This window comes from Nycticebus coucang, chromosome 7, assembly GCF_027406575.1.
Source record: "Nycticebus coucang isolate mNycCou1 chromosome 7, mNycCou1.pri, whole genome shotgun sequence".
Lineage (NCBI taxonomy): Eukaryota > Metazoa > Chordata > Mammalia > Primates > Lorisidae > Nycticebus > Nycticebus coucang.
This window is the reverse complement of record NC_069786.1, coordinates 115861952-116128985: the sequence shown is the minus strand read 5'-3', so window position 1 is coordinate 116128985 and position 267034 is coordinate 115861952. Positions and strand designations below refer to the sequence as shown.

At 45.2% G+C, this 267034-nt stretch overlaps 9 protein-coding genes and 2 pseudogenes across 34 annotated transcripts; 5 read left to right on the top strand and 6 right to left on the bottom strand.

The window, feature by feature from the left end:
- The first annotated feature begins 30667 nt into the window (after positions 1 to 30667).
- Positions 30668 to 42402, top strand: PRKAG3 (protein kinase AMP-activated non-catalytic subunit gamma 3). Of its 4 annotated transcripts, none has more exons than XM_053597997.1 (14): positions 30668 to 30896; positions 31197 to 31236; positions 31647 to 31799; positions 32149 to 32555; positions 33607 to 33688; positions 34843 to 34901; positions 35023 to 35068; positions 35269 to 35323; positions 35526 to 35652; positions 35795 to 35960; positions 36760 to 36797; positions 36971 to 37117; positions 37417 to 37655; positions 38224 to 42402. In XM_053597997.1, exons 1-13 carry the CDS (start codon positions 30864 to 30866, stop codon positions 37531 to 37533), a joined length of 1470 nt encoding a protein of 489 aa, XP_053453972.1. In that variant the 5' UTR covers positions 30668 to 30863; the 3' UTR covers positions 37534 to 37655; positions 38224 to 42402. The 4 variants fall into 4 exon arrangements, with proteins under 4 accessions (XP_053453972.1, XP_053453973.1, XP_053453971.1 ...); XM_053597998.1 differs by having other exon boundaries at positions 31179 to 31236; positions 37489 to 37655; XM_053597996.1 differs by having other exon boundaries at positions 31179 to 31236.
- A 4413-nt stretch (positions 42403 to 46815) lies between these two features.
- LOC128590623 (sterol 26-hydroxylase, mitochondrial) lies at positions 46816 to 92867 on the bottom strand. 2 transcript variants are annotated; one of them, XM_053597993.1, is made up of 9 exons: positions 92391 to 92867; positions 54182 to 54372; positions 49341 to 49540; positions 49021 to 49218; positions 48681 to 48853; positions 47892 to 48058; positions 47629 to 47710; positions 47330 to 47542; positions 46816 to 47193 (listed from the first exon to the last, which is right to left on the bottom strand). In XM_053597993.1, exons 1-9 carry the CDS (start codon positions 92652 to 92654, stop codon positions 47074 to 47076), a joined length of 1608 nt encoding a protein of 535 aa, XP_053453968.1. In that variant the 5' UTR covers positions 92655 to 92867; the 3' UTR covers positions 46816 to 47073. The 2 variants fall into 2 exon arrangements, with proteins under 2 accessions (XP_053453968.1, XP_053453969.1); XM_053597994.1 differs by lacking the exon at positions 92391 to 92867 and adding an exon at positions 59840 to 60018.
- LOC128590649 (pleckstrin homology domain-containing family O member 2-like) lies at positions 69614 to 70552 on the bottom strand (annotated as a pseudogene).
- Positions 83491 to 85996, top strand: LOC128590628 (serine/threonine-protein kinase Sgk1-like). Its single transcript, XM_053598002.1, has one exon. It carries the CDS (start codon positions 83706 to 83708, stop codon positions 84999 to 85001), a length of 1296 nt encoding a protein of 431 aa, XP_053453977.1. The 5' UTR covers positions 83491 to 83705; the 3' UTR covers positions 85002 to 85996.
- A 19545-nt stretch (positions 92868 to 112412) lies between the features above and the next one.
- Positions 112413 to 157699, bottom strand: TTLL4 (tubulin tyrosine ligase like 4). 7 transcript variants are annotated; one of them, XM_053597972.1, is made up of 21 exons: positions 157400 to 157699; positions 135639 to 135947; positions 134844 to 134900; positions 129218 to 130808; positions 127914 to 128023; positions 127218 to 127281; positions 122279 to 122403; positions 121713 to 121823; positions 121288 to 121364; positions 120404 to 120595; positions 120223 to 120305; positions 119602 to 119730; positions 118875 to 118997; positions 118488 to 118586; positions 117749 to 117883; positions 117178 to 117315; positions 114884 to 114986; positions 114091 to 114301; positions 113874 to 113944; positions 113395 to 113480; positions 112413 to 112958 (listed from the first exon to the last, which is right to left on the bottom strand). In XM_053597972.1, exons 4-21 carry the CDS (start codon positions 130708 to 130710, stop codon positions 112700 to 112702), a joined length of 3609 nt encoding a protein of 1202 aa, XP_053453947.1. In that variant the 5' UTR covers positions 130711 to 130808; positions 134844 to 134900; positions 135639 to 135947; positions 157400 to 157699; the 3' UTR covers positions 112413 to 112699. The 7 variants fall into 7 exon arrangements, with proteins under 7 accessions (XP_053453947.1, XP_053453945.1, XP_053453948.1 ...); XM_053597970.1 differs by lacking the exon at positions 134844 to 134900 and having other exon boundaries at positions 157400 to 157687; XM_053597973.1 differs by lacking the exon at positions 134844 to 134900 and having other exon boundaries at positions 112413 to 112913; positions 157400 to 157687.
- On the top strand, positions 147757 to 148495 carry LOC128590650 (28S ribosomal protein S18c, mitochondrial-like; annotated as a pseudogene).
- Positions 157700 to 163674: 5975 nt separating the features above from the next.
- On the bottom strand, positions 163675 to 192944 carry STK36 (serine/threonine kinase 36). 4 transcript variants are annotated; one of them, XM_053597966.1, is made up of 27 exons: positions 192756 to 192944; positions 192133 to 192301; positions 189854 to 189994; positions 189662 to 189739; positions 186990 to 187120; positions 186501 to 186750; positions 184829 to 184922; positions 184456 to 184625; positions 184134 to 184318; positions 183561 to 183660; positions 180069 to 180212; positions 176060 to 176239; positions 174653 to 174750; positions 174044 to 174149; positions 171802 to 171952; positions 171191 to 171318; positions 170281 to 170385; positions 169841 to 169939; positions 169666 to 169754; positions 169328 to 169391; positions 169033 to 169143; positions 168051 to 168125; positions 167285 to 167459; positions 166909 to 167056; positions 166263 to 166410; positions 164966 to 165712; positions 163675 to 164504 (listed from the first exon to the last, which is right to left on the bottom strand). In XM_053597966.1, the coding sequence occupies exons 2-27, from the start codon at positions 192214 to 192216 to the stop codon at positions 164361 to 164363; spliced, it is 3945 nt and encodes a 1314-aa protein (XP_053453941.1). In that variant the 5' UTR covers positions 192217 to 192301; positions 192756 to 192944; the 3' UTR covers positions 163675 to 164360. The 4 variants fall into 4 exon arrangements, with proteins under 4 accessions (XP_053453941.1, XP_053453942.1, XP_053453943.1 ...); XM_053597967.1 differs by lacking the exon at positions 192756 to 192944 and adding an exon at positions 192608 to 192669; XM_053597968.1 differs by lacking the exons at positions 164966 to 165712; positions 192756 to 192944 and adding an exon at positions 192608 to 192657.
- On the bottom strand, positions 181774 to 261673 carry PLCD4 (phospholipase C delta 4). Of its 5 annotated transcripts, XR_008381301.1 has the most exons (19): positions 261387 to 261667; positions 260656 to 260710; positions 253005 to 253060; positions 252734 to 252892; positions 251252 to 251480; positions 249266 to 249395; positions 248385 to 248616; positions 244820 to 245021; positions 242406 to 242550; positions 241395 to 241547; positions 236664 to 236867; positions 235288 to 235444; positions 234739 to 234855; positions 234339 to 234511; positions 233621 to 233756; positions 232335 to 232484; positions 232146 to 232256; positions 230499 to 230960; positions 181774 to 181809 (listed from the first exon to the last, which is right to left on the bottom strand). XR_008381301.1 is itself a non-coding variant. In XM_053597987.1 (18 exons), exons 3-17 carry the CDS (start codon positions 253024 to 253026, stop codon positions 232147 to 232149), a joined length of 2319 nt encoding a protein of 772 aa, XP_053453962.1. In that variant the 5' UTR covers positions 253027 to 253106; positions 260656 to 260710; positions 261387 to 261667; the 3' UTR covers positions 229652 to 230960; position 232146. The 5 variants fall into 5 exon arrangements, 3 of the variants coding, with proteins under 3 accessions (XP_053453962.1, XP_053453960.1, XP_053453961.1); XM_053597987.1 differs by lacking the exon at positions 181774 to 181809 and having other exon boundaries at positions 229652 to 230960; positions 253005 to 253106; XM_053597985.1 differs by lacking the exon at positions 181774 to 181809 and having other exon boundaries at positions 229652 to 230960.
- Positions 192919 to 201092, top strand: RNF25 (ring finger protein 25). Its single transcript, XM_053597995.1, has 10 exons — positions 192919 to 193039; positions 195914 to 195988; positions 196246 to 196348; positions 196440 to 196507; positions 196605 to 196674; positions 197778 to 197849; positions 197934 to 198077; positions 199735 to 199827; positions 200120 to 200254; positions 200454 to 201092. Exons 1-10 carry the CDS (start codon positions 192999 to 193001, stop codon positions 201027 to 201029), a joined length of 1377 nt encoding a protein of 458 aa, XP_053453970.1. The 5' UTR covers positions 192919 to 192998; the 3' UTR covers positions 201030 to 201092.
- LOC128590629 (mitochondrial chaperone BCS1) lies at positions 201840 to 206510 on the bottom strand. 4 transcript variants are annotated; one of them, XM_053598003.1, is made up of 8 exons: positions 206429 to 206510; positions 204823 to 205191; positions 204586 to 204725; positions 203633 to 203827; positions 203318 to 203381; positions 202898 to 203067; positions 202289 to 202406; positions 201840 to 202143 (listed from the first exon to the last, which is right to left on the bottom strand). In XM_053598003.1, exons 2-8 carry the CDS (start codon positions 205140 to 205142, stop codon positions 201891 to 201893), a joined length of 1260 nt encoding a protein of 419 aa, XP_053453978.1. In that variant the 5' UTR covers positions 205143 to 205191; positions 206429 to 206510; the 3' UTR covers positions 201840 to 201890. The 4 variants fall into 4 exon arrangements, with proteins under 4 accessions (XP_053453978.1, XP_053453981.1, XP_053453980.1 ...); XM_053598006.1 differs by having other exon boundaries at positions 206374 to 206490; XM_053598005.1 differs by lacking the exon at positions 206429 to 206510 and adding an exon at positions 206363 to 206378.
- On the top strand, positions 206549 to 229503 carry ZNF142 (zinc finger protein 142). 6 transcript variants are annotated; one of them, XM_053597959.1, is made up of 9 exons: positions 206667 to 207213; positions 209509 to 209822; positions 215152 to 215751; positions 217110 to 217277; positions 219370 to 220194; positions 222848 to 223025; positions 224006 to 226916; positions 227493 to 227598; positions 228838 to 229503. In XM_053597959.1, the coding sequence occupies exons 2-9, from the start codon at positions 209543 to 209545 to the stop codon at positions 229305 to 229307; spliced, it is 5538 nt and encodes a 1845-aa protein (XP_053453934.1). In that variant the 5' UTR covers positions 206667 to 207213; positions 209509 to 209542; the 3' UTR covers positions 229308 to 229503. The 6 variants fall into 6 exon arrangements, with proteins under 6 accessions (XP_053453938.1, XP_053453934.1, XP_053453937.1 ...); XM_053597960.1 differs by having other exon boundaries at positions 206731 to 206801; XM_053597962.1 differs by lacking the exon at positions 215152 to 215751.
- Positions 261674 to 267034: the final 5361 nt, after the last annotated feature.

Sequence of the window (267034 nt, the reverse complement as noted above, 5' to 3'; positions counted from 1 at the left end):
CAGCAGACTTCCAAGAGACTGAGATGTCAGAACTCGCTGCAGTTGGGCCTCGGTCTACACGAGTCCCTGCCTTGAGTTCCTCCCCCAACTTGGCCCCAGAAGAAGGGGTAGGAGAGCCAGCTGCAGGTGAGATGGCTTTATCTGATTTCCTAATGCCACAAAAATGTCTTTGATGCCCCTGGCCCCCTCCCCAAGGGGGGAGATCAAAGGCCCCGTGGAGAGGAGGGACAGCTCCATTCATCATGCCAAGCTGGTGGCAGCAGGCCGGCGGCAGCCCCTGTTCTTAGCTGGGGCAGAGGCCCCCTACATGCTCCAGGGTCCTGAGAGACAGGTGGTGTTGGACATTCTGAAGCTAGGGCCAGTCTCCCTAGAGACTAGGGAGACCACCATCGAGAACTACCATCAACCTTTAAGGTTGTCCTGGAGTAAGGAAGACAGATCCAGGACCTGAAGTCCATGTGGCAGAAACTTCAGGCACCCATAAGAAAGCTCTTGGCCTTTCTTATGAGGGTGGGGACTGAGGTCATTGTCAAGACAAACACCCTGTGGTGAGTAGAGAGAGGACAAGATCCTGACTCCTCTAAAAGGTGAGAACAAGTGGATCCAGATGAGGCTGAGGGCTAGTGGGAGGTGACCCCAAGGGAGGAAGAATGAGCAAACAGAGGCCAGAGAACCAAGGAAATGTCCTGGGCACATGAGGAAGCCCCTGGATTTTCTGGGAGCCCCATCTTGGGTCTTGGTATCCAGGCCATTTTAGTTCAATCCCTTGTACTGGGTACAGAGGTTCTGGTAAAGAGCCTAGGATGCCCTAGAGAAGGGGAGGGGTTGCTGTGGCTGAGAGAGATAGTGAGGGGGTCTGGTCCAAGTGCTATCCCCTCCCATTTTAGCATTTAATAACATCCAAATATGCCTGGCCCTGCACCTAGTAATTTTGCATATAGTTGCTGTTTCTGCAGGACAGTGCCAACTTTGGACACTGCACATTCAAAGACATAACCAGGTTGGGCACACACGCTAGCCATATGGTGCCAAATGGGCAGTTGGAGGGCTAGGGGAAGTCTCTGGAGGCTGCAGGTGGCAGATGACCAGCCTCCTGGGAGCCACTGCCTGGGTTCCAAACCCCCTGCTCACCCCTGCCCCACCCTGCTACTGTTATTGAAGATTATGAAATACTCTCTCTATCCCGGCATTCTTCTCCAAGGCAAGAATTTTAATGTATTTGTCTTTGTCATCAGGGGATCTGGGCTCTGGGACCGCCCTGCCTCTGCTTGAGGAGGGAGCGCCCCAAATCTTGTCCCTGTTGCCTGCAAACCCCAACCTCTTTCCATTACCATCCCTCCCCCATGCCCTAACCCTGCCCCTCACCTCTCCCTCCTAAGACACAGTCTCTCTGTGGGGTGGATAAAAATGATGTTATTGAAACAACAGAATTGGGAGCAGTGGCAGGGAGCAGGGATCAGCTCAGGAAACTGGGGCGCTTGCCAAGAAGCCTTCTCCCCCGCAGGCGGCCTTTCTGCCCCCACCCCCACCTTTCCTACAAACACACAAAGCTCGCCCCACCCCTCCTGCAGCACTCTGACCAGATCTTGCAGAATCTTTTGCCATCCCTGGACTTCCTAAGCCTTCTTTCTTCTCCCCCACCCCCCAGTCCCATTCCAGAATCCAGTGTTGCCTGCAGAGCACTGGGGCAGGGATGGGCTAGAGTCTGTGGTGGACAAGTCTCCTGAAGCCCCAGTTCCTAGGGCTTGGGTTCCAAGGGCAACTTGCTTTTGCCCACTCCCTTTTGCCCCCTCTGTATTCCCATCTAGGGGTTGGCTGACATCTGGGTGGAGCTAGAAAAATGACTTCTGTTCTTATGCTCCAAACATTTGAAGAGGTAAGTTCAGATATTCCTAACGCTTCAGCCTACCACTATCATCACTTTAGAAGACTTTACCAAGGAGCAGGGCTGGCAGCCAGGAGATAGAGACCATGACACACAAAAAGAGATCAAGATGTGTGCAGACACATGCACACTCACATGAACAGCTGGACACAAGCTTCCAGATAACCGCACAGAAATCACAGGACACCCTGGTCTCCCCTAGACAATGCTGGGACACTTTTGCCCATAGGTATGGACAGACACATAGATGGGCTGGCTCAGGTTGAGAAAGTGCCTGCCTCCCTGGAAATATCTCTCTCTCTCTCTCTCTCTCTCACACACACACACACACACACACACACACACACACACACAAAACCTTGCAGTGACGTGTGAGAGGAACATTCAATAGAGACTGGAGTGGGAAGACAGTGACACAGAAATGGGCAGTGTGAATGGGGAGGTGCCAGTCTGACCCCTCTCTCTACTCTCTAGGCACTGCGCTCCTCCACCCCTTGTTGTATCTCTTTGCCTGAAGTCCTGGGAACTCATAAGCACCACTTCTAGGCCCTGGTGCAAAAGAGAGACAGACAAGGAGAGACATGGGTGTCTGGCCTGGGGGCTGAGGAGGAAGGAGGGGCTGAGGTGGGAACCAGGAGGGGAGAGGCACCTGGGGTGAGATAACATCAGAACTGCTTCAGGCAGAGCAGGGCCCTCTGTCTCTGCCGGATTCTCTCTTACTGTCTTTCTGTGTCCTTTCACATCTTGCCCTTGTCCATAATTTGGTCTGTATTTGTGTCTGTCTCAAAATCACTTTCTCTGTTTTTTTGTTTCTCAGAATGACTGAAGCTGCAGGAGCCCAAGAATTTAGGCCTGTGACCCTTCCCCTCCCAATAACCTCCCTCCCTCCCTCCCTGCCCACTCTCTTTCCTTCCTCCCTCTGCCCCCAGCAATGGGACTTAACTCCTCTCCCTTCTGGGAGGTGACAGAAGATGAGAATTCCTAAGACCCCTGGGCATCTGGGTCCCAAGAGAACAACAGAGAGAGGAAAGGCCAACCCCATAGAGGGATGGAGGGAAGGGAAAAGATAGAAAGAGGAGGGCGACTCTTTTTGTTCTCCCTGTACTACACCCCAGGTACTCCTACAGAGTTTTATCCTTGGCTGAGGCTGAGTTCTCTCTCAGACTTTCTCTGGGCATTAGTCCAAGAGAGTCGCTCGCCCCAGGCCCCAGTTTCCCACAGAGCCCACCTGCCTCAGGTCTTCTGTATGTCTCAATCCTATCCATGCCCCCAGTTACCCCATCAGTCTAAGGAGAAAGAAAAGGGAAGAGAGTGAAGGAGGGGGTGGGGAACAAGGGCTGAGGAGGGAGGGGCTGCCGCTGGCCCACCACAACAGGGCTGGGGGAAAGCCAGAGAACATTTGTTTTCACTTAGCTCAGCCCCAGTGGGCCCGAGTGGGAGTGGTTGGCCCCAAGAGCCTTTCCAACCAACAGACTGGCTCCTGTCTTAATGACTGTGGGGTGGGCAAAGCCCCCCCCTCTCATGGTCTCAGGTGTTCTGGGGAGGAACCCCTGCCCTCGTCTCTCCTTACTGCTTCATTCTTCTTCAGGGACACCACCTACCCTCACTGCTCAGTTCTCACCTCTGAGGGAAACAGGGCTCCTAAATCCAGGTCTCCAGACCTGGCCTCTCTCCTCATAAAGTGGTGTCTGCTGGCTCTCTCTCCCAAGGCAACAGTCTGCAAATTTGTAAACAAGCACCCACTATATAGCAGGTACCCAGCTGGATAGTAAGGATTGTACAGCCAGCAGAAGCAACCCTAACTCTACCCTCATGGAGTTGACCATCTTTAATCACGTCATCTCTCAAACAAGAGGAAAACCATAACTTTGAAGTCCTGGGAGAGAGAAGCAAAGGGTCTGTGAGAGGCTCTGGAGGAAACATGGAGTCATTGACAGGGTCAGGGAGGGTGGGGAGGGCATCTCTGAGGAGGGACTGCTAAGTGAGATATTTTTATATCTAAGTGAGATATAAAAATATTAATTGGATGGCTCGGTACCTGTAGCTCAGCTACTAGGGTGCCAGCCACATACGGTAGAGCTGGCGGGTTCAAGCCCAGCCTGGGCCTGCCAGACAACAATGACAACTACAACCAAAAACAAACAAACAAAAAATAGCCAGGCGTTTTGGCAGGCGCCTATAGCCCTGGCTACTTGGGAGGCTGAGGCAAGAGAATCGCTTGAGCCCAAGAGTTTGAGGTTGCTATAAGCTGTGATGCCATGGTACTCTGCCAAGGGTGACAGAGTGAGACTCTGTCTCAAAAAATATATATATTAATTGGAGCTAACTGGGAGATACACAGAAGGAAGATCATTTCAAGCAGAAGGAACAGCCTTTGTAAAAGTCCTGTAGAAAGGCAAAGATGGGAGGGAGGAGAAGAATGGAAGGAGAGAGTTGGGGAGCACATAGGAGGTTGATGAAGGTTGAAAAGAAAATGAAAAGCCAAGTGGTTAAGGCACTGGCCACATACACTGGGGCTGGTGGGTTCAAATCTGGCCTGTGCCTGCTAAATAACAATGACAACTATAACAACAACAAAAACGAAATAGCTGGGCATTGTGTTGGGCACCTGTAGTTCCAGCTACTTGGGAGTGTGAGGCAAGAGAATCACTTAAGCCCAAGAGTTTGAGGTTGCTGTGAGCTGTCATGCCATAGCACTGTACTGGTGGGGGGACAAAGTGAGACTCTGTCTTAAAAAAAAAAGAAAAGAGGGCGGCGCCTGTGGCTCAGTCGGTAAGGCGCCGGCCCCATATACCGAGGGTGGAGGGTTCAAATCCGGCCCCGGCCAAACTGCAACCCAAAAATAGCCGGGCCTTGTGGTGGGCGCCTGTAGTCCCAGCTACTCGGGAAGCTGAGGCAAGAGAATTGCTTAAGCCCAAGCGTTGGAGGTTGCTGTGAGCTGTGCGAGGCCACGGCACTCTACCGAGGGCCTAAAGTGAGACTCTGTCTCTACAAAAAAAAAAAAAGAAAAGAAAAGAAAAACCAAGCTGGGTGATTGATTAAGCTAGAGGAATTTGGGGAAATCAGACCAAGTAAGGCCTTTTAGGCATGGAACGGAATTTATTTTTCTTCTTTTAAAAGCAATGGGAAATTTCTATAAGAGGGAAGAAAAAGAGAGGGAGGAGTTCCCCAGATTAAAGAAGATCTCCAGATTAAAGAAGATCTAACAGACATATAAATAAAAAACCAAACAGGCAAAGCTGAACTGTAGCATTTAAGAATACATGTTTGGATGACAGAGAAAGTAAGTGGATGCTTTACCACTAAAGTCCGATCGTTGCTCTGGGAGTGGAGGAAGAGGAGGAAGTTCTATTTTGAGGGACACATGGAGAGGAATGGTTGGCAAGATTCTTTTTTCCTGACAGTTTATCGTAAGGTACTCAATTGTACATTTGTTTTGTATTCTTTCTGGATTCATTATTTTAACAATAAAAGGGTTTCGTTGTTTTTTTTTTTTTTTTAAAGCAATAGAGGCTGGGAGCACAGTGGCTCACGCCTGTAATCCAAGCACTCTAGAAGGCCAAGGCAGGGGGATCCTTAGAGCTTAGGAGTTTGAGATCAGCCTGGGCAACAGCAAGACCCCCATCTCTACTAAAAATAGAAAAATTAGCCAGGCATAGTGACAAGTGCCTGTAGTCCCAGTTACTTGAGAAGCTGAGGCATGAGGACAGCTTGATCCCAGGAATTTGAGGTTGCTGTAAGCTGGGCTGAGGCCATGGCACTCTAGCCTGGGCGACAGAGTGAGATACTGTCTAAAACCACAACAACAACAAAAACAAGCAATTGGAAGCCACTGTGGAGATGTCCCTGAGGTAGTGGGTGACACGGCCAGTTCTATACTCTGAAGAGGCGGCTCTGGCCACAGTGTGAAGACAGTATTTGGAGAAGAGCCAAGGTGGAAGCAGGAAGACCAGTTAGGAGGCTTTGTGGTGGTACAGGTGAAATTCATATGACTTTGACTTGGGAAAATGAAATGGCAGTGAAGACAGCTCTGACCAGTGTCAAAGAAGTAGTAGTGAGGGGACTTGGAGATGGGTTGGAAAGTGGGTGAGGATGTTGGTATTGTCTTCCCAGCAAGGAGCATCAGAAGAGAATCATCATTGGGCAAGGTTAGATGTGCAAGTTTGGGATATGAATTAAAGATGCTTCAGAAGCATTCAGGAGTTGCTGTCAAGTAGGAAGTTGAATATATGGGTCTGGAGCACTGAGGGGAGGCCTGGGCTGAGTCATCTCATGTAGGGTGTAGTTACCCTGAGATGGCCCAGGGCAGAGTATGGCTGAGAGGGGGCTTGGGAAATACAGGCATTAATGGTACATGAAGAGGAAGAGGCTACAAAGGAGACAGAGGAAAGGACACAGAGGCAGGAGGGGAAGCGCACTATGGCTTCATAGAAACCAAGGAAAGAAAGCCCTTCAGGAAGAGGGAAGTGTGCAGCCACATCCACACTTCTGAGAGGTCAGTCAGACGAGGAGAAAATGTGTCCATAGAATACAGGAGGAAAACCCCAATTAGCTACACCTCAGGCTAAAGCACAAACACAATCCCACCATTTCCTTGCTATAAAACTACCCTTGGCACACCTTGGTTTGCAAAATAAAGTCTACTCTTCAGCTTGGCATTGGACTCCAGAGTTTGGGTCTTGCTTGCCTTCCATTTTTGTCTCCAGGAGAGGTCCAGGCTCCCAGTGGCTCCTGGTCAGACCCACACGATGGCCCTGCTCTCTCTGAGCGTTGGGCACACACTCCACTCGCCAGCCAGCCCAGCTAAATCCCCACTTGCTGTGAGATCTGATACCGGTAGCTAAAGGCAAACTCTCCAATGCCTAATAACTCATAGCACTTTGAACCCCTTTTATAGCCAAGTACAGCACCTACAGCGGATTTTGTTTGCTATTTTTCCTCCACTCGCTAGTGAGTGTTTTGAAGGGCATGAAGTACACCTGGTCTGCAGTGGACACTTTCTAGACTTGGGTTCTGATGAAAGACACATTTCAGGCAGGTTAGGGCAGACTCTGCAGGGGTGGCAGCGCCTCCTCACCAAAACCAGATCTTCTGAACTCAGATGGGAAACCGAGGCAGGGGACCCGGCAGGATTTCTCCACAACCCCTCTTCTACTGCACCCCCTCATGCCTTCTTAGGGAGCCTAAGCACAGAGTCACAGCGCCATCTTCTGGCACCTCCTGGGACACTGTTTCTCAAGAAAAAGCAAAAGGCGATTTCCCAGGCAGAGAAATGCAAATTAAAAACCAAAACCAGGAAAAACATCAGCCTGTTAAACTAAAGACATTTTACAAGGCATAAAATTCAAAACTGGCAGGGATGTGTAGAAATGCTTGAGTGTTGCAGGTGCAGCTATAAACTTGACCACAGGCTTTCTGGATGGTTATGCAAAGGAAGTTATTCAAGAGAAAAAAACCTACACAATATGTGAAATCATAATCATAAAAACATTTGTTATATTAGGGAAGAGCTATAAGCATTTGCAATGCCTAGCTGGCAGTAGGGTATGGTTAAACCACGTATGATTTGACCATACAATAGAATATTATGCAGGCATCAAAATGACAAATATGTGCATTGCATTGAAACAAATAATAGTCTCCATAAAATAATGTCAAGTGATAAAAAGAGTACTCAAAATGTTTTTTTTTTTTTGAGACAGAGTCTCATTCAGTCACCCTTGGTAGAGTGTCATGGAGTCATAATAGCTCACAGCAACCTCAAACCCTTAGACTCAAGCAATCCTCTTGTCTTAGCTTCCCAAGTAGCTGGGATTATAAGTGCCTGGCTAGATTTTCTATTTTTAGTAGAGAGATGGAGATGTCTCACTTTGCTAAGGCTAGTCTTGAACTCCCGAACTCAAGCAATCTACCTGCCTTGGTCTCTCAGATTGCTAGGATCACAGAAATGAGCCCAGCCCAAAATGTAATTTTTATTTATTTTTTTTTTTGTAGATGAGTTTTTATTTTTTATTTTTTATTTTTTTATTGTTAAATCATAGCTGTGTACATTAGTGGAATCGCCTGTACCCATTCTAAGTGGCCCCACCCATTACCCTCCCTCCACCAAAACCTCCCCCCTCCCTTCCCCATCCTTGGCCCTTTCCCCATAGTCTTGTGTTATAGTTGGGTTATAGTCTTCATGTGAAAGCTATAATTTAGCTTCATAGTAGGGCTGAGTACATTGGATACTTTTTCTTCCATTCCTGAGATACTTTGCTAAGAAGAGTATGTTCCAGCTCCATCCATGTAAACATGAAAGAGGTAAAGTCTCCATCTTTCTTTAAGGCTGCATAGTATTCCATGGTATACATGTACCACAATTTGCTAGTCCATTCATGGGTCGATGGGCACTTGGGCTTCTTCCATGACTTAGCAATTATGAATTGGGCTGCAATAAACATTCTGGAACAGATGTCTTTGTTATATTGTGACTTTTGGTCTTCTGGGTATAAACCTAGTAAAGGAATTATAGGATCGAATGGCAGGTCTATTTTTAGGTCTCTAAGTGTTCTCCAAACATCCTTCCAGAAGGAACGTATTAGTGGGCATTCCCACCAGCAGTGTAGAAGTGTGCCCTTTCCTCCACATCCACACCAACATTTCTGGTTTTGGGATTTTGTTATGTGGGCTACTCTTACTGGGGTTAGGTGATATCTCAGAGTAGTTTTGATTTGCATTTCTCTGATGATTAAGGATGATGAGCTTTTTTTCATGTGTTTGTAGATCTTGCGTCGGTCTTCTTTTTTTTCTTTTTTTTTTTTTTTGTAGAGACAGAGTCTCACTGTACTGCCCTTGGTAGAGTGCTGTGGCGTCACACGGCTCACAGCAACCTCTAGCTCTTGGGCTTACGCAATTCTCTTGCCTCAGCCTCCCGAGCAGCTGGGATTACAGGCGCCCGCCACAACGCCCGGCTATTTTTTTGTTGCAGTTTGGCCAGGGCTGGGTTTGAACCCGCCACCCTCAGCATATGGGGCCGGTGCCCTACTCACTGAGCCACAGGCGCCGCCCTTGCATTGGTCTTCTTTAGAGAAGTTTCTCTTCAACTCCCTTGCCCACCCTGAGATGGGGTCATGTGTTCTTTTCTTGTTAATACGTTTGAGTTCTCTGTGGATTCTGGTTATTAGACCTTTATTGGAGGTATAACCTGCAAATATTTTCTCCCATTCTGAGGGCTGTCTGCTTGCTTTACTCACTATGTTCTTGGCTGTGCAAAAGCTTTTTAGTTTGATCAGGTCCCAGTAGTGTATTTTTGATCAATTGCCTGGGGAGTCCTCCTCATAAAATATTCACCCAGGCCGATTCCTTCAAGAGTTTTCCCTGCACTTTTTTCAAGTATTTTTATAGTTTCATGTCTTAAGTTTAAATCTTTTATCCAGTGAGAGTCTATTTTAGTTAATGGTGAAAGGTGTGGGTCCAGTTTCAATCTTCTACAGGTTGCCAGCCAGTTCACCCAGCACCATTTGTTAAACAGGAAATCTTTTCCCCACTGAATGTTTTTAATTGGCTTGTCAAAGATCAAATAACGGTAAGTAGCTGGATCCATCTCTTGGTTCTCTATTCTGTTCCAGACATCTACTTCTCTGCTTTTGTGCCAGTACCATGCTGTTTTGATCACTATGGATTTATAGTACAGTCTCAGGTCTGGTAGCGTGATTCCTCCTGCTTTGTTTTTATTGCTCAGTAATGTTTTGGCTATTCGAGGTTTTTTTCTGATTCCATATAAAACGAAGTATTATTTTTTCAAGATCTTTAAAGTATGACAATGGAGCTTTAATAGAAATTGCATTAAAATTATATATTGCTTTGGGCAGTATGGACATTTTAACAATGTTGATTCTTCCCAGCCATGAGCATAGTATGTTTTTCCATCTGTTAACATCTTCGGCTATTTCTTTTCTTAGAGTTTCATAGTTCTCTTTGTAGAGATCTTTCATGTCCTTTGTTAGGTATACTCCCAAATATTTCATCTTCTTTGGCACTACTGTGAAAGAAATAGAGTTCTTGACTGTTTGTTCGGCTTGGTTATTGTTGGTATATATAAAGGCTACAGATTTATGGGTGTTGATTTTGTAGCCTGAGACATTGCTATATTCCTTGATCACTTCTAAAAGTTTTGTGGTAGAATCCCTAGTGTTTTCCAGATATGTGATCATATCATCTGCGAAGAGTGAAAATTTGATCTCTTCTGACCCTATGTGGATACCCTTGATCACCTTTTCTTCCCTAATTGCAATGGCTAAAACTTCCATTACAATGTTAAAGAGCAATGGAGACAATGGGCAACCTTGCCTGCTTCCTGATCTAAGTGGAAATGATTTCAATTTAACTTCATTCAATACGATATTGGCTGTGGGTTTGCTGTAGCTGGCCTCTATTAGTTTAAGAAATGTCCCTTCTATACCAATTTTCTTAAGTGCTCTGATCATGAAGCGATGCTGGATATTATCAAAAGCTTTTTCTGCATCAATTGAAAGAATCATATGGTCTTTATTTTTAAGTTTGTTTATGTGTTGAATTACATTTATAGATTTACGTATATTGAACCAGCCTTGAGACCCTGGGGTAAATCCGACTTGGTCATGGTGTATAATTTTTTTGATGCGTTGTTGGATTCTGTTTGTTAGGATCTTATTGAGTATTTTAGCATCTATATTCATTAGTGATATTGGTCTATAATTTTCTTTTCTTGTTGGGTCTTTCCCTGGTTTGGGGATCAAGGTGATGTTTGCTTCATAGAATGTGCTGGGTAATATTCCTTCTTTTTCTACATTTTGGAAGAGATTTAGTAGTATAGGTACTAGTTCTTCTTTAAATGTTTGGTAGAATTCTGATGTAAAGCCATCTGGTCCTGGGCTTTTCCTTTTAGGGAGCTTTTGTATAGTTGATGCTATTTCAGAACTTGATATAGGCCTGTTCAACATTTCCACTTTGTTCTGGCTAAGTCTTGGTAGGTGGCGTGCTTCCAGGTATTGGTCGATTTCTTTCAGATTTTCATATTTGTGAGAGTAGAGTTTCTTATAGTATTTGTTAAGGATTTTTTGAATTTCTGAGGGGTCTGTTGTTATTTCATCATTACCATTTCTGATTGATGAAATTAGAGATTTTACTCTTTTTTTCCTGGTTAGGTTGGCCAAAGGTTTATCTATTTTATTGATCTTTTCAAAAAACCAGCTTTTGGATTTATTGATCTGTTGTATAATTCTTTTGTTTTCAATTTCATTTAGCTCTGCTCTGATTTTGGTTATTTCTTTTCTTCTGCTAGGTTTGGGGTTGGAGTGTTCTTCCTTCTCCAGTTGCTTGACATGTCCCATTAAGTTATTAACTTACTCTCTTTCCGTTTTCTTGAGGAAGGCTTGCAGTGCTATAAATTTCCCTCTTAGGACTGCATTTGCAGTATCCCAGAGGTTCTGGTAATTCTTGTCTTGATTGTTGTTTAGTTCCAAAAATTTGGTGATTTCCTTCTTAATCTCGTCTATAACCCATCTATCCTTCAGCATAAGGTTGTTTAGCTTCCATGTTCTTGTATGGGTTTGCAGGTTCCTGTTGTTATTGAGTTCAACTTTTATTCCATGATGGTCTGAGAAGATGGAATAATTTCTATTTTTTTAAATTTGCTGAGGTTAGATTTGTGGCCTAGGATGTGGTCGATTTTGGAGTATGTTCCGTGGGCTGATGAGAAGAATGTGTATTCAGTTTTGTTGGGATGAAATGTTTTGTAGATGTCTGTTAAGTCCAGATGTTGAATGGTTAAGTTTAAATCTAAGATTTCTTTGCTTAGCTTCTTTTTGGAGGATCTGTCCAGCACTGCTAAAGGGGTGTTAAAATCTCCAACTACTATGGAAGTGGAGGAAATTGAGTTGCTCATATCTGTTAGAGTTTCTCTTATAAATTGAGGTGCGTTGTGGTTGGGTGCATAAATATTAATAATAGAGATTTCATCATATTGAGTATTACCTTTAGCAAATATGAAGTGTCCATTCTTATCCTTAATTATTTTGGTTGGTTTAAAGCCTATTGCGTCTGCGAACAGGATTGCAACACCTGCTTTTTTCTGCTTTCCATTTGCCTGGAATATAGATGACCATTCCTTCACCTTGAGTCTATACTTGTCTTTTAATGTAAGATGCGATTCTTGTAGGCAACAGATATCTGGCTTGAGTTTTTGTATCCATTCAGCCAACCTGTGCCTCTTTAGAGGACAGTTTAAACCATTCACATTAATTGAGAGTATTGATAAGCCTTTGGAGAGTCCAGTGGACATTTTTAATCCTTTTGTGACTGTGGAAGTTGGAATTTGATCAAAATTTTCTGGGTGAGTTTATTTTTGTGGTGGAGGATTACGCTGGTCTTTATGGAGGATAGGTCTGAGAATATCCTGGAGAGCTGGTTTAGTTATCTCAAATTTCTTCAACATGTGAATGTCATTGAAGTATTTAATGTCTCCATCATAAATGAAGCTCAGTTTAGCTGGGTACAGGATCCTGGGTTGAAAGTTATTTTGTTTTAGGAGATTAAAAGTCGATGACCATCCTCTTTTAGCTTGAAAGGTTTCAGCAGAGAGATCTGCAGTTATTCTGATATTCTTCCCCTTGTAGGTAATGGTTTTCTTTCGTCTGGCAGCTTTCAGAATTTTCTCCTTCATATTAACTTTAGTGAAATTGATTATGATGTGTCTGGGGGATGTCTTATTTGGGTTGAGTTGTGCTGGAGTTCTGAAACTGTCTGCTATCTGAATTTCGGAATCTCTTGGCATGTCTGGAAAGTTCTCCTTCATAATCTCATGGAGAAGAGATTCTGTTCCTTGTGAAGCCACTTCGTCACTTTTGGGGATCCCTATAAGACGAATATTGGTTTTCTTCAAATTATCCGAGAGCTCTCTGAGAGAGTGGTCTGTTTTTGCTCTCCATTTCTCTTCTTCTTTGAGGGTTTGGGAGCATTCAAAAGCTTTGTCTTCAATGTCAGAAATCCTTTCTTCTGCTTGCTCCATTCTGTTACTGTAGGATTCTACTGTGTTTCTCAGATCTTTGAGGGCTGCAACTTCTTGTCTCAATGTGTTGAAATCTTTGGTCATTTGGTCTTTGAATCCATTGAATTCTTGAGATAACTTTTGGAATTCTAATTTGATCTTATTTTCTATCCAGATCCTGAATTCAATTTCTGACATCTCAGCTATTTGTTTGTGCATGGGGTCTTGTGCTGTTTCTGCCCCATTGATCCTTGGGGGAGTTGATCTACTCTGATTATTCATATTGCCAGAGTTTTTCTGTTGATTTCGCCTCATGATTGTTTTTCACCATTGCCTCTGGCCATCCTCAGAGTTGGGGAGGTGTCTCTCCAAGATTAGACCCCAGCGGGATCACTCTATTGTTGCTGGATCTTTGTAGGGAGTGACCCTGTGTAGTTCCTCTGGAGCTGCTGTAGCTAGGGATTTCTGGTTGTGGAAGCAGCTCCGGTTTGTGACACACCCAGATCCAGCAACAGGGCTGGGGGTGGTGCGCACAGTTCTGGGAGTGCCAGGTGCCCAGTGACTTTGGCACAGAGAGTCCAAGGCTCCAGCAGTCTCTGGCCAGGAGAAGCACTCTGCACAGAGGAAGGGAGGGCTCCAAAGGGCACTCAGCTACCAGAGTCCCTTTCCAGATGAATGGGCTAGTGTGGAAGCTGGGAGGACACAGGAGGGAGGACGCAGGGTTGTGTGGCTCCCGCAGTTCCTGGTCAGGGAATGTGGAGGCCCGGTGGATGCAGGTCACCAGTCAGGGATCACTGCACAGCTCTTATGGAGGTCTGGGCGGTGCCAAGCCCAGGAGTTTGAGGTTGCTATGAGCTGTGATGTCACGGCACTCTACCCAGGGCAACAGCCCAAGGCTCCAGTGTGCCAAAACCGTCTCACTCTGCCCCTAAAGATTAAGGTTGTAAGGCAGCTCAGTCCCCGCCTTTAGGCTGCTCAGTCAGTAGGTTACTTTGACCTGCCCAATCCTTGCTCTGAGACCCTGAGGGCGGAGCTTGCCGGGACAGTTCTTTCACAATGGCTTCCTGCGCCCAGCTCAGTGGCTCAGTCTGGGGCCCCAGATAATGCCCAAAGTTCTCCATACTCCTGCTCAAGCTCTCCCCAAGGCAGTTCAACTGAGTGCCAAGTCCAAGAACACCGAAACGGTTCACAGGAAGGCCTTTCCAGTTTGCAGTCTCACTGCTGCTTGTACTTATGGTTGCCAGCGTGATTAGGTCGATCAAACACACGCAACCACTTGACAGTTTTCCACTGTTTTTGTCCTCCTCTTGGGGTCCAGAAGTCCCTTGCTGGCTCCCTGTATCCTCAAAGGGATGATTATAGGCAGATCCCACTGGCCAGAGATGCCTGGAGTCTTGTCTCCCCAAACTTGCTGTTCCCAGTTGCAGGGAAGCTGTTACTCGGCCACCATCTTTAATCTCACCAAAATTTAATTTTTATAATAAATACTATGAGGTAGACACTCTGTACAATAAGAACCAGGAGAGTATTAAAAATCTCATAAATAGTTGATGTTATTAAATGGTGAAGAAGCACTTTGAGTATTTTGTTTGTTTACTCTTTGGTCGATGATTGTTTTATTACAGAAACATCAGTTCTTGGGGTGGCACCTGTGGCTCAGTGAGTAGGATGCCGGCCCCATATACTGAAGGTGGCGAGTTGGAACCCAGCCCCAGCCAAACTGCAACAACAACAAAAAAATAGACAGGCGTTGTGGCGGGTCCCTGTAGTCCCAGCTACTTGGGAGGCTGAGGCAAGAGAATCACCTAAACCCAAGAGCTGGAGGTTGCTGTGAGCTGTGACTCCCTGGCACTCTACCAAGGGTGACAAAGTGAGACTTTGTCTCAAAAAAAAAAAAAATCAGTTCTTCAGTGAAAAGAAATCAAATAAGAGGGGGACTGATTACGAAAATATTCAAAGCTCCTGGAGCTAGGAACTGTCTGTTGGGGACAGTCATGGTCAGAGACCTTTCCCAGGGTGTTTCTCCAAAGTGCCTTCTATCTCCTAGTGCAAACCTGGCCTAGTGTGTGCTCCGTAAATGTCTGTGGAGCCATTAAATGAAAGCAATGCAGTGCCTTTGTCATTCTTCTCTCATAAAGCCCCTCAGCCTGTGTCTTTACTTTCCCTGGTTCTGTGAAGGCCAGATTATGCAGGGAGGCTGTTGCTGAAGTCCACAGACTAACCATCCTTGCTATATACATTCAGTGCCTCCACCAGAAATGAATCTCGAGCTGGCCAGAAGGTAGGTAGCAAGAGTGTCCTCACATTTTGGATTCATATCCAGAACTGTGGAATCAAAATTAGTTGCATGGCTGTTATGTCCTGGGCATGTAAAATGGTTATGTCACAGGCTGCATTCTCCAGAAGTAGATGCCAAGATAGAGTGTGGGACGCAAGAGGCTTATTTAACACCTGTTGACAGGAAGGTGAGGAAGCAGAAATGGGCAGACAGGCCTCTGCCAACTTGGCAGCCCTGATCTCTGGAGGGAGTTTTGCCCACTAGTGTCCCATGCTGTGTTGAAACGGCCAGTCCTTTGCATCCCTCTCTCATTCAGTTACCAGCTTTGTGGGCATACCCTGTGAAGAAGGGTGTGTTCCCTAAAGGAGCCAACAGCTGGAGACTATCACCGCAGCTGGTCCATAGTCCTTCCTCAAAGAAGAATCCTGGTGGTACTCCATGTTTATTTTGGGACACTTGGATAGGGAAACTGAGGTCAAGATCATTACCATTGAGTGATGTTTTCATCCAGCTTGTGTCCTCACCCCACAGCCTGCCCTCCTTGCCTATCCAACAGTGGCCCAGCACCATCAAGAAGGACTCCCATAGAGGATGTTGTTCTTGGCCTGTAAGTGATCAAAGAGAGCCTAGGGCACCTAGCAGGGTCAGCATCAGAGGCAGGACCCAGAATGCTCCTTCTTACCTGCTCCCATCTCCCATCTCCAGGACTAGTAGCCCACACAGTCCGTGAGCCTCCTGTATGCCTGCATATGGCACTAGCCCCATCCCTCTATCATAGCACCAGCCTTGCCACTGTACTCATGTGTCCACTGTCTGCCTCTCCCCAGCACAGTGTGTCCCTCCACAGTACAGACTCCACCCCATCATGATTTCTTAACTATAGATTTGCATCATTTTACTTTTAATTTCAGAAGGCAAGCAAGATCATATCAATTGACTTTGGAAATACAGCATGATCAAATTCAGCTTGACCACTTATGAATTGTGGGGTCTTGGGCAAGGAACTAGCCTATCTGTGCTTCAATTTCCCCTGAGGATAAGAAGATCTATCTCACAGAACTGTAATGAGTGCTGAAAAATATTGTGAAATCACAGAGCAAGGTCAATACTGAAAGACACCAGGTTCTCCTTTATAACTAATGGTTATCTTTTAAGTGAAGAATTCAAGGTGAGGATCAAGTCCTCTTGCACTAAATGAGGACTCAAAGGAAATTCCTAGGAATCTGGAGGCATCTACCATCTACCATGACCCAGGAGAAAGATGATGCATTTCCTTGGAACATTAGGTTTAAAATGAGGTGATTTAAGGAAAAACACAAAGTAAACAGTAGTCCAGGTAGTAGTTGGATATAGCCAACTATATGAAGGGGCCTGACAATAATGGCATTTGGGGAAGCATGGCCTATGCCTGGGGCATTATTAAACTCATCCATGCTCTGAGGAGAGAAATGGAGCACCCCAGAGAAGGCAACAAGGCCCGGTGCCCCCAAGAATAGCATAGGACAAATACAGCTGAGCATTGTCCCTCTCCACTCTAGAGGTCCCCTGCCTAACATGCAGTTCCTGAGAGCTCCTAGAATGCATTGGAAGGTGACGCTCCCTGCTGGGTGTGGTATTCTGTGCCATCACTCCTTCCAACAATGGTGTGCTGGAAATAGTGCTAGAAGAGAAGAAGGCACAAGTTCTTGTCCCAGGAGATTATTTACTTTGAGCAAGTCACTTCCCCACTTGCTGCCTCAGTTTCCCCTGATGACAGTGAAGAGTAAGAATGGATGAATATGTAGACCACACTTTAAGGATTGTAATGAACCCTGGAAGCCAGCAGAAGGTGCCAGACCCTAAGGAGCAGATTTGAGTCACTCTCAGACCTTCCAGAAGAGGGTGGAAAAGAGCCACAGTGAGACAGGGGAAGTGGGTTAGCATGACCTTGAGATTCCCAAGGAGTTGATTGAGGGACAGAATTGTTTGAGAGAAGATATCTACTTAAGGATGGAGGGGGCGTGCCAGGTCCCAGGCCTAGTTCAAGGCAAGGCATTTTTTTTTCTCTCTGGGCTAACAGCATTCAAGAGACCAACCCCTGGCTTGACGCCTGTAGCTCAGCAGCTAGGGCGCCAGCCACATACACTGGAGCTGGCAGGGTCAAATCCAGCCCGGGCCTGCCAAACAACAATGACAATTACAACCAAAAAATAGCCGGGCATTACGGTGGGCAGCTGTAGTCCCAGCTACTTGGGAGGCTGAGGCAAGAAAACCCCTTAAGCCCAAGAGTTTGAGGTTGCTATGAGCTATGACTCCACAGAACTCTACTGAGGGAGACAGCTTGAGACTCTGTCTCAAAAAAAAAAAAAAAAAAGACCAACTCCTTAGTATTCAAAAGCAACATTCCATTCCAGCACCCCCTCCCCCTGGGGACTTCTCCAGGGTGAGGGTGAGGGTGAGGGGTTGGGGTGTTAAGTGGAAGCTGAAGATGAGACTTCCTTTCTCTCTTTTTTTTTTTTTTTTGCAGTTTTTGGCCAGGGGCTGGGTTTGAACCTGCCACCTCTTGTATATGGGGCCCTACCCCTTTGAGTCACAGGCGCCACCCTTCTCTCTCTCATCTTGCAAAAAAGTTTTTAAATGCCCCATAAGGAAAAAGAAATCCAGCATCATGAAAAATTACTGAATTCTACAGACTTAAATGCATAATTTTTACCTTTAAGTTCAAAATGAATTTGTAATTTCAAGATATTTGAACAAAACTGCTTTGGGGGGTGTTGTTAGTAATAGCAAAACAAACAACCTCCCCCACAACTAGAAACAAGCTGAATGTTCATCAATAGAGAAATAATTACACATATTATAGTGAATGCCATAAACTGATACATATACTGACAGGGTCAAGGCATACTGTTCATAAAGAAAACAAGAACAGCACGTCCAGGATAAATTCTGTCAATTGGTAAATTTCTGAAAATAAAAAAACATACAAAACTGTGAAAGGTTACGTTGGGACTATGGGGAAAGGGAGATTTACTTCTCAATTTTATACCTCTTGACATTGCTTTGTTTGGTTTTTTGTTTGTTTGTTTTTTGCTTTTAAGACAGAGACTCACTTTGTCACCCTGGGTAGAGTCCCTTGCATCATAGCTCACAGCAACCTCAAACTCTTGGGCTCAAGCAATTCTCTTGCCTCAGCCTCCTGAAAGCTGGGACTACAGGCGTCTGCCATAACGCCTAGCTATTTTTAGAGATAGGGTCTGGCTCCTGCTCAGGCTGGTCTCCAACCTGTGAGCTCAGGGCAATCCACCCACCTTGGCCTCCCAGAGTGTTATGATTATAGGCGTGAGTCACCGTGCCCAGCTTGACATTGCTTTGGAATTTTCTAACAATGTACTATTACTTTTGAAATGTCAACAGGGATTACCTGGTGAGAAGATTATGGGTCATTTTGTCTTTTATAATTTGAAAAATGTATTAAACAAAAATATAGGGCGGTGCCTGTAGCTCAGTGAGTAGGGTGCTGACCACATACACCTAGGCTGGGGGTTTCCAGCTATGGAATGACAATGACAACTGCAACAACAACAACAAAAATAGCCGGGCGTTGTGGCGGGCACCTGTAGTGCCACTACTTGGGAGGCTGAAGCAAGAGAATTGCTTGAGCCCAAGAGTTTGAGGTTGCTGTGAGCTGTGACGCCTACAGCAGTCTACCCAGGGCAACAGCTTGAGACTGTATCTCAAAAAAAAAAAAAAAAATATATATATATATATATAAAGCACTATAACCAAGTATATGTTGAGAAATCTTGCCCTTATTCTGTCCCCATACATTATACTCTCTTTACCACCCTTCCCCCAGCTCACCTCCTCCAGATCCTGTGGATAACCACTGTTTCATTTATCCTTTCAGTATTTCTTCGTGCACAATCAAGCAAATATTCATATGTATTATAGCCACTCTTTCTTTTTTTTTTTTTTGAGACAGAGCCTCAAGCTGTCACCCTGGGTAAAGTGCTCTGGCATCACAGCTCACAGCAACCTCCAACTCCTGGGCTCAAGTGATTCTCCTGCTTCAGGCTCCCAAGTAGCTGGGTCTACAGGCACCCACCACAATGCCCAGCTATATTTTGGTTGCAGACGTCATTGTTGTTTGGCAAGCCCAGGCTGGATTCGAACCAGCTAGCTCAGGGTGTATGTGGCTGGCGCCTTAGCCGCTTGAGCCACAGATGCCGAGCCTAGCCACTCTTTCTTATACAAAAGGTAATATACTATGTATACCTCCTTGTACCTTACTTTTTATACCTAGCAATATGTCCTGAATATCTTTCTGTATTTATTACTAGAGACATCATTCCCACCCCATGTCCACTTTTCTAGTGTATTTAGTGCTATAAATTTCCCTCCCAGAACTACTTTAGCCTTGCCCCACAAATTTTGATACATTGTATTTTCTTTTCAGTTCAGTTCCATGTATTTCTTTTATTTCTCTTAAGTTTTAACCTTAGATTATTTAAAGTTATCTTGTTTAGTTATCAAGTTTTAGGTATTTTCCTATTATCCTTCTGTTACTAATTCCTACTTTGATTCCACTGCAGTCAGAGGACCTTCTTGTATAATTTCAATTCTCTTAGATTTGGTATGGTTTGTTTTATGCCTCAGGACGTGGTCTATATATGTTGTGTGGATATTTGAAAAAAGTGTGGATTCTGCTGTTGTTGGGTTCAGTGTTGTATCAGCGTTGATTAGATCCAGTTGGTTGATGGTGTTAGAGTTTTTCTAAATCCTTGCTAATTTTTTGTCTAGTTATTCTATATATTTTTGAGGGAGGAGTGTTGAAGTCTCCACCTAGAACTGTGGATTTGTCTATTAATCTCTTTAGTTCATAGTTTTTGCTTCACATGTTTTGCAGCTTTCTTTATTTTGTACATACACATGTAGAATTACCATGTCTTCTTGATAGATTGACCCTTTTAGCATTATGTAATATTCCTCTCAGTCCCTGGAATTTTTTTTTTTTGCTCTGAAGTATACTTTATACGATATTAATAATGCCACTTCTCTTTTCTTTTCCCCATAAATTCAACCAAGTGATACCTTCTTTCTTTGATTAATGTTTGCATGATGTATTTTTTCCATCCACTTACTTTCAGTTTGTCTATATTGTTATATTTGAAATGAATTTCTTATTGACAGTATGGAGTTGGGCCTTTTTTTTTATTTCACTCTGCCAATCTCTGTCTTTTAATTGGTGTATTAAAACCGTTTATGTTTAATGGCTTAAATTTGGCTTTTTTGTTTTGTTTTATTTTGTTTTCTGGTTTTTTCCTCTGGAGTTTTGTTGTTATTATTGTTGTTGTTTGTTTTCTTTCACCCATTTATCTACAGTGTTTTGGAATATACACCTGTGTCATTTAGAGATTGTTCTAGATATTGCAATATTCTAGATTTTGAATCTATTTAGATATTCTAGATTTGATGTACACACATTATCACAGCCTACCACTGGTTCGGCATTGAAGTGCAAGTGAAGTGCAGAAATTTTGTCTTCCTTTACGTGTCTTTACCTTTCTGTTAGAGAACTTCCTTTACCTGTTCTCTTGGAGTGGATCTTCTGGTGACAAATTCTCTTCCTTTTTCTTTATCTAAGAATCTTGATTTCCCCCTTATTTTCTAAAGAAAAGGTTTACAGGATGTAGAATTCTAAGTTGACAGTTCTTTTCTTTCTCTACTTGAAAAATGTGCCACTTCCTTCTAGCTTTCAAAATCTAACGTCATTTGAACTGTTTTTCACCTTTAGGAAAGGCATCATTTCTCTCTTATTGCTTTCAAGATTTTTCTTTTTCTTTAGCTCTCAGACGTTTGACTATTGTGATAATACCTCTGAAAGGTTTCTTTGGGTTTATTCTATTTGGATTTTCCTAAGCTTCTTGAATCTGTAGATTTATTTATTTATTTATTTATTTATTTATTTTGCCAAATTTGAGCAACTAAAAGGGGAGAACCATAGTTGTAGTTTTGCTTTCAACATTTATTCCATTCCTAGTAATCCATCCAGTCACTATCGCTTCCTCCTATCTTACTTCTAACATCACAGATCAGTTTTGCCTGGTGTTGATGCAATCAGACAGCATGTGCTACTTTTTGTCTGGCACCTGTCACTCAACCTTGTAAAATTCATTCATATGATTACATATATTTGTAGTTCACTCTTTCTCATGGGTGTATAATATTGTACTATATGAATGTATTTGTCCATTCTACTATTAATGGACATTTGAGCTGTTTCCAGTTTAGAAATATGTGCTGCTCTGAACCAATCACAAATAGTATTGCTCTGAATATTCTAGTAAATATCTTTTGATACACAGAAGAATGAATTTCTTTTCTATATTTTTTCTTAGAAGAATGCATTTCTGCTGGGTACATATCTAGGGAGGGAATTTATGGGTCTTAGGTGGGCATCTGTTTAGCTTTAGTAAATAATACCATTTTCCACAGCTCGGCACCTGTAGCTCAGCAGCTAGGGTGCCAGCCACATACACCACAGCTGGCAGGTTCGAACCTACCCTGCGCCCGCCAAACAATGGCAACTACAACCAAAAAATAGCTGGGCATTGTGGCAAGTGCCTGTAGTCCCAGCTACTTGGAAGGCTGAGGCAAGAGAACTGCTTGAGCCCAAGAGTTGGAGGTTGCTGTGAGCTGTGATGCGACAGTACTCTACTGAGAGCGACTTAGTGAGACTCTGTCTCAAAAAATATATGTACCATTTTCCAAAGTGACTGTACCTATTTGTATGTCTACCAGCAGTGTAAAAGAGTTCCCAGGGCTGGGCACTATGCGTCACACCTATAATCCTAGAACTCTGGGAGGCCAAGATGTGTGAATTGCCCTAAGCATACAGGTTCAAGACCAGCCTGAGAAAGAGCAAGACCCCAACTCTAAAAATAGGTGGGCATTGTGACAGGTGCTTATGGTCCCAGCTACTTGAGAGGCTAAGGCAAGGGGATCACTTAAGCCCAAGAGTTGGAGGCTGCTGTGAGCTATGATGTAAGGCACTCTACTGAGAGTGACAAAGTGAGACTCTGTCTCAAGGAAAAAAAAAAAGAGTTCCCATGTCCCATATCCCCTGTGCAAGACTGTTTCCATATTTATTCTATCTAATCCTTGAAGGAACTCTGCCAAGCAGATATTATTCTCATTTTAGGAACATGGAGATTAAGACTCAAAAGTGTAAGTGATTTGTTGAAAGTCATACAGCTTGTGTGACAATGTTTCTTGGTTGAGCAGAGCAAGAATTCTTTTGAAACTCTAATAGAGTAAAGGAATACTCTTCCTGAAGGCTCTCTGTGGGCTCTAGGTAAACTAGGATTGCTTAGGACAGATGTCCACTCTAGTTTTTATGCTAACCAGGAGTTCTATGGGATAGAATTTGAGACTGGCCTATTATTGGCATTTAAACATTTGCACACGGTGGACTAGCATTTCCTGAAGAAGGGGAAACTGGGGGGGAAGAGCAAAAGGTGAGGAGAGCAGGAGGAGGAGGGGTCCTTGAATCAAAGTCACTATCCATGAAAGCCCCTGGGCTGCAAAACTGGGATGTCAGAAGATGGTACAAATCCAAGTGGGAAGCAAGACTATACTTGCCAACACTGTAACCTAGCCCTACCCACACACACCCTGGACTCTAGGAAGGAGAGGTCAGTGATGCAAGGGAATAAAGGGTATTACTAGGGCCAGCAGCTCAGCCATCAGAACCCTTCTTTAAATAATCAACCTGAAGAGGTAAATGGAAAGTTTCTGTTGGCATAAGAAGGAGACAAAAGCCTCAGAGGTCTGTATGATTAATGTATCAAAATTTAACATTAATCAAAAATTTTCCTCTTCTTAGGAAACACTGGGATTATTATTATCATTATTATTATTATTGAGACAGAGTCTCACTCTGTTGCCCTGGGTTGAGTGCCATGGCGTCAAAGCTCACAGCAACCTCAAACTCTTGGACTTAAGCAATCCCCTGGTCTCAGCCTCCCAAGCAGCTGGGACTACAGGTGCCTACCACAATGCCTGGCTATTTTTTTCACCTTTATAGTAGAGAGGTCTCACTCTTGCTCAGGCTGGTCTTGAACTCCTGAGCTCAGATGATCCACCTGCTTTGGCCTTTCAGACATGAGCCATCATGCCCAGCCACACTAAGATTTTCAAATATTTTAATTCCATTTTCCTCTACCTCTAACTTTTATGTTATAGTTGGCAATGTTTTTATCCTTTAACCCCACAGGACATAATTTTTTTTGTAAGTAGTATTCATTTAGATCTATCTACATTTTTACCATTTCCCCTGCACTTTTATTCTAAAGTCTTCAGATCTGCTATGGAAGATCACTTTTCTTTTTTTCTTTTTTTTTCCAGAGACAGAGTCTCACTTTGTTGCCCTTGGTAGAGTGCCGTGACATCACAGCTCACAGCAACCTCCAGCTCTTGGGCTTAGGCGATTCTCTTGCCTCAGCCTCCCAAGTAGCTAGGACTATAGGCACCCACCACAACATAGGGCTATTTTTGTTCTTGTTGTTGCAATTTGGCTAGGGCCAAGTTCGAACCCACCACCATTGGTATATGGGGCCGGCGCCCTACTCACTGAGCCACAGGCGCCGCCGGGAAGACCACTTCTTCTATCTGAAGCATGTACTCTAGAATTTCCTTCATTGAGGTGATGAACTCTCTGTTTTTGTCATAAAACACATTTTTTTATCTTCTTTGTAAATTTTCTCCTTGTTTAAAATTATAAGTTGAATGTTACTTTCAGCACACTAAAGATATTCTACTGTTTTCTACTGTATTCTACTGAAGTCAGCTGTTAGACTGCTAATTCTTTGAAAGTAATCCATTTTTTTCACCAGCTCCTTTCAAACTTTCTCTGTCTTTGGTTTTCTGCAGTTTTCACTGCGGTGTTTCTATATGTAGGTGTCTTCTTATTTATCCCTCCAGGTATTCATAGGCTTTTTGAAACAGACATTGTCATTTTTCATCGGTTTTTAAACATCTCAACTAATCTCTTCATATTGCACCTCTATCCCATTCTCTTTCTACTCTCCTTCTGGGGCTCTGTTTAAATATGTTTTAAACTTTCTTACTCTATCCTCTATATCTGTTATTCTCTTTCATACGTCTTATATCTTTTTAAATTATTTGTATTACATGCTAGGTGATTTCTTCTAATTTAACATAGAATCTTCTTTTCAGCTATGTCTAACCTATCATTAAATTCATTTATTAAGTTTTTGCTTTCACTTCTGTACTTTTCAATCTTAGAGGCCTGACGTGGTGGCTCACCTGTAATCCCAGCACTCTGGGAGGTCAAGGCAAGTGGATCACCTAAGCTCACAAGTTTGAGACCAACCCAAGCTAGAGTGAGACCCCCATCTCTAAAAATAGCTGGGCATTGTGGCGGGCACCTGTAGTCCCAGCTATTCAGGAGGTTGAGGCAAGAGAATGGCTTGAGCCCAAGAGTCTGTGGTTGCTGTGAGCTACGATGCCAAGACACTCTACCAAGGGTGACAAAGTGAGACTCTTGTCTCAAAAAAAAGGGCGGCACCCGTGGCTCAAGGAGTAGGGCGCTGGTCCCATATGCCAGAGGTGGCGGGTTCAAACCCAGCCCCGGCCAAAAAAAAAAAAAAAGAAAGAAAAGAAGTTCTGTTTACTTTTTTTTTTGTTTAATCTGTGGTGCTACTTTTTGTAGCACCTATTTGCTTCATACTTTTTCAAACTTCCATTTCTTAAAGCATAGTAAGCATATTGTTACATGTAAAGTGTCTAATAAATGTCAGTTTTTGAAGTTTTTGTGGATCTGTTTTCACCTTTTCTGCTGGTTCTTGCTCATGGTTTCTAGTTTCCTTGTGTACCTAATTATCTTCAAGTATGTTCTGAGTATTTTAAGAATTTATGGCCTTGAGGGCGGTGCCTGTGGCTCAGTGGGTAGGTATATGGCAGCAGCCCCATATACCGAGGGTGGCGGGTTCAAGCCCGGCCCCAGCCAAACTGCAACAAAAAAATAGCTGGGTGTTGTGCCTGGCGCCTGTAGTCCCAGCTACTCGGGAGGCTGAGGCAAGAGAATTGCCTAAGCCCAGGAGTTGGAGGTTGCTTTGAGCTGTGACATCATAGCACTCTACAGAGGACGATAAAGTGAGACTCTGTCTCTACAAAAAAAAAAAAAAAAAAAAAAAAAATATATATATATATATATATATATATATATATATATATATATGTTTATGGCCTTGAAAGAAGATAGCTTTCTCTGTAGAATATTTATGTTTACTTCTGCCAGGCACTTGAACTCATTACTGATTTAGTACCATTTTAAACCAAGTTCAAGGTTTCATACTCTCTGGATGTTCAGATGAGGCACATCTTGATAATAAATGTATGTAAAAGCTAGTTTGCTTCTGGATTACACTTACTCTGAAGATGTGATACTCTGAGATCCAAGTTTTTATAAATAGGGTCTCCTATCACACTCCCAACTCCTGTGGGTCCTGGACTCCTATGAACCTAGTGGCTCTTGCTAGAATTGGCAGATGCCCTAGAGTAAAAGCCACTTCTTTTCTAACTAACTTCACTGTGTTCCCATGTTCCCTTCAGTTGGGCCTAAAAAGTCCTTACTATCTTGTCTTTTCAGGATTTTTAAGATGTTCTTTACTTTTTCAGTGTTTCAAGTTGCTTTTAGGGGAAGATACTTTCTGAATAACCTAGCCTGCCAAAACTCTCAAATCTTTTTATTTAATCAAAATGTATTTCCTTTCCTCCCAGAAGACCTCACTCTTGAAACTCAACAGCCAGAAGATATTCTTCTTTGTGCTATATCGTTTCTTCCTTAAGGCAATAAACTAAGAAACTCCAAGCTTGGGTGAGAAAAGGGCAACAGAATAGAAGGAAATACCTCTCCTCAATGTGGTCACCACTTCAAAATATTTCCCACCACATATGTAAACCACTAAATCTGGTGCCCAGAACATAGTTACAGCCCCGTAAATAGTTTCTGTAGTCATGATTATTTCTATATCCAAACTTGCCTTGTTTAGGAAGTCTTATTTCAATAAAGACTTTCTTTTACTCTGTTTTCTTCAAGTATTTTTTACTCCCATTGACATCCTTTCTATTTACTCTAATTACCTTTTCAAATATATACTATTTCTTGGGGAAAATGCAATGACTGAACATCCCCCCCCCAAAGCCTTTATTTATTTATTTATTTTTGGTACAGATAGAGTCTTACTTTATCGCCCTCGGTAGAGTGCCGTGGCATCACACAGCTCACAGCAACCTCCAGCTCCTGGGCTTAGACAATCCTCTTGCCTCAGCCTCCCGAGTAGCTGGGACTACAGGCGCCCGCCACAATGCCCATCTATTCTTCTGTTGCAGTTCGGCTAGGGCTGGGTTTGAACCTGGCACCCTCGGTATATGGGACCAGCGCCCTACTCACTGAGCCACAGGGTGTTGCTCCCCCCCCAAAAGCCTTTAAGTGTATCTAGATCTTCTGTTTCTTCACTGACTCAGGTATTAATGTAGAACTCTTTCAGCTGTAAGTGACAGAACACCCAATTCAAACTGCATTCTTTAATATAAAATATTAATAATAAAAAATTCTATTGGTCCATATAATTGAAAAACCCAGTGGTGGGTCTTCAGGTACAGTTCATAGCTCCAAATCCAGTGGTAAAGAGTTCCTTTTAACTCTAGCAAAAGTCCTATTGGGCTAATTCTGTCAATGCCCCCTTACTGTGAACAGAAGCATTTAGTGTGTTCATTGGCTGAATCTGAATTTTGGAACCCACAGTTGAACTTCTCCAAAAATCCCTGTGCTCTGAGATCGGAGGAATTTTGGTTCTCTGCAAGAAAACCCAGAGGTCTGACAAAAGAGAAGTAAATAGATATTGGGTAGACAAAAGCAGCATTTGTATATTGTAATACCCAATAGCTCTCAGGAAAAGGCTCATAATGGGGCTTGTGGGACAGATTAAATTGCATAAACAAGGTGCAGGTTCAGTTCAGGTCTTTGGGCCATTAGCACAGATACTGCACTGTCCAGCTATACACAGACAAGATGGGAGCTGTTGTATCTGAGTGGCTGACACAGAGGCTGCTGTTCCAGCTTCCCAAGTGCTCTGGCATAGGGAACCCCATTTGTGATTTATCAGTAATAAGTCTTATCCAGGCTACTTTCTTGGCCTCCTCAAGTTGTTTTTCTCCCCCTGATACAAAAATAACACTTACACAGCATCCCCAACCTCATGTCAAATCAGCTCTCCAGAGATAGCAGCCAAATTCATCCTAGGGTTAGGGTGTAGGGTCCTTATTATATACCCGGTCTGCAAGTGAGCCAAGAAGTAGGGTTTCAAGATACATGATACCGTGTCCAGAGGCTAAAATCAATCACCCAAGAAGTATGTATTACCCAGCTAAAGCCAGTACCTTAGGCTCATTCAGCCTGCCAAGACCATGGGTAAGGGCTGGGCTGGCAGCAAGAGCAGAGGTGGGGGCTCTGAGAGACAAAGGGCAGGTGCAGGTACAGAGCAGGTGCAGAGCAGGGCAGAACTGGAACTCTTTGTGGTTCCAGTGTTGGGCAGCACTGGTGTCTGCCCAGCTGCAGTCCTCCTCCACTCCAATCTTGCAATGGCTGCTGAGGAGTCGAAACTCCCCCATGCCTGCCTGCTTGCCTGCAGAGCCTCATTGTTGAAGGTCTAGGGGCACTGGCAGCAGGTGGCAAGGTAATAATAATAGTAACCACTTACTGAGGGTATATCACATGCAAAGCCTGTGCTTTCCATAACATGAGCACTGGAGTCCAGAAACCGTGGACTCCACGGTTTTATTTTTGGCTCCATCTTGCTAGTTTTGAGGTTTTGATCAAGTTGCTTAATCTACATATGTTTCCATTTTCTCATCTGCAGATCTGTAATAATAAAAGTCACATAACAGGGATGAAGGGATTATGGGTCATTGTGTGTATATGTTGTGCACAGTGTCTGGTAGACAGTAAGTGCAAACCTGAAGGGCTGTCGCCCACATGTGCAATTCCCAATCCTGCCCTAATCCTGCAATGTAGACGTATTTATTAGAGAGAAGCATGGCTGCTGTAACAAAGGTTCAATTTGTCAGTGGCTTAAACAAGACTCAAATTTATTTATTTCTAACATAACAGTCCAGAAGCAGCCAGACCAGGACAGGTTGGAGGAGGCTCTATCATTTTCAAACTACTTCTCCCACTATTGGGTTCAAATGGCTGCTGTAGTTCCCACCATCTTATCATAATTTTAGCCTATAGAAAAGGGTTCCTCTTCCTGCTAAGGGCACCCTTATAAATTGCGTGTAACCTGCCTGCTCAAATCTTATAAGCCAAACATAGTCACATGCCATACTATCTGCAAAGGAACCTGGGAAATACAGGGTGTCCATAAAGTTGATGTGCAATTTAAAATAGTTTAACATTGTAAATTGCACACAGACTTTATGGATACCCTGTATAATCTTGCACTCAGTTAAAATTGTGGGGATTTACTAGTAGAAGAAGAAGGGGAGAATTGATATTGCTCTCCCAGAGCCCACTCATCCAGCCACCCCACATAAAGAAACACATTTACTGCCCCTTGAACGGAGGCAAGTCAGAGTTCCATCTGGTACAACACCTGGCTCAGAGTCCAGGATACCTAAGAGATGGGCAGTCCCCTCTTCCAAGGAGATGGGCTCCTCATGGTCTGGGGACCCATAAGCTAAACATCAGGTCATCTGCCTCTTCCACACCCTGTAGACAGCAGTGGAGGATGAACAGGATAGACTCAATTAAAACATCCACTTGCTGTAGAATATAAATATCTTAATAACTAAGAAAATACCATGAAGGTTATGTTAACCAGTTAGATGAAAATATTTCAAATTATATATAAAACCAGCACATTGTACCCCACGATTGCATTAATGTACACAGCTATGATTTAATAAAAAAATTTTTTAAAAAGCCACTCACACCAGAATGGCAAACACCCAGCAGTCACTGGATTTTAGCAATGACTAAATCCAGATGGGCAGGAGTGGCTAAGCCCTTTCCTAGCAGTGGAATAAGTTCTTGGTCAGCACATCTGGCTGCTCTTGGTTCTACTTTCTGGGAAGATATCCCCTTCTATGTGGACTCTGACTTTGTCTCCTGGGAAGTTATTCCTTCTCCAGTATCCTCTGTGGCCTCACTGGCTGGAGCATGCTTCTTGCAGACCTGATAGCCTTAGCAACCCTCTTCCCATTGGTGTAGATTTTGGGGGTCTGGGCATAATGTCAGAGGAGAAGGGTGTCAAACCAGGCTTTGCTGATCCAGTTTGTGGCTTCTTTGCCATACAGCATGCTCAAAACCATAGAAGACTTCTGATTGGTTCCATGTGTAACCACAGCCAATGGTCTCACATAGACCTTATTTTTATGCTTGCACACTCTGAACTTGGTGTTCTTCCTATTCTCCACTCTCTCAAACTGGTTGTGGCTATCTTAAGACCAAATGAAAAAATATGCTTGGCTATGAAGGGAACTCTCTTATTCTGTCTGCTGAGCCAGCTCCCACTGTCTAGGGAGTAGGATGTAGTGGAGAAAGGCTGGGTACCACAGGTGCAGCCTTTGCTGGGGCCACTGTCTCTCCTCCGTTCCCCCCATAGGCAGTGTAGGCACTTTAGGGCTGGATGGAAAATGTGTTCAATAAATTCTGCAAGAAATCTAGCTGTTCATTATTGAGTGTCCACTCCAGGGCCAGGGGCTGGGATGAAAGAGCCTGCACGAAGGGGAGGGAAGCACAGGGTGGGGCAGCTGGGGCAGCTGGGGCAGCATTTCTGATTTGGACATTGACTCAGGCCCCAGGAATGCCAAGGAAGGGGGTGGGCAGCCAGCAGAGCCAGGCTGGGATCCCATTGGCAACAGGGAAGGTAGGCACAGGATACACAGAGGGGTGGGAGGCTGGGGCTCCTATGCACCCCAACATATCTCCCAAGCATAGGTAGAAACAGATGTCTCTCCCCCTGCGAACAAGTGCAGGCCCTCAGCAATCCCACCTTTAAGGTGATACTCACGGCCCCTATCTGCCATAACTACCCACTCCACCACTTTCACCTGAGAGGGATGGGCTCCTGGGACTCAAATGTGGCATCTGGACATACACTGGCTGCTTTCCAGGACTACCCACAAACCACTTGTCTTATTCTAGCCTCTAAGCTGGCTGCAACTTGTCCTTTCTAATTCCAGCACCGCCTTCTGCTGAAATTCGAACAAGGAAGCAAGTTAAGCTGAAATCTCCACTGCCCTTCATTTTCCTTCCTTTGGCATCCAACAAAGATGAGAGAGGCCCCTCGGAGTAGGAAGCCTGGCACTCTCATAGCCCAACTCCTCCTGGCTCCCATGTCCCCACAATGCTCAAAGCCACCTTCCACCACCACAGGACCCTTCTAGCTTGTCCTCAGAGACCCAGGATACAGCCGAGGACCAGGCATCGAGATTCTGAGGCCGCCAGCCCCCAGGCTGCTGGGCTGGTGCAGCTGCTCAGGCAGCCTCTCCCTCCTGCTGCCTGACACCCAATCAGAGAGAAACCGATCTGGGCCAGGCAGGGCGCCAGGGGCCAGGCCCAGAATAGTGCTGCCCAGCCACAGTGTTGCACACTTGCTCTCCATTGGGCTGGGGCTGGCCACATGGAGCCGAACCTAGAGCATACACTGGACAGGGTACGGGGGTCCCCAGGGGGCCAGAGCTGGGGCAGCTGAGGCCGGAGGATTGAGAGCACACAGGGCAAATCTGGGTGTATGCGCGTGTATCTCTGTGAATGTGCACATGTGGGTATCTGCGTATATATGTTGTGAGTGTGTACAGTTCCGTGTGTGTCTGGAGAGGTTGGATATGGTGTTTCTGTTGCGTGTGTCTGAGTGTGTGTGTGTGTGGATATGGGGGGGTGCAGTGAGACGGTGGGGGGCCCTGGGTTTGGAAACATAAAGCACCCACCTTTTTAGACATTCTTATCCCCACAGACCCCCTCCTGGAGCAGCCTCGGGGGGCCTGAGCATCAAGGTAGGTAGACTGCCTCTCCCTGTAGCCTAGTCTCTTCTTCCACTTCCTTGGTGCCCCGCTTTTCTGAGACCCTCAAGCCCTCCCAGCCTGGCTTTGTCGTTCTCTCCTTTACTTGCTTTCTTCCTCACTGTTTCTTCTTCCTCTTTTTCCTTTACCTCCTTTTCCCCTCTTTTCAGAAAGAAGGGAGAGTCTGGAGTCTGACATAAATTGCTTAACCTCTCTGCATGTCTGGTCCCTCCCTAATGAAATGGGGATTATAACAATGCCTCCCTTAGGAGGCTGCTATGAGTTTTGAGAAATATGTTGGAGAAAAGCCTACTGCAAATATGAAATATTATCATTAATAACATTGTAATTAATTTTGTTGTATTACTCCCTATTAACCAAATAGGCCCCATTCCCCTTTCCAGAGATGAGCTTCTTAGAGCAAGAGGACAGCACCTCATGGCCACCACCAGCTGTGATCACTAGCTCAGAAAGAATCCATGGGAAACGGAGGGTCAAGGCCTCCAGATGGATGAGGCAGGAGGCCGTGGAGGAAGGGGAGCCGCTGGGTCTAGAAGGTGAGTTCAAGGCCAGTTCTGGGGAGCTGAGGGCCAGGGCAATGGGAAGTCCCAGAGCTTGGGGCCAGGCTCTGCCTTAGCCCGCTCCAAATTACAGAGTTGGACCCAACTTCATCGTAGGGCCTCAGTCTCCCCCACTGCACTGCAGAACCAGAGGCCCAGCTTAGCCAACTCAGAAAGACAGGACAGAACCACAGTCTGAAATGATTCTCTGAGACCGTGGCTTCTAACCTGCAAAATGGGGCCATAGAATCCAGGCTTCCCAAGGCTATTGTGTGATTAACTGAGATGGTAAATGAAAAAATGATTTGGAAGATGGAGTTACTGTCCTTTCCCCTCCTCCTCCTAGCAGGTCCTCAGGCCAGCCCAGCTGCTGAATCCTCTGGGCTGGAAGCCACATTCCCCAAGGCCACACCCTTGGCCCAAGTTGCTGTCTTGGCTGGAGTGGGCATTTCACCAACAGGGGACTTCCTCCCTCCAGACTGTTCAGCCTCAGTGGTGGGTTCCAGCACAGATGATGCGGAGCTGGCCACAGAGTTCTCAGCCACAGAGACCTGGGGGTGTGAGTTAGAAGGCCTGGTGGAAGAGAAGCCTGCTCCATGCCCATCGCCACAGGCCCCATTACCCAAGCTGGGCTGGGATGACGAGCTGCAGAAGCCCGGGGCCCAAGTCTACATGCGCTTCATGCAGGAGCACAACTGCTACGATGCCATGGCAACCAGCTCCAAGCTGGTCATCTTTGACACCACGCTAGAGGTGAGGCCACGCTGCTGCCCCACCTGAACTCAGTGTCCACCCGCACACAGTGCTGTAGCCATAAATCATACCTTCTGAGATGTTCTGCAAGGCTGTGTCCCTCTACAAATCTCCTTCCAGGACTCCTTCTTAGCATGTGGAGACCAGTGGTGGGAGGGAGAGCTTAAGCTCTGCTATTTGGTATCTGTAGGCCCTCAGGTCAGTCACTTTCCTTCTCTCATCTCAAAGACTAGAATCATCCTACACGGTTCAGAGGATTCTTGGGACAACTCAGTATAAGGTGGGGATGTTTTACAGAGTATGAAGTATGTGTTAAGAGGTTGCAGAGTTGCTTGGAACAAAGAGTGGGGGACTCTTTTGATAACGGAAAAATAGGACAGACTTTGGTACCTGCTCTTCCACTAGGGCTAAGCTACAAAATGGCTATGATTCTATTCTTATTGCCATTATGTAGAGCAGTGTTTCCCAAAGGATATGTATCTTCCACAGTACACAATTAGATTCCAGTGGTTCATGAACAAATACATTTATTTCAATAGCTCAAATGTATTTAATGTGTGTTAGAAAAATATAACCAGCACGTACAGATAGTACTTTTAAGGATGAGGCTCTAAACGAGTCAATAGAAATTTTATTTAGAGAAAAAATACGTGAATTATATAACTATGCAAATGTTATATAAATAATTATACCTCTAGTACATAGATTAGCAACAACTCTATTTGTCCATTTACACATGACTTCCAAGTGGAAACACAAAGGCAGAGCTTTTCACACCCTGGTGGACCTGGTGAGGGTCTCTTCAGTGCCTCTGGCCACAAGCACCCTTATTTATGTAGCAAATGTGCCCAACAATGATCAAGTCTGCTGTGTGCCATGACATGAGGAAGGCAAGCTCGTGTGGAGGAGGACCAGGAGAAGGTCCCACAAAAGGACCCTGGTTGGGACAGCAGAGGGGATGGTAGGTGGACGACTGCCCCCGAGGGACAGTAGGAAAGCAAGGTACAGACCCCTTGGGACTTGCCCTTGACTGTTCTCCTTTGCTCCTCAGATCAAGAAGGCCTTCTTTGCCATGGTGGCCAATGGTGTGCGGGCAGCACCTCTGTGGAACAGCGAGAAGCAGAGCTTTGTGGGTGAGAAGGGGCTGGAGAGGCTACAGAGAGTGGAGAATGGGAAGGAGGGACCTTGTATGGTGGTTCTGAGGCTGAACTCTGACATACCACAAGCTTGAGGGACCCTCAGGTTGAGCCAAGCCAAGGGCAGTGTAGGGGCAAGTCCACTCATGAGTCTCATGGCAGCCAACTGTGAGATGTGGGGCTCAAAATCCCTACCTGTGGAATGGTTATGGCCAGTTGACCCTTTCTAGCTCTACTACCTTATAGCTCCATGTCATAGGTGCCAGGTAGCAAATGAGGAAGGAAGAAAAAGAAATAAAAGGAATAGGAAGAGGAAAGGGGAAAAGAGAAATTGAAGAGGCTAGGTACGATGGCTGATGCCTGTAATCCCAGCACTCTGGGAGGGTGAGGTGGGTGGATTGCTTGAGCTCAGAAGTCAGAGACCAGGGTGGCACCTGTAGCTCAAAGGAGTAGGGCGCTGGCCCCATATACCAGAGGTGGTCGGTTCAAACCCTCCCCAGCCAAAAACTGCAAAAAAAAGTCAGAGACCAGCCTGAGCAAGAGTGAGACTCCATCTCTACTAATAAAAAAACCAGCTGGGTGTTGTGGTGGGCTCCTGTAGTCCCAGCTACTTGGGAGGCTGAGGCAAGAGGATCACTCAACCCCAAGAGTTTGAGGTTGCTGTGAGCTATGACACCAAGGCACTCTATCCAGGGGGACAGAGTAAGACTCTGTCTCAAAACAAACAAACAAACAAAAAACACTCTGCGAGGCTATGGTGAACTCACAAATTTGTGACCAGCCCAAGTCAGAGGGAGACCTCATCTCTAAAAATAGCCCATCCCTGTGGCAGGCACCTGTAGTCCCAGCTACTTGGGAGGCTGAGGCAAGAGAATCTCTTGAGCCCAAGAGTTTGAGGTTGTTGTAAGCTATGACGCCACAGCACTCTGCCAAGGACAACAAAGTGAGACTCTGTCTCAAAAAAAAAAAAAAAGAGAGAGAGAGAGAGAAATTGGCGGGGAGCACAAGGGAGAACCCCATTTCTCAGGCATGGGAGGGGCTGCTCCAGCATCCTCATCCCACAGTCTCTGCTGTCTCAGTGCAAGCACACTGGCAGGGTGGGGAAGGAGTCTGATCCCTGCCTTGGGCTGACCTTTCTCCCAACCCCGCAGGGATGCTGACCATCACAGACTTCATCTTGGTGCTGCATCGCTACTATAGGTCCCCGCTGGTGAGGAGAGGGCTGGGAGGCCTATGGGTGCCCAGATGGGCTGGGGCAGAGGAGAGTCTTCATGGAGCTTGGTGCCTGAGGGACCCACGTGTAACTCCTAGAGTCCTGTCTATGTCCCTAGGTCCAGATCTATGAAATTGAAGAACATAAGATCGAGACCTGGCGGGGTGAGTGGGGAAAGGGTACCAGAAAGGGGCTGAGTGGGTAAGGGTGGGCTAAGGGCCTGAAGTAGAGGATGGGCAATGGGGGCTTCTTGGATGGAACAAGTGGGGAGGAATAGGGAGCCTCTGAGTGCCTGAGGGGAGAGGTGTAGGGTGAGGCAAGGTGGCCAGTTCTCTTGGCCTGACCAGCTCTGGTTTTTCTGCAGAAATTTACCTGCAAGGCTGCTTCAAGCCTCTGGTCTCCATATCTCCCAGTGACAGGTAAGCACCCCCAACACACATACCTGGGCCTCTTCCTCCCACTGTCCCCTTCCCTAGTCCCACTCAGCATTGAACTTGCCTCCTCACCCCACACAACTCTCAGGCAAGGCAATCTTGGTGCCTTGTCCTCCTTTTTAGGGGAACGGGATGGCAGGGGTCTCTCCCCAGGCTGCCCCCAGGTTCAGTGTTCCCACCTCCACAGCCTGTTTGAAGCTGTCTATACTCTCATCAAGAACCGGATCCATCGCCTGCCTGTCCTGGACCCAGTCTCAGGCGATGTACTTCACATCCTCACACACAAGCGGCTGCTCAAGTTCCTGCACATTTTTGTGAGCCTGGGCCCCAGTGGGAGGAAGGGAAGGTGACCAGAGGGGCTGAGAAATTGTCAACCCTAAGAATGGGGAGGGAGGAGCTAGCAGTCTTCTCGGGGCTGCTGGGCCCCTGATCTCTACTCATCCCGATCCCAACCAGGGTTCCCTGCTGCCCCGGCCCTCTTTCCTCTACCGCACTATCCAAGATTTGGGCATTGGCACATTCCGAGACTTGGCAGTGGTACTGGAGACAGCTCCCATCCTGACAGCACTGGACATCTTTGTGGACCGGCGTGTGTCTGCGCTGCCTGTGGTCAATGAATGTGGTATCTGCACCCAGGATGAGAGGCTCTGGTGGACTGGGGCGAGGAAGGGCTTCATGGGGAGGACATGGGGGAGGGCAGGGGTCTGTGTAGCATACGCTGGGGGCCCAGGGAGAGGTGGGGGTTAGAGGGCTTTGCCTGCTCTGAAACTTGGACCAGTTACTTAGCCTCTCCATGCCTCTCTTAAAATTAACCTTTTTTGCACGCCACCTAACAAAACAATAGCATATAAATATTGCATAATATAATCTTTAGTCTCATTTCTAATTTCCTCAAGAATATATAAATTTTAACATTGATTTGCCCTAAATAGGATGCAATTGAAGTCTATATTTTGTATTCATGTCTTTTGTTCCTTAAGCCTCTTTAAATCCAGAACAGTTCTTCTCCCCTCTAATTTTCATAACTTCAGTGACTTGAAAGCCTGGATGAGTTGTCCTATAGGATTCTCTACTTCCAGATTTCTCTGTTTGCTTTCTAATGTTGGCCTTGACCTTGTTCCTCCATTCCTGTGTTTCCTGTAAACTGGAAATTAGATCTGAAGGCTTGACAAGATTCAGGCTATGCATTTGAGACTAGGATATTTCATAGGTGATGCCATGTTACACATACTGCGTCTCCTCAGGAGGCATGGTGTGAGGTTGTCTCCTCTCTGTGATGCTAAGTTTGATACTTGGGTTCTGGTAGTGGCAGCCTCATGCTTTATTATAAAGCCCACAGCCCAGGCCCACTGCATAGCATCCTGGTTCTGATCTGACCCTCTTCCCTGTCTCTCCCTGCCACCCACCCGCCACCTCTGCAGGTCAGGTCGTGGGCCTCTACTCCCGCTTTGATGTGATTGTAAGTGTCTGCAGAGACCTGGGGGTGCTGCAGGGAGGCTGAGGATATAGGGACTAGTGGGGGGGTAATCCGTGGATCAAGGGGGACCTTCACAAGTATGTAGGGGTGATATCTGTGGGGTTGGAGTGTGGGCGAGGGAGTGACTGAGAGTCATATTTTTCTCCCTCTCCTAGCACCTGGCTGCACAGAAAACCTATAACCACCTAGACATGAGTGTGGGAGAAGCCCTGAGACAGAGGACAGTGTGTCTGGAGGGAGTCCTTTCCTGCCAGCCCCATGACAGCTTGGGGGAAGTGATCGACAGGATTGTGCGGGAGCAGGTACCCAGGGCCCTCCATGCCCCCAGAACATATGGCTCAGTCCTTCTGCAAGGCTCCAGCCATCCCTAAATATCAGACACCTGGCCAACTTCATGACCAGCTCCTGGTGTCCACACTGGTCTTGTCTGTACCTGGTGCTATCCATCAGTCCCCATGTCAATGGCCACAGCCAACTATGGTCACAGTTGGTTCCTAGGAGACACTCTTCTTCTCCCCACTATGTCAGGTTGTTTCCCTGATTCTTGATACCAATCTCATTAGCTGCCTCTGCCCCCTCACTGAGCACTGGGGACCCACAGGTACACCGGCTGGTGCTAGTGGACGAGACTCAGCATCTCCTGGGCGTGGTCTCCCTCTCCGACATCCTTCAGGCGATTGTGCTCAGCCCTGCTGGAATCGATGCCCTCAGTGCCTGAGAATGTTCTGGTCCTCGCTCCCAGGCCACCTCCACACTCGGAAGCCAATGAAGCCAGTGAAGGGAACTGGGGGCTGGCCTTCATCTTTCCCTTACCCCTCTGCCGGTTCAGGTCTGGTTCAGGTAGGTTCTGGCCTGCACTAATGTCATCGGCCCCTCAATCTTCCCAGGTTCCTAGATCTTACATTGGAACACCCCAAGAATGGAAATGACCCAGCTCATAGTGGAGCAATCCCAAGAAAACAAGTATAAGGACTCATAAGCCATCACTTTGTCCCACTCTGAGCTGAGATGACAGAAGCCCTCCTAGGAGGAGTGGACAAAGCCTGGCCTAGAGGCTAGGGTGGCAGTGTGACTTCAGACCATTTGGGAAGATTTATCTGTTCCCTCACAATCAATTCTCACCTGTTGGGAATGCCATTAGAAGGAAGCAAGCTATATAAACCTTGTGGAATGGTATTTCCATCCTTAGGAAGAACTAAGGTTTAAAGGAAGGAGCTTGCACCTAAGTGCTCATCTCAGTAAATTTGATATGATCTCAGGCTTGTTCCTGGTAGCATGTTTGCTAGGACCTTGAAGAAGGGTGGGACACAAGTTCCACTTACTTGGCAGTGGATGGTAAGACTCCCTCCTGGAAAGGCAACTTCCCCTCTGTGTTTGATCACTGTCTTCGCTTCTCTTTTCCTCACAGACTTCTCCAGCCCTCCCTAACTGCCCCTGCCATGCCCATGCTCCCAGAAGCCCTTGGGTTTGCCAGTGCACTGCGTGATGACAACATTAAGGAGAACAGCCTGAAAGTCTCTACACTGGAGGCACTGGGATTACCCGTGTGCCTGTGCCCACACACACCCCTTTACCCCACCTGAGTCAAGACTGATCCCAGTGGGGAAGGGAGCTCACAGCCCTCAGGCTAGTCAGGTTCCAAGTTCCTGGCTTCTGGATTCCCAGCTTCTGGACTGCATAGCGCTTGAGCCACTACCTTCCTGGGAGTTCCAGCTGTTCTTGAGTTATGGGAAACCTTAGTGGTCCCCACAGCTTTGCCACTGTCCTCCTGCTGTCCTGGCATTATCCTTTCAGCACTGCTGGGGTCACCATGGAGCAGAAGTTATTTGCAGAACTACCTGTTAGAGTGGGGTCCTCTTTCTTTTCTTACACAGAGAACTCATTAGCATTCATCAGTGCATCATGTCCTCAGTCCCCAGTGATGGACAGCCTTCTATGAAACCAAAAGAACAATCTATGAACTTGGATTTTATAGATTTCACTAAAAAAAAAAAAAAAGCTACGGTCATTTAACCTGAACTTGAGCCAAGATCCCTGTGCTTTCTGAATTCAAAGGCATGAAGGAAATTTGGCAAAAGCTGCAAATGGCATGTGTTTTGTGCATAGAGTATTACTCTACTAAAATTTCTTTTTTTATCTTTTATTTACAATGAAACCATAAAGAAAACAGTAATTAATTAATACTTATGTAGTAGGTACAACTCAGTCTACAAACTCCAATCTGGAAGAAACATAACTTTATTTCTTCTGACACTGAATGGAATTTCTATTAGGAACCCCATTTTACCAGGTGATAGAATTGAATATTGGTCACTTTGGGGTCTCCCCCTGACATTTTTTTTTTTTTTTTGAGACAGTCTTAAGCTGTCACCCTGGGTAGAGTGCCATGCGTCATAGCTCACAGCAACCTCCAACTCTTAGGCTCAAGCTATCCTCTTGCCTCAGTTTTTTTTTCTATTTTTAGTAGAGACAGGGTCTCACTTTTTGCTCAGGCTGGTTTCAAACCTGTGAACTCAAGCTATCTACCTGACTTGGCTTCACAGACTGCCAGGATTACAGGTGTGAGCCACCGCACCCAGCCATTCCCCCTGACCTTTCACTTGGGGTAAGCTTAGTGGGGGGTGGGGGAGACTTTAAGTAGTATAAGACTTTGTTCCCCAGCCATCATTATCCATTTAAGCCAGCACCTGCTAAAACATCCAAGTCCCCATCTGGTCATCAGCTGGTTGTTCTCCTTCATTCCCACAAAGCCTCTTCAGGCCTGCCCATGCTTGGGACATGCAGAACATTTTAGCTCCTAGCCCTGCACCTTTCTGGCCTTCAGGAGGCTACATAGGGTTCCAGTGGCCTGTTCTACCCTGCAGCTTGCTGTTTTCCTCAGCTCTATCCAGGAAACATGGGGGCCAGGGTGCTTCTATAACCGCCAAACCTTTTTGGGGTTTTGTCATACTCCCCTCTCTCTTCAGACTCAGTCCCCCTCTCTAGTTCATTTTCTCAAGGGCCCCAGAAATGCCTATAGTCTCTGTCCCCAAGCCCTCACCAGCTTATGGAATGTTTGCCAGGAGGAAAAGAGGGGGCCTTTAGTCTCTAACCCAGCAGTTCTCAACCAGTGGGTCATGACCCCTTTGGGGGTTGAATGACCCTTTCACAGGGTCGCCTAAATACATCCTGCATATCAGCTATTTATATTACCATTCATAACAGTAGCAAAATTACAGTTATGAAGTAGCAACAAAAATAATTTTATAGTTGGGGGTCACCACAACACGAGGAACTGTATTAAAGGGTTGTGGCATTAGGAAGGTTGAGAACCACTGCCCCATTATATACTCTTCCAAACCCACTGTATATGTCCTGAGTTCTTGCCACCCACCCTGAGGATGAGGCTTTTGAAATCCTAAAACCAACATTCGCTTCTGCTGGCACATTCTTTTCTGTGGCAACGAGCATGGCGTGTCTATCTGAATGTGAGGGAAGAGGGAGGTCTCTAAAATGTGACCCCATACCTTTACTCCATAGAGACTTTTGTACTTGATGGGTCAGGCAGTAAATGAAGGTATTTTCTCACTAGACATTTTACCAAAACCTGAGGGTCAGTGTTGTTTCAGCTCTGGCCCTACCCAGGAAGGTCCATGTCTTGAGCCCAAGACAGAAGATGGGAGAGGGGTGATCACGGGTTCTAGGGAGAATCTCTTTAGTGACAGTGCCCTTGGGGAGTCTAGGGCAGGTGACTCTGGCCACAGCCAGTTCTGGGCAAGTGTAACAGGTCAGTCCTTTAAGGCTGTGCCTCTGGGTGGCTCTGCATGAGAAAGACTTATAGCCATAGCAGCAAAGGCTCAGGGCCAGCAGCCTGAGAAAGGCACTCTTGTTCCCCTTGGGTCTTCCTGAGAGCAGGTATGTCCCTACCCGTCTGGGCATCATCCTGAGGACCTGGCAGCTCTCCCCCTTGGGTTCTTCTGTGAGAGACCATCCCACCCTCACTGCCTCAGATCCTCCTCTGGTCACAGCTTGGCCCTCAGCCCCTGGCCTAGCCCTTTCACCATCATGGTAGCTGGACAAGGGGCACAGAACTGCCACAGGGGCAGCGACTGCCTCCACTCTAGCTCAGAATACTAGAAGGGTCCTGTGTACGCCCGTCTTGCTGTCCCCTTTTTCTGACTTTGCCCCTCCTCAAACTTCCGTGGCATCCTTTGCCTTCTTGTCTCTCTTCTCACAGCCCTCTCTGTAGTTCTCAGCCCTGGATGTGCGTCAGGCTCACCAGGGAAGCTTTGTAAAGTGCAGAGTCCAGGGTCCCATTCCTAGAGATGCTAATTTCCAGATTTGGGTCGGGACCTGGGCAACTGTATTGATTTTCTATAAAAGCTAGAGACATTAGGTGGCACCTGTGGATCAAAGGAGTAGGGCGCCAGCCCCATATGCCAGCGGTGGTAGGTTCAAACCCAGCCCCGGCCAAAAGCTGCAAAAAAAAAAAAAAAAAAAAAAGCTAGAGACATGACTGATAACACATGATAAGCATGTAACTGTGCTGAGAAATGCAGATCCTCATTCTCCCAGTAAAGTCATTCATCACATTAGTGGGTTTGTCTATTATTTAATCATGACTAAGGTCTGCAACAAGTTCTGCCTAAGAGTAGCAGAACAGTATCGAAGATACCAGAATCCGTGACCATTCACACTCCCCTCCCAAATATCCTTAAATCCAGAAATATTCAGTATAATGTCATGTATGTCTCTTCCATGATAGCAATTGTTAAAGTTTTCATTTGGCACACATATTAAAACTAGAGTCATAAATAATGACCTGGAAATAGATTACTATTACCAGGACAAAATGCATTCAGAGCTGAAACTTCCATAGACCATGAGTGTGTAGACAGCCAGGTGGTGGGCACCTGTAGTCCCAGCTACTCAGGAGGCTGAGGCAAGAGGATCGCTCGAGCCCAAGAGTTTGAGGTTGTTGTGACCTGTGATGCCAGGGCACTCTACAAAGGATATCAAAGTGAGACTCTGTCTCAAAAAAAATAAAAAAAAAGAAAGAAAGAAAAATAAAAAGGGGAGTATCTGCTGTGCTAAATCAATGATTCTAAATCTATTTTTCTTCTTCTTTCCCTGTAGAGGAGATAAGGGGCTATCAGGGGTCTCACAGTGACATCCCTTTGCTGTGACTCTCAGGAGCCCTGAGACTCTCAGACCCTGGGAGTGTGCCCCATCACTGGGCACTGATAGACTTTGCGCCAACCCTCAATCAGGACTGATGTTCTTCAGCCTCCAGAGAGAAAACTGGAAGGAAAGGACCCCACACTATGACACATCCTTCCTAGTGTTATTATGTGTTTAAATGAATGAATCACTGTCAAAAAAAGTAACCTTTTCCTTTTCTTCCTTTTTTTTTTTTTCTTTTAAGGTAGTCTCACTCTGTCACCCTGGTAGAGTGCTCACAGCAACCTCAAACTCTTGGGCTCAAGTGATCCTCTTGTCCCAGCCTCCTGAGTAGCTGAGACTACAGGTGCCTGTCACAATGCCTGCTAGTTTTTTTCTATTTTTAGTAGAGATGGGGTCTCACTCTTGCTCAGGCTGGTCTCGAACTCTTGAACTCAGGTGATCCACCCACCTCAGCCTCCCATTTTCTTTTCTTTTCTTTCTTTTTTTTTTTTTTTTTATCAAGAGCATAAAGTTGGGCGGCGCCTGTGGCTCAGTCGGTAAGGCGCCAGCCCCATATACCGAGGGTGACGGGTTCAAGCCCGGCCCTGGCCAAACTGCAACCAAAAAATAGCCGGGTGTTGTGGCGGGCACCTGTAGTCCCAGCTACTTGGGAGGCTGAGGCAAAAGAATCGCTTAAGCCCAGGAGTTGGAGGTTGCTGTGAGCTGTGTGAGGCCATGGCACTCTACCGAGGGCCATAAAGTGAGACTCTGTCTCTACAAAAAAAAAAAAAAAAGAGCATAAAGTTTAGCGATTTTTTTTTTCTTTCTCTCTTTCTCTCCTTCCTTCCTTTTTGCACTTTTCCATCTACATCAAATAAGTTTTGTCCAAGTATTGTGGTGGAATATAAACAGAGAAAAGATCATTTTCGACTCCCAAGACTAGCAAGACTTCCAGGTATACTCACGGTGGATGCAGTATACAGCATTTGTAGGTACAGTATATGGCATAAAAATCTTCTAAAATTAAAAAAATAAAATAAAACAGAGTATAAAGAGCATATTTCTTGGCCATGCTGTATTTTGTTTTTCTCTGCCCTGGGTAGGAGTCTTTGATTGTCTTCTTCCAATTCTGTATCTATGGGCTTTCCAGTAGCAGCTCCTGTGAGCAAGATTTCCCATTTGTGTCAATGACAGTTAGGTCTTGTATCTTGTGTTCTGTCACTGAAAGCAAAGCTTTTCTGGGGGGAGCCTTGGAAGCTATGCCTACATCTCATCCAAGTGTGAGGAAATATAACTTGCTCCTTAATTGATACTCATAAGGACTCCCTCACTTTGCCAATCTGGTTAGCTCTTTCCCCTTTGGATTTATAATTTCCTATTTGTGGTTGGGTTTTAGGCCCTGTAAATAAGGCCCAGCTCCCTAAGGCAGCTGGACAGTGCTGCCTCAGAATTCTGAGGCATCAGTGACCCTTAAGAATCTTCTGGATGGGCTGGGCTCAGTGGCTCACGCCTGTAATCCTAGCACTTGGGAGGCCAAGATGGGTGGATTGCCTGAGCTCATGGTTTTGGGACTAGCCTGAGCCAGAGCAAGTCCCTACCACTAAAAACAGCCAGGCATTGGGGTGGCCGCCTGCAGTCTCAGCTACTTGGGAGGCTGAGGCAAGAGAATCACTTAAGCCCAAGAGTTTGAAGTTGCTGTGAGCTATGATGCCAAGGCACTCTACTGAGGACAAAATGAGACTCTGTCTCCCCAACAAACAAACAAACAAACAAACAAACAAACAAACAGAAAAGACAACTGGATGTATTGATTACATTGGTAGCTATCTCTACAATAACCTTACCAAACTGATCTTCATAGGATTATTTTTCACTTGAGATATAATGTACATACCACAAAATTTACCCTTTCAAAAAAGTACAGTTTGGTGATATTTGGGATATTCATAAGGTTAGGCACTATCTAATTCGGGAATACATTGATCACTCCCAAAAGAAATCCTGACTACCCATTAATGGTTACCTGGCTGGGCACAATGGCTCACACCTGTAATCCCAGCACTCTGGGAGGCTGAGTTAGGTGGATTGCTTGAGCTCAGGAGTTCAAGACCAGCCTGCACAAGAGCCGGACCCATTTCTACTAAAAAAAATAAAATGTTTTTTTTTAAACTAGCATCGTGGCAAGCGCCTGTAGTCCCAGCTACTTGGGAGGCTGAGGCAAGAGGATCTCTTCAGTCCATGAGACCGAGGTTTCTGTGAGCTATGATAATGCCATGGCACTCTACCGAGAGCAAGAGTGAGACTCTGTCTCAAAAAAAAAAAAAAAAAGTCACTGGCTGGGTGCCTGTAGCTCAAGTGGCTAAGGCGCCAGCCACATACACTAGAGCTAGCAGGTTTGAATCCAGCCTGGGCCTGCCAAACAACGATAACTACAACAAAAAAATATCTGGGTGTGGTGGTGGGCGCCTGTAGTCCCAGCTACTTGGGAGGCTGAGGCAAGAGAATTGCTTAAGCCCAGTAGTTAGAGGTTGCTGTGAGCTGACACCATAGCACTCTACCCAGGGCGAAAACTTGAGGCTCTGTCTCAAAAAAAAAAAAAGTCACTCCCCATTTTGCCTTCCCTCTACCCTTAAGCAATTAATTTACTTTCTATCTGTATAAGTTTGTCTATTCTGGACATTTTGTGTGCATGGAATCATATAATATGAGGTCTTTTGGGAGGGGGGCTCTTCTTTACCTCAGCATATTATTTTCAAGGTTCATCCATATGGTAGCATCAGTCAGTACTTCATTCCTTTTTTATGGATGAATAAAATATTCCATGGTGTGGATAGACAAGATCGTCATAGATTTTGATGTGAGATTAACCTGCAAGTTCATTAACTGAGCCACAGACCATGAGCATTGACATGCTCTTGCTACAAAACCTCAATCCAAGTCAGGTCACACAGACCTCCCCCCACTCAAGTGCTAGCACTCAGGTGTTCCCAGGGTTTCAGAAGCTCATCCCAGCTAGTTAGAAGGAGCAGAACACCGGGGAAGGCAGAAGTCCACTCTGGTTGACTTTGTGACAGAGATCTTGGCACCTCTGAGCCCAGCCCCCATCCTCTGTATTTCATAAGGAGATCTCACAGGTGAATCCACTGCACAGGGGGGTTCAAGAGCCCTGCCCCTCTAGGTTCCTCTTCTCAATGTGGAAAGTTCTGAGTCCTCTCCTCTTGTTTCCCTCCTATTCCAGTCTCTTCTCATTCAGCAAACACCTCCTAGAGCAGTGGTTCTCAGTCTGTGGGTTGTGACCCAGAGGAACTGTATTAAAGGGCCATGGCATTAGGAAGGTTGAGAACCACTGTCCTAGAGGGAGGCAGTGTGTCTACCACAAGGTGGACATGCTGAGTGCTCAGTTCTGTAATGGGGGAGGGGTTGGGGAGGACACAAGAGGAAGTGCTCAGGATTGCTGGGACAGGTCAGGGAGGGCTTTCCAGAGGCAGTGACATTCGAGCTGAATCCTAAACAAGCTATTTGGATGACACGACAGTTAGGGGAAGAGGGTGTTCCAAGTGTGGGGACAGAAATACCAAGTATTGAGGCTGGAAAGGGCACAATATGCTCAGAGAGATGCAAGGAACTCAAGCTCAGCTGTGGAAAGGGTGTCTACCATCATAGTAGAGGATGCCAGAGCAGTGAACCTTATAAGCCATGGTAAAGACTTTGAACTTGGGCTGAAGGCTGAGAGCAGCCACTGAAGGATTTTAATCAGGGCAGTGACACAATTTTCACAATGGGTTAGGCCAGGTGCTATGGCTCACACCTGTAATCCTAGCACTCTAGGAGGCCAAGGTGAGTGGATTGCCTGAGCTCAGGAGTTCAAGACCAGCCTGAGCAAGAGCCAGATCCCATTGCTACTAAAAATAGCTCAGCATTATGGCCAGCGCCTATACTAGTCTCAGTTCCTCAGCAGGTCGAGGCAAGAGAATTGCTTGAGCCCAAGAGTTTGAGGTGGCTGTGAGGTATGACACCACAGCTCTCTATCCAGAGACAGAATCTTACTGTCACACACAAAAAAATGGATTGAAACTCTGATTCCCATAGGCATAAGAAAGTGAAATTTACTTTTTTTAAATGAGAGTTGGCTAAAATTTACACCTGGAGTGGTATGGTGCACTGGATCTCAGTGCAACCCACTTTCCTTCTAGTAGGCTTCCTGTCCTAAAGAGACTAGAAAATTAACAACAGCAATGCCCAGACTCCCTTGCAGCTAGTGCTCCAGGTGGGGCTTAGGTTCCACCTCCCAGATGTATGTGAGAGATTTGGAAGATGGAAGCAAGGCAGAGGTTCCTGCTCTTCCTGCTATCATGGGTATTGAGGGGCAGGATGGGGGGGTCATCCTTTTCTTACTTTTTGCCAGCACAGACCTAGTTGACATGAAGTCATTCCAGAGCCAGTAGTTATCATGATAATGTCTTCATTCTTATCCTTCTGATTGTAGCAAAGGTGATGCTCACCAAGGTGGTCAGGGCCTGCTAGAGGTCAACTCTAGCCTGGTCTAGAGCTCTTCCAACAGTTGTTGTAGCACCCCATTGCCCATATTTCAGCATATTCTGTCCAAAGAGGGTAGTTTCTATTATCTCCAACTGCAGTTTGAGGGATGCTCAGGAATCACTCTGCAGCTCCTCCTCTAGGAAGGCCTCAACCAGCACTACATGAAGCCAAGGCCTCTCTGTGAGGTCTGGGAAAGCACAGGGTATTCTCATTTTCCAAGGAAGGAGGCAGCTCCCTCCATGATTCAGCAGAGAAAGAACATTTCCCCAAACACATAAAGGGATTCAGAGGCTAAGTGGCCAAAAAGAATAAGTTATACTATAATTAATAGAAGTTCCTTTATTCCATATTGTGCCCAAGGACAGCAATGCAATAAAGATGTGACATTTTATGTCACAGGGAGGTGCTCAAAATGACAAAAGTGGCAAAAGCTCAGGATTCTGGGAAGTGCATGGAGTTCTTCCATCCTCTTGAGTCTGGCAACCTCTTTCTTTCTCTCTTCATTGGAGACACAGCAGTGGCTACTGTGCCAGGGCTGGAGCCTCTGAGACAAGGTCCAGGAACTCAGAGGCCCAGCTCAGCACTGTCTCTGCAGAAAACACAAGCCCACCTTCTTATTGGGAACCAAGACGATACGGGCCACACTCTCCACCTCCCCTGTCTCTGGGGCCAGGACCACTTGGTAGTGCTGCATCAGCTGGAAGGTCAAGAGCATGCAGGTGTTAGAGTCCCCTATCCACTGCCCCTCTGCAATCTCCTACTCTAGGCCTCCTATCCTCTCCTCCCCAGGTCTCCCTCACCCCTCTCTGACCTTCTAGTTTCTCCCAGCTCACCCTCGCCAGCAGTAGCTGCATCTCCAGCTCTGCAATCCTGCGACCCAGGCAGGCCCGGACCCCATAGCCAAAGGGTACAGAGCCAAATGGGTGTTGAGTCCTGGGGCTATCAGGCTGGCTATTCCTCAGCCAGCGGTGGGGCTGGAAGCTCTCAGGCTCAGAGAAGGTGTTGGAGTCTCGGCACACCACATAGTGGCACAACACAAACTGGGTCTATTAGAGAAAGAATGGGCAGCATGAATCCATCAGCTCAGGGCTGTAGGGTACTCTGGGCACTCAGGTTCTATAGCCCTACTCACATTCTTGGGGAATAAGAAGCCATCAACTTCAACTTCCTTTTCCACGAAGACCCGGGAGTTTGTGGGGACCACAGGGTAGAGGCTGCAGGGAAAAGAGAGTCTAGGGTCTATGCGTGGATGCAAGGAGGGCAGCATGCCCATGCTTTCCCCCACCTCTCCCATCTCACCCTGTCCCTATCCCCAGCCTACCAGTCCCCACTCCCCATTCCCATCTCTGATTCCTCCCACACAAAGACCCTGTGCTCCTGAGAACAGCATCCTACCGCAGAGTCTCCTTAAGCACAGCTTTGAGCAAGGGCATGTGGGCAAAGTCCTTGTGCTGGGGCACCTGCCCAGCTGGCACCACGCCCACCACTTCCTTGTGCAAGGCTGCCTGGACCTCTTGGTTCTTTGAGAGGTGGTACAGGGCCCATGTCAGCGTGTTGGATGTCTAGGAAGTAGAGTGGGGGATAAAGTGAGAAGGGATTCTTAGGAAAGAGGCTAGTAGTGGGTGTGTGTGTGTGAGTGGATGTGTGCAAAATGTGGAAGAAAGTTAATTTGCCACAACTATGGTGGGGAAAGGTATGAAGGTTCATGGGGACCTCTATGCCAAATATGAATCCACAGTGGGGTGGGGACCAATATGATGGAGGACAGTGTCTTAGCAATAGCAAGGGACTGCAGCAAAGAGAAACTCAATAGAACAGAAGTGCTAAAAATAGGTCCCACAGAGAAAGAAGGTACTAGTGAAGAGCTCCCAACTCTCTCTCCACTTAATTTGCAGCAACAGAGAGTTAGACTAGATGTGAAATGAAACTTGCCAGCTGTCAGAGAGAGTGAGACAGCCCGAGGAAGTGAAGGAATCCTCTTTACAAAAGGATCATCCCCTACCCACCTCAGCCAGGCTAAAGGAGCCCTCTATTTTCCTGCTAGTGCTGCATCTATGTTACAGAAAAAGAAAAATAAGCAGGTCCTTGGAGGGATGAAGGTCAGCACCATGAGGAAGATGGTAGGGAATCGGTTCAGGATGGGAGCAGGGAACCGCTGGTCTCCTCACTGCCACCCTCACACACCGTGTCCACTCCAGCCATAAGCAGCTCAGGCAGGCTGCCCAGGGCGTCTTGAGGGCTGAGATTCCCACTGGACAGCAGGAAATGCAGGTAGCCAGACACCTGTGCCCCATCTGTCTCCCCTGCCTGTAGTTGGGCCTTCACCTCCTTGAGTTTCTGATCAATCAGCTTCTTCCCTGTGAGGGCAATGGAGAACAGGAAAGGATAAAGTCAAAATCTGCAGGGACTAATAGTCACTCCAGCAGCTGCTAGCTGAGAGAGAAGGTCCTGGGGGAAGGCTGAAGCACAGACTTGGGAGTCATCCCCATACTTCTTTCCTGGCCCCCAGTCTGGGACTCCTCACCAAAGGAGAAGATGATGTTCCAACCATCCAGATACCGCTTCCAGAAGGGCAGCAGGGGACGGGTCCACTTGGGGAGGAAGGTAGCATAGACCAAATTCTGGAACATTAGCCCAACAGATCTGACGAAGGCCTCAGTGTCCTCGGGGATGGATTGCTTCAGGCAGCCCACACGTTTTTCAAACAGGATGTAGCAAATAGCTGGGTAGTACACAGAGGCCATCACAGGAGGCAGAGTCAGGGCATACAGAATCCAGGGGGACTTGGAGGGGGGATCACCTCTGACTCATTCCCACACCTAGCCCCTCTCCCAGCAAGGGTACCTTCCAAGGCAAAGTAGTAGAAGAGCTGAGCCATGTTTGGTACATGATCCCCTGTGGCACTCTCTGCCCGCAGCTGGCCCAGTCGAGCCATAAAGTCATCAACCACCTCATTGAGAACATCTGTATAGAGCGCAGCCTCAGCTGGCTTCAGCAATCGCTGGTTCAGAGCCTGGCGCAGCTTGTACCAATGCTGTCCTTCTCTGCAGAAGAGGAGCAACACACGTGTAAACTTCTATTGGGGGTTCAATTAAATGAGATCTTCCCACCCCGAGGCTCTCACAGAGTCAAGGGAAATCTCACACTTCTAGAATGTGGAATTATGGAATCAGTAAAACCTCAAATGACAGAATCTTAGAACCACAAAACTCGAGAATCTCACTTCAGCACAGTGGAAGCAGTTAAAATGAACATCTAGAACCAGACTGCTTAAGGTCAGATCACATCATACTAATGTACACAGCTATGGTTTAATAAAAATAAGTAAGTAAATAAATAAATAAATAAAGTCAGATCACAGGTCTGACCATTTACTGGCTGAGTGACCTTAGGCAGATGATTTAACTCCTGTGTGCCTCTGTTTCACCATTTGTAAAATGGGATAATAAGAGTGGCTACCTTAGTAGGGCTCTTTGGATCATTAAAGTGCTTAGCTCAGTGCCTGGCACGTGGAGAATGCTTAATGAATGTTGACTGTGATGATCTCAGGTTTATACAAACCTGGGATCTTCTATAAGTGAAATAAGGGACAGTTACAGTGGTTTCAGTCCCTTTGTGTTGTGTCTGAGGAATAAAGGAGGAGCAAGTTTTGGTTCTTAGGGTGCTCAGGTCCAGGTCTTTGTGCTCTGCTTAGCTCAGTGGGTCAAAGGCACTCAAGGCTCATCAGGCAGATGCCACAGGCTCTCTTGCCATAGCCACTGGGTAAAAGGTCAGGCACCCACCTTTTCTAGGCAGAGATGCTCAATGGGTGGGAACATGCTTCCCATAGAGGGGCTGAATGTTCAGGGCCTGCCCCCACCCTCAGCTGTCCCCCAAACTTATTACTGTTCTGAAGCAAGCTGGCTATGAGTGCACTTTTTAAAGCTAGTTGGAGAGCAATACATAGAATATGGTCCCATGCAAAGAGAATGAGAAGAAATCTTACAGATCCAAATTATACTTGCATGCCTCTAGGTAAGGTCGGTGTGGGAGAAATGGGGAATGGAGGCAATATTTTATTATTGAAAAAAAATATATCTTTTTTGAGACAGAGTCTCACTATGTCGCCCTTCATAGAGTGCCATGGCATCACATCTCACAGCAACCTCAAACTCTTGGGTTTAAGTAATTCTCTTGCCTCAGCCTCCCAAGTAGCTGGGACTACAGGCACCTGCCACAACACCCAGCTATTTTTTTGTTGCATTTGTCATTGTTGTTTGGCAGGCCCAGGCTGGGTTCAAACCCGCCACCCTCAGTGTATGTGGCTGGCACCATAACCACTGTGTTACAAGCGCTGAGCCTATTATTGAAATTTTGACAATATGTTTTAAGTTAGAATTTAAAAAAATAAAAACGTTTTTAAAAATGTTTAAAAACGTTTCCTCTACCTTCTACTTGAATCTAGGTATTTTTTTGTTTAAAAAAAAATTTTATTTAAATAAACTTCAATGCCCCTAGCAGCTCTCTTTATTATGTTGGGGGAAAGCTGCAAAAAGATAAACTAAAAGTGCTGCTGAAAAAGAAATGAAAACCTGGGAAGTGCCTCTGGCTCAGTGAGTAGGGCGCCGGCCCCATATACTGAGGGTGGGGGGTTCAAACCCAGCCCCGAACAAACTGCAACAAAAAAATAGCTGGGTGTTGTGGCGGGCGCCTGTAGTCCCAGCTGCTCTGGAGGCTGAGGCAAGAGAATTACTTAAGCCCAAGAGTTTGAGGTTGCTGTGTGCTGTGATGCCACAGCACGAAACTGGGGGAGACAAAGTGAGACTCTGTCTCTAAAAAAAAAGAAAAGAAATGAAAACCAAAATAGACCCATTTATTGAAACTTCAGATTGTAGGTGCTACTCTGAGAGTAAAACTCTCCCAACTGGAGAAATTAGATTTGCAGAATGTAATTTTTTTTTTTTTTTTGAGACAGAGCCTCACTATGTCACCCTGGGTAGAGTACCATGGTGTCACAGCTCACAGCAACCTCAAACTCTTGGGCTTAAGCGATTCTCTTGCCTTAGCCTCCTAAGTAGCTGGGACTACAGGCGCCCGCCACAATGCCCAGCTATTTTTTGGTTGTAGTTGTCATTGTTTAGCAGGCCCAGGCTGGGTTTGGACCTGCAGTTTGGGGGTATGTGGCTGGCGCCATAGCCACTGAGCTATAGGTGCCGAGCCAGATTTGCAGAATTTAAATAAGAGCATTTCTGTGGTTGTTCAAATATTTCTTGGGGAAACAATGTTTCATAAAATAAGATTTTAAAAATATAATATGTGTTAAAACAAACACCCCCCAAACCCCACCAAACTTATCATGGGTTAGCAAAATAGCCTACATATATGATATATTCAGGAAATCAGCTTTAGAGTAAAAAAGAAATATCTAATCACATAGGGGTCACATACAGATCACAAAGGGGTCTATATAAAGTTCAGCTCTAATTCTAAACCTGAACTGTGAAGTCAAAGGTGGCCTGGCCCAAAGAAATGTTTGCACTGAAATCTTGCTCTCAGGGTCAGATGTCAAGCTAAAGAGGCCTTAAAGAATGGACATTCTCTATTCTTTTCTTTCTTTTTTTTTTTTTTTTCTGAGACAGACTCTCACTTTGTCGCCTCCAATAGAATGCTATGGCATCATAGCTCACAGCTACCTCAGACTTGGGCTCAAGCAATTCTCCTGCGTCAGTCTCCTGAGTAGCTGGGACTACAAGTACCTGCCACAGCACCCAGCTATTTTTAGAGACAGGGTCTCGCTCTGGCTCAGGCTGAGCTCAGAGCTCTGGCCCAATACCTGAGCTCAGGCAATCCACCTCAGCCTCCCAGAGTCCTGGGATTACAGGTGTGAGCCACCGTGCCCGGCCAACATTCTCTACTCTGTTCTCAGAACTCTGAATAAAAGAATTATTATTTTAGTTCTGAATATGTCCACGTGTGAAGGAACCAGGAAAAGAAAAGAAAAACATGAATGAAAGAATGAATGCAATCCCACTAATCACCCTCCCTCCTCCCATCCTCCCACCTCCCTCCCCTCCCTCACATTAATGTATACAGCTATGATTTAATAATTAAAAAAAAAAAGAAAGAATGAATGTATGGGCATGGAAGACAGGTCAAATGAATCCTCCAAATAGTCTATTTTCTTTTTAGTAACGTCAAGGATGAGACTCCATTTCACAAAAAACAAAAGTGTCGAGGTCGTAAGTTCTTTTTTTTTTTTACTGTTTTTGGCCAGGGCTGGGTTTGAACCCGCCACCTCCGGCATATGGGACTGGTGCCCTACTCCTTTGAGCCACAGGAGCTGCCCAAGTTCGTAAATTCTTAAGTTCCCGAATCAGAGAGATCTACTCCACCATCTGCTAGTTGTGTCTTCCTTGACATTTGATATAAAACCTCTCTGGGCCTCAGTTTCTTCGTCTGTAAAACAGGGATAATAATACTGTCTACTTCAGGTGTCCTCAAACTGCGGCCCGCAGGCCACATGAAGTGGCGTGAATTGTATTTGTTCCCGTTTTGTTTTTTCCTTCAAAATAAGATATGTGCAGTGTGCATAGGAATTTGTTCATAGTTTTTTTTTTTAAACTATAGTCTGGCCCTCCAATGGTCTGAGGGACAGTCAATTGGCCCCCTGTTTAAAAAGTTTGAGGATGCCTGGTCTACTTCATGGGGCTTGTAGTGAGGATAGGATGAAATAATAAATATAAAGAGACTAGCCCCAAAGCCTGGCATGTCATAAACACAGTTATTATCATAGTGCTGATGGCTCCTACTTCTTCTACTAGATAGGATGACAGGTATAATGCACACTGTCTGGGTGACGGGCAACACTTACAACTTTGGCTCAAACTGTCCAAAAGCAATTCATGTAGCCAAAACCTTCGTACCCCCCATAATAATCAGAAACCAAATGAATAAAAAATTAAAAAGAAGTAACTAAAACATAGATGTCAAGCAAATGGGAAGCATGGGAGCCATTTAAAGTTTTTAGAGTTCTGTTAACATACTATAGCAAAAGAAGGCTGTGGTATACCCAGTTACAACCTATGGCACTGGGAGGGGTTTATTGCCAATGATTATCAATTACCTACTTCTATTGGCACATGAGTAAATAACATATTCAGCTCACTTTTCAATTTATCACTGTCAAAATAATTTTAACTTTTTCAGGCATAACTTTAAGGCTGACATCTACATCTATCTCTGTGTATTAAGAGCATACACGAAAATTATCACCAACACAAGTATACAATATAAAACTTAAAACATTTTTTAAAAAATTAAATTGCACCTCCCCAACCAATATGGTAATGGTGTATTTTCAGCTATAAGCAGATATGTTCCATTATGGTTTGAGTTAATGTATTTTCAACCATAATGTAGAATAATAGAGCTAGAGCCACTAGGGACACCTTGGAGATACTTCAAACCTCTTATTGTACAGATGACAGACCTAAGGCCGAGGAAGGGGAAATTACCTATTTGTCCAAAGTCACAAAATGTATTAGTGGAAAAGCCAATGAATGCTCCTTGGGCTTCAGCTCATCCCAACGACTGCTTTCTAGACTATCAGGCTCAGAGGATGCAAGGAGATTCCCCTGTGCCCATTATCCAACTGCCTGTCCTGTGCCCACCATCTTTTGACCTGGTCCCTTTAGGCCCCAGCTCACGTGGTGAAGGGTCCATAGGCCAGACCCTGCAGGTCCCGGTGCTCCTTCCATAGCTCCATGTCATTCCGTATTGGGTATTTGACCTCTTGCCGCATCACTTGCTCCACCAGCGGGGCACTGGCCACGTGCACATGTATCTGAGACCCTAAGCGGGATATCCACATTGGACCATACTTGGCCCTGTACAGCACCTGCAGGGTTCAACCAAAACTGAATAACTAGAGCCCAGCTGGGCAGGCACTTCTGGGAGAGGAAATGGGATGGTGGGGGTGTCTGATGGCTACATGAGAATAAGTGGGCTGGGCACAGTACATTGCGTAGCAGGTAGGCACTGGGACAGCCTGTAGTTATAGGGGAGGAGCACTGAAAAAATGGGCACACAAGGAGCTATTGGGAGCAATGAGTTATCTGGTGGAACTGGGGGAATTGAGGTCCTTGGAGGATGACTGGAAAAAAAGGGATATGCAGCAAACTGAGGTATGTTAAGGTTTGGAGCCCAGCATTTTAAGGCCCATTAGTGAGGTATGGTAGAAAGCCTACAGCTTCTTCTTTATGTCATTTAAATCCATGGCAGCTTGCTGTCAATGAGACAAAGATAAATCTACAAGAAAAATGTTGGAATTTGAGACTGTAATTAATAAGAAAAAAGAAACACGATTAGAAACTCCAGGAAAAACAAGAAGTCAGGGTCCAAATATTAAGTAAGCCACATGATATGAATTTCTTTTTGAAAAATAAAAAAAGCATTGGTTGTGTTAAGTAATGTAATTCTCAAATATTTTATCTTAGACTATCTAAAGCATTTGAAAATTGATACTCATAGCATTCTTAAAATTGATATTTGCTATAATGTTTTTAAAGTTGCTGAAAATACAGGAGAAAAGAAATACATTTTGGTTTTGGTGGGGTAAAGCTTAAAAAGAAGCCACAAATCCTGAGACTAAATCTGTCTGCTAAACTTACACCTACAAAATGAAAGAAAATAAAACATAGTAGTTTTCCAGGAACTTCACCTTTTTCTTTTCTTTTCTTTCTTTTTCTTTTTTAATTTTTTTTGGAGACAGAGTATCAGTCTGTCACCCTCGGTAAAATACACTGGCCTCAGCTCACACCAACCTCAAACTCTTGGGCTCAAGAGATCCTCTTGCCTCAGTTTTTCATTTTTAGTAGAGACAAGGTCTCACTCTTGCTCAGGCTGGTCTGGAACTCATGAGCTCAAGTGATCTACCTGACTAAGCTCCAGAGTGCTAGGATTACAGGTGCAAGCCACCACACCTGGCCTACCTCATCTTTCATAATCTTTTACTAAAGATTTTAAGAGGATCAGAATCTGCTCCAGCATAGAAATCAGGCCAAAGAGCTTCTGTAAAAAAGGCATTAAAATTACAGAGTAGAGAGCAATCATTCAAATTATAGAAGGAAACTTCACTCAACTCATAATCCAGAAAAATGCTAACCTTACTGGGTCTTACTGTTGGCATTACAATTTGGATTCTCCTAGGAAATGATAGAACATAACTACCCCCAAAATATCACCCAGTTGCCCGGACTCCACTCTGAACTAATGGCTGATTCTGCCACTTCCTAGGAGTAGTCTTTTTTTTTTTTTGACCGGGGCAGGGTTTGAATCCACCACCTCCGGTATATGGGGCCTGCACCCTACTCCTTGAGCCACAGGCACCGCCCTTTTTTTTTTTTTTTGAGACAGAGCCTCAAGCTGTCACCCTGGGTAGAGTGCCATGGCATCACAGCTCACAGCAACCTCCAATTCCTGGGCTCAAGCAATTCTCCTGTCTCAGCCTCCCAAGTAGCTGGGACTACAGGTGCCTACCACAACGCCCGGCTATTTTTTGGTTGTAGCCATCATTGTTGTTTGGCAGGCCCGGGCTGGATTCAAACCCACCAGCTCAGGTGTATATGGCTGGCGCCTTAGCCGCTTGAGCCCTAGGTGCCAAGCCTTTTTTCTGAGACAGAATCTCACTTTGCCACCCTTGATGGAGTGCTGTGGCGTTGAAGCTCACAGCAACCTCAAATTCCTGGGCTTAAGTGATTCTCTTGCCTCAGCCTCCTAAGTAGCTGGGACTATAGGCGCTCACCATAATACCTGGCTAGTTTTAGAGACAGGGTCTCACTTGGCTCAGGCTCAAACTTGTGAGGTCAGGGAATCCACCTGCCTTGTCCTCTCAGAGTGCTGGGATTACAGGCGTGAGCCACTGCGCCCGGCCTCCTACGCCCAACACTTGTTTCCCACTTCTACCTCCAGGATCTCCTGCCAGTATGGTCTGATTTTGGACAGTTGCTTGGACACAGTGAATATACCAGTTTTCCTAGGAGGAAAATACATTGCTAATGAGAGTCTAAACGACACATCTCTACTTGAAGAACAATTTATTAATATTTATAAAAATTATAAACATTGGCAGTGCCTGTGGCTCAGTGAGTAGGGCACTGGCCCATATACTGAGGGTGGCAGGTTGGAACCTGGCCCTGGCCAAACTGCAACAAAAAAACAGCCGAGCGTTGTGGCTGGTGTCTGTAGTCACAGCTACTCCAGAGGCTGAGGCAAGAGAATAGCTGAAGCCCAAGAGTTTGAGGTTGCTGTGAGCTGTGATGCCAGAGCACTCTACCCAGGGCAACATAGGGAGACTATGTCTCTAACAACAACAAAAAAATTATAAACATTTATAAGCAAAGTATAGGACAGCCACATAATAGAATACTGTATCACCTTAAAAAAGAACAAAGAAATTCTTTTTTTTTGGTACAGATTTTAATAGACGTTCTGATTAACTCATCACAGTAATCATGTTTACTATAATGATATGCAGGTTTACTACGCTAGTATAAATAAAAATACATAAATACAGCTCTAGGCAACATCACAGATTAACAAACTAAGCATTCCTCATGAACCCAAACTGAGAACAATTATTAATAAAAAGAGATGCTGATACCCTTGCCCATTCTCATCATACCTTCTCAAAAAGGTACTCAAATAAGGCACTACACTTACTCTACTGGTCAAGTAATTTGCCAAGCAGCCAGGCACAATGGCTTCATGGCCTCCACACTTTCACTGTTTGGCTGAAAAGCAGACACACCTCAACATATCAAAGGAAAAATTGGAACAGATAGTAACACCAAAGAAAACCAATGAGTGCATCAAACACACAGCACTTTCCTATATTTCAGCAGTAAGATACACCATGGGTAGAAATGTACCCAAATAAAAAATAAAGTTAATGCTTTGCTATCCACCCTGAAAAGCAGGATAGGCAAGGACAATAAGACCTAGAACCAAAAGGGAAATGTGGAAAATAAAACCCACGTGGCACCTAATGTGTGAAGCTACCTGCGAAGAGACTGGCTTTTCCTCTGTGGGCCCCTAACTCACAATGAATGGCCAACTTGCTCAGCGGCCACGCTGAGGAGGACCCGCAGGAGACAGAACTGCTGTCTAGAAAAGGCTTCGTTCCGGATGCCACGAGCACTCTGAAGAGGCTGTGAAGAAGACCTGAAGAAAGCTTTTGGCTGTGAAGTCTGACAAAGGAGGGAAGTAATGAGGACAAAAATACTATAATTTAGGGCAACAGCACAGCTAAGAATGTTTCATGAAATTTCCAACACTTTTCTCAGCTTTCGATCGTCTTTTTACACGGCTTCATGACCTTAAAAGTCTTCAGGATCTTACAGATCTTATGTGATTGACAGGTACACAGATAAATGTAAAGACTGTTCATTGCTGGGAGGCGCCTGTGGCTCAGCGAGTAGGACTCCGGCCCCAAGAAATTCTTTTTGTACTAATATGGAAAGATATCCAAGATAGATTGTTATGTATCATACCTTTTGTCTAAATAAGAGGGTCTAAATGAGAATACATGTATCTGTCCTTGCTTTTTTATTTTTATTTTTTTAATTCTTTTTATTTATTTATTATTATTATTATTTTTTTTTTTGTAGAGACAGTCTCACTGTACTGCCCTCGGGTAGAGTGCCGTGGCGTCACACGGCTCACAGCAACCTCTAACTCTTGGGTTTACGCGATTCTCTTGCCTCAGCCTCCCGAGCAGCTGGGACTACAGGCGCCCGCCACAACGCCCAGCTATTTTTTGGTTGCAGTTTGGCCGGGGCTGGGTTTGAACCCGCCACCCTCAGCATATGGGGCCGGCGCCCTACTCACTGAGCCACAGGCGCCGCCCTTTTATTTTTATTTTCTATTTTTTTTGCCAGGGCTGGGTTTGAACCCGCCACCTCTGGCATATGGGACCAGCGCTCTACCCCTTTGAGCCACAGGCACCGCCCTGTACTTGCTTTTTTATATAAATAATGGATGAACACATAGGAAGCCAAGTACAGTGGTTGCTATGGGAGGGTAGCGAGCACAACAATGGGAGTCAGACTGCTTAATGTAGATCATATGCTACATTATATACAGGTCACCATGAAAGTTTTGAGATACATTGTGTTATGGTCACACAGTCGACAGCCTCCTTTCTGATTCACCATGCAAGTTTCAATTTGGCTTGGCTCATTGCTGTTGCTGAGAGGTCTTCATTTGTTTCCATCCGTCTGGATTTTATGTTTCTTAAATTCATGTATCTCAAAGCTTTGGAATGACCCACATATTGTTTTGAGTTTAACCACAATAATATATTACCTATTAAACTGTCAAAATCTGAAGAGAAAAAAAGAAATGTTTTCCGAAAGAATAAGTCACCTGCCACTGATCACATAATTCCAGAAGGCAAGAAAACTTTACTGAACTTTGGAATTCATGAAAATACTCTTTAGATCTATAAGTGGGCCCTAGCCATATTTGTTTACTTATGAATGAATTTTTATTCTTTTTTCTTAAAGTTTCCTTTTAAGAAAAATTTGCATACAGGTCTATTTTTCTATATTAAATTTCTTAGGTGATTTATAAAAGTAGGTTTAATCTGTGGTCCTAGTTTAGTTGAAGACATTAATAATATTTGTGCAATAATAATATTGCACATATTTCCATTGGGCTGATCATAAACCAGACACTATTCTAAGCCTTAGACTAGCTCATCCAATCCTCACTACAGCTGTTTGCAGTATGTTTAACATTACCATGATTTTGCAGATGAGGAAACTGAGGCCCAGTAGAATTGCTCAAGGTCACTTTACCAGTAAGTGGCACATTCAAGCTTCAAACTCAGACCACCTGGATGGACACCATGCTCTTAACCACATAGTCCACAGATTACTGAGAAAATGACTATGTCCTAGTAACTGGAAACAAACTTAGGCCCTTTAAACTATGTGCTATTTTAATAGCACAATAACCAGGGTTACAGTACTGTTAACATTTGGGGCTGGATAGTTCTATGTTGTGGCAGACTATTGTGTGCACCACAGAGGTCTAATATCATTCCTGGCCTCTATCCACCAGTACTCTAAGTTGTGACTACCAAAAATGTTTCCAACATTGCAAAATCACCCCAGGTTGAGAACCACTGCAATAAATCCAACCTCTTAAATATTCCCCTTAATTCTTTAATTTTAGAGGACTCTTTTAAAGAAATAATATACCATTTTGAAGAAATGTTTATCTGAAGTTTGGTTTCTTTTCACTCCATAAAGTTCAAGTCAAATTACATTTAATACTTTAATAAAAATGTGAACAGTGATTACCTCAGTGGTGGTAAACAGAGCTTTACGAACACTAATTCTTCTTTTTACTATGATTTGTTTTTCAAATTTTCCACTGTGATCTCCGAAACAGAAAAAAAAAAAGACTAGATAAATAACTATTTACTCAGGTACCAGCATCTTCCCTGGAATCCAAAGCCTCTGAAACCATTTCCTGGCTGCCAGTGTGGAGGTTTCTGGGGTATTTTCTCCTCTTCGTTAGGCCACCTTCTTTCTTCTTCCTTCATACGCCTCTTCTCAGTTAGTTTACTTGGTGGAACCTCTTACGTAAGAGGCTATTTTAGAAAGATACCAGAACACTTGCTGAGAGATGTGTGCTGTGTCTGTGAGCCTACCATTAGATTGTAACCTGAGCCAGTTAGAGAGTTCCAGCGTTCTCAGATGGGTCTTATCTAAGATCCGCTTTGCAGAACAGAGATCATCTTTCAGGATAAATGAAAGGGCTAGCCCCCACCTTGCAAAACTCAAAAGCTGAAGAGTGCTGAATTTGTTCAACAACCACTTATTAGGTTCACATCCTGTTCCTCCTTTACTGTCCTGGGGGCTAGGGGTAGCACAGCACAGCATAAAAGATCAACCCTTAGAGAATTTACTTCTTAGTGCATGAGGCAGACAGTTGAGAATTTCATTAGATATCCTCCTAAATTATCCCCTAGTTATTTTTTGGATATCTTGTCTCTTCAATTAAATTGAAAATCCTTGAGGAGAGAAACCCTCAAGGGTTCTTCTTTCTAACTTCCCATATTGCTTGATACACTTCGAAGCACATTAGAGAACACTCAATAAATATTTAACAGTTGTCAATGAACCAAGCAGAAAAAAAAAGTTGCAGAGAATGCAAAGAATATGAGAGAGAGCTGGGCACAGTGGCTTAAACCTGTAATCCTAGTGCTCTGGGAGACAAAGGTGGGTACCATAGATTGCTTGAGCTCAGGAGTTTGAGATCAGTCTGAGCAAGAATAAGATTCCGTCTCTACTAAAAATAGTCGGGCATTGTGGCGAGCACCTGTAGACCCAGCTACTCAGGAGGCTGAGACAAGAGGTTCCCTTGAACCTAAGAGTTTGAGGTTGCTGGGAACTACAATGCCATAGTACTCTACTGAGGGAATAAGAAGGAGGAGGAGGAGGAGGAGGAGGAGAGGAAGAGGAAGAGGAAAAAGAGGAGGAAGAGGAGGAAGAACCCTGAAGAAGAAGGTGAAGTGGAAATCATAATAAGAAAGTAAGTCCATTTAAATTATAGACTGAACGTTTATGTCCGTCCCCCCCTTTCCCCCGCCCAATTCATATATTGAAACCCTAAAACCCAGTGTGGCTATATTTGGAGATGGGGCCTCTAAGGAAGGAACTAAGATTATATAAGGTCATAAGGGTAGAGCCCTGATCTCCTAGGATTAGTGTCCTTATAAAAGGAGCCACTAGAGAACTTGCTGTCTTTCTGTAGGCAAACACTGAGGACACAGGGAGAAGGCAGCCATCTACAAGCCAAGAAGAGAGTCCTCACCAGAAACCAACCACGCTGGCACCCTGATCGCTGGCTTCTTGCCTGCAGATCTGTGAGAAAATAAATTTAAACCACCTACTATGTGCTATTTTATTATGGCAGCCCAAGTGAACTAATACATAGCATCTGAAAGAATAAAGTACCTAGGGACAGTGCCTGTGGCTCAAGGAGTAGGGCGCTGGCCCCATATATCAGAGGTGGTGGGTTCAAACCTGGCCTGGCCAAAAACAGCAAAAAAAAGGGAAGAATAAAATACCTAGAATACATTCAACCAAGGAAGTGAAACTTCTATATTTAAAACAACAAAATATGCTAAAGAAATTAAAGACCTAAATAAATGGAAAGACATCCATATTAATGGATTGGACAACTTAATTTGTTAGATGGCAGTACTCCCAAAGCAGTCTACAGATTCAATATAACCCCATATAAATTCTAATGGCCTTTCTGAAGAAATGGAAAAGCTGATACTCAAATTCATAAAGAAGTGCAAGGGCCCTGAATAGCCAAAACAAAGCTAGAAAACTCTCATTTTCCAATTTCCAAACTCACTACAAAGCTACAGTAATCTAAACAGTATGATACTGGCATAAGGTTAGATATATATAAACCAATGGAATATACTTGAGAGTCCAGAATTAAAAATGAACATCTACAGCTAATTGATTTTTGACAAGGGTGCCCAGACCAGTCAGCGGGGAAAGAAAAGTCTCTTCAATAGATGGTGCTGGGGCTTGGCACCTGTGGCTCAAGTAGCTAAGGCGCCAGCCACATATACCTGAGCTGGAGGGTTCGAATCCAGCCCCGTGCCCACCAAACAATGACGGCTGCAACCAAAAAATAGCTAGTCCTAGCTACCTGGGAGGTGGAGGCAGGAGAATCGCTTGAGCCCAGGAGTTAGAGGTTGCTGTGAGCTGTGATGTCACGGCACTCTACCCAGGGTGACAGCTTGAGGCTCTGTCTAAAAAAAAAAAAAAACAAAATAGATGGTGCTGGGACAATCAGATAATCAAATGCAAAAGGATGAAGTTGGACCCCCTACCTCACTCCATATACAAAAGTTAACTCAAATTGGATCAACAACCTAGATATAAAAGCTAAAACTATAAAACTTTTTGAATAAAATGTAGGGGCAAATATTCATGACCTTAGACTTGGCAATGAATTCTTAGATTTGATAGCAAAAGCATGAGCAATAAAAGAAAAATTATAGATAAATAGGACTCATAAACTTTTGTGTATCAACAAATATCATTAAGAATGTGAAAAGACAACCTATAGAATGGGAGTAAATATTTGCAAATCACATATCTGATAAGGGTTTAATATACAGAACACACAAAGAACTGCTACAGTTCAACAACAAAAAAAAAAACGCAAACTTAATCTTAAAATAGTCAAAGAACCAAAATAGACATTTCTCCAAGGAGGATACACAAATAGCCAATAAGTACATGAAAAGATGTTCACCATCATTGGTCATTAAGAAAATGCAAATTAGGGCGGCGCCTGTGGCTCAGTGAGTAGGGCGCCGGCCCCATATACCGAGGTTGGCGGGTTCGGACCCAGCCCCGGCCAAACTGCAACCAAAAAATAGCCGGGCGTTATGGCAGGCGCCTGTAGTCCCAGCTGCTCTGGAGGCTGAGGCAAGAGAATCGCTTAAGCCCAGGAGTTGGAGGTTGCTGTGAGCTGTGTGAGGCCACGGCACTCTACCGAGGGCCATAAAGTAAGGCTCTGTCTCTACAAAAAAAAAAAAAAAAAAAGAAAATGCAAATTAGGCAGCACCCATAGCTCAGTGGGTATGGTGCTGGCCACATACACCAGGGCTGGCGAGTTTGAACCCAGCCCAGGCCTGCTAAATAACGATGACAACAACAACAACAAAAAAAACAGCCAGACGTTGTGGCAGGCACCTGTAGTCCCAGCTACTTAGGAGGCTAAGGCAAGAGAATCGCTTAAGCTCAAGAGTTTGAGGTTGTTGTGAGCTGTGCAGCACTCTACCAAGGGTGACATAATAAGACTCTGTCTCAAAAAAAAAAAAAAAAAAGAAAGAAAGAAAGAAAAGAAAATGCAAATTAGCCAGATGTGGTGGCTCACACCTGTAATCCCAGCACTTTGGCAGGCTGAGGTGGGTAGATTGATTGAGTTTAGGAGTTCAAGACTAACCCCAGAAAGAACGAGACTCCATCTCTACCAAAAATAGAAAAACCAGCCAGGCATTGTGGCAGGCACCTATAGTCCCAGCTACTTGGGAGGCGGAGGCAAGAGGATTGCTTAAGCCCAACAGTTTGAGCAATGACGCCACAGCACTCTACTAAGGGGACAGAGTGATACTCTGTCTCAAAAAAAAAAAAAAAAAAAAGGAAATGCAAATCAAAGCCACCTCAAAAAACATCAACAACAACAACAAACAAACCAAAAAAACCCTGACCAAAGAAACAGGCTGGGCACAATGGCTCATGCCTATAATTCTAGCACTCTGGGAGGCCAAGACGGGTGGATAGTTCAAGCTAACAAGCTCAAAACCAGCCTGAGTGGCTCAGCGCTTGTGGCTCAAGCTGCTAAGGCGCCAGCCACATACACCTAGCTGGGGGATTCGAATCTAGCCCGGGCCTGCCAAACAACAATGACAGCTGCAACCAAAAAATAGCCAGGCGTTGTGGTGGGCGCCTGTAGTCCCAGCTACTTGGGAGGCGGAGACAGGAGACTTGCTTGAGCCCAGGAGTTTGAGGTTGCTGTGAGCTACGATGCCACGGCACTCTCAACAGCTTGAGGCTCTGTCTCCAAAAAAAAAAAAAAAAAAAAAAGACCAGCCTGAGCAAAAGTGTGACCCTGTCTCTACTAAAAATAGAAAAACTGAGGCAAGAGGATCACTTGAGCCTGAGTTGGAGGTTTCTGTGAGCTATGATGCTACGGCACTCTACCCAGGGCGACAGCTTGAGACTCTGTCTCAAAAAAAAAAAAAAGAGGGCAGCGCCTGTGGCTCAAGGAGTAGGGCGCTGGTCCCATATGCCGGAGATGGCCGGTTCAAACCCAGCCCTGGCCAAAAACCACAAAAAAAAAAAAAAAAAAGAAAGAAAGAAAGCAACTTCATACCACTGAAATGGCTTAAAAAGAAAAACACCTAGAAAATAAAAAGTGTTGGCAAAAATGTGGAAAAAGTAGAACCGTGTTCATTGCTGGTGGTAACGTAAAGAGTGCAGCTGCTGTGGAAATGTCTGGCAGTTTCTGAAAGAGTTGAACACAAATAGAATTACTATATGATCCAGCAATTCCACTCTTACATGTATAACTAAGAGAAATGGAAACAAGTCCACACAGAGACTTGTACATGAATTTCTTTTTGTATATGAATGTTTATAGGTGTATTATAACAGCTAAAAGGTAGAGATAACTCAAATGATTATCAGTGAATGAATGGGTAAACAAATCATAGTATATACATACAATGGAATATTATTTACCATAAAAGGAACAAACTTCTGATTTATGCTATAACTCAGATGAACCTTGAAAACATATGCTAAGTGAAAGAAACTAGACACAAGAGATCATAGATTGTATGATTCTCTTTATGTGATTTTTCTTAATAAGAAAATCCATAGAGACAGAAAGTAGATTAAAGTTTACTGAGGATGGTGGGAGAGGGCAATGGGGAGTTATTAAGTAATAGGTATGGTGTGTTTTTACAGGGTACTGAAAAGTTTTGAAACTACAGAGAGATAGTGGCTGTACAACATTGAGAATACACTAAACGCATTGAATTTTACATTTTAAAATGGTTAATTGTGTATGATGTAAAACACATGTTTAAGCTTAGAAAAATCTGTAGTATTTTAAAACCTTCAGAGCCAGGTGGCACCTGTGGCTCTAGGAGTAGGGCGCCGGTCCCCATATGCCGGAGGTGGCCGGTTCATATCCAGCCCCGGCCAAAAAAAAAAAAAAACCTTTAGAGCCTTAGCAAGAAGTCTGCTGTGAACAAAAGACTGTCCCCAGAAAAGTGAGCACAGGAAAGGACTAAGGAATCATCCTTCATTCCAAGGTTTCTTCTCATGAAGATCAAGAAGAAAAGATGGCGGGGCGGCGCCTGTGGCTCAGTGAGTAGGGTGCCGGCCCCATATGCCGAGGGTGGCGGGTTCAAACCCAGCCCCGGCCAAACTGCAACAAAAAATAGCCGGGCGTTGTGGCGGGCGCCTGTAGTCCCAGCTACTTGGGAGGCTGAGGCAAGAGAATCACGTAAGCCCAAGAGCTGGAGGTTGCCGTGAGCCGTGTGACGCCATGGCACTCTACCGAGGGCAGTAAAATGAGGCTCTGTCTCTACAAAAAAAAAAAAAAAAAAAAGAAGAAGAAGAAAAGATGGGGGACGGCGCCTGTGGCTCAAGGAGTAGGGCACCGGCCCCATATACCAGGGATGGTACTGCAAAATAAATAAATAAATAAATAAATAATTTTAATAAAAAGAAGAAGAAGAAAAGATGATCAGACCAGCCTGTTCTCTCCCTCATCAGGTCCCAGGTCTGGATTAAAAAGCAGGCTTGAAGAGGTGTTGATTCATTTGTTTATTTGTCCTCTGAAGAACATTCTGGCAGAGTGTCTGTTTTCTTCAAGAACAACAGTAGTATTTTCTCCCAGCAAAGTTGATAGTGAACAGCCTTCTGGAAGAATGAACAGCAAGCAACATGAAGGATTCCTTTGACATGCTGCCAGAATGTGGTTGCAAAAGGCAGCAGAAATCTGTGCATACCAAGAACTATTTCAGAGATCTATGAAAGATCAAGAAATTAGAAAAAGCCTTACAGTAAATAAATGGTGAATCAGCAGCAGATAAAGGGACCAAGGATGGCAGAATGCAAGTAGTTTCTTGACATCTTAGCCTAGTTTTAAATAAAAGGGAATAGATAAATCAATAAATGTCATTAAAACAACTACTATAGTTGATTATTGGAGGGGGGGAATATAGTTAGAACTCACATCCACGTTCATTGGTGGCTTAAAGAGTGACTTAAGAATTAGAAAAAAGTGCTCACTCTGAGTGTGGGCAGCTGTAGCCCCTGGTAAGCCAAGTGCAGGCCCCATTCCTGTTCCCTCACATGACCCCTTTGTCAGGTGGCTGTGCCATGAACCTCCCATCATACACAGAAATTAATCCCAGATGGGATAAAGATCTAAAAAGAAACTACAAAAAGAAGAAAGTATGGATGAATACACTATTTAAAAACCTATCAGAAAAATAGACACAGCTTGGCGACCATAGCACAGTGGTTATGGTGCCAGCCACATACACCGAGGGTGGTGTGTTTGAACCTGGCCCGGGCCAGCTAAACAACTGCAATAATAACAACAACAACAACAACAACAACAACAAAATAGCCAGATATTGTGACAGGCACCTATAGTCCCAGCAATTCCGGAAGCTAAGGCAAGAGAATAGCTGAGGCTATTCTCAGGAGGCTAAGCCCAAGAGTTTGAGGTTGCTGTGAGCTGTGACACCACGGCATACTACCGAGGGCAACATAGTGAGACTCTGTCTCAAAAAAAAAAGAAAAGAAAAGAAAAGAAAAACAGACACAAGGAAATTTACACAAGGCGCTGGCCCCATATGCCGGAGGTGGTGGGTTCAAACCCAACCTCGGCCAAAAAAAAAAAAAAAATAGTAAATTTAAGTGGAAAATATATTCAGTCTCACAAATAAGGGCATGCAGAATATATATCACAAAAACATACCATCTTCAACTGTGGTATTTGCAGAGGTCTTTTTTTATTTAATGAGAATGCCCTTTCTGGTGCAAAACTATTGCCTTTGTAACTTTTCTGGAGGACAATTTGGCAGTCAAAACATGTCAAAGACCTGAATAAAATACTTTATCACAATTCCATTTTAGGAGTTTTAATCTAAGGAAATAATTGAGGATGTATGTGGTAGTAGATATATTTTCAAAGCTTTATACATAAAAACATCTAAATGTATAACAATAGGGTTCAGTAAATTCTGATGTAGCTACAGTGGAATAGCCATTGAAAATTGTTCTAGAAGGCTGGGCTCAGTGTCTCGAATCTGTAATCCTAGCATTCTGGGGGTCCAAGGAGGGTGGATCTCTTGAGCTCAGGAGTTTGAGACCAGCCTAAGCAAGAGTGGGACCCCATCTCTACTAAAAACAGAAAAATTAGCAACAACCCCATATACCGGAGGTGGCAGGTTCAAACCCGGGCCTGTCCAAAAACTACAAAACAAACAAACAAACAACAACAACAACAAAAAAAAAACCCAGAAAAATTAGCCAGGCATGGTGGTACATGCCTATAGTCTCGGCTACTCTGGAAGTTGAGGCAAGAGGATCCCTCAAACCCAGGAGTTAGGGGTTGCTGTGAGCTATGACACCATAGCACTCTACCTAGGGCAATAGAGTAACTCTGTCTCAAAAAAAAAAAAAAATGTTATAGAAGTGTTTATTGAAAAGCTATTCATATTTTATTTTCCAGTAAACATGGCATATTTTTTTTGTAACAATATATGGTATGCTTTCATTTTTAGAAAAATGTAAATCTCATATGTAAATGACACATGGGGAAAGTAGACAAAGCCTGCTTCTAACAAGATCACGGGCGTATTTGTGAAATTTGTGTATTTCACAAATGTTTGTTATGCACCTGTGGGTACAAGGCACTGTGTTAAGTGTTGGGTGTTGGGGATTATAGAAGATCTGAATTTTCTTCTTTTTGTTTCTTTATATTTCTGATTTCTCTCCAATAAGCAGGTATTACTTCCGCAAGTTACGGTATTTCAACTAAGTCTAAGTGGCATTTCCTCATAAATGTGGTGTGTAATCACAAAATAAGCATGTAACTCATATTTATGTAATTTTTGTTTAAAACAAAAGGTAATTTTTATAGGGAAAAAAGTGCCTATCTCATTGTCATGCATTTTTATCTCGGCTAGCAGTATCAGATGATAGGGCAGGAACAGTGTGTCTAGAGATTTTGTCTAGCTCCAACTCAATACTACCAAGCTATGGGACTTTGCCATGACACTGAGGATGCCTCTTAGGTCCTGGACATGAGTACTTTTGCTGATGACCTGAGCATGGAAAAAGAACACAGAAAGATAGATGAGGGCTAGTGGTAATGGGTCTTTGCATCCACAAAGAAACAGTCGTTGATCCGAGATGTGTTTCCATCATCTGACAAACACCCTTGATGGCAATAGAAGAAAACTATGACTTCCCATGAGACTGCTATAACCCCAGCCTGGATTTGTAATGGAAAATGAGTACTCAAATGATGAACTAGCCATTAGGGTCAGATCAACTGGTTTGTTCAATGGGTACCACCAATCGTCCTCCAGGATTTGGGGGATGATTAAATCTTCTCTTACATCCCAGAGATAGAATCTGGAAAACACAGGACAACATAAATGCCCTTCAGTCTTAGAAGGGTCTTATGAAATTCGTATGTTGAAGTCTTTTTTTTTTTTTTTTTTGAGACAGACTCTTGCTCTGTTGCCCTGGGTAGAGAATACAGTAGCTCACTGCAGCCTCTATCTCCTGGTCACAAGTGCTCCCCCTGCCTCAGCCTCCTAAGTAGCTGGGATTACAGGTGCCACCACCACACCTGGAGAATTTTTTCAATTTTTTTCTAGACCCAGGGTCTTGCTATTGCCCAGACTGGTCTGGAACTCCTGGACTCAAGCAATCCCTCCCACCTAGGCCTCCCAAAGTGCTAGGATTACAGGAGTAAGCCACTGTGCTCAGCCTCATGTGTTGAAATCTTAACCCGCAGTACATAAGATTGTGACCTTATTTGGAGATAGGTTCTTTATAGACATAATCAAATTAAAATTCATGCCTACTTCATTCACACACACACCCCAATCACAAGAAAGAGGGTGAGCACAGTACAGTAAGATTTTTTTTTTTTTTTTTTAAGAGACAGAGTCTTGGGCGGCGCCTGTGGCTCAGTGAGTAGGGCGCCAGCCCCATATGCCGAGGGTGGCGGGTTCAAACCCAGCCCCGGCCAAACTGCAACCAAAACATAGCCGGGCGTTGTGGTGGGCGCCTGTAGTCCCAGCTGCTCGGGAGGCTGAGGCAAGAGAATCGCGTTAAGCTCAAGAGTTAGAGGTTGCTGTGAGCTGTGTGACGCCACGGCACTCTACCTGAGGGCGGTACACTGAGACTCTGTCTCTACAAAAAAAAAAAAAAAAAAGAGACAGAGTCTTGCTCTGTCACCCAGTTGAGAGTGCAGTGACATGATCATAGCTCACTGCTGCCTTGAACTCCTTTGCTCCATTGCTGTTCTTGCCTCAGCCTCCTAAGTGGCTGGGACTACAGATGTGCTTCACTACACTCAACTACAATAAGCTATTCTGGGGGAGAGAGAGACACCGCTCATCCTCATCCTCAGGCGCGGGCCCCAGCAGTGCCTTTACCTCTTCCAGCAGCGCTCGGGCGCTGTATTTGGACTTGTACGGTTCCTTCTCTGGGGTTTTCTGCAACTCTACCCGTGAGAGCGCCAGCGCCGCCTCGAATTTCTCACAGACTTCTGCCCACGGAGCGTTAGCCATAGCGGCCTCTACTACCTAGGTTTCCTCAATGCGTGCAATCCGGACTCCCGCCTTCCTTCTCCTTCAGGTGGATTCCTGTTGGTGGCCGGCGCCGCTGGTCTGCCCGCACATGGTCCCGGGTCACATGTTCTAGGGCACAGCTTTTGTCTACCTTTACCTCGTCAAAAGCCTTGTTCTTGCCTGGGTCGATCCCTTCATTGAGGGCTTTTATCGAGGAATCCTTCTCCTCCCCACGGGGTGCCTGGAATTTGATGTCATTGACCTTGTTCCCTGGGGATCGAAGCAGAATAGATGGGTGTTTCCGCTTGAGGAGGACACGAAGGTCCTGGCACTTCTCATAGCTTCCCAGCTCCACCGTCTCTACACACTTCTGCTCATCCTCGTTCTCACAGACCAGCAGCTGGGCCTGGCAGAGCTGCAGATATGGGTCTTTCCAGAAATCCAGGAGGCCCTCACTGCTCTTCTTGATCCAGCCAGCCTTGTCTGCCCTCTGTGCTCCTCAAGGCTTCTCACCTCCATCCTTTACACCCTCCTCCTCCATGGCGAGTCCTCTGCCTCCCGCTGCTATGCCGCTCACTCCCGGCACCGTGCGGGCTGGGCCACCTCCATCTACTCCCCGCCCTGCGGTGGCTCTCTGTGAGCATTACAATTTTATTTTATTTATTTATTTTTTTTTTGTAGAGACAGAGTCTCACTGTACCGCCCTCGGGTAGAGTGCCGTGGCGTCACACAGCTCACAGCAACCTCTAATTCCTGGGCTTCCGCGATTCTCTTGCCTCAGCCTCCGAGTAGCTGGGACTACAGGCGTCCGCCACAACGCCCGGCTATTTTTTTTTGTTGTTGTTGCAGTTTGGCCGGGGCTGGGTTTGAACCCGCCACCCGCGGCATATGGGGCCGGCGCCCTACTCGCTGAGCCACAGGCGCCGCCCAGCATTACAATTTTAATACAGTTTTTCCTTTCTTAAAATGTGTACACATTTTATTGGCACCCTCTGTGTGTGTATGTGTGTAGTAACAACATCTAAGATGGTCTCCAGGTGGCCTACACATCTGGGGGTGGGAGATGTTCTAGGATGATAACAACATATACAAGGAAGAAACTACCTAGCCACCTAAGGACAAACCAGAGTGCACTCAAAGGTAAAGACTGGGAAAAAGGGTGAAGTGATGGCTATAGGGGCTGGTCATTTTAATTACATGGCTGTGGAAGGAGAATAAAACTCTGGTTTGTGGGACATTGGGGTCAACCAAGGGGGTCAGGAGTGGAGGAGGGAACTATTGTCTTGCTCTCTCTCAGCTTTCCTCTTCAGCTCTTATCTAACCCAGGCTGCTGTTACCACCTTCAACTTGATGACTGCTAACAAGGATTCTAAATCTAATATCTCTTAGAAACTTCCCAACAGCCACAGATTTCAGAAAGGATAAGACTCCTCTAAAGACAACAGAACAAGATTACTTTCTAGACACAGATTTGGAGAGCCACCATCTTGTGGGAGCAAAACCAACAATTTCTAGAACATACAAGGCCTGATCTTTGTGGTGGACAGCAATGACCAAAAGCACGTGAACGAGGCCCAGTAGGAGCTCATGCAGATGCTGGCTGAGGATGAGCTCAAAGTCTTCCTGGTGTTCGCCAGCAGGCAGGACCTGCCCAACACCAAGAATGTGGCCAAGATCACAGACAAGCTGGGACTGCACTCCCTTCACCACAGGAACTGGTACATTCAGGGCACCTGCTCCATCAGTGAGGATGGGCTCTATGAAGGACTAGACTGGCTGTCCAATCAGCTCCAGAACCAGAAGTGAATGGACACCCCCCCCTTCCACCCTGTGCTTCACTCTCATGTGGCAAACATGTGACTCTGTGGTCTGAGTGCCAGAAGCTGTCTCCATGGTTTTGTTACAATATGCATTGCACCATGTTGTAAATGTGGCAGACGCAGACTGCAACCAGGTTTTTTATTTAATGTAAATACTTTTTGTTTCCAGTGAGGCAGTTTCTGGTACTCCTATGCAATATTGCTCAATTTTTTCTATTGTAAAAAGGAAAATCAACTCACTGTTCAGTGCTGAGAGGGGTTTAGGGCTACAGGCACCTGGCCATCAGGAGCCACTGTGGAAGCCAGGCCCTCCTATCTGGAGGGCTATGTTGAGATCTATGCAGGTGGTTGCTTTTCAACGCATACTTAGTGCATATTTATTTATTTTTGAGACAGAGTCTCACTATGTCGCCCTTCATAGAGTGCCATGGTGTCACAGTTCACAGCAAACTCAAACTCTTGGGCTTAAGCGATTCTCTTGTTTCAGCCTCCCAAGTCCTCCTGGGAGTATAGGCGCCTGCCACAACACCTGGCTACTTTTTTGTTGCAGTTGTCATTGTTTAGCTGGTCCATGCTGGATTTGAACCCGCCTGCCTTGATGTATGTGGCCAGCGCCCTAACCACTGAGCTACAGGCGCCAAGGCCTCAGCGCATTTTTTAAATAGCTAAAACCCTAGATACAGATTTGGTCTCTGTGGTCTCATCCCATCATTGCCAACCTCTTTTACACATTTGACACAGGTTGCACCAAATTCTTCAGCATGAGTGGTAATAGAGGGATTGCCCTGGACTTCCTGTGGGCCAACTAAGGAGGTATGTGTGGCTGCTGACAGCTCTCATTATACTCACATGGGGAAGCCTGGCTGCAGTCTGTCCGCCAAGTAGGCCTTATTAACCTACAAGGAGTCATAATTGTGTACCTAAGACAAAAGATCTGGTACATGCCTCTAACAATAAAATTAAGAGTTATCTGTAGAGGAGAAAAAGAGTAAAAACCGACCTAACAGGTACAGTGAACACTATTTAGGAGATGCGCACACTCATAGCCCTGACTAAAGCATTATACAATGGCCCAGTGCATGTAGCATAGTAGTTACAGAGCTGGCCACATGTACCGAGGCTGGTGGGTGCAAACCCAACCTGGGCCAGCTAAACAACAATGACAACTGCAACAAAAAAAATAGCCAGGCATTGTGGCGGGCGCCTGTAGGTCCCAGCTACTTGGGAGGCAGGGCAAGAGAATCATGCAAGCCCAAGAGTTGGAGGTTGCTGTGAGCTGTGACACCATGGTACTTTACCGAGGGTGACATATGAGACTCTGTCTCAAAAAAAAAAAAAGTCCTGACATATTAAATTTTAAAAATTTATTTCCGCATCAGTTAAAGAAATCATATTATACTTTATCACAAAGGCGCTTGTCAGTTAGCCTATGTTTTTAAGAGTAGATAACCCAAGAGAGGCTCTGGCTTCCAGTAACTAAGTTATAGATATGGTGCTTAGAAGGCACTAATCCATATTCAAGGCAAGGGGTCATAAACTGGGGTATGCACAGGCTAGAAGGAAGTTAGAGAGGAGAGCTGAAGTTGTACATAAACTCAATTTTTGCTGTACATAAGTGTCACAGCTTTCAGATTTTTGAACAGTAGGGAACTCAAACAAATTTAGGAAACTCAGCTCCGAGTTGTGGATACCTTGAAAACTCAAAAGTTGACACTGAGCCAAAAAGTGGGAAAAACCCAAATATCTAATGGATGAATAATACACAAACTGTGGTACAGCTCTACAACAGAATACTATTCAGCCACGAAAAGGAATGAAGCACTGACATAGACTACAACACTGAGGCCAGGCACGGTGGCTCATGCCTGTAATCCTACCATTCTGGAGGCCAAGGTGGGGGAGGATGACTTGAGCTCAGGAGTTCGAGACCATCTTGAGCAAAAGCAAGACCTTGTCTCTCTAAAATATATAGAAATTAGCTAGGTGTGGTGGTGCACACCTGTAGTTCCAGCTATTTGGAAGGCTGAGACAAGAGGATTGCTCCAACCCAGGAATTTTAGGTTGCAGTGAACTATGATGATGCCACTGCACTCTAGCTCAGGTGACAGAGAGAGACAGAAAGTCTCAAAAGCTAAAAACATCCTACAACATTGAGGAACCTTAAAACATTATGCTAAGTGAAAGAACCCTGTCACCAAAGACCACACATTGAATGATTCTATCCATATGCAGTGTCCGTAAGAGGCAAATCCACAGAGACAGAAAGTAGATTAGTGATCACCAGGGCCCAGCGCAGATGAGGAAATGAGGGTGACTGCTAAGGAATATCAGGTTTCTTTCTAGAATGACAGCTGTACAACTCTTAGTATATGCCAAAAAGCATTTCATTGTTAAATGGGTGAATTGTATGGTATACAATTAGATCTCGATAACAGAAAACAACAACAACAACAAAAAAACTCAGAACATTAAAATCACCTGAAATCCACCCCACCATTTGATACTACATTTTGATATTCTATTCTCCTACTTAGAGGCCTGCTAAGTTTCCTGTTGAGTAAGCTTAGGGAGACTCACGCATAGCAAACAACACAAAAATAAGCAAATAGCCCTGAGGACAAAAGTGAATTCACAAACACCAAGCACTGTTTTTGCCAATGTCAACAAATCAGCTCTAACAGCTGGCAGCCACCAGTTGGATGAACAAGAGGGACTAAGTTCAGGCAGAGGCCACTCTTCTGTGTTGACAGACATCAGAGAGAAGGCCCACTCGGGGTAAAGGTGAAGAGGAGCCCAGCTGGGATAGCCCCTGTGCCAGTGTAGTCAAAGTGTCATCAGGAGTCAATCCCAACCTCCTCACACAAGTGGAATTCACATTTCCAAGTGACAGGAGGTGGTAAATAATTAGCAGCATCCCCAGATTCTCCTTGTTCCACACTTTGCCTTTAATGATCTTCTCTAAGATCTGACCAAGATCTGACCACTTGGGCTCACGATGGGCAGGAGTACTTATATATTTTGATTATGAATACTTTAATGTTGAAAATTCAAGAAAATAACACGTGAACACTCATGCACCCCACCCTTCAGAATTAAGAAATGTTCATATGTGTCATGTTTGCTTCATAGTTTTGTTTTGTTTTTTTCAATTTGGCCGGGGCTGCGTTCGAACCCGCCACCCTCAGTATATGGGGCCAGTGCCCTACTCACTGAGCCACAGGCACTGCCCCATAGTTTTCTTAATGAAAAATTTCAAATGCAAACTCCCCTTCTTGGCTCTCTCCAGTCTCTTATGCCGCCTCCCCAGAGCAAGCGCTACCTTGAATTTGAAGTGAAGCCTTCATGTCAATGTTAGACATAATTTTAACATACGTATACAAATGTATGTATGTATCCATTGGTAACCCATAATAATTTTGTGTGGTTTCTAGTTTATAAAAATGATATTCTATAGTACATATCATTCTGATCTCAACTCTGCCTTTGAGTTATCCATATGGATACATAAAGAGCTTATGCATTCACAATGACATTGTATCTCATTATGTGAACATATATGATTTATTTATCCTGTTAATAGGCATTTAACATGATTCTGAATTTACAAACAAAGCTCAAAAATATATTTTTGTGGATGTGAGCAGCTATTACTTTAATCATCAGAAAAAGGTCTGTTTTAATGCAAGAAGACAGAACTGTCGTAAGTTACAAAAACACATACCAGAGAATTACATACTAAGAATTTCCCTCTGTTTTTGCAATCTAGAGAAACAATAGATTGGGGGTAGAGGAAGATCTAATAGTAGTCCAAGTAAAGCTTTTCCTACATGCAGCTCCCACAAAATCCAGAGGCAAAACCAAGCACACCTCTGTCTACAAGTCAGAACTGGCTGGAAAGAACAATGACAGTAGGCCAGGAATAGGAGTGGATGATCAGCAAGGGATGCAGGGCTGAAAAAAGGAAGAAGAGGCAGATATCAAAAAGTGAAGACCCAGAACCAAAGAGGGCTACAAAATAGAAAAGAATGTCAAAAGATTCAAAAATATTATGTTGGAGAAGGATGCATTTGGTCAGCCATCATTTTATCTCCTGCTCTCGATTCTTTTCCTGTTGCTATTTTTTAAAATTATAAAAGGTAGGGCAGTGCCTTGGCTCAGTGAGTAAGGCACTGGCCCCATATACCAAGGGTGGCAGGTTCAAACCTGTACCCGGCCAAACTGCAACAAAAAAATAGTTGGGCATGGTGGCTGGCGCCTGTAGTTGCACCTACTCCGGAGGCTTAGGCAAGAGAATCGCCTAAGCCCAAGAGCTGGAGGTTGCTGTGAGCTGTGATGCCACGGTACTCTACAGAGGGTGACAAAATGAGACTCTTGCCTCTAAAAAAAAAAAATTGTAAAAGGTAATAAATAGGGGGGAAGGAGACAAGATGGCTGACTGAAGCCAGCTTTCCACAGAGGCTCCCGTTCAGAAGGAGAGTTAAAGGACAAAAATTCAGCAAGTAACCTGGTGGATTTGAGCTGTACTAAGAAAGAAGGTTGTAGAACGCACGTCAACCCCGCTGAGGCGAGCTGCGACCACAAGGATACAAACAAAAGGTACAAAATCCATCACCAAGCGGACGGGAGTCCCCTCCCCCATGAGAACGGCTCAAAGTGCCCCACAAACAACCAGGCAGAGTTCAAAGGTCCTCCCACTCCACTCCACGGGAGAGACCCTCTAAAAACTGGACCTACCTCCCCTACTAGGGTGCCACGGCGTCCTCCTGCCAGGCATAAAACTGTATAAACTGTATATAGTCTCTACCTGGAATTCTGAGCTCCCAGCGCTCCTCTTCGCTCACACTGGGGTCTGGAGGCCAGTCCCGGTCTGTCGGCCAAGAGGGGACTGCACCAGAGTGGCAGTTCCCTGAGGCACAGTGCGACAGCCGTCTTTTGGTGACAATACGGCCAGGCATAAAACTGTGTAAAGCTGTGTGTGTTCTCTGCCCGCAACCCCAGGCTTCCAGCGCTCCCCGCGCTCCCCTCTGCTCTCGCTCCAAGGTCTGGAGGCCTGTCCCCCAGGGGTCCAGACTCTTGGGCAATTGCTCGAGGGGTGTAGACAGTGCTGGGCTGCAGCCGGTCGCTGCAGACTCTGGGATACAGGAGCAGAGAGAGGACGGTTGGCCGGAGGGGAGCTACACCGGAGCAACGGTTGCCTAAGCCATAAGGCAGCAGCCCTCTTTTGCTAGCAATAGGGCTCACTACAGAATATTCTGAAGCCACACCCCCTGTCTCCCTGGGCAACCAGAGACTCTGAGTTTGCCTGAGGCAACTCCAACTTGCAAACCAGAGAAACTCCCAGGGCGGGGCTGACCCAGAGGTCCCTTTTACTAAACCTAAGACGCACCTGGCCCTCAGGGGCTCATCAGCCTATAGACAATACAAGAGCAAAGACAAGCTGATTTGGAACTCAATTCAGCTTCTCTTCTGCAGGGGAAACTCAGAGTTATTCTGTTCTGTTCTGTCAGTAACATTAATCAGGGGCGAGACTGGACCTGAGTGAAAACCCCTCAACCTTCATCTAGCGCCCGAGGTTGTCAGGCCTCCTCCTGCTGAAGAGAGGCAGAGCGCAGCGGCCTGGCAGACTTCCTTGTGATTCAGGCAGGTACAAACTCCTGGAGTACCGATTCACTACAGGCAACTGGGTCAGCCAACTGCAGGGCTATCAGTGACTGGGTGTGAAGTGGTACAAGGTGGGGAAGGAGGCAGCAACCTTCCCAGACTGATTTATAGACTGGGGGTTTCTCCTGACTCCACGCAGCACTGGAGCAAGCCACACCAGAGTAGTCACCAGACCCCTGTGATCCAGTTCCCAGAGACCTCTTAAACTCTCTCACCCGGGACAGGTGCAGACTGAGACAATTGATTTGGACATTTTTGAACTGAACCAATCACCTGAGGACAAGTCAGGTGGTGCCCTATGTGCACTGTGGTAGGAAGGTTTGATTTTTCTTTTCCAATTGTTTGCCGGTGGGGGGCGGGGTGACTTAATTGCTGATATTTCTCCACAGCTGAGACTTCAATCCAAAGTATCTGTTTCACTAGGGTGGAACAGAAACCAGCTGAAAACAAGGCAGAACCATTTAGCCCCACCACACCAGACAGGGCCCCAGTTTCTCAGGCCACAACACTGTACGGGCCCTCGACAAAGCCCCAGGGGAAAAAATCAGAGGGAGTAAAACAACCATGGGGCGGAATCAGCAGAAAAACTCTGGTAACATGAATAACCAGAATAGATCAACCCCCACAAGGAAAGATATGGCAGATGCAATTGAAGATCCCATTCATAAACAACTGGCTGAGATGTCAGAAATTGAATTCAGAATTTGGATTGCAGACAAGATTAACAAAGTGGAATTAGGAATTCGAGGAGAAATTCAAAAGTTGTCTCAAGAATTTAACGAATTTAAAGACAAAACCACCAAAGACTTAGACACACTGAAGCAAGAATTTGCAGCCCTCAAAGATATGAAAAATACAGTAGAATCCCTCAGTAACAGAATGGAGCGAGCAGAAGAAAGGATTTCTGACATCAAAGATAAAGCCTTTGAACACTCCCACACTCTCAAAGAGGAAGAGAAATGGAGAGCAAAAACGGATCACTCTCTCAGAGAGCTCTGGGATAATTCCAAGAAGGCGAATATCCGAATCACAGGAGTTCCAGAAGCAGATGAAGTGGCCTCGCTGGGCACAGAGGCCCTTCTGCATGAAATTATGAAAGAGAATTTTCCAGACATGCCTAGAGATTCTGAAATTCAGATAGCGGACAGCTTCAGAACCCCAGCACGACTCAACCCCAATAAGACATCCCCAAGGCATATCATAATTAACTTCACTAAAGTTAATATGAAGGAGAAAATCCTCAAAGCTGCCAGGAGAAAGAAAACCATTACCTTCAAAGGGAAGAATATTAGAATGACTGCAGATCTCTCTGCTGAAAATTTTCAAGCCAGAAGAGTGTGGTCACCGACTTTTAATCTCCTAAAGCAAAATAACTTTCAACCCCGGATCTTGTATCCAGCTAAACTGAGTTTCATTTATGATGGAGAAATTAAATACTTTAATGACATTCATATGTTGAAGAAATTTGCCATAACCAAACCAGCTCTTCAGGATATTCTCAGACCTATCCTCCATAATGACCAACCCAATCCTATACCACAAAAGTAAACTCACTCAGAAACTTCGGATCAAACTCCAATTTCCACACTGGTGAAAGGATTAAAAATGGCCACTGGACTTTTGAAAACCTCGATACCCAAAACTTCACCAGACTTATCAATATTCTCCATTAACGTGAACAGCTTAAACTGTCCTCTAAAGAGGCATAGGTTAGCTGACTGGATACAAAAACTCAGGCCAGATATCTGTTGCATACAAGAGTCACATCTTAACTTAAAAGACAAATACAGACTCAGGGTGAAAGGATGGTCGTCCGTATTTCAGGCAAATGGTAATCAGAAAAAAGCAGGTGTTGCAATTTTATTTGCAGATACAATAGGCTTTAAACCAACAAAAGTAAGGAAGGACAAGAATGGTCCTTCATATTTGTTAAGGGTAATACTCACTATGATGAGATCTCAATTATTAATATCTATGCACCCAACCAGAATGCACCTCAATTTATAAAAGAAACTCTAACAGACATGAGCAACTTGATTTCCTCCAGCTCCACAATCGTTGGAGATTTCAACACTCCTTTGGCAGTGTTGGATCGATCCTCCAACAAGAAGCCGAACAAAGAAATCTTAGATTTAAAACTAACCATCCAACATTTGGATTTAGCAGACATCTACAGAACATTTCATCCCAACAAAACTGAATACACATACTTCTCATCAGCCCATGGAACTTACTCCAAAATCGATCACATCTTAGGTCACAAGTCTAACCTCAGTAAATTTAAAGGAATAGAAATTATTCCATGCATCTTCTCGGACCACCATGGAATAAAACTTGAGCTGAGTAACAACAGGAATCTGCATACTCATACAAAAACATGGAAGTTTACCCTCAATGAATCCCCAACAATGAAAAAAAAAAAAAAAAACATGGAAGTTAAATAACCTTATGCTGAATGATAGCTGGGTCAGAGATGAGATTAAGAAAGAAATCACCAATTTTTTGGAACAAAACAACAATGAAGACACGAACTATCAGAACCTCTGGGACACCGCAAGGGCAGTTCTAAGAGGGAAATTTGTAGCACTGCAAGCCTTCCTCAAGAGAACGGAAAGAGAGGAAGTTAACAACTTAATGGGACATCTCAAGCAACTGGAAAAGGAAGAATATTCCAACCCCAAACCCAGTAGAAGAAAAGAAATAACCAAAATTAGAGCAGAATTAAATGAAATTGAAAACAAAAGAATAATACAACAGATCAATAAATCAAAAAGCTGGTTTTTCGAAAAGGTCAATAAAATAGATAAACCTTTGGCCAACCTAATCAGGAAAAAAAGAGTAAAATCTCTAATCTCATCAATCAGAAACAACAAAGAGGAAATAACAACAGACTCCTCAGAAATCCAAAAAATCCTTAATGAATATTACAAGAAACTTTATTCTCAGAAATATGAAAATCTGAAGGAAATTGACCAATACTTGGAAGCATGTCACCTTCCAAGACTTAGCCAGAATCAAGTGGAAATGTTGAACAGGCCCATATCAAGTTCGGAAATAGCATCAACCATACAAAACCTCCCTAAAAAGAAAACCCGGGGACCAGATGGTTTCACGTCTGAATCTACCAAACCTTTAAAGAGGAATTAGTACCTATATTACTCAACCTGTTCCAAAAGGTTGAAAAAGAAGGAAGACTACCCAACACATTCTATGAAGCAAACATCACCCTGATCCCCAAACCAGGGAAAGACCCAACAAGAAAAGAAAATTATAGACCGATATCACTAATGAATATAGATGCAAAAATATTCAATAAGATCCTAACAAACAGAATCCAGCAACACATCAAACAAATTATACATCATGACCAAGTCGGTTTTATCCCAGGATCTCAAGGCTGGTTCAATATACGTAAATCTATAAATGTAATCCAGCACATAAACAAATTAAAAAACAAAGACCATATGATTCTCTCAATCGATGCAGAAAAAGCTTTTGATAATATCCAGCATCCCTTCATGATCAGAACACTTAAGAAAATCGGTATAGAAGGGATATTTCTTAAACTGATAGAGACCATCTACAGCAAACTCACAGCCAATATCATATTGAATGGAGTTAAATTGAAATCATTTCCACTCAGATCAGGTACCAGACATGGCTGCCCATTGTCTCCATTGCTTTTCAACATTGTAATGGAAGTTTTAGCCACTGCAATTAGGGAAGAAAAGGCGATCAAGGGTATCCATATAGGGTCAGAAGAGATCAAACTTTCACTCTTCGTGGATGATATGATAGTATATCTGAAAAACATTAGGGACTCTACTACAAAACTCTTAGAAGTGATAAAGGAATACAGCAGCGTCTCAGGTCACAAAATCAACGTTCATAAATCGGTAGCCTTTATATATACCAAAAACAGTCAAGTTGAAAAAACAGTTAAGGACTCTATCCCATTCACAGTAGTGCCAAAGAAGATGAAATATTTGGGAATTTATCTAACAAAGGACGTGAAAGATCTCTACAAAGAGAACTATGAAACTCTAAGAAAAGAAATAGCTGAAAATATTAACAAATGGAAAAACATACCATGCTCATGGCTGGGAAGAATCAACATAGTTAAAATGTCTATACTACCCAGGGCGGCGCCTGTGGCTCAGTCGGTAGGGCGCCGGCCTCATATACCGAGGGTGACGGGTTCAAACCCGGCCCCGACCAAACTGCAACCAAAAAATAGCCAGGCGTTGTGGCGGGCACCTGTAGTCCCAGCTCCTTGGGAGGCTGAGGCAAGAGAATCACTGAAGCCCAGGAGTTGGAGGTTGCTGTGAGCTGTGTGAGGCCACGGCACTCTACCAAGGGCCATAAAGTGAGACTCTGTCTCTACCAAAAAAAAAAAAAAAAAAAGTCTATACTACCCAAAGCAATATATAATTTCAATGCAATCCCTATTAAAGCTCCACTGTCATACTTTAAAGATCTGGAAAAAACAATACTTCGTTTTATATGGAATCAGAAAAAACCTCGAATAGCCAAGACATTACTCAGAAATAAAAACAAAGCAGGAGGAATTACGCTACCAGACCTCAGACTATACTACAAATCAATAGTGATCAAAACAGCATGGTACTGGCACAAAAACAGAGAGGTAGATGTCTGGAATAGAATAGAGAATCAAGAGATGAATCCAGCTACCTACCATTATTTAATCTTTTACAAGCCAATTAAAAACATTCAGTGGGGAAAAGATTCCCTATTTAACAAATGGTGCTGGGTGAACTGGCTGGCAACCTGTAAAAGACTGAAAGTGGACCCACACCTTTCACCATTAACTAAGATAGACACTCACTGGATCAAAGATTTAAACTTAAGACATGAAACTATAAAAGTACTAGAGGAGAGTGCAGGGAAAACCCTTGAAGAAATCGGGATGGGCGAGTATTTTATGAGGAGGACCCCCCGGGCAATTGAAGCAGCTTCAAAAATACACTATTGGGACTTGATCAAACTAACAAGCTTCTGCACAGCCAAGAACACAGTAAGTAAAGCAAACAAACAGCCCTCAGAATGGGAGAAGATATTTGCAGGTTATGTCTCCGACAAAGGTTTAATAACCAGAATCCACAGAGAACTCAAATGCATTAGCAAGAATAGAACAAGGGATCCCATCGCAGGCTGGGCAAGGGATTTGAAGAGAAACTTCTCTGAAGAAGACAGGCATGCGGCCTTCAGACATATGAAAAAATGCTCATCATCTTTAATCATCAGAGAAATGCAAATCAAAACTACTTTGAGATACCATCTAATTCCAGTGAGACTAGCCTATATCACAAAATCCCAAGACCAGAGATGTTGGTGCGGATGTGGAGAAAAGGGAACACTTTTGCACTGCTCGTGGGAATGCAAATTAATACATTCCTTTTGGAAAGAGATATGGAGAACACTTAGAGATCTAAAAATAGATCTGCCATTCAATCCTGTAATCCCTCTACTGGGCATATACCCAGAAGACCAAAAATTACATCATAACAAAGATATTTGTACCAGAATGTTTATTGCAGCCCAATTCATAATTGCTAAGTCATGGAAGAAGCCCAGGTGCCCATCGATCCACGAATGGATTAATAAATTGTGGTATATGTACAACATGGAATATTATGCAGCCTTAAAGAAAGATGAAGACTTTACCTCTTTCATGTTTACATGGATGGAGCTGGAACATATTCTTCTTAGTAAAGTATCTCAAGAATGGAAGAAAAAGTACCCAATGTACTCAGCCCTACTATGAGACTAATTTAGGATTTTCACATGAAAGCTATAACCCAGTTACAACCTAAGAATAGGGGGAAGGGGGAAAGGGAGGGAAGGGAAGGGGGAGGTGGGTAGAGGGAAGAGGATTGGTGGGATTACACCAGCGGTGCATCTTACAAGGGTATATGTGAAACTTGGTAAAAGGTCTGTGAAGCTAGTGAATGATGCCCCATGATCATATCAATGTACATAGCTATGATTTACTAAAAAAAAAGAAAAAAAAAGGTAATAAATACACGCACTATTGAATACTATTAAAATTCAAAGAGTACAAAAGGGTATCCAATGAAAAGTAAGTCTTCCTCCTAACTCTAACCTCCAGGGCAACCACTGGAGCAGTGGTTTTTTTATGTGTCCTTCCAGAGATATTTTATGTACATACCAACATACACAGAGGGTGCCAACATTTTAAGAAAAGAAAACACTGTATTAAAATTATAATATTCGGTTGGCTGAGCCGGTGTCCAGTCATCAACTGCCTGATTTATTCCCTCGGAAGCGATGACGGTGAAAACTGAGGCTGCTAGGGGTCCCCTCACTTACTCCAGAATGAGGGGAATGGTTGCAATTCTTATCGCTTTCATGAAACAGAGGAGGATGGGCCTGAAAAACTTTATTCAGAAGATTGCTAACAACTCCTATGCATGCAAGCACCCAGAAGTTCAGTCCATCTTGAAAATCTCCCAGCCCCAGGAGCCTGAGCTTATGAATGCCAACCCTTCTCCTCCACCAAGTCCTTCTCAGCAAATCAACCTTGGTCCATCATCCAACCCTCATGCTAAACCATCTGACTTTCACTTCTTGAAAGTGATTGGGAAAGGCAGTTTTGGAAAGGTTCTTCTAGCAAGACACAAGGCAGAAGAAGTGTTCTATGCAGTCAAAGTTTTACAGAAGAAAGCAATCCTGAAAAAGAAGGAGGAGAAACATATTATGTCAGAGCGCAATGTTTTATTGAAGAATGTGAAACACCCTTTCTTGGTGGGCCTTCACTTCTCTTTCCAGACTGCAGACAAATTGTACTTTGTCCTAGACTACAGTAATGGTGGAGAGTTGTTCTACCATCTCCAGAGGGAGCGCTGCTTCCTGGAACCACGGGCTCGTTTCTATGCTGCTGAAATAGCCAGTGCCTTGGGTTACCTGCACTCTCTGAACATCATCTATAGAGACTTAAAACCTGAGAATATTCTGCTAGACTCCCAGGGACACATTGTCCTTACCGACTTTGGACTATGCAAGGAAAACATTGAGCACAATGGCACAACGTCTACCTTCTGTGGTACACCTGAGTATTTGGCACCTGAGGTGCTCCATAAGCAGCCTTATGACCGGACCGTGGACTGGTGGTGCCTGGGGGCCGTCTTGTATGAGATGCTGTATGGCCTGCCTCCTTTTTATAGCCAAAACACAGCTGAGATGTACGACAACATTCTGAACAAGCCCGTCCAGTTGAAACCAAATATCACAAATTCTGCAAGGCACCTTCTGGAAGGCCTCCTGCAGAAGGACAGGACAAAGCGGCTTGGTGCCAAGGATGACTTTATGGAGATTAAGAGTCATGTCTTCTTCTCCCTAATTAACTGGGATGATCTCATTAATAAGAAGATTACTCCTCCTTTTAACCCAAATGTGAGTGGACCCAGCGACCTGCAGCACTTTGATCCCGAGTTTACCGAGGAGCCAGTCCCCAACTCCATTGGCAGGTCCCCTGACAGCATCCTCATCACAGCCAGCGTAAAGGAAGCTGCGGAGGCTTTCCTAGGCTTCTCCTACGCACCTCCCATGGACTCCTTCCTCTGAACAATCTTGGGGTTGCTTTTGAAGGATTTTGTGTGTTTTAAATGTTCTAGTTAGCCTTTTGGCGGAGCTGCCGGCTGACAGGACATCTTTAAAAGAGAATTTGCACATCTCTGGAAGCTTAGCAATCTTGCACACTGTTTGCTGGAAGCTTTTGGAAGAGCACATCCTCAGTGAGCTCATGACGTTTTCATTTTTATTCTTACTTCCAACGTGGTGCTATCTGAAATGAGCATTAGAGTGCCACCTTAGATGCAAGAGTCTTGTCAGAAGGAAGGCAGTGTTCTAAGAAGGTTCTCCTGCAGGTTTATCTAGGCTGTGATAACGAATATTATGAAATGTGCCTTTTCTGAAGAGATCATGTTAGCTCCAAAGCTTTTCCTATTAGTGTTTCAGTTCTTTACTTTTTCCTTGTGGACTTACTCTGTGAACAGTGGAATGAGTGTGGTATGCTTGATCACAGACGATGGATTTTGTTATAAGCATCAATGTGACACTTGCGGGACACTACAACATGGGACATTGTTTGTTTCTTCCATATTTGGAAGATAAATTTATGTGTAGACTGTTTTTTTTTTTTTTGTAATATACAGTTAAAACTAAATTTATTGAAATGGTCTTGCAATGACTTGTATTCAGATGCTTAAAGAAAGCACTGCTGCTACAAATATTTCTATTTTTAGAAAGGGTTTTTATGGACCAATGCCCCAGTTGTCAGTCAGAGCCGTTGGTGTTTTCATTGTTTAAAAATGTCACCTGTAAAATGGGCATTATTTATGTTTTTTTTTTTTGCATTCCTGATAATTGTATGTATTGTATAAAGAAAATCTGTACATTGGGTTATAACACTAGTATATTTAAACTTAAAGGCTTAGTTGTAATGTAAACCACCATTTTAATGTACTGTAATTAACATGGTTATAATATGTACAATCCTTCTCCCACCACACAGCTATTTTTGTGTGTGATAAACCAATTTTGGTTTGCAATAAAATCTTCAAAAATAAAAATAAAAATAAATTATAATATTCAATATATACCAATAACAAAAGATGGACACAAGTCATATTGGCGACTTCTTTTTTTTTTTTTTTTTTTGGCCACCTCTTGTAATAGCAGAAAGTCAAATGTGACTTGAGTATTACAAATTTAATACAGCTTTAGTTTTTTACTTTCTTGAAATGTATATAAATTTTTGGCACCCTCTATATAAAGATGAATGCACACCCCATATATAATGTATACTCTGTGTGCGTGTGTATATATTTTTTAAAGATAGAGTCTTGTGCCACCCAGATTAGAGTGCAATGGTATCATCACCGCTCACTGCAACTTCAGACTCCTGGGTTGGAGCAATCCTCCTACCTCAGTCTACCAAGTAGATGGGACTATAAGTGTAAACCACCATACAGCTAATTTTTTTATTTGTGGAGACTGAGTCTTGCTTTTGCTAAGCCTGGTCTGGAACTCCTGCGCTAAAGCAATGCTTCTACTTTGTCCTCCTAAAGTAGGAGGATTATTATATATGTGAGTCACTGCTCCTGGCCCCATACTCTTTCTCTATCTACAAATGATAGAATATTACACAGTTTTGCAAACTTACTTTTTTTCTATCTCTTAGCAAGCAATTCATATTAATATAATAGATAGCCCTGCCCTTTTTAATGGTTGCATAAAATTACATTGTATGAATGTACCATAATTTAATTAGTACACAACTATGAGATATTTAAGTAATTCTAATCTTTTCTAACTACAAATAATGCTACCTTCAATATTCTTGAAAAATCTTTGACCACAGTAGTTTATCTGTAATATAAAACTCAGGCAGCATGGGCAGCACCTATAGCTCAAAGGAGTAGGGCACGGGCTCTATATGCCAGAGGTGGTGGGTTCAAACCCAGCTCTGGCCAAGGAAAAAAAAAAAAAAAAACCTCAGGCAGTGCAATTGCTACATTAGTACAACACACACATTTTTGGCCTTAATACTTAGTTTCAAATTTTCCATCCCTGAGACTTCAGGACAATACACCCAGTTCTGCCACAGCCTCAGTGACAACCTACAGATAGATGTCTTCTAGATGACCCTGAAAAACAATTAAACCCAGTCATAATCACAGGAGGATAACCTCTACAAGGCTGGATAGCATCTTTAGTGCTGGGGAAGAAAATCTAATTGCTGGGCACAGTGGCTCATGCCTGTAATCCTACCACTCCGGGAGGCTGAGGTGGGCAGATTACTTGAGCTCACCAGTTCAAGACCAGCCTGAGCAAGACCAAGACCAGATCTCTAAAATAAATAAATAAATAAAATAGGCTTGGCGCCCGTAGCTCAGTGAGCAGGGTGCCGGCCACATACACCGAAGCTGGCAGGTTCAAGCCCAGCCCAGGCCTGCTAAACAATGACAACTACAACCACAAAGTAGCTGGGCATTGTGGCGGGTGCCTGTAGCCCCAGCTACTTGGGAGGCTGAGGCAAGAGAATCGCCTAAGTCCAAGAGCTGGAGGTTGCTGTGAGCTGTGACAAAATGAAACTATGTCTGTAAAAAAAAAAGAGAGAGAGAGAACGAGCTGTTCTGGTCAAACCCCGCCAGGCACCAAAAATTTCACTGAAGAAGCTATCTTGTCCATCCCAGCCTGAGAAGATGTGACATGTTGGCCAAAACAAGATTCAAGGCCCATATGAGCAATCCTAACCATTTTCAGCCATTCGAGCAGGAAATGTCCCACACTCAAGGGACATCCCATTCTTTCATGGGGCAGATAGAAGCTATTTCCATTGTGCCCTGCCGAAATTCCTAACCCACAAAATTATGAATATAAAATGTTCATATAAAAACAAAATGTTTGTTGTTTCATTTTTTCCTGTTTTTTTTTTTTTGTTGTTGTTTGTTTGTTTGTTTTTGAGACTGAGTCTCAGTATGTTGCCCTTGGTAGAGTTCCATGGTGTCACAGCTTACAGCAACCTCAAACTCTTCAGTTGAAGCGATTCTCTCGCCTCAGCCTCCCAAGTAGCTGGTACTACAGGCACCCACCACAATGCCCGGCTATTTTTTTGTTGTAGTTGTCATCGTTGTCAGCAGGCCCAGGCCAGATTCGAACCCACCAGCCCCAGTGTATGTGGCCAGCGCCCTAACCCCTGTCCTATGGGTGCCGAGCCATGTTTGTTGTTTTAATCCACCACGATTTGGGTTTGTTACATAGTAACAGATGATTGTATGATGGAGTGTGATGACCCTTGGGAGGTTTGACCTCCTATCTTAGTTTGTTTTATGCTGCTATAACAGAATACCTGAGGACAGAGACTTATTTCTTACAGTTCTGGAGGTCCAAAAGTCGAGAAGCTCATATCTGGTGAGGGCCTTCTTGCTGTGTGATTCCATGGTGGAAGACAGAAAGGCAAGAAAACATGGGGAATGCGTTTGGGGGTTTTACTCATACTTTTATCAGGAACTTACTCCTACAATAACTAACTCACTCCTGCTATATCACTCACGGCACCTCCCTGGTGACTAAGACTGCCTGGCACTGGGGTAGAGGATAGAGGTGGGAAAAACATAAATCCAGCCCTCAGAGATTTACAGCCCCATCTCTAAGCCTTATAAACAGGTGATGATAAGAAACACGATACATGAAATGACCAATATGTGCACAGAGCATTAGGGGGCACAGGAAGGCCGACCAATTCAGGTAGTCCACAATAAGAGCTGCAGAATAAATATGTCATCATTCTCAGGATCAACATACTTGAAAGATGAAAATTTAATATAAATTTGTGTATCAATTTAACATGTTCAAATTTCATTTTTCTCAACATTATTTTCATTAGGAAAGAGAAAGGCACTGACATTTTTGGAGTACAGGCAGTCCCCAAGTTACAAACATTTGACTTATGTACAACTTGCACTTATGGATGGAGACTATTACAGTAGGTCCCCGAGTTACAAACACCTGACTGACATATGACTCACACTTACTAATGGAGGCTATTACAAGGAATAAGTGAATGTACCTGTTCCAATTTACGGACACATTGAACTTAAAAACTAACCTACAGAACCTACCTTGTTCATAATCTGGGGTCTGCCCCCAGTACAACTTTTACATGTTTCTATTCTTACCCCCCTCCCCCAAGCCCTAAACCAGTAGTTCTCAACCTTCCTAATGCCACAATGCATTTTCATTGTTAAAAAGGGGTCACCACCCACAAGTTGAGAATGGCTGCCCTAAACTGATTTTATTTCCTTTATGTGTGCTAATACAGTTTTGACAAGTGAGGGTAGGAGGAACATTGTGGTTGGCTGCCCTTACACTCATTCCTCCTCTCCTTTGTGTGGTAGCCACCTGGTTTGAGTGGGAGGGACCCCCAAACCCAACTTTAGGAGTGGGCCTTGCATGCAGATATTTAGGAATGTCTGTCTTCTCCTGGCCAAGTCCCGGTTTCAGGGATAGGCAATTAACCCAGGCCAGCCAGGCCCCCTACTTCTACAAGACAGAAGAGAGCTGAGAGCTACAGAAAAACAAAGCTGGAGCTTTGATAACTTCATAAATCCCTAGAGCAGTGGTTCTCAACCTTCCTAATGCTGCAACCCCTTAATACAGTTCCTGTGGGTCACGACCCACAGGTTGAGAACTGCTGCTCTAGAGCAAATTACATCAAAAGGACATTCAACTAAGGAGTTTTACTTTCTATAAGCTAATAAAGCCGCTTTACAGTTTAAGCCAGACTAAGTGGCAACCACACAAATTCTAACTGATACAAAATGGATCACTGAAATACATCTTCTTCCTCAATACATATAGGGCTATTAACTGGGTTTTATTTTATTTTATTTTATTTTTATTAACTGGGTTTTACTGATGGACAACACTGTTGTTCTTTATTAACTCACACCAGCCAAACATAGTGGAAGGACTAATAAAGTATTTCCCATTAGACAGCCCAGGTTCTTGTGATCCTAAGATCTTCAGGATATAAGGACCGAAACCAGCGGCCTCTCCTAAATCCAAGCCCTGGGCTCTCCTTTAAAACACCACACATTCCAGGGCAGTGCCTGTGGCTCAGTGGGTAGGGGTTTGAACCTGACCCCAAACAAACTGCAATAAAAAAATAGCTGGGCGTTGTGGCGGGCGCCTGTAGTCCCAGCTACTCAGGAGGCTGAGGCAAGAGAATCGCCTAAGCCCAGGAGTTGGAAGTTGCTGTGAACTGTGTGACTCCACAGCACTCTACCGAGGGTGACAAAGTGAGACTCTGTCTCTACAAATAAATAAATAAATATATAACACCACACATTCCTAGCTTTCTCCTGCTTCCTCTTCCTTCTCCTAAAGCCAGCTAGAATTTCTTTGGTAGCTACTACTCTAGAGATAATCTTGAGCAAGTCACCCCCTGAGAAAGGCTCAGTCCTCATGCTTGGAGCATTTACTGGGCCTCTTACATTTGTAAAGGTTAAATTAAGCAGGGGTAAGTTAACAAGATTCTGATTTCTTGGCTTAGAAGAGCTGGGCACAGAAAGACTGATTGTTCAACCATCTCTCAAGATGTACTTGCCACCAAGTCTCAGGATCATAAGCCTAACAGGGAAGATCCCAGAAGATCCTGTCCTACCTGGGCAGGTACAGGATTCAGCCCTGACTGTGATCAGTTTGGCCTTTAAAATCACAGAGTCACCGGATGGCACTTGTGGCTCAGTGAGTAGGGCACTGGCCCCATATACCGAGGGTGGCAGGTTCGAACCAGACCCCAGCCAAACTGCAACAACAACAAAAAAATAGCCGGGCATTGTGGTGGGTACCAGTAGTCCCAGCTGCTTGGGAGGCTGAGGCAAGAGAGTTGCCTAAGCCCAAGAGCTGGAAGTTGCTGTGAGCTGTGACGTCACAGCACTCTACTGAGGGCCAAATTGCTAGAGGTAATTCATATCATGGCATTGTACCGAACGTGACAAAGTGAGACTGTCTCAAAAAAAAAAAAAAAAACCACAGACTCATTTTCTCCTTTATCCTCTACCCCCGTCTGGCTTTCTGTGGAGTATGACTCCAATCTTCTCCATCCTGGATGCTGCCATACCGAGCATTCATCACCTTAGATCAGTGGTTTTCAACCTGTGGGTCACGACCCACAGGAACTGTATTAAAGGGCCGTGGCATTAGGAAGGTTGAGAACCACTGCCTTAGATCCTTTGTGCCTCTTACCACACATACCACAACCTGGGCAGTGGTTCTCACAGGCTACCTTAACTCATCCCCTGACTGCTCAAGAGCCCATCCTGGTCCCTCAGCGGAACCTGGGCCCTTAGCTTGGCCTTTGAGGCTGTTCTCAAGGGCCTGCCCTATCCTCAGTCCCTACAGCTCCTCCATACTTTGCCTCTTCCACAGCACAGACATGAGGCCAACAGATGGTCGGCCAACCCAACCCAAGGGCTGCCTACTTCTCCTGTTAGTCACTGACTGTTAAATGTCCCTGCAGAGGTGACCACTGGATCAACGATCCCACCCCTCCCACAACCTTAGAACAGCTTTTGTCCCAGAGGCCTCTCTCTGCAGTTAACTATTAATCTATTTACGTCTTTGTCCTCATCCTCCTCAGAGGAGCATATGAGCCCCGTGAGGGCATGGACCTCCTCTCACTAAATCCCAGCACTTGGAATCATGCCTAGGACATAGTAGGTACATTAGAATTTGTTGAGATTCATTAGAAAGACAGAGGCCACATGAATCCCTTTGGTTCATTTCCTGAAACCTCTCCAACTTAACAAACATTGGTCAACATGTTGTTTTTCCCAGCCTCCATTTGTTGGCAGTGGGCTGTCTGTTTATTCCTGCCTCGCTCTGTGTTCCACTGGATAAACTCTTCTTAGAGGACATGGATTTCTTAATAACAAAAGTTCACCTTTTCCTTACTGTCTATGATTTTGCTTTCACTACCTGAAAAGCAAATATTGGGTTTTTTTTCCCCTACCAAGGGGAAATTTACCTTGCAAATTGCTAAGAGGCTTCTGTAATCCTCCTAAAATTATTTCCTTTGGAAGAGGTTTGTGGTAGCCAATATCGCCACAGAATTAAATAGTGAGTCCATAACATCTGTTAGTTATACACTTGCATCTGCCACTCTTTCCAAGACAGCTCCCTCCTCTCCCAACTTTTGTCCACTTCAATTCTAGCCTCCAAGTCACCTCTTTGCTAGAGGTAATTCATACCACTCATCAGCTGGTTCATTTCAGACCAAGAGGCTCTGTCTGCCCTTGGCACATTGTTCCTACGGATTTCCAGTTTGAGGCTATCCGAGCTGAGTTCCTGTATCCCTCACTTTTTATCTAACACCTTCTGCATCTCTGACCTCTCTGTCCCAGGGCCCACACCCATCTCCAGGTCGCGGTGTTCCCTCTGGGTTACCTGGAGCTTGTGCAGGCGCAGAGCATAGCCTTGCAGGAACAGATGAAAGAAGAGGCGCAGCTGCCCAACATTTGGAATTTCCTTTGGGTTTCGCAGTTGCCGCCCGCCTCCAGGCCCGGCTCCGGGAGCCTTCGCTGCCTTATCTGCGGGGAGGGCAGCAGGGATCGCGGCCTTGGTTCTGGCCCCGTGTGGGCACAGCCCACCGCCGGCCGCTCGCATCCCCAGCAGCGCCCACCTCAGCCTGGCGCAGCCCGGCGCAGCCATGAGTCGTATTGCCTCTGGATCCGAGTGCACCAGCAGGGCAGGGGTGGGTTTAAAGGCCGCAGTGGTGGCGCGGGTCCAGTCAAGGTTCTTCCTCGGCCCTCACTACCTCCAAAGCAAGAGCTAATGAACTCACAAGACCCACTTCCAGGAAATGCCCGGCGCGGGCGCCTCTCCCCCTCCCCCTCTACCGCCTCCTCCCCCTCCGCTCCGCAGACTCTTCAGAACTTTTCTCTTGGACTGATCTCTGGGCGGAGTGCAGCGAAGTTCTCGGAAGCCCTAACCCCGCCGTGGGAGACCCGGCCTGCCTGCAGGATCGTCATTCCCAAGAACCGTCGCCCGTTGTGGCTCTCACTCCCCAGAGGAAACACAGGCTGCTCAAGGGGCAAACTTCCTTTTGGCTTTTCCTAATGGCTGCCTAGGGTCTGAGTACCGAGAGATGCAGGCCCCCTGAATCCTAATTCCTAATAAACAAGTTGAAAATACCTCCTGCCCAGTCTACTAAGGCCCAGTGTTTTCAACTACAGGCAGAGACCAGATTTAGTGGGTTGCGAATAATAAAATGAAAAGAACAAAATAGTACAGAAAACTTATTGCAAGAAGAAATACCCCTAGTATTGTCTTAATAAATCCTTTTTTTTTTTTGACAGAGTCTATGTCACCCTCTGTAGAGTGCTGAGGCATGACAGCTCACAGCAACCTCAGACTCTTGGGCTTAAGTGATTCTCTTGCCTCAGCCTCCCAAGTAGCTGGGACTACAGGCCACAATTGCCACAACGCCCAGCTATTTTCTTGTTGCAGTTGTCATTGTTGTTTAGCTGGTCTGGGCTGGGTTTGAACCAACAGCCTGGGTGCATGTGACTGGTGCTGAGCCAATTAATTTTTTTTGAGAGAGAGAGTCTCAATCTTTGCCCTGGGTAAAGTGCGTGGTGTCAACAGCTCACAGCAACCTCAAACTCTTGACCTTAAGCCATTCTCTTGCCTCAGCCTCCCAAGTAGCTGACTATAGGCGCCCACCACAACGCCTGGCTATTTTTTTGTTGCAGTTGTCATTGTTGTTTTAGGTTGGAACCAGCCTTGGTGTATGTGGCTGGTGCCCTACACACTAATCTACCAGCGCTGCCGAATCCTTTGTTTTGTTTCTTGGGTATTCAAAGCATAGTATTCAAAAACTAAAAAATGTGACTCATGCAAATATAAAATAAATACAAGATAAAAGATTATCCAACCCTGGGCGGCGCCTGTGGCTCAAAGGAGTAAGGCGCCGGCCCCATATACCAGAGGTGGCGAGTTCAAACCAGGCCCCAGCCAAAAACTGCAAAAAAAATTATCCAACCCACGAATGAAGGAACCAGCAGGATGATAAATCTGGTTCTAAGACCATTTGAAGAATTAGTTATCTGCAGGCAGCCAGAGGGGGAAAAGTGATGTTAAACTCAAGCAATTAGAGGAACAGCCGAGTGGCTAGGTGTGGATTTCTTTTTATTTATCTTAGGGTTCCTAGTTTCTTGAATCTGTGACTGAATGTCTTTCAATAGTTTTTTAGTCATTATCTATTCAATAATTACTTCTCCCCATCCCTTCTCCTCTTCTGGTACTTCAAACTACAATAGTTAGATTTTCTGATTGTTTCCTTCCCTTCTCTTATCCTGTCTTTTGTATTTTCTCTTCTTTTATCTCTTCTAGTTCATTAATTTTCTATTCAGTCAGCTGTGTATAATATACTTGAGGGGTGCAATTTTTTACATTTCAGAAAACAGGCTTGGTGCCCATATCAGCAGTAAGGGCATCAGCCACATGCACATGGGCTGGCAGGCTCGAACCCAGCCTGGTCCTGCTGAACAATGACAACCACACCAAAAAAATAGCTGGGCATTGTTGCAGGTGCCTGTAGACCCAGCTACTTGGGAGTCTGAGGCAAGAGAATCACTTAAGACCAAGAGATTAGGCTTGGCGCCTGTGGCTCAAGCAGCTAAGGCGCCAGCCACATACACCTGAGCTGGCGGGTTCAAATCCAGCCCAGGCCCGCCAAACATCAATGGTGGCTGCAACCAAAAAATAGCCGGGCATTGTGGCGGGCACCTGTAGTCCCAGCTACCTGGGAGGCAGAGGCAGGAGAATCGCTTTAGCCCAGGAGTTGGAAGTTGCTGTGAGCTGTGATGCCACAGCTCTCTACCCAGGGCGGCAGCTTGAAGCTCTGTCTCAAAAAAGACCAAGAGTTTGAGGTTGCTGTGAGCTGTGATGCCACAGTACTCTACCAAGGGCAACATAGTGAAACTCTGTCTCAAAAACAAAAATAAGTAAAATAAAATAAAATAAAATCTCAGATTACAGGGTAACCTACTGTTACAGCTATCTAGCAAATTCTTAATTTCTAATATTGTATTTTTCAGTTTTCAATTTTAAATGGTTTTTTCAAATCTATCACTTTCTTACCTTTTTGAGTTGAATGCCAGAATTCCTTTTATAGCCTTTTTAATTTTTTTGTCTGTTTGTTCGTTTGTTTTTAGAGACGGTTTCACTCTGCTACCCAGGCTGGAGTGCAGTGGAATGATCATAGCTCACTGAAGCCTTGAATTCCGGGCTCAAACAATCTTTTTATCTTGGTCACCTCAATAGCTGAGACTATTAAGTACATACCACAGCGTATACCACCACCCCTGACTAATTTTTTTATTTTAGGTAGAGACCGAGTTTCACTTTGTTTCCCAGGCTGGTTTCTAAATCCTGGGCTCCAGTTACCTTCCCACCTTAGCCTCCCACAGTGTTGTAAATTACAGGTGTAAGCCACTGCACCTGAATTATCCCCTTTAATTTTGTAAGCATAGTTGTTTTAAGGATTATGATCGATATCTGAAACTTTGGGGGAACAATTTCTATTGTCTGTTGTTCCTGATGTTTTTGTTCATGTTACCATATTTCTTCCTGGGCCAATTTACTTTTGATTATATACCAAGACATATTCTTTGAGTTGTTTATAAACTAATTTGAAGTTTAACATACTCTCATTTTTCTCAGGGACAATCCCTTCTTTTATGTTGTTTTTATTTGCTGTAGAAACAGTGTTTCACTATGTTGCTCAGGTTGTCTTGAATTTATGGCCTCCAGGGATCCTCCCACCTTGGCCTCCCAAAGTGCTGGGATTACAGGTGTGAACCACCAAGGCCTGCTTTTTTCTGACAGTTGCCAGAAGGCACCTAGCAATCCAGGAACACCTTACTACAATTTCAGGAGTGAAATGTTTTGAAGTTGAACTGCAGCTCTTTAGAGGGCTGGTCTATTTCCAGTCCCTAATCTTTTTAGAGTTCAATCCCACCCAAGGTTCAGATATGAGAAATCGTGGACTCCAGCTTTTCTTCCCTCAGCTCTGTGGGGTTCAATCATTCAGCTTCTTAGCTGCTGCTGCCTTTTTTTTTGAGACAGAGCCTCAAGCTGTCACCCTCGGTAGAGTGCCCTACCATCACAGCTCACAGCAACCTCCAACTCCTGGGCTCAAGCGATTCTCTTGCCTCTGCTTCCCAAGTAGCTGGGATTACAGGCGCCTGCCACAACGGCCGGCTATTTTTTTGGTTGCAGCTGTCGTTGTTTGGCGGGCTCAGGCTGGATTTGAATCCACCAGCTCAGGTGTATGTGGCTGGTGCCTTAGCTGCTTGAGCCACAGGTGCCGAGCCAGCTTCTTCTTCCAAAAATAAGAAATACCACTAATAGGAAAATGGTTCTAAATGACTAATTTACCTCTGGATTTCTGTCTTCTAGTTTTTGCCTTGTAATTACCTTGTTTGTTCTCGAAAGCTAATGCTTTCAAGTAAATACTTTTCTTTCTTTTTCTTTTGAGACAGAGTCTCAAGCTGTCACCCTGGGTAGAATGCTGTAGCATCATGGCAACCTCAAACTCTTGGACAACGCTTGACTATTTTTTTGTTGCAGTTGTCATTGTTGCTTTTTTAGCTGGCCTGGGCCAGTTTCGAACCTGCCAGCCTTGGTGTATGTGGCCAGCACCCTACCCACTGAGCTACAGGCACTACCCTACTTTTTGTATTTTTTATTCCACTTTTCAAATTATCCCTAGAAAGAGCTTATTTCAGTCAATAACATAATCAGAAATTCCATTTCTTCTTTTATCTTCATTAATTCTTTTTTCCCCTCTCTGGGTTCATTTTCTTGGTATTTTATATTGTTTAACCTTTTAATAAAACTGCTAATGAAGCTTTCTTATGTCCTAATAAATGCATTTGATGCTATATATTATTACCTGATATTATTTTGGCCATTTCCAACAAGATTCAATACATTGTCGCTGTCATTGTCATTTATTTCCAAACAGTTTTAATTTCCATTTTTATTTCCTTTTTGATCTAAGAATCATATAGAAGGATGTTTTTATTTACATGTAAATAGTTGGGTATTTTTGTGTTTTGAAAGGGGTCATTCTTTTGTTTGTAAATTATAATGTTATTACATTGTGGTAAGAGTATATATATTCTGCCTTTTAAAATTATTTATTTCTTTTTCAATTTCAAAGTATTGAGGTGGTACAAATATATTTGGTTATATGGATCACTTTTATAATGCTTGAGTCAGGGTTATAAGTGTGTCCATCACCCAGAGAGTGTTCATTGTACCAGTTAAGTAGGTTTTCATCCATCCTCTGTGCCTGATTGATTTCCATTGGATTTTATTTCCCTCTGTGCACATGTGTGCTCATTGTTTAGTTCCAATTTAATAGTGAGTACATGTGCTGTTTGTTTTCTCATTCTTTAGATACTTGACTTAGGATAGTGGTCTCCAGTTCCATCCAAATTGTTTAAGGAATCCATCCTTCTTCATGGCTGAGTAGTGTTCCATGGTGTATGTACACTACATTTGGTTAATCCACTCATGAATTGATGGGCATGTGGGTTGATTGCGCATCTTTGCAACTATGAATTGTGCTGCAATAAATGTTCAAGTGCAGGGGTATTTTTGATAAATTGACTTCTTTTCCTAGAAATATGGAATGCTTCAAATTTGCATGTTGTCCTTACATAGAGGCCATGATAATCTTTGTATCAGTCCAATTATTATTATTTTTTTGAGACAAGAGTGTCACTATGTTGCCCTCAGTATAGTGCCATGCTATCACAGCTCACAGCAACCTCCAGCTCTTGGGCCTAGGCAATTCTCTTGCCTCAGCCTCCCGAGTAGCTAGGATTACAGGGGCCCGCCACAAATGCCTGGCTATTTCTTTGTTGCAGTTTGTCCGGGGCTGGGTTTGAACCTGTCGCCCTAGGTATATGGGGCTGACACCCTAACTCACTGAGCCAAAGATGCCACCCCTATTTTTTTTTTTTTTTTGGTAGAGACAGCATCTCACTTACCATTCCAATTTTTCTTTTCTTTTTTTTTTTTGTGGTTTTTGGCCGGGGCTGGGTATGAACCTGCCACCTCCAGCATATGGGACCGGTGCCCTACTCCTTGAGCCACAGGCACCACCCCCAATTTTTAATATATGTGCTTCCAAAGTGAGCACTACTGAAATATTTTTTATGGTCTAATACTTGTTTTTCTGAATGTTCCATGTATATTTAAAAAAAATTTAGTCTGTTTATTAATTTATTTTGTCTTTCAATACTCTGTAGCCTTATTTTTGTCTACTTGATTTGTTAACTTTTTTTTTTTTTTTGAGAGTCTCACTTTTTCACCCTAGGTAGAGTGCTGTGGCTTCATAGCTCACAACAACCACAAACTCTTGGGTTTAAGCAATTCTCTTACCTCAGCCTCCCACGTAGCTGAGACTACAGGTGCCAGCTACAACACCCAGCTATTTTTAAAGACAAGGTCTTGCTCTGGCTCAGACTGGTTTCAATCCTGTGAGCTCAGGCAATCCTCCTCCTCCACCTCCCAGAGTGCTAGGATTACAGGCATGAGTCACTGCCCTTAATTTGTTAACTTCTAAGAGAGGTACAAATATCCCAAAAGTACTAAGGATTTGTGGATTTTTCAAATTTTCTTGTATTTCTAGCAGCCTCTGTTTTATATTTTGAAGATGTGTTGTTAAGTTCTACTCATGACTATTACATATCCTTGATGGATGGTACCTTTTATAAATTTGAAATTTGAAATATTTAATTATCTTGGGTTCAGTTTGCTTGATTTTGATACTTTACTTCTGTTTTATTTTGGAGACAGGTCTTGCTCTGTTGCCCAGGTTAGAGCACAGTGGCATGATCAAAGTTCACTGTAACCTCAAACTCAACTCAAGCAATCCTCCTTCTTTAGCCTCCCCAAAGGCTAGAAGTACATTAGGCATGCACCGCCACCCCTAGATAATTTTAAAAATTTTTTGGAGATAGGGTCTTATGTTGCATAGGCTGGTTTTGAACTACTGACCTCAGCTTCCAAAGTGATAGGTTTATAGGAATGTGCTACTGCATCTTCCTATTTTAATGTATTTGTTTGATACATCTTTATTCATTCCTCTGCATTCAATTATTCTAAGTGATTTTGATTTCAAAGTATCTCTCAGAATACCATGTGGTTGGATTTTTTTCTTATCCAACAAAAGAATCTTTGAATAGCAAAAATCATTTTTAACAATAAAATAATATAAAATGTGAATAAAATGAAATGATGGAATTCATAGAAGAGGAATTGAAATGGCTCATAAACATATACAAAAATGTTGAACTTTACATATAGTAAGACAAAGGCAAATCAAAACTACATTAAAAAAACATTGACTGGGGCGGCGCCAGTGGCTCAGTGAGTAGGGCACCAGCCCCATATACAGAGAGTGGCGAGTTCAAACCCGGCCCCAGCCAAACTGCAACAAAAAATAGCCGGACATTGTGGTAGCTGCTTGTAGTCCCAGCTACTTGGGAGGCTGAGGCAAAAGAATTGCCTAAGCCCAAGAGCTGGAGGTTGCTGTGAGCTGTGACACTATGGCACTCCACCAAGGGCGACAAAGTAAGACTCTTGTCTCTTAAAAAAGAAAAAAAAACATTGGACACAGTGACTCACCAGTAATCCTAGCATTCAGGGAGGCCAAGCAGGAGGATCACATGAACTCAGGAATTCAGAACCAGCCTGAGCAAGAGTGAGATCCCTTCTCTACTAAAAATTAAAAAATTAGCTTGGCATACTAGAGTGCACCTATAGTCCCAATTACTTGGGAAGCTGAAGCAAGAGAATTGCTGGAGCGCAGGAGTTTGAGGTTGCACTGAGCTATGATGACACCACTCCCCAATAACTGAAGGGGGATAGGAGTGACAGAACAAGACTCTTGCCTCAAAAATGAGTAAATAAATAAAATCTTAACTATAAGATTGACAAAGATCAAAAGTTTGCAACCACTATGTAGTGGAGAGTTGTAGAGAAACGAACTCTCAAACATAGTTTAAGGAAGTACAAATTTCCACAGAGCTTTCAAACTTTTAGATGTACCTGTCTTTTGAACCAGCAATTCTACTTTTAGGGATCTATTGTATACATATATCTGCACATTTGCAAAATTACAAACATTGAGGGCGGCGCCTGTGGTTCAAAGGAGTAGGGCGCTGGCCCCATATGCTGGAGGTGGCGCGTTCAAACCCAGTCCCAGCCAAAAACTGGAAGAAAAAAAAATTACAAACATTGAAAGATAATTATTGCAGCATCATTTGTATAGATAAAGAAAATATTAGAGGGGCGGCGCCTGTGGCTCAGTGAGTAGGGCGCCGGCCCCATATGCCGAGGGTGGCGGGTTCAAACCCAGCCCCGGCCAAACTGCAACCAAAAAATAGCCGGGCATTGTGGCGGGCACCTGTAGTCCCAGCTGCTTGGGAAGCTGAGGCAGGAGAATCGCGTAAGCCCAAGAGTTAGAGGTTGCTGTGAGCTGTGACGCCACGGCACTCTACCCGAGGGCTGTACAGTGAGACTCTGTCTCTACAAAAAAAAAAAAGAAAATATTAGAAACAATATAAATATCCATCAGCAGTATACTGATGAAATAAATGGTAGTTAATTCACACACTGGAATCATTTGCACATTTAAAAAAGAATGATACAGCTCAACACATACTGATATGCAACAATTTTCAGGATTCATACTGTAAATAAAAATCTAAGATGCAAAATAGTGCTATGGTTGGCTACCATATAATTATGTCGATGCTTGCATATGCATAGAATATTTCTGGAAGGGGCTTGGCACCTGTGGCTCAAGCGGCTAAGGCGCCAGCCACATACACCTGAGCTGTCGGGTTGGAATCCAGCCCTGGCCCACCAAACAACAATGACGGCTGCAACCAAAAAATAGCTGGATGTTGTGGCGGGTGCCTATAGTCCCAGCTACTTGGGAGGCTGAGGCAGGAGAATCGCCTGAGCCCAGAAGTTGGAGATTGCTGTGAGCTGTGATGCAACATCACTCTACCAGGGTGATAGCTTGAGGCTGTCTCAAAAAAAAAAAAAGAATATTTCTGTAAGGATACACAAGAAACAAGAATAGCTGTCTCAGCTCAGTGTCTATAGGACAGTGGTTATGGCGCCAGCCACATACACCAAGGCTGGTGGGTTCCAATCCAGCCCAGGCCTACTAAACGACAACCACAACAAAAAATAGCCAGCCGTTGTGGTGGGTGCCTGGAGTCCCAACTACCTAGGAGGCTGAGGCAAGAGAATCACTTAAGCCCAAGAGTTGAGGTTGCTATGAGCTGTGATGCCACAGCACTCTACTGAGGGCAACATAGTGAGACTCTGTCTGAAAAAAAAAAAAAGAGTAGCTGGCTCTGGACAAAGGGGTGAAGAACACACCTTCATAGCTTGCTCTTTTGGAGTATTTGAACTTTGAAATATGTAAATGTAACATGTGAGGTTTTTTTAAGTAGTTTAATTCGAACGTCATGTAGCAAAGATATTTTCTTTTTTTCTTTTTTCCTTTCTTTCTTTTTTTTTTTTTTTGAGACAGAGCCTCAGCCTCCCAAGTAGCTGGGACTACAGGCGCCCACCACAACGTCCAGCTATTTTTTTTTTGTTGTTGCAGCCGTCATTGTGGTTTGGCAGGCCTGGGCTGGATTCGAACCCGCCAGCTCTGGTGTCTGTGGCTGGCACCTTAGCTGTTTGCACTATAGGCACCGAGCTGCAAAAACATTTTCCTTCTTTTTCTTTTTTTGCAGTTTTTGGCCGGAGCTGGGTTTGAACCTACCACCTCAGGTATATGGGGCAGACACCCTACTCCTTTGAACTTTCTGAACACTTGTTTTCCAAAGTGATTAAGTATTCATTAACTTAGTCACTTGAGTCCTCACCAGAGCCAATAATTTTAGCAAAAGTAGTAATCATGTATTACAATTAAATCAGGCTGGGTGTGGTGGCTGTAATCCTAGCACTCTGGGAGGATTACAGGCAGGAGGATCGCTTGAGCTCAGGATCTGGAGACCAGACTCAGCAAGAATGAGACCCCATCTCTACTAAAAATAGAAACGAAATATGGGGCGGCCCCTGTGGCTCAAGGAGTAGGGCGCCGGTCCCATATGCCGGAGGTGGTGGGTTCAAACCCAGCCCTGGCCAAAAACCACACACAAAAAAAAATAGAAACGAAATAGTCAGGCATTGTGGCAGGTGCCTATAGTCCAAGCTATTCAGTAGGCTGGGCCCAGGAATGTAAGCCTAGAGCCAGAGTCAGACTCTGTCTCAAAAATAAAATTAAATATATATGTATATGCATATATATGTACATATATATCACCTTAGTTTTCCTTTCCTTCTTTCTTGTTCTATTTGTATGTGGGGGTGATGACATCTAGAAACGCATATATATGGTGAAATGCATAATTAAAGATGTTCATGAATTAAGTATAAAGACAAGTAGTGTGCATAAAAATAAATTAACTGTCTGTGGTGGTCTAGTGGTGAAAGAAAAGAGAGAGAGAGAGAGAGAGAAAGAAAATTAACTCATACATTTTTGTGATTTTGAAAATTAAAATAAACCAACCAAAACTTGCCAAACCTCCTATTTAGTACATATTTTTCCATTTCCATTTCACCTGAAAAAAAAGGTTTATATAATCATAGAACAGTGCTTCATTTTGAGGGGATGTAAGTGGAAAGTGAAAAGTGGAGTCTTTCACATCGTTACTTCATATATATTTTGCAGGATTATGGATAATTTTCACTTTGGGTATATCTTTCTGTATAATTTATTTTAAAAGCAATGCAAGGCCAGGTGTGGTGGCACACGCCTGTAATCCTAGCACTCTGGGAGGCTGAGACAGGTGGATTGTCTAATCTTACAGGTTTAGACCAGCCTGAGCAAGAGCAAGACCCCCTCTAAAAAAATAGCCAGGTGTTGCGGTGGGCACCTATAGTCCCAGCTACTCAGGAGGCTGAGGCAAGAGAATCACTTGAGCCCAAGAGTTTGAGGTCGCTGTGAGTTATGACACCACAGCACTCTACTGAGGGTCACAAAGTGAGACTCTGTCTCAAAAAATAAATAAATAGGCCAGGCACAGCGGCTGACGCCTAAAATCCTAGCACTAGCACTCTAGGAGGCCAAGGCAGGTGGCTTGCCCTGAGCTCACAGGTTTGAGACCAGCTGGAGCATGAGCAAGAACCTGTCTCTAAAAAAAAAAAAAAAATAGCTGGGTGTTGAGGTGGGCGCGGGCAAGAGTATCGCTTGAGCCCAAGAGTTGGAGGTTGCTGTGAGCTATGAAACCAAGCACCCTACTGACGGTAACAAATAAATAAATATAAGCAATACAAATATAAATTCTCTACTTTTGGGTTTGGAAAGTTTTAGTTTATTTGAATTTTCTTTCTTTTTTTTTGAGACAGAGTCACAGCTCACAGCAACCTCAAACTCTTGAGCTTAAGCGATTCTCTTGCCTCAGCCTCCCAAGTAGCTGAGACTACGGGGCCCGCTACAACACCTGGACATTTTTTGGTTGTAGTTATCATTGTTTGGCAGGACTGGCTGGATTTGAACCCGCCAGCTCCAGTGTACGTGACTGGCACCCTAGCTGCTGAGCTACAGGTGTCGAGCTGTGTGTTGATTTTTTTATCCTGCAATTTTGTCTTGCAACGTTTTTGAGCAAGGCTTGCTTCTTTTCTGGCCTGAGTTGGTTCCAAGCCTGTATACACATTTTTAACAAGAAAAAGACTTTATTAAAATGGTAATACAGGGTGGCGCCTATGGCTCAAAGGAGTAAGGTGCTGGTGGAGGTGGCGGGTTCAAATCCAGCCTCAGACAAAAACTGTAAAAAAAAAAAAAATTAAATGGTAATACTTAGCTTGGTGCCCATAGCTCAGTGGTTAGGGTGCTGGCCACACACACCAAGGTGGCCTGGTTTAACCCAGCCCAGGCCTGCTAAACAGCAATGACAACTACAACAAAAATAGCTGGGCATTGTGGTGGGTGCCTGTAGTCCTAGCTCCTGGGGAGGCTGAGGCAGGAAGATTGCTTGAACCCAGGAGTTTGAGGTTGCTGTGAGCTGTGATGCCACAGCACTCTACCTGGGACGACAGAGTAAGACTATGTCTCAAAAAAAAAATTGGTAATACCAATAACAGTGTTACTTTGTATCTTATTATCTCTTGGAATTGCATAAGTCAAATGTGACTTAAGTATTACAATTTTAATAGTTTTTTCCTTGCTTAAAATGTATATACATTTTTTGATACTCTATTTGGTAATGGTGAACTTAACTGTGGCTAAAATTAAAGTACCTCACTTAAAAAAAAAAAAAAAAGGGAAAACTGGACATTCAGAAACCTGAACATAGGGAGCATGCTATGCAAACATCAAGGCAGAAATTGGGTGATTCTTGTATAAGCCAAGGAATGCAAAGATTGCCTCTAAATCACCTGAAACTTGAAGAGAAGGATGGGACAGATTCTCCCTCCCAGCCCTCAGGAACCAACCCTGCTAACTCCTGGACTTGGGACCTTTGGCCACCAGAACTGAGAAACAATACAGTTCTATAGTTCTAAGCCATTCAACTGTGGTCATTTGTTATTGTAGGCCCAGTAAACTAATACCCAAAAGAATCAACCACAGGCACTCAAATACAAGTATACACGTTTGCAATAGCTCTATTCACAATGGCTGGAAAGTGGAAGCTGCCCAAATGCCCATCAATGGATGAAGGAATAAATTGTGGTATAGACATACAAAAGTATATTATTTGGCCATAAAAAGGAACGAAGCACTGATATATGTTACAAAATGAACTTCAATAACATAAGTGAAATAAGCCAGAAACAAAAGGTCAAATATTATTCCATTTATATAAAATATCCAAAGGCCAGGCGCAGTAGCTCATGCCTATAATCCTAGCACTCTGGAAGGCTGAGGTGGATTGATCGCTTGAGTTCAAGAGTTCAAGACCACCCTTAGCAAGAGTAAGACCCTCTAAAAATAGCTAAGTATTATGGCATGGGCCTATGTTGAGGGGCCTATTGCAGCCAAACAAACCTTTTTCTTAGCCCCACCTGTGGATTGTGCCCACCCGCCACGGCCCCATATAAAAGTGGTCTCTAACTGCACTCCCACCCCGTCCTGTGCTCATGCCATCTTTGTACTGCCCAGGCAGGTCACCTAATAAACCTGGCCTGCGCCTGTAGTCCCAGCTACTCAGGAGGCTGAGGCAAGAGAATTGCTTAAGCCCAGGAGTTGGAGGTTGCTGTGAGCTGTGTGAGGCCACGGCACTCTACCGAGGGCCATAAAGTGAGACTCTGTCTCTACAAAAAAAAAATAAAAATAAATAAATAAAATAAAAAATAAAAAAAATAAACCAGGCCTGAACATCTCCTCTGGGGCTTCGTTTCTGGACGCCACCATTTACACCTTTCAGCCTGTCGTCCCAGGTACTCAGGAGGCTGAGGCAAAAGGATCACTTGAGTCCAGGAGTTGGAGGTTGTACTGAGGGCAACAAGTCTCTTATCTCAAAAAAAAAAAAAAAAAAAGGTAATATCCTGAAATGGTAAATCTGTAGTAAAAGAAAGTAGATCGGTAGTTGCTATGGACTGGACTAGGAGAGGGAAAAGCAGGGAGCAATTGCTTTAGGGGCACAGTTGTCCTTTTAAGGGAATTACATAGAGCTGGCAGTTGTAAACACTGTGAATTTAATAAATACCATTGAATTGTTCACTTTAATATGGTTAATTTTGTTACATCAATTTCACCTCAATTTTAAATCTCACAGCTCTTAAATGTACAATTTGATGAGTTTTAACAATTGCAGCACCCATATAATCAACACCCAAATCAAGAATTAAAAGCATTGCCATCACTTCAGAAAGTTCCTTTGGACTTTCTTACTATACTATGAACTCCTGCAGGTTAGAGTTAATTATACAGTATGTGGGGTTTTTAAAAAATTTTTTTAAGTCATTTGTAACTTTGCCAAAGTTAATATGCAGGAGAAAATTCTGCAAGCAGCCAGACGTAAGAAAACCATAACCTATACAGTATGTGTTAAGGATGGTCATGTTTAAAGCAAAAAAAAAAAAAAAAAATTAACTCTTAAGTTTTTCAGTAGGACCTAAAATCTCTCTACCTGCTTTCCTTCTCCTGCCAGCATCCTCCCACCCCTGTGGATTTCTGTTTTCACAAACCACTGAGGAGAGGAACAGACAAAAAGGAAATGTAAATTTTTCTCTTCTCATTTCCCCAGTCCCTTTGCCCTTTAGAATGTGTTCCAGTAGCCTCAAATGATTCCTGAAAAACTCCTGGACAAACAATAGAGGAAATAGACTCCCAGCCCATAAAAAGTCATACCTTTAAGGCAAGATCACTTAACAGCCATCTCTGCTAAAGAGAAATGGATACAACAGCTTCACACAGCCCATCTACTATCTGCCCACCACCAAGAATAGAAGCGGACACAGCAATTTACCACATCCTGATAATTTCAAACTTCTTTCACCTCCCCTCCCCTTTTTTTCGTTTCCCAAATAAAAAGTCTGAGTAACTAGCCTTCTAGGTCAAAATACCCTTCCTTTCCTTCTTGGTGTTGGCTCTTTTTTCCCCAGAAAAAGTAAATAAATCTCTTCTTTCTATCCTAACTTATCCTAGAGAAATTCTTTTCTTGTCCCGCACTCAGCACCAACTGACCAACTTCCAAACCGAACGGTATGTACTCATTTGTGTCTGGCTTCTTCCACTCAACTTAATGCTTTCAAAATTCATCCATCCATCCATGTTGTTGTAGCTTGTTCCTTTTCACTAGTGAGTGGTATTGCATAGTTTTTCAGATCTACTGTTGAGAGGCATTTAGGTTGTTCCCAATCTTTTGTTATTATAAATAAAGATACAATAAAAATCCTGGTGGACACATGATTTCATTTCTTCCCCCCCCCCCTTTTTTTTTTTGGAGAATACCAAGAAATAGAATTGCCAAGTCATAGGTTAACTTTGTAAGCATATGTTAGCTCTGTAAGAAACTGTTAATGTTCCATAGTAGTGTATGAAAGCTCCAATTGCTATGCATCCTCTCCGACACAGGATTTGGGCTGCCTTTTAAAGTTTATTCTAGTGTTATTGCATTGTGGTTTTAATATGCATACGACTCATGAAATGGTACTTCCTTGTGCTTTAAAAAATCAGTTTTATTTACTTACACACAATACTATTCACCCATCTTAAGTGTACAATCTGATGAATTTCAACAATTGTATACACAGTCATGTGACCAGCACCACAATCAAGATACAGAATCTTAACCTTCAGGCCCCTTACAGTCGGCCCCTTCCCTCATCTGTAGCCTCTGGTGACCTCTAATCTGCTTTCTGAGACTACAGTTTACCTTCTCTAGAATGTTACGGAATCAAAGTATGTAGTCTTTTGTTTCTGGTTTCCTTCACTTAGGATTATGCTAAGATTCATCCATGTTGTTGCATAAACCAATTTGTTACTTTTTAATATCTAAATAGTATTCCATCGAATATATCACAATTTGTTTATTCATTAATTGTGGGATAAGCATAAAAAATTCCAAGTTTTTACTACTATGAACAAAGCTGCTATGAACATTTGCCTGCAGGATTGGAATTGCTAGGGTATATTTAACTTTATAAGCAAATACCAAGCTGTTTTCCAATGTACCATTTTGCATTCCCACCAGCAATGTATGAATTCCAGTCACTTGATTCTTGATATTTTGTCTTTTAAATCAGAGCCATTTTATTTTATTTTTAGAGACAGAGTCTCTCTTTATCACTCTCGGTAGAGTACTGTGGCATCACAGCTCACAGAAACCTTCAACTCCTGGGCTTAGGCGATTCTCTTGCCTCAGCCTCCCGAGTAGCTGGCACTACAGGCACCCGCCACAACGCCTGGCTATTTTTTTGTTGCAGTTTGGCTGGGGCTGGGTTCGAACCGGCCACCCTCGGTATATAGGGCCAGCACCCTACCCACTGAGCCAGAGGCGCCACCCAATTTCAGCCATTTTAATGTATGTAAGTCGTGCATCACTGTAGTTTAAATTACTCTTCTCTAATGAGAAGTGCTCTAATGTTCCTAAACTAATTATCTTAAATCCTCAGTTATAATCTCCTATGAGTAGAATCAAAGTATATTTTACCACAGTTTTGTAATACTAACATGGTATTGTAACAATATTGTAATATTATTGCCAAGTTATGATCCCATGACGTTACAGAATATTTTTGGTGGTAGTTTTTGGTCTGTTTTAAAATCTACTTCATCAAATCTGTACCATATATGTATCAGGCACTTTACTTTTCTTTTTTCCCCCTGGAGACAGTCTTACTATGTCACCCTCGGTAGAGTGCTGTGGCGTCACAGCACCTCAAACTCTTGGGCTTAAGCAATTCTCTTCTCTCAGCTTCCCAAGCAAGCTGGGACCACAGGTGCTGGGCACAATGCCTGGCTATTTTTTGTTGCAGGTGTCATTGTTGTTTAGCTGGCCCAGGCCGGGTTTGAACCTGCCAGCCATGGTGTATGCGACTGGCACCAAGCCTACTTTACTTTTTCTATTTAGTCCCCATAACTGTCCCATGAAGTAGACTTTGGTGTCTCTCGTTTACTAGTTGAAACTTACAGAGATTAAGTATCTTTTCTTTGAGACAGACTCACTGTTGCCCTAGGTACAGGGCCGTGGCCTCATAGCTCACAGCAACCTCAAACTCTGGGGCTTAAGCAATCCTCTTAACTCAACCTTCCAAGTAGCTGGAATTACAGGAACCCACAACACTCAGCTTTTTTAGAGATGGGATATTGCTCTTGTTCAGGCTGGTCTTGAACTCCTGAGCTCAGGATTATAGGCATGAACCATTGTAGCTGGCCTAAAGATTAAATTATCTTTTCAAAATTCTGTTAGGTTTTTCCTCTGGCAGTTCCTCTGGCATTCTATGTGTCTCAGTCCATTATAATAATTAAGGCACAAATAGGTTTTAAAAATAACTACCCTGCTATTGATCCTTCCTGTGTTCCTTAAACTACATTAAAGCAGTCAGTGGATTTGAACAGTAGTCAGTGACAGTCTCAGAGGACAAATCATGAGGAAGCCAGGAGGGCAGGGAAAGTTCCCTGATTGTTTCTGGTGACGATCACCTTATCTTGGGTAACTAATTCAACCAAGAAAGTGAAAGGTCTATATCCAGATGACTAACCTCCTTCATTGGCCCTTACCAGTGCTGGATTTTCCCACAGGCCCATCAGGTATCCATTGGCTCAGGTGAAAATGAATAGTGACCCTCAAGAAAATAGCCTGACACCACGAGAATGTACCTGTAATGACAACTGTCCTTTGGTACAGGTGTTAGGTCCATACATCTCTTCTTTGGCTCCAGATCCAATCAAGGTCTCTATTTTCCTGCTTCTCTCCTTTCTAGCCACCGGATAACCATTGCTCCCTTGCTCTCTCTCTTATCAAACCCTCTCCTGAAATCATTTAGTACTCTCATTTAATTCACATACTCCTAATGATTAATGTGCTTCTTTCCCCAGGGAATTTGCATTCTACCTGTGGAACATTTAATGATGATCATGTTTGTGTGTGCACTGGGGTGAAGGTGAGGGTGTTGAGGTAGCTGGACCCTATTCTGGCCTCTTCACTTCTAAAACATCTCTATAGCTATTCCACTTGAGGAAAGGGTTTCACATTTCTTGCTTGCCTAGTTCTACCCAAAGCACAGAGCTTGGACAGCAAGTGGAGAGAGGAGTGACTGTGCATAAGTACCCTCTGTGTCCTTAGGACTATTACTATACTTGGTTTAAATTTCCACAACTGTGCAAGGTAGGTGTTATATTCATGTTGTAAACAAATGGAGACTTAAGTTAGATGACAGACTCAAGGTCACAGTAAATGGCAGATCGGAGATTTAAACCCAAGGTTAGCCACTGAGGTTCTTGTTTTTTTTTTCTGAGAAAATGCCACCTCTTTGTTAATATTCACCCCCAAGAAATTGAGTTTCTCATAAATCCTGAGTGGAGTGGAAATAAGCAGGGTCAGTGACAACTCTCTCTACTCTGCACCCCAAGCCCTTACTGTACGGGACTCCAGAAACAGCCTATACTTCATTCCTGGTGTTTCCCTTCCTCCAAACAGAATGGGTAAGTCATCAACTTAGAAAAACAACTGGAATATTCTGACAAATGTTTATTCTACTATACTCCCAAATTAGAATTTTTATTAAAAAATCCCATTGCTGGGCGGCGCCTGTGGCTCAAGGAGTAGGGCGCCGGTCCCATATGCCGGAGGTGGTGGGTTCAAACCCAGCCCCGGCCAAAAACCAAAAAAAAAAAAATCCCATTGCTTCTCAAAAATCTCTATTTAGCTGAACACCTTATATTGTGAGTATTTGGTGCTAAATTACGGTTTGCTGAATCCTTAATAAACAAGATTTTTTTTTTTTTCCCTTTTTTTTTTAATTTTTTTTTTTTTTTGGCCGGGGCTGGGTTTGAACCTGCCACCTCTGGCATATGGGACCGGTGCCCTACTCCTTGAGCCACAGGCGCCGCCCAATTTAATTTTTCTTAAGAGTGAAAGAAAGGTAAATGTGATACATAAGTCTCATACTTTTCTCCCACCCAACAAACACCCACCTATCAGATGCTCAAATGTGATAAAAAAAATTTTTTTAAGTGTATGTATAAACATGTTTTAAACTACAAAGACCACTATATATTCTCACTGCTCATTTTGTTTCCTAAGACTCCCCTCTCCCATATCACCCTCCACCCAAACCTCACTGAGCAGCAATGCCTGACCCTCTCCAGCTGTGGGAGTGAAGGGATTGATTGTGCTGCACAGGGATTCTCAGAGGGCAGGCCAAAGAACTGAGGTTGGTTTTCAAGGAGTAAGTCAGCTCAAACAAGTCTCTACCCCTAAGTCCTTGCAAGGAGGACCAGGCACAACAAAGCTCAGCAGCTTAGCAGGTGGCTGGCTTACTCCCCTAGTCACATCTGCACTAGGATAATGCAGCCAGGGTCCATGAAAAGGGAGTTGCTTCAATTATATCAGTAAAGATGTAACAGGACTGTCAAAAGACCTTTCCTACTATGGCTCTGGCTCAACTTTAAAGGCCTTATTATTGAGCAGGAGGTGCTTCCTAGGACTTTGTCACCAAGATCTCTTTCTCAATGTCAACATGCCCTTAGGACTGGCAAACATTCACCTGTTCTGTGGCCTTGAACCCAGCCATACCTCTTAGTTATCTTTCCAGGGCTCCACCCCCATCTTGCCACCAAACTATAGAAGCCATGAAGCAGGGGCATCTCGTTCTAAACCTGGAGGGAATGAGGGCAGCCAATGGCCAGGGTGAGACTGAGTAGCTCAGCTTCCTGCCTACCATGCTAAGGGAAAAGCTATGTATCAGAGACAAAGGGCTGAATGCTTCTTCTATGTGCCACTGCTAAAAGAACTAAGTCAAAAGACTGCAGGGACTAGGGAGGAGACAAGCAGCAGTGGGGAAGTACTGGGTTAGGAAGGATCATGGTTCCAATGAAAACACCCTTCTGACCCAACTTTCCTACCTGTGCTTCCCCCAGGTGAGAGAGTAGAACTTCTTGTTCAAATGTCGTGTCCTTCAAGGTCTCTGTATGTACAGTTCACTCAGTTAACATTTATTCAACACCCACTGTTTACTGAGTCTAGAGGGAGGTAGATTCTGTTAAGTACAAAACTTTAGGCAAAAGTCAGATTGGAAGCCCATCCTATGATGGTGAATGCTCCTGAAACCCAGCTATCAGACCCTGCTTGAGGGGGAGCAGGGCACGAGCCTTCCTCTGTATTGTAGAGGATACCCCATCTCCTTCCACCCTTCCCAAGGAATATGTCCTTCGATATAAGGACATAGATAACAACAGCAGCTAGGATTATCTGGGCTCCTTCACTGGGGCCATGGGAAATGCACAAAGTTCACAGGACCTCTCATACCTCACAAAAAAGCCAACAGCTAAAGAGGTGACATTCATGACAGAGAAGTCTAGAAGTCTGAACAAGCAGTGATGTGAGGTCAGAAGAAGACATAGGGCTACTGGGTGTGTGGATATACAAATGGATGTGAAGTCATAGTCCTCTAGACTAGAATGATAGGAAATGGGTTTAGCATGTTGTGGCCTCTCCTGCCTGTCTACTGAGAAAGGCCAAAGGTTTCTGAAAGTGGCTCCTCAGGAAGGGGTATGGGGTGAGGAGAGAACTAAAGAAATAAGAACCATTAAAGGAACTCCTCAGTTACAGAACAATGGACTTCTGACCGAAATATGTTCAGTATGTTTTCTCCTCTTGAGGTACAACTCACCAACTGAACCGAGGCCCAAAACAAACCACACATAGCTCTCTGAAGGTAGAAACCAAACCCTGCTTTATAAGGCTGCGTGGCCATCACTGGCTTCTCTGCTGAGATATGAGGTGCCAGCCAGGCCGACAGGTGACAGAGGGTGAACCTTCTTCACCTTTTCCCCATCATCCCTCCAGCCCTCCAAATACCCATCTCTACAATTAAACCACTTCAAAAAATACTCTGATGAGGGGCAAGTGGAGGGCAGGGGTCAGGCTGATCAGCAGGCTGGTTCCCATGAGGTAGCTGACGCTGGTGCTCCTTGGCAGAGGCTTGTGAAGAGAGACCAGTTATAGGCTCACAGCAGCCAGGAGGGAGTCACTGGATGACTGGGAAGTAGAGGAAGCAGAAAGTCTTGAAGTCTGCCCAGAGTACTTGCCCACAGGTGACATATTGGTAGAGAAGCTGGGCTTTTTGCTGGAATCCTCACTGTCCTTTGAGGACCTGGATTGCCAGGAAATAGGGGAAAGGCCAGCCTGAGTCTTCTTGGGCTTAGGTGTGGTCCTGTGTTCAGAGAGCAGTAGGCTTCTCTCAGAAAAGTTGTGTTTTCTGAGGGGAACAGGTGGGGAAAGAAGTGGCTGAGACTTTAACTTGAGACTTACCGTCAGAGTCTGGCATTCAGAACATTATGGTGTTGTAGCCTCTAATTATACAGATATATTAATAACCATAAAATATTTTATTTACTTAAAGGCTTGAGAGCTGAATAAGAGTGAATGTGGGTGGGGACAGGAGGGCTAAGGACATCCTGAAGCTAGTGGCTAAGACTGAAAGCAGCCACTTTAGCAGATGCTTCTGAGCTCTAGCTCAGCTCTACTGAGTATGCCAAGAATCACCAGGAAGAGGACACAGTGGCTGTATAGTCTGATACTCCCAACTATCCCCAGTTGGATAATGCTTATCTCACTGTCAAGTCTGAGAAGAGAGGAAGAGAACTCCCCAAACTCACAGTCAGCAGCCCTTCCCTTTCCCAGGAAGCACTTACCCCAGTCTGCCAGTCTCCAACTTGCTGAAGGCATTGTATGTTACATCACCCTTTGAGACAGTCAAAGGTGTAGTAGGGAGAGACCACTAAGAGCAAAGGAAACAATGAGGCCAAAAAGGCTAGGTAAAGGCAAAACAGGAGTGTTTGGGGTCTTGGAACTCTTTTTCCAGCCCCTGATCACCTGAGTGATCAGGGGCTCTCCCCTTCCCTACCCTTAAGGCATGAGCCTTCTTGGGGAAAAGGGTTGGCTCTCTTCTGAATCAGACAAGTTAAGGACTATAAAGTACTTTTTGATCTTTAAAAGAAAGGCACCCAGGGAACCCTAGAGGTAATTTTTCCTTGAAAGGAAGCGGTGGTGAGATACAAAGGCAGGGCCTAGGAAAAAGGGAAGAGGATTTGTAGCTACAATCTAACTTCTGCTAAACTCTTAAGACAGAGGAGGGAGGGGCCTGAGAAGGAGCTGTCCCCCAAGCACTCACCATTGGAGCAGAATCAGAGACAACTCCTGTGTGGAACCCTTTGTAGCACCAACTCCGAAGCAGATCTACTCCTAGAACAAGATCAGCAGGGGTTGGGACTTAACAGGGTGAAATCAACTGACAGATTCTTCTTTTCAGAAAGGCCCATTTCATGGTCTACCGAAATTTATAATCTCTCACGATATATGGCCTCCTGAGGGCAGGGAGGGCACATCACCTTTGAGCTTGTTGCTATGGTATTTCCGTTCCCACTGGGTGGTGAGAATGTTGAAATAGCGTGGCTGCTCAAAAAAGCGGAGATAGCGAGAAGAGATCCGAGAAGGAAAAATTCGTTCAAATTGACCACGGCGAGAAAACTCATCTTCCATCTCTACCAGAATCCGAACGTCATCTGGAGTCAGGACATCCAGTACAGATGCATAGAAGTCCTATGGCCCAAGGAACAGGGAAGGAGAGGAAGTGAAAGAGTATAAGCTGAAGGCAGAGACTCAAGAAGCTGAGAGACAGGGAGCATGGCCTGGGGTCCTATGGATCCAAGACTCATGAGACCACCACAGTAGCCCGGTGGGCCAGCTCTGTACTTCATCTACTCCTGTGTCTATTGAACTGGTGAGGAAACATAACTCTCATTTGGAGTCAGGGGAGTCACTGGGGCTAAAGTGGTTTGTTAGATAAAGTCAAGATCAGCATCCAGCAACTCAGACTTGGCACCAGCCTGTACCTGACACTCTTCAGAGAAGGTTGAGCCTCCTGCATCTCCCCAGCTAAAGGTCTATAGCTCAGACATAAGAGTGGACCAAAGCAGCACTTTGCTAAGAGCAGTGGTTCTTAAAAACATGATGGAGACCATCGACTCTTTCCCAGAATGACATTAAGTCTCTGTACACCAAGGTGCAGACTCGCATTAAGAAACCCCACCCTAAGAGAGAGGAAAAACTGGTTGTCTTAGGGTCCCAAATGTTTGACCAGGGAAGCTTTCTGCTAGCATTAGGGGAAGACCAATCTCCTACCTGATCAGGAGTTTTCTGGGTCAGGTAATAGGCTTTTTTCATCTTCTGTGCAATGTAATGCTCTGAAGCCATTTGACATTTGTCCCTAGGGGAGCTGGGCAGGCTAATGTAGGAGGTGAAAAAAAAGCAAAGGGTAGGGTTAGCAGCTTCACACCTGAGGAAATATGGAGAGAAGGTCCAGACCAGGTAGTCACCCTTATCAAGAGAAGTCAAAGACATATGAACAGATGTGTGTTACTTGAGTAGATCCAACTTAAAGGTACCTTAGCACCTTTAGTACTGTAGCACCAACTCCGAAGCAGATCTACCCCTAGAACAAGATCAGCAGGGGTGGGGACTTAATAGGGTGGAATCAACTGACAGATTCTTTATTCCAGAGAGGCCCATTTCATGGTCTACTGAAATTTAACCTCTCACTAACAAGTACAAAACACACTTTTCAGGTGAATTTGCATGATAAAAAGAAAAGGACCCTGGAATAAGCCCAATTGCTGTATACTTCTATTTAGTTTAATTCAGCAAATACTTATACTATATACCCTACTCTTTCCTACTGGCTGCGTGACGGTGGGCAAGGGACTTAACTTCCCTGCACCTCAGTTTCATTGTCCATGTTATTACAATTTCTATAATCACCATTGAGAGACATACAAAGATGACTGAAGCCATGTGTGGTGGCACATGCCTGTAATCCCGGCTACCTGAGAGGCTGACACAGGAGGGTTGCTTGAACCTAGGAGTTCAAGGTCAGCCTGGGCAACACAGCAAGGCCTTGTCTTTAAAAAACCCTGTCTCTTAAAAATAAATGACTAGGGCGGCGCCTGTGGCTCAGCGGGTAGGGCGCCGGTCCCATATGCCGGAGGTGGCGGGTTCAAACCCAGCCCCGGCCAAATTAAAAAAAAAAAAAAAAAAAAAAAAAAATGACTAAAAAGCAGCCTGTGCCTCCAAAGAGCTTATGGTATAGCAGGTGGAATGAGTCAAATGACTAAGAACCACAGAACAGAGCTAAACATGAGTTTACAAGGTATAATGAGGAAAGGAAGTTTTGTTGTTTTTTTTTTTTTTTTGCAGTTTTTGGCCGGGGCTGGGTTTGAACCAGCCACCTCCGGCATATGGGGCCAGCGCCCTACTCCATTGAGCCACAGGCGCTGCCCCGGAAAGGAAGTTTTGTTAATAGGCAAATCAAGCTTTGAATTCCAGTCCTACCACTCTCTAGCTGAATGACCTTGGATGGGTTAATTCATCCCAGTGATCTTCAGTTTTCTCATCTCAGTAAACTTAGATACTAATACTAACCCTTACAGGGTTGTTGGGAGGGTAAGTTATATGCTTTTCCTTATATATCTCAGGTACTAAATATTAGCTCCCTTCCTTCAAAAGTGGTTCCAAGTGCTTTAGGAATATGAAGGGAGAAGCCCACACTAAGCTTACTTCATGAAGATGTCTTGTGTGAGGCTTTGATGGATAGATGAGGTTACAAGTAGGTCTACGCCTCTTTGTTTACTTGTCCTGGCAACACAGGCCCGTTTGCTGTCTATGGCAAACATATCTTGCTTTATAAACTTTCTTACTCTGTAAACCTATCTTTCTCTTCCTCAGTAAACTTTCTTTTGTGCTTGCCTTAAAAGAAAACAAAACAAAACCCCAAAACACCCCAGGTAGGTCTGCCTGAGGGGCATTTCAGGAAGAAGAAATCCCAAGGGCAGCCCAAAGAACACTGCAGGGGAAGAGCAAGGGGCAATGAAGATTTCAGAGAGCAGACTGAATTACTGATCCTTAAAGAGCCCTCCAACCTTGAAGTTCTCTTGATTGACTATTGTTGGAGCACAGGAGCCAGGAGAAGGAATAAAAAGAAACATACCTAGAAAAAGGCTGGGGCCTCAGATGGGCAGGTAAAAAGTTTACTTTTTTTTCTTTTAGAGACAGGGTCTTGCTATGTTGCCCCAGTTGGAGTACAGTAGCTATTCAATAGGTATGATTATAAAAGCAACACTATAGCTTTGAACTCCTGGCCTCAAGTAATCCTCCTGCCTTAGCCTCCCAAGTAACTGGGACTACAGGTGTCCACCAATGCATCTGGCTAAGGGGTTGAAATTTGATTACCAGGCCCCATGATTCCTGAGCAGGAAAATAATAAAACCAATTATACTTTCAGGTAGTGGTGTATGTGTGGACTGTAGGAGCACACTGAGCAGCAAAACCCCAAGCAGGAGGAAGTACCCAGAGCCCATTTCCAGAATTACATGGGGCTGTTCATGCTGTCAGCCAAGACTCAAGGAAGCAAGGGGGCTGACCTGGTGGTGGAACTGCTAGAGCTGCTGGGGCTGGAAATGACATCCTCTGCACTGGGCAGGACAAAACCTGCCAGGTTCAGAAGGTCACGGATCATCTGGCCTTTGATGCTGATGTCCAGTGGAGAGTTGGAGTGGAGGCTTTAGGGAAAGGATGCAAAGAGAAGTCAAAGCAGCACTTCAGAATGGTTTCTGGTCCTACACCCAAGTCAGGGTTAGACCTATTTACCCCCTGGCTTCCCTAGGACAAAAGATGCTCAAATATCCAAACATATGAACACCCTGTGAGGGTCTCCTGCACCACACAAAGTGAATAACCTCACTCAGGGTCTGAGTGACTTTGGCCTGCTGAAGAAAGCAACCGGTAGGGACTGACTAAAAAAGAACAACTTTTAACAACCCCTTTCCACTCTCAATGATCCTTGAGATAATGGCAAAGAATGAACAAATGCACAAACACAGACCATGAATGGAAAATACAAATACTAGTGATAGAAAGATCTTCCCAAATTTGGCAAGACTAGAGCAGCAATGGATCATGAGAAGGACTGAGTGTCCTGAGAATATAACCTACCTTGGGGAAATGTTGACTTCCAGGACCCAGGGCTTGAGGTTCTCGTCCAGCATGATGTCAAAACCGAAGAGCTCATGGCAGCTATAAGGCCGCCGCACATACATCTTGAGCAGGCTGGTCACATAGGGCTCTGACCTGGTATAAGGATGAAGAAGTATTCAGCTCAGCTCTTCCTAGGGGCCCCTACTCAGAGCTGCTCTGCCAACAGAGTGGCCCAGAGATGGGTAGCAGAAAGCAACCCAGGAAAGGTGGCTCTGAAGAGATACCTCTGACCTGGGACGAGCTCCTGGGGATAAGCTCAGTAGATGAGCAGAACTTAACTCTATCCACGTCTTCATTTTTTTTTTTTTTAGAGACAGAATCTCACTTTATGGCCCTCGGTAGAGTGCCATGGCATCACACAGCTCACAGCAACCTCCAGCTCCTGGGCTTAGGCGATTCTCTTGCCTCAGCCTCCAGAGAAGCTGGGACTACAGGCACTCGCCACAACACCTGGCTATTTTTTTGTTGTTATTGTTGCAGTTTGGCCAGGGGCAGGTTTGAACCCACCACCCTCAGTACATGGGGCTGGCGCCCTACTCACTGAGCCACAGGTGCCCCCCTATCCACTTCTTCTTACTCCCTGTCCTCAAAACTATATCAGAGCATGGTCAAAGTCTGGAGCAGACCATTGTAGCAGCCAATGAGAAAGGAAGAGTTCAGTGGCAAGCCCCACATGGAGGATGGCAGTATGACTCACGAGATGATGGTTTTGACAACAACATCCTTTATTTTCTCCCAGATGGCATCACTATTGACTCCTTTTTGGCTCAGGTAGTTCCACAAAGCCTTCAGCGCCCTGTGAGGGGAGTATCTGTGGTTATATGTTAGGAATAAGTGATGAAGAAGAGAAAGAAAAAGGAATAAGAGGCCTAAAGGTATTTTCTTCCTATCTCTTCCTTTGGATATTTTGAATTAAGTAAAAAGATGAACTTGGGTGCAAACGTATCAATTCTGAACTTATCTGAGTTTATGTAATCTTCAGGTCTTATATTAATCCTCCACTCATCATACCCCCCCCCCCGAACCTCCCTAAACCCCAGAACCCTGTACTCCTCACTGGACTGGGACACTCTGCCCTCAGTACCATTTGTGGCCCTGGCAGGCCGTTTCATCTGCATTGGCCTGGTACTCAGTATTCTTTTTATTGACACTGTAGTTGGTCAGATGCATGAACTTATTGCCAAGGCTCTTCATGGAAGGGGAATACCTGGAAGGGAAGGGAAGAGGAAGAGGTAAGATGGCAAGAGCAGAGATGAAACCTGGACCTCAAGGCCACACATAGCCCTTCAGATCCTCAAGTGCAGCCCCTTGACCGAATTCAAACTTCACAGAACAGACAAAAGCATCTGTTCTCTAAAATCTGGATCCAGTCAAAAGGTTGCACTCCAGGATCCAGAAGGCCATATGTGGCCCCAAGGTCACAGGTTCCCAACCCCTGGCTCCAAATTCCCAGAAGGTAAAGGAGATGTGCATAGATCCTTTCAGATCCATAAGGGCCTGAGAAGTAAATCTGTTGGCAAAGTTCTAGAAAACTACAGATAACCTCATCATCTCTTTTATCCCACATCAATCCTGCAGGAAGCCCTTCCCCAGATTCAGTGAAATAGAGAAACTCCTTAAAAAAGAAAAAAGAAAGAAAGAAAGAAATAGAGAACCTCCTTACTTCCCACTTCTAGCTTTCCTCCTTTGCAACAAAAACTACAACAACTACCATTTGTTATTTTTCTGTGTAGTATCCTCTAGTTTCCCTCCCTCTGAGGAAAACAAATCTCCAAAATTGTCAAGGCTGACACCTCCCCACTATCACATACTTGCAACTGGCAAAGCGGACAAGTCCATCTGAAAAGAGGTAAATCCGTAGAGGATCGTAGGAAGTGACGTAAACATAGATCCGCAGATCAAACTTGCTGCCACTGATGAGGTAGGGTTTGTGTAGATACCTACATAGAGGAAAGGCTATTTTCTCATCCAGACTAATGACAAGGTTCAGTGAGTAACTGAGCCATGGCAAAAGCTAGTGAACAATCCCTAAGATAAAGACCTTAAAAACAATTGGCTAAGTAAGGTCTTTGGATGGGAGGACAAAGGTCAGTGAAGAAACTTGTAAGAAGGGAACCTTGGGGCGGCGCCTGTGGCTCAGTCGGTGGGGCACCGGCCCCATATACCGAGGGTGGCGGGTTCAAACCCGGCCCCGGCCAAACTGCAACCAAAAAATAGCCGGGCGTTGTGGCGGGCGCCTGTAGTCCCAGCTACTCGGGAGGCTGAGGCAAGAGAATCGCTTAAGCCCAGGAGTTGGAGGTTGCTGTGAGCTGTGTGAGGCCACGGCACTCTACCGAGGGCCATAAAGTGAGACTCTGTCTCTACAAAAAAAAAAAAAAAAAAAGGGAACCTTGAAGCCAAGGAGGCCAGAAGATGAGGAGAGACAGGCTCACCGCTGTACCAAGAGGGGTCTTCGCTTTGGGAGCTGACTCCACTTGTGAATGACCTGGATGCCAATGCCTCGAGCTGATGCTGGCTAGAAATCAAATGGAAAGGAAGCAAGATCTGTCCTGGGCTCAAGACAGCTATTTCTAACCTCAGATCATAGTCTCCTGCCCACCGTGATACACTCACTGGCTTCACAATCCATTTCTGGCGGCTGCTGCTCTCCCAGGCTTTGCGCAGGAGCTTGGCATCCTGGGGCAGGATGAAGGACTGGGGGAAGAAGCTGAATTCCTTCTTGCCAAAGCGGCTCTGCATGCGTGACAGATTCCGCCATAGCCGGTCCTTCCTCCCAATCTGGAATGAGCCTGGGAAGTGGTTTAGCTACAGAAGGGACAAAGGGTGAGAGCCAGGAGAGGGCAGAGTTGAGACGGTGAGGAAGATGAGAAGATTCACTATCATTCCAACTTCCTTAGCAACATTCCAAGCTCCTGTTCATTTTTGTTATTGCTATTCTAGCGGTCCCTACGTATCCAACAGCTGAGTACTCACCAAAAAATGATTAAAACACAAACAAAACACAATAATGATTGAGACAGACATGATATTCACCTTAAATACAAAGAAAAAGCTGTTAAATCTTTTTCCATGACAGCCTATGGACAAGGATAAGAAAGCATCTGGCCTTTAGGACATCTGGGAGCAAGAGACTCAATTTATTCCAACATGAGACAAGGAGTGCCTTTACATATACTCAGTGTGGGGAAATGGAGACAGTGTACTGTGGTTATAGGAGAGACAATAAACTGAAAACATACAATGCATCTAAAGGACACATTAGAGGAAAAAAGGTCCTTTAGAGGATACAACTGCCCATGACAGTGCAGCTGAACTAGAGATGTTCACGATCTGCTAGAGTTTCATATGGTACTCCTCTCCTATACTTTCTCTTGGATAAACCTTCCCAACTTTTCCATCATTTTCCTCCCTCCTGTCCCCCAGTCCCTAACACAACCCTCCTCCTGCCTGGCCTAGTCCAAAGTCTAGGGAAACAGCTTCTCAGAAAGGGCTCCTACCTTCTGATGCTCTCTAATTGATCGGAAACAAGGAGACTTCATGTGGTGACCCCAGCAGCCCAGCCAGTCATCATTTCCTGCAGAAAGCATAGCAACAGTCAGTCCTTGGGACAGAAAAAGGGCCAGAGGCCCCAGAAATGCCAGTGGGCCTGGGCACAGCTCCCAAACTGGGTTTTTGAAGAGTTGTCATGGAGCTGCCCTATACGAGGGCCTGGGGCCAGGAATAGAACAATGGCTCTCTGTCTCCCAATTTTGAGCAGTAAGCTCAGCTCACAGGGCTTTTAGACCTATGTCCTCCTAAGAGGTTAGAAACTTCAGACTGTGTTATGCTCCCACATAACAGGAAGTATATAGGACTTTCTTCCTACCCAAAGCCCATCTATTGGGGCAAAGAAGATAGGCTCCAAGTAAGAAAAGTGACTCACTCTTGCTAATTTTGAAGTGGGACCGTCCAACGGTCTGCTTGACAATGTTGGGGGTCACTGTGCTCATCTTCCAACGGAGTAGCTTCCTCTGCTCCAAGGGAAGTTTCTCCACTGGGCAGAGGTAGTGGGGGGTGAGGGTGGGTAGAGAAGAACAGGAGAGTCAAGGTGAAAAGACAAGAAAGATGGCACTGCTGCCCACCCTTCCCTAGGCCAGTGAGTCACCAACTATTGATCCAGATAAGGGTTTCAAAGGAGCACACTTTGGGGAAGAAAGAGAGTTATGGAGGGAGCTCTCCCAAAGAAAAGGGAGGTTAAAAGGAGGAAAGCGATCAGGTTAGAGGATATGAACCAAGTATGAGATTACAAGGCTGAGGATGGTCAGCTGAAAAATGGACAAGAAAAAGCTTACACTGGGCTGATAACCAGGTGGGGAACTAAGGGCAGCAGGACCACAGCCACAATAGCCATTCTGGAACTCCCTCCCCCCTACTGCCACCTCCACCCAACTTAGTTAAGCATTCTTCTCCTGAGGCCTCTTCTGGCCTCTGACACTTGGCCAGGTTTACCTCTCTCATCCTGAGTGCCAAAATAGATGGTTGGGGGCACGTTGGGGAAAAGACTGTAGATAAGGGCTGGTCGGACAACTTTCTCATGATTGGAAAGGGGTTTGGTCAGACTTTCCATGCAGTTCCTAAAAATAAAAAGCAAACATGCAATAGGAGAAAAGGAAACCAATGGCCTTGAAGTGTTATCACCACTACGGACAATTTCTTCCCAAGTACTGTCTTTTACATTGAGATTCTAAAAAGACAAATGCTCAATAATTATTTTGGAAATATTAATACATAAGTGCTAGGGCTAACCTACATATAGCCACACCATTAATATCACATAAAGACGGGCGGTGCCTGTGGCTCAGTGAGTAGGGCGCTGGCCCCATATACTGATGGTGGCGGGTTCGAACCCGGCCCCGGTCAAATTGCAACAAAAAAACAGCCGGGCGCTGTGGCGGGCGCCTGTAGTCTCAGCTACTCGGGAGGCTGAGGCAAGAGAATTGCTTAACCCAAGAGTTCGAGGTTGCTGTGAGCTGTGACGCCATGGTACTCTATCAAGAGTGATAAAGTGAGACTCTGTCTCTACAAAAAAATTTTTAAAATATCACATAAAGACAAGATTTTCCAATACTTCATTTTGTAATACAACTCTAAAACTTCCTGTGACAAGCCACAGGCCAGGAAGTCCTTGACAAGAGTAGTTCCGAGAGGGGAAATGAAGTTGGGTGGATAATACTAGCAGAAGAATATGCTACATCAAGACTAAAAAATAAATGAAAGAAAAAGAATGACGTGCACAATTATTAAGGAAGAAGACCACAAAAGATCTGAGGTGTAGAGATTTTTTGAAAGAAAAAAAAAACAGAAAAAGAAAAAACGTAGTGATACTTCTAACTAATTTTACTTTTAGGTTCATCTGAAGATAAATGGATGGCTAATGCTCTTCTCCATTTTCTAAGTGATTTGTAACACTAGAATTTTATGTAACAGTGTGGTAACACAGATCTAGACCTGATCAACAAACAGATGTGGCTGAGAATCTAGGGCAGTGGGCCAAGGATGTCCCTATTGTTATTATAGTAAGGGACTGGCCAAGGCTGTATCACAGGGTGTCAAAATAGCAAATGCGTCAACTATCTCTCAGGTACAAGCTGAGAGACCCAGATAATTTCTTCAATGGCAATGAAAAAGAGAATAGTCATTACACTCTACACTGAGCCAATATGACCTACAAATATTATTATTATTATTTGTTTTTTTGTAGAGACAGAGTCTCACTTTACTGCCCGTGGCGTCACACAGCCCACAGCAACCTCCAGCTCTTGGTCTTACGTGATTCTCTTGCCTCAGCCTCCCGAGTAGCTGGGACTACAGGCGCCCACCACAACACCTGGCTATTTTTTTGTTGCCGTTTGGCTGGGGCTGGGCTTGAACCCGCCACCCTTGGCATATGGGGCCGGCGCCCTACTCACTGAGCCACAGCCCGCCCATGACCTACAAATATTATAAAAACATTAATTCTAGCTTATAGGCCAGCAGCAGCAGCTCATGCCCATAATCCTAATACTTTAGGAGGCCAATGCAAAGGATTACTTGAGACCAAAAGTTAGAACTTTTGGAAAGTTAGGAAACACTATCTCAAAAAAAAAAAAAAAAAAAACTTACTTTACCTGCTATTATTTTCAACACAATAGAAATAGGCATTGTATGTAAATTACTTCAGTGTTCTAAATCTTTTTTTTTAATGAGAGAAAGAGAGTCTCCCTCTGTTGCCCTGGGTAAAGTACTATGGTGTCATAAATCACAACAACCTCAAACTCTTGGGCTCAAGCAATCCTTTTGCCTTAGCAGTCTGAGCAGGTGGAACTATAGGTGCCTGCCATAACGTCTGGCTAGTTTTTCTACTTTTAGTAAAGATGGGGGTTTCACTCTTGCTCAGTCTGGTCTTGAATTCCTGAGCTCAAATGATCTACACCTCAGCCTCCCAGAGTGCTAGGATTACAGGTATGAGCCACTGTGCTCAGCCCCAAATAACCTTCAACAGCTGAGTGGTTAAACAAACTATAGTACACCATAGACTGCCACTCAGCAATAAAAAGGAATGAAATATTAATATACCAAACAATCCAGATCAATCTCCAGAGAGTATCTTGAGTAAAAAAAAAGCCAATTCCAAGAAGTTACATACCATTATCACTCCATTTCTATAAAGTTCTTACAATGACAAAATTACAGAAACAGAAAATAAACTAGCAGTTGCACAACAAAAAATAGCCGGGCATTGTTAAGACAAGAGAATCACTTAAGCCCAAGAGTTGGAGGTTGCTGTGAGCTGTGACCCCACAGTATTCTACCCAGGGCAACACAGTGAAACTGTCTCAAAAAAGAAAGAAAGAAAAACTGAGGCAAGAGGATCAATGGAGCCCAAGAGCTTGAGGTTACTGTGAGCCACAATGCCACAGTACTCTACTCAGGGTAGCAGAGTAAGACTGCCTCAAAATAGAATAATGAAATAAAATTACTTGATTCTTTTTTTTTTTTTTGTAGAGACAGAGTCTCACTTTATGGCCCTCGGTAGAGTGCCGTGGCCTCACACAGCTCACAGCAACCTCCAGCTCCTGGGCTTAAGCAATTCTCTTGCCTCAGCCTCCCGAGTAGCTGGGACTACAGGCACCCGCCACAACGCCCGGCTATTTTTTGGTTGCAGTTTGGCCGGGGCCAGGTTTGAACCCGCCACCCTCGGTATATGGGGCTGGCGCCTTACCGACTGAGCCACAGGCGCCGCCCAAAATTACTTGATTCTTAGAAGAAGAACATAGCAAGGCACAGTGGCTCAGTCCTGTAATCGCAGTGCTCTGGGAGGCTAATAAGGCAGGAAGATGAGGCCAGGAAGATGAGGCCAGGAGTTTGAGAAGAACACAGCAACAAGAAATATAATAAAACCATTGTTGGGTAGAGGAACAGAGGTAATGTTTTCAAAGAATTTTCTGCTTTTTTGTAGTTGCAAATAAATGGCATCTATATATATTTATCTATAATAAATCTCTCAAATAGAGAAAAAAAATAAGATTTTAGTACTCCAAAAGTATTTTAGTTATCATTGAAGTGCAAAGTAGTTTGGAATCCATCAATCTCCATTTTCTTAAAAACTATATTTTAAGCCTCATATAGATAAGAAGTTGTATAAAGGGCGGCGCCTGTGGCTCAGTGAGTAAGGCGCCGGCCCCATATGCCGAGGGTGGCGGGTTCAAACCCAGCCCCGGCCAAACTGCAACCAAAAAAAAAAAAAAATAGCCGGGCGTTGTGGCAGGCGCCTGTAGTCCCAGCTGCTCGGGAGGCTGAGGCAAGAGAATCGCGTAAGCCCAAGAGTTAGAGGTTGCTATGAGCCGTGTGACGCCACGGCACTCGGCCGAGGGCAGTACAGTGAGACTCTGTCTCTACAAAAAAAAAAAAAAAAAAGAAGTTGTATAAAATTTGAGGAGTTAATTGGTGAGCAAATAATTAACCCCTTTTGTGAATTTTATCTTATACATAAGGATGGCTAGATAGGTATAGGGCTGTGTAGCCACCTTGAAGCAGGCCTAAAGATAAATGTAGACCATCTGGAGGTGTGGAAAAGGTGGGACTCTCAATCACTTCCACGTTAAGTATCTTTCTCTCATGTGGAGTGGAGGTGACTAATCAGCATCCAATATAACAACCAGAAATAGTTTTGCAGTTGGGCATAGTGGCTCACGCCTACAATCCTAGCACTCTGGGAGGCCAATGTGGGAGGACTGCTTGAGCTCAGGAGTTTGAAGACTAGCCTAAGCAGGACTGAGATCCCATCTCTACTAAAATAGAAAAAACTGGCTCGGTGGCTAGGGCACTGGCCATATACACCAGAGCTGGTAGGTTTCAACCCAGCCCAGGCCTGCCAAACAACAATGAAAACTACAGCCAAAAAAAATAGCTGGGCGTTGTGGTGGATGCCTATAGTCCCAGCTACTTGGGAGGCTGAGGCAAAAGAATCATTTAAGCCCAAGAGTCTGAGGTTGCTGTGCTGGGGCAACATAGTGAGATTCTGTCTCAAAAAAAAAAAAGGGTGGCCTGTGGCTCAAAGGAATAGGGCACCAGCCCCATATACCAGAGGTGGCAGGTTCAAACCCAGCCCCGGCCAAAAACTGCAAAACAAAACAAAAAAAACCCCAAAAACTAGCTGAGCATTGTGGCAGGTGCCTATCGTCTCAGCTACTTGGGAGGCTGAGGCAAGAGGATCCTTTGAGCACAAGAGTTTAGGTCACTGAGAGCTATGACACCATAGCACTCTACCCAGGTCAATAGAGTGACACTATGTCTCAAAAAAAAAGGAAATAGGAGAACAAAGATTAAGCTAAAGAATGTTAAAGGTAGTTTAAATGGTCCATTAGTGAGTTCTAAAAATCTTTAGCACGATGACATGCCCTCCTTTATGGTGATTTCTTCATAGTCCTATATTCCTTCTTCTCCTTTTCTCCTATCTCCCAACTTGCAGCTTCCTACAAAAGAGCCTACATTAACAGATTGATGTTATTGATTCCCTCATTAGAGATGAACATCACTCAGACTCTACCAAAAAATAAGCTGGATTAAATCCCTTATTTACTTGTTACTACAATTAATATCAGTCTTATTTTCCAATATGAAATTAACCTCAGAAGAGAGAAAAAGAACATTTTTAAAAGCTCCAAGCCTATATACCCAAATTACAGGCTAAGAAACATGGTACTGTTTTAAAGCCCACCCAACTGATTAGATATGTTTCTGGTCCCCCACTGCTCCTTGTTCTAAAACTAAAGTTGCAAACATAAAAATTTGATGATAATGCATTAGGGTTCTCAGGGTTATTAATCACTTGGGTAGCTAAACCCTTTATAATCTTGAAGAGACAGAAAATAAGCATTTACCAATGATCTACACAACCAGTACTCACCGAGAAATAGCTGCCACTGACTCACTGCGAGAGATGACATTTAATGAGGAGTACTCTGAGTCTCCTGAGGGAGGAAGATCAGAGAAGTTTCAACTGGAAGAGGTTTCCATACAAACTCACCAAGCCTAGGCAGCTCTTCCGTGAACATCCTGTGCTCAACTCTTCTCGTGGAGCCACAAGCACCATCCTGCTGCCTTGCCCTGCCTTCCCTGAGCTTAATAGCAGCAGGAAGAAGACAAGACTAGAGGGATAGTACTAGAGAACACAGTCCCTCAGAAGCTACTACTCCCTTAAGACATCCTAAAGCTGGCTGGGCTCAGTGGCTCACGCCTGTAACCTTAGCACCCTGGGAGGCCGAGGTGGGTGGATTGTCTGAGCTCAGGAGCTCAAGACCAGCCTGAGCAAGAGCCAGACCCCGTCTCTAAAAATAGCTGAGTGTTGTGGCGTGTGCCTGTAGTTCCAGCTACTTGGGAGGCTGAGGCAAGAGGATTGAATGAGTCCTAGAGTTTGAGGTTGCTGTGAGCTATGATGTAACAGCACTCTACCCAAGGCGAAAAAGTGAGACTCTGTCTCAAAAAAAAAAGACCTCCCAAAGCAAGTGATTAAGATAGGTGGTTAATCTGTGCACAACCGTCAGCTCCTTCCCTAGAGGCTATGACTAAGCCCTAGTTGGAAGTGAAAAGATTCCCCACTCACCCTCCTCCTCTTCATTCTCATCATGACTACAGCTGTCTTCCAAACCATCTATTAGTTCTTCTTCTACATCTTCAGTCTCAACCTGGTCTGGCTGGAGGTCGGTAGCTGAACTAAAAGAAAGAAAGAATCATGCTCCTAGCCCAGCCAACTCCGTAAGAGAGGTCAGTTAGATTCTCATTCCTTCACCATATTCTCTCAGTGTTTGCCTCTTCCCCATTATCCATCTTCTATCTCTTGCCTGAACCTTACAACTCCTATCTCTTGCTCTCAAAGTTTAGGACTAGCCATACATTGTTCCTCAACCTTACATAGTTCCTCAATCTTACACACTCTATTCTGCAAAAAGGCACTACCTCTTCCACTTACTTTGATGTCCCTTATAGCACATAAGTACAAAATTCTGCATACAAAAAGCCTTGATGAATATCTGGTAACTGACTTCAAATGTCTCTAGGCCACTCTCTGGCAACTTAGAACAAGGCTTTGGTAAAACAAGGTTCCAAAAAAATAACCAGACACAAGAAAAAAAAACAACTATGCATATGCCCTATGACTGGCTGTCATGTTAAGAATGACTGAGAATCTGATCTGGCTTGTAATAAGCAGGAAAGCCATAGGTCTCAACATTGGGTGTTTGTATTATTTCTCTCCTGGTTATAACTTAAAACAGAGGCAAGCAAATTCTAAAGGACCAAATAGTAAATATTTTCAGTTTGCTCCTTTTTTTTGAGACAGAGTCTCAATTTGTCACCCCAAGCTAGAGTGCTATGATGCCACAGGTCACAGCAACCTCAAACTCGTGGACTCAAGAGATCCTTTTGCCTCAGCCTCCTGAGTAGCTGGGACTATAAGTGCTCGCCACAATGCCTGGCTAGTTTTTCTATTTTTAGTAGACAGGGTCTCACTCATGCTCAGAATGGTTTCGAATTCCTGAGCTCAGGTGATTTACTTGCCTCAGCCTCCCCGAGTGCTAGGATTACAGGCATGACCCACCGAGCATGGCCAATATTTTCAGTTTTGCAGGCCATTCAGTTTATCACAACTAAACTCTACTGCTATAACAAGAAAGCAGACACAGTAAACGAATGGGCTGCATTTCAAAAAACTTTATCTACAAAAGCAGGTGACAAACAGGATTTGGCCTATTAGCTGTAGCTTCCCAACCTCTTCCCTAAAGTGAAAACCAATAATTCTAGGGCAGCTAAAAAATAAAACCAACCTTCAGAGGTACAGAATCAGTGACACCAATATATGGTGCATAAACTCTATTGCTCTAGGTGAACCAAAACCACTCTCCAACTTACCCTGTATCCCTATGAGGGAGGTTCAGCTCCCTGGTTTCCTCAGGCCCCTCTTTCCCAGACTGGCCCAGATGGATGGAAGAGAGGCAGGTGGCCACACTGGCTACGCCAAGGGGCTGAGGAGGAAAAGGAGGAAGTGGAGCTTTGTCTTCTTCAAGTGGTGGGGGGTCAGTTACAGATCCACAGGCACGGCTGTGGTTGAGCCCATTGGCATGTGAGGCAAGGAGGTGAATGCTGATACGTTTGGTACAGAAGACTGTACCGTCCAACCCCAAGGTGTTTGAGGCACCAGGGAGGATCCTACCGTCTGATCCAGCATCCTCCTGAGGAAACTGCTGCCCTACCCCGGGAGGTTTCCACCGCCTGCTCCTGCCGAGGAGGCTCTGCTGGAAGCTGGGGCTCACAAAACAAGACTGTTCAAACCGGCAGCCTTCCCTTTGCATCTTCTCAAAGCTTCTTGAGGTCAACTTCCTCACAGCCTCAGTGAACCGAATCTCTTTAGTTGGAGCTTGGGAGTCGGAGCCGTTATCCAGGCCACAGGGATGTGGCTCTGCTCTTGTAGCTAAGTTTTTCCAGCTGTACCGCGAAGAGGCAACACTGGTGTTGGGTGTGTTGAGGGAGACAGGAGTAGACAGAGTGATATGGGCAGTGGCATCATCTAGGACAGTGCCAATGCTCTTGGGCACCTTATGGTCTATAGGCTGGGATGCACAGTCTCCAGTCCCCCCAGAATGATGCCAGGAAACAGGTTGGATCTTGGGGTGAGATACTGGCTTCAGGCCCTCGGTGGCCTGTGATAAAGGCACTTTAGTGTTAGTGCTATTTGGCCGCATGAAGGAGTTGTTATTCAGCATGGGCTTGTAGGAGGACAATGGAGATGAGATCTTTCCTGAGATGGCAGAGGCCAGGCTCTTCCCTGAAGAGTTTTCCCCAGCCGCTGCCAAAGAGAGGTATGGATCTGTGGATGAGGTTGCCATGGGCTGGGCCATGGGAAAGATCATGGAAGAAGTAGCCTTACTGGCAGTGAGTCTGACAGGGAGGCTCTTTTGAGGGCGAAAAAAAGGTCTTTTTTCCGATGGGCTTGAACGCAAGCAGAAGGACTCCAGTTGCTGGTATGGTTTGTGCCTATAGTTGGAACGGCGGTACAACAGGGTACTGCTGAACAAGTCTGGGAGAGAGCGCAGGTAACAGGAGCTGCTGTGGCCTGCAACAACAGCTGTGGTCCCAGAGCTACATAAAGTGCTAGGGCAAAAGAAATATGCTGGATGGGGTGGGACACCCAAGAAGCTTTGGTTCAATCCTACTGACAGCGTCCCCACATGCTTCTTTTCCAGCTTCCAGATTGGCTTCACCTGCTGATGGGCCTGAGACCAGACTTTGCCCACAGAGGATTTCTCAGGTGGTGGGGCAGGCACCGTGCCTGAGGGACCACTCTGCTTGAAGCTGTTTCCCCGGCAGAGGCCAATACTGTAGTGCTCTGTTCCTGCTGAGGCCATGAGGGGCCCACATCATGGCCACATGGCCTCATGGCCAGGCTCAGGTAAGGTGCCACACACCTCCAGTAATACCAACTGCATTCTTGAAATCTGTCAGTCTGAAGGGAAGAGAAATGATTGGGAACATTTAGCATCAGGAGGACAACACCATGCTACAGTGGTCCTCAAGTACATATTAGTCCCCATTTCAGCATTTCTTGGGTAACCAGTTGTGGTTATCATTTGAGGCCCTGAGAGAACAATATGTCCAGGGAGTTTTCATCTTCCTGCTGCCATCACATGATCAAAACTGGCTTCCTCAAGGACCAAAAGTTTAAGGCACCACCATCCTAAGAGTGCTCATGCGTTCCCACTCACTCAGAAAATTTCCTCTCCAAAGAAGGGTACATCTTTCTGTCTCATCATCCATGACTTTACATGAGTGGCTGTCCCCTCTCACTTAAAACCAATGTGGCTAGCAATAAGGCAAGTCTGGAAGTAACAAGAGAAAGCAACCAATGGCTTCTTCCTCACCAACCAATTTTCTCTCTCTCTCTTTTTTTTTTTTTTTTTTTGCTCATCTGGTTAAATTCAGTCACAACCATTTCTGAAAGACCAAAGATTATCTGAGAATACATTTTAAATCTACTGCTCCCTAAACCAACTCTCAGTTGCCTGTGGTCTGTTTTCCACAGTTAAGCATGACAAGTTCAGACAGAAGCAGAGAATTTCCCTACTGACCCTGGAGTCTATTCTGGAGCTAACACAGCAATTTCATCTCTTCAAGAATCTTGCTAACTATACAGACTCAAATTCTATACTGAGTGTTGGTGGGGGGAAAAGAAAGAAAATGGAACTAAACACCAACAATATTTTTATTTAAAGTGACTTCATTTCCAGTATTTCCACAATGGGACAGCACAAGTTCAGGAAATAGAAGAGGCAAGAAGGGGGGAGGAGCCTTCTTTATTTCCAAGTCCATGCTTCAGTTTGGACTAATCTCTTCTATGTCTTCTCATTCAATGTTTCCTTTAATACAAAAGCTCTAACCCAGCCTTGCAGTTCTGAGACAGTTTGTTCAGCATGGTCACTTACTTTCTAAATCGAATTCACAAAATATTATCCAGTATTCACAACTGCAGGTAAGAGTGGGCTTGCTTTCACAGACATATCCAGGGGAAAATAATAAAACCTATCGATAAGAAGTCACTCATCAGAGTTAATTCTAAATGGAATCCTGTCATCCTCATCAGGTGTTTTCAGACTAGCTAGGGAGAACGAATTAGCAGAGAGATTTTTTGCTCATGTTACATTTAAAACACAAAAATAGGGAGAGAACCTTGTATTTTGATAGGAGAATAATGGCCAAGAAAGATCTAAGATTCCTAAGCTACAGAATAGACAACACCTACAAACAGTGTGCAGAAGCCTTGTGCAATCACCCTCTTTTCCTGCAAAGGCTGACCTACATGGATTCTTTCTCAAGGAGAGTATGTAAAAATCACAGTGAGCTAAAAAGAGCATAATGCTAAAACTAGATTTTGAGGCCAGTAACCACAAAATGAGGTGACGGAAAATAGAACTCCATTAAGTCCAAACTATGAAAATATTGTGCAGGGAACAATTACACGATGCACTTCCAGTCCAGAAGGATCCATAAGGGGAAGAGTCAATTCCGTCAGATGACTTTATAAGACTTTGTGTGTGTGTGTGTGTGTGTGAACGTTTAGTTCTCTGACTCATTTAGTTCTCTTTTAGGAATCTACTTCTTTCCCCACTCATGTAGTACACACCAAAGTGATGGGAGAAAATGGCTAAGGAAATGAAAACTCCAGCTGGTACCCCCTGAAAAACAATTCTGCTAGTAACTCTCCATGTGCATCAAGCCATCTCAGACCTTCATGCCTTTACAAGCACTAATCCCTGGACCTCTTTCCTTCTCTTTCATCCTGCTTGGAAAAAATCATCTCAAACATCACCTTGTCCAGGTAACCTTCCCTGACTCCCCAGTTTGTCCACTACAAATAAGGATTCCTCACTATCAATGATGCATACCACCATCATTGTTTTTATATAGATATATAAATTTTTTTTAAATTGAAAGTCTCACTTTGTTGCCCTCTGTAGAGTGCTGTAGCATCACAGCTCACAGCAACCTCCAACTCCTGGGCTTAAGAGATTCTCCTGCCTCAGCCTCCGAGTAGCTGGGACTACAGGCACCCGCCACAACATCGGGCTATTTTTTTTGTTGCAGTTGTTGTTGTTTGGCAGGCCTGGGCCAGGTTCCAACCCACTAGCCCCAGTGTATGTGGCTGGCGCCCTAGCCGCGGAGCTATAGGCACCGAGCCATCATTGTTCATGTTACAAATTAGCTTTAATAATGAACTAACTTAGGCTGGGCGAGGTGGCTTACACCTGTAATTCTAGCACCCTGAGAGACCGAGGTGGGTGGATTGCCTGAGCTCACAGGATCAAGACCATCCTGACCCAGAGTGAGACCTTGTCTCTAAAATTAGTTGGGCCCCTGTAGTCCCTCCCAGCTACTTGAGGGGCTGAGGCAAAGAGGCGCTTGAGCCCAAGAGTTTGAGGTTGCTTTGCTATGACGCCACATTCCACCCAGGGTGACAAAGTGAGACTCTGTCTAAAAAAAAAACAAAAAAACTAACTCATCTGACTAGAAGCAAAGGGCATGTTTTCTTCCAGCTGATGTCCCCAGTACAGTATCTGACCCACAGTAAGTGTTCAATATTCTGTTGAATAAATAAACTTAGAAAAGTACAGTAAATGAAAGAGTAACAAAATAACACTTATGAATGCTAGTTTCTGTACCTGATGAAGGTCAAGTACCATGCTAATCATATATTGCCTATATTATCTCATTTAACCCTAACAGAAACCTTACATTCAGTTTATTTTTATTTTTTTGATTCAGAGTCTTACTATGTCACCTTCAGTAGAGTGCCGTGGTGTCACAACTCACACCAATCTCAAACTCTTGGGCTTAAGTGATTCTTTTGCCTCAGCCTCCCAGTAGCTGGGCCTACAGGCGCCCGCCACAACGCCCGGCTATTTTTTGTTGCAGTTGTCATTGTTTAGCAGGCCCAGGCTGGGTCTGAACCCGCCAGCTTCACTGTACATGGCTGATGCTGTAACCACTATTTACTGATGATGAAGCCAAACTCAGAAAAGAAAGTGAAGTAACTTTTCCATAATTAAACAACCAATAAGTGTGGTACCTAGATTAAAACTCAAGTTTGTCTGATTCCACACTGCTTCTGAAACCAAAAGAAATACATATTTAGATGCTATCCCCTCTGTTATCTCTAACCTTTGTGTAAAGACAAAAGCCAGGGTAAAAACACTCTTCAATTGTTTATACTAAGGCCCCTCTTGGATGAAATGCCCAAGAGCACACCATCGACACTGCAGCCAGCTCCACTCTCAACTGTACCCATAGACACCTACCACACAGCACCTCAGGCTGGGTGAAGAGAGGCCCTCTTACTACACCACTGCTCAATATTTGCCTCACTGCAACCCACATGACTCCCCAGTGCCAAGAAGACTGACACATGTGGCCCGACACTCAGCTGGGCTGACTTTTAATCCAAATGAGGAAGAGGGAGACTAAGGAAATACTCCTGCCTTTCTGAAGGGCTGCAGGCAGCCTGCCCCCAGGCCAAGTGTGAAGCAAGCCCCCTGGGCAAACTCCAGAGTAAATTATTTTCTGACTAATGAATTCCAGATCTCATCTCTCTGCAGGGGTCATTTCCCACTTTTTGTCTCCTCTCATAGCCCCTACCATGAGTACAATGGCAGCCTGGAGAAGGGCCACCTGTCTTCCAAAAGAACATATATAGCTAAATAGGTGAGAGAACGTTTCTGTCATTCTCTTTCTGGGAAACAGCTCCATAGCTAGTAAGAGACACCCAGGGTTGGCTAAGGTGGCTAAGGAACTGCCAAGAAAAGACAAATCTTGTCAGATACTCTGTAGAGAGGAGCTTCAAGAATACAGTGTTGTTTTTTTTTTTTCTTTTCTGTTTAGCAGGCTCAGACTGGGTTCAAACTCACCAGCCCTGGAACATGTGGCCAGCACCCTAACCACTGAGCTAGGGGCACTCCCAAAGAATACAAAGTTTAATAGTATCACTCACACAGTATCCTGTACAAATGTTCCAACCTGGTTTCATTTGTTTCTGGTTCAGAGGCATCTAGTTTAGACAAGAAATAAGGGTTGCTAAAAGGTTGTTTCCTTTTCCTTATAGAGCTTTCTGATGAAATCAAAACACAATGGGGAAGCAGGAGACCCAGCTAAAACACAGAGCAGCCTGGATTCCAGGCCCCCTGACTGCTGCCACAAGTCATCTGCCCACTGTCCTATAGAAAAGCAAGTGACAAACTTAAAAAAGCTTTAAAAGGTCCAAAGTCTAGGAAGTGGAGTGAGAAATTGTTTCAAAAGCTAACACACTGAGAATCGAGCCATAAAGTCGAAGTCCAGAGAGGCAAATAACATCTACCACCAGACCCAACAGACAGCACATACTCGGAGGGTACTTTTGGGCAAGGACACCAAACCCATTCTCTGTAGCATACTCTGGACTTCTGGAGTCTTTCCTCCAGCCTCTCTTAAACTTCTAAGTGTACTATGAGGATACAAACTTTGTGTGCCTTTAGGATCTAAAATATAAGTTACCCATCTCCCAGGAAATATTTTAGGATGAGGTGTCCAAAAAAAAAAAAAAAAAAACATAGGGAGAAAAGATATTTATATATGTAGAAGGTCATGCACAGGCCACTAATGGAAGCCTCTTTCAAAACTCATAAGAAATATTTGATTATACAAATTATGAAAGATTCACCACAAGTTCCATTATTTTCATTCAGTTTACATACCTATTTTAGCCACATATATACACTACTTAAAGACATGCAAAGGCATTCGTACTTACTCTCTGTGACTAAGTCCAAAGGATCCACCATCAGCTTACTCTCCAATCAGCAGCTTGCAAGGAACTCAAGGAACTTACTTTATGAGCCAATAAATCACCTGAAAAATAGTATTTTGAATAACCTACCATTTTACAGAGCCATGATCTAACATGTTTCTTATTCTTACATATGATCCCTGGAACAGGAGGGCTTAAGGGACAAACAGGTACAAATATTAAGCTCTAGCCTGCAGAGTTCAACTTTACAAGAATACAAGCCTGTTTTGTAGCTCAGGTCCTCAATCTAGGTCCAAACAGGAAAATGTCCAGCTAAAAAAGAAAGTAAAGGTTAGTTTAGAGCACAGTAGCTGAAGAGAGAGTTCTTGAGAAGAAAAGCTGCTGTGGAGAGCACTCAGGACATCTGAATATGGCTGTGCAAAAACAAAGCTCTACAAGAATATATTTCTCAACTGCTAATGGTAGTTATCTTGGGGATAGGGATGGAATAAAGGATTGATTTGGCAAGGGAAAGGAGGGGATATTTTCCAGTTTACTCAATGGCACCTGTGTTTTTTGATCCTAAAAATAAAATCAAATATTACTTGTGTCAAGTTTTCAAGAGCCTCAGAGAACATCTACTCCTCACAGCCATGAGGCATCAGTAGCTATACCTTTTGGTGACTCATGCCAAGCAAAGCAATGATGAGTAGTAAATCACATTCAGTGCTGAAACCACACAGCTGGAATGTTCAGGAAAAAATAAGAAAGAAGAACCACAACCCCCACTGAGTAATTATGAGAGATCAAATTAGAAAACTGGCCAGGTGCAGTGGCTCAGCACTCTGGGAGGTTGAGGCGGGTGGATTGTCTTAGTTCACAAGTTCGAGACCAGCCTGAGCAAGAGGAAAACCCTGTCTCTAAAAATAACCAGGTGGGGTGGTGCCTGTGGCTCAAGGAGTAGGACACCAGCCCCATATGCCGAGGGTGGCAGGTTCAAGCCCAGCCCTGGCCAAAAAAAAACTGCAATAAAAATAACCAGGCGTTGTAGCAGGCACCTATAGTCCCAGCCACTCAGGAGGCCAAGACAAGAGGCTCGCTTAAGCCCAAAGCTTGTGGTTGCTGTAAGCTATGATGCCACAGCATTCTACCCAGAGCAACAAAATGAGACTCTGTCTCAAAAAATAAATAAATAAAAGAAGAAAAGAAAAGAAAAGAAAATTCACATAAAGCACAGTGCCTAGCCCGTGATAAACATTTGTACATGATAGATACCACTCTCATTCTTATTGGCACCAAATGATCTGCTCTCCCCCATACTCTTTCACAAGCTGTGATGAAAGGGAAAAAGTACAAGGAGTAGGCAACAATTATTCTACCACAAAATTTCAACTAGGACAAGCAATGCTCTTTTATAAAAGATGTAACTGTCTTGCTATTTAGGAGTTTTTGTGAAATCTACTATATTATCAGTAACTAGACTTTTTTTTTTTACTCTTTTTTTTGTGGTTTTTGGCTGGGGCTGGGTTTGAACCTGCCACCTCCGGCATATGGGACTGGCGCCTTACTCACTGAGCCACAAGCGCTGCCCTAGACTTTTTTTTTTTTTTGAGACAGAGTCTCACTTTGTCACCCTGGATAGAGTACCACAGCATCACAGCTCACAACAACCTCAAACTCTTGGGCTCTAGCGATCCTCTTGTCTCAATCTCCCAAAATAGCTGAGACTACAGGCATCTACCACAATTCCCAGCTATTTTTTAGAGACAAGGTCTCATCTTTGCTCAGGATGGTCTCTAACTCCTGAGCTCAAGTAATCCACTCATTCTGGGCCTCCTAGAATGCTAGGATTACACGTGTGAGCCACCGTGCCTGGCCTAGTAACTAGATTTTTTTACTTGCAGGTATGACTTGGCACTAAAAAGCAATCTAAACGTGCTCTGGAACACTCTAGAAGAAAGAATGTGGTAAGCAAAACCTCTTCCTATTCCCTTGCTTCTGGATATGACAGTTTTTATAACTAGATGGTTGGGATTTCTGAGAATACTGATGAAAAGAGTTAAAAAAGTGACTGTTACTCAGCTAGTGCCTTGATCATGGTTTTTAAAAATCATCAGTTAATAAAAGGAGCCAAAGTGCCTTGAAAAATGTCTGATTCTGACTTGGCGCGTGTAGCTCAAGCGGCTAAGGCACAAGCCACATACATCAGAGCTGGCGGGTTTGAATCCAGCCCTGTCTGCCAAACAACAATGATAACTACAACCAAAAAATAGCCAGGCACTGTGGCGGGCGCCTGTAGTTCCAGCTACTTGGGAGGCCAAGGCAAGAGAATCGCTTAAAGCCCAGGAGTTGGAAGTTGCTGTGAGCTGTGACACCATTCCACCAGGGCGACAGATTGAGGCTCTGTCTAAAAAAGAAAGAAAAGAAAAATGTCTGATTCCAAGAGCTGAAGCAGGGAAAGCAGGAGATGGGTCTGGAATACCTTGTGTTGTCAAAAAGTAAAGAAGTGCTCAAAATTTGAAAGGGACATGTCAAAAGATCATAGGAACTGCCAACATATTTAATAGCAAAACATTAATTTTTTTTCTCTAAGACTGGGAACAAGGATGTCCATACTCTTCCCATTTCTTTTTTGACAGAGTCTTGCTGTCATGTCCTATTGCCTGGGCTAGAGTACAGTGGCATTATCAAAGCTCACTGCAACTACAAACTTGCAGGGCTCAAGGGATCCTCCTGCTTCTGCTTCCCGAGTAGCTGAGACTATTGGCACGCATTACCAGATCTGGCTAATTTTTTCTATTTTTTTGTAGAGATGAAGTCTCACTCTTGCTCAGGTTGGTCTCAAACTTCTGGCCTCAAGCAATCCTCCTGCCTCACCTCCCAGAGTGCTAGGATTACAGTTATAAGCCATATGCCAAGCTACTTTCCCCACTTCTGTTAGACTCTACACTAGAAATACTAACCAGTGAAACATAAGAAAAAGAAATGAAAGATCTACAGTTCTGAACCACCATAAAAAAATCAGGATGGCAGGTTCAAACCCAGCCCTGGCCAAACTGCCAAAAAAAAAGAATCAAAGATCAGGCGGCACCCGTAGCTCAGTGGCTAGGGCGCCAGCCACATACACAGAGGCTGGCAGGCTCGAACCCAGCCTGAGCCAGCTAAAACAACAATGACAACTGTAACAACAACAACGAAATAGCTGGGCGTTGTGGTAGGCGCCTGTAGTCCCATCTGTGTACATCTTTCTCTATAATTTTAATTTCTTTCTTTTTTTTTTTTTAGAGACAGAGTCTCACTTTGTCACCCTCGGTAGAGTCTCATGGAGTCACATAGCTCACAGCAACCTCCAGCTCCTGGGCTTAGGCGATTCTCTTGCCTCAGCCTCCCAAGTAGCTGGGACTACAGGCACCCACCACAACGCCCGGCTAATTTTTGTTGTAGTTTGGCTGGGGCCAAGTTTGAACCCGCCACCCTCAGTATATGGGGGCCGGAGCCCTACTCACTGAGCCACAGGGGCCGCCCTTAATTTCTAAACTATATAAATTACCTAGTCAAAAAACAAATTTAGGTTGTTGGGCACAGTGGCCCATGCCTGTAATTCCAGCACTTTGGGAGGCTGAGGCAGGAGGATTGTATCAATCCAGGAGTATGAGGTTGCAGTTAGCTGTAATAACATCACTACACTCTAGCCTTGGCAACAGAGTAAGACTGTCTCAAAAATAAATAAATAAAATTTTATTTTTTATTTTTAAATTTGAAGCAGAGTCTCACTATGTTGCCCTTGATAGAGTACTATGGTGCCATAGCTCACAGCAACCTTCAACTCTTGGGCTTAAGTGATTCTCTTGCCTCAGCTTCCTAAGTAGCTGGGACTACAAGTGCCAGCCACAATGCTCGGCTATTTTTTGTTGCAGTTGTTTAGCTGGCCCAGGCCAGGTTCGAACCCACCACCCTTGGTGCATGTAGCTAGCTCCATAACCACTGTGTTACAGGTGCTGAGCCTAAAATTATATTTTAAAATGAAAATTTGATTTATGCATTTCTTTGCTATTTTTTTTTTCTAATTTTCTAACTTTCTTTTCCAGAATAAAATCTCTTTGACAACAGGGACTTCTTTTTTTCCTTTTTTGTGACAGTCTCATTTTGTTGTCCCAGGCCAAAGCTTGCCTTGGTTATAGACCAGCTCATAGCAACCTCAAACCCCTGCCTTCAAGCAATCCTCCTGCCTCAGCCTGCCAAGCGGTTGGGATTACAGGCACCTGCCACAACAGCCAGCCAACTTTTTTCCATTTTTAGTAGAGACAGGGTCTCACTCTTGCTCAGGCTGGTCTGGAACTCCTGAGCTCAAGGGATCTTCATGCCTAACCTCCCAGAGTGCTAGGATTATAGGCTTGATCCACTGCTGCTGAGAACAAGAACCTTTTCACACAGTGTACACTCAGCCCCAGAACTGTAATTGAAACGCATTAAAAATTTGCTGAGTAAGTTGGGCGGCGCTTGTAGCTCAGTGAGTAGGACGCTGGCTGCATATACTGAGGGTGGTGGTTTTGAACCCTGCCCCGGCCAAACGGCAAGAAAAAAATAGCCTGGTGTTGTGGCAGGCACCTATAGTCCCAGCTACTCGGGAAGCTGAGGCAAGAGAATCGCCTATGCCCAAGAGCTAGAGGTTGCTGTGAGCTGTGATGTTACAGCACTCTAGCAAGAGCGACAAATAAATAATAATTTGCTGAATAAGTAAATGCATCTACAACAGCTATGACCAGGGGTTCTCAACAACCCACAGGAACTGTATTAAAGGGCCACAGCATTAGGAAGGTTGAGAACCACTGAGCTAAAGAAAAAGCAAACTTTCTCCTACTCTCTTACACTTACAACACCAACACAAAATACTTCTCCTCCGGTCAACAAAATGTGTAGGGGAGGTCACACATGAAGGAATTCTCCAGAGGCCACCAGCTGGGTATTCTATAATTCAATTCAGTTCTGACATAGTGTCAGATCCCACAAGACTGCTCCTACTTCAGATGCCCATCACAAGCCCCAGGTTGTGACCTGTGCTTCTGACTGATTTGCTGCAAAATCAGGGTTGCTACAACTCCCTTTTCAGGTTCAATTAATCTTCTAGAGTGGCCCACAGATCTCAGGGAAACATTATACTTAGATTTACCCATTTATTATGAGGGATATTACAAAGAATGCAGATGAATAGCCAGATGGATGAGACAGAGCAAGGCATATGGGAAGGAGCTCAAAGCTTCTGTTTTCCCCAGCAGTGCCACCCTCTAGGTACATCTAAGTATTCGGCATTCCAATTTTCCAAACCTGTCCTCTGTGATTTTATGGATTTTATTAAGTAGGTAAAAGACTGATTAAATCACTGGCCATTGGTGATCAGCTCAACCTTTGGCTCCACTCCCCTTCCCAGAGGTTGGGAGGTGGGACTGAAAGATCCAACCCACTAATCAAGTGGTTAGTTCCCCTGGAAACCAGCTCCCCATCAGGAGGCTAACCAGGAGCCTCCCCAACCCCAACAACTGCCATCTCATTAGCATACAAAAAGACGCTTATCACTTAGAAGTTCTAAGAGTTTTAGAAGCTAGGTGCTAAGAACCAGGGGCAGAGACCAAATATATACCATATTTTGCCATGTATAATGCAGTCCTATATATAATGCATACCCATGTTTTTGGTCCAAACTTTCAGGAAAAAAAATCTTTTTAATTTTTTAATTCAAATTTGTTTATATTTATATACTTGTTTTTCTATTATAAAGGAATTTTAGCATTTTTTTTTTTTTTGTTTGGTTTTTGGCCAGGGCTAGGTTTGAACCTGCCACCTCCGGCATATGGGACCGGCTCCCTACTCCTTGAGCCACAGGTGCCGCCCGAATTTTAGCATTTTTTTAAAAATATTATGGTACAAGAAACTTTATGTGAAATAATTACAAAACATAAGAAAAAAGAGCAGTACAAGACGGCTGGGCGAGGTGGCTCACACTTATAATCCTAGGACTCTGGGTGGCTTAGGCAGGTGGATTGCTTGAGCTCAGTTGAGACCAACCTGAGAAAGAGGGAGACCAAGTCTCTAAATAAAATAAAAAAATAGCCAGACTTTGTGGCAGGTGCCTGTAGTCCCAGGCACTTGGGAGGCTGAGGTAACAGAATTGCTTGAGCCCGGAGTTTGAGGTTGCTGTGAGCTAGGCTGGTGCCATGCCATTCTACCTGGGGCCACAAAGTGAGACTCTTATCCCATTTAAAAAAAAAAAAAAAAGTAGGCTGGGAACCAATAGCTCAGTGAATGGGGTGCTGGCCACATACACAAAGGCTGGTGGGTTCGAACCTGGCCGGGCCTGCTAAACAACAATGACAACTGCAACCAAAAAGTGGCCGGGCGTTGTGGCAGGCGCCTGTAGTCCTGGCTACTCTGGAGGCTCAGGCAAAAGAATCGCATAAGCCCAAGACTTTGAGGTTGCTGTGGGCTGTGGCACCACGGCACTCGACCAAGGGTGACACAGTGAGATTCTGTCTCAAAAAAAAGTAACAAATTTATGATATTTATGTATCCCAGAAGGCCAAGAGCTATTCATCACTTTCAATATCAGAAGTATTATCTTCTTCAGTTTCTACATTACAGTTGTCTTCTGAAGAGCCACTTTCCTCATCCTGGTAAATTTCATCATCCTTGGTTCCGCTGAAGCCTCATTTTAAAAAATAATTTCACAACCACATACAAAAAGATACTTATCATTTAAGAGTTCTAAGAGTGTTAGAAGCTGTGTGCTGTTCCTTAACAGGATCTTATCACAAACCTTGGTGATGAATGCTTTATTGACTCTGCCTGGAGGTGTTAAATCATTAGGAGCTGACTGTATCCACAATGTCCACTCTTTCTTCATTAGGGTCTTAAAGGACTTGTTTATTAACAAGTCAAGAGGTTGGCTGGTTAGCTCACAGCAAGTTGGAGGTTTCCTCAGTACTGCCTTCTGCCTTGCCATCAGAAGAAGCTTTCCTTCCTATTGCCTCCACAGTCTGATGACAATCTCTGTGGAGGAAGTCCAAAGTGTCTCTTGGCAGCTCTACTGCCATGCTCTTTAGCATATTTAATAAGTGTTAGCTTGTGATATACAGGGCAGGGCCTGTGGCTCAGTGAGTAGGGCACTGGTCCCATATACCGAGGGTGGTGGGTTCAAACGCAGCCCAGGCCAAACTGCAACAAAAAATAGCTGGGCATTGTGGCGGGTACCTGTAGTCCCAGCTACTTGGGAGGCTGAGGCAAGAGAATCGCCTAAGCCAGGAGTTGGAGGTTGCTGTGAGCTGTGATGCGACAGCACTCTACCGAGGGCAACAAAGTGAGACTCTTAAAAAAAAAAGCTTGTGATATACAAAAACCATTTCAACATTTTCCAAGGTATTTCCCAATAATTCTTTTAAAAATCTCACCTAAAGTGTACAAAGATTATGTCACTCTTTGTTGGCTGAAATTGCTTTCACTGCAAGTTCAACAAAACTGATTACCACATTCCATGCATAATGTGCATCCTTATTTTTTCCTCAAAATTTTGGCAAAAATAGGCACACTATACATGGCAAGATACAGTATTTATTAATTATATCACAATATCACAGCAGCAAAGCCAGAAGTTGGGTTCTGCCTATTCCACAAGCTGTCCCCTCAAGCCACCACCTCCTTGTTGCTACTTCCTTACTTGGTGCACAAACTCTGCCACAGTTACACCCAACTCTTTCAGTTGTGCCTATTCCTCCTCTGGAGGCCAACTCCAAAATCCTCCACAGTCCCTCTTCCCCCACATCAAACCAATCTGCTCTCACAAGTACAACTATTATCTGTGGAACAGTCATTGTGCAGACTTGATCTCTCTCACACTTCATGTCTACACCACCAACGGCCTGTTCTATCATCCCTAATGCATGTCCCACCACTTCAATCCAGCTTGTGAAATTATAATAGCTTTCCACTCCTGACCCTCCAATTTCTTTCTTTCTCCAAACTATATAAAAGACAACTTCAGTCATTTTTGCCTTCTTCCTTTTTTCCCAAAGCCAAACCAGTCTTGAAACTTAAGAGAATCTTTCTTCTTAGCATTCTTCCTCCTTTATTATTTGGACTACCATTCCAGATCTGGACTTACCGAATAGCATCCAGACCAAAGCCCGTGTCTCTAGGGTGTGTCCTTCCTAATTCCATCCTGCAGGTAACCCCCAGATTAACTTTACTCAAATATTGCTTGATCAGGTCAGAATCCCTTTTCAAATATTGCCCATGAGTACTCATTAGACATCCTGGTGGCCCACCAACCACCTTCATCAGAATAACCCGGGGACCAGATTCCTAAAACTCACCTTCGGAGATGATTCAGTTGGTGTGAAGTAGGGCTAGCAATCTGCATTTTTAAAAAACATTCCAGACGACTGTTATGTAAGTTAATAAATCCAGATTTCTCAGCATGAGACCAAAGACCCCCCTCCCATGGTCTGCCTCTTTTTTTTTTTTTTTTTTTCCCTCAAGGCTATTTCCAGTTCCTCCAACTTTGAACTCTTCTGTAGGAACTGTGCTGGTCTTACATTAAACTTCTGAAGTAAACCTTTTATTTTATTTTATTTTTTCTTGTAGAGACAGAGTCTCACTGTACCGCCCTCGGGTAGAGTGCTGTGGAGTCACGCAGCTCACAGCAACCTCTAACTCCTGGGCTTATGCGATTCTCTTGCCTCAGCCTCCCGAGCAGCTGGGACTACAGGCGCCCGCCAGAATGCCCGGCTATTTTTTTGTTGCAGTTTGGCCGGGGCTGGGTTTGAACCCGCCACCCTCGGCATATGGGGCCGGCGCCCAACTCACTGAGCCACAGGCGCCGCCGCCTGAAGTAAACCTTTTAAATGTCTGTCTGCGGGACTTTACTCTGCTAAGCCTCTTCCTTCTGAATTCCTTATCATATTTTATTTACCTTTTCTTTTCTTTTTTGTTCCGAGATAGAGTCTTGCTTTGTGGCCCTCAGTAGAGTGCCTCTAGCATCATAGCTCACGGCAACCTCAAACTCTTCGCTCTTTGGCTCAAGCAATCCCCTTGCCTCAGCCTCCAGAGTAGCTGGGACTACAGGCCCCTGCCACAACACTCAGCTATTTTTATTATTATTATTTTTTTTTTTGTAGAGACAGAGTTTCACTTTATTGCCCTCGGTAGAGTGCCGTGGCATCACACAGCTCACAGCAACCTCCAACTCCTGGGCTTAGGTGATTCTCCTGCCTCAGCCTCCCGAGTAGCTGGGACTACAGGCGCCCGCCACAGCGCCCAGCTATTTTTTTGTTGCAGTTTGGCCGGGGGTGGGTTTGAACCCGCCACCCTCGGCATATGGGGCCGGCACCCTGCTCACTGAGCCACAGGCGCCGCCCACTCAGCTATTTTTAGAGATGGGCTCTTGCTCTTGCTCAGGCTGGTCTCAAACTCATGAGCCCAAGCAATCTACCCATCTCAGCCTCCCAGAGTGCTAGGATTACAGGTATGAGTCACAGCACCCAGCCCATCTATTTACCTTTTCCAGATCTACCTCAAATCCTACTCTCTCCATAAGCACCTGCTATGTATTTCTCTCATTTGATACTTTGCCAAGGGTATCTCATACCACTGGTTCCCTCTCCACATGGATACGCCCCATAAGCTCCATAATGGTTTTTATGGGAAATCCCTGCATACCTGTAACAGACAAATGTAAAGCCATTCTGACAGAAAGGAGGTGGGAAAAGCCCTGGCCCAGTTTACCTTCCTCTTTTGCCCAAGTTTCTTCCCTAACAACTTCGTGGGGTACTAAGATTTCCTAGAACAAATTTTTTTAGAATAATTGACTTGAGGATGATAGATATGTTTGATGTAAATTATACTTCCACAGAATTGTTAAAAATAAAACAAAAAAACTGAATAAAGGGATAAGAGTAAATGGTAAGGAATTGCAGACTTGGACAGATAAACAAAATAGCCTTAAACATGCCTTTCTTGCCTGTAGTCCCAGCTACTTGGGAGGCTGAGGCAGGAGAATCGCTTAAGCCCAGGAGCTGGAGGTTGCTGTGAGCTGTGTGAGGCCACGGCACTCTACCGAGGGCCATAAAGTGAGACTCTGTTTCTACAAAAAAACAAACAAGAAAAAAAAAACATGCCTTTCTTTCCATTGGCATGGCTGGCTCAGCCAAGCCTTTAACCCTCCTTATCAAGTGTGGGATGTCCCTGGCTCCAGATCCTCCCCCTTCTAAAGCACCTAGTCCAGGAATGTGAACATCCTACTTTGTCATCTTTGTACAGCATTCTGAAACTGCCTATCAAGTTCTGTCCTCTAGTCTTTAAGGGATAGACCTGCCTCAAGTTTCCTTCTTATGTGAGGATGAGTGATTAGTAGCCTACGTTAGAGAATCTATTGCTTTTGTCTCAACCACTAAGTCTCCAGGGGCCAGTCCCGGACAAACTTGGACAGGTATCTATTTCTAGAGAAAGCAACTATTCATTACCCACTGATTAAATCACTCTCCTGTATTATAATAAGGAAGTGTAGCTCTTGAGATCTGCAGTTTCCTTTTCTTCCTCCATCTAGCCATTTCCCTTGGTCCCCAGGGGAACTCAGAATATCAGAAATTGTTCGGTCTACAATCCACAAGATCTCTGATGAGATCCTCAATTGCTCAATGGTTGTATTAGAAGACACTGACTTGCCAGGAACCAAACCAAAAGGGAAGAGTGTAGGAATCAGATTCATTGCCTCTTATGAGATAAATCCCAAGCTGTATCTCCCTAAAGAAAGCTGGAGGAGCAATCAACTTTTTTTTGGAGGGGGCACAGAGTCTCACTCTGTTGTCCAGATAGAGTGCTGTGGTGGTCATCACAGCTCACAGCAACCTCAAACTCCAGGGTTCAAGCAATTCTCCTGCCTCAACTCCCCAAGTAGCGAGGACTACAGGCACCTGCCACAATACCTGGCTAATTTTTCTATTTTTGGTAGAGACAAAGTCTCACTCTTGCTCAGGCATGAGCCACTGCACCAGGCTGAGCAATCAACTTCTTCTTTTTTTTTTTTTTTTTTTAGAGACAGAGTCTCACTGTACCACCCTTGGTAGAGTGCCGTGGCGTCACACGGCTCACAGCAACCTCTAACTCTTGGGCTTACGCGATTCTCTTGCCTCAGCCTCCCGAGTAGCTGGGACTACAGGCGCCCGCCACAACGCCCGGCTATTTTTTTTTTGGCCGGGGCCGGGTTTGAACCCGCCACCCTCAGCATATGGGGCCGGCGCCCTACTCACTGAGCCACAGGCGCCGCCCAGCAATCAACTTCTTAAAGGCCTACTGAGAGAGGAAAGTCTTCAGCTCTAGTGAGAAGGATCAGTACACAAGTTAAGATCAGTGAAGTCACAGGCAGCTCTTGCAGAACACAACAAATTGAGTAAGCAAACCTGAGGAAAAGATACAGGTTACAGCAGCTAGAGCTGAGGGAGGCAAATCTACAAATTACTGCAAAGTGAAACAGTTAAAGTCTTTATATAATTGGGTGACTACTTCTCCTGAAACTTTCACCTTATCAGCTTCAAAAGGGAACCTCTTTCCCTTTTCTCAGGTGAGCTCTAGAGCAGTAGTCTGCAGACCCTGAAGGGACCCTGAGACCCTTTGGGGGGTTCTCCTAGGTGAAAACTATGGTCCAGGCATGGTGGCTCATGTCTGTAATCCTAGTAAATTGGGAAGCCAAGGAAGGAGAATTGCTTCAGGCCAGGAGGTTATGATCACCCCGAACAAGAGCAAAATCCATCTCTACTAAAAATAGAAAAATTAGGAGCGATGGGTTCAAGCCCCAGACAAAAACTGCAAAAAGAAAGAAAAGAAGAAAAATTACGCAGGGCACAGTGGCTCACAACTGTAATCCTAGCACTCTGGGAGGCTGAGGCGAGTGGATTGCCTGAGCTCAGGAGTTGGAGATCAGTGTGAGAAAGAGCAAGACCTAATCTCTAAAAACAGCAGGGCATTGTGGCAAGCCCCTGTAGTCCCAGCTACTAGGGGGCTGAGGCAAGAGGATCACTTGAGCCTAAGAGTTAGAGGTTGCTGTGACCTACAACACCATGGCACTCTAGCAAGGTTGACAAAGGGAGACTCTGTCTCAAAAAAAAAAGTTGTATTAAATCTCAGTCCTTTAGTATGCATCTTAATATTCTGTGTGATTAAATGAGAAATACATACATAAAACATGTTGCATACAGAAGATGGTTGTCTAACTACAGCACGTATGTGACTGAAAGAATGAATGACACATAAGTGATAGTTATTCAGACATTGGTATTTGGCAAAGCTTCCAGAAAATGAAACAAAGTGATCCTGTTACTTCAAGGAAAATAATGACAGTATTTGTTGCCAGGGATAAAATGTGAACTTTCAAGAGAAAATTAGGATTTTGAAAGAGGAGGAAAGGGGAATCATGGCAGCTATGGTTTGCACTGTTGTAGGGAGAAAAAAGTTGACAAGCTTGGTAACAGCTTCTGTTTCACGCATCCTGACTCTTACTCAGTGCCGTGGAACAGAGGTTGTTCACAGTACAAACAGGTAACCAGCAATGAGGACATGCCTATTGCGATGGAAAATCTTTATAAGGAGCCTCTTAAGAAATGTATTTTGTGTGGAAAACGTGTATATTATAAGAATGTACAGTTTTTGTCCCAGTTTATTTCTCCATTTACTGGATGCATTTATGGAAGGCACATAACAGGTCTTTGTGGGAAGAAACAGAAAGAAATCACAAAAGCGATTAAAAGAGCTCAAAAATGAGGTTTATGCCAGTTACATATAAGGATCCTGCGTATCTCAAAGACCCTAGAGTTTGCAACATCAAGTATTGGGAATAAGTGACATGTTACCACCAATAAACTTACTTTACAGTAAAAAAAAAAAAAAAGGGAAATTAGAATTTTGGCAAAACTAAATCTGCCACCATGAGCTTGACAGCTTCCCAATACTTAACTCTTTTTGGAAGAGATTGTGATAATATATAGATGATTTTTTGATATTGTAAATAAACTGTGGCACTGTGGAAGACCTGCATAACTCAACGCAGCAGTATTTTCCAAATACAATCATGTGCTGCATAAAGACATTTCACTCAATGACAGATAGACCATACATACCGGTGATTTTCAACTGGGATGCCATGGCACACTGGTTATGCTGTGAGAGGATCTCAGATGTGCCGCAAAAAATTTTAAAGATCATTAATTGAGGCTCGGCGCCCGTAGCTCAGTGAGTACAGTGCCAGCCACATACACCGAAAGTGGCGGATTTGAGCCTGGCCCCAGCCTGCTAAACGACAACAGCAACCAAAAAAAAAAAAAAAAAAAAAATGGCCAGGTGTTGTGGCGGGTGCCTGTAGTCCCAACTACTTGGAAAGCTGAGGCAAGAGAATCACTGGAGTCCAAGAGTTTGAGGTTGCTGTGAGCTGTGACGCCATGGCATTCTACCAAAGGCAACACAGTGAGACTGTCTCAAAAAAAAAAAAAAAGATCAAAATCAACATAATGTAAGTGTGCCACGAGATAAAAAAGGTTGAAAAACACCAATATATAGATAGGATGGTGGTCCCATATAAAATACTACCATATTTTTATTGTACCTTTTCTATGTTTAAATATGTTTAGATACACAAACACTTACCATTGTGTTATAATTGCCTATAGTATTCAGTACAATAACATGCTATACAGATTTAGTAGATCAGGAGCATTAGACTAGACGAGTGTTTGTCAACCTTTTTTATCTTAAGGCACACTTGAACCTACAGTTAAACTTCTGCAAAGCTCTTAAATTATGTTGATTAAAAAAAAAGAATATACTTACTGTGCTTTGAACTTCTTTTAAAAATAATTTCATTAATGATCTTTAAAATTTTTCACAGCAAACCTAAGATCCTTTCATGGCACACTGGTTTCAAATCACTGACTTAGGTTAAAAATGTTATGCTAGGCTCGGCACCTGTAGCTCAGTGGTTAGCGTGCCAGTCACATACACCGGAGCTGGCAGGTTGGAACTCAGCCCAGGCCTGCCAAACAACAATGACAACTCCTACAACAACAACAAAAAAAAACCAGCTGAGCATTGTGGCGGGCGCCTGTAGTCACAGCTACTTGGGAGGCTGAGGCAAGAGAATCACTTAAACCCAAGAGTTTGAGGTTGCTGTGAGCTGTGACACCACAGCACGCTATCAAGGGTGACATAGTAAGACTCTGTCTCAAAAAAACAAAAAAGTTATGTTAGTAATTGGCTTATTATTTTTTTTTTTTTTGAGACAGAATCTCACTTTGTCACCCTTGGTAGAGTGCCACCGTGTCACAGCTCACAGCAACTCTTGGGCTCAAGAGATCCTCTTGCCTCAGTTTTTCTATTTTTTTTTTTTAGTAGCGACAGGGTCTTGCTTTTGCTCAGGCCGGTCTCGAGCTCATGAGCTCAAGCTATCTGCCTGCCTCGGTCTCCAGAGTGCTAGGATTACAGGCATGAGCCACTGCACATGGCCTGGCTTATTATTTCTATTATTAGTTTTTAATATGATAAATATTGATATATATAGCCTACATTTAAAAAACATTAAGTGGGCTGGGTGCGGTGGTTCTAGCCTACAATCCCAGCACTATGGGAGGCCAAAGCCGGTGGATTGCCTAAGCTCACAGGTTCAAGACCAACCTGAGCAAGAATGAGACTCCCACCTCTAAAAATATTCAGCCATGGGCGGTACCTGTAGCTCAATGGGTAGGGCACTGGCCACATACACCAAGGCTGGCGGGGTGGAACCCGACCCAGGTCTACTAAAACAACAATGACAAGTGCGACAACAACAAAAATAGCTGGGTGTTGTGGTGGGCACCTGTAAGTCCCAGCTACTTGGGAGGCTGAGGCAAGAAAATCACTTAAGCCCAAGAGTTTGAGGTTGCTGTGAGCTGTGATGCGACAGCACTCTACTGAGGGTGAAACAGTGAGACTCTGTTTCAAAATAAATAAATAAACAAATAAAAATAGCTGGGCATTGTGGTGGGTGCCTGTAGTCCCAGCTACTTGAGAGGCTGAGGCAAGAGAATTGCTTGAGCCTAAGAGTTTAAGGTTGCTGTGAGCTATGATGCCATAGCACTCTACCAAGGGTGACAAAATGAATCTCTGTCTCAAAGAAAAAACAACAATTTAAGATCTCAAAGAGCTTTTTTTTTTTTGTAGAGACAGAGTCTCACTTTATCGCCCTCAGTAGAATGCCGTCGCGTCAGCAGCCTCCCACTCCTGGGCTTGGGCAATTCTCTTGCCTCAGCCTCCTGAGTAGCTGGGACTACAGGCATCCGCCACAACGCCTCGCTACTTTTTGTTGCATTTTGGCCGGGGCCAGATTCAAACCTGCCACCTTCGGTATAGGGGGCCAACGCCCTACCCACTGAGCCGCAGGCACCACCCTCAAAGACCTTTTTGACATACATAAAAGAGTCCTGAGTCCAAAGAGTATGGTAACTGCTGGTCTAGAGAAGCACTGCCTGTCCAGGATATCCACAAGGGCTCTGAAGGGCAAGGTCCTTTGTATTTCAAGGCCTAAGAGAAACAGCACTCTCAGTATTTATTCCCATTTCTGCCAGAAAAAAGGGTGAGAAATTCAGGGCATTAAAGAAAAACCTTTTCTCTGTATATCAATGACAGCCCAAAGCTCCTGATCTCAGGCTAAAATCCAGGGAGACTATGATAGACAATCCCTAGGTGATAGAGAAGATCTAGTAGAAAAGATAAACCCAACTCCAGAAGATAAGTATCAGCTAGACTCTGAAATTAAGGCTTCATTTAGATAGTTTTTCAGCAAGTGACAACTTTCCATCCACACAATCATTTTTGTATTTGGTTATGTCTTCTTTGTCTCCTTCCTTCTCTTTTTCCCCCTACCCACCATTTGAATGCTGGTGTTCCTCTGCATTCAGTCCTTTCTCTTTGCTTGTCACGTAGTAAACACTCAACTAGTAGTACCTGCAGTTCTCATTACACTTGAGCCATCTCTTCCATCCCACTTCAACCAACTCCCTACATTTTTAATTCATTCATCACTCAGACCGCTGTCATAATTTCCAGACCTACAGACCTAAAGAACGACCTCCTCGGTCTTTCTACCTGGATGTGCTGCTGCACAGCTACTATGTGGTCACTCAGGTCAGAAAACTGAGATCATGGCTCGGCACCCTTAGATCAGTGGTTAGGGCACTGGCCACACACACCGAAGCTGGCCTGGGCCTGCTAACCAATAATGACAACCACAACAAAAAAATAACCAGGCTTTGTGGCAGGTACCTGTGGCCCCAGCTACTTGGGAAGCTGAGGCAAGAGAATCACTAAAGCCCAAGAGTTTGAGGGTTTTTTTTATTTGTGAGCTGTGACATCATGGCACTCTACCGAGAGCTACATAGTGAGACTCTTGTTTTGAAAAAGAAAAAAAAAAGGAAGCCTGGGATCATTCTAAACTGTTCCTTGTCCCACTCTCCCAGGTCTACTCTGCCACCAGACTTTGTCAATTCTACCACCTTTAACACCTCTCTCCATTCCCACTACAGCAGTCATAAACTTCTTCATTTCTAGCCTGAACCTCTATAACAGTTTTCTCATTGGATCCCTGCCTCCAGTCTAAAATCCTTCCTATTCAACCCACACACTGACACTACAGTAATCTCTTTTTTTCTTTTTTCACTACAGTAATCTCAAACACAAATCTGATGTTATTTTCCTAATTATCTTTCTGTGGTTTTCCTGAAATATACTCAAATGATTTGACTACACAATCTCCAAAAGAATTTTCAAAACCATGCATTCTTTTTTTTGAGACAGAGTCTTACTATGTCGCCTGTCATAGACTGCCATGGCCTCACAGCTCACAGCAACCTCAAACTCCTGAGCTTAAGTAATTCTCTTGCCTCAGCCTCCCAAGCAGCTGGGACCACAGGCACCGGCCACAGTGCCCGGCTATTTTTCTGTGGTAGTTGTCCTTGTTGTTTGGCAGGCCTGGGCCAGGTTCGAACCCGCCAGCTCTGGTTTATGTGGCTGGTGACCTAGCTGTTGAACTATAGGTGCCGAGACCAAAACCATGTATTCTTTACACAAATTGAAGTTGACATCTAAAATTTTTCATCACAAAAAAAATTACAAAATAACAATTTTCGGGCGGTGCCTGTGGCTCAGTGGGTAGGACGCCACCCCCATATACCCAGGGTGGCGAGTTCAAACCCAGCCCGAACCAAACTGCAACAAAAAATAGCAGGGCATTGTAGCAGGTGCCTGTAGTCCCAGCTATTCGGGAGGCTGAGGCAAGAGAATCGCCTAAGCCCAAGAGTTGGAGGTTGCTGTGAGCTGTGGTGCCACAGCACTTTACTGAGGGCAACAAAGCAAGACTCTGTCTCTAAAAAAAAAAAAAAATTTTCATCACAGGTTTAAACAAGTTTATTTTTTTGTTGTTTTTTTTTGAGGCAGAGTCTTACTTTGTTGCCCTTGGTAGAGTGCCATGGCATCACAGCTCACAACTCTTGGGCTTAAGCGATTCCGTTGCCTCAGTCTCCCAAGTAGCTGGGACTACAGGCGCCTACCACAATGCCCAGCTATTTTTAGAGATGAGGATTCCCTCTGGCTTAGGCTGGTCTTGAACTCATGAGCTCAGGCAATCCACCCAACTCTGCCTCCAAGAGTGGTAGGATTACAGGCGTGAGCCACCTCGCCCAGCCAACAAGTTTATTTTTTAAGAGGAGGTACAAAATATTAAAGATATTGTAAAAAAGGAGTAAGTTAAAGATTACCTGTAAGTGGAATATTTTGTGAACTGATTTTATAAAAGACGTTTTAACTATCTTTTTTGTTTGTTTTTGAGACAGAGTCTCACTATGTCACCCACAGTAGAGTGCCATAGCGTCACAGCTCGCAGCAACCTCCAACTCTTAGGCTTAAGCAATTGTCTTGCCTCAGCCTCCCACATAGCTGGGACTACAGGCACCCACCACAACACACAGCTATTTTTTTGTTGTTATTGTAGTTGTCATTGTTGATGGCAGGCCTGGGCCAGGTTGGAACCCACCAGCCCCAATGCAAATGGCTGGCACCCTAGCTGCTGAGCTAAAGGCACCGAGCCCATTTTAACTATCTTAATGAATAACACACACACAAACTAAGTCTCTTAAGCATTTTTATGCAAGTTTTATTTAAAATAGCTTTAAAGGCTGGGCACAGAGGCTCATGCCTGTAATCCTAGAACTCTAAGAAGCCAAGGTGGGCTGATCTCTTGAGCTCAGGAATTCAAGACCAGCCTGAACAAAAGCAAGATTCCATCTCTAAAAAATAGCCGGGCAAGGGCAGCGCCTGTGACTCAGTGAATAGGGTGCCGGCCCCACATACCAAGGGTGGCAGGTTCAAATCGGGCCCAGGCCAAACTGCAACAACAACAAAAAATAGCCAGACCCATATAGCTATGGGTGGTGGGTGCCTACTAGTCACAGCTACTTGGGAGGCTAAGGCAAGATAATTGCTTAAGCCCAAGAATTTGAGTTTGCTGTGAGCTATGATGTCACAGCACTCAACTGGGGGCAAGAAAGTGAGACTCTTGTCTCAAAAAAAAAAAAAGAAAGAAAGAAAGAAAAAGAAAAGAAAAAATAGCTTTAAAAGCCTATATTCCCCAAAAAACATTCTAGTTGCATTTAATTGGTTTGGGTTTTTTTGTTTGTTTGCTTTTTTTGGAGACAGAGTTTCACTTTGTAGCCCTCAGTAGAGTGCCGTAGTGTCACAGCTCACAGCAACCTCCAGCTCTTGGGCACAGGCAATTCTCTTGCCTCAACCTCCCGAGTAGCTGGCACTACAGGCTCCTGCCACAACACCCAGCTATTTTTTGTTGCAGTTTGGCAGGGGTAGGGTTTGAATCCTCGACCCTTGCTATTCTACCCTCGTATACGACCCTCGCTATATGGGGCTGGCACCCTATTCACTGAGCCACAGGCACCGCACAGGGCAATTTTATTTTTATTTATTTATTTATTTTTTATTTTGGAGACAGAGCCTCAAGCTGCCGCCCTGGGTAGAATGCTGTGGTGTCATAGCTCACAGCAACCTCCAACTCCTGGGCTTAAGCGATTCTCCTGCCTCTGCCTCCCAAGTAGCTGGGACTACAGGTGCCCACCACAATACCTGGCTATTTTTTGGTTTCAGCTCATTGTCATTTGGCAGGCTGGGCTGGATTCAAACCCGCCAGCTCAGATGTATGTGGCTGGCACCTTAGCCTCTTGAGCCACAGGCGCTGAGCCAAGTAAGGGCAATTTTAGAAAAGAATTCATTTAGAAGCTGAAGAACAGAAATTTATTCACCTAAATCTATATGTGCAAGCATAATCCTTGAAAGTCTTGGTCTCTGATTTCCCTAGCTTGAAAACCACTGCTCTGGAGGGTACAGTTCTAACTCAGGAAAACATCTAAGGCCCTTTGTGATCAAATCCCTATTAATTTCCCTCTTCCTATTTGTCACTGAATGGTTCCCTCTGAACTCAGCTCAGGTCTGTCAAACTGTTTCCAGTTCCTTTTCAGGTTTTGCTGTATCTTTTTAAAGACCATATGTATCTGGAATGTCCTTCCACCTCTTTATTCCCAGGAAATACTTGACAATTTTCCAAGGCTTAGTTCAGTCCAGTCAATAAGTAGCTGGTAACCAGCTGGGCACCAAAGGAGTGCTTTTAATGCAAACAGAGTCTCAGTATGCTTCAAGAAATGCAAGAATGGGATGGAACACTGTCCTCAAGGGTCCTACAGAAGCAAGTTGATTGGCCAAATCACACGTGCTGAAATCAGGAGGTGCCTGTGGCTCAGTGGGTAGGGCACCGGCTCCATATACCAAGGATGGCAGGTTCGAACCCGGCCCTGGCCAAATTGCAACAAAAAAAATAGCCAGGCATTGTGGCCCAGCTACTCGGGAGACTGAGGCAAGAGAATCGCCTTAGTCCAGGAGTTGGAGGTTCCTGTGAGCTGTGACGCCACGGCAATCTACCGAGAGTGATAAAGTGAGACTGTCTCTAAAGGAAAAAAAAAAAGTGCTGAAATTAAGGAAGATGTGATTTGAAGTATTAGAGAAAGCAGCGATGATTCCATAAAGGAAGGATTAAAATACTTCCTAGATCCAAAATGAGAATGTGAAGACCAGGAGGAATAGGGATGTCATTCTTCAAGTCCAGGTTAACTAACTATCTCTCTTCCCTTCTATTGACACAGGGTTCTCCCACTGATGACTGGATAGGAACCCCCCATTTTCTAGGGAGAAGTGGACTCAGAAATCCACCTCATTACAGGCCCTGTTCCTAGGCACGTATTTATTTAAAGCACGTAAAAACCAGCCTGACCAGAGTTCTGCCTAAGGTGCTACTTCTGGAGCAGAGAACACATCCTAAATCAGAGGCTGCCCCTCCCAAAACAGAGAACACACCTAAGCTGGGACTACATTTCTACACAAGGACAGTTTTAAAATTAACTTATGCCCCCCAAACCCTTGCACCAAACAGTTGTGACTTTCCATCTTCTCAAGCCCGCCCCACCTCCACCCACAGGATAGAAAAGCTGTAGATAAACTCCTAAACAGAATGCCCAAATGGGCTACCTACTTGGGAACCCCCCCCTTTGGCTTGCCAAAGGCTCTGACTTTCTTTCTCCACTTATTTATCAATAAAATCTGTCCTTTTACTTATTTGCATGGTCAGTGGGTTCATTCTTAGAATCTCTGAGACCAAGAACCCAGCAGAAAGAGATTCCGCCTACACTAACAGAGCACACACAACAAATGCTTGTTTATTTGATGAAAAATTTCCCCTAGATTCCGTGAAAACATATTCGTTTGTATCCCCTTAATGCTTTCCATAGAACCCTGACACAAGAAATATCTGCTGATGTTTATCGAAAATCATTTAGAACAGGCCAGGCACGATGGCTTACGCCTGCAATCCTAGCACTCTGGGAGGCTGAGGTGGGAGGATCCTTTGAGCTCAGGAGCTGGAGATCAGCCTGAGCAAGGGCGAAACCCCCTCTCTTCCAAAAATAGAAAAATTAGCCCTGTGTCTATGGCAGATGTCCTGTATTCCCAACTACTCAGGAAGCTGATGAAGGAGGATCGCATGAGCCCAGGAGTTTTAGATTGCTGTTAGCTTGGCTGATGCCATGGCACTCTAGCTTGGGCAACATAGAGAGACTTTGTCTCAAACAAACAACAACAACAACAAAAAGATCGTTTAGTGATTAGTGAATGGATGAGTAAATGAACAGTTACATCCCACAAGATATAAGCTACTGTTCAGATATGTACAGTTTAGTAAAGTATTTATGGATACCGCGGGGGGGAGGGGCTAAAAAAGTAGGCATCCGTGTTAAATTCGGCTCTGAAGCCGGGGAGGGGCTTGGCCGCACACCCAGGCAACAATTTAAACCGCAGCACAGCTGGACAGAAGCATGGAGACCAGGGTGAAGGGATGCTGCAGGGCTCTGGCATCAAAAGGCGACGCCGACTAAGTTCACCATTCATGACCGAGGGGGAGAAGGGTTCCAAGAAGGCGCAAAGTCTCGGCGGGGTAGGAGACCACGACCCCAAGCCCGCCCCCGAGCTAAGGAGAAGTGGCGGGCCGGAAGCGGGGCTGGGGCGGGAGTGAACAGAGAGCTGAAGACCCGCGAAAAAGGATCAGAGCAGAGGGAGGGGCGAGAGCGTTGGGGTGGTGTCGCTACCCGGAGACCCACAGCCACACTCACCGTAGTGGGAACCCAGCTCAGCCTCGCTCGGCGCCGGCTCCGCGTTGCTTCTTCTCTCGGCCTGCTGGGCAAGCGGGCGGCCTTAAGCGCCCCTAGCAACCACGCACCGCCACGCGACCCGCGCACTCTGCCGCCGGCGCTGCTGCCTCCTGCCACGCACTGCGCGCGCCCCCAGCGGACAGACCAAGGACCTGAAAGGGAATAGCTGATGCGAGAGAGACAAGCGCGCGGAATCTCGGGTGTTGTAGGGCCTGGGAGGGCGGGGCGTCACTTGCCTCGCGCGCGCGCAGTCCCTTCATTGCGGTGGGACCGGCGAGCGGAATTCTGGGAGATGTAATCCCGCGGTTTAAACCCTGAAAGGTTCCATTCTGGGAATCTAAGGCTCTTTCTTTCTACCCTGATTTCACCTAACCCCCTTGGACTCTTTCTTTACCAGTGCCTCAGTTCCCTCTTCTGAAATCAAAGAGCCTAAAGCTCTATTAAAGAATATCCAGGCTGGGGCGGCGCCTGTGGCTCAGTCGGTAGGTAGCCAGCCCCATATACCCAGGGTGGCGGGTTCCAGCCCGCCCCGGCCAAACTGCAACAAAAATATAGCCGGGCGTTGTGGCGGGCGCCTGTGGTCCCGGCTACTCGGGAGGCTGAGGCAAGAGAATCGCCTAAGTCCAGGAGTTGGAGGTAGCTGTGAGCTGTGTGATGCCACGGCACTCTACCGAGGGTGAGACTTTGTCTCTACAAAAAAAAAAAATCCAGGCTGGTGGGGCGGTGCCTGTGGCTCAGTGGGTACGGCGCCGGCCCCATATACCGAGGGTGGTTCAAAAAAGAAAAGAATATTCAGGCTGGCTAGGCGCGCATAGTTCAGTGATTAGGGCGCCGCCCACATCCACCGAGGCTTGCGGGTTCGAACCCGGCCAGAGTGCTAAACAGCAATGACAACTGTAGCAAAAAAATATCCTGTAGTCCCAGCTACTTGGGAGGCTGAGGCAAGAGAATCGCATAAGCCCGAGTGTGAGGTTGCTGTGAGCTGTAACGCCATGGCATTCTACCAAGGGCAACATGGTGAGACTGTCTCAAAAAAAATCCAGTAAAAGTTTTGGGTTTGACTCCAGGAAAGGGGAGATTGCCCGATCCATTCTCCCTCCCTATTTCTGCCCCCAACCCCCGCTTCCCCTTTTCACCCCAATCCAACCAGCAGGGCAAAATCACAACTACTTGCTTTATGGGCTTCAAATGTGAACTTTAGGAAAGGCTGGCTCAATTCATGGTATCATTATTTCCCCAGGCAAGAGAGATCGTGCTCCTGTTTCAAATGTCCCTGGACCCAATGGATTTGGAAATCTAAAGGGAATTGGAGGGTAAAAGGATGTTTTCTAAACAATGGGCTACAGAAATAAAGGTGACAAAGATGAAAATCTGAACAAAAGAAAAAAACAATATGGACTACAGTAAGGATCTCAATAATTGACTGATGGATGTTGAAACAATTAAATAATAAATCTCAAATAGTTGCTGATGGATGCTGAAACAATTAATTGACTGATGGGGGGATTTTACCCTGGCAGGATGTATTGTCACCTACATGTACTAATCAATCTTAGATCACAAAACAGGACAGCTATGCATTGTCTCTTGATGTGATGCAATTTGAGTTACAACACAATATTTATGAAGAACAGTTTAAGAAGTAAAAAAGAAGTTTAAGTGAATTTAGTCAAGTTTTGGCTGCAACTTCCACTTAACTAGAAATATAGAGAAGAAAGCAGTCAGACGAATCCAGAATGTGGGCCAGTGTACAGCATGATGATCTCTTCTTCAACAATTCCAGGGTATAAAAATGGAGGAGATTTAAGGGACCATCAAATGCAATGAGCACATCTTGTTTGGATCCTGATTCAAACAAACTATAAAAAGCAATTCTTGAGGCTCCGCACCTGTAGCTCAGCAGCTAGGGGCCAACCTCACACACCTGAGCTGATGGATTCGCATCCAGCCGGGGCCAACTATAATCAAAAAATAGCTGGATGTTAGCCTGGCGTTGTGGCGGGCGCCTGTAGTCCCAGCTACTCGGGAGGCTGAGGCAAGAGAATTGCTTAAGCCCAGGAGTTGGCGGTTACTGTGAGCTGTGTGAGGCCACAGCACTCTACCGAGGGCCATAAAGTGAGACTCTGTCTCTATTAAAAAAAAAAAAATAGCTGGATGTTGTGGCAGGCACCTGTAGTCCCAGCTACTTGGGAGGCTGAGGCAAGAGAATTACTTAAGCCCAAGAGTTTAAGGTTGCTGTGAGCTGTGATGCCATGGCACTATACCAAGGGCGACGTGGTAAGACTCAAAAAAAAAAAAAAAAAGACGTTTATGAGACTATGGAAAAATCTGTATATGAACTGAGGACATTAAGAACATAAACAATGTTAAGAAATCACTATTAATTTTGTTAGCTATTATAGGGAGCTGAAGGGTGGCCCTTATAAAGATTTATCCATGTCCTAATTCCAGAAACCTGTAAATATTATAGGTTGAGGAAGTTCAAGAAATGCCCCCCCAAATTATGACAAGTTAGCATAGTGATTACTTTGAACTGAAGTCACTTGGGGAACAGTGGATGCAGACCAGAGTTTTCTCTGAGCTCCTCTTATCTGCCTAAAGATAGATCCTCCAAACTCAATTATCATGAATCCCCTTCTTGAGAATCTTATCAACCAAGGAAGAGTAACTCAGATCACAGGAGAGGAAATTGAAGGTTGACACCATACCCAGACAATGATCTATTTTCCTGAGGACTTCTTTTTTTTGGTTTTTGGCCGGAGCTAGGTTTGAACCTGCCACCTCCAGCATATGGGACCAGCGCCCTACTCCTTGAGCCACAGGTGCCGCCCCCACCTGAGGGCTGTTCTAAGGTAACTTTAATTTCATATATACACATATATGAAAGCCCAGGAGTTGGCGGTTACTGTGAGCTGTGTGAGGCCACAGCACTCTACCGAGGGCCATAAAGTGAGACTCTGTCTCTATTAAAAAAAAAAATAGGGTGGCGCCTGTGGCTCAACGGGTAGGGTGCCGGTCCCATATGCCGGAGGTGGCGGGTTCAAGCCCAGCCCTGGCCAAAAATAAAAAAAAAGAAAACATCGAAAAAAAAAAAAAAATAGCTGGATGTTGTGGCAGGCACCTGTAGTCCCAGCTTTATTTATTTATTTATTTATTTATCTATTTATTTATTTATTTATCTATTTTTGAGACAGGGTCTTGCTCTATCACCTACACTGGAGCACAGTGGCCCAATCATAGCTCACTGCAACCTCAGACTCCGGGCTCAAGCAATCCTCCTGTCTCAGCCACCCAGAGTGCTGGGATTACAACTGTGTATGAGCCACTGCACCTGACAGGCTTTTTGTCTGCTTAATAAGACCAGCTTTGGCTTAGTACCTGTTAGCTCAAGCGGCTAAGACGCCAGCCACATACACCAGAGCTGTTGGGGTTTTTTTGTTTTGTTTTTTTGTAGAGACAGAGTCTCACTGTAGCGCCCTCGGGTAGAGTGCCGTGGCGTCACACGGCTCACAGCAACCTCTAACTCCTGGGCTTAAGCGATTCTCTTGCCTCAGCCTCCCAAGCAGCTGGGACTACAGGCGCCCACCACAACATCCGGCTATTTTTTTTTTTTTTTGCTGCAGTTTGGCCGGGGCTGGGTTTGAACCCGCCACCCTCGACATATGGGGCCGGCGCCCTACTCGCTGAGCCACAGGCGCTGCCCCGAGCTGTTGGTTTTGAATCCAGCCCAGGCCTGCCAAACAACGACAGCTACAACCGAAAAATAGCCAGGCATTGTGGCCGGCTCCTGTAGTCCCAGCTACTTGGGAGTCTGAGGCAAGAGAATCGCTTAAGCCCAGGAGTTGGAGGTTGCTGTGAGCTGTGATGCCATGGCACTGTACCACGGCAACAGCTTGAGGCTCTGTCTCAAAAAAAAAAAAAAAGACCACCTTTATTCACCCTACAATGCCTCCCTTCACGCTCCCATAATGCCTCTACCCCTCCTCAGGAGCCTCAAGCCCCTATTCTTTTCTGTAGCTCAAAATGCTATACATAAACTTCAATCCCCTTACCCTTTGAGTCTCATTTTGTGGGACTCCTGTGTGTATGCACATAATTAAATATGAATTCGTCTTATGTCAAAGTAATTGGCAGTTTAGCCAAGGAACCTACAAGGGTGGAAGGAATCTTCCCACCCATTACCATTCCACTGGTTGCCTTCCCCATTTCAGCGTGTTAATTCCATCCTTCCATTTGTCAGTCCAAAAACTGTGGAATCATCCTTGACTAATTTCCTTAGTCACACCCCACATCTACTAAGTAAGAAATCCTATTTGCTCCATATTCAAAATCTGACTACTTCTTACCATTCCAATGGTACCACTGTAGTCCTTGTGCAGGATACTATCATCTCTTGCCTGGATTATTACAATAGCCATCTAACTGTTGGCCCTGCTTCCCATCACCCACCACTCCCCACAGTCATCTGCAAGACCAGAATGAAGAGTGATCCTTTTAGAATGTAAGGTAGATCATACGACTCCTCTGTCCAAAATCCTTCAAAAGATGTTGACTCCATTCAAAATAAAACTCCAAGTCCTCACCAAGGTCTACATCTGGTCCCACTATGACCTTCCTGTCCTCATTTCCTCTATTTGCCCCCTTCTTTCCTCACTCCATGCAAATAGCTGCTCAGGCCTGCTAGTTGTGCTTCAACCTCAGGGCCTTGGAAGTGATCAATCTCTCTACCTAGGCTTTTCCCTCAAAGAGCTGAACTCTCATTCCCTCACCTCCTTCAAGTTTTGCTCAAATGTCATCTTCTAGTGAAGCCTACCCTCACCATCGAACTCAGCACTCCTCATGCCCCTTTCCTGCTCTTATTTTTCTCTAGAGCTTTTATCACCTTCCTACAGAGGTATGTTATTCACTTATAAAGTTCACTATCTCTCCTACTGGAATGGAAACTCTATGACAGATACTGTTTTAACTTCAGTGCCTAGCACAGTTATCTGGCACATGGAAAAGACCCAATAAATACCTAACTTAACTGAAATAATCTGGAGGCCAGGCACGGTGGCTCAGACCTATAATCCTAGCACTGTGGGAGGCTGAGGCGGGAGGTTTGCTTGTGGTCAGGCGTTTGAGACCAGACTGAGAAAGAGCAAGACCTCTACTAAAAATAGAAAAGTTAGCCAAGTGTTGTGGCAGGTGCCTGTCGTCCCAGCTACTAGGAGGCTGAGGCAGTAGGATCACTTGAACCCAGGAATCTGAGGTTGCTATGAGCTAGCCTGATGCCACAGCACTCTAGCCTGGGCAACAGAGTGAAACTCTGTCTCAAGAAATGAAGATGAGAACTAAACAAAATTCCTTATAAAAATAAGGGTGCCTTGCTTGTCCTTCATTTCTTTCTTTTTTTTTTTTTTGAGACAGAGTCTCACTTTGTTGCCTCAGGTAGAGTGCCATGACATCGTAGTTTACAGCAACCTCAGACTCTTGAGCTCAAGCGATTCTCTTGCCTCAGCCTCCCGAGTAGCTGGGACTACAGGTGCCTGCCATAAAACCTGGCTATTTTTAGAGACAGGGTCTCAATCTAGCTCAGGCTGGTCTTGAACTCGTGAGTTCAGGTGATCTGCCAGCCTTGGCCTCCCAGAGTGCTGGGATTACAGGTATGATCCACTGCACCCAGCCTGTTGTTCTTCATTTCTAAAACAATTGGAACTTAAAGGATAAGTGGAATTTAAAGGATAAATGGAGAAATCAGGGCCCTGTATGCTTGTCCTAAACCATCCAAGCCAAGTTTTAAGCTTGCCAAAGATTCCAGTTAGATTACAATTCTAATGGGTCTGCCTAACACCCCCTTTCTGGTAAATTGTACAACCTCCACAAATAGCTGCCCTTCTATTTTCTTTCTTTCTTTTTTTTTGTGTGTGTGCAGTTTTGAACTGCACAAAACCCACCACCCTTGAACCCACCATCCCCGGTATATGGGGTCAGTGCCCTACTCCTTGAGCCACAGGCACTGCCCAGCTGCCCTTCTAAAGCAGCTGAGATTCCCTAGACTTGAAACTCCACTAAATATTAAAACTAGTCACTAGGCCTGAGATCTCAAAGCAACCACATTTATTTATTTAATCCTACCCTTTCCTATTTCAGCTCCACTGGCCTTGGCTTAGAAGTAGGTGACCAGATATTGCTCATTTAACATGGAGAAACTGGAAGGCAGGAAAAGATATAAATAAGCCCCCAAACTGGGATCCTGTGTGAAGAAGACACCAGTCCTTCAGCCCTGCACAGAAGCTAAAAGAGGGGCTGAACTTCCCAACTCTTGCCCTGGGTGCTTCAAGTATGGTGAGGCACAATTTTTATTGAAAGAGTTTGCAAACAGAACTATAAAAAAACTAAAATAAAAAAGGTATGCTCCCCACTCCCACCCATGGATAGGAATGTTGGCTAAGGGCTGGAGAAACCCTCAATAACAGGGAATGATGGCATTTATTCCCATATCCTAGAGCTGAAAAAGGCTCTGTCTTCATCAATGTCCTGGGGGCAGCACTCCTAAAGCAAACACCTGCTGAGAGGATTAAAGGAGCTCCAGAAAGGAAGAAATATCTCAGGCAGAGGTTTTTCCTTAAGGGCTGGGAAGCAGGTTCCTGGGGTCAAAGGCACATTATTGGAGAAAAGATCTCTGGATCTAGAGAAGAAAGAAATCTTCTCTGGCACCAACAGTAATGAAGTTTACTGGTTGAAATCATCCTGAATCTGGGAGAAGGAGCTTTATACATAAATCTCTTCTAGTTTCTAGTTCTCAGTTGAGTTGGCAGTTTTATCTCTTTTTTTAGTCTCTTTAGCTCTCAGTTGAGTTCGTGGCTTCTATGATAGAATGGGGAAGTGTTGGCAATTGTAGAGCAATGAAGGTTAGAGACTGGACCCCAGGAATCTGGGATCACGTGCTGTGGGTTGGCCTCAGAAGGTGAATGAGTTTCCTGCAGTGCTTGGCAGAGGCAGGCCTGTGGCTGCTGTGTGGCAGTAACTGATTCTCCAGAGAAAGCAAGGCTAATTTCTCACTGGCATCCAGGGACACCAGCACCTGTAGGATAGAGAGCAGATGATAGAATAAGACATTAGGCTCAAACAAATAGTGATGCCTAGGGCAGGGGACTCTCATTTAAGCCTAGCAATTCCCACTCCAGAAAAAGGAAGAAAAATGAAATGGTCTCTTGGCGATACAAAATAGACTAAATAGAAGAGAAATCTTGGGAGACAGTAATCATCCCTTCAATTCAATTTGATCTACTTCCATTCTCTTTGATTATAGACCATAAAACCAAGGCACCAAAAGACTCATACTTGTCCCCAGGAAGAAGTGATTAGTGCAGCAATGATTGACAGTGATTTGGGGGAGAGGATGGTAAACAGAAAATTCTTGAAGCACTGCCCCTGAGTTTCCTATACATTTGTGTTTCTGGATATCTCGATTTGACTATCTCAGAGAAATGCTGTGAACTGTCTTCCCTGATCATCCTGGTTCACAAGCTCCCTGGGGTATACCTGATGGATGCAGGGCTCTCGTTGGAGGCTCCGGAGGGCAATGAGGGCAGCCTCCTTCACATTTGGCTGGGAGTCTCCACACGCAATCTCTAGGAGCCGCTGGGGTACTTGGCACTGTAAAAGCTCCTCACCTAACCCTTCAGGTCCTAAGTTGCCCAGAGCTGATGCAGCATTGCGCCGGATACCAGCCTGAGGATCTTCAAGCAGCTGGGTTATCCGAGGCACTGCAGCTGTGAGGGCAGGTCCCAGGGGACCAGCCTGGTAGGCTGCATTGCCCACAGCAAAGCTGGCACTGCGTCGCACAGCAGGGTCCTTATCGCCAAGCCCCTGCAGCAGAAGGTTGAACAGTCCAGACTGGCTCTGCAGTGCCCTACGCAGGGCCATGTTATGTTGGAGCAAGTGTCCCAGAAGCCCATAAGTGCGGGCCCGCACGGAATTCTCTGGGTGGCCCAGGAGGCTGCGTAGGGGATGATAGGATTCATCAGAGCCAGCCAGTAGCTCCCGGATAAAGGACAAGTAGCTGGGAGACAGTACTCGGGCTATATGGGCCAGCAGGGAGAGAAGGTCAGAGGTCAGCATCGGCTGGTCACTTAGGAGAGCAACTGAGAGGAAAGAGATGATAGCTCTAGGGGAGGCAACCACTGTGTTGACAAACTGCTTGAGAGAGGTGGGATCCATGAGGGCCAGGCGGGCAAGGAGGCTGATGGGCAGCTCAACTTGTGACAGCGGAAGATGGTAGCAGCAGACCTGGGAGAAAAGTGGGGTGGGCAGGTAAAAGGAGTCAGGGGAAGGGAAAGAACATTACAGCTAGGTAGAAGGAGCCCAAAAGCTGGGAGACAGAAACACCAAGCTATGGTGAGAAATGCCACAGAGAGCTGGAAATCCTGCCCACAGCACTCCACATGAGACACAATGTGGAACCTGAGACAGCAGATCCTTTCCGAGATCATTCCTTGCTCTGCAAGGACTCAGTCTCTCTGCCTTCGAAGACCTAGTATGTAATGTCAAGAATTGCCAGAGATGTGATTCCCAGCCAAGGAACAGAGCCTCTAGTGTGTAGACTAGGATGTTCTGCCCACTGAGCTCTAAAAGAACCAGAGAAATGGATAGAGAGGAGGCACCAACTCAGCTCCAAAAACATGCCTCTGTTCAGGCCTATGTACTGTCTCCACTCCAACTCTGGTCAAGCTGGATGCTAGAGGGGGCCTGGAGCTCTTGGGAAGGGAATTACAGGACACAGTATTAGCTATCTTTCTTTTGCACCTCCCAGCTTCATGTCTGGTAGCTTCCCAAGTACCTGCAGCAGGTGGACTGTGACTTCTGAGTCCCTGAGGTCAGCCACGATACCCACAAGGAAGTCAGCATCAATATCCAGGGCAAAGGGGAAGCAAAGGAGCTGGCAGACAGACAGCACCACGACAGGGAGAAACTCAGAACCGTGAGGTCTGAGAAGGAGAATGTAAAAGAATAGACAAATGGTCTTGCTCACTTACCCTTTATAATTCTTCCCTCCCTTTTATCAAACTCCCTTCTCCACTCTCTTTTTTTTGAGACAGAGTATTACTTTGTTGCCCTTGGTAGAGTGCTGTGGCGTCACAGCTCACAGCAACCTCCAGCTCCTGGGCTTAGGCAATTCTCTTGCCTCAGCCTCCCAAGTAGCAGAGACTACAGGCGCCCACCACAACACCCGGCTATTTTGTTGTTGTTGTTGCAGTTTGGCTGGGCCTGGGTTTGAACCCACCACCCTCGGTATAGGGGGCCGGCGCTCTACTCACTGAGCCACAGGTGCCGCCCACCCTTCTCCACTCTCAGTGACTCCTTAAGTTTCCAGCCTTATCCTTATCCCATTTCTTGCCTCATAGCTCAAACTATCAGTGATTTCTCCTGCCTTCTCATTACCTCCCTCCTCATTGTCAACACTCCTTCCTCTAGCCCAAACTCACGCCTGGTTAAGTTGATGGAGGAAACAAGGGCAAAGCAGATGCTTCAGGATGGACATGAGGATATTTCCACGCTGGGACAGGTAGCTTAGGCACAACTGGGGCTCCTGGGTGAAGGTGGCCATGGCCAGGCTCAGCAGGGCTGCCACACCTGAAATCATCAAGAATGGAGACCCAGCGGGGCAGGCAAGAGGCCCAGATGTCCTTGCTTCATCATAGCCTCTACCCTATCCTTAAAACAGCTCCATTGCAGACTCTCCCATCCTCTCCTCAGGCAGAAGAAATCTCTCTGGGTTAACCCAGTTCTAGGCTATCTCTTCTTGAAGAGGGGTCAACACACTCCCACAAAGTAGGCCATGTTGATCTGATAGAAAGGTACCTTGGGGTGAGATCAGTGTCCAGTCTGGCTCTGGGCTTGGTGGACTGGAAAGTGATAGTTCCTCTTCCTGTGCAGATACCTCCTTGGGTAGCCTCAGGGTCATGAAGAAGCGGTGCCACAGAATGGTCCACATTTCTGAGTTAGCCACATGCCTAATCAGGTTAGCCTTCTCTTGCTGGAAACAGAAGTGAAAGGGTGGATGGGGAGGTAGAAGTCGTAAGTTCAAATGCCTTTATTCATTCTTGTCCCTGATCTACAAGGAAGAAAGTTCTAGAAATAATCCCTTCTGTTTTCCCACTTTATATTTACCCGTTTCCTTACTTCTCTTTCTTGTCATACATTAACCCCCCGACTTCCCAACACAAATGTATACTTACTGAAAACCAGGGATTTCTCCCCACTGAATCCCAAAGGATACAGCTGGTTTCTTACAAAGGACCCATGTTGAGGGCAGGTGGGGCAATTCTTTTTTTTTTTTTTTTTTGTGAGACAAAGTCTCACTTTGTCACCCTTGGTAGAGTTCATGGCATCATAGCTCACAGCAACCTCAAACTCTTGGGCTCAAGTAATCCTCTTGCCTCAGCCTCCCAAGTAATTGGGACTACAGATGCCCATGGGTGGGGTAATTCTAAGGTTATCATAGGCACAGTAGTTTGAGAGGAGAGGCAAGCATAGGTTGCTTCTTCATTCCTATGGTCTGGTGGCTCCCCTACAATTCCCAGTTGCTTTCTCCATACATCTTGTCCATCCCAGGATGCCCCTGTACCTGTGTGAGGAGCTGTAGCAGAAGGATAAGGAGGCCATCATAGAATCCACAGCTACTTGGTGGAGTCAGCCGGACCTGTCCAAGAGAGGCAAGTAGAATGCAGATCTCTGAGAGAGATGGGGTGGCCTCTAGAATAAGGTAGTGTGGTGCCATGGAGGGAAAGATTTGAGAGTCAACTGGAAGGCAAAATATATGGGATCTGCAGGAAGCATTTGGATGGGGGAATAATGACTCTGAGGGTTCTGATGTGGCACTAATATCCATTCAGAAGCCTATCACTAATGAAATCATCTTTCTTATGGTTAATTTATTCTAGAAAAAGATGAAAATTATTACATTTGGTGTGTCTATCTTTCAAATGCATTGTGGGATAACTTATGTGAAAAGTGCTTCATAAAACTATAAAGAATTCTACACATTTAACAAATGACAATAATTTGATCATGAAAGCTACATTCATTTTTACAAAATGAGAGAAATGTGAATTCCAAAGGGTCTAAAAAGGAAAGAGGGAAAAGATCTGGAAACAGAAAGCAGAAAGGAGGCTACATAATGGATTAAGTTCCTGAAGAAGTCACAGGATATCAGCCATTTTTTCCATCTCAGTTAAAGAGAACAAGCAAAGTGGAAACTTCAGTTGAGGCAAAGAAACTACCCATTAGGAAGGACTTTGACAACAAAAGCATGAGCTTCTGGAGAAGAGAACTAAAGTAGACAAGGACACCTTAATCCTCAGAAAACTCAAGTTTGTCTCCCTTCCCCTTTCCTTTCCTTCCTCCCTCTCCAGAAGTCAGAAGCCCTGACCAGTCTAGGTTCAAGAGGCCTGTTATCTGGGATGGAAGGGTAAGAAAGGAAGGACTTCGGGTTTTCCATTCCTCAGTTTACTCTGGGCTTCCTAACATTTCCCTGTCTTTTCCCTCAGAATGCATCCTAGTATTTGACTCAGAGAAAACACGTCTGTGCCTTTCCTGGGAGGCCTCACCTCTGCAGGGGCAGACAAGGCATGTGCAACTGCAGCAATCCATTCCATGGGCTGGAGGTCAAAGGTCACTCCTTGCTGACCAAGCTGTCCCAACAGACAGGCTGCTGCACTCTGAAAGAAATAGGGAAGGAATGTCCAAATCTGAATGGTATTCAGGACAGGCAGAGAGAGGATTTGTCCTTGTCTAAAAGAATGCCTCCAGAAAGAGCTGCAAATGATACATTGACTCCTCTGTTCCCCAGAAGAGTTGAATAATAGGGTCAAAAGGGGAGAAAAATGAAGGTTGACAACTTACCACAAGAGAGACGATGTGTGAATGGGTAAAGAGAGTGGCAACTTCATTGCCTAGCTTCTCCACTCTGGAATAAGGAGATATATCAAAGGATGCAGCAGTATTAAAGGAGGTTGTATGTGGCCTTCCCTTTCCCTTAGATGGTGCCCTTTACCTAAGCTGTATGTCCACATACAAGGCAAAAAGTTGATGGGAATCTAGGTCTATTCTTTGTAGAGAAACCACTCTCTCTGTCCCAATTGCTCCTAAGAATAGGCTTTAGGGTGCTATCCCCCATATTCTATTTCAGGATTAGCTATGCAGGTAGAAGATTTTGGTAGCGAGTCTACTTTATGACTCACCCAGGAGGTAGATCTTGGAGCCGAAAGACAAGAAGGGAGAGGAGGTAGAGTGTCACTTCAGTAGATTCTTCCCAATCCACTACTTTTACCTACAAAGAAAACCTAAGATATCAGAACAACCTTTAATTGAGATGGTTGAGCAACTATGAGACACATACCTGTGTTGGTGGCCTACCTTGCCCTGGATTAGCATCAACAGTGACTCCAAGACCAGGGGCTCTTGCCCTAGAAGACAGCACAGACGCTCACTGACATGGCAGCAGGAATAAAGAACCTAAGGGATTGGGAAGGAGTCTATCAGTGAGGTGGAACAGCCTCTCAACAGATTAGGTGTCCACGCTTGGGAGTGTTAGAGAACGTCTGCCTCTTGCTGTAAGATAATGAGATAGGAACACTACTCAACTCGGATGAGAGTGGGGTCACCTCAGGTAAATAGATTCAAAAAAGGAGAAAGGAGTCCTACAGGGAGGTCTCTTGATCAGGCTCTCTCACCTGACTTGGTCTCCCCTCTCTTGGTCTCATCTCACTCAGTCCCTCTGTCTGACTCTCTTTCTTTTCTCTGACCTAGTAGTTAAAAAGAAATCTTAGGCGTCAAGAGTTAGGAGAAGGAAGTACCTTGAGAAGGTGTAGGCACAAGATAGGATGCCGCAGGCCAGAGATAAGGGATGGCCTCAGATGGCTGCTGTCTTCAGTCAGCTGATTCGCCAAGTGCCAGCAGACCTACAAAGACATACCTGACACTCAGTTCCATCCCATTACAATCCTATGCCTCATATATCTCCAATTGACCAGGAGATATATGGTCACTCCCTCGTTAGTGGCTCGTCCCAAGTTCACCAGAAACCTCAGACCCCATCTAACCCCATTTTCATGCCCAATGGAGAACCAAAACTCATGGCCTAGTTTGGCCCCAGTATAGGCAGGTAGAGAGGAAAGTGTTACTGGCCAACAAGGAGCAAGAAAGCTGAGTCCTGAGGGCTTGAGAATGCATCACTGGTAGCTTCTTTTTTTTTTTTTTTTTTTTTTGTAGAGACAGAGTTTCACTTTATTGCCCTCGGTAGAGTGCCGTGGTGTCACACAGCTCACAGCAACCTCCAACTCCTGGGCTTAGGCGATTCTCCTGCCTCAGCCTCCCAAGTAGCTGGGACTACAGGCGCCCGCCACAACGCCCAGCTATTTTTTTGTTGCAGTTTGGCCAGGGCTGGGTTTGAACCCGCCACCCTCGGCATATGGGGCCGGCGCCCTGCTCACTGAGCCACAGACGCCGCCCTACTGGTAGCTTCTTATCAGCTGCCCTCCTACCTGGGAAGTTTATCACTGAGCGCTCTCCCTCCCTAGCTGGCCAGAGGCTCTGGGATTCTGGCTACATCATGTTATACAAGTGGCCGAGACCCATGGTGTATTTCTGGAGATACTGAATAAGAAGAGGCATAAAAGCATGCTTTTCTTCTGAGAAACTGGGCTACCAGGCTCCCCAACTCCTCTGCCAATAGGGATGAGAGGAATAAGCAATTGAGGCTCAGACCTGCTCCTTGGCCTCCCAGCAGCCAGGCAGTCCCACAGGAGCAATGCATATGGCTGCCAGGGCAGAGGAAATGGCTCCAGATAAATCCTCACTCTGTTCCCGCAGTGGCTGGCTTACTTGTGGGGCTCCTGTGGAGAAAGGCAAGGAACGCAAGGTGAGGTCTAATTGTTTCTCTCAGATCCCCATTCATTATTTCAGTTTCTAGTTATTTACTGAGCACCTACTAAATGCACTATTCTAGGTAATGGCAATAGAGCAGAGCGAGGCCAGACGCAGTGGCTCATGTCTGTAATCTCAGCACTCTGGGAGGCCAAGGCAGGTAGATTGCCTGAGCTCATGAGTTTGAAACCAGCCTGAGCAAGAGCAAAACCCTGTCTCTAAAAAAATAGCTAGGCCTTGTGATGGGTGCCTGTAATCCCAGCTACTTGGGAGGCTGAGACAAGAGAATCATTTGCACCCAAGAGTCGGAGGTTGCTGTGAGCTATGACACCATAGCACTCTATTGAGGGTGTGACAAAGTGAGACTCTGTCGCAAAAAAAAAAAAAAAAAAGCAGAGTATGACCTATACAACAAGTAAATCAAGAGAACTTCCCATGCCCATTCTAGTTACCTGGGGGTGTGTGGAAAGGGAGTTGTGGAACTGTCAAGCCATGAAGGAGCCCATCCAACACAACCCGCTGTGTAGTCAGAAGGCTGGAGTAAAAGGCTTTGGAGATGGCCTGGCTGTTCCCATCCATAGCTTCACACAGGACAGTAAAACACTAAAGGAAACAAATACAGAAGTGGCATCAGGCCATGAGAAAATTGACAGGGCTCAGTGTAAAAACCAAGAATACTCTGGGAACCCAAGTAAAGGGGATAAAAACCCGGACAAAAGCTAATTCTAAGCATTCCTTGAACAGAAAATACACAATAACTGCCTTTATTCATGCTTCAAAAATAAAAATTTTTCTTTTTTGAGACAGTCTCAGTATGTCACCCTCAATAGAGTGCCGTGCTGTCACAACTCACAGCAACCTCAAACTCTTGGGCTTAAACGATTCTCTTGCCTCAGCCTCCCAGGTGGCTGGGACTATAGGCACCCACCACAATGCCCAGCTATATTTTGTTGCAGTTGTCATTGTTGTTTAACTGGCCCGGGCCAGGTTCAAACCTGCCACCCTCGGTGCATGTGGCTGGCGCCATAACCACTGTGCCACAGGTGCCAAGCCAAAGATAAGAAGTTTATTTTATTTATTGATTTATTTATTTTTGCAGTTTTGGCGGGGGCCGGGCTTGAACCCGCCACCCCTGTATGTGGGGCCGGCGCCCTACTCCTTGAGCCACAGGCGCCACCCAGGATAAGAATTTTAAATGTAAATTCTATTCTCTGATCAACTGCTCCCTAGACGAGGTTTTTCAAAGTGTTATCTGTGTAAGTTCCCAGGGTCCCTCTCAGCCCAGTCTTACTGATTCAGAATTTCAGAAGGTAAGAGTAATTATTCCAAACACTTCATGCTACTCATTACACAATGAGATAAGAAATGCTTGCCAATAACATGAGTCACTGCTGGCTGAAATTTAGGTGAGATATTAAAAGCTTCCTGACTTGAAAGCTTTTCAGATTAGGAAATTTTGTTTGTTTGTTTTTGCAGTTTTTGGCCAGGGCTGGGTTTGAACCTGCTACCTTTGGCATATGGGGCCAGTGCCCTACTCCTTTGAGCCACAGGCGCTGCCCAGATTAGGAAATTTTGAATAGACTCCTAGCTGAAGACAAGAATGTAGATCTGTGTTCCCAATTATCCTTTTCAAATGACCAGGCAATTGTTTACATCCTTGCACATATATCTTTCTCTCTAATTATTTCTTTTGAGATCAAAAGAAAGTCAGCTATTTAATAAGAGAATCTTCCATTCTCTTATTCTTCACCTCTAGGGAGTAAGGACAAGAACTGCATAGTGGGCGGCGCCTGTGGCTCAAGGAGTAGGGCGCCGGTCCCATATGCCGGAGGTGGCGGGTTCAAACACAGCCCCGGCCAAAAATCACAAAAAAAAAACAAACAAAAAAAAAAAGAACTGCATAGTTTACTAGTCCTTGGGACAAACAGGATTGAGAAATACTAAACAATTTATAACTCTCTTTAAGGAGAAATACTTTTATCTGTGGTGCCCTGAAATATGCCAAATTGCTTAGTGCCTCTGAGCCTTTATACATATTGCTCTTTCTGTCTAGAATGTCCTCCCTATTCTCCTACCTTATCCACCTGACAACTATGCATTCTTCAAATCCTAGTAGATCTGATTGCCTTCTTCACAATTTCTTCTGACTCTCCAAATATTGTCAACTGCATCTTCTTCAGTGGTGCTCTGTATTTTATGCAAACTTCTTTTTTTTTTGTAGAGACAGAGTCTCACTTTATGGCCCTCGGTAGAGTGCCGTGGCCTCACACAGCTCACAGCAACCTCCAACTCCTGAGCTTAAGCGATTCTCTTGCCTCAGCCTCCCGAGTAGCTGGGACTACAGGCGCCCGCCACAACGCCCGGCTATTTTTTGGTTGCAGTTTGGCCAGGGCTGGGTTTGAACCCGCCACCCTCGGCATATGGGGCCAGCACCCTATCGACTGAGCCACAGGCGCCTTATGCAAACTTCTAATATAATTTTCCCCATTGTCCTTAATCACTTTTCCTGTCCCCTACTAGATTATCTCTAGTCCTTTGAAGACAGGGACTTTCTCTTCCTCACATGGCATATGGCATATAGTGGGAAGTTTATTGTATTACTTTGATCTGACCCTATATAGTATTAAGAAAGGGGATAGGAAAAACATGGAGAACAACAGAAGAGACAGCAATCTGGAAGTGGAAGCAGATTACCATAAGGCTGTCCTTCCGCAAAGTCTGCTCACAGTTATCTGGTTGGGCCAGTAATTTCCCCAAGATGTCCAGAAAGAGGTTGGCAGCCTCCTGAAATACCTGTAGGCTGGGAAAAAAAATGAACCCATGGTTTCTTCCCATCTCTCTACTAAAAGCCCAAATACAGTAAATTCTCTTATGTTGTTAAGAGAATTTATGCAAAGGGACACATGAGAATGCTCCTCCCTTCCCCCCTGCTAAGTGTATGCATGCACGCGCGCGCGCACACACACACACACACACACACACACACACACACACACAATCTCAATGCTTACATCCTTCAAGCCCCTTCTTTGTCATTTACTCCAGGTTATTCACATCTTGACCTTTCCATTTAGGATCATGGTGACTGCTAACTCTTAGAACCTGAAAGTCCTGTGCAAAGCTGCAGATATCTTAGGATCTTTAAGAAGACCAACTGGGCTCTGAGGGGCTACTCAGTTAAGCCCTAACTCTCCTACAAATCACAGCTTCTTGTCACTTGACCTTTTCCTAGTGGGGAGCAGAAAAAATGGGGTACAAACTGAAGCCAAATAACCAATGGTGCAAAAGTGCCTCTTATCCCACCTGTCACTTGTCTGGCTCCTCTCCAGATTGAAGGTGCAAGCAAAGTAGGCCTGAATCACAGCCATCAGGTCCCGTAAGAAGGTCCCATACCAAGATTGCTGCCAAGGAAAAGGAGAGAGAAAGAAAGGGCAATGTGGAGCAGCGCTTGTGGCTCAGTGGAGAGGGCGCCGGCCCCATATACCAAGGGTGGCGGGTTCAAACCTGGCCCCGGCCAAACTACAACAAAAAATAGCCGGGCATTGTGGCAGGTGCCTGTAGTCCCAGCTACTCAGGAGGCTGAGGCAAGAGAATCACCTAAGCTGAGGAGTTGGAGGTTGCTGTGAGCTGTGTGACGCCACGGCACTCTACCGAGGGCGATAAAGTGAGACTCTGTCTCTACAAAAAAAAAGAGAGGGCAATGTGGAGGATGGAGACAAAGAATAGAAAAAGCAGTAAAGGCCGGAAACAGTGGCTCATGCCTGTAATCCTGGAAGGCTGAGGCTGGTGGACTGCTTGAGCTCAGAGGTTCAAGACCAGCCTGAGCAAAAGTGAGACCCCATCTCTACTAAAAATAGAAAAACTAGCCAGACCTTGTGGCAGGCACCTGTAGTCCCAGCTACTTGGGAGACTCAAGTGAGAGAATTACGTGAGCCCAAGAGTTTGAGATTGCTGTAAGCTATACCACCATGGCATTCTACCTAGGGTGAAAGAGTGAGATTCTTTGTCTCAAAAAAAAAAAAAAAAAATCAAGCTTGGCACCTGTAACTCAGCAGTTAGGGCACCAGCCACATACACCAGGGCTGGCGGGTTCAAACCCAGAGCCTGGGCCTGCTAAACAAGGACAACTATAATAAAAAAAAAAAAAAAAAAGCCGGGCATTATGGTGGGTGCCCATAGTCCCAACTACTTGGGAAGCTGAGGGAAAAGTATTGCTTAAGCCCAAAACTTTGAGGTTGCTGTGAGCTGTGAAGTCACGGCACTCTACCAAGGGCGACATAGTGAGACTCTGTCTCAAAAAAAAAAAAAAATCACCCAAGATTAATACTCATCAGCTTTTCAACTCCCTATTAAACATTAACTCTGATCCCAAAAGCGTTCTCCATCCTCTCAGCCCAGCTGCAGCAGGACACATCATGGAGAAGTAGAAGTTTGGCACCAAACACAGTCTCATTTAGAGTGGGCATATGATCTCTACTTTATCATATTCCCCACTCCTTGAATAATCACAATCACAGCCTACTCCATTAACTGACATTATCTGCTTGGCCCAAAGACACTAGAGTTTGCAGTTGATAAGGTCTACCAACTAGAAAAAGGAAGAAAGAAAGTAGAAGTTGGGCCAAGCCAAATAGACATGGCAGTCTGAAAGAGAAAAACAAGAAAAAAAAACTTCTGACAGTCTACAGAGGCTGCTGGCATGATGCTTACCTGCTGGAAACTGTTGTTCTCCTGACTGTGCCTGAGTAGATTGATCAGCAACCCAGGAAGCCCTGCCTCCCGGCAGAAGGAATACAAGGGAACAGAGTCACTGCAACTGCACAGAAGACTGCTCAGAACCCGGAAAGCAGGAAGGATGTGGGAAGCACCCTCCAGGATGCCTTTCAGGATCTGGATGACACAAAGGACACAAAGGAAAAAGGCAACCATTGATATTATCAGAAGTAAAAGGATAGCCACAGATACCAAATATTCACAAGGAGCTGGCAAAACAGACCAAACGTTTGCAATCCTTTCTTTGGGAGTATAAAACCCAGAGAAGGAGAGCAGGAAAATAGGGGAACTGTACCAGGGGAGACTATAGATCAGCGGTTCTCAACTGTATTAAAGGGTCACGGCATTAGGAACGTTGAGAACCACTGCTATCGATGGTCAGATTACCTGGTACAGAACACCACTAACCAAGGGGCAGGGAACCTCCCCACAGAAGCTCTCTGTCAGACCCAGTGCCATTCCTATTTGCTCTCTCCCTTCTCCAGCCCTTCACCTTCAAAACAAAACATATACACATGCTTGTAAAAAGTAAAAGCAATGGAGACAAAACAATGTTGTTCAACTCTAGAGAGATTCAACTCTAGATCAGGTGCGGACAAACTATGGCCCATAGGCCAAATCCAGCCCAACACTTATTTGTATATAGCCTGCAAGCTAAGGACAGTCTTATGTTTTCATATGGTTTTTCTTCAAAAGCAAAATGACATTTATATCACATATTTTACAGTATGCCATTTACTGTTCTAAATCTTGGCATTTATTTGCTCACCTAATCTCTACAGTAGCACTGTCAAGTAAATAGGATTACTCATTTATAGGTAAGGAAACAAAAATTTCAAGACAGGTAAAGTACTCAAAGATCACACAGCTAATGAGTGACTCAGCTAGAATTTCAATTCTGAGAATCATATCCCTGAAACAGCTTTCAATCCACTCCCCACATTAAAAGTTATCCAACACTAAAAGGATAATGAGTTAGTGCCAAAAGACAAGGGCAAGGTACCAAGGCAATTCAATGAGGGAAGGAGGGTTTTTTCTCAACACCTGGTACTAGGGCAACTGTACATCCATATGCAAAAAGATGAATGTAGATTCTTACCTCACATTATATTAAAAAATCAACTCAAAATGCACCAGAGACCTAACCATAAGAGCTAAAGCTAAAAAACTTTCAGAGAAAAAACATAGAAAATCCTCAACACCTTAGGTTTGGAAACATTCCTTATATACAACACCAAAAGAATAATCCACAAAGGGGAAAAGTGGTTACTGGACTTCAACAAAATTCAAAACTTTGTATTTTAAAAGACACTCTTATGAGAATGGAAAGACAAACCATGGACTGGAAGAAAATATTTGCAAATCACCTATATGATAAACGTCTTGAATTGAGAATGAATATACAAAGAACTCTTCAAACTCTGTAAGACAAACCCAATTTTAAAAATGGGCAAAAGAGGGCGGTGCCTGTGGCTCAGTAGGTAGGGCGCCGGCCCCATATACCGAGGGTGGGGAGTTCAAGCACGGCCCCAGCCAAGCTGCAAAAGAAAAATATCCAGACGTTGTGGCGGGCACCTGTAGTCCCAGCTACTCGGGAGGCTGAGGCAAGAGAATCACCTAAGCCCAGGAGTTGGAGGTTGCTGTGAGCTGTGTGATGCCACAGCACTCTACAGAGGACAATAAAGTGAGACTCTGTCTCTGCAAAAAAAGAAAAAAAAAAAAATAGGCAAAAGATTTAAGTAGATATTTCACCAAAGATATACGAATGGCAGGCAGCGCCTGTGGCTCCGTCGGTAAGGCGCTGGCCCCATATACCGAGGGTGGCGGGTTCAAACCCGACCCCGGCCAAAACTGCAACCAAAAAATAGCCGGGCATTGTGGCGGGCGCCTGTAGTTCCAGCTACTCGGGAAGCTGAGGCAAGAGAATCGCTTAAGCCCAGGAGTTGGAGATTGCTGTGGGCTGTGTGAGGCCACGGCACTCTACCGAGGGCCATAAAGTAAGACTCTGTCTCTACAAAAAAAAAAAAAAAAAGATATACAAATGGCTAATAAATACATTAAAAGATGCTCAACATTTATCATTAGTGGAAAACAAATTAAAACAATGATAAGACACTATCTTATACTTTCTAGAATAGCTATAACAAAAAAGCCAGATAATAATAAATGTTGACAAGGATGTGAAGAAACAGGGACCCTCAGATGTTGCTAGCAGGAATGTAAATGGTGCAGCCACTTTGGAAAATAGTTCAACAGTTTCTTAAAATGTTAACTACAAATTTACCAGATAACCCAAAACTTCCATTCCTAGGTATCTACCCAAGAGAAATGAAAACACATGTCCGGGTGGCGCCTGTGGCTCAAGGAGGTGGCAGGTTCAAACCTAGCCCCCTCCAAAAACCAAAAAAAAAAAGAAAACACATATCCATACATAGACTTGCTTATGAATATTAACACCAGCATTATTCATAAAAGTCTAAAAGTAGAAACAACTAACATCTATCAACTGGTGAGTAGATAAACAAAATGTGATATATCATATCACATACAATACATACTAATCAGCAATAAAAAGGAATGAAATACTGATACATGTTACATCATGAAAAAACATCAAAGACATCATGCTAAGTGAAAGATGCCAGACATAAATGACCATATATTGTACAATTCCAATTATATGAAATGTCCAGAAAAGGCAAATCTATGAAACGGAGTAGATTAGTGGTTACCTACAACTGAGAATGACAGCTGACTACAAATGGGTATGAGGGATCTTACTGGGGTAAAAAATTTTTCTAAACTGTACTATGGTGACAGTTTCACAACTTGGCAAACTTTCTAAAACTCATGACTTTACATCAAAAATGAATAACTTTTATGGTATATAAGCTATGCCTCAACAAAGTTATTTAAAAAAAGAAAAGTTAAGGGCGGCGCCCATAGCTCAGTGGGTAGGGCGCCGGCTACATACACTGAGGCTGATGGGTTCAAATCTGGCCCTGGCCTACTAAACAATGACAACTGCAACAACAACAACAAAAGTTGCCCGGCATTGTGGAGGGCACCTGTAGTCCCAGCTACTTGGGAGGGCTGAGGCAAGAGAATTACTTAAACCCATGAGTTGGAGGTTGCCGTGAGCTGTGAAGCCACGGCACTCTGCCGAGGGCAACATAGTGAGACTCTGTCTCAAAATAAATAAATAAATAAATAAATAAATAAATAATTTTTGTTGTTGTTGTTGTAGTTTGGCTGGGGCCGGGTTTGAACTCACCACCCTCGGTATATGGGGCTGGCACCCTACTCACTGAGCCACAGGCACCACCCCCAATAAATAATTTTTTAAAAAGAGAGTGAAAGTGACAAAAGCAATACAGTTTGGTGAGTTCCCAGAGCACTGTGTTTCAGAGAAGCAAAGAAGGGCTTTGGTGAAGGGAACACTAACTTTGAATGCTAATTGAACATAATATTATCCCTACCCCAAAGGTGATCTTAACTCTTCTTACTAGTATACCCGTAGTACAAATATTGTATACTCAATTGTTATATTTACATTTTTAATTTCACCATAAAAATTTCATGGAAATATGTTTTCCCTCATTATATAAGTACTTACATAATATCCTTCATTTTTGCCTCTTGGCCCATAATGCCAAAAATATTTACCATCAGAAAAAGTTTGTTTGATCACATTAATGTACACAGCTATGATTTAATAAAAAAAAAAAAAAAAAAGTTTGTTAACCCCTGTTAACAAACTTAGATATTTTTCCCTTCTCAAGTTTCAGAGGAAGAAACCTGAGGTCTGCTCTTTCTGTGTTACTAAAGGTTAGTGAACTTCCTCAAACTAAGAAAGAATAGAGAAGAACCTTTATGTCAATGTATTTTAATGCTTGATTTATGGAAATAGTCTCATATTTCAACCACACATCCTCTTGCCCATTACCTGCCCTCCAGACTCATGCAGCTGACTCTGTATGTGCTGGCAGAAATCAGGATTACACAGCAGAGTGAGAGGGGCCTTCAGTTGAATGGGCAGAGGCTCAGTGGTCTCCAACAGATGCTGCCACTCATCATCACTGTCTGGCTCCTGAGGCAGAGGGGGGATGAAAGGGGCCATAAGAAGCACGTAAATCTAAGGGTAGTAGCTCCCAACCTGGGGTTACAAACTCTGAGGAATCATGAAATAACTGCAGGAAGCCACTGACTCCCTTAGCACAGATGTTATTTACTCAGGCACCAGTTTAAAAAAGTCTATCTGGCAGAATGTGAGGGACCTTGAGAAGTCTCTTGGAAAACACTGGCACATGTGCAGAAAGAGATAGCTAAAAAGATGTCCATTGTAGCATGGTTTTTTTTTTGTTTTTTTTTGTTTTTTGGCTGGGGCTGAGTTTGAACCCACCACCTCCAGCACATGGGACTGGCACCCTACTCCCTGTGCCGCCCTGTAGCATGGTTTATAATAATTTTAAGAGGGAAATATCATAAAGTCAGTCACTGGGGGAAGAAAAAACTATGGTACATCCTTATTAGGAAATACTATGAGGTTATCAAAAAGACTGTGGTATTGAGGACTACCATATTTATGTATGGTATGTATAACCTGAATCTGATTATGAGAAAATATCAATTCGAGGAACATACTACAAAATAACTGACTATGTACCTCAAAGCTGTCAGTCACAGAAGACAAAGAAAGACTAGGAACTGTCCTAGATCAAATGAGAGTAATGAGGTATAACAGCTAAATGCAATGTGTGATACTGGATTGAATTGTGGACTAGGAAAGAAAAAAAAATTTATATAAAGGACATTACTAGAGCAATTGACAAAATTTTTATGTAGGCTATAGATTAATTAAGCCATTACTATCATAACTGTATTACATCAATATTAAATTTAAGGCTGGATACAGTGGCTCACAACTATAATCTTAGCACTCTGGGAGTCCGAGGCAGGTGGATTGCCTGAGCTCATGAGTTCTAGACTAACCTGAGCCAGTGAGGCTAAAAATAGCTGGGCATTGTGGCGGGTGCCTATAATGACTCTGGACTATAATATAGTCCCAGCTACTTGGGAAGCTGAAACAAAAGAATACTTAAACCCAAGAGTTTGAGGTTGCCGTGTGCTAAGATGCCACAGCACTCTACCATGGGTGACAAAGTGGGGCTCTGTCTCAACAAAAAAAAAAAAAAAAGACTTTTATAATTGTACTGTGGTAGTGCAAGTAACAACCTTGTTCTTAGGAAATACACACTAAAGCATTTAAGGACAAAGAAGTATGTCTAAACTTATCCTAAATGATTCAGAAAGAAGACATGTCCATATATAAAAAGAAAGAATTATAAGGTAAATGTGACAGAATTTTAATAACTGGTCAATGTGGGAGAAAGGATTGCTATGATTTGAATGTTTTTGTCCTCTCCAAAACTCATGTTAAAAATTTAATTCCTGGGCGGCGCCTGTGGCTCAGTCAGTAAGACGCCGGCCCCATATACCGAGGGTGACGGGTTCAAACCCGGCCCCGAACTGCAGCCAAAAAATAGCTGGGCGTTGTGCCAGGCACCTGTAGTCCCAGCTACTCGGGAGGCTGAGGCAGGAGAATCGCTTAAGCCCAGGAGTTGGAGGTTGCTGTGAGCTGTGTGATGCCATGGCACTCTACCGAGGGCCATAAAGTAAGACTCTGTCTCTACAAAAAAAAAAAAAAAACTTAATTCCTAATGCAGCAGTGTTGGGAGATGGTTAGGTTGTGACAGCTCTGCCCTCATTAGTGGGCTGATGTTATTAAAAGGGTTTGTAGGAGTAGGTTCACTCTCTTCTGCAATGTCATCCTGGAGGACTCAGCATTCAAGGTGCCATATTTGAAGACTAGAATCTAACCTGTAGGCACCTTGATCTTGGTCTTGGTCTTCCCAGCCTCCAGAACTGTGAGAAATAAATTTGTTTTTTATAAATTACTCTGTCTCAGGTATTCTGTTAGAACAGCACAAAACAGACAAGGGTATATAGGAATTCTTTATGGTATTCTTACAATTATTCTTTAAATTTGAATTTATTTCAAAATACAAAGTTAAAACCCTTCAAAAACAAGAAAGATTGAGGAAGAACTACATGTTCTTATTCTCTAATGTAAAAAAATTCCTAAAACAGATTATATTGTAAAAGAGGTATGATGCAAATTAATACAGATAGTATAAACTCAGTATTATAAAACCAGCCAAATGATATATATTTCTCTGTGTACATATACATGCATGTGAAAGAACAGAAAGTTTGGAAAGGAACAGAGTTAGTTAATGACACTAGTCACCTCTGGGTCTAAGGTTAGGCTCAAGAAGGACTTTCATTTTTACCTATGTGTTCCAATTATTATTATTATTATTATTATTTTTTTTTTTTTTGTAGAGACAGAGTCTCACTGTACTGCCCTCGGGTAGAGTGCCGTGGCGTCACACGGCTCACAGCAACCTCTTAACTCTTGGGCTTACGCGATTCTCTTGCCTCAGCCTCCTGAGCAGCTGGGACTACAGGCGCCCGCCACAACGCCCGGCTATTTTTTTTTTTGTTGCAGTTTGGCCGGGGCTGGGTTTGAACCCGCCACCCTCGGCATATGGGGCCGGCGCCCTACTCACTGAGCCACAGGCGCCGCCCGTCCAATTATTATTATTATTTTCTTTTTGAGACAGGGTCTTGCTCTGTCACTTGGGCTATAGTACAGTGGCATTATCGTACCACACTCCACACTGCAACCTCAAACTCCTGGGTTCAAGTGATGCTCCTGCCTCAGCCTCCTTAGTAGCTGGAAGTACAGGTATGTGCTATCACACCTGGGCTAATTTTTCTATTTTCTTAGAGACAGGGCCTCACCCTTGCTGAGGCTGGTGTCAAAGTCCTGGCCTCAAGCAATCATCCTGCCTCAGCCTAACAAAGTGCTAGGATTATAGGAATGAGCCACTATGTCCAGTCCCAATTTTCTTTTTTTATTTTCTTTTTTTTTTTTTGTAGAGACAGAGTTTTCACTTTATGGCCCTCAGTACAGTACCGTGGCCTCACACAGCTCACAGCAACCTCCAACTCCTGGGCTTAAGCGATTCTCCTGCCTCAGCCTCCCGAGTAGCTGGGACTACAGGCGCCCACCACAACGCCCGGCTATTTTTTGGTTGCAGTTTGGCCAGGACCGGGTTTGAACCCGTCACCCTCGGTATATGGGGCCGGCGCCCTACCGACTGAACCGCAGGTGCCGCCCTCCAGTCCCAATTTTTAATAATTACATGTTCAAATGCTATGTAATTAAAACATATAAATTAATAATATAGCAACTTTTAACATAAAGGGAGCTCATACCTAGAGGGTTAGGAATCACTGTTCTAGAAAAATATTTACCTAGACCCAATATCGCATGGCAGGTACAAGGCCAAGAAGAGCCCCTAGGGCTCACCTCGTTTTCTAGGTCCGCTACGTCAATGCTCTGCTGGCTCACCACCTCTGGCCTCAGCTCTGGGAATGCTCGTTCACAATCTGAAGCGATCCGGTTTTCCCTGCCAGAGGAATTCAGGGAGTAGGATAAATTCCAGAACTATAAGTCTTAGGGTTCATTAACTTGGCACTCCCTTTAGGCCTAGGATAAAAATAAGAAATAAGCCATATAGAAATGGATAGAGAAGACTTCTTTTTGGGATATGGAATATGACCAGTATAGGATATGTTGGCCACTTCACAAATATTTTTGATTGTCTTCCACTGTAGGTCTTATTCTCAAGTCTACTTCACTGTTTTCACCTCTAGCTCTCACCTCAAACGATCTTTCCTTTTGGATGGAGACAATCCCTTCCCTTTCAGTCTATATACAACTGAGGCATAAAGAAGAGAAAGTTCCCAGGTTTCATGATGAATCTGAAAAGTATCTGTAATTATGGCCCTGTCCATATTTAGACAGTGACAGGGTCCATTTCTTACTTACTTTGGATAGTCAAAGATTTGCCTTACAAATCCCTAGCTATACCATCCTCACCAAGGTGCAGAAGGGGCCTCTCCAGTCCCCCACTCAGCCCAGCTGCTCTTCATTTCTGAGGCCAAGATCCCAGCCAAGAGGCTTGGTTCCTGAGTTGTGGCTCTTAATCTGGGCAGAGGGCCTGTTCCAGGAGCCACCTTGTTGGTCCCGTTCTGCTCAAGGGCAGAGCCTGTGTTTTGGTGTTTCTGTGAGAGGTGGGTAGGAGACACTGATCAGTGGTTGCCAGCAAACAGAATGTATCCCAGTCCTAGAAATTTACTCTCCTCCAGCTCCCCCAGTCGCTAGTCTAGTCATGTTACATATCTTCCTCTGCTCCACACACCTTTTGCTTGGCCTCCTCAGCCATGTGTTTACAGGCCTGATGCAAGATGCGTGACTGACTGCCCTTGGGGGCCAGTCGATGGGCCTGTTCATCCTTTAGGATCTGAAGTTCTGGGGGTAAGCGACTGGTGAATGGGGTGCCCAAACCTGGACTTGCTGGCTCAGTTATTACTGTAGGGAGAGAAGAGGGGAAGACATAGCCACCACATCCACTCAGCAAGGGACAACTTGAATGTCTCCAGGCTTCTGTGGAGGAAGACCCTTTTGATAAAATGACAAAGACAGACTAAGGTTGCAAGGAAAGTAGCAAAGGGTGGTAGACTAAGGAAAGTACTGGGAAATGCAATAGCATTTAGTGAGCACTGATGACTCACCGGTGACACGACCAGCAATAAAGGGGTGATGTAATAGGTCTGGCCAGGACAGACGCTGCCGGGGGTCTTTGGTGAGCAGTCCCTGTAGGAAGTTCTGTGGAGAAAAAAAAAATGCCCCATTAGCCCTACTTTCACTTTCTTTGAGGTTCTCTCTAGCTTATCAACAGAACTGGCACACCAACACTCCTGCATCCATTCTCACGGCAGACTAGCTGCTCTTTATCACTCCCTCTATAGCCCTTGTCTTAGGTCTCATTTTACTGGCTGAAATCATGGATGGATCAATGACAAAGAGGAAGTTGCCTCTTAGGGAGTCCCAGTTCCTGTTCATGGACATTTTGTTGTCCCAGAAGTAAAAGCAGAAATATCAATGTCACCAACTTTGTGAAGAAGAGAGAAAAAACTAGGAGAAAAAAGGGTATTTCACTTTCACTATCATCTTCAGAAAGCAAACATTCAAAATATTTCCAAACTGGCCACTTTGCCATCCCTAACTTATTTTAAAACTTGAGATGGGGTCTATGTTGCCCAGGCAAGGCTTGAGCTCCTGGGCTCAAGTGATTCTCCCACCTCAGCCTTCCAGATGGCTGGGATTACACGTGCACACTACCATGTCCAGTCTGCCCTCCTTTTGATTATGGTTTATTTGTGGCTGTGTAGAAACAGAAGCATTTATGGTTGAAAACCCACTCACACACACAATTAACTTTGTCAACATGTGTTTGGGAGCTCAAAAACAGAAATCTTTCAGCAAGTCTTCACAGGTGGAGGGGTAGGAAGACTGTTTCTGAAAAGGGCATAATCAGGTATGCTTGGAAAATCCTCAGTTGGGCCTGAAACAGTAACAGAAGGCACTAATTGATTATGACCACTGTTCTATAGTTACACAGATCACCACTTACACGAGGTGATCTATGTAAGTATGGCTCTTGCTGAAGATACCTGTATATCTGCCCTAAGGGAAAATGAATATCCTACATACACCTCCACCTTTCCTTTGTTAAGTCTTTTGCATAAGTATTTGGGCCTCTCCAACTAAATAGGCTGGGGAGAAACTTCACTCTTTTCATCTCAGATAAAGCAAACGAAAGTTGCAATGAAATTTTACTCTGGGAGATTAAATTTAACTTCCATTGATAGCCCATAATCTTGCCCTAGATAAGAAATGAAAAGGGTGCAACTTCTCTCCTCATTCCTTCCTCAAGCCTGCTGAGACTTAACTACAGGGAACAAGAACCACCTCTATCATCTGCCCCTAATCACTGAGCCAGTCCTGCTAGCTCCAGTCATGCTGATGTCTGAAAAGGACCAAAATCTGTGTGGCCAGTATCTAGATATTATGTGACACTGCATCTGATAGGAAATAAGTGGAATAGAGGGCATGTAAAAAGACCAGTATCTGCCTCTGGATTATTGAATTTACCTTGTGATAAAGCATAGCCTGACTCAAACAGAGGCTACCTACCATTCCTGAGTTTGGCAGATCCCATAACACCTTCCCAGAATAAGCCACTGTAGTAGAAAAGCAAGCCTGCTCAGCCCAGCTCCTGCATTTCTTTAGTAACTACAAAGTCCCTGCCCTAGCTCTGGAAAAGGATTTTGGAAGAGGGAACCAAGATAGAGGGAGACAGGCTTCTAATGCAAAAGTAATCTTCTTTTCAATATTCATTACCTTAAAGCAGGGACTGATGGTGGAAGGCCAGCGTACGGGGTCTTTGAGAATGAGACTGACCAGCTGAAAGATGCTTGTAGTATAGAAGGGAGGGGTGCCTACAGCCAGCTCATACAGTATGCAGCCCACAGACCAGAGGTCTGCTGTGTGGTCATATGGCCGCTCTTCCACCAGCTCTGGAGACATATAGAGTGGTGTGCCTTTGATGGATGTCAGCACCATAGTATTGGTGCTCATAGCCCGGGCAAATCTGCAGGAGAGATGGGAAATGGAAGAGGAAAAGATATTCTACACTTGGTCACTACTACCTATTATAATATGAGATATCCCAAACGGGAGCAGAGTGAGCATCTTTAATTAAGTTCCCAAAGACCCAGCAAGAGTCTCAGTCTCCAGCTCAGGTTCTAAAATGAGACCCAAGGAGGTCAAGCTTATGGTCTAAGACTCTCTGCTGAACTGGAAGCACAGATGGAAACTTAGAATCCTTACCCAAAGTCACAGAGCTTGATGCCACCACCCTTGGCAAGGAGAATGTTCTGAGGCTTCATGTCTCGGTGCAGAATGCGGTGGGAATGCAGATAGTACAGAGCTGACACCAGCTGGGCAGCAATGGCCTGCACCTATGGGTCAAACAGGCAGGAGAAAGAAAGAAAAGGTCAGAAAGAACTAGTTGACAAGCCCAAAGATTTCTCTTAATACTATTGCTGTTTGACCTTTTCTTCCTTCCCTTTCTTCCAGAGCTTCACACTATACCTTTCTTAGTTCTTACTCATCTTAATTTATTCTTTCATTTTTTTATTCATTCATTCAAGCACAATATATTGAATCTCACTTCTAGCTGCATGACCATAGGCAATCTATTCCATGCTTTCAAATTCATCATCTATTAAGATGACAATATAATAATACCGCTTACCTTGTAGGATTATTGTGAAGATTAAATGAGTTAAATTATGTAAAGTAATGCTCAGAATGGTGTGTGACACTTAGTAAACATTCAGTATACATTACTTCATTATTAAATAAGACAGTCTTCTTTTTTGAGACAGAGTCTTAGTATGTTGCTCTCAATAGAGTGCTATGGGACCACAGCTCACAGCAACCTCAAACTCTTGGGCTTAAGCGATTCTCTTGCCTCAGCCTACCAAGTAGCTGGGACTATAGGCACCCATCACAACACCCAGCTATTTTTTGTTGCAGTTGTCATTGTTGTTTAGCTGGCCTGGGCCGGGTTTGAACCCACTAGCCTCAGTGTATATGGCTGGTGCTGTAAGCACTATGCTACAGGTGCCAAGCCATAGTCCCGTTTCTTTTCTTTTTTTTTTGAGACAGAGCCTCAAGCTATCACCCTGGGTAGAGTGCTGTGGCATCACAGCTCACAGCAACCTCCAACTCCTGGGCTTAAGTGATTCTCTTGCCTCAGCTTCCTGAGTAGCTGGGACTACCGGCGCCCACCACGCCTGGCTATTTTTTGGTTGTAGTTGTCATTGTTTGGCAGGCCCAGGCCAGATTCCAACCCACCATTGTATGTGGTTGGCACCTTAGCCGCTTGAGCTACAGGTGCCAAGCCCCATAGTCCCTTTTTTTTTTGTTTGTAGAGACAGAGTCTCATTTTACCACTCTTGGTAGAGTGCTGTGGTGTCACACAACTCACAGCAACCTCCAACTCTTGGGCTTAGGCTATTCCCTTGCCTCAGCCTCCCCAGCAGCTGGGACTACAAGCGCCCACCACAATGCCTGGCTATTTTTTTGTTGCAGTTTGGCTGGGACTATTTTTTTGTTGTCGTTTGAACCCGCCACCCTTGGCATATGGGGCCGGTGCCCTACTCACTGAGCCACAGGTGCCGCCCTCCATAGTCCCTTTTTTTAAGAGAAGTAGTCTGTCAGTAGGACTCGATACAAATGAATAGTACCTACTCATTCCATCTGCATTAAACTGAGGGAACCAGGAGGCCAACACCAGCAAGCACTCCCCAAAGAGAGACAACGGTGCGGCCCTTCCCAGCATTCCTCATTGGCTTTTATTGAAATCTCAGACATGAGAAAATATAACACAGTGGAAAGCTTCAAAGATAGAGTATAGGTTAAAAAACAAGTTGTTTGGGCAGTAAAGTGAGACTCTGTCTCTACAAAAAACAAACAAACAAACAAACAAACAAAAGACAAGTAGTTTAGATGCATGATTGAACTCTTAACACTGTATTTCTATTTACTGTATTTCTATCTTCCTTTAATCTTCTCATTGCTGATATATGACTTAGGGTAGGGACAATGTGCTGTGTCTGGTGAGTAGTATTTTCAGTACTCATGGCCGGAAGTGATGCTTAGCTTTTTCCCAGATTACTCTGTTCCTAGTGCCTAGCACTTTTTATTTTTTTATGCAGTTTTTTTTTTTTTGGCCGGGGCTGGGTTTGAACCTGCCACTTCCGGTATATGGGGCCCCAGCAACCCACTCCTTTGAGCCACAGGCGCCGCCCATGCCTAGCACTTTTAACCCTATCCTCTATACTACTGTAGTCAAACAAACAAGAGAAATAAAATGAATAAAATGATTACTTACAAAGAGTGATGAGTGCTCAGAAGTAAATAAAGTGCTATAATAAGGAATTCTGAGGGGGCCCTACTTACTAGGATACAGAGAAACCTCTAGAATAAATGTGGGTGGAGAATATGTTCAGTCAAATCCCAAGGCTAATCACAATGTCTTAGTGGCAAATCCTGCCTGACCACAACCTTTTTCCTTACTGCCCTCTCTGGTACTACCACATTGGTCCTTCTTCCCTAAAGGTACCTAATAACAAAAACATTAATAATAGCTAACTATTTAAACACTTTACATAAACTCAGTAATCCTCACAGCCTTGTGAGGGAAACATTATTATCTCCATTTTACAAATGAGGAAACCAAGCACAAAGAGATTAAAGTAAAATGTCTAAGAGAAGAGAGCTAGTAAGGAGCAGAGCCAAGCTTCCTACTCAAATATGTTTGGTCCAGTGTTTACATACTTTACTCTCACTATACTGTCTCTGTACACACTTAGACTCTTATATTTTTTTCAGGAGTCTTCAAAATGGAGACCGTTAGTGACCTCAGCTTGCTCTGCCAGTCCTTCACCTGGAGAGAGGAGGGGCAAGGGAGAAGTTTACAGCAGGAAGCATACCTGATCTTCGGGAAGTTTTCCATCATCTTCTAGGATCTGAAAGAGCTCTCCCTCAGCATAGTCTGTCACCACCACCACCTGCAGGGAGAAGGGAGTGGCACTGATGGCTCCAGATTCATGCATTCTGAGGTTGGGAAGTTCCTGGGACCTTTCTGCTTGGAGAAGAGGTAACCCCAAACCATCAAAACCTACTTCTTTGTCAGTCTCAAAGCTGTCAAGCATATGTACAATGTTGGGATGGCGCAGACCCCGCATGATTTCAATCTCTCGCTGCAGATTCCTCAGCTCCTTCTCTGAGCGCCCCAATTTGGGGATGAACTTCAGGGCCACCACCTGTCAGTGGTAAAGAGAAGAGTCAATGCCTAAATACAGTATTGAAAGTATAATTTCAGCTTTAACCTCAAAGCTCTCGAACTAAGGCTGTAGACTGTTTGAGTAACTAACTCTTATTATTTCCATTAGTCCCACTTTCCCCATGGGTACCCTGTCTTTATCCATGCTTCCCTCACCCTTTATCCTTGGAGGAAACAGCCTCTGCCAAATAGACCCCTTTGGGGGATTCTAGGAGAGGATTTTGATTTGACCAAAGGACTCAAGATGAGATTTAGGAGAAAGGGAAGGAATATAAATAAAGAGGTATTTTGGGCCAGGCACAGTGGCTCACACCTGTAATCCTAGCAGTCTGGGAGGTCATGGCGGGTGGATTGCTTGAGCTCAGGAGTTCAAGACCAGCCTGAGCAAAAGTGAGAGCCTGTCTCTAAAAAACTGCCAAGTGCTGTGGCAGACACCTGAAGTCACAGCTACTCAGGAGGCTGAGGCAAGAGGATCACTTGGGCCCAAGAGTTTGAGGTAGGTGTGAGCTATGACGCCATGGCACTGTACCAAGGGTGACAAAATAAGACTCTATCTCAAAAAAATAAAAAATTCAGGTGTTTTACCTCTGTCTTCATGGTATACTACAAAGTAATGAGAATATTTATTTGTTGTTCACTACGTGCCAGGCACTGCACTAAGTGATTTAGTGTGACATCATATTTAATCTTCAAACCCAATCAAGCAGATACTGTGCTTTTTTTTTGAGACAAAGAGTCTCACTTGTCACCTTTTGTACAGTACCATGCCGTCATAGCTCACAGCAACCTCAAACTCCTGTACTTAAGCCATTTTCTTGCCTCAGCCTCCCAAGTAGCTGGGACTACAGGCACCTGCCACAACGCCCAGCTATAGTTTTAGAGCTGAGGTCTTGCTCTGGCTCAGGCTGGTCTCAAACCTATGAGTTTAGGCAATCCACCCACCTCCGCCTCCCAAGTGCTGGGATTACAGGCATGAGCCACTGTACCCAGCCCCAGATACTGTTCTTGTCCCCACTGTATAAATGGGAAATTTGAGACACAAAGAGGTTAAGTAACTTATCCATAATTATTATTATTATTTTTTTTTTTTGTAGAGACAGAGTCTCACTGTACAGCCCTCGGGTAGAGTGCCGTGGCGTCACACGGCTCACAGCAACCTCTAACTCTTGGGCTTACGCGATTCTCCTGCCTCAGCCTCCCGAGCAGCTGGGACTACAGGCGCCCGCCACAACGCCCGGCTATTTTTTTGTTGCAGTTTGGCAGGGGCTGGGTTTGAACCCGCTACCCTTGGCATATGGGGCCGGCGCCCTACTCACTGAGCCACAGGCGCCGCCCTATCCATAATTATTTTTATTTATTTATTTATTAGAGACAGGGTCTTGCTTTGTCACCCAGACCGGAGTGCAGTCACATAACCATAGCTCACTAAAGCCTTGAACTCCAGGACTCAAGTAATCCTCATGCCTTAGCCTCCCAAGTAGCTGGAACTACAGATATGCTTCACCATACCTACCTAATTAAAAAAAATTTTTTTTTTCTTAGAGACAGCATTTTGCTATATTGGCCAAGCTGGTCTTGAACTCTTGACCTCAAGTGAGCCTCCCACCTTAGCCTCCCAAAATGCTGAGATTACAGGCACCACACCCAGACAACTTGTTCATAATTCTAAGGCTTGAAAGTTGTAAAGTTGGGCGGTGCCTGTGGCTCAGTGGGTAGAGCGCCGGCCCCATATGCCGAGGGTAGTGGGTTCAAACCCGCCCCAGCCAAACTGAAACAAAAAAATGGCTGGGCGTTGTGGCGGGCGCCTGTAGTCCCAGCTACTCGGGAGGCTGAGGCAAGAGAATCACCTAAGCCCAGGAGTTGGAGGTTGCTGTGAGCTGTGTGACCCCACGGCACTCTACCAAGGGCGATAAAGTGAAACTCTGTCTCTACAAAAAAAAAGAAAAGAAAAAGTTGTAAAGCTAGAATTTGAATCTGAGAACTGTAGAACTCATACTGCATAAAAAGTATGACTAAGTCATACCAACTTAAACATACACGTTGGTAAAAATGCATTCCTTTTAGGCCCATTTTCCACTGGAGTTGGGGGTTGCAAATCCCATCCAAAAGATATCCCACCTGAGCACTGTATTTTCTTCGACCCTTGTACACCCTCCCAAAAGAGCCTTCTCCAATCATCTCCAACACATGGTACTTTTCCATGGTTTCAGGATCTCTCAGACGGAAGAGGGTGGAGATGGTAGTGAAGAGCTATAGATCTAGGAGCAGTTCCACACATCTGGGAGCCCTGTTTTGGGTATGGGAGAGGGTAAACGTTAGCCATCTTGCCCCTTCCTCTTTTTCACAATAATCCAGGCCTCAGACACATGGTAGGGTGGAATCGATGGAAAGATGATGAGATCTTGAACATACACAGCGCCTCTTCGAAGTTCCTCCCCACTTTTCAGCCTCCTCGCGTCCCCCAACCCAGCTCCTACTTAGCACTATGTTGCCCTTCCCGCTCCATCTAGCCTTCCCTATGTTCCTGTCACTCCCAACCTCCTTCTATGGGAACGCTCCACTTGCGCTTCGCAGGCCAGAGCCCCACTTTTACCCTCAGCCTAGGAGCTCCAAGCTCCTCAGGTGGAGGTACGCCGGCCCTGGTTTTCAGGGCCCCACCTTCTGGCTGCCTGCGTACTTCGCCTGACTTGGAATTTTTCTCCAGCCCCCCACTACTGGTCTCTTTAGGCTCTCATTCTTACCAGTTTTACTTGGTGGAACCGATCAGAAGTTCAGAGCCCAAAGAAGCTCAGAGATGTGGAACAGTCCATGGACAGCCCATGGGCACTTCCGTGGGCACTTCCGAACTGTCTGTTGACCATCAGGCCCCACTATGGGCCTGGAGTCTACGGTCGCCTAGAAACGGCGCAAGCCGCGGTCACTTAGTTTTTCCCCTCCCACTTCCCCAAGGGCATTTCCGGTTCCGGCTGCGGGCCGGAGAAGATATGGCGGTGTCTGCGTCGGAAGCAGCAGGGGAGGAGGACTGGTAACTTTGGGGATATGGTCTTTGGCTAACAGCCTGGATCTGGTCCGGGAGCCTAGCGGCGGCCGCAAACAATCCCTACGACGGATGTGTGGGGTGGAGCGAGGGATGAGGGATGGCAGACAGGCTGACACCTCTAGGAGAGGTTCTGGATGGGAATGGGAGGGTGGGGGAGCGCTGATCTGAGTGAGGGGAGACTGGGTCTGCGTCGGCCAGGCCGATTCGGGCCGCGCCTTACATAGTTTGGCCCCCTTGACTCCAGCCCTATTCTCTCCTGAAGTGAGTATTCTCAGGGCTTGCTCCACCTCCCTTTCACCTCCCAAAACTGATGTCCTCCCTCTCCTGTGCCCCCTTCCCCTTGGATCAGCCTTTTTCTGCTTATGCTTTCCTCAGCCTTCTTCCTCCCTGGTAGCACTAATGAGAATTATTGTCTGAATAAAGCCTTACACCTCACAAAAAGCCATTCTAGTCCTTCTCTCAAGTATTCTTAACAAGAGCCCAGAATCTGGAAGAACTGTGGGGTTTGAAGTGGGATAAGTGTGGGTTCACGTCCTATTTTATTGGCTGGGTGATGCTAACCGGGCCACCTAGCTTCTGTGAGTCAGTATCTTCAGGTGTAGAAAAGTGGGTGTGGCATCTACATCATAGAATAGTAAGAGGATCAGGTTAGATTGTAACAAATATAAGCCTCCTTTTCATTAATAACCCTGAGGTAGGGACACCTGAGGAGACTAGATAATCCCAAAGAAGTAAAACGATTAAAAAAAAAAAAAAGTGAAACGATTTGCCAAAAAGTACAAAGTTGCCACTAGGAATCCAGAGCTGTGTAACTCCATATCTTATACTCTTAGTATTAGGACATTCTACAATGCCCATCCCCCCCTCCATTTTACCACCTTGCCATCATCCCATCTTGTACCTCACATCCAGGATCCACACAGCTGGAGTAAAGAATTGAAGGGCCACTTGACTGATGCCACTCCTCAGTGTTACATTGTTTCAGAGAGTCCAGTTATTGCTGGTTATTATTAAGACCATCTAAACTAGTAGTTTACAGACTATTCAGGGGAACTTTTAAGATTCAGAGGAGAGGGCAGCAGTGAATGTAGGAGCTATCCTGTGGTGCTCTGAGACTCCCACTCCCATATCAGAACTACTCCACTGTTACCAGTGAGGTGTAAAGCTTTATTTCTTGTATTTTAAGGTTTCTGCCTTTAAAAAAAAAATCAAAAACCACTGATAAAGGTCATGCTGGGTCAGCCCTACTCTTGGTGAAGAAGGAGCAATATAACTATAAGAAAGCAAAGCACGCATTTTTCCATGTATCATCCAGGTAGAATTGTGAACTCAAACAAATCATCTTCAATGTCATTCCAACTATTGTTTCTATGCTTAAACATGTGTGTCCTCTGATTTACAATAGGACCATGGATCCTAACCTGGAGACTGATCTAGCTCAACTAAAGGCCCAGAGTCATAAATACATCTAGAGTACTTTACCAACTGTCTCCCTTCCTGTTTCCTTTAAATAGAGAGGGTCATATACAAACAGGAAAAAAAGAGGACATAGACAAGCTATTATGTTCCAGATACTATTAGGTACTTTATATAAACACGAGCTTTATCCTCACAATCATCCTAAAGAGCAGGTGGTATTATCTATGATATGTGGTAGACAGGGTAATTCAGGCTTACAGATATAAGTACCCAGATCACATAGCTGGTAAGCGATTGGTACCTATTACTGACTCCAAGGTTGATGGCTCTTCCATTACAACACCTAGATCTGCTCTGTTGAGGTTGGTATCTCCTTTGAGAAGGCTTGGGTTGACTGATGTTAGACAGTGGCCAGTGCACGGGGATTCACATTGAACGGTGATGTAGGGAAAGGCAGGATTAATATGCTACTGAATGGATTCCATATTTCTGGATCAGAGATAATGCCACTAAGGAATAACCAACAGAAGAATGAAATTTAAACAGGGAGTCAGGAAACGTGACTCTGGTCCTAGTTCTACCTACGGTGTTTGTTTTTTTTTTCTTTGTTTGTTTATTTGTTTTGAGTATATGTGGTGCCAAAGCAAACATTATTTGTTTTGAGACAGAGTCTCATTTTGTTGCCCAGGCCAGAGTGCCAGGAAAACAGCCTAGCTCACGCAACCTCAAACTCCTGGGCTCCCAAGTAACTGGGACTACAGGTACCTGCCACAACATCCAGCTAATTTTTTCTATTTTATTATTACTATTATTATTTATTTTTTTGTAGAGACAGAGTGCCATGGCATCACAGCTCACAGCAACTTCCAACTCCTGGGCTTAGATGATTCTCTTGCCTCAGCCTCCCAAGTAGTTGGGACTACAGGCGCCTGCCACGTTGCCCAGCTTTTTGTTGTTGTTGTTGTTGTTGTTGCAGTTTGGCCGGGGCCAGTTTCGAAAGCACCACCCTCGGTATATGGGGCCAGCGCCCTACTCAGCCACAGGCGCAGCTCAATTTTTTCTATTTTTAGTAGAGGCATGGTCTCACTCAAGGGATCCTCCTGCCTCAGGCTCCCAAAGTGCTAGGATTACAGGTGTGAGCCACCACACCCAGACCCAGTTCTGCCTATGTTAAGCCTTGGTTAGTCATTTTACCTCTCTGGGAATCTATTTCCTAATCTGTTTGCAGAAATGATCTCTAACGTTCTGAATCCTATTCTGATTCCTATGCTTCCTACTTGACCACCTGACAACTTAAGGAAACATTTCCCTCACTTTTAAGAAGTTGAGTAAATGCATTCAGGCACATTGCTACTTTTCTACAAATGCATCCTTTATAGGTGTTAACAGGCTTCTGCAGGGAGAGCAATAATGGTGAGTCTTGTCTCCCTGTCTCTCTAGGGTCCTTCCCTCTGAAGTTGAAGTATTAGAATCTATCTACCTGGATGAACTACAGGTGATAAAAGGAAATGGCAGGTATGTATTCTACTAGGGGTGATCAGGAGTCCTCTAGTAAAGAGGAAAGGGTTCTGTGCAGAATCTATTAAGACTTTGCAAGCCTTGATTCAGAAGTAATGTTCCTCTTGTATAGACAAAAGCTATTCCTCTAATCTTTCTAAAAGAAAGAATCTGATGCTTACTTCCTCTGCCCACGTTACATTCTCCCCTCCAATGCCCCCAGCCCTCAAGTCCCTCACAGTCATATCCTAGGTCTCTACTTTATCCACTTGCAGGTCTTCACCATGGGAGATCTACATAACTTTGCACCCTGCCACTGCAGAGGACCAGGATTCACAGTATGTCTGCTTCACTCTGGTGCTTCAGGTCCCAGCAGAGGTGAAGCCCCTACTCCATGGTAGCAAAAGGAGGAAGGGGAGAGGCTCTAGGGTGATCACTTTAGCAGTAACTTGTTATTTCTCCCCATTAGTATCCCCATGAGGTGCCGCAAATCTCTATCCGTAATCCCCGAGGACTCTCAGATGAACAGATCCACAAGTAAGTCAGGCTGGTCAGAACAGAGAAAACTTAGGCCATAGCTCTGCCTGGTGAGGGAGGGGGCAAGCCTAATATTTGGTTGGTTCTCTTCCTCCAGGATCTCACAGGCATTGGGTCATGTGGCCAAGGCTGGGTTGGGCACTGCCATGCTCTATGAACTCATTGAGGTAAGAGGTGCTAGCCTGGGAAAATGGGCAGGGAAGGTCTTAGTCTTTTTTTTTTTTTTTTTTTTGCTTGAAAGTTATAAGAAAAATGTTCAGAATAGAATGAAGGTGGTGGCCTACAGTCAGAGAGTGGGCATAATTGGCCAGTGCAGCACTCCTAGATCAGGCCTCCACAGTGCAGCCTGAGACCTTTGTGGAATCCCAGAGTGCAGTATTAGCTACTCAAATGAGAATGCAAATGCATATTTCACAGTCCAACTTGATGGTTTTTCAATTCTCTGTCCATTTCAGTTGTTCATGCCTTGGCATTCTTTCTGAAGGCCAACTCTAGAACAGGCTCATTGCCCTATGTGGGAGTAATACTCAAGGCAGTTTAATCAAGAAAAGCCTCCCCACCTCCAAAATAAGGCCTGGCGAGGTGACTCACACCTGTAATCCTAGCACTCTGGGAGGCCGAGGCAGGTGGATTGCCTCAGCTCACAATTTTGAGACCAGCCTGAGCAAGAGTGAGACCCCATCTCTTAAAAACAGCTGGGCATTGTGGCAGACGCCTGTAGTCTCAGCTACTCAGGAGGCTGAGGCAAGAGAATCTCTTAAGCCCAAGAGTTTGAGGTTGCTGTGAACTGTGACATTACAGCACTCTACTGAGGGTGACAAAATGAGACTCTGAGAACATTTTTTTCTCTCCAAGGCATAATATTTTCATGTTTAAGATAAAATGACTTAATGAGAGGAAGAAAATTAAGTTGGATTTTGAGATTAGGAGGATCAAATTTGAGGCGCAGGGCAGGAGGTGGAGCAAGACTGATTCCAAGTAGAGGGAGTATCAAGACAGAAATGCATAAAAACATGGTAACAGACTGGCTTGGTGAGAGTTGAGTCCATCCAGTCATTCTTTTTTTTTTTTAATAGAGACATTTATTTTTTTATTTTATTTAATTTTCTTTTTGGCCGGGGCTGGGTTTGAACTCACACCTCTGGCATATGGGACCGGTGCCCTACTCCTTGAGCCACAGGCGCCGCCCCATCCAGTCATTCTTTAGATGGGCTTTACTCACAGTCTTTGCCCCGGTGCCCTGTTTGAGAAGTGTCTTATTTCTTTTCAGAAAGGGAAGGAAATTCTCACAGATAACAACATCCCCCATGGCCAGTGTGTCATCTGCCTCTATAGTTTTCAGGTGGGTTTCTCCTTTGGGACCTGGGGTCTGCCTGGGATAGGAAGACGAGGGCAGATTTAGTGCCTATGTCTGTTTTTTCTCTAGGAGAAGGAGGCTTTTACTAAAACACACTGTTACCACTACTTCCACTGCCATTGCCTTGCTCGGTACATCCAGCACATGGAGCAAGAGCTGAAGGCACAAGGACAGGAGCAGGAACAGGAACGGCAGCATGCTGCAATCAAACAGGTATGCCTTGCCAGCCTCCTCCCTCACCTGAAACCATTATGTGCTGACTTCACAACTTTTCTATCCCTCCACTCCAATGGCTGTTAACCTTTTTAGGGTCATAGATGCTTTGAGGTTAATGAAATTAGTCTCCAGAAAAAAGGGCATGTGGTTCCAGGGAGTTCCGAGATCTCTAGTGAGGTAACACTGGTTGTGTCTCATCTCACTGCTGACCATCAGTCCTGGCATGTTGCAAATTAGGCTGGCTGGCTGAAGTCAGCGTCTGGGGGGCACCCTGGCCTGTGAAGTAGGGGTATGATTTCTTCTCTATATAAAATTTTATTTTTATTTTCTTAATTTTTAAAATTTAAAAATCTTGTTTAGTTTTAGAGATATGGTCTTACTCTGTTGCTTGGGCTGGAGTGCAGTGGAGGATCATAGCTCATTGTAACCTTGATATCCTGGGCTTAAGTGGTCCTCAAACCTCAGCCTTCTAAGTATAGGGGTGCACCACCAGTAATTTTTTTTTAATTGAGACGGAGTCTCACTTTGTCACCTTTGGTAGAGTGCTGTGGTGTCATAGCTCACAGCAACCTCAAGCTCCTGGGCTTAAGTGATCCGTTGCCTCAGCCTCCCTAGTAGCTGGGGTACAGGTACCCGCCACAATGCCTAGCTATTTTTTTTTTGTTTGTTTGTTCAGCAGGCTCGAGCTGGGTTTGAACCCACCACCCCTGCAGCATGTGGCCGGCGCCCTAACCACTCAGCTATGCCCCCATTCCTCCAGTGGTTTTAAATTTTCTTTTAGAGATGGGGGTCTCATTATTTTGGCCAGGCTGGTCTCAAACTCTTGGCTTCAGGCAATCCTCCCACCTTATTTTTATTTTTGTACTGCTTAATAGATATACATAGTTTCAGGGTACATGTGATAATGTGATATAGTCATGTAATTTCTAAAGATCAAATCAGTAGCTGGGTATGGTAGCTCATGCCTGTAATCCTAGCATTCTGGGAGGTCGAAGCAGGTGGATTTTTTGGTTCAAGAGTTGGAGACCATACTGAGCTGAGCTAGAGCAAGACCCCATCTCTAAAAAAAAATTGCTGGATGTTGTGGCAGGTGCCTCTTGTCCCAGCAACTCTGGAGGCTCAAGAGGATTGTTTGAGCCCATGAGTTTGAGGTTGCTGTGAGCTATGATGCTATGTCACTCTATTGAGGGTGACAAAGTTACTCTGTCTCAAAAAAAAAAAAAAAAAAGATCAAATCGTGCAGGGCCTATGGCTCAATGAGTAGGGCACCGGCTCCATATATCGAGGGTGGTGGGTTCAAACCCAACCTTGGCCAAACTGCAACAACAACAAAATAGCCAGGCAGGTGCCTGGTTGTTGCGGGCGCTTGTAGTCCCAATTACTTGGGAGACTGAGGCAAGAGAATCACCTAAGCCCAAGAGCTGGAGGTTGCTGTGAGCTGTGACGCCACGACACTCTACCAAAGGTGACAAAGTGAGACTCTGTCTTTAAAAAAAAAAAAAAAAAAAAAGATCAAATCAGTATACTTGGAACATTCCATTGGCTTAAATATCTGTCTTTCTGTTAGAACTATTCCAATTCTTTTAGCTATTTTGAAATATACAATAGAATATTGTAAATGACAGTCACACTATTGATTGTCTTCTCTTTTTAGAAGGCAGTTGGTGTGCAGTGTCCAGTGTGCAGAGAGCCCCTCGTGTATGACCTTGCCTCACTGAAAGCAGCCCCTGAACCCCAACACCCCATGGTAAGGGGATTCCCTTCAGATTTGAGCCAGAAATACTGGACATTCCCTAAGGAGGGAGAATGGCATCTTATCTGTGTCTAATAGGATCTCTGGAATTGAGCTTGACCTGCCTAGGACCTCTTTACAAAGCCACAGCCCCCACTGGGAGCCAAAGGCTTCAAGAACCCAAATGCAAGGGACAAAATCAAGAACTTGCGCAGATCTCCTGAGGCAGTCCTGGAAAAGAAGGGGTTCAAACCTGCCTATTGCTCCTATTTATTCTTTCTACCCTGCTATTCTCCCTTCCCTTCAGGAGCTGTACCAGCCTAATGCAGAGAGTTTGCGCCAGCAAGAAGAGCGCAAGCGGCTCTACCAGAGGCAGCAGGAGCGGGGGGGCATCATTGACCTTGAGGCTGAGCGAAACCGGTACTTCATCAGCCTTCAGCAGGTGAGGGAAGGGTTTCCCACTCGTCCTACAACACCACCAACCTTCCTACAAACCCCACTCTGGCATAGTCCTAGGATAAGATTTGTTCTAACCAGGGAGGTTATAGGCTTGTGGTGGCCAGGACAGATGGTAAGAGAAGGGCAGTTCCCTGCTTTGAGGAACTACATCTCCCTCACTGCATCCCCTCACTTGTTTCTAGCCTCCTGCCCCTTTGGAACCTGAGTCAACTGTTGATGTCTCCAGAGGATCCCAACCACCTAGTGCCCTTGCTGCAGAACTGTCCACCTCAACAACTGCCAAATCCACCCTGCCAACTCCTCTGCCTGTGGCCACTCAGTACCTGTGTGAGAAGACACCTGGGGCTGGGCCACATCAGCAGAGGTTGGGCGAAACCCAGAAAGTTATGCTAGATACCCCCCAGCCCAGTCGAGGCCCCTGGCGACAGCCTGAACGGAGGCACGTGAAGGGAGGGGAATGCTATGCCCCCAAAGGTACCAGTGATACCCACGAACTGGCAACTCATGAGAGGCCCCTCAAAGAGCTCACGGACCTAAAGCCAGAACCCCATAACCAAGGGGTTGAAGGTCCTCCCCAAGAGAAGGGGCCTGGCGGCTGGCAGGGCCCCCCATCCCGCAGGACTCGGGACTGTGCTCGCTGGGAGCGTTCCAAAGGTCGGACACCAGGTTCTTATCCCCGTCTGCCTCGTGGCCAGGGAGTACACCGGCCTGGTACTCGGAGGGAACCCCTGGGCCTGGAATCCGAGGATGGTTCCTAGCAGTACGATGGGGGGACAGGGTGTTGGGGATGGGGGGGGGGGGCAATAAAGATATTTGGCCTTGTTTGGCTCTCTTCATTCAGCACTGCCTAGCCTATGAAGTATAACTCTTTTTCTAAATTCCTAGTAAAATTGGTTTTTGGCAGAGCAGCCCCCCACTTTGCTCTGAAGTCTGTTGTCCCAAGAGATCTGGGTAAAGAGAGTTTGACATCTCATCAGCTAGCACAGCTAGCAAGCAGTTTTCAGGGAAAACTAGTGGGATGCATTTTGGCAGATTCCTTAGGAACTACTGTTACATATAACCTATTGTAAATATACTCATTTATATGTGTATATATTCTTTTTTTTTTTTGTAGAGACAGAGTCTCACTTTATGGCCCTCGATAGAGTGCCATGGCATCACACAGCTCACAGCAACCTCCAACTCCTGGGCTTAAGTGATTCTCTTGCCTCAGCCTCCCAAGTAGCTGGGACTACAGGCGCCCGCCACAACGCCCAGCTATTTTTTGGTTGCAGTTCAGCCAAGGCCGGGCTTGAACCCGCTACCCTCGGTATATGGGGCCGGCGCCTTACCAACTGAGCCACAGGCACCGCCCTATATGTGTATATATTCTTAATTTGAATGCCTTTAAGTGGAGGAATTCAGTTTCCTGTTTACTGTAGTGTCTCTTCCTCCCCTTTGTCTGAGGCTATGCCTCCATTATCTGTGGCCACCTGACTGACCTCTGTAGGCATCTGTGACTGCTGTCCCTGCTTTCTACTCAAGCACCAATACAGTGACTGAGGAAGGGAAGTCAGACCAGAATAAGCGGCAGGTGTTTATTGATTTCCTAGAGGGAGAACTAAGCACATCCTGGCTGATCACTTCCTTAGAGACTCAGCATTGTGAATTGCCCCTACAGGGTCATTTTTATACAGCATGAAGTAACCCTGCACTTGGGCAGGACTGATCTGAGTTGTAGCTTTAAGGACATGTTCTGCAAAGTCCTCAGCCAAAGAAGGTGCTTGCCCTGGATAGAACCTCTGGAACATCTGGGTCAGCTGCCAGTGTGAGCAATAGCCCACATACTCCTTCAAGTCTACTCGCCCAGGGCGTATCAGGGCAGGGTCCAGCCTAAAGGGAGACAGGGAAAGCAGAGTCACAAGTAAGTCACATTGGCAACCAAAAAGAAGGTGGTCCCCTCAACCTCCTGATCCTACCAAGGTACTGAGGGGTGGGTCGTCTTGATTCTCAGAGTACCTTACCCTTTCCTTCTTACCTGTCAACATGATTGGTGGTCATGAACACAATACGTGCCTCAGTGGAAGCCACACCATCCAAGGCATTGAGCAGTCCACTGAAGGTTAGGCGACCTAAACCTTGGTACTTTACTGGGTCTGGAGGAAGGCAAAGATAAAGAGAAGCATGGGTGATCACAGCTCTACTTAAAGTTAACACCACACTTGTGGTGGCGCCTGTAGCTCAGGGTAGGGTGCTGGCCACATACACCAAGGGTGGCAGGTTTAAGCCCAGCCTGGGCCTGCTAAACAATGACAACTGCAACGAAAAAATGGTCAGGTGTTGTGGCAGGCACCTGTGGTCCCAGCTGCTTGAGAAGCTGAGGCAAGAGAATCACTTAAGCCCAAGAATTGAAGCTTGCTGTGAGCTGTGATGCTATGGCACTCTACTGAGGGCAACATAGACTCAGTCTCAAAAAAAAAAGTCTCCCTACCATGTTCCCCTACTTACCCGTGCCTTTGTGGGCTAACCTTGGTATCCTCCATCAGCTCTCTGGACTTTTACTTATTCCACTGTTCTTCATTTACTCTATACCTAACTTGCCCTTAATTAGAATCAGTTCCCTTCATCTCCCAACGCCTTCACTTACTCTCTGCAGCCAAGTCTCGGCTGAGAAAAGCTGCATCCACATCCTCCAGGAGCACTAGGCTCTGCTGTGGAGCCACACTCAGCAAGTGGTTGAGCCGGTCATCAGAGAGGCTGGAGTCTGTGAGACTCAGCAGGCAGATACTGTGTTCCAATTCCCCAGCCAGGGCTGTGCTATGGAGGATGGGATAGCAAGAGGCAGTAAGCAATCTGGGAACTCTTACCTGAGCCCAAATGCTTTTTGTTTCTTCACAGTCCTAGGAGGTATGTCTCAGAGGCCTCACTTCTACCACTCACCCTAATGTTCCATAGGTTTATCCTCGTCTCTTTTCCCCAGGTTCATTTCTCTTTCCAACCCCATCAGCCCAGCTTTTCCACAAAGACTGTGTTCTGCAAAGCTAAGAGAAATTGTGACTCTACTCACATAAAACTGCTCTTGCCACAACCAGGGGGCCCATAAAGGAGGTAGCCACGTCTGTAGGGAATGCCTACGGATAGAGCCAGGGTGATTGACACTGAAAATGAATCATGTACTATGCCCCAAATACCCATATTCATTCCCAGCCCTGCCCTCGAGGCCTGAGGATCTTGAGAAATTATCCTCATAGGCAACTTTTCTTTTTCATTTATCTCTTAGAACTGGGCTAGAGCTTTATATTGCCACATCTGGCCAGAAACCAGCCTATCTCCTGCTCTAAAATGTCAAAAACAGTCCAGCCAAGATTCCACTGCTTCTCACCTCTGTCAGTGTACCACTTGGGATTATCGATGAATTCCCGGATGTCTCTGACAATTCGGTCAGCCAGACCCTGTTGTAGAACCACAGAACTCAGTGGCCGCCTCCGGCGGGGATAGCCAAAGGGGCGCCATTCAGAGCCTACAGCTGTGTACATCACAGTCTTCCCTTCTTCCTGCTGCAAGGCTAGCTCTCGAGCTGGGAAGGAAAGATGAGACTAGGCCAATAGTTCTCTTTACTATGGCTGATTCTCCAATTAGGCAGAACTGTGCCAAACAGCTTCCTTCTGCTCCCTTGCACCTATGGGCTTGGTTTTGTTTGTCTGTTTGTTTTGAGACATAGTCTTGCTCTGTTACTCAGGCTGGAATCCCTGGGCATCAGTCTAGCTCACAGAAACCTCAAACTCCTGGGCTCAAGCAATCCTCCTGGCTCAGTCTCCCAAAAAGCTGGGACTTCAGGTGCTAGCCACCATGGCCAGTTAAATTTTTCTATTTTTAGGACCAGGTGCAGTGGTTTATGCTTGTAATCCTAGCACTCTGGGAGACTAAGGCAGGTGGATTGCTTGAGCTCATAAGTTCGAGACCAGCCTGAACAAAAGTAAGACCCCCCAACTCTACTAAAATAGAAAAACTGAGGCAAGAGGATCGCTTGAGTCTGAGAGTTGGAGGTTGCTGTGAGCTATGACGCCATGGCACTCTACCCAGGGCAACAGCTTGAGACTCTGTCTTAAAAAAATTTTTTTTTCTATTTTTGGTACAGATGAGGTCTTGCACTTGCTCAGGCTGATCTCAAACCCCTGAGCTCAAGCAATCCTCCCACCTTGACCTCCCAGAATGCTAGGATTACAATGCCCAGCCCATATCCTCTTATTCCTCCTCTCCTAACTGTTCTTTCTCTGATATCAAATGTCCCCTCCCTGAAACTCCCCTAAAGTGCCTGCCTGTGCCATCCCACACCTTCTTCCAGGATGTTGAAGAAAACCTTTCGGTCAGTGCCCAGGGCTGTGAAGGTAATGGATTCCCAAGGAGTCCCTGTCTGCAAGTCTATCATCTGCATCTCTCGACTTCGTTCTACCCGGATCCATTTCCCTTGATACCTGAAAATAGTCAAAATAGAGTGAGTACATGGGTCAAACCCAGGTCCCTTCATTCTCCTTTTCTACTCTCAGTGCCCTTCTTGGTTCCCAACCTTACCAAATAAAGTGGTTTCCAGGGCTGGGTACAAATTCAAACTTGGTGGAAATGCGGCCACTCTCATGCTGAAGGTACGAAGTCTCGACACTAAGGTGCTGAGTACGGGTACTATGACGAGTAAGCCAGCTAAGTAACCAGGCGTAACTCCTGTCTCGAGCAGGGACTTCCAGGGTGATCATGTAATGGCGCCGGAATGCCACCAGCCCCAGTTGGGCACCTTTCCGGGCCAGGGCCAGGGCTGTGCCCACACCCACTAGCCCAAAACCAGCCCCAAAGTAGGGATTGTCCTTCAGAGCCAGAATAAATTCTGAAAGTGGCATCTTGAAAGGGAAACACCAAACCTTACAGGCCCTGGAGCATAATCAAAACCTAGGAGCACAGTGGAGATGGGACAAAGCACAAGATTACTTTAGAAAGTGGACTCCAAACCTTCTTAGCCCCCAACCCCATTCCCTTCTGCAGAAGCAGGAAGAACAGGTCAGTACTACTGTGTGCTTCAATGTCCTCCTCTTGTGGGGTAAGGGTGATGTTGGAATGTAAGGCTGACTCCAGGCCCTTCATCCCATTTTGCCCTTCATCATACCTCAATTTCCTGCCAGAGGACCATGTTTGGAGATACTCTAGAGAGAACAATGTAACTGGCTTTACATCAGGATAATGGACAGAATTTTTGTGGCCCTTGGGACCAGCTGAGATAGAAAGGCAGTCACTGGCTGGATTCAGCAGGGGTAACTTCCATTGACTTGTCAGTAACCACATGCCTTGTTACCATGAGTAATGTCCTTCAAATATCCTCTCCCTCACATGTCCAATTCCTAATGTCTTGTTTAGACTTTTATTACCTCCCACCTAAACTGTTTCCTTAAAATTACATTCTAGTTATTGAAATAGAATTTTAATGGGTCTCCACCTCTTACTTCACCAAACAGCTACACAAGAGGTCCAGATCTTTCATCATAAGGATCAGCACCAATCACTTTTCCTGCTCCAACACTTTCAATGGCTGACTCACAACAGTCCCCTGGATTTGGTACACACTCCTCAGCCTGGTCCTCAAGGCTCTTCCCTACACAGCGCCCACCTACCTTTCATGGCTTAGCTCCTGATACTCCCTGTTCGAGGAATATGCAAACTCCCCACCTCCTTGCTCATACAGTTCTCTTGGCTCGGAATGCCCATTCTTTATTCTCTCAATTCTCCCAAACGAAATCTTGCCCATCTGCTACTTCGTCCTCAGAATCTTTCCTGAATTCCAGACCCCACAACATGACTGGATCTAATTGTAGACAATCCCCGAGGGATAGAGCAAAATTGTTCCTAGCACACATCTCCTCTGACCGCCCCCCACCCCAGCCCACCGCTGCCACTTTGCCCCGCGCCTGGAACGCAGGGCTGTGAATTGACAGCAGTGGCCTCGGCTGAGGTTCAGAGTTGGGATCCAGCATTCCAAACCACCTATGCATGGAAGGCCACAAAGTACTTCCACCCTTGGTCCTTGCGGGACAACCAGAACCCCACCTCCCACCCCACTGCCCCGAACCTCCTCCACACCCCAGCTAGCTCCTCACAACGTGGTTTAGAGTAACCCATCACTCCGCCCCCTTACCGCCATGACTCTCTGGCCCTCCGTCTCGATGGTTTTACTCCGCCTCCTCAGCTGAGGGAAGCGGCGATCGGCCCCGCCCCCGACTTCTCTCATCTACTTCCCGCCACACCCACTGAGAAGCTCATGTCATTCTGCCCCACCACTCTCGGTGGTACTCTGTGGGCTTCAGAGTAGCGGGGGAGGGGCGGGAAAAGCGACAGAGGAAAAACCATAGAGTCTTGGCAGCCGCTAAGAAAAAGAGAGAGTGGCCTCCGTATGCCCGATGTCTTAGAGGCGGCTGGGCTAGAGGTGGTCGCACAAAGGGAGCCCTGGGCGGCCGCTCCAGCTGCTGTACACCATAGAGATGCGACTCCCGCCGGCCCTGGGCCGGGAGGTGAGTGAGTGGCTGCCGGGCGAGGACTGGGAGGGAGTGCGGGTGGAGCAAGCTGGAGGCAAAAGTTTCTCGAGCCCCAGGATGAGAGAGGGCCTGGGCTGTGAGAACTCTCGGGAAGAGCTACTGAAGGAAGCACGCTAAGGAGCGGAGCCCCGGCGCTTCTCACCAGCTGCCCCGGCGTCACCGCAGCGTCACGGCTCTGTACCCCGGGCCCGGATACCCGCTGCTTCTCAGGACCTTAATCATGACGAGGCTCCATTCCAAGCCTTACAGGTTACAAAGCATCCTTCCCGTTCGCTGCCTCTTGTGATTCAGCTTCTACCCGACGTTGTGGACGCTGTCATTGCCTCCATTTTACAGATAGGAAAGCTGAGGCCCAGAGAAGCGAGGTGATTGTATCTAAGTCCACACGGTGAGTCAGCCCAAAGGCAAATGGAACCCTTGTATCTAGTCCGGGGCTCCTTTCCCCAGGCCTTGTCTCTACCTTAACCTGTCCTTTATCTTCATGATGCCCCTCCCCAAAGAGAGGCACATTTCTTCTCTCGTGCCCATTTGTCTCCTACCTCACCCCGCCTTCCCTGTGGGTGAAAGTTATTAAACGGCCCCACTTCCTTCTTGGCTTCCTCCAGAGGCCATGTACAGCCGAGCAGGAAGATTTTCCAGAGCAGCGATAATATTCAGTAAGTGGAGGTTGTCCTTACCAGAGAATCCTTCTGACGGCTTCCCTGCCACCTTCTCAATACCTGTGAACAGATGTTTTGTGTCGTGGGAGTCTGTAGAATAGATCATCAGATTGCAAGATCTAGGTTTTTTCTTCTTTTGCATCTTCTCACCTGCAACCTGGCCTTTCCTTGACCTCCAAGACAATTTCATGAAGTGAATACTTTAATTACTAATTATTCAGCTTAAACTCCTTTTAGTTATGTATAACAGGATATGCCACATAATTGCCATTCATTTCTCAGTATGTTTCTGTGTTCAGTTTGAGACCACAGTCAGTTAATGAGTTTGAAATGTCTCCAAATGTGTTACTTTATGTGTAAGGAACCACTGGTTTGGTGTCTTAGTACAAGATAGCACCCTTTTGGATGGTGCCTGTGGCTCAGTGAGTAGGGCGCAGGCCCCATATACCAAGGGTGGCGGGTTCAAACTCGGCCCGGCCAAACTGCAACAACAACAACAAAAAATAGCCGGGTGTTGTGGCAGGCGCCTGTAGTCTCAGCTACTCAGGAGGCTGAAACAATAGAATCGCCTAAGCCCAAGAGCTGGAGGTTGCTGTGAGCTGTGACGGCACTGCACTCTACCGAGGGCAATAAAGTGAGACTCTGCCTCTTGAAAAAAAAAAAAGATATCACCCTTTACTCTGATGCAGCTCCATGCCTACAGTTCTTTGCTGGAATCCTCTTATTTGTCTTGGCTTTCATATGTTGGTGATCTGTGTTTTTTGAAATAATAATGTCAATAGGCTCACACCTGTGGCTCAAGTGGCTAAGGCGCCAGCCACATACACCTTAGCTGGCAGGTTCGAATCCATCCCTGGCCTGCCAAACAACAATGACGGCTGCAACCAAACAAAACCCAGGCGTTGTGGGCGCCTGTAGTCCCAGCTCCTTGGGAGGCGGAGGCAGGAGAATCACTTGAGCCCAGGAGTTGGAGGTTGCTGTGAGCTGTGATGCCACAGCACTCTACCCAGGGCGACAGCTTGAGGCTCTGTCTCAAAAATAATAATAATAATAATATCAATAAACTATTCAAGAAGGTCTCCATGAAGGAAGGGAGGCTAATAGGTAAGCAACAGTGCAGTATAAAAGTTTCTGATCGGGCTATGTACAAAGTGCCATTAGGAGCCTAGAAGAGAGGAAGTCAGTTAAAGACTTGTGGAGCTTCTTAAAGAGTTGTTTGTAGTTGGTTAGCCAGATGAGAGGGGGAGAGAGAGATAGAGAAGGAGAAAAGGTACATCAAGCCAAGAGAGGGCAAAAGGCTGTGAGGGTGTGGAAGCAACAGAGAATGTGCAGGGGTCCTCAAACTTTTTAAACAGGGGGCCAGTTTACTGTCCCTCAGACCGTTGGAGGGCCAGACTATAGTTTAAAAAAAAAACAAACTAGGAACAAATTCCTATGCACACTGCACATATCTTATTTTGAAGTAAAAAACAAAACAGGAACAAATACAATCACACCACATCATGTGGCCCGTGGGCCGTAGTTTGAGGACCCCTGGCTAGAGAATGGTAATTATCTGGTTCAGAGATCTGTTGAAGGGAAGATTAATCAGGAGAGGTCAGTAGGGGTCAGATGATGAAAGAAGGGCCTTATACCTATGCTGAGGAATAGTAACAATATCAAATATTAAGAGGGAACGGGACCTCTAAGATCCTTTACCCCCACATAATTTTGTTGCAGATAAGAAAACACTCAGATTGCTTAATGATTTGACCAAGGACACTTAGCAAGAAACATAACCTGCAGTCATTAGTATGTTGGCCAAAAATTGTTATCTTTCTCTGGGTATTGATTCTGTTATCGTTTTTACACTTTTTGGCTTAAACGTTGTGACAAGAAAACTTCTATTTAGGTTAATAAGGTGTGGCATGCTGCCATATGAGGCAGTGCCTAAGTGGGCGGACACTGGGCTGTGTACCGGCCCCAACCCAGAAGAAAACAAGAACTCTAACTATGTTATATTTTTCTTCTGGTTGGCTTCTCAGCATTTAAGAGGCCAAAACACACAAGTCCAAGGAGATGACAGACCCCGTGTTGGACACACAGCCAACTAACAGCACTGGGGAGATGGATGGACTGTGCCCTGAGCTATTGCTGATCTCTCCACATCTCTCTAACCGTGGAATCCTGGGGCCCATTGAGAGCCCCTATCCTTCTGGAGACCCCACACCTTTGCCTACTGACCCAGGCTGCCTGCTGGTAGAGGCCACAGCAACTGAAGAAGGCCCAGGGAACATGGAGATCATTGTGGAAACAGTAGCTGGAGCCCTGTCCCCAGGTCCTCCTGGAGAGACCCCAGGTATAAACTTAATTACAAGCAGGCCAATGGGACAAGCAGCCCTGGGCTTCTGTTTGTGCTATTTTTGGTTCTTCTGTATACATATTCTAAGAACACAAGGTAGCATCCTATTTTTGTACTTGGAGATGCTGTAATTTGGTTTGCAGTTGGTGCATGTTGATTGAAGGCTCGTGAAGTGATGCCCATCCTTGTACCAAGCTTTTGACCGAGTCTGTCCCTGTGAGGACTTCATGTCTACTAGGCATTAATCCAGAAAGGAAGACCTTTCTGACCTCTTTGCCCAATCCTGGCTTGTCCTTACTCTTACTGTCCTCAGGGATTCTTTTCTACATATTGACCTCCCCACCCAGGAACTACAGCCAGAGATTTGGCAAAAGGCCTAGCATGTCTCTACCACTCTGGGCTTGGCAGGGCTTTCCAGAGGTAATCTGGTATTTCACTGCCCTAGTTTCTCATGTATAACATATTTTACTCATCCAAGGCATGTTGTTAAGAGTAGGAGTTGAGGCTGGGAACAGTGGTGCGTCTATAGTCCTAGCTACTAGGGAGGCTGAGGTGGAGGAATCAATTGAGCCTAGGACTTTGAGGCTGTAGTGTGCTATATCCAATCCTGTAAATAGCCACTGCACACTAGCCTGGGCAAAGTAGAAAGACCGTGTCTCTAAAAAAGAAAACGAGTAGGAGGCTCAGCACCTGTGGCTCAAGCAGCTAAGGCGCCAGACACATACACCTAAGCTGCTGGGTTTGAATCTAGCCTGGGCCCACCAAACAATAATGGTGTCTGCAACCAAAAAGCCGGGTGTTGTGTGGGCACCTATAGTCCCAGCTTCCCAGCTACTTGGGAGGCAGAGGCAGGAGAATCGCTTGAGCCCAAGACTTGGAGGTTGCTGTGAGCTGTGATACCAAGGGCAACAGCTTGAGGCTCTGTCTCAAAAAAAAAAAAAAGAAAAGAAAAAACGAGTAGGAGTTGAGCATTTGTATTTAACCTAGGACAAAGATTCTCCTTTTATTCATCTCACATTTATAGCCTTTTATTTTTTAGGAAACTTCTCTGTTTTTTAAACTGCCATCCTTCAGCTACAGTTGTCATTACTTTCCTTGGCAATGTAGTACTGTGACAAAGAATACTGGGAAAGGCTTTGGCGCCTGTGGCTTAAGTGGCTAAGGCGCCAGCCACATACACCTGAGCTGGCGGGTTCGCAGCCTGGGCCTGCGAAACAATGATGGCTGCAATCAAAAAATAGCTGGGCGTTGTGGCGAGTGCCTGTAGTCCCAGCTACCTGGGAGGCAAAGGCAGGAGAATCGCTTGAGCCCAGGAGTTGGGGGTTGCTGTGAGCTGTGATGCCATGGCACTGTACCCAGGGTGACAGCTTGAGGCTCTGTCTCAAAAAAAAAAAAAAAAGAATACTGGAAAAAAATTATTAGCTAATTTGACCAGGTAATATATCTAAATTGTAATAAAAGAAAAAAAAACTTTTTTTTTTTTTTTTTTTGAGACATAGTTTCACTTTGTTACCCTCAGTGACAAGGGGTGGGTCTTGCTCTGGGCTCAGACTGGTCTCTGACCCCTGAGCTCAGGCAGTCCACCTACCTCGGCCTCCCAGAGTGCTAATTACAGGCGGGAGCCACTGTGCGTGGCCGAAAAGAAAAAAAAAATTTTTTTTAAAGAGCCTGTGAAAAACATTTGCATATATGAAAGAGTTAGTATCTTTAAAATTCAAAAAGCTTCACAAGATGAGAAACAGTTTTGGTTTTTTTTTTGTAGAAACAGAATCTCACTTTACCACCCTCGGTAGAGTGCCATGACGTCACAGGACTCACAGCAACCTCCAGCTCTTGGGCTTCAGCGATTCTCCTGCCTCAGCCTCCCTAGCAGCTGGGACCACAGGCGCCCGCCACAATGCCTGGCTATTTTTTGGTTGCAGTTCAGCCGGGGCTGGGTTTGAACTGAGCCACAGGTGCCACCCGAGAAACAGTTTTTTTAATGAGAAAAAGAAATCTACATACATACACTTCACTAAAGAAGAAATAAAAATAGTTAATAACCATAAGAAAGGATGCTTAATCTCACAAACAAATTTCAGTTAAAAATAACCATGAGAGGGGCGGTGCCTGTGGCTCAAGGGGTAGGGCGCCGGTCCCATATGCCGGAGGTGGCGGGTTCAAACCCAGCCCCGGCCAAAAAAATAAATAAATAAATAAATAAATAAAAGGTTTGAAATTATAAAAAAATAAATAAATAAATAACCATGAGAGGCTCAGTGCCTGTAGCTCATGCTGCTAAGGCACCAGCCACATACACCTGACTAAGCTGGTGGGTTCAAATCCAGCCTGGCCCGCCAAACAACAATGATAAGTGCAACCAAAAAAATAGCTGGGCGTTATGGCAGGCACCTGTAATCCCAGCTACTTGGGAGGCGGAGGCAACTCACTTGAGCCCAGGAGTTGGAGGTTGCTGTGAGCTGTGATGCCACAGCACTCTACCCAGGGTGACAGCTTGAGGCTCTGTCTCAAAAAAAAAAAAAAAAAAAATGAGATGCCATTTTCTCTACTTTGATAAAAATTAGGCTTATTTTATAATGTACAGTGTTGGTGAGACTGTAAGAAAACATAGTATCTTAGAACTTAATGCAAAAGTTAATATAATCTACATTTAACTTTGTAGCACATTTTATAATATGCACACTGACCCACTAATTCCACTCTAGGGAAGATTCACACACGTGCACAAAGATACAAAGATAAGCATGTATATGGTGATTTTATTTGTAGTGTCTGGAAACAGTCTAAAAGTCTTATCAGTAAGGGCAGAATTTCAGGGGGGTTTTCTTTTTCTTTTTCATTTTCTGCCATTGAAACAACAGAGTTCATTTTGATTTATCCGTGCTGTGCACTACCACAAACTGAAAAAAAAGATGAAGTAAATTTTTTTTTTTTGAGACAGAGTCTCACCATGCCACTCTCAGTAGACAGCCATAGTGTCACAGCTCACAACAACCTCAAACTCCTGGGCTTAAGCGATTCTCTTGCCTCAGCCTCCCAGTAGCTGGGACTACAGGCACCCACCACAACGCCTGGCTATTTTTTGTTACAGTTGTCATTGTTGTTTAGCTGGCCCTGGCCGAGTTCGAAGATGAAGGAAATTTAAATGTACTCAGATTTAAAAAAAATCTGGCCTAAAAGGGTATACACCAACCTATATGTATGGGCGTGGAGGTGGTACCATTTGAATTGTTGCATTGAACTTTTTTTTTGGGGGGGGGGAGACAGTCTCACTCTGTCACCCATGATGCAGTGTCATGGGTCATAGCTCACAGCAACCTCAAACTCTTAGCTTCAGTAATCCTCTTGCCTCAGTCTTCCAAGTAGCTGGGACTACAGGCACCCACCACAACACTCAGCTATTTTTAGAGACAGGCTCATCTTGAACTCCTGAGCTCAATCTACCTGCCTTCGCCTCCCAGAGTATTAGGATTACAGGTGTGAGCCACTGCACCCAGTGCATTGAACTTTTTTTAAACAAAAAAATAATGATAAAGAGGAAAAAGGACCATCAAAATAAATGTAGGAGACACTTGCACTGGAGACAGGGCTCTATCACTAATAAGCATGGTGGCCTTTACTGCGTGGAATCTTGGGTCCTTCTTCTCATAGGTCTGTTGGAGGACCAAATAAGAGCATTTCCTAAGCTTTTCTTTATTGAGGTCCTGCCCACTGCTTTAATAATTGCAGCAATTATTACAAAGGTGATTTGGTTGCTCTCAAAAATATGTTCTCGGGCGGCGCCTGTGGCTCAAGGAATAGGGCGCGGGTCCCATATGCCGGAGGTGGCGGATTCAAACCCAGCCCCGGCCAAAAAAAAAAACAAAAAAAAAAAACCCAAAAATATGTTCTCCATTTTATGAATTCCTGTCCCTTTGAAAAGCTCTACAGAATTGGAAAGTAACACTTTGTCAGTTATACTGCAGATATTATACCTAGTCTGTTCTTTTATTTTTATTTATTTATTTTTTTTGAGACAGAGTCTTACTCTGTCACCCTGGGGGACATGGCATCATAGCTCACAGCAACTTCAAACTCTTGGGATTAAGCAATCTTCTTGCCTCGGCCTTCCAAGTAGCTGGGACTATAAGCATGTGCTACTGTGCTCAGCTAGTTTTTCTATTTTTTAGTAGAGATTGAGTCTTACTCTTGTTCAGGCTGCTCCTGCATTCAAGCAATCCACCTGCCTCAGCCTCCCAGTGTGCTAGGATTATAGGCATGAGCCACTGCATGCATCCCCTAGTTTGATATTTTTTTCTTTTGGATGTTTCTAAATTTTTTGTTGTTGTTATTGAGACAGAGTCCCACCCTTTACCCCTGAGCAGAGTGCAGTGGCGTGGTAGCTCACTGCAACCTCAGACTCTGGGCATCCTGCTGCCTCAGCCTCTGGAAGCCACTGGGATTACAGGCGCTCCCCGCAGCACCCAGCTGGGTTTTTCCATTTTTTTCATGAGTCGGGGTCTCATTCTGGTTCAGGCAAGTCTCGAACTCCTGAGCTTAAGCAATTGTCCCTCCTCAGCCTCTCACAGTGCTGGAATTACAGGCATGAGCCTCTGCTCCTGGCAATGTTTCTTACTTTTATTTGGCCAAAATATATTGCCTCTTTTTTTTTTGAAACAGGAGTTTTACTTTGTCACCCTCAGTAGAGTACTGTGGCATCATAGCTCACAGCAACCTCAAACAATTTATTTATTTATTTATTTATTTTGCAGTTTTTGGCCAGGGCTGGGCTTGAACATGCCACCTCCGGCATATGGGGCCGGCGCCGTATTCTTTTGAGCCACAGGTGCCGCCCAGCAACCTCAAACTCTTAAGCTCAAGTGATTCTCTTGCCTCAGCCTCCTGAGTTGATGGGACTACAGGTGCCTGCCACAATACCTGGCTGTTTTTTACAGATGGGGTCTTGCTCTGGCCCAGGCTGATCTCAAACTCCTGAGCTCAGGCAGTACACCCACCTCAATCTCCCAGAGTGCTAGGATTATAGATACTGCCTTCTCTTAAGGCTTTCTGGATTTGACTAATGTTTATTTATTCAAATACTTACTAAACACGTTATCTTGTGCCAAGTATTGTGCCAAATTCTTATTCTTGAATAAGAATCCAAGCACATGTGCCAGATAACTGTCCCTGATCTTATGGGGCTTACAGGACAGGTGTAGAACCAGACTTAAAGTCCATTTATACCCCACAAATATTAAAAGATTCACCTACATTTTCTACTAACTTACTCCTGTGAGTCTTATTCCATCTGATTCTGTGCCTTTTTCTGTCGGTCCTCTGCCTGCAGGTGTCCTGGTAAAGGTGGTGGAGGTGTACTTCTGTGAGCGCTGTGAACAGAGCTTCGCAGAGCCCACTCTTCTGGCCCTGCACCAGTGCAGTGAGACCCATATACAACCGGTGCAGGGCCTCTCTAGCACCTTGTGCTCTGTAGAGCTGCCCCCCAACAACCTTAATCTCTCTGGCTCTCTGCAAGGCCAGAGCCCACCAGATAATCCCCTGCCATGCCCTGTGTGTAGACAGGAATTTGTCCAACCCCAAGCCCTGAAGAGTCACTTCAAGATTCACCGGGGCATTCCCAGCACCTTCTCCTGCCCAGAATCTGGCTGTGTATTCTCTGCTAAAGATCGCAAAGGTCTACAGCACCACCTGAGGCAGACCCACAGAGCAGTTCCTGTGCCCTGTTCTTTCCGGGGATGTCCTTTGCTTTTTGGGAGCCAGCAGGGCATGGAGCTGCACCGGCAGGCCCATTACCCTTTCCACTGCAGCCATTGCAGCTTCATGGGCTCCAACGTCCAACTCTTCCGGCAGCATCAGTGGAGCCATGGGGCCAGGACACAGGAAGAACATTCTGCCATTCAGGGCCTCTCATCTCAGCAACTGCTGCCAGGTATGAGGTCAGGAGCCCAGGAGTCTCCCTCCTGGAGTTCAGCCACAGTTGATCTTACAAGAGAGGCAATTGTTTCTAGTGCCTTAGGTATGCATGAATACAAGGGAGTCTAGATAGTGGGGTCAGGAAGATGACATGGGAAGGCATCTAGAAACCTGAACCTGTAAGAATATATGGGAAAAGGAAGAAGTCTTTGTCCGTGACAATAAGTGAAATTTGGCTTAGACTGCATGTGGCCAGAAGTTATATAACATCAACTGATTTCAGAACTTACTAATGGCAAAAGCAAAAATGCTCATCATTGGCTGTAGCCACTGGTAGAATACCTGTAGACTCCTTCTTAGAACAGTAGGGATTTGGGGATTGGATAGGAAAAGTTGAGGTTATTTTTAAAAGGAACCTTCAAGAGAGATGGTGTTTTACTGATTCTTACTCTTTTCTTTTTTTTTTTTTTTTGTAGAGACAGAGTCTCACTGTACCGCCCTCGGGTAGAGTGCCGTGGCGTCACACGGCTCACAGCAACCTCTAACTCTTGGGCTTACGCGATTCTCTTGCCTCAGCCTCCCGAGCAGCTGGGACTACAGGCGCCCGCCACAACGCCCGGCTATTTTTTTGTTGCAGTTTGGCCGGGGCCGGGTTTGAACCCACCACCCTCAGCATATGGGGCTGGCGCCCTACTCACTGAGCCACAGGCGCCGCCGATTCTTACTCTTTTCTTACTCTCAAAAAAAAAAAAAAAAAAGTGCAAGGTGGTGAATAGAGGAGCAGAAGGAAACAGAAAACAGGCCAGGAGAGGCCAGGTTTCTGATGAGGGGACTTGGCTTGCTAATGCTCACTTGTGCTCTGGTGCCTAAAGAGAAGACCTTCCTGTAAACTAGTTATATGTTTTTGCTTTACTCAGGCAGCCGCCTCTGTGGGAGGTTAGAAGGGATGGATTGGGGGTGAGTGGGTACTAGAACGCTTTAGAGATCAGGGTTTGTTCACACACATTGAGCCACCATCCATTATTCCTGGCGACTGATCCACAGAGTGATAGTCTACCCATTTTCTGCTTTCAGACTCCCATCTCCACCCCCACCCCAATGACCTCAAAGCTCTTACCATCAAGAGCTTTGAAGGGTCTGAAGTTGGTGCTATCTGAAGTTTGATTTAGTTTAGAATGGAACATTGCTAATAGATTACCTTCTGGTTTTTCTATCCCTATTTTGAGTGGGAATACACTTATTTATTTAAAACTCAAGATTCTCTTATGCTAAAAATGGAAAAGAGTGATTCTTTCATCTAGTAGAAGGAGAAATACAAGCATTTAGTGCTGTTATTGGCTCCTATAGACTTTATCAAATTTTATGTGTCCCCAGCTTCCAAACAGCCTCCAGGAAAGAGAGAACCTTCGGAGGAAGCAGGTACAGCCTTGCCTGGGCAAGGGTCAGCTGAAGAGGAGGACGTAGAGGAAGAAGAAAAGAGTGACACCCAGACAAACTCTCAGAAGGCCCTGGAGAAAAGCCAAGGGGCTCGGCAGTTGGAAAGTAATGAAGTCATCAGCCTTGAGGCTCTTAGTGATGGGGAGGAGTGGATTATGGAGAGCCTGGCATTGAGACTATAGGATTTGTTTTCTGATCTTTGGTTCAGATGCTTCCATTCTTTCCATTTTACCTTGGCTCAGAAGTCAGGGTCTACTGGAAAAATGATAAGTGGGAAAGTGATAAAGACGCCAATAACACAGGACAGGGATAACTAGAGTTTGGTTTTCTGGGCTGATTTTCCTTTTATTTATTTATTTATTTATTTAGAGACAGAGTCTCACTTTATCACCCTCAGTAGAGTGCGGTGACATCATACAACCACAGCAACCTCCAACACCTGGGCTTAGGTGATTTTCTTGCCTCAGCCTCCCGAGTAGCTGAGACTATAGGCACCTGCCACAATGCCCAGCTATTTTTTGTTGCAGTTTGGCTGGGGCCGGATTCAAACCCACCATCCTCCATATATGGGGCCTTCGCCCTACCCACTGAGCCACAGGTGCCGCCCCCTCTCCTCTTTTAGAGGGTGATGTTCCTAATGTAAAGATGCCAGAAGTTATTGATGATCAGTAGCCTGTTTTGTATGGCATCAAACCCCTTAAGATTTTTTTCCTGAATCCTTGCTTCCCATTTTTCAACTCAGTAGAACATTTGAAACATATTTCACAGAGAACATATTTACTGTCAGGTAAATTAGAAATATCTGATTATACTTATTTCCAACTTTTTTTTTTTTTTTTTGGGTTTTTGGCCGGGGCTGGGTTTGAACCCACCACCTCCAGCATATGGGACCGGCGCCCTACTCCTTGAGCCACAGGCGCCGCCCTATTTCCAACTTTTTTTTTTTAATTTTATTTTTTATTTTTATTTAATTATTATTATTATTATTTATTTATTTATTTTTTTTTTTTGAGACAGAGCCTCAAACTGTCGCACTGGATAGAGTGCTAGGGCATCACAGCTCACAGCAACCTCCAACTGCTGGGCTTAAGCGATTCTCTTGCCTCGGCCTCCCAAGTAGTTGGGACTACAGGCACCCGCCACAATGCCTGGCCATTTTTTGGTTGTAACTGTCATTGTTGTTTGGCAGGCCAGGGCTGGACTCGAACCCACCAGCTCTGATGTACGTGGCTGGCGCCACAGGTGCCAAGCCTTTTTATTTAATTTTATTAATTTATTTTTTTTGTGATTTTTGGCCAGGGCTGGGTTTGAACCCGCCACCTCGGGCATATGGGACCGGCGCCCTACTCCTTGAGCCACAGGCGCCGCCCTAATTTTATTTTTTTAAGATAAGGTCTCACTCTGTTGCCCCAGCTGGGTGCAATGACATAATTATAGCTTGCTGCAGCCTTGAATTCCTGATCCTCCCACCTCAGCCTCCCAGGTAGGTAGGACTACAGATGGTACACCACTACACCCAGCTGTTACCAACTCTTTATTTTTTGGAGCCCATGGAGCCAGTTTTGGGAAATAAGAATACTTTGCCTTCTTTCTTTCCATTCGCTCCTTTTGAGGTACCTTTCCTTTTAACCAGCCTTTTTATTCTTCCTCTTGCTCTCATAGAACAAGGGCAGGAAGAACAAGAATGCTTCATCCAGATTGTTAGTTTTGAGCAGCTATAAACAAAGGCTCAAGAACAGCTAGCTAGGTGAAGCACTTCAAACAGGCCACAGCAAGATCTGAGAAGTTCTTGTAATTTAGTTTCTCTTAATACTTGAATTTATTTTCTTTCTCTTTTTTAGAGACAGAGTCTTATTTTGTCGCCCTTGGTAGAGTGCTATGGCATCACAGCTCACAGTAACTTCCAGCTCTTGGACTTAGGTGATTCTCTTGCCTCAGCCTCCCGAGTAGCTGGGACTACAGGCACCCGCCATAATGCTGGCTGTTTTTTTGTTGCAGTTTGGCCGGGGCCGGGTTTGAACCTGCCACCCTCGGTATATGGGGCTGGCGCCCTACTCACTGAGGTGCTGTCCAATACTTGAATTTCTTAGGGTCACTCATTGTTTGTATCTAGGCAATTGTAGTTCTCCCATTATCTGGCTAGCTCTAAGCTATTGAAGAATCTCACTCTCAATCATCTCTGCATTTCTTCTCCCAGGGGATGTGGCTTCCTGCACAGAGTCCCTCTTCAAGACCCATATGTGTCCAGAGTGCAAACGCTGCTTTAAGAAGCGGACCCATCTGGTAGAGCACCTGCATCTCCACTTCCCAGACCCCAGCCTCCAGTGCCCCAACTGCCAGAAGTTCTTCACCAGTAAGAGCAAGCTCAAGACCCACCTTCTGCGGGAGCTGGGTGAAAAGGCCCACCATTGCCCACTATGCCACTATAGTGCAGTGGAAAGAAATGCACTTAACCGCCACATGGCCAGCATGCATGAGAATATTTCCAACTTCTACTCAGACACATATGCCTGTCCTGTCTGCCGTGAGGAATTCCGCCTCAGCCAAGCCCTCAAGGAGCACCTTAAGAGCCATACAGCAGCAGCTGCAGCAGAACCATTATCCCTTCATTGCTTTCAGGAGGGCTGCAGCTATGCAGCACCAGACCGCAAGGCCTTTGTCAAGCACCTGAAGGAGACCCATGGCATGCGGGCTGTGGAGTGCCGCCATCACTCATGTCCCATGCTGTTTGCCACAGCTGAAGCCATGGAAGCCCACCACAAGAGCCACTATGCTTTCCACTGCCCCCACTGTGACTTTGCCTGCTCCAATAAGCACCTGTTCCGAAAACACAAGAAGCAAGGCCACCCTGGCAGTGAAGAGCTGCGCTGTACCTTCTGCCCCTTTGCCACCTTCAACCCAGTGGCCTACCAGGACCATGTAGGCAAGATGCATGCTCATGAAAAAATCCATCAGTGCCCTGAGTGCAACTTTGCCACTGCCCACAAGAGGGTGCTCATTCGACACATGCTGCTACATACAGGTAAGATGGCTTCCATCCTTACAATAATGTAATAGTAATGACAGTGATGATAATAGCTAATGTGAATTTTAACTGTGTACCAGACAATTTTATGTACCACACGAAAAGGAAAGGCCTTGCATACGTTGTCACATTTGACCAAGAATTCCTAGAGATAGATTGCAAGTTTACAAATGATCCTTGAGTATGTCATTCAGCTAGTAAAGTAGTTAAGCTGGGATTTGAATCCAGGCAGTCCAATTCCAGAGCCTGTGCTCTAACTACTGTGCTGCTATGTCTTGCCTTCAATCTCCTGTCCAGTTCTTCTTACACCTAGTCAGACTTGGATGGGTTAACACCAAGCCTGTTAGAGTGTAGAAACCAGATCAAGACAAATACCTTCCTTTGCAATTCAAGTTTTGGAATGTGCTGTAAGAGACAGGTCAAGGGGACTAAGCCATCCATACATATCATGGCCTTCCATAGTTTTTACATTCATGACACTGAAACAAGATCACCTCCAGTGACCTGGAAGTTGCAGATGTTGCAACTCAGACTTTTAATTGTTTATCAGCATTATCAATGCTTTAGGTGACAGCCAAATCAAGCTACCTGCTATCGCACCATTATGATCATTTACAAATATCCCATTTATAAACATCAGTAGATTATCAGGACATTAAAAAAAATTTCATCAACACTCTGGTTTGGGAGAACAATTTTTGGGCAGTTTGGGGCGCAGCCATTATTGTTCCTATTAAATAGTTCATTTTTATACATGCTTTAGTCATAAATCTCATGTTTCTGAGGCCTTTCTTAAAGCTTTATATATGTATAGTGCTTTGTAATTCATAGAGGTTATTCATATATGTTATCTCATATAATCTATAATAACAGTCTTGTAAGCGAGGCAGATAAAGATAAGAAGAGACAAATTCTGAGAAATTAAATTTAGGACTGCTTTGAGATCACATGGATAGTGCTAGAACCAGAACACTACATTGCTTGCATTTCACCATAGGGAAGGAGGCTGGGTGAGTGGGCAGGGCAACCAGGGAGGAGTCCTAAAGGAACATGGTCCCCAACCTCTTTGAGCCAGGTCTTAAATCTACATGGATGACTCGTCCTTGAGTTCTAACTGGGTACCACTGAAAACTTTGGGACATCTCATTTAAACTTCTTACCAATCATGTGAGGTTAATATTTGTGTTGCCCTCTTTTTGGAGACAAAGAAACTGAGACTGCCCAAAATCATATATGTAGTCAGTTGGGATTTAACCCTTTCTGATCCCGATATCTGACAAAGTTCAATATAATGATTTTCCTGTTCCATTCTGATGTTGGAAGATGTCTGACACTGCTGTAGAGACCGTCTAACGCATTTCCTAATGTAGTATGGACTCTAGCCAACAGATAGCACACATTGTACTCTTTTTCTCCGCAGGCCATGTGTTTTGATATGAACAGGTGATTGTGTGTTGTAGTCACATGGTTGTGCTTGTAGGAAAATGGCCAGCCCCCAAAAAATAAGAGCTGGGGAGTATGTGGGTGGCAGAAAAATTAGAAAGGGTTAAACCACCACTTAATTGCTCTGTGATTTCTCTGTGCCTCAGTGTCCTCACCTGTAAAATGGGGGTGATAATAGCATGTGCTCCATAGGGATGTTATGAAAATTCGGTGAAAGAAGGGTTTGTTTGTTTTGAGACAAGGTCTGGGTTACCCAGGCTAGGGTGCTGTGATGTCAGCATTATTCACAGCAACCTCAAACTCCTGGGTTCAAACCATCCTCTTGCCTCAGCCTCCCAAGTAGTTGGGACTGCAGGTGCCCACCATGACACCTGGATAATTGTTTTTCTATTTTTAGTAGAGATGGAGTCTCAGTCTTGCTCAGGCCAAGAGGAAGTATTTTCATAAAGTCTTCCGAAGGGTGTTTGGCACATAGTGAGCACTTTGTAAATGTCAGGTGTTAATATTTTTATTAGTCTGTTAGACTTTAGAGTCAAGAGTTCTTAACCAGGCTCAGTGCCTGTAGCACAGTGGTTACGGTGCCAGCCACATACACTGAGGATGGCGGGTTCTAATCCAGCCCGGGCCAGCTAAACAACGACAACTGCAACAACAACAAAAAAAGTAGCCGCACGTTGTGGCGGGCACCTGTAGTCCCAGCTACTTGGGAGGCTGAGTCAAGAGTTTGAGGTTGCTGTGAGCTGTGACGCCACGGCACTGTACCAAGGACAACATGGTGAGACTGTGTCTCAAAAAAAAATAATAAAGGCAAAAGATTAAAAAAGAAAAGAGTTCTTAACCATTATGTTCTGTTATCTAATTTCTTTTTCCTTCTATTCCAGAAAATGAAAGGATTTGGGCTAAGTGGAGCAGTTGGCCATTAATGCCAACGGACTGTAAAACAAGTCATGGGTGGGCTTTCAAGCTAGTTTTTAGCTCAGTCTTTGCTTTCTTCCCATATTCTTTGGTATAGGATTTGGGGGAGTAGTTGTCTCAAAGGGTTGTGAAGCAAGCTTGATTATTGTGATGTCTTCTACATCTCAGGTAGCACGTGAAGCTTTTGCTCCTGCCTGGTATCAAGGCAAGCTTGTTGAAGGATGGTCTGTCCGCTCAGTTGATCTGTATCTGACTTGTGTTTTTTCCTCTCTCATCCTCACCCTCCTTATAGGAGAAAAACCTCACAAGTGTGAGCTATGTGACTTCACATGCCGAGATGTAAGCTACCTGTCCAAGCACATGCTGACCCACTCCAACACCAAAGATTACATGTGCACCGAATGTGGCTATGTCACCAAGTGGAAGCACTATCTCCGTGTGCACATGCGAAAACATGCAGGAGACCTCAGGTATGAGTACATAACATGCCTCCATCCGTATCTTAAGGACTTAGGTCAAATTAGCCTTCTCTTGGATCCAACCTTTGGCCCCATTGCTTTTTCGGGTCCTTGGAAGTGTCTTTTCCTAACACCATTCTCTGCTCCCACCATCTTAGCTGTATTGCCTGAGTCTTCAGAGTTTGGCCCTGGGAAATAAGAAAGATTTTATACTTACGGCCACAATCTTGGCCACTTCCAAATCCAGGCAGGTTCTCTGATATATGGGCACAGCTGACTAGGGGGGTTCTGGGGGTTGCTTTGTAGCTTTCATGCCCCCATGGAAGACTAGAGATGAGGCACAAAAACCTGTCCTGTGGGACTCCTTAAAGTCCATGGTGGGTTATGCTGGTTCATTATGACTTTCCTTTAGCAAGCAGTGTAGAGTAGGGATTAGAACACAGTTCCTGACTTGGCACCTGTAGCACAGTGGTTATGGCACCAGCCACATACACCAAAGGTAGCAAGTTCAACCTGGCCTGGGCCAGCTAAACAACAATGACAACCGCAACAAAAAATAGCCAGGTGTTGTGGTGGATGCCTGAAGTCCTAGCTACTTGGGAGGCTGAGGCAAAAGAATCTCTTAAACCCAAAAGTTTGAGGTTGCTGTGAGCTATGACGCCACGGCACTCTACCAAGGGCAACATAATGAGACTCTGTTTCAAAACAAACAAACAAACAAAAAAGAACACAGTTCCTGAAGATAGGCTGCCTCTGTCCCTCACTTCCTTTGTAACTAAACTCAAGCAAGTTATTGAGAGAAGTTACTTAGTTTTCTCACTTGTAAAATAAATGCCTATTCCATAAGGTAAAGGAAAGGAGGGTTAAATCAGATGATGCATGTATAAATACTAATTGTAGAGCCTGGCCCATATTAAGTATTAATTTAGTAACTCTGAATTGTGATGATTGATTTATTGTTGTGATTGCTTTCCCCTTTTGTTCCTTGCAAGATACCAGTGCAACCAGTGTTCCTATCGCTGCCACCGGGCTGATCAGCTGAGCAGCCACAAGCTGCGTCACCAGGGCAAATCTCTTATGTGTGAAGTATGTGCCTTTGCCTGTAAGCGAAAGTATGAACTGCAGAAGCACATGGCTTCCCAGCACCACCCTAACACACCAGCCCCTCTTTACCCCTGCCACTATTGCAGCTATCAGAGCCGCCACAAGCAAGCCCTGTTAAGCCACGAGAACTGCAAGCATACCCACCTCCGTGAGTTCCACTGTGCCCTCTGTGACTATCGCACCTTCAGCAATACCACCCTTTTGTTCCACAAGCGCAAGGCCCATGGCTATGTGCCTGGGGACCAAGTCTGGCAGCTCCGCTATACCAGTCAAGAGCCAGTGGGGGCCAGGCAGTGCTCAGCACCCCCACCAGACTTGGAGCCCTCAAGCCAGCTATCTGTCCAGCCTGAGGGGGCAGGCCACGATCCTGAGACTGTGGTAGACTCCACCTTGGATCAGGCCCTGCAAGAGACAAGTGAGGAGGTCAGCATTAGGAGACAGGATGGCAGAGAGCTCCATGGGGATAACCTGGTTGGCAACCTCAGCCCAGCAGAGGTAGAGGAGGGCAGCTGCACATTACACCTAGAGGCCCTGGGAGTAGAGCTGGAATCTGTGGCTGAGCCACCTCTTGAAGAAATCCCTGAAACAGCCTCTATAGAATTCAGGCCCCTGGATTCCTCAGGGACCCTGGGATTGGAAGGGCCAGATGGACTGGAAGGACCAGAGCTATCTAACTTTGATGGTGTTGGGACTTCTGGCTTGAGTGCTGAAGAAAATCCTGTTCTAGAGAAGCCAGTCTCTGAGCCCCCCAGAAATCCGCCATCCTCAGAGGAGACCTCTAACAACTGGGAGGGAACCTTCAGGGCAACTCCACCTGCTGAGACAGCACCCTTGTCCCCATTCCCTGAGTCAGAGTCATTACTCAAGGCCCTAAGGAGGCAGGACAAAGAACAAGCAGAAGCATTGGTGCTGGAGGGACGGGTGCAGATGGTAGTGATCCAAGGAGAGGGGCGAGCCTTCCGCTGCCCACATTGCCCTTTCATCACTCGCCGAGAGAAGGCCCTGAATTTGCACTCCCGGACTGGGTGTCAGGGCCGTCGAGAGCCTCTGCTGTGTCCTGAGTGTGGGGCTAGCTTCAAGCAACAACGTGGCCTCAGCACCCATCTGCTAAAGAAGTGCCCTGTTCTGCTTAGAAAGAACAAGGGCTTGCCCAGACCAGATTCTCCCATCCTGCATCCTCTGCTCCCAACTACCCAGGCCTCAGAGGACACAGAAGATGGGAAGCCTCCACTTGCACCATTAGAAGTAGAGACACTGCTTCCAAAAGATGCTCCTTTGGAGCTTCCCAGGGAGCCGGAAGAACTTGTCACACTCTGTAGTTCTCCAGCCCCTCCTATAGGAAACTCCTCAGAGACCCCTGAGAAGTACCACTTTGAACAGGGCAAGTTTCACTGCAACTCATGCACATTCCTATGTTCTCGGCTCTCCTCCATTACTTCTCATGTAGCTGAAGGCTGCCGGGGGGGCCGTGCTGGGGGAGGAAAGCGAGGGGCTCCCCACACCCAACCTATTGTGTCCTCCTTGAGCAAGGAGAACTCTGTTCCCCTGAGCAATGGGAATACAGAGTCCAGCCATAGTGATGGGGACATAGCTGTGGGTCAAAAGCAGAAGGGAGCTCGCTTCTCCTGCCCCACATGTCCCTTTAGCTGCCAGCAGGAACGGGCTCTGAGAACTCACCAGACCCGGGGCTGCCCCCTTGAGGAGTCTGGAGAGCTGCACTGTGGCCTCTGCCCTTTCACTGCTTCTGCAGCTACTGCCCTGAGACTCCATCAGAAGCGGGAGCATCCCACTGCAGCCCCAGCCCGTGCTCCCCGGCCCCCTCTGCAGTGTACGGACTGTGGCTTCACCTGTAAACAGAGCCGTTGCATGCAGCAGCACCGGCGGCTCAAGCATGAGGGGGTGAAGCCACACCAGTGCCCTTTCTGTGACTTCTCCACCACCAGACGGTACCGGTTAGAAGCTCACCAGTCCCGACATACAGGTGTTGGCCGCATCCCCTGCAGTTCTTGTCCTCAAACGTTTGGTACCAACTCAAAACTGCGCTTGCACCAGCTAAGAGTACATGACAAAACACCCACTCATTTCTGTCCACTTTGTGACTATAGTGGCTATCTTCGCCATGACATCACTCGTCATGTCAACAGCTGCCATCAGGGCACCCCAGCCTTTGCCTGCTCCCAGTGTGAAGCCCAGTTCAGCTCAGAGACGGCACTTAAGCAGCATGCCCTACGCCGACACCCTGAGCCCACACACCCGGCACCTGGTTCTCCTGCAGAGGCCACTGAGAGCCCTCTGCACTGTTCCCGCTGTGGATTACTATGCCCCAGTCCTGCTAGCCTGCGAGGGCATACCCGTAAACAGCACCCACGACTTGAATGTGGAGCCTGTCAGGAGACCTTCCCTAATAGACTGGCACTGGATGAGCACCGGAGGCAGCAACATTTCAGCCACCGCTGCCAGCTCTGTGATTTTGCTGCCCGGGAGCGGGTAGGCCTAGTGAAGCACTACTTGGAACAGCATGAGGAGACTTCAGCAGTAGCAACGGCCTCAGATGGAGATGGGGATGCTAGCCAGCCCCCTCTGCGCTGCCCCTTTTGTGACTTTGCATGCCGTCATCAGTTAGTACTTGACCATCACGTGAAAGGGCATGGGGGCACCCGTCTGTACAAGTGTACTGACTGTGCCTACAGCACCAAGAATCGGCAGAAGATCACCTGGCACAGCCGCATCCACACTGGGGAAAAGCCTTACCACTGTCATCTCTGTTCCTATGCCTGTGCTGACCCCTCTCGCCTGAAGGTAAGATCAAAGGACATGAGGCAGGGAGTAGGAGTGAACTTTCCAAATATTAGCTCCCTGGGCAAGTTCTTTAACTTTTCCAGGCCTCAGATTACCTATTTGTAAAACTAGAGATAATATTTACGAACTTCATAAGGTTGTAAAGGTAAAATTCCGTAACACATGCTTGCAATGTGATGGGCATATCAATCTGGATGATAATAACAGTTAGCATTTATTGAGCACTTACTATATGCCTAGCACTGTACTTCTAATCCTTTCAGAACTATGAGACATGGATACTTTTGCTTTCCCCATTTTACAGATTAGTAAATTAAGAATTGGGGGTTAGATCACCCAGAGATACAGCTAAGTGATAGAGCTGAGATAGTCAGGGAAGACCTAGAGAGAAGCCAAATGGGTTAGGGTGGTATCAAAAGTGACTAGACTGGGAGGCATGGTTGGTAAGCCGAGTATGGATAGGAGGGGAGCAGAGAACAGTTACCTGTCATCATGTTCTGTCTCCTTGTCCCTATTTTCACATCCAGTGAGTACCAAGGGATATACATTTTCTGCATTCTGCTCTTCCTCTTCTAGTACCATATGAGGATCCACAAGGAGGAACGGAAGTACCTGTGCCCTGAATGTGGCTACAAGTGCAAGTGGGTCAACCAACTCAAGTACCACATGACCAAACATACAGGTGAGTCTTTCTAATTTTGACAGGCCTGGGCGGCACCTGTGGCTCAGTCGGTAAGGCGCCGGCCCCATATACCGAGGGTGGCGGGTTCAAACCCGGCCCCGGCCAAACTGCAACCAAAAAATAGCTGGGCGTTGTGGCGGGTGCTTGTGGTCCCAGCTACTCGGGAGGCTGAGGCAAGAGAATCACTTAAGCCCAGGAGTTGGAGGTTGCTGTGAGCTGTGTGAGGCCACGGCACTCTACCGAGGGCCATGAAGTGAGACTCTGTCTCTACAAAAAAAAAAACACATTTTGACAGGCCTTAAGAGTTCCCTGATTCCCTGGCAAACCTAACCTCATCAGGGAAACCCTATCATATGTGAATATTCATTACTGTTATTCTTACTCTTGCTCAGATTCAGGCTAACACTGATTTTCACAATGGGAGTAGAGAGTAGGCTGGGGGAGTATCTACCAGAATGGCTGCCCAACACATTAAAGACCTATCATAATCAGAAGAGAGATAAAATAAACCTGAGATTGTGGACATATGTACTTTGCAAAAGCTTCCCAGTTAATTGTGGTACAAGGTCATTTATTACGTGTTGAAAACCTCCAGCTCAAAGTTGAATGACTAAGAACAGGTATACATGGTTTCTACACAGATACGATGCAATTGTCATGAATAAGAAGGAGAAAGCAGAGGATTCTCCTGTCCCAAATTGTTCTTTTCTTCTGAATGTGGAATTCATAAACTATGGGTTCTCCAAAAAGCACATAATTATGTGCCTGTGATGATTGCATACTGTCTGCCATATGTGTAGGAATTAATCAAATGCATTACAGGACCCTCTGCTTCTATGAATACTGCCTCCTTCACTTCTACTTCTTCCTTCTTCTGCATTTCTTTTACTTTTTAAGTTGAGCAAGCAATTATGTTTAAATGGATTCTCAAATTCCATGAGTACCCTGTGACCAAAAAAGGGCTGAAATTTCCCATTTGGAAACGCTACCATATTTGAGTATTCATTACTCTTAGGTGGCTAGTTGGTTATAGGTCCAATTAGTCATCAGCGTCCATAACCGCATATAAAAGAGGTTATGTTGGAAGAAAGGCAAATATCAGACAGGACTGGAACATTCCAAATACAGGGTCATTAGTCAACTTGATGCTGCTTTATATCCCAGGATCAGAGTGACTCTTACGGCCCATTGAACCTTGTTCCACCCTCTTTCAATAGTGATTTGTTCCCTGTTCTATAGGACTGAAGCCATATCAGTGTCCTGAGTGTGAGTACTGTACCAACCGGGCTGATGCACTGCGTGTACACCAGGAGACACGGCACCGGGAAGCACGGGCCTTCATGTGTGAGCAGTGTGGCAAGGCCTTCAAGACGCGCTTCTTGCTGCGTACCCATCTTCGCAAGCACAGTGAAGCCAAACCCTATGTGTGCAACGTGTGCCATCGTGCTTTCCGATGGGCTGCTGGCCTGCGCCATCACGCCCTCACCCACACAGACCGCCACCCCTTCTTCTGCCGCCTTTGCAGCTATAAGGCCAAGCAGAAATTCCAGGTGGTAAAGCATGTGCGCAGGCACCACCCTGACCAAGCTGACCCAAATCAGGGTGTAGGCAAAGACCCCACCACCCCTACAGTGCACCTGCATGATGTGCAGCTGGAGGATCCTAGCCCTCCCATTCCAGCTGCTCCCCCCACTGGACCTGAGGGGTGAGAACTGACCCCACCTCCTGGATAACAAAAGGGCGTGGTCCAAGGTGTGTAAACTGGGACCAGAGCTGACCTGAGGAGCTCAGGGCCTAAGGAAGGACTGGCTTTGGGGTATCAGGATGACTGGAACCTTTCCAGAACTCTTAGCTGTAGTACTTTGAAATTAATGGCTATGTAAGAGAGAGACATGTACCACAACATTGATTTCTCATTGAGGCATACTGTGTTTTTACCTGTGAGTTCCCATTTTCTTCAACATCACTCCAACTAAGTCCCTGGCTATAAGATCTTAGTTTTAACCACTCCATCTTCTCTTTCCTTCTTACTATGTTAAGTACTATTTTCTTTTAGCATCTTCAAAAGTTGTATCTAACTGCATGTGCTATTACGTCTGATGCTCTGTAAAGCATGTTAAACAGAAAATGGTTACTAGCTTATAGAATCATCCAAATCCCTGTCTTTATATTTCCAGGTTGTCATGTTGATCTGATCTGTCTCCTCTCAGACCTCTGCTTCCCTTTTGTTTCCATCCATCTTCACGCAGTGATTGATTATGAGACAAGCACAAGTCTGCCTTCTCTCTGTCCTTGAGGCTGCCTTCCTCCCTACTTTAAAATTTTCCCCATTGTCTACTTCCTGCTCCTCCTCCCGGAAACAACTTTAACAACGTAAATCCTAAGTGTGGTGTAGCAGCAGTGCTAAGGTGTTAAAACAGATTAGGGAGGTAAATCTCCAATTCAGAATTATATGAGTACCTCACAGTATAATTCTGTGGTGCCTCACTATATAATTATCTAAACTGGGACACAGTGGGAAAGTTAAAGAGGGTATTATTAATAATTATGCTAAACAATGGACATAAATCAGGACGATTCCAGGCAAATTATTCAGGAGCTCTGGGACCACATAACTTTGTGTCTCTTCCTTTTACCATGCTTTTTAAAAGCTATGCTCTTGGGCGGCGCCTGTGGCTCAGTCGGTAAGGCGCCGGCCCCATATACCGAGGGTGGCGGGTTCAAACCCGCCCCGGCCAAACTGCAACCAAAAAATAGCCGGGCGTTGTGGCGGGCGCCTGTAGTCCCAGCTACTCGGGAGGCTGAGGCAAGAGAATCGCTTAAGCCCAGGAGTTGGAGGTTGCTGTGAGCTGTGAGGCCACAGCACTCTACCGAGGGCCATAAAGTGAGACTCTCTCTACAAAAAAAAAAAAAAAAAAACTATGCTCTTGTGTCCTTCCTATGTAGCACGTGCAGGAGGTTCCCTGGAAACCTCTGTCTTCAACTTTTTTCTGTCCCACCCAACTACCCAAGTGCCCACTCAACCCTTGTACCTCCCCTTCATCCCTAATCACAGACCATACTCGAGCCAAATTGGAGAGAGAAGCTCTGTTTATACCAGTGGGGACTCTGAGCACTGCACAGTGTTCTCTTGAGAGTCAGTACAGTTCTGGGTCAGGTGTCAATCCCCAACTTTCCTAGGAAGCCTTGAAATTTGATTTATTCTTCCCTTGGCTCTGGGCTTTAAGGAAGTTAGGGGTGGAGGGAATAATACATCTTTAGATTTCTCTGCTCCAGGTACCTCTCTGGATTTCCATTGCAATCTGCCTTCGCTCCAGAGTTGATGGGAAAGGTTGGTCGTAGATCTGGGTATGGGATTGCACCTACAGCAAGAGGAAGGAGGGACTCCAGTATAGAAATTAGAATACACGGAGAAGGTGATGCCTGTGGCTCAGTGAGTAGGGCGCCAGCCCCATATGCCAAGGGTGGCGGGTTCAAACCCAGCCCCGGCCAAACTGCAACAACAACAAAAAATAGCCGGGCGTTGTGGCAGGCGCCTGTAGTCCCAGCTACTCGGGAGGCTGAGGCAAGAGAATCATGTAAGCCCAAGAGTTAGAGGTTGCTGTGAGCCGTGTGACGCCACGGCACTCTACCCGAGGGCGGTACAGTGAGACTCTGTCTCTACAAAAAAAAAAAAAGAATACACGGAGAAAGGACAAGAAAGATACAGCTAGTAGAAACAGGAAGGGAAGAGAAAGGGGGTAAAAAATCAAATCCTATAGCTGAGTGTTGTGGCGGGCACCTGTAGTCTCAGGTGCTTGGGAGGCTGAGGCAAGAGAATCGCTTAAGCCCAAGAGTTGGAGGTTGCTGTGAGCTGTGATGCTACAGCACTACCGAGGATGACAAAGTGAGACTGTGTCTCAAAAAAAAAAAAAAAAAGATCCTAGATTTCCTTTTAGAAAGGATGAGGTAATTTTGTACCCAGTAATGCACAATCCATAGCTTGGTTTTTGTCACGTCCATTTGCTCTCTCTAGAGTGCTTCTCAACCTTCCTAATGCCACAACCCTTTAATATAGTTCCTCATGTTGTGGTGACCCCCAACCATAAAATTATTTTCGTTGCTACTTCCTAACTGTAATTTTGCTGCTGTTATGAATCATAATGTAAATATCTGATATTCAGGATATATTTTCTTTGTTATAAGGGGTCACGACCCACAGGTTGAGAACTGCTTTAGAGTGTCCTTCCAGGGTTTTATCTTTTTTGTTTGTTTGTTTTAACTTGAGTTTCACTTTGTCACCCTTGATAAAGTGCCACAGCATCACAGCTCATAGCAACCTCAAACACTTGGGTTCAAGCAATCTTGCCTCAGCCTCCCAAGTAGCCAAGACTACATAGGCACCCTCCACAACACCAGGGGGTATTTTTAGAGATGGAGTCTTGCTCTTGCTTAGGCTGATCTCAGACTCCTGAACTCAAGCAATCCACCTGCCTCGGCCTCCCAGAGTGCTAGGATTTTTCTCACATCTGAAGCCAGCACACTCACCCTTCCCATTAAGTGCCTACCTCAGGATTCCTCCTCCTCCTCCAGAAATTCTCGGATACAAATGTACACAAAGATACAAGCTGGGTGGAGGCTGGTCCCATCCCTGGAGAGCAGATGTATGTGGCGGTAACCTGGCAAAGGGCAGGAGGATAGCATCAGAAAAGTAACCAGAGCTGGGGTGTTGGCCAGGGGTCAAAAGGCTGGCTCACCTTGTTGGATGCATGTCCATGGCAGGGTGTATTGACCAATAAAGTCATTTCGGGATGTCCAGTCATAATCCTTTACCACAAAGCGCACCATGGCAAGTTCAGGCACCAGGACCCGGAAGCATAATGTCTGCCCCCAGTATGGATTAAAACCTGTGGTTGGCAGTAAGAGGAAATGAAGCAACAGACATTAACTGTCTTTAAAGCTGGGCATGGGGATGGTGCCTGTGGCTCATTGGTTAGGGCACCAGGCCCATGTACGAAGGGTGGTGGGTTCGAACCCGGCTCCAGCCAAACTGCAACAAAAAAATAGCCGGGCTCTGTGGCAGGCACCTGTTGTCCCAGCTACTCAGGCGGCTGAGCCAAGAGAATTAACCTTAAGACCAGGATTTGGAGATTGCTGTGAGCTATGATGTCACTGCACTCTACCAAGGGTGATAGAGTGAGACTCTGCCTCTAAAAAAAAAAAAAAATAAAGCCAGGCATGGCAGCTCACACCTGTAATCCTAGCACTCTGTGAGGCCGAGGTGGGTGGATTGTTTGAGCTCACAAGTTCACGGCCAGCCTGAGCAAAGGCAAGACCTCCATCTCTACTAAAAAGAAAAACTGAGGCAAGAGGATCACTTGAGCCTGAGTGGAGGTTGCTGTGAGCTATGACGCCACAACACTCTACCCAGGGCAACAGCTTGAGACTTTGTCTCAAAAAAACAAGAAACTGTCTTTAGGCCCATGCTGAGTTAACCTTCCCTGTGTTCTCAGCATTTTATAGGCAAGGAAACAGGCTAGGGTGGCTAAAACATTTTTGCCAGATAACTAGAGCCTTTAAGTCAGTGGTTTTCAACCTTCCTAATGCCATGACCCTTTAATACAGTTCCTCATGTTGTGGTGACCCCCAACCATAAAATTATTATTATTTTTTTTGCAGTTTTTGGCTTGGGCTGGGTTTGAACCCGCCACCTCCTGTATATGGATCCGGCACCCTACTCCTTGAGCCACAGGCACCACCCCATAAAATTATTTTCATTGCTACTTCACAACTGTAATTTTGCTACTGTTATGAATTGTAATGTAAATATCTGATATGCAGGATGTATTTAGGCAACCCACAGGTTAAGAACCACTGCTTTAAGTGAAGGGCCAGGAATCTTTGTATTGTTTCACACTGCCTCTTATAGGGACCAAGGATAGGGTGACATGTGCTAACATAGACTGTATTTAATGGAGGGCAGGATAGAAGGAAAACAGGGGTCATGCTCCCAACATCTCCCTCCCTAGCATGCCAGTCTCACCGTTGTTTGGCACATAGTTGGTCTCTTGCCGGGTTGTGTCTGGACGGACACCAAAGATCTGCACTTTCACGAGTGGATCCACAATGGACCCCTCTTTGGTCTTGTTCACTTTAGGGAGTTGCTGACCACTGATCACCTGTAACCAGGGCTCTGGAACTTCACACAAGTTCTGGCTCAGCCCAGCACCCCACTCCAGCTCTCACACCCCAGAGGAGGAAACACAAACCCTTTTGCTCTAGAGCTTTTTGGTTTGCAAAAATAATCCTCCAAAGCTAATATTTTCTTTCAGTATTCTATCTGCAATTAAACATGCATCTGAGTAGAAACTTAACAAGGTCTGAAAGTAGGCATGCTAATGATATCCTCTTTATAGCACTTACTGTGTACCAGCATTTCTTGTAAACACCTCATATTAACTGTTGTGTGACCCTTACACCCTAAGGTAGGTGGTAGCATTACTCTTGCTACTTTGCAGGTTGGTAGACTGAGGTACAGAGAAATTAAGGAACTTGCCCAATGTTACACAACCAGGAAATGTATTTGAAGCCAGGAAGCTGGCTCCAAATACTAAAGATAGACACTGTTAGTCAAGCTATTCTGCCTCTCCCAAGAAGTGTAATTTCAACCTTTTATACTTCTGTCAGGCCAAGCCACCTCTTCCCCTACTTCTAACTTAGTTACCCCAGTTTCCTCCCAACAGTTTTTCTTTCCATCATACCTGGATTAAGAGGGCCTGGGCCTTGAAAGGGCTAATGGGCCTCTCTGGGTGGAAGGAACTTTGAGCATTACGCAGGAAGTCTGGCTTCAGCACATAGCCACAGCCACCATTCTGGCGGAAGAGCCCATCGTGGATGTCCATTTCAAGCCCTGCAGTCTGCATATTCATAGCCACTGAGGGACTCGGGAGAAAAGAAGGGAAAGATTCACCTTGGGGGCCTTTAGCCCCTCTTTCAGGGAGTTAAGAAGATGGGATTGGGGTGCAAGACTGCCTATGTAGATAGCATCTTTCTCAATCTGGTCATCTTTATGAAACATTCCCTGGGCCTTTCCCAGTAGAGAACTTATTTCCCACCTGCTGCTCCTCCACTCCCTCCTCCCAGGCCCTGTTGCTTCCTCACCTATCTGGCAGCCTGCATTCCAGAGTTCCTGGGGGTTGTAGTTGGAAGAGTCTGTCCTCAGCCCACTGGGGTACACACGGCTTAATTGCCAGGTATTGTGCTGCACAAACTCATTGCCTGTAAAAGGGTATCGGAAAGAGATGGAAGGGGACTTCCCTGGCCCCAAGAACCTGCCTGCTCTTTTCAGTCTTCTCCCCCAACGTCTCCTGAGGCTAGCTCCAGAGAGCTTGAATGTGCCTCTATTCTGTTTCATCTAGACCAGCGGTTCTCAATCTGTGGGTCGCGACCCACAGGAACTGTATTAAAGGGCCGCAGCATTAGGAAGGTTGAGAACCACTGATCTAGACCATCTTGTCCCAGCTTTCTTTCTCCTAGAGCCTTGAGCCCACTACTCATAACTCCTCTTCCTTTACCTGTTCTGAAGAGTTTCTTAGCTCCTTCATCTATCCTTAGCTCCCTGTCCTCTTTCATGGGACTTAACCTGCCTACCCGTAACCCTGAACATACTCGTCCCATGTCCCTCCCTTGTCCTTCCATTTTGATCCTGACCAGCCTCTTTGACCAGGCCCCTGGCTTTGGATTCAGAGAAGGATGATATCTCATAGAAGTGGTAGTGCTCCTTTGAATGAGTGAAGCTGCGGAATGAGACACTCTTCAAGTAGACAATCAGGTCAGAGAGGGTTGGACACACGATGGGGTTGGATTTCTGGAGAAGGAAAGTGGAAAGGAAGATGGAATTGAAAGCTTAGCAGTCTGAGAGAGAAGAAGCTACCAACCTAAGCCTTTGCCCACTGCCTCCCCACTACATTCTCCCTCCTGCCTCACCTTCTGGGACAAGAGAAGCAACTCAGGCTTGGAAATAGAAGCCTGGTCTATAGTCTGACAACAGATAGGCAGACAAAACGGCGGGCACATCACAACCTGGGGGTGGGAATGGGAATAAAGGCAGTCTGCATATACTGCTGGGATCAGTTTCGGCCTCTGAGCTTGGAGGGTCTGCTCTGTGTTACATCCTGGTAACAAGTTTTTAACTTACTTTTAACAGAGAGGTGCCATCCTCCCTACTTCTGTTAAATGAACAGTAACCTTTTGTCAAGGTGTACATAAATTCAGACAGATATGTCAAGGTATGCAAATGGTCTTGGAAGTCACACCTGAAAGGACATGAGAGTCCCAGAGTAAAGTGTTTGGATTTATTTCCTGAATTCCCATTTCCATCCCTGGACATGGCAGCAGGTTAGACACCACAGCCCCAGAGAGAAGAGGATAAGCTAGAATCAGTCAGCTGAGTGAGCCAGGCAAGTGCACAAGAGAGAGAAATGCAGGTTTCAGACAAGAATCTTGGAGGCTCCACCAATGGCATGCCTTTTCCCTCTGCCTCCCTTCCCCAACTCAAAGCTCTTCCCTTTCTGCTCCTCTTTAGCTATTTCTGGCCCTTCCTTAAACTCACCCTTTCCGAGAATCTTTTTCTAAGCCTACATTAATTGAAATCACAACAATCGTTCCCCTAACCCCGCTTACCTCATATAATAATGCTACACACACACACTCCCATCACTGGTTTTCAAACTGGCCTTTAAGAAGACTGAGAAGTACAAAGATATCTCAGGAGTACCTGGGAGACTGAGGAGAGAGCCAAATGGCTACTTCAAGTAGGATGGGTCTCCATTTCTCTATTTTGAATACTGAGCTTCCATATAAGATTTCATTTTTAAAAAGAAGATTTCATGGCCCAAAGAAGTTGGAAAGCCACTGCAACATATAGTGATGCCATGTATACATTCTTATGCCTCTCTCACCGGGAGGAGGGGTCATTTTGCATCTTTGCCTTCCACTTTGTCTGGCTCGAGTTTCTTCACAAATAGCCCTCAGCTTGTGGTACAGGCTGACCAAATGCTACAGCAGAAAGACCACTCCTGGCTTACCTTCTCCTTTTTGTCTTTCCTCCACGGGCTCAGCTCCTGGAGCTCAGGCTTGGACTCTGTGTCATTTTGGGACTCCAGCACTAATTCTGACTCCTGCTCCCGCTTCAGCTCTAACACTGGCTCCTCCTCCTCCTCCTCATCCTTAAGATCCTCCTCAAACATACTTAATTTCTTCCCCTTAATCAAGATCTTCCTCCGAAGCTCCTAAGGGACAAAATAAAGGGGTCTGTCTACCTCTTTGTTCTGGGGTCCTCCTGGGCATCCTGCAGTTTCCATTGTTCTCAAAGGCAGAGAAAGCAAATGGTCAGAAGTTTGCACAGGGAGAGATTAGCAGTTTCATACATATAGTAGGGATTTGCTTATTGGGGGGTTTTCTTGTTTGTTTTGAGACAGAGTCTCACCTTGTCACTCTGGGTAGAGTGCCATGGCATCATAGCTCACAGCAATCTCAAACTCTTGGGCTCAAGCAATCCTCTTGCCTCAGTTTCCCAAGTAGCTGGGATTACAGGCTTCTGGCTAGTTTTTTATTTTTAGTGGAGACAGGGACTAGCTCTTGTTTAGCTGGTCTTGAACTCCTGAACTCAAGCAATCCACCCAGCTCAGTCTTCCAGAGTGCTGGGCAGGAGCTATCACACCCAGCATTTTTTTTTTTTTGATAGGTTCTAACTCTGTCATCTTTGAGTGATATGGCATCATAATAGCTCACAGATACCTCAATCTCATGGGCTCAGGCAATCCTTTCCCCTCAGCCTCCCCAGTAGTTGGGACTTCAGGCACATGCCACAATGCCCAGCTTGTTTTCTTTTCTTTCTTTCTTTTTTTTTTTTTAGAGACAGTCTCACTTTAGAGAGAGAGATGTCACACAGCTCACAGCAACCTCCAGCTTTTGGGCTCAGGTGATTCTCTTGCCTCAGCCTCCCAAGTAGCTGGGATTACAGGCGCCCGCCACAACGCCTGGCTATTTTTTGTTGCAGTTTGGCTGGGGCTGGGTTTGAACCCACCACCCTTGGTATATGGGGCCGGCGCGGCACCCTACTCACTGAGCCACAGGCGCCACCCAGGTTGCTTTATTTTCTATTTTTACTAGAAATGGGGCCTTTCTCTGGCTCAGGCTGGTCTCAAACTCCTGAGCACAAGCAATCCACCCACCATTCTGGCTTCCCAGAATGCTAGGATTACAGGCAGGAACCATGATACCCAGCCAGAATGCAAACTCCTCAACCTAGCAATTTTGCTTCTACATGTAGGATTCCATTTTATTTTATTTTATTTTTTCAGAGAGAGTCTCACTTTGTTACCCTCTGTAAAGTGCTGTAGGATCATAGCTCACAGCAACCTCAAACTCTTGGGCTCAAGCAATCCTCTTCCCTCAGCCTCTCACGTAATTGAGACTTACAGGCACACGCCACAATGCCCGGCTATGTTTTTATTTTTTTGTCTCTTAACAATTTTTTTATTAAATCATAACTGTACATTAATGCGTTTATGGGGTACAATGTGCCGATTTTATATACAATTTGGAATGCTTACATCAAACTGATTAATATAGCCTTCACCTCACTTAATTATTGTGTTAAGACATTTATGCTCTACTCTTTTTTTTTTTGCAGTTTTGGCCCGGGGCTGGGCTTGAACCCACCACCCCTGGTATATGGGGCTGGTGACCTACTCCTTGAGCCACAGGCACCACCCCATTATACTCTACTCTTTTTTTTTTTGGCCGGGGCTGGGCTTGAACCCGCCACCTCCGGCATATGGGACCGGCGCCCTACCCGTTGAGCCACAGGCGCCGCCCTATACTCTACTCTTAATAGATTTTGGCATGTGCCCTTGAAATATGCATCATAGGTGAGGTCCCACCGATTATCCTCTCTCCACCTGGCCTCCCAGCTCCCCTCCTCTCACCCTCTTCTTCCCTCCATCCTGGGCTATAGTTGTGTTTTATCTTTCCTATGAAAGTGTGGGTGATTATATATTGGTTTCATAATAGTACTGAGTACACTGAATACTTTTTCTTCCATTCTTGAGATACTTTACTAAAAATAATATGTTCCAGTTCCATCCATGTAAACATACCAGCTATGTTTTAATTTTTTTTTAGAGACAGTATCTCACTTTGTCACCCTCAGTAGAGTGCTGTGGCGTCACAGCTCACAGAAACCTCCAGCTGTTGGGCTTAGGCTATTCTCTTGCCTCAGCCTCCCAAGTAACTGGGACTAGAGGTGCCCGCCACAACGCCTGGCTATTTTTTTTTTTTTTTTTTTGTGGTTTTTGGCTGGGGCTGGGTTTGAACCCGCCACCTCCGGCATATGGGACCGGCACCCTACTCCTTGAGCCACAGGCGCCGCCCAACGCCTGGCTATTTTTTTGTTGCAGTTTGGTTGGGGCCGGGTTTAAACCTGCCACCCTTGGTATATGGGGCCGGCACCCTACTCACTGAGCCACAGGCACCTCCCACCAGCTATATTTTTAGAGACAGGGTCTCACTTGCTCAGTCTTGCCTTGAACTCCTGAGCTCAAACAATCTACCAGCCTTGGCCTCCCAGAGTGCTAGATTACAGGTGTGAGCCACTGCACCAGGCCTAGGATTCCATTTTATTTATTTTTATTTTTTGCAGTTTTTTTGGCCGGGGCTGGGTTTGAACCCACCACCTCCAGTATATGGGGCCAGCGCCCTACTCCTTGAGCTACAGGCACCGTCCCTAGGATTCCATTTTAAAGAAAGTAAATGGACAAAGCTGTATGTACAGATGAAAAAACTTAAGTGTAAGCCAGGCTCAGTGGCTCACTCCTGTAATCCTAGCACTTGGGATGCTGAGGCGTGTGGATTGCCTGAGCTCACAGGTTCAAGACCAGTTTAAGCAAGAGCAAGACCCCATCTCTAAAAATAGCCGGTGTTGTGGTGGGCACCTGTAGTCCCAGCTACTTGGGAGGCTGAAGCAAGGGAATCGCTTGACCTAAGAGTTTAAGGTTGCTGTGAGCTATAATGCCATGGCACTCTGCCGAGGGCGACAAATAAAACTGTCTCAAAAACAAACAAACAAAAAAAACCTGAAATGTCTATCACATAGATAGCTGATTGAATAAATTAGGGTCCATAACATAAAATGGAATACTATAGAGCTGTTAGAAAGGAAAAATTATACATGAAAAGATATTCATGATATATATGTGAGATGGAACAGGGATATAGAGGATGATCTGATTCACATGTATTTTTAGTTTCCATTATTTTTTTCCAATTCACATTTTTAAAATAATGTTTATATAAGCATTAAAAGATGTAATGAATCACGCCTGTAATCCTAGCACTCTGGGAGGCCAAGGAGGGTAGATTGCCTGAGCTCACGGGTTTGAGACCAGCTTGAGCCAGAGTGAGACCCCCACTCTTTAAAAATAGCTGGGCTTTGGGGTAGCACCTGTGGCTCAGTGAGTAGGGCGCCGGCCCCATATGCCGAGGGTGGCGGGTTCAAACCCAGCTCCAGCCAAACTGCAACAAAAAAATAGCCGGGTGTTGTGGCGGGCACCTGTAGTCCCTGCTGCTCGGGAGGCTGAGGCAAGAGAATTGCGTAAGCCCAAGAGTTGGAGGTTGCTGTGAGCCGTATGACGTCATGGCACTCTACCTGAGGGCGGTACAGTGAGACTCTGTCTCTACAAAAAAAAAAAAAAATAGCTGGGCTTTGGCTTGGTGCACATAGCACAGTAGTTACGGAGCCAGCCACATACACCCAAGCTGGTGGGTTTGAACCCAGCCTGGGCCAGCTAAAGAACAATGACAATTGCAACAAAAAAATAGCCGGGGCTCAGGGCCCATAGCTCAGTGGTTAGGGCACTGGCCACATACACAGAGGAAGGCAGGTTCAAATCCGGTTTAGGCCTGCTAAACAACGACAACTGCAACAAAATAATAGCCAGGCATTGTGGATGGCGCCTGTACCAGTTACTTGGGAGGCTGAGACAAGAGAATCACTTAAGCTCCAGAGTTTGAGGTTGTTGTGAGCTGTGACGCCACAGCACTCTGCTGAGGGCAACATAGCAAGACTCTGTCTCAAAAAAAAAAAAAAAATAGCCAGGCATTGAAAAAATAAATCTACTGAAAACTAGCTGTTATCATGGAAGAGGCTAGGATTATGATGGGGAGTGTTTCCCTTTATATTGCTTGCATAGCCTAAAATAATTATGAACTATCAGGGAAAAATTGAGATTTTTCATTGAGAAAAGAAATACAAAGTAAATAATTAATTTAAAACTTGAAAACTGTAAATAGAGTCCTGTGTTCAATTCAATTTTTTTTTTTTGAGACAGAGTCTCACTTTGTTGCTCTTGGTAGAGTGCCATGGTGTCATAGCTCACAGCAACCTCAAACTCTTGGGCTCAAGCAATTCTCTTGAAGAATTCTCAGCCTCCTGAGTAGCTGGGACTACAGGCACCTGCCAAAACATCCAGCTATTTCTTAGAGACAAGGTCTCACTCTTGCTCAGGCTAGTCTCGAACCTGTGAGCTCAGGCAATCCACCCACCTCAGCCTCTCAGAGTACTAGGATTACAGGGTGAACCACCACTCCCATCCTCAATTCAATTTTTTAAAAATTAAAGTTGTGTCCAAGGATATTAAAGAGCAAGATGGTCCATCTGAATACAGAAAGGGAAAGGAGATGCATGGAGGAAGGAGTCAAGGTGGAGTAATGTGGAAGCCACAGTAGATGGTGAGCTGGAGGAACAGGGTCCCTACCTCAGGTGAGGGCAGCTGAGTGGAAAGCAGCCCATCCAAGGTGATGCTCAGCAGCTGTTCCCCCAGGATCTCAGTCAGATGGCGTGCTATAGTCTGTTGCTGCTCCCAGCTGCAGTGGTTCTCCAGGGACAAGATGACTGGGTAGTCTGATGCCTGGTGATCAGAGGAGCAGATGCTGGATCCACAGTTCTAAAGCCCTGGCATCTCCTTCTCCAAACACCTGCTTCCTAGGCCTTCCTAATTGCTAAGCTCCTCTAACTCCATTACAGGATTCAGTGAGAGTGTGCTGGGTCTGAAGTCCACCCCTGGGATATCTTAGGGTAACCAAATCTCTTACCTGTGCCAAGTCTGACCCAGGTCCCTCTGGAACCTTTGTGTATCTGGTTATGTGTTCACATTACGATTCTAATGTCCTTCAGCCTTGAACTCACCACTATCTGTCTATTTCCTATCTCCCATCTCCCAGATGGGTGATAGAACTTAGAAGTAATAGTTACTAATCATTTGTAATTACTTCTAAGACTAGTAAATTACTAGTAACACATCCAATACTTATTCATAATAATCTTTTAATATTTCCCTGATGCTTTTCAGTTAAAACCTCTTTTATAGGGCGGCGCCTGTGGCTCAGTTGGTTAGGCGCCGGTCCCATATACCGAGGGTAGCGGGTTCAAACCCGGCCCCGGCTGAACTGCAACCAAAAAGAAAAGCTGGGCGTTGTGGCAGGCGCCTGTAGTCCCAGCTACTCGGGAGGCTGAGGCAAAAGAATCGCTTAGGCCCAGGAGTTGGAGGTTGCTGTGAGCTGTGTGATGCCATGGCACTCTACTGAGGGCCATAAAGTGAGACTCTGTCTCAATAAATAAATAAATAAATAAATAAAACCTCTTTTATACATATAATGCCATTCAACATAACCACCTCTGTGCTCCTCCACCCTCCCCAGACCCAGAGCCAGTCACTCTTCCCTCAGACCTTCTTCCCTCACCAATGTTTCCATCCTGGGGCTGCTACCTGGAAGGCATACTGTGCTACTGTGGCTACAACATCTTTGAATAGGATGCGGGAGGTCAGGGTGTGTCCGTGGTAAACGACAGGTTCCCCACTAGGTCCGTCCCATACATCCACCTCCACACAGCGGCATCCCTGCTTCAGGACCCTGCAAGAAACCCAACCCCCAGAGACAGGAGAGGTAAAGAGCTGATCTTCCTGGCCAGGCAAAGTGGCTCACTCCTGTAATGGTAGCACTGTAGAAGGCTGAGCCAGGTGGATCACTTGAGCTCAGGAGTTTAAGACCAGCCTGAGCAAAAGTGAGACCCTGTCTCTATTAAAAGTAGAAAAATTAGCTGATCACCTTTAAGGCCTTGCATCTTTCACTCCACACAATGCCTTAGGTAGTCACCCAAGTTGTCAAAAGTTTGCCCCCCCCTTTAAAAAAAAAAGAGAAAAATTAGCTGAGGGTGCTAGTCCCAGCAACTAGGGAGGCTGAGGCAAGAGGATTGCTTAAGCATAAGAGTTTGAGGTAACCATGAGCTATGACACCATGGCACTCAAGCCTGAGGCAATAGAGAGACTCCGTTTCAAAAAACAAAGGGCTGGGCACAGTGGCTTATGCCTGTAATCCTGGCATTCTGGGAGCCTGAGGCAGATGGATCATTTGAGCTTAGGAGTTCAAGACCAGCCTGAGCAAAAGAGAGACCCCCCGTCTTTAAAACAACAGTTCTCAACCTGTGGGTTGCGACCCACAGCAACTGTATTAAAGGGCTGTGGCATTAGGAAGGTTGAGAATCACTGCTCTAAAAAATAGCAGGGTTTTGTGGTAGGCACCCATAGTCCCAGCTACTTGGGAGGCTAGAGCCTAAAAGTTTGAGGTTGCTGTGAGCTATGATGCCACAGCACTCTACCAGGGACAAGAAAGTGAGACTGTGTCTCAAAAAAAAAAAAAAAAAAGATATGATCTTCCATCCAAGAGGGATGCTCTCACCATTCTGGAGAAAAAAGTTTTCACTAGCACTTACCCATCCAGACTCCTTTCACACTGCATTTCCATGGAAACTTCTCTGTCCACTGGGGCACTGTTGCAGTTCACACTGAATTCTACCCCATCTCACCCCTCCCAACTCAAAATCTTTCCATCGTAACCCATCAAACATCACCTCATGAAACTTCTGATGTTCTTGTTTTATATCCTGTATAACACCTGAGTTACTCAAACTCTCAGTAAATTTACACCTCATTTTCTGGGCTAGACTTCTAGGTAAAAACTGTATATTCCACTCATCTCTGTAACCCTTTTCATTTGCTGGCACTACAAAGCTATCTTGACTATTCAATCCAATCCATAATTAATAACAATAAGAAGCTACAGCTTATTAGCTATTAACACTTGCATTATCTCATTTAATCCTCACAACAACCCAGATGCTATTACTATCCCTGTTTCATAGATGGAGAAACTGAGGCAAATAGATGTTAAATACTTAGCCCCAGAGTACCAAGGGAGGGAACTAGGATTTGACCTCAGATGGTCTGATTCCTGACCTATGTTTTTCTTTTTGTTTGTTTTGTTTTGTTTTGAGACAGTCTCACTTTGTCACCCTCGGTAGAATGCCGTGGTGACACAGCTCACAGCAACCTCAAACTCTTGGGCTTAAGTGATTCTCTTGCCTCACCCTCCCAAGTAGCTGGAACTACAGGCACCTGCCACAATGCCCAGCTATTTTTTGGTTGTAGTTGTCATTATTGTTTGGCAGGCCCAGGCTGGGTTCAAACCTGCCAGCTCTGGTGTATGTGGCCAGCGCCCTAGCCATCTGACCTTAGCCGATCGGTCTGACCTGTGTTTTTAACTTATGCTCTACTGCCTTCCATATGATATTCAGTTTATTTGTTCAATATGGGGCCTCTGAGTTCCAAAAGAGTTTCATAGCTTGTGAAAGAGAGAGATGTTCCATTTATCTACAGAGTTTCGTTGCCATTCTCCTCCCAGTCTTCAGTATCTCCTCCAATTGCCTCAGGTATCCAAGGGCCCTCAACCACTAACCTCCCAAAACACCTTCCTAGGCTCAGCACCTGTAGCTCAAGTGGCTAAGGGGCCAGCCACATACACCAGAGCTGGCGGGTTGAAATCCAACCCCAGCCTGCCAAACAATGACAACTCCAATCAAAAAATCGCTGGGCGTTGTGGCGGCACCTGTAGTCCCAGCTATTTGGGAGGCTGAAGCAAGAGAATCGCTTAAGCCCAAGAGTTAGAAGTTGCTATTAGCTGTGATGCCACAGCACTCTACCATGGGGGCAGACTGAAGCTCTGTCTCAAAAAAAAAAACAAACAAAAAAACACCTTCTTAATCTGCTATACACTAACAGTGCCGTTCAGTTTCCCACACATGGTCTTTCTCATGCTCTGGACCCCTTCTCTCCCACCACTGCACCGTATATATCCTTCGATGCTGCTCTGTCCACAAAGCTGGTCTCCCACTAGGTAGGTGTTATGTGAGGAGTTGATGAAGTAGTGGCTCAGGGGTTGAGTCATATCCTGGTAAATAGGGAGGCAGGCTGGGTTGAAGATGTCTCCATCCTTTGAGCAGAGGTAGCTGAGGAAGCCATCCATGCTTAGCACATGCCGAAGTTTGCCTAGAGTGCGGAGTGAGGAATGCTAGAGTGAGAAGCTCTGGGTAGGAACATCCTGGCACAGCCATGCATGCTCCACTCCAACCCTTTAAGGGTTCTGCCCTTCAACATGGTGTCCATTCCCAGGCTTAGAAGCCAAACTTACTCCACGTAGTGTGTATCAATTCAATCATTCCTACTCTCAGTGAATGTTAAAGGGAATCATTACGATGATTCGATTTAGAAGCCACTGGGAACCAAAAAAGAAAGATCACTGGAACATTCTACAATGATCTATTCTGCAGTGCCAGATATGATAGAGTCTAGCTACATGTGGCTATTGAGCACTTTAAATGTGGCTTACATGACTGAGGAACTGAATCTTAAATTTTATTTGATTTTAGTTAATTTAAATTTTTTTTTTCACTCTGTAGCCCTGGGTAGAGTGCCATGGTGCTATGGCTCAGAGCAACTCTAGGGTTCGAAAGATCCTCTTGCCTCAGCCTCCCAAGTAGCTGGGACTATAGCACTTGCCACTATGCCCAGCTAGTTTTTCTATTTTTTGGTAGAGATGGGGTCTCACTCTTGCTCAGGCTCTTCTCCAACTCCTGAGCTCAAGCAATTCACCCGCTTCGGCCTCCCAGAGTGCTAGGATTACAGGTATAAGCTACCCATGCCCAGCCTATTTTAGTTAATTTAAATTTAAATAGCCAAAATGGAGCTCACAGTTACCATAATGGACATCACAGTATCCGAGGGGCTAATTTTATAGATGGGAAAACTGAGGCCCAGAAAGAATCAAAGACTTGTAAGTGACCCAGCCAAGGTACCTGTATTTTCTTCACTGGGCTCTATAGCTGCCACTAACTATGAGCTGAGGTTTCTTCATCTCCTGTAGCTTCCAAGTGATGTTTTGAGGAGCATTTGTCAACAACCCCTTAGACTAACTCTCCTTGAGAGAAGGGCCCTATTACTTCTTCCATGGCTTTCACCCATCTTAGCATGGGCTTGACATAATAACAATGATGCTTAACAGTAACTGGGCATTCACTCTATCCCAAGGACATTACATGAAACATCTCAATAATGCTCTCACTAGGCCAGGGGCAGTGGTTTGTGCCTGTAATCCTAGCACTCTAGGAGGCCAAGGCAGGTAGATTGCCTGAGCTTATGAGTTCTTTGAGAACAGCCTGAGCTAGAACAAGACCTCATCTCTAAAAATAGCTGGGCATTGTGGCGGGTACCTGTAATACCTGCTACTTGGGAGGCTGAGACAAGAGAATCATTTGAGCCCAAGAGTTTGAGGTTGCTGTGAGTTGTGACGCTACAGCACTCTACTGAGGGCAAAAAAGTGAGACTGTTTAAAAATAAAATAAAATAAAATCATGCTCTCACTAACATGATGAGATAGATATCATTAGCCATGAGAGGTTAGGTTATTTCCCCAAGTTGTATAACTAGTTGTATAACTAGTAATTAGAGAAGCTGGGATTTGAATCAAGGCAGCCAGTTGTTAGAGCCATGCCCTGCACCACTGGGCTGTGCAGTCTCATTGAGAGTTGCTGCAGGGAGGCTCCCTTGAGCAGGGAACAACTTGACTCTCATGCCCAGCTTCCTAGCTCTAAAAGGTCTGGAGATAGTGAAGAATGATAGGAAGTTGAGCAGGAAGTTTCATCCACAGTTGTTGGATACTTGTTATGTACATTATTTCATTTGATCACCAATTATTTACAAATGAGGACCTTGAGTGACAGAGAGGTTAACTGACTTACCTAAAGTTACTCAGTCAATAACAAGCACAAAGGAGATTTGATCCCAGGTTTTTTTTATTGATACTACACTCTGCAGTCAGAGTATAGTATCTGGTCAGGAGTGGTGGCTCACACCTGTAATCCCAGCACTTGGGAGGCTGAGGCAAGAGAATCACTTAAACCCAAGAGTTTAAGGTTGCTGTGAGCTGTGGTGCCATGGCACTCTACTGAGGGTGACATAGTGAGACTCTGTCTCAAAAAAAAAAAAAGTGTAGTATCTGATTGTCAAGTACAAGGGGAAGGAACACCAAGAGGGGTGGGTGTTAGGATAAGTGTAAGTGATGTATACCAGATATTGCACTAGGAACCGAAGATCCTATGTCTTCATCCTCTTCAATTTCTTTTCTCAAATGATTGCTTTACAGACTCTATTCTTCTCTGAACACCCATACAAATATGGAATCACTAAGTGATTCTAAGTTCACAAGGGCACTGTCCTTGTCTGACCTAGGGACCACTGTATTTCTGGTGCCAAACATAGGTCCTGACATATTACAGATGGCAGTATGGTAGTGCATAAGTTTTAGCTGAAGTGGTAAATGAATAAATGAATGGTAGGGAGTGGGAGTTGAGACCCAGGAAACCTAAATCACTTGTCCAGCTTTCAATCATCCCACCTCTTATCCTCATTCTCAAGGGAGGCAGCAGATTACCTAGATATGAATCCCAATTCCTCTTTCATTACCTATCTACTTTGAGCAAGTCATTTAATCTTTCTAAACCTCAGTTTTCATCTTTTATGTAATACAACTGACTTAATAAAAGAAACCATTTCAATAAGTCAATGAAAAGGCATGTAAAGATATTAGTGCATTATGGAATGCTTAGCAAAGGCCCAATAAAGATTACTGCTGTTGATTTACAAGGTTGTAGTGAGTACTAAATGAAGTGAGGAATGTGAAAGTGTCTTATAAATAATATATTATTAATGTAAATTCCTCAGGCTCTGAAAGGGAATGGAGGGCAAGAGATGAGCCTACTGAAGGGAGGAAGGTTTGAGGACCAGAAGGGCATATTTTAGCTGTACTTGTTAAAAGCTAAGTTAATTGGCCTCCTCATCATCCCGCCAGCTAGGGATTGACTTAACTTTTTGGCTCAGGGCCTTAGAGACTTAAAAACTACTTGGAGAATTTAAAGAGAGCTGACATTAAAAGGACAGAAAAAAAGAGCCATGAAGAAGAATCAGAGGACAAGGGATCATTTGCACTAAAGAAGAGGCCAAAGCAAGAAGACCAAGAGTTTTCTGTTTCCACTGAAGATAAAGTTAATATCAGGAAGAACTTTCTGAAAGTAAAGAACATAAAACAGAAGCATAGTGGAAGAAAGGAAACATGTGGAATCTTCTTCCTCCGCAGAGATCTAGCATTACAGAGGAGACACCCGTCTTGTCTAGGCAGGCAATGGCTGCTCTCTTTCGGAAGGAGTGAGTAAATGAGATAATTGGGTAGAAGGCCAAGTAGGGGTGGACTCAGCTTTTCCTAAGTTAGGAAGGATGCTGCTTGTTTCTGTCCCTTTATAATCCTGGCCCCCTGCCTCACCACCCATGTCTGATGCCTCTCCAGCTGATCCCTCTTACCGCTGTCTGAAGGTTCATAGCGGTCAATGAGTTCTAAAGCGACGTGAGGGGCACAGTCTCTTTCTTTCTGCTCTTCCCGGAGGAAATCCACAAATTCCAGCAAGGTCAGCTTCTGCCCATCAGATGAAAAGCTTTCAAACAGCTCCTGCACTTCACCACGCTTAGTCAATGATTTATAGAAATGTACAAATTCTTCTCCCTGTAAAGTCCCAGACTGGGATGTGTCTGCTGCCTGCAAGAGAGAGTAAACAAACCCTTTTTTTTGGAAGAGCCTCAAGCCGTCGCCCTGGGTAGAGTGCTGTGACATCACAGCTCACAGCAACCTCCAACTCCTGGGCTTAAGCGATTCTCTTGACTCAGCCTCCCAAGTAGCTGGGACTACAGGCGCCCGCCACAACGCCCAGCTATTTCTTTGTTGCAGTTTGGCGGGGCCCGGGTTTGAACCCACCACCCTCAGTATGTGGGGCCGGCCCCCTACTCACTGAGCCACAGGCGCTGCCCTAGAGACAATTTTCAACTAGGAAGTTAAACCTCCTGTAGGTCCCTAAAAGGTCAAAAGATTCCTCCTATTTGCTCACATTCTAGTTGAGGCTTTCCATTGTTCTAAGTACCTGTGAAATTTGGGCCATGGACAGAGAGGTCCTTGAGGTACAATATAACATATTGTTATTTACCTTTCACAGAATGATGGCTCATCTTTCCAACAAGAGTGAAGGGCAAGAATCATGCCCCATTCTTCCCACTGAGCCTACCATGGTGCTAGGGGTACACAGTAGAGACTCAACAATTGAGTGTTACTGATTAGGATCAGAGGACTGACTTATGGACAAGGGAAAACGTGACCTGGCTGGCTCCTGTAAATCCTTCCCCAGTAGATTTACCTGGAAAAGACTGAGGGCATGTTCTTGGTCCAGTTCCACATTCATCAAAAGCAGCAACCTCTGAGCTTCCTGGAAACTCATCCGACCATCCTGGTTTCTGTCTCCACGCTGGAACCAGTCACTCAGCCATCCAAGTCCAAGTTAAGGCAAAAAGCACCATTTGTGTGTGTTTGTGTATTCATGTTCATTTATTGACATCTCTCCCTTATCTTTGTTGCCAGTTTTTCCCCAGTGCAAATACATTTTTAGAATACTATCTCCATAGCACCAATCTATCTTGTCACTGCACAGCTCGGATGCCTCCCTGCTGCAGAAAGAAATCCATATTCTTTCTTTCTTTTATTTTTTTTTTAAGTGAACCCATGCAGTTCAAAAGAAATCCATATTCTTTAACATGTAAATTAAGATCTTGGGCTGGGTGTGGTGGTTCACACCTCTGGGAAGCCAAGTGGAGAGGATTGTTTCAGCTCAGGTGTTCGAGACTAGCCTGAGCAAAAGCATGACCCTGTCTCTACTAAAAATAATTACCCAGGTGTGGTGGCATGCACTGGTCATCCCAGTTACTTGGGAAGCTGAGGCAATTGAATTGCTTGAGCCCAGGAGTTTGAGTTTGCAGTGAGCTATGATGATGCCACTGAACTCTAGCCCAGACAACAAGAGGGAGACAATCTCCAAGAAAAAAAATTAAGATCTTTTTTGTTCCTGTGATCTGCACCAGCTCCAACCCAACCTCTCAACACATCTCTGTCCTTATACTTTAGCCAGACTCAGCAACTCCCTGTTCTCTGATGTTCCACTCTCTTTCTCGAGCAAGTCATTTAATGACTTTCTCTTCGGTTGCTCTCTGGGTCTTTACTCATGTTGTTTCCTCAGACTGGAGTGCCTTTCCCTCCTCCTGCCTTTATGCTCATATTCTACTAATTTTCAACTCTTGGCTCACATGCTATTTCTTCCCTGAAGCTTTTTCAGAATCCTCTTAGGTAGAATTAAATATCCTTCCTTTGAATACTCACAAATCTTATAAGTACTATAACACTTCTATGACACTTAGATTCTTTACACAATTCCCTGCTTTCTACTAACTAAAGCAATATTTGGGACGGTGCCTGTGGCTCAAGGAGTAGGGCGCCGGTTCCATATGCCGGAGGTGGCAGGTTCAAACCTAGCCCCAGCCAAAAACCACAAAAAAAAAAAAAAAAAAACAAGAAAACCTGGGCTTAAGCCATCTTTCTGCCTTGGCCTCCCAAAGTGCTGGAATTAAAGCAATATTTGTATCCTATAGCCTGGCATAGTGCCTGATACATTCTGCTTAATAGATGGTAAATGAATGAATAAATGAATAAACTGGCATACGATCCAAGAAACTTTAAGTGAATTTGTGCCACAAGCTGTCTAAGAGGTTGTTTCCCACCCCTATGGTATAGTTGATGATGCTGAGATCTTTGTTCAATCTCCTCTTCAATCCTAGATTTTTTTTTTTTTTTTTGAGACAGAGTCTTACTATGTCACTCTGGGTAGAGTGCTGTGGCATCACAGCTCACAGCAACCTCTAACTCTTGGGCTTAAGTGATTCTCTTGCCTCAGCCTCCCAAGTAGCTGGGATTACAGGCACCAGCCACAATGCCTGGGTATTTTTTGGTTGCAGTTGTTTAGCTGGCCTGGGCCAGGTTTGAACCCACCACCCTTGGTATATGTGGCTGGCGCCATAACCACTGTGCTACGGGTGCCAAGCCGATCCTAGATGTCTTGATTCATGCTCAAATTCTGTCTGGTTATGTCTTTATGGTCCCTAGCATCCATTTCTCCCTCAGTATCCTCAACCTCATATTGGCCTGAGCTGTACCTGCCTATGGTGTTTGAACTCTCAGGCCTCCCTAGCCCTGCACTCCTTCCCCCCCATTCCACCTTCCCTAGACCTGTAGCATCTGACTCCTTCAGTGTCCCCACACATAAACAACCCCTCCTCCAACTTCATCCTGTTGATACTGGTCCAGCTGCTCCTGTTGGTCCATGCTGGTGACGAGGTCCACCAATAGCTGGAGACCTTGCATCCAGATCTGGGCCTCCTTAACACTATTGGCTACCAGGTCCAAGTTGGAGCGGCGGCCATGGAAGACAACGGTGAAGCCCTGGTCTAGGGGGAACTCTTCTGCCAGGCTGCGCAGCAACTCAGATTCATGGCCTTTACGTACTGTCTCCACATCAGAGATTGAGACTGCCGGGAAAGAAGCAGGTGGAAGCACTAAGGAAAGGAGTCCAACAAATTATAGGAATTATAATTATGGTCAAGGACTAGCATCACCTTTTCCATGAAGCCACAGAAAAAAGGAACCCCAGCTTCTGCAGGCTGAATCACAAAAACCCCAGCTTCTGCAGGAGGGGTTGTATGTGTGTGGGGACACAGACTTCTGAGATTCATGAGTTCATACAAGTCATTGGTGTCTGCATAGGCAGCATGGTGAGACCTGGATTCCAGCCACCAGCTGGCAGTGTGACACAAATCAAAATGACTTAGTCTTCAGTATCCTCATCTTAAATAATGGATAGTTACTTCCATGGCAAGTCACAAGAGGACCGTTGGGGATGACAAATGGAAATATATTTGAAGTGTGGAAGCAGTTACAACAAAACATTACATGTTCAAGTTCAGTCCTCACATTTTAGTTTTTTTTTGAAACAAAGTCCCACCCTATGCCCTGAGCAGAGTACAATGATGGCATAGTTCACTGCAGCCTCAGACTCAGGCTGTGGGCATCCTGCTGGGATTACAGGCGCTTCCTGCAGTGCCTGGCTAGGTTTTTCTTTTTTTTCTTTTTTTTAATTTGAGACAGAGTCTCACTATGTCACCTAGATAGAGTGCCATGGTGTCACAACTCACAGCAACCTCAAACACTTGGGCTTAAGTAATTCTCTTGCTTCAGCCTCCCAAATATCTGGGACTACAGGTGACCACCATAATGCCCAGCTATTTTTCTGTTGCAGTTGTCATTGTTGCTTAGCTGGCCAGGGCTGGGTTGGAACCCACCAGCCTCAGTGCATGCCGAGCCTACTGGGCAGATTTAATCTCCACACATTACAAATGAGGAAATTGAAGCTGAATTTAATTACTTACCTTGTATGTTGCCACTCAACTAGAAACTGGCACAGCATGGCTTTAATTCAGCCAGGTTGATGCCTGAGATCATGACATAATGATAATAATAATAAGATATAAATTTAGATTTATTGAGACTTACTATATGCCAGGACTCTTACGAGCCCCATATAAGCAATAAGTAATTTAATCCTTATAACATCTTACAAGGCAAGCACTGTTATGATCTTTTACAGGCTCAGATATAGCCACAGTGGGACAGTACAAGGGCACTATTGCAGGACCCTGGTCCCTCCCCTGCCCTCAGTCTGCTGGGCTCCTCAGACCCTATCCTCCCACGTGTCCATCCACCTGTAGCTATCAAGGTCACTCACAGGTGGGCTTGGCCTTGCCCCTGGCCTGCCGTTCATGCCAGACTGTCATGCCGTCGTTCTGAAGTCTGAAGTATCTTAGCTTCTTCCAGGTTTTGGACCTCACCTTGCGCATCAGCATGCCTTCCTGCATCAGCAGCAGGTTCCCATCAGTGGTCAGCCCTGAGCCAGGAAAAGCAGGTGCTAGATAGCCATCAGGGAGGGTAGAGGACCCAGGAGAAGCTCTGGAATAGGAGCTGTTGCCCAAGAACTCTTCCCCTGCAGGGGTACTCACGGTCTTGCAGCTGGGATGCCATTACCCACTGTTCCACCAGTTGGTGACAGAGTCACCTGAAGGAGCAAGGAGGAACAAAGAGCTTTGAGTGAATCTTGAAGACTGAGGGAAGAAGAAAAGGAAACTAGTATTTCCTGAGTGTACACTATGTGTCAGGCACTTCATCTACATAATCTGTAGCTATTTTTACCTTTTTTTTTTAGAGACAGAGTCTCACTTTGTTGCCCTCAGTTGAATGCTGTGGCGTCACAGCTCACAGCAACCTCCAGCTCTTGGGCTTAAGCGATTCTCTTGCCTCAGCCTCCTGAGTAGCTGGGACTACAGGTGCCTGCTACAACACCTGGCTATTTTTTTGTTGCAGTTAGGCAGGGGCCGGGTCTGAACCCTCCACCCTCGGTATATGGGGCCAGCGCCCTACTCCCTGAGCCACAGACGCCGCCCAGCTATTTTTACTTTTAATTTTGGTTTGGTGATTCTGAGGCTTAGATAGACTAAGGAACCTGCCTCAAATCACGTAGGATCTGAATTTAAACCCAGATATATCTGATCCTAGAGCCTCTGTTGTTTCCCATGGCTATCTCCAGAGAGCCCTAAACCCAGGCATCTGCTAAACACCCACTTCCGACCAAATACCCCATGCCATAACCTCGTGCCACTCTTTGTTTACTCCCAGCCTCTCATTGTTAGGAGCCATCGTCTTACTGGCCCCTTTCAGAACCTGGAATCTCTCCACACCCTACCCTTCTCTTTTCTAGGTGGAATCATCCCAGCTTCCCTATTCCGGGAACCTTTGCCATGCTCTCATGTAGATTGTCCATCTCCTGAAGGGCTAGAGCAAAGTGTTTCTTTTGTTTCTCCTATTAAACTTAGTTGTTTTCTACTTTAACATAGTATAAAACATATATATATATATATATATATATTTTTTTTTTTTTTTTTTGTAGAGACAGAGTCTCACTGTACTGCCCTCAGGTAGAATGCCATGATGACAAAGGGCTCACAGCAACCTCCAACTCTTGGGCTTAAGCGATTCTCTTGCCTCAGCCTCCCGAGCAGCTGGACTACAGGCGCCCACCACAATGCCCGGCTATTTTTTTGTTGCGGTTTGGCCGGAGCTGGGTTTGAACCCGCCACCCTCGGCATATGGGGCCGGCACCCTACTCACTGAGCCACAGGCGCTGCCCATATAAAACATATTTTATATTGGGTGGCACCTCTGGTTCAGTGAGTAGGGTGCCAGCCCTATATACCAAGGGTGGCAGGTTTAAACCCGGCCCTAGCCAAACTGAACAAAAAAATAGCCGGGTGTTGTGGCGGGCGCCTGTAGTCCCAGCTACTCAGGAGGCTGAGGCAAGAGAATCGCCTAAGCCCAGGAATTGGAGGTTGCTGTGAGCTGTGACGCCACGGCACTCTACCAAGGGTGACAAAGGGAGACTCTGTCTCTAAAAAAAAAAAAAAATTTGTATTCTTTTTCATAGCAGTTATTCTCACAGTATTAACTGACCAAATAAGTTACATAAATCTCATTTTCAAATGTTCTCTACCTAGGAAAAAGAGGGTACCTCCTTTAAGACATATGCTGTCTAATTTAGGACTTAGTTAAGTTGTCCTAATAGCTAACAACAAACTTCCCTTGAAAAGAACTGTAAGATTTGATATGTGGATACAGTGATTCTATCTCTGCCCCTATAGATGTATTTTAATTCTTGACCTGGTCAAACTGACAAAACTCATGAAACATAAAGCTCTGTGCTATATACACATATATGCCCAATAGAACTTCCACAAGTCGACCATCCAAGGGACTGTAAAAACTGGTCAACATACAGAGATGGTCAACATAAGGAACTAGGCCTCCTGTACTGATACATACATGTGGTGCATGTCTGGTCTATAAAAATTAGGTTGCCGGTTTTGGTGGCTCATGCCTGTAATCCTAGCACTCTGGGAGGCTGAGGCAGGTAGATTATCAGAGCTCTCACAATACCAGGTATTGTGGTGGGCACATGTAGTCCCAGCTACTCTGGAGGCTGAGGCAAGAGGATTGCCTGAACCCAAGAGTTTGAGGTTGCTGTGAGCTCAACCATGGCACTCTACTGAGGGTGACAAAGTGAGGCCATGTCTCAAAAAAAAAAAAAAAAAAAAGAAAAGAAAAGAAAAGAAAAGAAAATCAGGTCACTTAAGGAGGTGGTCAATGAAGAGAGATGGTCAACAATGGAAATTCTACTCTGTGTGTGTGTATATATATTGTGTGTGTGTTTATATGTACATATATATATTTTTTAAACAGGGTCTCTCTGTCACCCAGGTTGGAGTGCAGTGGTGTGATCACGGCTCACTGCAACCTCCAGCTGCTAAGCTCATGTGATCCTCCTGGTTCAGCCTCCCAAATAGCTAGGACTACAGGTACACACCACAACACTTGGCTGATTTTTTTTTTTTTCTTTTGTAATGACAGTTTCCCTGTTGCCTAGGTTGATCTTGAACTCCTGTCCTGAAGAATCCTCCCACCTCTGCCTCCCAAAAGGCTGGGATTATTGGCATAAGCCACCACAACTGGCCAAGCTCTGTTCTTTTGCATAAGCAAAGAACCTACACTTGAATAGAAATAAGTTGTGTTTTTTAATTTAAAAGTTTAAAATTGGGGGGGCGGTGCCTGTGGCTCAGTGACTGGGGCGCTGGCCCCATATACTGAGGGTGGCAGGTTTGAACCGGCCCCAGCCAAACTGCAACGAAAAAAATGGCTGGGCATTGTGGCAGGTGCCTGTGGTCCCAGCTACTTGGGAGGCTGAGGCAGGAGAGTTGCCTAGGCCCAGGAGCTGGAGATTGCTGTGAGCAGTGACGCCGTGGCACTCTACCAAGGGCAACAAAGTGAGACTCTGTGTCTAAAAAAATAAAAATAAATAAATAAAAGTTTAAAATTTTGACAGTAGTGAACACCTGAAACAATTTTAAAAATCCATAAAGTGATCATTCAGTTAGTGTTCCATTAATAAATCAGGCAGTTCAACTCCCTATATTTTATAGATAAAAAACCAAGCCAGGCGTTGTGGCGAGCACCTGTAGTCCCAGCTATTCAGGAGGCTGAGGCAAGAGAATCTCCTAAACTCAGGAGTTGGAGGTTGCTGTGAGCTGTGTGACGCCACAGCACTCTACCAAGGGTGATAAAGTGAGACGGACAAAAACAAAAAACCAAAAAACCCCCAAAAGTCCAGAAATATGATATGACTTGTCTGAGGTCACACGGTCCTATCTCTCTTTGGAAGGAAGAGCCTGTAAAGTTGCCCAAGACAGACTGAGTCTTCAAGGAGAATGTGCAGGTCAGTGAAAATACATCTTCCCTGAATGCAGGACCCCAGAGAAGGCTTTCTAAAGGAGTAGCAGAATGCAGGTATAACCAGAACGACAATGGAAGGTTGGGAAGCAGTCTCTCAACAGAAAAACAGTTCCAGGAAGAAAAGAATATTTATGCATGAGAGACACAAGAAACCTCTGGATGGAGAAAGGGATCTAAAGTGCTTCCTGAGAGACAGAACAGCATCTTATGAAGCTTTCAGAAGCTTTATGAAGACTGATGTAGAAAGTAACAGGTGTCTCTTTAATTTCTTTTTCTTTTCTTTTCTTTTTGAGACAGAGGCTCACTATGTTGTCCTCAGTAGAGTGCTGTGGCATCACAGCTCACAGCAACCTCAAACTCTTGGGCTTAAGTGATTCTCTTGCCTCAGCCTCCTAAACAGCTGGGACTACAGGCTCCCCCCACAACACCCAGCTATTTTTTGTTGCAGTTGTCATTGTTATTTAGCTGGCCTGGGCCGGATTTGAACCCTGCAGCTTTAGGCTAGTTAGCTGGCTCCGCACTGTGCTACGGGCGCTGAGCCCTCTCTTAAATTTCTTAACTCCTCAGTCTTATGGGGGAGTGAGGTTGGCTTGGGGTTGAAATCTAATCTTCCTTGCCAACACCCTGTCTTATCTCCTTTCTGAACTTTAGCTCCTATCTCTGGGGCATAGGGACTCTGGGTTAGGGTGAGCTTTGGGGCTGCAAGAAGATGGAATTATTTCCCTGATTTCTGTGTTCAAGAGTCTCACAAAGATGTCCCAAAGCACTGGGCCTCAGAACAGAGCCCAAGTGCCTGAACACCCTATTTTGGAGACTCTCTCCTATCAAACCAGTCTTAGAAAATTATTTTTTTAGCCTTTGTACAAGTCTTTCAGCTCCAGGGCTTGACCTTGTCCTTCTAATTCTGCTCCCATTCATGAATCACTATTCAAATCTGTACGTAGGTGATATGTGGCCCATAAGAGTACCAGTTTCAACTCAGGGAGCCACAGAATATCAGAGCAGGACTTCATTTTAGAGGAAAGAAACCTGAAGACTAGAAAGATTAGGTGAACCGCCAAAGTCATTTACTGAGTAACAGAACTGGAACTAGAACTAGAACCCAGGTATCCATACAACCAGCGTAGGGATTTTTTTTGGTAGAGACAGTCTCACTGTACCGCCCTTGGGTAGAGTGCCGTGGCGTCACACGGCTCACAGCAACCTCCAACTCTCGGGTTTACGCGATTCTCTTGCCTCAGCCTCCTGAGCAGCTGGGACTACAGGCGCCCACCACAACGCCCGGCTATTTTTTTGTTGCAGTTTGGCCGGGACTGGTTTGAACCTGCCACCCTCGGCATCGGCATATGGGGCAGGCGCCCTACTCACTGAGCCACAGGCGCCGCCCAGGATTTTTTTTTTTTTTTCCAGATTTTGGCCGGGGCCGGGTTTGAACCTGCCACTTCCAGTAAATGGGGCCAGTGCTCTACTCTTTTGAGCCACAAGCACCACCCCAGCTTAGGGATCTTTTTTTTTTTTTTTGTAGAGACAGAGTTTCACTTTATTGCCCTTGGTAGAGTGCCGTGGTGTCACACAGCTCACAGCAACCTCCAACTCCTGGGCTTAGGCAATTCTCCTGCCTCAGCCTCCCAAGTAGCTGGGACTACAGGCGCCCGCCACAACGCCCGGCTATTTTTTTTGTTGCAGTTTGGCAGGGGCTGGGCTTGAACCCGCCACCCTCGGTATGTGGGGCCGGCGCCCTGCTCACTGAGCCACAGGTGCCGCCCTTAGGGATCTTAACAGAACTTAGAGTCTTCTATAAGGCAAGGAATAGGAAATCAGCAAAGGACATTGACATTTTATCCCACTTCTCCATTATTTTTGTTCCCTACCTATTCCACTGAGTAGCCTTTCTTCTCTTTTTTTTTTTTTTTTGAGACAGAGTCTCAAGCTGTCGCCCTCAGTAGAGTGCCATGGCGTCACAGCTCACAGCAACCTCAAATTCCCAGTCTCAAGAAATTCTCCTGCCTCAGCCTCCCAAATAGCTGGGACCACAGGCACCAACCACAATGCCTGGCCATCTTTTGATTGCAGTTGTCATTGATGTTTAGCAGCCCTGGGCCAGGCTTGGGCTTGAACCCTCCAGCCTCGGTGTATGTGGCTGGTGCCCTACCCACTGAGCTATGAGCACCGAGCCAATTTTTTCTTTTCTTTCCTTCCCTTAACCTATGCCTGACTCAGTCCTTTTCTTTTTTCCCCAGGTTACTCTTCTCTCTCTTGATTCTCTTTCTCTGTTTTCCTATTTTCTCACGTAAGTCAGCCTTTCCTCTTCTCATCCTTCCCCTCATCCTTTCTTTTTTTTTTTTTAAGATAGAATCTCACTATGTCGCCCTCGGTAGAGTGCCTGTGGCATCACAGCTCACAGCAACCTCCAACTCCTGGGCTTAAGCAATTCTCTTGCCTCAGCCTCCCAAGTAGCTGGGACTACAGGTGCCCGCCACAACGCCCGGATATTTTTTGGTTGTAGTTGTTATTGTTGTTTGGCAGGCCCAGGCTGGGTTTTAACCTGCCAACCCCGGTGTAGGTGGCTGGCGCCCTAGCTGCTGAGCTACAGGTGCTGAGCCCCCTCATCCTTTCTACCCATCATCTCTTCCTGTCAGTTCCCTCTTTTGTCTCCACTAATACCCAATATCTCTGATTCTCATCCCTTTTGAGGATTTTGAGATTGTGGTCTAGGAGGAGGACACATGGGTTGAGATACTTATTAGCGTGTCCCTCTGCAGTATCCTAGGAGATTGACCAAACAAACTGCCCAGAGAATGCGAGCTAGGATGTAGGTGTTCTAAGTCTTGGTGTTTCCTCTGGTGTCTGAGGTAGGCTGGGAAGAATGGTCACAGCTGTTACTGGTGTAGTAAGGAGAAAAGGAACAAAGGGTTTGGGAGTGGAGGGACTGGCAGGGGCACTGATGATGATGTCTGAGATTAAGAGAGCTTGGGTCTTAAGTATTAACTTCTAGACACATATATGAGATCTTCAAGGATATAGATAATTACTTCTTAATACAGGTGGGAAAATACGAAATCAGGTGGGAAGTAGCCCAGGGCTGCAGATTTCATCCTCAGTTTCCAAGTGGCTTCGTGTTACCTAGTGATGGACTTTGGCAGAGTCATCAGTAGCGCCAATGAGATTAGAGTGGGATTCATGATGTCTGAGGTCTCTCTGAGGAGCAGGAAGGAAGACAATCATTTTGTCTACGCCCTTGGTTTGGAGTAGTATTATGCCTAACCTGATTCATATAGAGAGAACAGAATGGCTCTGGTCCAGGTCATAGCCCTTAGAATGTTAGAGCTTGAAAGTTCTACCATCACACTATCCAGAGGTCCCCAACTACTACAGGAACCCCTGGAGAGTCTCTTAAAATGTGGATTCTTTTGCTCTACCCCAAATCTACCAGATCAGAATTGCTAAGAATGGGTCTCAAGAATATATTTAACGGTTGGGCAGCACCTGTGGCTCAAAGGAGTAAGGCGCTGGCCCCATATGCTGGAGGTGGCGGGTTCAAGCCCGGCCCTGGCCAAAAACAAACAAACAAACAAACAAACAAAAAAGAATATATTTAACGGCTTGGTGCCCGTAGCGCAGTGGTTACGGCACCAGCCACATACACGGAGTCTGGCGGGTTCGAACCCGGCCCAGGCCAGCTAAACAATGACAACTGCAACAAAAAATAGCTGGGTGTTGTGGTGGGCACCTGTAGTCCCAACTACTGGGGAGGCTGAGGCAAGAGAATTACTTCAGCCCAAGAGTTTGAGGTTGCCGTGAGCTGTGACACCATAGCACTCTACTGAGGGCAACATAGTAAGACTCTGTCTCAAAAAAAAAAAAGGAATATATTTAACAAGCACATCTGGGGCCGGGAGCAACGGCTGAAGCCTATAATCCTAGCACTCTGGGAGGCTGATGTGGATAGATCACCTGAGGTCAGGAGTTTCAGACCAGCCTATGCAAAAGCAAGACCCCGTCTCTACTAAAAAAAAAAGGAAAGAAAGAAAGAAAAACTAGCCATATGTTGTGGCAGGTGCCTGTAGTTCCAGCTACTGGGAAGGCTGAAGTAAGAGGATCTCTTGAGCTCAAGAATTTGAGGTTGCTGTGAGCTGTGACATCACAGAATTCTATCCAGGTGACAGAGTGAGACTCTATAAATAAATAAATAAAATAAGCACATCTGATATACATGCAAGTCTGGGAAACCCTGAACTCTCTCCTATCACACATCAGGAAGTTGTGGTTCAAAAGTCACTTTTGAAGGAGGGACTTTTCAAGTCTTCCTCTTACCTCAGCAGGAGGAGGACTAGAAACAAGTGTTGCTTCCAGCACAGTACCCTCTGACCTGTTGAGCAGGCAAAGAACAAGGCATAAAACTCAAACCCTCATTCTTTCTAAGGAAGTCGCATAGTCCTTTCCCTATTACCTAGGGTTTCTGACTTCCCGTGGGTCTTGGCTAACAGTTTGCAAGCCTCAATAATCTGTTACTAAATCTATGCCAAGCCTCCTTCCATCTCTTCCACTCTCCATTCCTCCCTTCCTCCCACTCTTCATTCTTCTCTTCCTTCCTTCTTCCTCTGTTTCTCTATTTCTCCCTCTCTCTCTGCCTCTCTACCTCCTCCTCCCTCTTCCCATCTACCTACCCACCTCTGTCTTCTCTCTGTCTCACATTTTCCAACAGGGGGAAAAATAAATCTATGCTAAAGCGTGGCTATTCTGATTCTTTCTCTTTCCTTATTGGGGGTGTGGCTCAACTCTGAGGTTGGCTAGGATCAGCACTGCTGATCTTGCATAGCTAAGAGGTTCTCGTATAAGGGGTAACTGATACAGGCAGGAGGGAAACTAAGAATCACAGAGGATAAGCTAGAGAGATCCAGGTCAGATCCCTATAGAGCTGTTGGGGTAGGTAAGAGCCCAGGGTGCAATTTAATCAGGGTGGACAAGTATCTGGAGGGCAGAATTAGGGTTTCAGGCAATACAGAGCTTGCAGCAGAGGCTAGCCGGAGCCTCCAGGCCCTTACCGTGGGCAGGATAGCAGAATCGTAGTCCTGTGTTTGTGAGCCTTGCCTTCTGAGCTCTGTGATGATGAGGAAGTTCAGCCTGGCTCCTTTTCTCCTTTGCTCCTCTTGCACTGCACTTGCTTGTTTCCTCTCCTCTTCTACTGCAGTTTGCAGCTATGACTGGCAGAGTTACAGCCAGAGGGAAGGAGTAGGGTGGATAGAGGTATGAGCTCTCTCCTTATTCCAGCCCATCCACCTCTTAAAGGCCCAGGACACTGGTCAATGAGAGGGAGTAGTGGGGGGTGGGGTGGGGAGAAAGGGAATAAGGGAACGGGAGTGGGGGGGTTGGGGGGGTGGAGCCTCGCTGCCGCATTGACCTTAATCCCACAGTAGCTCTCAAAGTGAAACCCAAGGACTGCATGAGCTTCAGTGCTCAGTGAATCCTGGCCTTTCATTCTGGTCTGTCTCTACATATAATCCAGCTGTCTTTGCCCTTATTTTATCTGGCGCCTTTCCATAGTGTTTATTTCCATCTGCCTGTTCCTGTGTTCTGCATCCTGCCTTGCAGGGCATTGTCTGGCTCTGTCACACAGAAAAGAGAGAAATAGGGGCGGCACCTGTGGCTCAAAGGGGTAGGGCGCCGGCCCCATATGCCGGAGGTGGCGGGTTCAAACCCAGCCCCAGCTAAAAACCGCAAAAAAAAAAAAAAAAAAAGAGAAATAGGATGGGAAAGGAGGAAGATGAGAAAGGGAAGGGAGTAGAAAAATAACCCTAGTGGCTAGAGGGGCAGCACTTGCTAAATATTGAAAGGATGCATGTATGAATGTGTGAAATAATTCATTCGTTGTTTTCTTTTTTTTTTTTTTTTTATAGAGACAGAGTCTCGCTTTATGGCCCTCGGTAGAGTGCCGTGGCCTCACACAGCTCACAGCAACCTCCAACTCCTGGGCTTACGCGATTCTTTTGCCTCACCCTCCCGAGTAGCTGGGACTACAGGCGCCCGCCACAACGCCCGGCTATTTTTTTGGTTGCAGTTTGGCCGGGGCCGGGTTTGAACCCGCCACCCTCGGTGTATGGGGCCGGCGCCCTACCGACTGAGCCACAGGCGCCACCCTCATTCGTTCTTTTTAAAAAATATCTATTCATGGGCGGCGCCTGTGGCTCAGTCGGTAAGGCGCCGGCCCCATATGCCGAGGGTGGTGGGTTCAAACCCAGCCCCGGCCAAACTGCAACAAAAAATAAAAATAGCCGGGCGTTGTGGCGGGCGCCTGTAGTCCCAGCTACTCGGGAGGCTGAGGCAAGAGAATCGCTTAAGCCCAGGAGTTGGAGGTTGCTGTGAGCTGTGTGAGGCCACAGCACTCTACCAAGGGCCATAAAGTGAGACTCTGTCTCTACAAAAAAAAAAAAAAAAAATCTATTCATTCCTTCTGAAAGCATTTGTTCTGCACATCCAGTGTGCCAGGACATATATGCATGTTTACGAAGGTGTGTGTAGAGATGAAGCATACCTATCATGTGTTAAGAATCGAGAGCAAAAAGAGGAACACAGGACTGGAAAGACACTCACTAGGAAAGGATGGTAATGAGTACCTTACAAGGGTGAATAGGCAGCTGAAACAGAAATCAACACTGCGAAACAGGTTCAAATTAGGAGAGGAATATGGGATTGGTTTTTAGTCTTGGGAGGGGGGCAGAATCTCACTCTGTTGTCCTTGGTAGAGTGCTCACAGCCACCTCAAACTCTTGGGCTCAAGAGATCCTCTTGCCTCTGCCTCCCAAGTAGTTGGGACTACAGACACCTGCCACAACACCCGGAAAATTTTTTTTTCTATTTTTAGTAGACAGGGTCTTACTGTTGGTCGGGCTGGTCTTGAACTCCTGAGCTCAAACAACCCACCTGCCTCAGCCTCCCAGAGAGTTAGGATTATAGGTGTGAGCCACAGTGGCTGGCTTTCTTATGACCCCACTCACAGTGAGAAACCGAGGCCCAGGGAAGTCTAGGCAATGTCTTGGACTTGTATGTATCAGTAGCAGAGACAACCAGCTCCTTACACACTCCCAAGCACTGTGACCTGGGATCTACTGTTGCTCTGCCTTGGGAAGAGTGTGGAGTATGACTCTTTCTGGACCAGTAGATGATAGTAGGCAGCTGAGGGCATGGGGCATAGCTCTGTATGTGGATTTCAGTGGGATCTTTTTCCAGCAAGGTGTATCTTAACCATAGGCACAGAGGGAACTAACTGTATGAAATGCTGTGACTTGAAGTATGCTGAGATCCAGCTGCCTGTCATGATCCCCCCCCTTTTCACCTGCCCAAGATTCTATAAATATCATTAGTAATTATTTATAGCTATACCCTTTTAGTCCCATTAAAATAAAATCCTCCCAAGCAATTACCATTAAAATTAGGATAGTGGTTACTCTGGGGAAGAGGAAGAAAGTGTGAATGATGGGCACACAGCTGGCCAAGTTCTCTTTCTAGTCCTGAGTGCTAACAAGGGTCTTAACTTTATAATTTGTTACTTTTTTTTTTTGAGAGAGTCTCATTATGTCGCCCTTACTAGAGTGCCGTGGCGTCACACCTCACAGCAACCTCAAACTCTTGGGCTTGCTTCAGCCTTCCAACTAGCTGGGACTACAGGTGCCCACCACAAAGTGGGGATATTATTGTTACTATTATTATTTTTTTTTTTGCAGTTTTAGGCTGGGGCTGGGTTTGAACCTGCCACCTCCGGCATATGGGGCCAGTGCCCTACTCCTTTGAGCCACAGGCGCCTCCGTATATTTTTTTATTACCTTTTTTTTTGGTTGCAGTTGTCATTGTTGTTTAGCTGACCAGTGCCAGGTTCGAACCTGCCAGCCTCAGTGCATGTGGCTGTGCGGTAACCACTGTGCTGTGGGCACCGAGTCAAGTTACATATTTTCTATAGGTAGTTTTCTTTCTTTCTTTTTTTTCTGAGACAGAGCCTCAAGCTTTTGCCCTGGGTAGAGTGCTGTGGTATCACAGCTCACAGCAACCTCCAACTCCTGGGCTTAAGCAATTCTCTTGCCTCAACCTCCCAAGTAGCTGAGACTTCAGGCTCCCGCCACAATGCCAGGACATTTTTTGGTTGTAGTTGTCATTGTTGTTTGGCAGGCCAGGGCTGGATTCAAACCCGCCAGCTCTGGTGTATGTGGCTGGCATCTTAGACGCTTGAGCTATAGGTGCCAAGCCTGTTGTCGATTATTAACATATCTAGAAACCTGATCAGGACAGCATCAGCAAAGGGACTTTCCCAGAACTATGACCAGGAAAGGCCTAGAAGCCGTAGATTGCAACGAAGCAGGCAGCTGGTAAAGAGAAAGACCTAAAGACAGTATTCTCACCCTATCACCCAGGCCTGCTTAGACCTTCCTCCTGACACCCAGGGCAGATGCCACTGCACCTAAACATCTCTGCTTCAGACATTCAGGCTGAAAAATTCAAGACCAGTTCCCCAACCCATCCAGCCAAACTAATCAAACGCCTGAAATAAACCCCATCTTCTACATTTTTTTAAAAAGATTTTTGCCTTTCGGGGCAGTGCCTGTGGCTCAGTGAGTAGGGCGCCGGCCCCATATGCCGAGGGTGGCAGGTTCGGACCCAGCCCCAGCCAAACTGCAACAGAAAAATAGCCAGGCGTTGTGGCGGGCGCCTGTAGTCCCAGCTGCTCGGGAGGCTGAGGCAAGAGAATCGCATAAGCCCAAGAGTTAGAGGTTGCTGTGAGCCGTGTGACGCCACAGCACTCTACCTGAGGGCAGTACAGTGAGACTCTGTCTCTACAAAAAAAAAAGATTTTTGCCTTTCATTTATTTTTTATTATTTTTTTGACAGTCTCAAGCTGTCACTCTGTTCAAAGTGCCGTGGTGTCATAGCAACCTCAAATTCTTGGGTTCAAGCAATCCTCCTCCTTCAGTTTTTCTGTTTTTAGTAGAGACAGGGGTCTCTCTTTTGCTTAGGCTGGTCTGGAACTCGTAAGCTCAGGCAATCCACTTGCCTTGGCCTCCCAGAGTGCTAGGATTACAGGTGTGAGCCACTGCGCCCGGTTTACATTTTAAATAGTTATGGACTTTCCAGGTCTTTTTCTTACCACTATGGTCAGAGAACATTCTTTTTTTGGAGACAGAGTCTCACTTTGTTGCCCTTGGTAGAGTGCCGTGGTGTCACAGCTCACAGAAACCGCAAACTCTTGGGCTTAAGTGATTCTCTTGCCTCAGCCTCCCAATTAGCTGGGACCACAGGCGCTCACCACAACACCTGGCTATTTTCTTGTTGCAGTTGCCATTGTTATTTAGGAGGCCTGGGCCGGGCTCGAACCCGTCAGCCTTGGTGTATGTGGCTGGAGCCCTACTCAATGAGCTACAGGCACTGAGCCAGAGAATATTCTTTTAAATTTTTATTTTTTAGACAGTGTCACTCTGTTGCCCTGGGTAGAGTGCCATGGCATCGTAGTTCACAGCAAACTCAAACTCTCTTGGAATCGAGGAATCCTTTTGCCTCAGCTTCCTGAGTAGTTTTGATTATGCCTGGCTAGTTTTTCTATTTTTAGTAGAGATGGGGTCTCACTCTTGCTCAGGGTGGTCTCCAACTCCTGAGCGCAAGCAATCCATCCATGCCTGGCCTCTTAATTTCTTTGAGGCTTGCTGGATGATCCACCTGTGATCAATTCTGGGAAATGCTTCAAGTTCATTTAAAAAGAATATACACAGTTATGAGTGTAGTGTCCTATATAAGTCAATTAATCTAGGTTCACTAATTGTGTTATTCAAATTTTGTTATATTTGCTGTTAAAATAAACATATTAAAACGTTTCCAAAAATTAAATCCCATAATGTATCAGGAAAGAAATTTCATTTTACGGTTTCCTATCCCAAACTCTTTGCTTGGGTTTTTGATAGAAACAACTTTGTACATCACCTTTTTCCTAGCAGGAATAGTGAGCAGGGGAATCGGATGTAAAGAAGGAGAGCTCTTAAGGCCTTAATTAATGCCTCTCCTTGCCCTGTCCCACCACTAAAACAATCATAAACCCTCTAAAGCCACTGAAGAAACACCTGGGAAAAAAAGAAAAAAGAAAAAACAGCTGGAAGCAGGGGTTGGCTGGGTCCCACTGACAGCCAGGCATGGTAACAACTCTTTTTTAATTTTTTTTTTTTTAGAGACTGAATTCTATTATTTTGCTCTTGGTAGAGTGCCGTAGTGTCACAGCTCACAGCAACTTCCAACTCTTGGGCTTAAGTGATTCTCTTGCCTCAGACTACAACACCTGGCTGTTTTTGTTGTGTAGTTGTCAGTGTTGTTTTAGCAGGCTCAGGCCGGGTTCAAACTTGCTAGCCCCGGTGTATGTGGCTGGCACCCTAACCTGAGCTATGGGCACTGAGCTGAAACAACTCTTTTTTTTTTTTTTTGGTTTTTTGGCGGGGGCTGGGTTTGAACCCACCACCTCCGGCATATGGGACCGGCGCCCTACTCCTTGAGCCACAGGCGCCGACCCTTTTTTTTTTTTTTTTTGTAGAGACAGAGTCTTACACTTTATTGCCCTTGGTAGAGTGCTGTGCATCACAGTTCACAGCAACCTCCAGCTCCTGGGCTTAGGTGATTCTCTTGCCTCCGCCTCCCCAGTAGCTGGGACTGGCTATTTTTTGTTGCA

Coding starts and splice junctions, on each gene's coding strand:
- PRKAG3 (XM_053597996.1), top strand. CDS start 30,864: ATGGAGCCGAACCTAGAGCATACACTGGACAGG. Junction 31,800..32,148: donor GGAGCCGCTGGGTCTAGAAG/GTGAGTTCAAGG, acceptor TCCTCCTCCTAG/CAGGTCCTCAGGCCAGCCCA. Junction 35,961..36,759: donor GCCTGTGGTCAATGAATGTG/GTATCTGCACCC, acceptor CCACCTCTGCAG/GTCAGGTCGTGGGCCTCTAC.
- LOC128590628 (XM_053598002.1), top strand. CDS start 83,706: ATGACGGTGAAAACTGAGGCTGCTAGGGGTCCCCTCACTTACTCCAGA.
- LOC128590623 (XM_053597993.1), bottom strand. CDS start 92,654: ATGGCTGCGCCGGGCTGCGCCAGGCTGAGGTGGGCGCTGCTGGGGATG. Junction 54,373..92,390: donor TGCGCCTGCACAAGCTCCAG/GTAACCCAGAGG, acceptor TGAACCCTGCAG/GTGCTGTACAGGGCCAAGTA. Junction 47,543..47,628: donor GCTTCTTATTCCCCAAGAAT/GTGAGTAGGGCT, acceptor TTTCTCTAATAG/ACCCAGTTTGTGTTGTGCCA.
- TTLL4 (XM_053597972.1), bottom strand. CDS start 130,710: ATGGCCTCAGCAGGAACAGAGCACTACAGTATTGGCCTCTGCCGGGGA. Junction 119,731..120,222: donor AGACCCCTCTTGGTACAGCG/GTGAGCCTGTCT, acceptor TCCTCTATGTAG/GTATCTACACAAACCCTACC. Junction 117,884..118,487: donor GTTGTCAAAACCATCATCTC/GTGAGTCATACT, acceptor TCCTTATACCAG/GTCAGAGCCCTATGTGACCA.
- STK36 (XM_053597966.1), bottom strand. CDS start 192,216: ATGGAAAAGTACCATGTGTTGGAGATGATTGGAGAAGGCTCTTTTGGG. Junction 169,392..169,665: donor CTCCAAGATCTACCTCCTGG/GTGAGTCATAAA, acceptor TCCTTATTCCAG/AGTGGAGAAGCTAGGCAATG. Junction 165,713..166,262: donor TCACAGTCCACCTGCTGCAG/GTACTTGGGAAG, acceptor CTTTTCTCCCAG/GTCTGCTGCTACCATCTTCC.
- RNF25 (XM_053597995.1), top strand. CDS start 192,999: ATGGCGGTGTCTGCGTCGGAAGCAGCAGGGGAGGAGGACTG. Junction 196,508..196,604: donor TCAGATGAACAGATCCACAA/GTAAGTCAGGCT, acceptor CTCTTCCTCCAG/GATCTCACAGGCATTGGGTC. Junction 196,675..197,777: donor TGCTCTATGAACTCATTGAG/GTAAGAGGTGCT, acceptor ATTTCTTTTCAG/AAAGGGAAGGAAATTCTCAC.
- LOC128590629 (XM_053598003.1), bottom strand. CDS start 205,142: ATGCCACTTTCAGAATTTATTCTGGCTCTGAAGGACAATCCCTACTTT. Junction 203,828..204,585: donor CTTCAACATCCTGGAAGAAG/GTGTGGGATGGC, acceptor TTTCCTTCCCAG/CTCGAGAGCTAGCCTTGCAG. Junction 202,407..202,897: donor CCGAGACTTGGCTGCAGAGA/GTAAGTGAAGGC, acceptor GCCTTCCTCCAG/ACCCAGTAAAGTACCAAGGT.
- ZNF142 (XM_053597959.1), top strand. CDS start 209,543: ATGACAGACCCCGTGTTGGACACACAGCCAACTAACAGCACTGGGGAG. Junction 223,026..224,005: donor AAACATGCAGGAGACCTCAG/GTATGAGTACAT, acceptor GTTCCTTGCAAG/ATACCAGTGCAACCAGTGTT. Junction 227,599..228,837: donor CCACATGACCAAACATACAG/GTGAGTCTTTCT, acceptor CCTGTTCTATAG/GACTGAAGCCATATCAGTGT.
- PLCD4 (XM_053597986.1), bottom strand. CDS start 253,026: ATGGCATCCCAGCTGCAAGACC. Junction 242,551..244,819: donor AGCATCGAAGGATATATACG/GTGCAGTGGTGG, acceptor GGTTTCTTGCAG/GGTCCTGAAGCAGGGATGCC. Junction 236,868..241,394: donor CTCAGCTGCCCTCACCTGAG/GTAGGGACCCTG, acceptor TTTGTCCCTTAG/GAGCTTCGGAGGAAGATCTT.